Source organism: Hippopotamus amphibius, chromosome X (assembly GCF_030028045.1).
Source record: "Hippopotamus amphibius kiboko isolate mHipAmp2 chromosome X, mHipAmp2.hap2, whole genome shotgun sequence".
Lineage (NCBI taxonomy): Eukaryota > Metazoa > Chordata > Mammalia > Artiodactyla > Hippopotamidae > Hippopotamus > Hippopotamus amphibius.
In genome coordinates this window covers 89,746,091-89,993,274 of record NC_080203.1, presented here as the reverse complement: position 1 = coordinate 89,993,274, position 247,184 = coordinate 89,746,091, and the positions used below count along the sequence as shown (strand labels likewise).

The 247,184-nt window shown below is 37.5% G+C and overlaps 1 protein-coding gene, 1 non-coding gene and 2 pseudogenes across 2 annotated transcripts; 3 read left to right on the top strand and 1 right to left on the bottom strand.

Annotated features, from left to right (window-relative positions):
* Positions 1-6,381: 6,381 nt before the first annotated feature.
* WNK3 (WNK lysine deficient protein kinase 3) lies at positions 6,382-189,313 on the bottom strand. The gene is made up of 23 exons (XM_057718521.1): positions 189,071-189,313; positions 148,903-149,556; positions 118,874-119,046; positions 117,844-118,064; positions 116,860-117,017; positions 113,711-113,799; positions 103,540-103,759; positions 98,377-98,671; positions 97,370-97,563; positions 97,125-97,274; positions 52,349-52,413; positions 47,720-47,858; positions 46,940-47,056; positions 45,570-45,725; positions 45,437-45,488; positions 42,811-42,948; positions 41,519-42,447; positions 32,728-32,818; positions 32,065-32,189; positions 30,472-31,094; positions 28,049-28,260; positions 10,864-11,066; positions 6,382-6,711 (listed from the first exon to the last, which is right to left on the bottom strand). Exons 2-23 carry the CDS (start codon positions 149,437-149,439, stop codon positions 6,382-6,384), a joined length of 5,217 nt encoding a protein of 1,738 aa, XP_057574504.1. The 5' UTR covers positions 149,440-149,556; positions 189,071-189,313.
* On the top strand, positions 44,343-44,823 carry LOC130841905 (developmental pluripotency-associated protein 3-like; annotated as a pseudogene).
* LOC130842764 (small nucleolar RNA SNORD52) lies at positions 134,020-134,087 on the top strand. The gene has a single exon (XR_009050558.1). It is a non-coding gene; the product is annotated as a small nucleolar RNA SNORD52 (small nucleolar RNA).
* A 30,814-nt stretch (positions 189,314-220,127) lies between the features above and the next one.
* LOC130842349 (60S ribosomal protein L22-like 1) lies at positions 220,128-220,505 on the top strand (annotated as a pseudogene).
* Positions 220,506-247,184: the final 26,679 nt, after the last annotated feature.

The following is a 247,184-nucleotide window of genomic DNA, read 5'->3' as shown; positions in this document are numbered from 1 at the left end:
AGAACTAGTGCCCATTTCCAAACCAGTCTGACTTCCCAATTGCAAGTTTATTGTGAAAGTCACTAGAGGTATCTAACAATAAGCACAATTAGCAAATTTGGGACTTATTTAATACTCACAACCACCTCATTTTACAAATGAGAAAACAGAGGTTTGAGAGGTCTGTGAATCAAAAACCTTTGCTTGTTCTACTGTGTACCTTGTATCCTCCCTTTAAGAATCACCTAAGAAAGAATACCTTGGAGTCACTGAGTCATTAAATCAAGGTAATAGATTTTTAAAAACACTTTAAAAATCCTCATCTAATCTTGAATATTTCTGATAGGCCTGTTATTCTTCCTCCAGGGCTATTTGCATAAACATATGCATGATTCTTCTACCTAAATTATCAAATGAACAAGGGATCTGACCTCATTTGACAGTTTCCCAAGTCACTGTAGTGTGGTAAATGAAAGATGTGCAACGATTTCCAAATGTACTTTTTCCTGAAGGTGAACCATAAACACTGTCAATATGAAAGGAAATACTCCTTAATAAGTTTGTGCAAAGGGCACATTTTCAGTCCTTGCTTGTACCATAAACATATACTTCTACTCCTGAAATTATAAAACAAGCACTGGATATAACCTCATGAAAGATATATAAAAAGAGTATATACTAATAATAATTAGTTGAAAACCTAGTCTAAATTTATTTTGATTATTATTATTACACTACATCTGAGAGTCAGTATGGTCTGGGGTTTTCCCCATGAACTTTGGAGTCAGGCCTGGGTTGGGATCCAGGCTTCACCATTTACTAGCTATGTAGCTATGGTACCTTGGTAAATTCTTTAATCTCTCTGATCCTCAAATTTTCTCTGTAGAGACAGTAACAGGTCTAGCTTATAGGATTGTTTTGTGAATTTTATTACAAGCCTAACTAATACAGTAGGTACTCCGTAAATCATAGTGACTGTTCCAACTATGTATGGCTCATTGACAACTGAGGAGAAGAGGTCCAACTCAAAATTTATTGGAGCTATAAATGAAGAGGTAACACACATTTGGTTAGTTTGTTCAGCCAGCATATGTACAGGACTAAAGTTTTAAAATCTGCTAAATTATATTTGGTAAATGAAGAACCAGTTTAAGCCAGATGATTGCAGTGACTATGACAGCATTTTAATAACATTCATTTTAACACAGCCTTTATTGTCTGTTTCAAAACAAAATTTCCAGGAAACAAAACAAATGGTTGGGTACAAATGAAATAAAAATCACAGTTTCAAAGAACCAAAATCAGACAACTGCTTAAAGGCAGATCACCTGGTTTACCAAAATAATAATAATAATAATAATAATAAAAGTTAATGTCAAGAAGGATTAAAATTAGGTTTAACAACATTTCATATAATGCTACATTCCCCAATTAAGAAAGGAGAGTTCACATATACAACTAAATGTTAAGTGTAGAGAAGTGGCTGAAATTCTGCATACTTCATAGTAAATTATGCATGAAAGTTTATTAATTGCATAAACTTCCCGAGTGGCACCCATGCTGCACTAGGTCTACATGCTTAATATTCATATCAAACAAATTACAGCTTTAAGTGATTGAGCATGACAGACCTTGAACAACAACTGCACTTTCCAATCAGTCACTATTTCTGCTGAGGGTATGTTCTGGACCACAAACCTCAATCTGAAATCTTAAAGTATAGTGGAGAAGAAATGCAACTTTAAAAAAAAACCAAAAAACAAACAAACAAAAAACCTGGAAGGATGATAAGCACACATTTAGGAATTTTATTTTTTACTGGCACTTTTTTTCTCAAGAGCCCCATTTTCTCTCTTCCCTTCTTGCTTGACTTTTAGCCTTTTCGTTTGAGGTTTCTTTAATTAAAAGAAAACCTTTCAGAATGGGAGCTGTTGGTTTATGTAATCTTGCAGCTATCTCAGTTGAAAATAACTTCAGTGTAACCTAGTTACTATCCCAGGCCCCTGCCTATACTGGCTGTCAAGGTCCCTGACCAATGTTTGTGTTCATCCTTCACATACAAAGACTATTTCCAAGGTGACCTGAAAGCATTTGGCTCCATAAAATATTTCATATTAATTTCAGTTCAAAGGATTTTACCAAGTTTGAGTGTCACCATTTTACAGTCTGGACTGTTTGTGGGTTTTTTATTTCAATCCCAGAAATTACATTTACCAAATCAATGACCTTTCCTATGTTCCCCTCCTTACTGGTTCATCTTCTAAATAAATGGGGGGAAAACAACTCCCCAGTAAACTACAGGATGAAAAATGAACAATCTATTCTAGAAAATGGCCTGCACACCACCTCAAATATCTCAAGATTCTTCTAAACCAAAAAGAAGATTAAATAACTGAATCCCAAACTGATGGCAAGTATACCTCAGGAATGTACTTGTACATGAAGCCTGAGATATAGTATTTACTAACATTAAATATGCTGTAGTGTTACACACAGTAAACATGTGAAACAAATAACATGTGATTTACAAACATTTGCTCAGTTTTCTGGGGAAAAAAAAGAATGCATCATTTTCATCACTCAGAGAAGACAGCAAAGAAGAAAGTCAATGCCTCCAATAAACTTTAGACATTGGATAAACAGTTACGACTAACTACAATTCAACTAAAAGCATACGGCCATTTTAAGGTAATAAAATATCACTGCAAATACCTAGTAGTATGCTAATATGCTGAATGACAGGCCACTGCTGTAAGATTTGTCAAATATTTCATTGTGATATTTAAAGCAATTTCAACCCATAGCCCCTTTAGGCACAAAGACAAGAAATGCATCTCTAATAAAAGATGCGAAGTTACAGGCACTGGACTGTCTAATTTAGGTACTTTCTTACCATTTGTTTATTTTACAACTAACTTCTACAGCTAAGTCCTACATTGCCACCAGCTGGATTTATTTCTCTGTTCTCCATCCCCAAATCTCCAAAGCTTATTTCACAGAGGCATGTGGCTCTCGTCACTTAAACATAGATTGGTGGCAGAGTGATGGTCCCTCTCATTTCAAACTCATAGTTAGCACTGAGACAAGAAGGCAGGCCAGATTTATAACCTGAAAGAATACTGAGAATCAAGGCAAAAAAGCAAGTTTCACAGGCAGCGTTTACCTGTGTACCCCAAAACAGCACTGAAAAAGAGGTAGATAAACAAATGTAATTGGACTGGAATTAAATCTGGGGTTCTAAAATGATATATCCCATCATACTGTACATAACACTCCGCACTCAATCCAAAAATCACAGCAGAAAAGTGTCTTTTAAACTTTCACAGATAATTTTGCTGTCAAACCATTAGAACTCATGCTTGATAGAAAACTGGCAAGAAAAAAGATGAAAAACGAAATGGATATTTGTTATACTACAGCAAATCGCCTTAGAGATTCAAGACTGCTACAAATATACATAGGGTTATTTTCATTAGATTTACACCAATACTGGTTTCATATTCTTATGATGTTACACCCAACTTCACAAACATAGCAGCAGGTAATTCATGATGAAATGCTCACATTGCCACATATGGAGATACAGTACTATTCATCAGACTTGCACTTTGAGAAGTAAACATGGTGGCTGGACATACAGACTACCCCCAAAAAAACTTTACAAGCAGGATGGTTTAGTATAACCTTTTTTGCTCCTACAAGAAGGAAAATGGAAAGGACAGGTTTGTGTGTGTGTGTTGGAAATGGGAAGAAGGCCTTTGTTATATAGTAGGCTCTTTTGTTAAGTAAGAAGGGAATTTCTGAGCTTTATTTCTGGGGAGGAAAAGTACCTCAGCAAGGATGAAAACAGCACTATCATATGATTTAGCAAAATTATGAGATAATGCAAAACCCCTAGATAGAAAACTAGCTAATATTTACAGTCAAAGTGACTATAATTTGAATCAAACATTTAAGTAATGGGAAAAAATAACTTAAAAACCCACAGTGATGTGAATAACACTGTTTTCTTCATTTCTGCACAAACTCATTCTTTTCTGTATTTTTAAACTTACACACATTACATATACATAATGCTTACATAACAGATATGTTAACCCAACCACTGCAGTCAGCATGGAGACAGCAGTATACTAGTCACCATCTTCAAACTTTAGAAGACTACTTTTCTTTCCAGCAAAAAATCTGAAAAGATTCTAAATATTACAAGGCACTGCAAAAGTCTGCAGGCAAAAGAATGATGAATTACACATAAAACAGAGGTGGTGGCAAAATGTGGGACATATGATGTAGAGCAGCCATTAATAAATGTAATTATGCATGTCATCCATGCAGCTTTTTTCATCCTGGGGTACACTGTTTCAAAGGATTGCAACTTGAGAAGGGATCATAAAACCTGCAGTATTTTCACTTTATAGGTTGTAAGTCTCAATGTAATCACACAAAGCCAACTCTAATAATGAAACACAAGCAGTTTTAAAGAATTATGGATTTTAGGCACATTGTTTTTGTACACATGGAAAACTGCAATGCAAGAATTTGCATTACACTAATGTCTTAAAACCACTTCAAGCAAACCAATACTGCAGAAGAAATTTGAAGAATCTGTACATAAGATTTAGAAAGACTCATCCAAACCAGCGTATGTTTTATGAAAAGAAACTGTGGCTCTTATCAACAGCAATTTTCAAAATGCTGCCCTGGATGCCCCCAAATGATAGCAACAGAATCTTCATGATGCTGAGTGTGATCCTCAGGTAAGCAACATAAGACATTTTTTTTTGAAAGAGGGTACTCAATGTCACAAAGTAGACTGTGCAAAAAAAAAAAAAAAAAAGGTACACTCATAAAGTTTTTCTCATTACCTGGCAAGATCATGGGGTAAAATTTTTAGAGGAATATGGAGGAAAATCTGTCAACAGAAATGCTGGGTGATCATTTGGAATGCTGACCAGCAGACAGAACTCGTTATTAGGTAAATGTATACTAGAAATGACCTTGAAATCTTCAGAGTGAAAAGTATTTTAAACATGTTTATATGCAGTAGTTGATAAATACCATTTTAGAATTCTATTTGGGTTTCACAGACTGAGAATTAGGTAACTCTGTGACCAGGCTTTTAAGATTATTACAGTTAATCTTCTTGAAAACCAAAAGCATATATTTTGACATTGCCTCCCCTCCTCCTAAAACTGGATAAAACCCAGTAAAGTGCAACTTGACAGTGATCTCTCTCAGATTCTAAAGAGGCTGCCAAAATCATCTAAGATCTAAAATCATCTAAGATGCTATAGATGCTAACAAGAAAACTATAACAACTGAAAAAAAGGTAATCCAAAAAAAAAAAAAGCTAAGGGCAACTTAAATAGTATCCTTTGAGGGTCTACCATCTACTGCAGGACAGTGTATACCCCACATCTCTTAGAACCCTGTAAGCCAGTGTTTCATGTGTAAGTCTCAAAACCTACAAAACCTACTGTGTCAAGTAAATTTCACTTCAGAAGAATGGATTAATAGAGGTGTAACTTGAATCCTCTTTGCTAGGAACACAAAGATTCCCCCAAAATGAGATTCATATCAGCTGCAATATATCCCTTGCAAAAGAATGCAAGCCAAACCAATGCCTCTCAGATGCTCAAAAACAATGTAGTGTGCACATGAGAAACAAAGAGATAGCTGCTTTGAATTACTATGGAAATCCTAAAGCAGCTACAGTATCTGCAGAATCAAGGAACTGTTACAGTTCTGTTTTTTCCTTTCTCTCCGCCTCACCTAAAACAAGGCTTCACTCCTACTGCTGTGACGACGGGAAGAAAATCACATTAAAAAGGGCTCATGTTCTATATTGGTTGACAAAGTTATTCTAATTTTATACTCCAAAACGTTTCCTGCAGCAAGTTACCCTGCCTTCTGCGAAAGGTAAACCTAAGATGAACATGTGAAGAATCCCATAAGACTCCAGCTGGTGGAGGGTCTCACTTTGCCCATGTTTGGGGAATATAAATTTAAATAGATTTTATACCTTTTAAAGAAAAGTATCATCCAGCTGCAGAGAGCAGCAATAAAAAATGGGGGATTCTCAGCAACGCATGGAAAGTGTCCTGGAAATGGTAATGCTCAAGCTGAGCTTATTAAAGCATTCGGAACGGTATTTTTAAAAAAATCAAGTATCAAAGAGGATAGGATTTGAAGTGAAAAAACATTTCTGTGTGCAGTGTTCTATGTACAAACTGCACAGTTCTATAGGATGAGGAGCTATATCAAATACTACATTGAAACAGACAAAAAAAAATACAGTGGAAAGTAAACTCAAAATGAGGGAAAATATGGCAGAACCCAAGAAGAAGAAAGTTTAATATCTTAGATGTCCTGAAAATATTTTTCTTCATTATCTACTCTGATTCACTTGGGACCAGGAGGGATCGTGGATGGATTCTGCACTGATGAAGCTGGAAACGTCTGCAAATTCATCCCCGGCTGGAATGGTCCCCCAGATTGGGTAGGAATTACTACAGATTGTTGTGGTGTTCCTGAAATTCCTACCCACTGTACTGGATACCCTGCCCCGCCCACAGCATTATACTGACAAACATGGGGTATTCCATATGATGATAATGGCCCAGGAAATGAAGGGAGTGAGAGTCCTTGTGGCAAGGAGGTTTGGACAGCTCCACGGATTTGTGACAGAGAAGAAATCCATGTTGATGTGTAGCCCATAGTAGATGGAGTATTCTAACAAAAAAAATAAAAACAAAAGATCAGTTTATTTGGTAGATGCTTTTACCCATCTATATTCCTTCCTATTCCTTTTGGCTTACTACTCTCCCATTATTATTCTGAGTGTCTACCATTTTTGGAGTAACCTTCTGTGTTTTATATACCTTATTTCATTTCATCATTGTAACTGCCCTGCAAGGCAGGCATTTTTAGATGAGGAAACAGAAGCTCAAAAATGATAACACCCATCACTATTAGCAAGTTAATAGTTGAGGATTTGAACACAGTTCCAGCTAACTCCAAGGCCCCTGCTAAATTTCTGCTCACAGTTTAGTGTCTCCTTTTCTCATGCTAGCACTACTCTTCTATTTTCACTTCCTTCTGCCAATCCCAGGCATTCTCTCATTCAGAGGCACAGACAATAATAATGTCCATCTTACTACATAATTCTTTGGAGACAGAGGAGCATGATGTAGTGTGGCATAGTGGAAAGAGCCTGGCATATAGAAGGTGCTCAATGTCACCTCCCTACCTCTTTCTACTATTTAAAGTCTGACATTTCTGTTATATTTTTGGAAGTTTAAACTCAGGACAATTACGTTTTTGGCAGTACTAAGAAAATATATTCTTGCCTGACTCTTCTTCTTATATTGTATAGTGAATATGTGTATGCATAGAGATCACTGAAATCTTATGCACATGGGAATAATAAGTCTAAATGGAAGTAAATAATTCTTACTTAAAGGAGAGCTTGGTATCAGTCCCAAATTCTTAGTTCTTCTAAATTGATGGTCAAGCTAAAACCCTTTCAACTAAAGTTTCAAACTAAAGTTAGTATAAAGGGTTTTAGCTTGACTCAAGAATGAATGACAAGATCTCTTGAGGTGAAAAAAAAACATTTATTTAAGTCCAGCAATCCCTTTTTCTTATTGGTACTTTTGTTCTGTTAAAGTAAAATCAAATACTTCTGATTTTAAAATAGCACATATAGTATGATCACATTTTTGTAAACCTATTTCTATGTATCCATATACAGATACAGGTATCTGAAATGATGTTTAAAGTTAGTGACAATTATTTCTGGGTGGTAGGATTTGGAGGTGTTATTTTAAAATTGTGTATTTTTCTGCATTGATTAAATTCTATAACAAACATTATTATTTTACAAACAATAACAATGTGATTTTTATTTTTAAAAAAGACTGAATTAGAGATGACTTATTATACTTAATCTTCTCTTGGATAGTTAAAAGGCATCTCAGATTCAAATGACCAAAACCAAATGTATGATTTTCTTCTACCAAAACACACTGCCTGCTCATGTTCCCCTTCTTGATGATTGGTATGCTGGAATGACAGCCAGTTGTACCAGCCAGAAACCTTGCCTTGACACCTCCCCTCTGCCAAACATCAATTCCATCACTAAATCCGGTCCATTTTATCTCTTAAACTTTTCTTGGAATTTGTTCACGTCTCTTCATCTCAGCTTTTCTCTCTCACTCTCTCTTTTTAATTGAAGTATAGTTGATTTAAAAAGTTGTTGAACTTCTCTTTATTGGGCCTACTGTGACTAACTCTTAATTGGTCTACCAACATCTACCCTTATTTTCAATAATCTTTCTTGCTTCAAGCCAGAGTGATCTTTTCAAAAAGCAAATCTGATCATGTCAACCCTAGGGCTTCAATGGCTATCCATTTTTCTTAAAATAAAGACAAAGTTACTTATCATCACCACTTTTTAAAATGTATTTTATTTAATTTATTTATTTATTCTTTATTTTTTGGCTGTGTTGGGTCTTAGCTGCGACACGCAGGATCTTCATTGTGGCATGCAGGGTCTTTTGTTGTGGCACGTGGGCTTCTTTCTAGTTGTGGCATGCGGGTTTTCTCTCCAGTTGTGGTGCACGGGCTCCAGAGTGCGTGGGCTCTGTAGTTTGCAGCACGCGGGCTCTCTAGTTGCTGCAGGTGGGCTTAGTTGCCCCACAGCACGTGGGATCTTAGTTCCCTGACCAGGGATCTAACCAGCATCCCCTGCATTGCAAGCTGGATTCTTTACCACTGGACCACCAGGGAAGTCCCCATCACCACTTTTAAGACCCTTCCTACCTCCTTAGATTCACTGTGCCCCAACTCCTCTCTGCTCTCTTCACTTCAGCCAAATGGACCTACTTTCAGTCCTTTCAGTCTCTGTTTCCCCATCCAGGGCTTTTGCATATGCTGTTCTTTCTACTTAGAATTATATTCCCTCTCCTTTTCACCTAGTTAACACTTATTCATCCTTAAGATCTCTGCTCAATCATCACTTGCTCAGGGAAGCTTTTCTTGACTTCCCTTTACTAGGTCAAATTTTCCTTACTGTATGGTATCCTATATCTCTCCTTTGTAGTCCTTATTACAGCTGCAATTTTATATTTATTTATACAAGTCTGTTCATATCTAACTGTCCCACCAGCATTTAAGTCGCATGAGAATAAGGAACATACTTGTTTTTGCTAATCAAACCCAGTGCCTAGCAGAGGGCTTGGCACATAATTGTGACAAAATTTTTTAAGGCTACAGAACAGTAACATGCAAGAACATTAGACAGTGAGATGAGCTCTCCACACAAAGATATAATCAACTGAACCTAAAAATACAAAAATAGTTACCATATATAGGATACTACTATGTGCTAGGCACTTTATAGATGTTACCTCATTTAATCCTCACAGTAATCCTGCAAAGCAGGAAGGTATTATCTGTTTTAAAGACATGAGAACTGAGGCACAAATGACTTGTCTAAAGTCACACAACTAGTAAATGACTGATCTGACACTGGAACATAAGTCTGTATAAAGACCTTCACCATTTTTATTCATACTCTATTTTCTACTCACTCTTCTTCCAAGCATCCCTCATTATACCACAATAAACCACCCTCCAACTCATCAACAAAGGCCTCCATTCACATGGTGGTCAGAGGATCTCTCACTGGCAGCACAAATGCATTTATGCCTTGAAATTTGCTTCTAAAGGCTTCCAATTTTTACAATGGTGATACTATCTGTGTATAAATCGGTGCCAGGAATAATATAAATACACAGAGCCCTCAAGCAGATATGCTGCTTACCAGTTTGGAAAATCTAGGCTTTTGAAAATTTTTATTCAATGTTAACACTAAATGTTATTTTCAGACTCTTTACCAAACTACATGCAATGACTATATATACACACACATATGTGTACACAAACAATAGAAACACACACTCAGATATATCTCTTTCAATTATGTGGGCTCAGATTCTAAGCCCCGACATTTTAACAGATTTACTCATTTTGAAAAAAATACTTACTTTAAAAATTCAAACACAGGAAAGTACAAAGTAAAATAAGGCCCAAATTCCACTATCCAGCATGTTTTAATGGCTTTTCCTATTTCTATGCATATATACATTTATCTAATATATAGAATTTTACATAAACACTATATATACTATTCTGTGAGCCTGCCTTCTTCCCACTCCAGAATGCATTGTGGACATCTTTCTACATTTCAATTGCACGTACACCTGACTAAGGCCATATGCAATTAACTAGACATCTCGACCATAAACATAAGACACCTTTTATAATATTCTGGTTTAAAGATCTTTAAAATTCTTTTCATACTGAATACATAAGATAACTTATTGGCTCTGAGAATATTGATGTACAGCTAACATAAGATCGCTTTTCCTCAAAACCTAAATTCTTCTTGCACCACAAGATTGAATTAACCCTCACCCCAGATTCTTTCTTTTAGATATTTGATTTTTTTCAGGTATAATAGCCTAAAACAAGGGTCTGCGATCTACAGCCTGCCACCTCTTTTTGCAAATCAAGTTTTAATGGAACAAAGCCACACCCACTTGTTTATGTATTGTCTATGGCTGTTTCTGCAGCACTGAGTAGTTACAACTATATGGCTTGAAAATATTTACTTACTGGCCCCTTCCCAGAAAAAGTCTGCTGGCCCCTGGCTTAAAAGATAATTTGCTCAAAGACATAATGAATCTAGACAAGGATGAAAGTCCCTATGTTGTCAAGTGACACCACTGTCTCATAGTGACTATAACCATAGGCCTAAGTGAATCAATTTTTATGGTTTTAGTTCTCATAAATAAAGAGGGTCAGGTATAAACAACTTACTTCATATACTTTGTTCCAGTTGTCTGTTTCTAGTTTCTGTTGACTCTGTTTAAGTTGGTTTAAACTTGGCTTAATAAGAGAATTTCCTACTGTTTCCTTTGTCCAGTCATCCACCAGTTTGTGTAAGTCATCTGTGAACATTCCTTTTTTACTAGCTGGAGATTGCTGGCATGATGCTGCGCTACTTTCCACACACAGTGGATCTATAAGAAGAAAAAAAAAACCAGAGAAACCATGAAAAGGAATTAAAACTGATAAACAAATATTCTTTTTTGGCCAATAATGCAGACCTACATATTGGGTATAGATAGGATAACCAGACATTCTAGTTTATCTGGGACAGTTCTGGTTTAAAGCTGTTGTCCTAGTGTAATTACTAACAGTATCCCTTTCACTCTGACCAGTTTCCTCTTGTTTGGGTGGCAAATTATATGGTCACCTTAGGTATAAGTCAAATATAATAAATAGTATCTCAAAAATAGTATGACCTCTAATCATATCAGTTTCCTCAAATAGATACTTAGAAGAGTTAAAAAACAATCACAGAAAGTTAAAATGGAAAGAACCTTAGAAGTCTAATCTAAACCACTTGTTTTATAATGGGGAAATGAGGCACAGAAAAAGTAAAGTGACATGGCTGAGTTCTTGCAATTAGTTACCAGCAGAGCCAGGCCTGGAACTCTAAAGCCTAAACAAGAACTATCTCTTTACAATATACCACACTGACTTTCAACAATCTTCAGAAAACTAGAATCTCAATTAATTTTTAACCAATATTTCTGTTTATTATTGGTAAAAAGAATGTCTATTTAGAATAGCAGAAACAAGGAGGCAGATGGTTTGTTAGCCTCATGAGTTCTGGAGCACAAGATGTCCAAACAGATGAAAGAAATCAATTACAGATGTCTCCATCATTAAAAAGTTTCCTAATCTGAACATCACACTAAGTCTTTAAATTATTTAGTACTATTACACAGGCTAACTAAATCATTCTCGTAGAAAAGATTCATAAAGTTCCTCTGATTTACATCAAAACTTACAGAGTGGATCTAAAACGAATTTTAGGAAATGCACTTGTGAAATTTAAGCACAATAACACAGGGATGTAATTAAATTAACATGTGAAAATATCTTGTACAATTGTTATAATACTTTTTTTAATTGGAAAAACTATAAAAATGTAAAAGATAATGCAAGAAGCCTCCATACTAACACTTTCAAAGTACTTTTCTTTATCTTCTTTGAAACTCATAATAGGCCCGTAATATAGGCTCAGCAAGTATCATTCTATTTTGGGGATGGAAAGACTGGAGTCCAGAAGGTAAACAGCTGAGGTTATATGCTGGGGTTAGCACCCAAGTATCCTGACTATTTGGTCAGTGTGCTTTCCACTGTACCATGCTAACCCATACAACAAACTGGGAAAAGGATAAGAAAATTGGTTAATAAGGAGGAACATGATAATCTCAATGACTGCTTATACATAGTCTGTCACTCTCTATGACCCCTGAGCTACTGAAGGCTTAGATTCAAGGAGATTAAAAGTTAAATAGACACAGGGAACTACAGTCAAATCTGTGTCAATCCTGTGACAAACCATAATGGAAGAGTATGAAAAAGAATATATATATAATATATATTATATTTATATATAATATATATATAGCTGAGTCACTTTGCTGTACAGAAGAAATCAACACATTATAAATCAACTATACTTCAATAAATTTAAAAACAAACAGAAAAAAAAAGGGAAGTCTGAGAAAAATTGCCAAGAGGAGCTCAGAGACATGACAAGCAAATATCAGGTGGTATCCTGGATGGGATCCTAGAATAGAAAAAGAATTTATGCAAAAACTAAGGAAATCAAAATAAAGTATGGACTTTTGTTAACAAAAAAATTAAATGGAAACATATTAGTGAAAATTGCTTAAGAAGAGTTTAGTGAATTAAATGAAAGAGAAATTGCTTAAGAAGAGTTTAGTGAATTAAATGAAACATATTCTCATACACAAAAGCATTTTACAAAAATAATTTTTACTAATTTTGGGCAATCATGATGTACTACAATGATGTACTTTTTTAAGACTTAAAACCCAAGGACACACAAGTCAGCCTATAATAAAAGTATCATTTTTTCCTGTTATTCCTCTGCACATTCATCTGATTCTCTGCCAACTCCAGTGAGCAAACAAATAGCACAACAATGTTGGGGAAGACTTTGGAGCTGAAGCCTTTATAGACTGTGTTCTTAGCCTAGAAAAATGTCAGCAGGTAGGAACAAAAAGGAGACGATAGCCAGAAATATATACGTATTAGTGCCAGCATTTCTGCCCACCCAGCTAATCTGGAGTATTTTTGTGCTCATTCCCCTTTAATTTCTAAAACAAATTTGTTACATAGAGCTAAGTTTCAATGTCATTCATTTAAGAACATTTCGTACTAATGGAAAACCCAATGTCAGGATTTTTCTTGTGTACAAATCTGGTGGAACAAGTGATCTTGAGCACTCAATTGGCGGCCAATGATGGCTGCTGCACTACTGGTGCAATTGCCAACAAGTGGAGGAAGAAATAACAAACCCAAACAAGTATTTATTTATTTATTTATTTATTTATTAATTATTGAGGTAACAATGATCTATAACATTATATGTTTCCTGTGAATGACACTGTATGTTTACTTCTGTATACCCTACTGAATGTTATTCAGTGACTAACTATGCTTTACACATGGAAGGAACATTTATTGTTTGATTTCATTTAAAAGTTATTCATATCATATTAAAGTTCACAAACCAGAAATTACCTGACCAATGCACATTAAAAGAAGTACTCTTCAAATGTGTTTTATGATAGGTAGTAACATAACTTGTTAACTTCAAAGGTGCTCTTTAATATTCATTTCTTATTGATGAAATGAGTAAAATCAGAGTTCAGTCCTTGGTGTTCTTTTTTGTTTTTCCCCCAAGGTGACTGATTCCTACATTCAGATAGTTCCAGTAATCAACCAACTGCAAATGTTTCCATCTCTTAATCTCAAATCTTGATCTCTCTTCAATCCAACCTCACAACCAACTCCCAAATGTGTTTCTCCGATTTAATGTCAATAAATTGTTCAATTAAATACACCTAGAGTCAAGCCTATCATGGTCTTAGCATGACAGTTTGCCTAAATGTCATATTTCTGTTAAAGATACCATATTTTCTCCGAACCACCCAGACTCAGACCCTTTGGATCTCCCTTCACACACATATCCAGCTTATTGCCACATCATGGCTAATCATCCAATACAGTGTCTCCTGTCTATTTTCACTTCCATAATTCTCTAAACTCTTAATCATCTCATACATGGACTGTTATGATGGCAATGATCTAAATAGATTCACTCCCTAGCTCTAGCCAATACATTCTTCACATTGCCACCAAATTAATACCAGTTAAATACTGTTTTCATCATTTCGTTCCTCTGCTCAAAAACCCCCCCAACAACCCAAACTTTAATAGTTTCTTAGTACTAACAATAGTGGGTTTTCAACCTGTTTTGGTGGCAAAGTCCTTGGTAGTCATGATTGTCTTTGCAGAACATGTAAACATACATTATCTTATTTATTATCCTTAAACAAACATTATATCATTCATTAACCTTAAATACATAATAATGTGTTAGATTAGATATACTATCGTACATCAAACTATAGCATAGATAAGCTATGGCAGTTGCCAAAAAAATTGTTTTAAATGTGTGGGGAAAAAAACCTTGTAATGTAAACCCTCCATTTCACCCAACTGTTAAATTCTTTCTCCCAAGTAGATCTTACACTGTATGATTTGCATGCCTTTATATCATGCAGTTGTACCTACTGACAATACTCTTCACACTCCACTTCATCAATTTTAATCCAGTCCATTTACCTTTCAACACCAACTCAAATCCTACTTCCTGAACGAAGCAGTCTCAGACCACTATCACCTTTGATGATCTCCTATTGCCTCCTTTCAATCCACTGCAGACACGATTTCTGTTATTGGGAGGTAATGCAGTATAACAGTGAACAGCCAAGGCTTTAGAGTCAGTCAGATTTTTTTAACCCCACTAACTGTAGTCTCCTTGCCTATAAGGACAGACTAACTTCTACCCACTTTAGAGACGTTTTGAGGATTGAGATTATGTAATGCAATTATGTTTCAGGGCTCCCAAGACCACTCACAGATTCAGTGATTCAACAGAAGGTCTTATAGGACTCAGCATATAGTTGTATTCATAGCTAAGTTTATTACAGCAAAAGGATGCACAATAGGATCAGCAAGGGAAAAAGACACAGGAATCTAGAAAAATTCACAAACAGACTTCCTTAGGCTCTCTTCCTATGGTGAGGGAGCATTCTTGAGTATGCTCCTTTCTCTCAGCAGCAAAAAATGCAGCAACATATGGGAAAGTTTCTGGCAGGGAAGCCCAATAGAGACTCAGTGCCCAAGGTTTTTATTGGTGACTGGTCACAAAGGCACCTTTTGCCTAGCATTTACCAAAATGCCAGACTCTAAGAAGGGAAACATGTATTCGGCATAAATCACATTACTTGTACCAACAATCTAGGCAAAGTGAACTACACTTATCAGTTAGGGAAGAAAGGGAAACCAAGTTCCCACACACCAGCCAAGGTCCAACCTTGGAAACAGGTCTTTCTAAAGATAGCAGTCTTGTGCCTGCTATGTTAACTTTTTTCTGCATAGTTTAGCACAGTGCTCATATTATAAGTTAACCACATACCTACATTTTAGATACCATTACATTGCAATATTATGTATCAGTTCATGTTTCTTACAAAACAGGTATAACTGTGGGCAGGGAAAGATGGATGTGGATCTTTGTATATATGTTAAGGCAGTGCTTCTTAAAATGTACTCTGTGAAAAGTGGGTTCTCTGGTAAAACTGTTTTGGGAAATGTACACTTATTTCCTTTCTTGAAAATTCTCAATTCATATTAGCACATTAAAGGATCTAAGAGGTTCCACAGAGAAAAAAAATTATTTTTATATGACTGACTCCAACATTTCCTATTTGACCATGTAACACCTATTAACTCCTTGCTCACAGCTTACAAAATTCTGTGCTAAGGCCAACAACTGTGTCCACCAATCTTGGCCAAATGGGAAAAACATGAAATGTCAGCAAGCTTTCAAAGAGAGCTATTAGAACTAGAAATATGAAATCACTTGGTTCTGTAATAGTCAATGAAGTAATAAAACCACTAGAAGATATGTGTGGAACATCCTATCTTTGCAAACTTGGCTTCAATGAATTCTTAAAAGAAAGAGAAAATGAAGATTACTTATTTATTTATTTATTTTTCTCCTGGTAGCATTATTTTTATTTATTTTTTAACAGTTTTGTGTATATTTGTTCCACATGAGTTTTTTTTCTATGCAACTATAAACATATAGGGTTTCCCCCTATTTTACACAAAAATGGGATCATAATATAGACAGATCTAGATATATGCAACTTGCATCTCGTATTCATTAATATATAACAACAACCCTCTAGGCCAGCACATATAGTTATAACTTATTTTTTTGACATATAATAAACTGCATATATTTAAAGTGCACAATTTGATATTTTTTTCTTATTAGTAATGTAAAATGAAGATTAATTTAGCTCCCATTTAGGGAAATAATATTTTCACATTAGGTCTGCTTAGGAATCAATCTAAACATTTTAATAAATAAGTTAATTTAATGGAAGTTTAATAGCTAGATACTGTCATTTCTACCTGCTAAAAATAATTTCTGGCTTTCAGCATGACAGAATGAGGAGGTTTTCAAATCCTCTCCCTCAAAAGCAGTAATAAAACTGTACAAAACTCTCTGTGCAATCTGGAATTTGTCCAAAGGCATACAACAAAATCAGAAGTGTTATTCATGAAAACTACTCAACTTTTAAGAACTGTGTTATCTGTGGCATTTTCGCCCAGGGCTGCTTCTGTTACCTGTGCACCAGCTCTTTCTGCCCAGCAATTCAACCACAGCAGTACAGGCTGAGAAAACAGTAAGCTTTGCTACTGCTGCCATAGGTAACTCACTTGATTTGGATCTTCAGAAGCAGTATCTCCATTAACCTGAGGTTAACAGGGAGATCTGGGAAGTGAGACAACCATAGCAGGCTTGATCAATTCTCCACATATCTCAGGTTAACTGGAATATCATCACATGCACAGCATAAACTTGAGGGCCCAAACCATACATACATAACTGGCTGACAGAGCCTGGACATGCAAAGAGCAGGCGTGAGAAATCCTAGAGGAAAATGAAAGCTGGGTCAAATTAGGATATGGCCTCAAGTTTAAATGATATTCCCAGTCCACACACAGATCCATCATCAGAAAGTGGAAGCCCTTGAGGCTTGAGGCGTTTACGTGCAACCTCTGATCAATCTCTGGCTGAACACTAAGCAATGCTGATATAGAGGTCACTCCCAGGCAGTCAAGCTTAAAAATAAAAACTAGGGGGAAAAACTGAGCAGAGACATCAGCAGCTACATACTGCATGGCAGACAGGCTTAACATATTTAGTCTCACCATAGAAGCTGGACAGAATGCATGGAGCAGCAATCTGAGGATTCTGAAGACTTAACAGTAGCAGGTGACTAGGGAGTAAGACCAAAATTCAAAGCACCATTAAAATGGCAGTGAGCTTACCAATTTTTCCTATCTGCTATCCCATGGTTAAACTAGAAGTGGGCACTAGGGTATTCAAAGAGAAATCTCCAGAGGAAATCCTCTACTTTTGGCATGAGAAATGGGAAAGGAAACTTCTAACAGTCTCATAATGTATGGAAATTCCCATTTTTTTCTTCTTTTCTCTGTACTCTCTTCCCTACCCCCAAACAATCCTGTAGTGGCAGAGTCCCTGGAAGCTCATGGAAACCAAACTCTGAGAGAGGGGACCCCTTCTTTCTGATCTGTGAAGTTATGGTCCCATGAGAGTGAAGACAATCACTGTTGCTTTACTGCTCTCTCTAATCCCCAAAGCTTGGCCCTGAACATGTGCACAGTGGTAGGTGTGCACAAGAGAGCAGAGTAACTAAAATCCCAGATGTCTGGCTGAGGAACGAAAAAAAAAAAAAAAAAGGAGTTACTGGGAATCAGAAAGTACTGGAAGTATTACAGGGAGGGAGGAACTGAGGAAAGTTATTTTTGAACTCCTGGATTTACTACTGAGCTGTGCATACATGAATCCAATCCTATTCAGCATGCCAAAGACATGAAAACTGAACTATCAGACAACTTCCCAAGGCTGAGACCCACTAGGAGACCCACATGTGGGATAGGTCCAAAGAGCACCACAGAGGCAACACAACTGAACTGACATTAGAACAACAGAACAGAACATAGAAGATAGGTTGGAACTCATAAGATAAAAATAACTGGGTCAATTACCTCCTATAACAAAAATGTCAATATTCTACATAGGGTTTAAAAAAGGCACCAGAGTCCCAGACTATTCAAAATGTCCAGGATAAAATTCAGTATGACTTGGCATACACAGAACCAGGACAATTTCAACTCATATGGGAAAAGATAACCAACAGATATTGATTCAAGGATGATACAGATGTTGGAATGATCTGACAAAGACTCTAAAGCAGCTATTAAACAAATGCTCAAATAGGTAACCGAACCCACTGACAAAATTGAAAATCTTAACAAAGAAATAGAGAAGAACATAAATGAAATTTTAGAACCAAAAAATATACAACAACCAAAACAAAAAAACATCAAAAAACCTCCTCGGATAAACTCAATAGCAGAAGGGAGATGACAAAAGAAAATTCAATTTTTTCCCAGTTTTACTGAGATATAAGTGACATACAGCACTGTATACATTTAAGGCATATAGCATAATGACTTGAATTGCATACATCATGAAATGATTACCACAATAAGTTTAGTGAACATCTATCATCTCATATAGATAGCAAGTAAAAGAAAAAAATTTTTTTCCTTGTTGTAAGAACTCAGATTTACGCTCAACAACTTTCATATATAACATACAGCAGTGTTAATTGTATTAATCATGTTGTACATTACATCCCTAGTACTTATTTATCTATTAACTGGAAGTTTGTACCTTTTGACCACCTTCGTCACCACACAGATACATTTTTATTGACTATATTTTTCATGCTGTACATTTCATCCCTGATTTTTCATGCTGTACATTTCATCCCTGTGACTCATTTATTTTGTAACTGGAAGTGTGTACTTCTTAATTTCCCTCACCTAGTTCACTCATTCCCCCCACCCCACCCCCAAAGTTCAATTTAAACAACAGAGAAATAAGACTGAAAAACAAACATGTACAGAAACTAAGGGACCTATAGGACAATATCAAAAACTCTAAAATCTGTGTCATCAAAGTCCCAGAAGGAGAGTAAAAAAAAGAACGTGATAAGAAAAAAAAATTGAAGAACTATTAGCTTAAAACTTGCTAAATTTGGCAAAGGACATAAATCCTCGTGTTCAAGAAGCTCAGTGAACTCAAAACAGAAATAAACACAAAGAAACGCATGCCTACATACACAATAACTGCTGAAAATGAAACAGAAAAATTGCTGAAAATTAAAGAGAAGAACATTTCTGAAAGCAACCAGAGAAAAACAATGCATTTTATACAGGAAAATAATGATTGAAATTTCTATGGATTTTTCATCACAAACCATGGAAGCTAGAAGGAAGTGGCATAATATTTTCAAAATGCTAAATGATATGTGTCAACCCAAAGTTCTGTGTAGAGCAAAAATATCCTTCAGGAATGAAGGTGTGGAAAAAAACATTCTCAGATGAAAAAAAGTTAAGAGAATTTGTCACCAGCAGATCTGTTCTAAAAGAGTAACACTAAAAGAAGATCTTCAAACAGAGGGAAATTATAAAAGTAGGAAATATGAAAGAGAAGAAATGAAGGAAGACCAACAGAAATGGTAGATATCAGGATAAATGTACTCTTTTGAGTTCTGAAACTCAAGCTAAAATGAAAATTATAACACCGTGTGATATAGTTTTGTAGATGGAATAAATGTAGATGGAATACATAAGACAATTATAAAGAAGGAAGAAATCTATATGGATGTAAGGTTTCTACATTCCTCTTGAAGTAGTAAAAGGCTGATTTTAAGTAGACTGAAAAGTTATAATCCCTAGAACAACCAGTTAAAAATGCACAAAGAAATAAAGAAAAAACATAATACATAAATTAAAATGGAATACTAAAAGTACATTCAAATAAACCAAATGAAGGTAAGAAAGGAGAAGGAATAAAAAACATAAACAGAAAACAGATTTAAAATATGGTAGACCAAAATGCAAACATACTCATCATTACATTCACTAAAAATGGTTTAAAAATAATTGAAAGACAGAGATTGACAGAACGGATTTTTTTTTTAATATGACCATAAACTGTCTGCAAGAAACTCACTTCAGGGACTTCCTAGGTGGCGCAGTGGGTAAGAATCTGCCTGCCAGTGCAGGGGACATGGGTTCAATCCCTGCCCCAGGAAGATACCATATGCCGCGGAGCAACTAAGCCAGTGCGCCACAACTATTAAAAAAAGAAAGAAAGAAAGAAAGAAACTCACTTCAAATATAATAATATAGGCAGGTTAAAACTAAAAGGATGAAAAAGATACACCACACAAACACTAACCAAAAGAAAGATGGAATGGATATTTAATATTAGACAAACTAGACATCAAAGCAAGCAAAAATAACCAAGAATAAAGAGGGATACTACATAATGATAAAAGAGTCAATTCACCAAGAAGACATAACAATGCTGTTATGTAACTACCAAAACAGCGTCAAAATACATGAGGCAAAAACTAACCGAACTGAAAGGAGAGACAAATCCACAATTACAGTTGGACTCTTCTACACTCTTCTCTCAGTCAACAAGAGAAGTAGCACACAACAAATGAGCAAGGACATAAAATAATTGAACAATAACATTCAAACATCTAGATCTAACTGACATTTATAGAAAACTACTAAACAACAACAAGGCATACATTATTTTCAAGTGCACATGTAACATTCACCTAAATAAACCATATCCTGGATCATAAAACAAACCTGAACAAATTGAAAGTAATCAAAACCACTGAAAATATATCCTCTGATCATAATGAAATTGAAGTACAAATTAGTAACAGAGATAATAAGAAAAATCTTGAAACACTTGGAAATTAAACAACACACTTCACCAAATAAACCATGGAACAAAGAGAAATGAGAAATGAGAAAGGAACAAAGAGAAATGAGAAAATATTTGGGACTGAAGAAAACCCTACATACAACATATCAAAACATAGAGGATCCTAGAGAACAAAGAATAAACCTTAATGTGTGAAAAAATTTTAAAATATTTAGGTCATAAGATCCCAGGATGGAATGCTTTTGTCAAAAAGTATAAAACTTTACAGCACAAAAATCAACTTTAATGTATGAAAATTTAAAAAAATCATTTAGGAGTTCAGGGGATCCCTGGATGGAACGCAGAATGTGACAAAAGAATTTTATCATATTACAAATGTATAAAGGAATCTCACATAAAGGAGTAGAGGAACAAGTACTGACCTATATAACTTTGGATATGAGTCGCACCTATAATATTAAAGGCAAAAGAAGCTATACATAAGCACTGCATTCTAGTTGATAAAGGTATTTCCCACTGGGGTATAAATTAACAAATCTGAAACCACTATACCTTATATTGACTTGAATAATTAAATAAGCAGACTGGGAGGTTATGGATAAACAAATGAAGAAGGCTATATAATCCATATGGTAATGGATTAGAGTTGGAGATATCAATAATGAATGCAAATGGACCTTAATATAGAAACAGATGGTTACATACAGAAATATTCATAGACATGGATATATATAAGTTAGCATGCATAAATATATTTCCTCATCTGTCAGCTAAAAGGGCCTAGAAGCAACCACACCCCAGTAGCAATGAGCACACCAAGCACCCAGATCTTGGTTTCTAATCTATTCGCCAATAAAATGAATTATGGTTCCTTGTGGAAATGGCGGCTTCTAGGAGCAGGAAATATACAAGATGAGCTTGGAGAATCTTCTGGTGTCCATGTAGGGGAGCAAAACTTTCCACCCCAAAATATCTCCTTGGCTTGTGGAGTATTTCAAGCTAAAAATAATCAAGGCCCAAATGACTTGGGAAGAAACTTTGATCTCCCTCTCACTGCCTAAAATAATTTAGATAGAGGACCTGTTTCTAGTATAGAGCTATCACCAGAGATATAGGGCTAGGTGTGGTGGGGTAAACTCTAGGCAGGGCTAAAGATCAGAGTCCACTCTGTGTCCCACTGTCTTTGCATGGCCCAGCAAATATGTGCTTTTCCATCTTCATGCGAATTGCCTTCCTCCCCTTTGAAGTACCCCAACATCTTCTTTTATTGTTAGCTAAAGACAGTATTTAAGGTGAGGGCTTCAGTCATTCTGGTGAGTTACTCAGTTTTCCTGGGTCTCCCCATGTATACATGTTATTAAACTTTTGTTTGATATTCTCCTATTGATTTGTTTCATGTTAATTTAATTCTTAGACCAGTGAGAAGAACCTAGAAAGACAGAGGAAAATTTCTTCCTCCCCAACACCAGTAAGTAAAGATGTGTTCAAAAACAAAATTCTTCAAAATAACTGACTGGTACTCCTCAAAACTTCAGGGTCATCAAAAACAAGGAAATTCTGAGAAACTGTTAAAGGTTTTTGGAGCCTAGGAGACACGACTGCTAAATATAATGTGGGTGTCCTAGATGTGATCCTGGGACAGAAAAAGGATATAAAGTAAAAACTAAGGAAATCAGAGTAAAATATGGACTTTAGTTAACAATCATGTATCAAGATTGGTTTATTAGTTGTGATAAATGTATCATACTAATGTATAAGATGTTAATAACGGGAAACTGGGTGCGAGATATACGGAAACTTTCTGTACTATCTTAATAATTTTTCTGTAAATCTAAAAATATCTCCCCAAAATTAAGCTTAATTTTTAAAAATCTTAGTAGATACAGCCAAAGTAGTGCTTATAAGGAAAATTTATAGCATTAAATGCTTGTATTACAAAAAGAAAGGTCTCACATCAAAATTCTAAGCTTCCATTTTAAGAAACCAGAAAAAGAGCAAAATAAATACAAGGCATGTAGAAGGAAGGAAATAATAAAGATAAGAGCAGAAATCAGTGAAATTTAAAATTGGAAAACAACAGAGACAATCAATAAAACCAAAAATGGATCTTTGAAAAGATCGATATAATTGATAAATCTCTATCAAGACTGACAAAGAAGAAAAAAAGAGAAGACACAAATTACAAATACCAGGAATTAAAGAGGTGATATCAAAGACATTAAAAATAATGAACAACTCTAAACACACAGATTCAGCAACGTACATGAAACGGACAAAGTTCTCAAAAACAAACTACCAAAACTCACCCAACAGGAAATCTATAACCTGCATAATCCTAAAACTACTATTCAAGAATTTGAATTTGCAGTTAAAAACCTCCAAAAAAAGTCTCTGAGCCCACATGGTTTCATTGGAAAATTCTTCTAGACGTTTAAAGAAGAAATACTAATTCAACACAAACTTTTTCAGAAAATAGAAAAAGAGGGAGGAGAATGCCTTCAAAAAATGCAGCGTAAGGACCTAGGTGAACTTGCTCTTAAGACAATGAAAATATGGGCAAAACAACTAAAACCAACCATTTCAGAACTCTGACAATTATCCAAAGACACAGAACATAATAAAAAATCACTTACCCAGGACAAACTACTAAGGTCTGTGACATTTTTAATTTGTGGCAATTCCCATCCCCCCTTTCTCCCCAGCTCAGTCTTGTGGTAGCCAAAAGCCAGCAGCACTGCAGACAATGGGGAAAACAGACCTCTTTTTGAGTTCCCTTAAAAACACCATCCCCAGAGCACAGTCAATATTTTGTCTGAATTTGCAACAACCTGGGAAAATCTCTATTCTTAGTGTGGTGGATATTTGATTTCACTCAGAGTTCAGCCAGGCATGGGTATGGGGGGTAGGGGAGGTAAGGGGCTACCTCCAGGGCATTACTGAAACAATAGGAAAGTGCTGGCAACAACTCAGATGCTTAAGGCTATGATTTCAGTTGGGGCAAATAAAAGCCTGGTCTAGAATTAAAAAAGAATGTTAGGACAACTAGACAACCATAGGAAACTTTGAAAACTTCTGACATATTCCTGGGAATGTAAATGTCTGCCATGCCAGGAAAGACCTGAAAAAGGAGAAGGAAGTAGTCACTCAATTCTGGCTGAACTTGAGTTCCTGGGCAAGCACGAAGTAAATTCAAAGGATGTCTTGCAAACTGAAGCCTGAAGATGTGCCTTCTCACAAAGATTTCCTTGGCAACAACAACCAGACAAGGTATTTAATAAAATCTTCTGACCACTAATTGTACTGGCTCAGGTGTAAACCCTAGCATAAAACCAGGCTTTAAAATTTTTTTAGAAATGTTTTAGTTAGCAAAGAACTCAATGGCTAGCAAAGAACTCAGGGAATACAGAATTAGTGAAGGAAAATCACTAAATAAACAGCAACAAGAAAATATAACCACAATAAGAAACAAACGAAATACAGCAACAACAAACCTTGGTGAGGAAGGGGGTGGAAGAATCTGATATAAGAGCTGTTATAATCTGTAACATCCAGTTTTCATCACAAAATTAAGAGACATAAAGAAACAGGAAAGTATGCCACATAAACAGAAAAGGAAAAAAAGGAGTTAAAAAAAAAATCCTGAAGGAGGCCTACATTTTGGACTTAGTAGTCAAAACCTTTAAAATCAGCTATTAAAAATGCATTCAAAATTAAGTAAACTATGCCTTAAAAATTAAAGTATGATAACAATATCTCACACCAAATAGAGAATACAAATAAAAAGATAGAAATTATTTTATTAAAAAAGAAATTCTGGAGTTGAAAGGTATAAAAACTGAAATACAAAATTCACTAGAGGGGCTCAATAATGGATTTGAGTGAGCAAAAGACAGAATCAGCCAACAAGAAGATCAGTTAATAGAGAAATCCACTCAGGAACAGAAAGAAGAAAGAATGGAATAAAATGAATAGAGCCTCAAAGACCTTGCAGAATACCATCAAGCATTACAAATATGCATAATGGGAGTTCCAAAAGGTAAAGAGAAAGGGGCAGAAAAAAATATCAATGAGATTCATACCTACACATATCATAATTAAAATGATGAAAGTCAGTGTTGTCTAGGTATGGATCTCATTGAGTTTATTCTAGAAAAATCTTTAAAAGAAGAGTAAACTAAACTCAAAGCAAGTAGAAAGAAGGAAATAATAAAGATTAGAGTGGAAATAAATGAAATAAAGAGGAGAAAAACAATAAACAGAATCAATGAAATCGAAATCAACAAAAAAAAAGATCAACAAAATTGACAAACCTTTTATTAGACTGACCAAGAAAAAAAAGAGAAAAGACTCAAAGTACTAAAATAAATAATGAAAGAGGGGGACATCACTACAAATCTTACAGAAATGAAAAGAGAATTCTATGAACATATAGTTATACGACAACAAATTGAGTAATTTAGACGAAAGGGTCAGATTTCTATAAAATTACAAACACTGACTCATAGAAAGAGAAAAATCTTAATAGACCTATAACAAGCAAGGAGACTTAATTAATAGTTCTAACATACAAAACCAAGACCCAGGGACTTCCTAGGTGGCGCAGTGGTTAAGAATCCACCTGCCAATGCAGGGGACATGGGTTCAACGCCTGCTCCAGGAAGATCCCACATGCTGTAGAGCAACTAAACCCGTGCACCGCAACTATTGAGCCTGTGTTCTAGAGCCCGTGAACCACAACTATTGAACCTCTGTGCCGCAAATACTGAAGCCCATGTGCCTAGAGTCTGTGTTCCACAAGGGAAGCCACTGCAACGAGGAGCCCCACTCGCTGCAACTAGAGAAAGCCTGTGTGCAGCAACAAAGACTCAATGCAACCAATAAATAAATAAATTTATTAAAACAAGGCCCAGATGGCCTTATTGTTTAATTCTACCAAACAATTAAGGAAATATTAACACTAAAACTTTATAAATCCTTCTAAAAAACAGGATACAAAAAATGACAAAAGTCTAGAATAGGAACTTCACCAAAGAGCATATATGGATAGCAAATACGCACAAGGGAAAAAGTGTTCAACATCACTAATCATTAGGGAAATGAAAATTAAAACCACCATGTAATACTACCACACACCTATTAGATTGGTTAAAATAAAGAATATCAATAACATCAAATGCTGAAGAGCATCCAGAGAAAACAGAAGTTTCATACATTGCTGAAGAGAATGGAAAATGATGCAGCTGCTTGGGAAAACAGTTTTGAAGTTTCTTAAAATTTTAAAATATACATACCATATGACTCAGCAATTTTACTTCTGAGTATTTTATCCAAGTGAACTGAAAAGCTGCACATGAATATTTACAGCAGCTTTATTTGTAAAACCCAACACTGAAACAACCCACATATCCTTCAACACAAATAGATAAGCTGTGGTACATCCATACCATGGAATATTACTCAGCAACAAAAAAGAACAAGCTATTATAACACAAAATAACTTAAAGAATTGCAAAGACAATGTTCTGAGTCAAAAAGGCTAATCTCAAAAGGCATGTTTTTACCATGAGATCCCATGGTTGATTAGAAAGAGGCAGTGCAGTGTAAGTGCCTGACAATTCGCTTTTTTGATTGTAATATAAGTAAGTGCCTGACATTAGGCTTTTGATTGCTGAGGTATACATTTCAAAGAAGTCCATCTCAAATAAACACACTGCCAGCTATACAACTAGATAAAGAGCCAGGCCACCCCACCCATGATATTTCCCTTTTAGAAAGCCCTGGTTGACCTAGATAACTGATCATTTGAGTGATCCTGCTTTTCCCTCCCTGTGTTTTAATTCCCACTCTCATGTTTTAAATTCACCAATAAAGAGTGAACCTGCAAAACCCTAGGTACCTGACCCTCAACCCAAATAAAGGAAGACCCCCAGGTCTGCTATTATATGCTCTTGCTCTCTAGTATGTACTCCTGTTTCCCACCTCCTGACCAAACCCCTTGCTATGTGGCCCCGCATGATGTGTACCTCCCAGGACCTGTGAATAATAAACCCTGTGTTTTCAAAGTTTCCCAGCCTTTTCCAGCTTCTAGGGGTTGCCTGCATTCCTTGGTTTGTGGCCCTTTCCTCCATCTTCAAAGCCAGAAATGCTGCATCTCTGACACTGCTTTCTTCCTCATATCTTTTCTCTGACCCTTTCTTCTGCCTCTCTCTTCTACTTTAGAGGACCCTTGTGATTACACTGGGTCCACTCAGATAATCCAGGATATCTCCCTATTTTAAAATGTTGATAAGCATCTTTAATTCCATCTACAACCTCAATTACCCTTTGCCATATAACTGACCATAGTCACAGGTTGCAGGGATTTGCACATGGACATCTTTGGCAGGGACCATTATTCTGCCTACCACAAATTCTGTTGAGATTTCACATATACCCTTAAAGTTCGCCCTCAACCCCCACCTTGACTATGCACGTGTAACCAAGGAAGTCTGACCTGATTAACAACTTCTTTATTAGTTAAGTAGAGACTGATCCTCTCTTTTTACAAAATCAAAGAAGCACATTTTTTCTAATAGTCTCATAATAAATAAAGATGTCTTACATCAGATAGAACATGACTTTACTTTTAAGATAATCTTGGTTAGCAACAAACTCCGCAACAAATTCCAAATGCTAGACCACTGACTACCAATATTTCAAAAACTTACTTTGGGGATTGAAATTGGGCTTCCAGGTATTTGTTTTCCAAATGAAAACATAACACTCATCTGCTTTCCAAAATCTATCACCTATCCTCATCATTATTTCATAAAAGAACATTCAGCACCAAAAAGGTAGAAAAGAATCTCAGAATAATGTATACACCTTTAAATCATCTTCGCTTAGTAAAAAATAAGTTTATCATTGTTATTTTTCTAATTTTGTTGATCTTTGACCAGTTTTTTAAAATCACTTTTAAGATTGACTTACCTGTAGCAACTGTGCCACTGTCCACATGTGTCAAGGACTGGGGACGGCTTCGAAGTTTGCTTTTGAAAGATCTTGGTCTACGTGGTGATGCAGGTGGTAGAGGAATCTCTGATGATTGGACTTTGCTATCTTTAATTGCCCGAAGGCGTTCATAGAGCTCCTGTAGCTCCTTATTCTGCTGGGTTTGAAGATTTACCACCTCCTGAATGTGTCTGAAGGAAAATCATGCAGAAAGCATTTTAACAGCACAGGCACCATACAGATGAGCCAAGGAACTCTACCAGTACAAGTAAAGTTTAACAAGGAATTTAGATTAAGAATGGGGAAATACAGAATACTGTCACAATTTTAAGATGTTCAATGCCTTCCTAAGGGCAACATTAAACTAATCGGACATAAAGAAAAAGCTCAGTAAATTGACAAGAACAAATTTCTAAAACTTTGATATAGTAAAAGATAATGTAAAAAATTAAAGTCTCATAGTACTGATAATATTAACCTTTCCTTTATTGTATGTTGCAAGTATAAACAGGAAAAAATTTGTAACATCTAGTAAAAGGTTAATATTCAGAATATATAAATAGCTCCTAAAAATCAATATACAAGTAGCCAACAAATATGAGATGATGCACAACCTTAGTATTAATTAGAACACAAAGTTTTAAAAATATATTTTATTCATCTGATTGGAATAAAATTAAAAGAATCAATAATATCCAGTGTAATGTTGTTAAAGACTGAGAAAACAGGCACTTTTATACATTTCTCTTTGGTGTGTAAAATGGTGTATTTACATTGGACGACAATTTTAAATGTACAAACCTTTTAACCCAGGAATTCCACTTTTAGGTATCTATCCTATAAAAATACTAACATAAGTACATAAAACTATAAGGATGTTCACTTCAACATTTTTTACATAAGCAAAATATGGGATAAAACTGAAATGCCCATTAAGAAGGGATTAAATAAACTTTAAATGGCTATATGCCATTCCAATTTATGGAATAAAGATTATTTGTGCAAATATGTATATGAAGAGGAGACAATGTTAAGTCAAAAAATTGTAGAGTAACATGTATATTGTGATCCCACTTTAAGAAAACTCAAAAACTATATATTTGTAAATGCATAGAAAAACGACAGGCAAGATATATACCAAATAGTTCAGTGGTCGCCTCTGAGAAATGAATTAGGGTATGAGAAATAGGAGACTGGTTTGTGTGCATTTTTATTGTTGTGATATTATGATTTATAAATCAAAAAGATATATTTGGTCTTTGTTTCTATCCCTGTAATTTCTTTCCTATGTGATAAGAGCTATGGGAGAATCTTTTGTTATAATATTTGGTCTTTTGTCCTCATATAGCTCTAGTTCCTGAAATAGTTCCAGAGCGATAAAGGTAAAAGGAGTGTCCCATCATTCAAAATAAGCCTCTCTGAAACACAAAGTGACTTTTGGATAGCCCCTAAGGATGGGTACTTCTAAGGCAGGGAAAGAGGCTGGAGGTTGAATTAATCACCATAGCCAATGATTTAATCAATTATGCCTATGTAATGAAGCTTCCATAAAAATCCGTGAACTACAGGGGTTCTGAGAGCTTCTAGGCTGGTGAAGACATGGAGGTGCTGGGAGAGTGGCACTCTTGAGAGGCCATGAAGTTCCATGCCCCTTCCCCTATATCTTGCCATCTGGCTGTTCTTGAGTTGTATCCTTTTATAATAAACCAATAATCTAGCAAGGAAACTGTTTTCCTGAGTTCTGTAAGCCACTCTAGTAAGTTAATCAAACCTGAGGAGGGGTTTGTGAGAACTTCTGATTTATAACAGGTTGGTCAGAAGCATAGGTAACACTACCTGGACTTGTGATAGTCATCTGAAGGGGGCAGTCTTGTGGGACTGAGCCCTTAGCCTGTGGGATCTGATGCTATCTTTGTAGTTTTCAATCATAAATTTTTTTCAATCATTAAAATGTCACTATCCCAGGGACTTCCCTGGTAGCACAGTGGTAAAGAACCTGCCTGCCAATGCGAGGGGGACACAGGTTCAAACCCTGGTCCAGGAAGATCCCACATGCCGTGGAACAACTAAGCCCGTGCGCTATGACTGTTGAGCCTGCACTCTAGAGCCCACAAGCCACAACTACTGAGCCCACATGCCACAACTACTGAAGCCCATGTTCCCAGAGCCCTGCTCCTCAACAAGAGAGGCCACCACATGAGAAGCCCGCACACCACAATGAAGAGTAGCCCCTGCTCGCCACAACTAGAGAAGGCCCGTCTGCAGCAATGAAGACCCAATGCAGCCAAGAAAATTAATTAATTTAAAAAAAGTCACCTATCCCAAATTAGCTACCAATCAAATACTTAGTTCTATAAAACCCAAGGCAATCAGATTTGTGACAAAAGAGAAGCAGTCCTTACTTTTCTCGTAATCTTTGAAGCTCCACCTTTAAGTCCTCATCCTCTATTTCTGACTCATCATCACTGCTCATTGGGGAAGATGGTGAATAGAAGAGTGAACTCTGTGTCTGAACATAGGCTTTTTCGTCACAGAGTGGTAAGCACTTTTCTCTCTCTGAACCAGTCTTTGTCACTGATTTCCCTCTACCAGCAAGAGTGGCTGAAAATTCACTATCAGAGCGAGGTTGTTTCCCAGCAGTAAGTCTCTCTCTCTCTTTAAGCAACAGTTCAGATCCAGATTGCATGCTACTTCTTGTGGCTGAATTTGCTTCGAATTCCTTTTCTGGGGTCATCAAAGATACATCAGTCTTACAAGCTGTACTGAAAGATAAGAAGTTGTCAGCTTGCTTGGGAATTCTTTTATCTTCTTTGAAGGTTTCCTGAAGAGCTTGTAACTTCTGAGAAGAAAGTGAAGTTTGTGGATTGTGTGTGGCAGGTTCCATTTCTACCAACTGAGATTTTGTTGTTTCAGTAAAGGCTAGAGCTTCTTCACTAGACTGGCTTGTCATTTTATTGAATGCTGGTATGTGCTCTATTCCAAAAGATGTCACTTTCAGTGACTGCTGCTGAGGAACTGTAATCACCTGAAATACAAAAAGACAAAGGTGGCTGGCTCTGCCTAACCAAAGAGTAAACCCACAAAGAAATCCAGTATCAATATATGATACAGACAATTGGATGGTCTTCTCTTCTGTGATGTACAAACATTTATAATACCAAAACTTAAAAATCCCATCTATACTCGCCACATTCAAAGCTTTTCAATTGGGCCCTTTGTCAAGAGAGTTGGTTTCATATTGCTCAAATAAAATTCCACAATTAAAAAACATTCCATATGTACACCTAAAACTAATACAATATTGTAAATCATCTATACTTCAATTAAAAATAAAATTAAAAAAAAAATTTTAATTGCCAAGATTCTAAAGAACATGAAATTAGATTTATAAAAAAGATGACCCAACCACCCACCAAGAAATGATGACCCATTTCTTTTTTTTTTTAATTAATTAATTTATTTTACTGGTTGTGTTGGGTCTTTTCTGCTGTGCGTGGGCTTTCTTTAGTTGCGGTGAGTGGGGGCTACTCTTCGTTGTAGTGTGCAGGCTCCTCATTGCCATGGCTTCTCTTGTTGCGGAACACAGGCTCTAGGCGCGTGGGCTTCAGTAGTTGTGGCACATGGGCTCAGTAGTTGTGGCTCATGGGCTCTAAAGCGCAGGCTCAACAGTTGTGGCACACGGGCTTAGTTGCTCCGTGGCATGTGGGATCTTCCTGGAGCAGGGCTCGAACCCGTGTCCCCTGCATTGGCAGGCGGATTCTTAACCACTGCACCACCTAGGAAGCCCTGATGACCCATTTCTGTGCTCTCTTCCTCATTTCTTTAGACTCACCTTTAATGGATGGCTACAGAAGGTGAGGATGCATATAAGAGAAAAAAAATTAAATATGATAATGATCTACATTTAAAATAATTACCATCTACAGACCTAGATCTTCAATGCTGTTACCTTTTATATTGCCCTTATAGATAGTGATTCAACCAAAGACACAAACCTGGAACCGACCCCGCTGAAATGATCCACTCATGGCTTTACATCTACTCAAAGCCCCAGCTGTGGACTCTCCTGTCAGAGGAATGGGGTCAGGAGCAACCGGTGATCTCATATCTTCTGTTTCCACTGCAAGTTTTGCCAAATTGTAAGCAGAAAGGAGAAAATTGTTTGTTAAGCCTCCATTTGTTTACATTACCAAAAATGAAGAAAAGTAGAAAAAGCTTAACTCCTGCTAGACAATTAAAAAAGTGTTAATGTAATAAGCAACATTGTAGAAGTCCCTAACTCTAAATCAGACGTTGCAAGATTTATCCCGAGACTTAGTATCTATATGAAATGAATACTTTAAAAACAAATTAATTACAAAAGGAAAAAAAAATGGCAATGATGTAATGGGACATGTCACATACATGGGCTATGTGGAAAAAGTGACAAGACTTGTGTATGAACAACAACAAAAAGAAACAGAAGTAAATGAAAAATGATGTTACCTAGTCTATGTCCCTGACTGTAAGCACACTACCTTGACGGACTTTTGATCTCTTGAAAAAGCTGGTTGACTGCCGTAGCCTGTATGCCCAGCTTTTTAATTTGCGAGTCCAGGATTTCTTGCTAATAGGATTTTTGAGACTAGGACAAGTAAAGCTTAGGCCAAAATATCCACCTCCTGTCTGCAGATGAATGGCTCCACCGCTTGACACAGCAGCAGGATAGGCCTCTGGATCCCCTGGAAGTGAAGCATCTGGGGACATCTCCTAATGGAGACAAAAAGAGGAAAAACCAAAATGGTAATAATTTAGGTGAGGTGGAGCAGTTGTTTATACCATGGGAGTTTACTGTATGGATTAATCAGTAATCAAAACCAGAATGCTATGTATACTTATATTAATAATATCATTATCAGACTAAACCTGAAGTATTCAACTTATAGGAATTAAGAATTCCCTTCTTTAAAAATATTATTTAGACTTCAGATAAATAAAACAGCAGAATATTAAACTCCCACCCTAGAATATTTTTTATTATAGCAACTTTGAAAACTGAAAATTAAAATATGAAGGAAATAACCCTCATATACACCAATTTACTAAAAAAGGTTACTTAAACCCTATGATCTTAAAATGGAAATTTTCATTTATGCGTATATTATTTAAGAGAGTTAAAGATGACTGACACACATGATAAACATAGAAAAACAAGATATCTAGGCATTTAAATTTATAGAAATATATTACCATATCAAGTTTCTTACATTATGTAATCACACAGAAACTTACAATGGACCTCAAAATTATTTCAAATTCAAACTCTAAAACTTGTTAACATCAGGCCACAGCTGGCTATAAAATCACCCGTCCCTCTTTTTGTCCTCCCATCCCTCCCATCAAAAACCAGAAATAACTGCTGTATTCTGAGTACTTTAAAAATAAATTCCTTATAATAACTAATATAAAAAAAATACACAGCCAGAAATACTTTGGGAAACATGAGAATGGCCCCTACTAATTTAGAAAACTAAAAGAGTATTTAAAAGTTCAAAGAATAAGATTCAGCATTTGTCTGAAGGAAGAGAGACTAAGCAGCACTAAGTAAGCTGCAGTTTGGGGTAAGCATTATTAACACCTAGGGTCTGGACAGAACGCTTACAAAGCTATACACATCCCCAGAAAGCATGCTGAAATTCAGCCACAACATTATACTTGAGCCTTACATAATATTGCTTTTTATTTCCATACCTTCAATCCTGTTTACTTTGCTTTTTTAACATTAGGATTTAGTAGTCATAGGGGTGTGTGTGTGTGTGTGTGTGGGCATGCACGTGCACTGTCATAGATGGCTAGGTTAATTTCAGAGGACTATAAGAGATTTTTCTGGGGTGAAGTTGTATAGCACTTTTAGAAGACAGAGAAGAATTAGTACTGACCTTCATTTTCAAGGGTGTTCTTTCTTGTATAAAGGTCAGTGCATTTTCTTAGAAAATTTTTGAGTTCTGAAACTGAAATCTTCATCAAAATGTGCAAGAAATCATTTAACATTTCTGTACCTTATTTTTCTTCATCTCTAAAATTAAAGCATTTAACAACTTAAGGGTCTACCTAATAGGGATGACATAAAAGTGAAATGATGCCATGTACGTGAGAAAGTGTTTTCTGAAGGAATAAAAACATGTTCAAGAATGCTATGGTAATATTACATTTCAATTCTATAACACACATATAATGTGTATGTGTGTGTTTGTATGTGTGTGTTTGTATATACCCAACTTCTTCCAGTTCAATGATGAATTCGGATCATGTTTGTGAATCACTTCTTAGCATAAATTAAACTAAAATTTAAAAAATTTTTTTTTATTTTTTAAATAAGTAATTCATTATGTATTGGAATACTGTGTGTATTGTTTTAAAATTGTTTAAAATATTGTGAAACGACAATACATACTTGTAGAGAACTACTCCAAATAAAGGGGGAAATAAGCTAAAAAAAACAAAGCTATACATGATCTGTCTCCTATCTGTCACCTCAGCATCATCTTATAACACTCTCCTACTTACTGGCCTTCTTTTGGTTCCTGGAACAGGTCTCTACCTGTGAATGTCACATACAAATCCTTCCCTGACCACCCTATATAAAGGAATTCCTCAGTCTTCCTATCATAGGCTTTTATTTATTTGTTTAAGATCTATCATCCCCAATAGAATGTGAGCTCCACAAAAACAGAGATGTTGACTTATTCACTGCTCAGTAGATATTCACTGAATGGAAGAGTAAACTGGTTGGGGCACCTTCTCACCTCACCTCCACCACAAATAAAAGACAGCAGAGGCATCTGCTCCGAAATAAGAGTGGCAAGAGAAAAATGTTTGTGCCCAAGAAAAAGGTCAGTAATGTAGGAAAGAGACAAGATCCAGGAGTAAGGGGAAGCCCTGCTAACTTTGAAGACTAACTATTGAACCTCCCTCTGGGCAGCATTAGAGACAAGTTGCAATACCCAGTGCCAGGAAGTATGTCCCATGCTTTTCTCACAATTACTGGAGTAAAGCTATAGTAATTATATACAGCATTTACAAACAGACAAACAGGGAATCTTATGGGGGAAAAAAGAGAAACTGAGTACACAATAAAGAATCACCAACACTTTTGGGAAATCACCACATTAGACCATCTCGACTTAATTGATATTTATAGGACAATCCACCCAAAAACTACAGAATGCACTTTCTTCTCAAGTGCACACGGAACATTCTCCAGGATAGATCACATCTTGGGTCACAAAACAAGCCTCTGTGAATTCAAAAAAATTGAAATCGTATCAAGCATCTTCTCTGACCACAATGCCATGAGACTAGATATCAATTACAGGAAAAAAACTGCAAAAAATACAACCACATGGAGACTAAACAATATGCTATTAAACAACCAAGAAATCACTAAAGAAATCAAAGAGAAAATCAAAAAAATACCTAGAAACAAATGACAATGAAAACACAATGACACAAAACTTATGGGATGCAGCAAAAGCAGTTCTAAGAAGGAAGTTTATAGCAATACAGTCCTACCTCAAGAAACAAGAAAAATATCAAATGAACAACCTAATCTTACACCTAAAACAATTAGAGAAAGAAGAACAAAGAAACCCCAAAGTGAGCAGAAGGAAAGAAATCATAAAGATCAGAGCAGAAATAAATGAAAAAGAAATGAAGGAAACAATAGCAAAGATCAATAAAACTAAAAGCTGGTTCTTCGAGAAGATAAAAAAATTGATAAACCATTAGCCAAACTTAGGAAAAAAAGGGAGAAGATACAAATCAACAGATTTAGAAATGAAAAGGGAGAAGTAACAACGGACACTGCAGAAATACAAAATATCATGAGAGACTACTACAAGCAACTATATGCCAATAAATTGGATAACCTGGAAGAAACGGATAAATTCTTAGAAAAGTACAGTCTTCCAAAACTGAACCAGGAAGAAATAGAACATATGAGCAGACCTATCACAAGTACTGAAATTGAGACTGTGATTAAAAACCTCCCAACAAACAAGAGCCCAGGGCCAGATGGCTTCATAGGCGAATTCTATCAAACATTTAGAGAAGAGCTAACACCTATGCTTCTCACACTCTTCCAAATTATAGCAGAAGGCGGAACACTCCCAAACTCATTCTACGAGGCCACCATCACCCTGATACCAAAACCAGGGGAAGATGTCACAAAAAAAGAAAATTACAGGCCAATATCCCTGATGAATATAGATGCAAAAATCCTCAACAAAATACTAGCTAGCAGAATCCAACAGCACATTAAAAAGATCATACACCATGATCAAGTGGGCTTTAAAGCTGGAATGCAAGGATTCTTCAATACACGTAAATCAATCAATGTGACACACCATATTAACAAATTGAAAGATAAAAACCATACGATCATCTCAATAGACGCAGAAAAAGCTTTTGACAAAATTCAACATCCATTTATGATAAAAACTCTCCAGAAAATGGGCATAGAAGGAAATTACCTCAACATAATAAAAGCCATATATGACAAACCAACAGCCAGCATCATTCTAAATGGTGAAAAACTGAAAGCATTCCATCTAAGGTCAGGAACAAGACAGGGGTGTCCACTCTCACCGTTATTATTCAACATAGTTTTGGACGTGTTAGCCACAACAATCAGGGAAGAAAATGAAATATTAGGAATCCAAATTGGAAAAGAAGAAGGAAAATTGTCACCCTTCGCAGATGACATGATGTTATACATAGAAAACCCTAAAGACTCTACCAGAAAACTGCTAGTACTAATCGATGAATTTAGTAAAGTAGCAGGATACAAAATTAATGCACAGAAATCTCTTGCATTCCTATACACTAACGACGAAAGAGCAGAAAGAGAAATTAAGGAAACCCTCCCATTTACCACTGCAACAAAAAGAATAAAATACCTAGGAATAAATCTGCCTAAGGAGGCAAAAGACCTGTATGCAGAAAAGTATAAGACACTGATGAAAGAAATCAAAGAGGATACAAACAGATGGAGGGACATACCATGTTCTTGGATTGGAAGAATCAATATTGTGAAAATGACTATCTTATCCAAAGCAATTTACAGATTCAACGCAATCCCTATCAAATTACCAACGGCATTTTTCACAGAACTAGAGCAAGAAATCTTACGATTTGTACAGAAATGCAAAAGACCCCGAAGAGCCAAGGCAATCTTCAGAAGGGAAGATGGAGTTGGTGGAATTAGGCTTCCTGACTTCAAACTATACTATAAGGCCACAGTGATCAAGACAGTATGGTACTGGCACAAAAAGAGAATGGAAGATCGATGGAACAGAATAGAGAACTCAGAGATAAACCCAAGCACATATGGGCACCTTATCTTTGACAAAGGAGGCAAGAATATGCAATGGAAAAAAGACAGCCTCTTCAATAAGTGGTGCTGGGAAAATTGGACAGCAACATGCAAAAGAATGAAATTAGAACACTTCCTAACACCATACACAAAAATAAACTCCAAATGGATTAAAGACCTACATGTAAGGCCAGACACCATAAAACTCCTAGAGGAAATCATAGGCAGAACACTCTATGACATCCATCAAAGCAACATCCTTTTTGACCCACCTCTTAGAATCATGGAAATAAAATCAAGAATAAACAAATGAGACCTCATGAAACTTAAAAGCTTTTGCACAGCGAAAGAAACCATAAACAAGACTAGAAGGCAACCCTCAGAATGGGAGAAGATACTTGCCAATGAAGCAACGGACAAAGGATTAATCTCCAAAATATACAAGCAGCTCATACAGCTTAATACCAAAAAAGCAAATAACCCAATCCACAAATGGGTGGAAGACCTAAAGAGACATTTCTCCAAAGAAGACATACAGAAGGTCAACAAACACATGAAAAGATGCTCAACATCACTAATTATTAGAGAAATGCAGGTCAAAGCCACAATGAGGTATCACCTCACCCCGGTCAGAATGGCCATCATCAAAAACTCTAGAGACAATAAATGTTGGAGAGGGTGTGGAGAAAAGGGAACTCTCCTGCACTGTTGGTGGGATTGTAAGCTGGTACAGCCACTATGGAAAACAGTTTGGAGGTTCCTTAAAAAACTACAAATAGAACTACCATATGACCCAGTAATCCCACTCCTGGGCATATACCCAGAGAAAACCATGATCCAAAAAGAAACAAGTAGCATAATGTTCATTGCAGCACTATTTACAATAGCCCCGACATGGAAACAACCTAGATGCCCATCAACAGATGAATGGATAATGAAGATGTGGCACATATATACAATGGAATATTACTCAGCCATAAAAAGGAATGAAATTGAACTATATGTCATGAGGTGGATAGACCTAGAGACTGTCATACAGAGTGAAGTAAGCCAGAAAGAGAAAAACAAATACTGTATGCTAACACATATATATGGAATCTGAAAAAATGGTACTGATGAAACCAGTGACAGGCAAGAGTGGAGATACAGAAGTAGAGAATGCACTTGAGGACACGGGGCTGGGGTGAGGGGCAAAGGGGAAGTTGGGACGAGGTGAGAGAGTAGCATAGACATATTTACACTACCAGCTGTAAAATAGATAGCTAGTGGGAAGTTGCTGTATAACAAAAGGAGATCAACTTCATGGGAGATGCCTTGGAGGGCCAGGACGGGGAGGGTGGGGGGGAGTCACGGAAGGGAGGGGAAATGGGGATATGTGTTTAGATGCAGCTGATTCACTTTGGTGTACCTCAGAGATGGGTACAAGAGTGTAAAGCAAATATATTCCAATAAAGAGTTAAAAAAAAAAAAAAAGAAAACACTAAACAAACAGAATAGCCAAGGAAATAGCATTTATAACATAGAATAAGACTTTAATATCTTCAAAGAGATGTGTGAATATACTACATCCATAAGAAAAATAATGAACTACAGTTACTAGAAATTAAAAATACAATCCTTGACATAAAAATAGCTGAATTAGAAACAGCTTAAGAGTTGAGAAATTCTCCCAGGACAAAAAGCAAAAGGACAAAGAGGTGGAAAGCATGAAATGAAAAGTTAATAGATAAGAAATAAAACTGTCTCTATTCACAGATGATAAGATCTTATATATTGATATTATACAGAAAATACAAAAGCTATTACAGCTAGTAAACAAACTCAGCAAAGTTGATGGATACAACATCGACAATCAAAAATCAATTGTATTTCTATACACTAGCAATGAAAAATCTGAAAAGGAAATTAAGAAAACAATTTCACTTATAATAACAAAGAGAATAAAATAACAAACAGTGCTGGAACAACTGGACAGCCACATGCAAAAGAATGAAGGTGGACCTTTACCTCACATCATATACAAAAATTAAGTCAAAATAACCCTACCATCTGTACCTAATCAATGTGAAGCAAAATAAAGACATTTCTGTACATTAATAATAAAAACAAATTGGTGACCCGTGCAATATATTTAAAAATATTACTCATAGAAGCATTTCAGGGGGGAACAAAAAGGAATTCTAGGACACGAGAAACAGTGGCAGGTTTGATCCAGATGTAGCAACAGATTGTTGAAACAAACAAAAGACTCCATTTGACCTCCACACTTGGAGGAGTCTCTTTTGAGCAACAAAGTTTAAATGACAGAGAATCACACTTCATTTTTTATAGTTCTAATCACATTACATGATCATCGGATAACACATATAATCATAAATGCTGTTTACTAATTTTCAATTCTTCCAACCAACCTACAGACAAAGCACAACCGTTAAAGAAAAAAAATGTAGATGTTATAAACTTTGCCAATGTTAAAAAGTAATTTTAGTAATAAAAAATGGGAGGTGTATGGGGAAGAAAAGTAGAGGAAAGAGAAAACATAACTTCTCCACCCTTTACAGAAGTGAGTCAAAATTTATTGTATAAAATTACTAAATCAAAAAAATCGATGTGCCCATGCGCCACGACTAGCCTACGAGCCACGACTGCTGAGCCCCTGTGCCGTGGCTGCTGAAGCCCCTGCGCCTGAAGCCTGTGCTCTGAGGTGGGAGAGGTCACTGCAGTGAGAGGCCTGCTACTGTGATGAAGAGTGGCCCCCTGCTCTCTGCAGCTGGGGGTGGGGGGTGGGGGGCATGTGCAGCAACGAGGACCCAACGCAGCCAAAATAAATAAAAATATAAATATAAATAAATAAATAAATTTTTTAAATTTTTAAAAATTGATAAGTATATTATTTACAAGTTATTAATAGCAATGACCACAGAATTAAAACTAGGGAACTTAACAGTGTTTGGGGAGTGGGAGCGTTAACACAATAATTCCTTTTAATTTTCTATCCTTCTAAAGTTCTTTTGCATTTATGCATTAATTGCATAATTTTAAATTACTAGTTTACCAAAAAATAAGTATTTAAATTATATTTACTCAATGGAATATTATGTTGTTTAAAAAAGTTAGGTGAGGTGGAACTATGTATACTGACATGGATAGATGTCCATAAGTGGGAAAAAAATGCAGAACAGCACATGTATGTCAGAAAATATATGTATATAAATATGTAGTATGTATCTGTGTCTTTGTAAATAGATATAATACATATAAAGAAGTGCTATATAAATATTTGTATATTAATGAAAACCATGTCTGGAAAGATTTATTAACAGCTGTGTCTAGGTTTGGAAGTGAGGTGGATTTTACTTTATATACATGCATATACTACTTATATAATAATAATAATGAGATACAGTAATAAATATTTAAAAATATGTCTATGATATAATGTAAAATTTAAAAAGTTAAGTTGTAGGCCAATATGTTTATAGCACAATCCTACTTTTGTGAATAAGAAGTTATAGGTTTGTAACTAGACCTGTGTAAGCTTAAGTCAGGAAGGATTAGTACCATATAATGGATAAGCACTAGATAGTGGTTATCCCTGTGAGTTGAAGGAACAGAAAAGAGAAATTAAATTCCTATATTACATAAGTTAAAAAAAACAAGTCATGAGATTATGAGTTTATTTTCTTTTCTTTTTAAATTTTTTTCAAATAACAACCCACAAAGAATATTAAATTAAAACCATAATATTTTTAAAAAGGAAACTGATAACAGGCATTTTTAAGCAGAAATCTAAAAGCAAGTTCTTCCTACCCACTAAAACAATCTATAAATCAGTCCTGTTCTGTCATTAATACAAAAATAAACATTGCTCACAAGTTCCTACCTAATTCACCAGAGGGCTCTCTCACCAAGATAGTTCTATCATCTCTATTGAGAAGTTCTGGGCCCCTACAGCCTAAGCCATGGCCCTCTTAAATACCTGTGACCTCAGAATCTTGGGACATAGATAATTTCATTTCAAAGGACAGAACTTTAGAAAAGAAGGCATTTCTTTAAAAGCATAGGATAAGGAATTGGTTAGAAAGAATGATACTTACATGTAAACATAATTCGCTGGGTATAGAAGTTATCACATTCAGGTCCCTTTTGAACACGGATATGTTAGCAGGCTGACTCATAGCCACATTGGACAGAATCTTAGAGCCTGTCTGCTGAAAATTAGGGGACTGTGCAGGACTATCTTGAATTCCACAGTGACTGATGCCTATGACTTCTGGCACTGGACATGAGAGTGTGTCTTCAGCAGAGGAAGAAAATGGAGAGTCTATGCTTTGGGTATCCTTCTGACTCTCAGGATAGATGCTAGATATGCTATGCTCCTGATAGAGCAAATTTCTTAATTTTTCATCCAGAGTTTTAATTCGGTTGTCTGCAAACTCCATTTTTGGAGGTCTTTCCCCATCTGATTCCAGGACAGTAGAGGATAGAAGGCTAGTCGGTTCAAGGCTGGGGGTCTGAGTGGGAATGACCATCTTAGGAGAACTTGCTTCCGTGTTCACTGCAGTTTCTCCTTCTTGGGAAATAAACTCTGCATCCATAGTTGGCTGCTGCACTGGTAAGGACTGAGGCTTTTGATCAGATATAAATGCCGGGGTTGTAAGAGAGTTAGCAGCAATCTGAGTTGACTCGCCAGGAGCTGCCTGACTGACAGCTTGGTGACCTGGATACACAGGTAGGAATATGCCTGCTTGGTTGGTGAGTCCCTCACATTCAAGTGGAACTGCCCGAACTGAAGTAGCAGTATGACTGGAACTACTAGCAGCTGGTGCCATTATCTGACTGTCATCTTCCACTTGATAAAGTATAGATGGCTGCTTAGTTTCTACACTGGCATATTCAGAAATCTTACCATCAACTACATCCTTGTGCTCTGATGTGGAGGTGAAAAGTGCACGCTGGCATGAATTATTTTCTAGAGTGATCAGTGTGTCCTGTGATATTTCCTTAGTACTTATGTTTCTTGGACCTGGAACAATAACAAAGAATGGCTAAGTATGTATTGGTAAGTACAAAGCATGGACTAGTACCCAAACTCAAGAGGGACAGGAGGAGCAAGGGAGCAAATTAGAACCTGTGTGAAAGTACTCTTGTAAATAAGATTCAAAATACATAGAATTCAACCTAAGAAGGAGAGAAACCTTTTCTTTTTTTTTTCCATAAATATTAAAATTTAAATGGCTTAAGTTACATCCTAACATTAACATCTTCAAAAATGCTTATGAAAATTCTCATAAGTATCAAATACCATGAAAACAAGTTAAAGATATGGTATATATTTTGCATCCCATCTTCCAGGTCTGAATAAAGTTGACAGAGAACAAACACTTACTAGAAAGCAGATTTAGCCCAGGAATGGTAGACATGGACTGCTGAAGAGAAGGAGGAGATTGAGCCTCACGGTTTCTTATTGTCTGATTGATACAAAATCGCCATCGACCAACTGGGGATGACTGAGGAGCAGACTCATCTGTAGAAAGAACTCGCAAAAATTAATATGTTAGGCAATTGTCAATATGTTTACCTTACTGACTAAGGAAGCCAGGTTAAAACACCAATATGTCTTTTTTATCTCCATTTTCAACAGCACTAGGATATATGTAACTTATTAGACCAAACCTCCCAACCCTGACTGACAAATACTCTAAAAAACTAAGCACAAGATATCTTTAGAGAAGGATTTTGGATTCTATGGAAACAAAATTGTATCAATAGCAATTAAAAGCAGGGCACTTTTTTGGGAAAAAAATGAAAAGCACTTTTTCCACTAAAACCTACACCTTCTGTATCTTGATTACGGTGGTGCATACACAAATCTATAAGAGGACTAAAATTTACAGAATTCTACACCAAAAGAAAAAAAAGAGTCAATTTTACTGTATGACAACTTAAAAAATAAAGTAAAATAAGCCCCTACATCTGTACTCCTACTTATTATTCAAATAAGTAATTCTCTCTTAAACTTTATCTGACTTTGCCAGTCAGAAATCTACTCAGACTCCTGCTAATGAGAAAAAGAAGACAGAGGAGAACCCTGGCATCCTAACACAAAGTAAATTTCAGGGTTATGGTATCTGGTTCCATGACTCCCACACCACCTGTTGCTTCTTCATGCTGTTATAATTCCTTCAGAGGTCCTCACTTGTCTATGACTATTCTCCCCCTCCCAGATACTCTAAATATACCCATGACCAAGCTGAAAAGAATGGAGAGATACGGTCTGAGAAAAGAAAATAGAAGACCCCATTTTTAGTCCCTGGAAGTTTTATATGGTATCTGATTTACAAAAACTTATCAGTGACCAGAGAAAGTAGAAGCATATCATTAGAGGAATGAAATCAATACACAAATGCTATTAAAACATGAGGCAAACTTAGAACATAATGATTTTAGTTAAGAAAGTTGCTATCTGGCACTAGGGGGAAAAAACTTACCAGTTAAGTTCAAACAGTAAAGCTGTTAAAGGTCATCAGTACTGTGATTGCTTTTCTGGTAACATACCATGCAACAACTCAGAAATAAATTAATCAGGTAAAGAACCAATACTTGAAGGAAATTTGGAGAATGGTTTTACTTCTCACTTTTTTTTTTTCACTCCTTATTTCTGGGCACTTATTTCAAAGTGTGAGAAAACCTACATTAGCAACTTATCAAATTCCTTTACTGGCTAACATCTTTCCCAAGTTGTGTAAATTAAAAGTTTCCAAATGTCTTGTTTCAAAAGCTAAATGGTGTGTGTCAGCTGGGATTTTTCTCCCTTTCTTAGTTCTTCCAGACTACTTTGTAGCAATCTGAGTCTACAGCATCACCTTCCACCTGAACCCAAAGATCTAAGAGGAGCTTCAAGCTGTGAAAAGACTCCCAATGGATTCATCTGAGGTTAACCCAACCTGGACCCTGGAGTCTCCTCAAATGTCCATCCATGAAAATTCCCAGGCAACTCCAGTTGCCTCTCAACCTACATCTGAGGTGCTAATAAAGAACCTCAGTAACTTGACACTCAACCCCAATAACAAATTGCCACTTATTCTACCTTAACCTACTGGGCAGTTACTTGGTGAAAACATACCCTACAGGCCAGGGGTGAGGACAGTGTTAACGGATAGGAGAGAGAAGATGGAACGGCTGATTCAATCTATTAAAAAACACTACAGCAAAGGAGTTCCTCAGTCTGACTCAAAGAGAACTACAGCAGAATGATGTTGAGACTCGATCAAGAGTACAAAGATTTAGATGTAGCTGTCGTTTTTGCCAGTTTCATAGAGATCCTTTTGAGGATAGTGATGAGAATTATTACAATAATAAGTATTACAGTAATTATGACATGGAGTCAAATGAGCCATAAATTGTATTCTTGTACTATTTTTTCTTGCTGATAATTTCAGGATCGTTATGAAGCAGCTTGGGAAATATTTGTACCAATATTTTGATAACCTGTAAGTTGTGTCTTTTTTTTCTTATATGTCCTTTCCACCTTGCATTTGAATGACTTGCCTATACTTTGGTTCCACTTTGTGAAACAAATTAACTTGTGGGAAAGGAACTTGAAGACTTTGGGTGGCTTGACCACAGCATTGTTAGAACAGCATGTTAAATTGTAATAAAAATTTGACGTGCTGTTTCAATTTTCAGTAACAAATGTGTTTATAGAGGATCTTATTAAAATTGAGACTTATTTGAGTACCTTTAAAAAAATTCTTGTTCTTATTTTAGACTTTTTTTGCTAGCTACGTATTAAATGAATAATACCCCATCATGTTCCCAGGATGTAAATATCTGGCATTGTAATTTTTTGTGATATTGTCCTGTTTTAGTTCAGTTGTCTTCTTTCATAACCCACATGTACACAGACCTGGATTTCTTTGTGGGATAAAAGAGATAAATAAAACTCATCTTCTGCCCTCCAAAAAAAAAAAAAAAACAAATGCTTAATGGTAAATTTTATTAAATATACTTACTGCTGGTTTGAGTGGATGCAGAATTTATCTGTACTTGTTCAGATGATCCTGTCTGAATTAGAAATGAATAGGTAAATAAAGAAATTCCTGATACATATCCAAGAAGACCTATTTGCTAACCAATTGTTCTTACTTGGCTACTGCTGGATTCCATGATAACAGAGTCAACTCCAACAGCTCTTTCTGCAGCAGAGTGGACATGAAGAATCTCCTGGGCTTGACCTACGATAGCCCTCAATTCTTCTACAAATTTTTCTTTTTCACTTTCCAGGACAAAGTTATCTTCGACCTATCCAAAAGTAAAAGTAACTCTATTCACATGGATGAATTTAGTTTCTTCAAAATTATAATATGGTGACTACCATAAAAAAACAAATTAGGTATTTAGCTCTAAATGCCACAACAGAATTAACAAAGACCAGCAATAAGATGCCACATAATACATTAAGTTATTCTATTTTGAGACCACCACCATTTGTCAGATTGGCAGTACCTACCAGAAGCCAGCATTAAAAAAATATCTGGCATTCTATAAATTGATTGCCATTTGAAGAACATAACTGAGGCAATATTTATGTTTAAAACTAGAATGTCCAAACCCAAAAGCTTTTAAATAAAAAAAAATCACAAAACAAAACATCTCTAAAGATGATAAAGAATGGCCCAGAGACAGTTCAGAAAAGACTATGTTGAATAAGAGGCAGAACTGACAAAACTATTAACTTTTAGAATGTTAAATTCTGCTTGGCCAGGAATGTATAACCAAAGAAAACTGGCAGAAACAAAAGCATTATGTACTCTTCCTGCCACCCTAAACCATCCCCATAAAAAAAAGAGAGAGAGAGAAGGGGAATACTAACTTAACCCTAACAATTCAAAGAAAATACAAAAACTAAATGAAATGATGAACATTACTTGAACACTTATATGTAAGATGTTATCTCAGTAGCTAATATATTAGAATTACCTGGGGAACTTTACAAACTATTACTGCTTAAGCCTCTTCTCCAAAAATTCTGATTTAATTAGGGACCCAGGCAACAGGATTGTTTTTGTTTTTGTTTTTGTTTTGGGGTTTTTTTGGCCACGCCTTGCAGGATCTTAGTTTCCCAACCAGGGACTGAACCTGGACAATGGCAGTGAAAGCGCAGAGTCCTAACCACTGGACCACCAGGGAATTCCCAACAGCATTGTTTTTATTTTTATTTTTTTTCAGAATTGTTTTTAAAAAGCTCTTCCGGTGATTTTGACATGCAGCTAGGGATAAGAACCGCTGACCTAGATCCTCTCTTAATGAAACTTCCTCATATTTTACACATAAATATACAGAAACCAAAGGAGGTATAGTGACTTACTCTTCATCATAACCAATTTACCTCTGTACAAATTTTAAAAACTAGCAGTACCCTAAAAAAAGATGTCTCTGAATAAAAGGGGGGAGAGTTAGAGGGGAAAAAGAGACAGAATGCTGGAAGGAAAAGAATTTGGTTTTACTGCACTTACCATATAGTCTGCAATATCCTCTGGTGCATCACCATCAACATCAAACTTGAAGGTGACCATCTTGTTATTGTGTGTCTCCAGTTGACACTCCACCATGTTGTCTCCAGAGGTTGACACCTGGGCACAAACATTTCACTAGTTTAAGAGTCAGTCACTGTCTTCTCTTTGCAAATGGTGCAGGAAACACTTGGATGAGCTCACATACAACATATGAAAAAAATGGTTTAAAACGTTCAGAATCTAAAAAGATTCTGTTTTTCCCTTGCTGAAATGCTGTCTAAATAACCATTGTATGACAGATCTAAGGTTCAAATTATTCAGCAAAAAATAAGTTAGAAATGTGAACGTGTGAGAAAGAAAAGGAACACAACTTTTATAAAAACGCAAAAAAAAGTTACAATAGTCACTACAGCTATCTGCAATGCAAAGATCTAAATCTGGTCATTCACTTCTAAAATTCTCCTAATCCCACAAATTGACCCTTTAAGCAAAAGAAAATGCACTGCTAATGGAAATGTAAACTGGGTCAACCTTTCTAGACAGCAATCCAGAAATATGTATTTAGAAATTTTAAAAATCTTCATACTCTTTGACCCACTAATTCTACTTCTAGGAATCTATCATAAGGAAATAATCAGGTATATATACAAAGATTTGTCTTCAAGGGCGTTTGCTGCGGAGTTTCATAATACTCTATACTCACCTCCACAGCAACATCACCCCTCCCTGACCCCCAGACCTCAATATTCACTCTTAACCAAATCATATTTACACACTGACCTGAAGGACAGTAAGCTGAAATTTAGTCCCCTTCTCTGATCGAGGACAGGAAGCTCTTCTCTGTTTGATCCGATCTTGTTTGCCATTTCCACTTGGGTTATCAGGGTTTTCCTTCACAGCTGCCACATCATTATTCAAACTACTATTTAAAAAACACAAAAGCCACTCCAATTCAATTTCTCAGAGAAGACATCATTCCATGATTCTCAAAGCCCAATATTTAACCCAAATCAGAGTTAACATCTGAAATTCCTTTGTGGCTAGAATCATTCCATCTTGATGGTAAAATTCTAAGCAAAACCCTCAATTATAAAATCATAAATAATGAGTTTAAATAAAATATATAAGTAGTACAATATCTCTCAAAAATTATGACTGCACAACTCTGCAAATATACTAAATGCCACTGAATTGTACATTTTATTTATTTATTTTAATAGTGGCAGTTTGTTTCTTTTTAATTAATTAATTAATTAATTATTGGCTGCGTTGGGTCTTCTGTTGCTGCACATGGCTTTCTCTAGTTGCGGCAAGTGGGAGCTACTCTTCATTGTGGTGCTCGGGCTCCTCATCTCAGTGGCTTCTCTGGTTGCAGAGCATGGGCTCTAAGCATATGGGCTTCAGTAGCTCCAGCACATGAGTTCAATAGTTGTGGCGCATGGGCTTAGTTGCTGCTTAGCATGTGGGATCTTCCCGGACCAGGCATCGAATCTGTGTCCCCTGCATTGGCAGATGGATTCTTAACCACTGCACCACCTAGGAAGTCCCAAATTGTACACTTTAAATGGGTGAAAATTTAATGGTATGTGAATTATATCTCAATAAAGCTGGGTTTTGGGGTTTTTTTTTTGGCTGCGCTGGGTCTTCATTGCTGCTCGAAGGTTTTTCTCTAGTTGAGGCGAGTGGGGGCTACTCTTTGTTTTGGTGCATGCGCTTCCCATTGTGGTGGCTTCTCCTGTTGCAGAGCAAGGGCTCTAAGTGCATGGGCTTCAGTAGTTGCAGCACACAGGCTCAGTCTTTGTGGCTTGCGGGCTCTAGAGCACAGGCTTAGTAGTTGTGGTGCATGGACTTAGCTGTTCCTAGGCATGTGGGATCTTCCTGGACCAGGGATGGAACCCGTGTCCCCTGCACTGGCAGGTGGATTCTTAACCACTGTGCTACCATGGACGTCCCAATAAAGCCGTTTTTAAAAGTTATGAAACACTGAGTTTATATTGTATGTATTAGGTAAACATCTCACAGTAGTGGGAGTGAAAGATAAACACTGTTAGTGATGGACCTCTGTGGAATCTTTTATCAGGGGATGTTCTTGATCAATTGTATTTTGTTTTGGGGTTTTTCTTATTACTATATTCAAATAAAACTTCTAAAAGCCAATTCTCACTCAAAATATACCTCTTTATGTAATGAACTCAACGGGGATAGACGAGGTGTGGAAGACAGGAATAGTTCAGGAAACAGAACAAGAAATGAAAATGAGATATAGAAAATGTAGTATGTGTGTACAATGGAATATTACTCAGCCATAAAAAAGAATGAAATCTTGCCATTTGTAAGAACATAGATGGAACTTGAGGGCAAGCTAAGTGAAGTAAGTCACAAAGAGAAAGACAAATACCATATGAGTTCACTTCTATGTACAATCTGAAGAAAAAAACAAAACAAAACAAAACAAATCAAACAAAAAAATCCCCAAGCTCACAGATACAGAGAACAGATTGGTGGTTGTCAGAAGCAGGGGTGGGGGGAGGGGTGGAGAGTGGGCAAAATGGGTGAAGGGAGTCAAAAAGTACAAACTATCAGTTATAAAATAAGTAAGTCATGGGGATGTAATATACAGCATGGCGACTATAATTAATAATACTGTATTGCATATTTCCAACTTGCTAAAAGAGTAGATTTTAAAAGTTCTCATCATAAGAAAAAACATTTGTAACTATATATAATGATGGATTTTTTTGTGTGTGGTTTGTTAGCTTATTTTTTTTTAGCTCTTTATTGGAATATAATTGCTTTACACTGTTGTGCCAGTTTCTGCTGTACAATAAAGTGAATCAGCTGCATCCATAAATATATTCCCATATCCCCTTCCTCCCACGACTCCTTCCCACCCTTCCCAATCCCAGCCCTCTAAGTCATCACCCATCATTGAGTTGATCTCCCTGCGTTATGTGGCAGCTTCCCACTAGCTATCTATTTTACATTTGGTAGTGTATATATGTCAATGCTACTCTCTCACTTCGTCCCAGCTTCCCTTTCAGCCCCTACCCCATGTCCTGAAGTCCGTTCTCTACATCTGCATCTTTATTCTTGCCCTGTCACTGGGTTCATCATGTTTAAACTAGACTTATTGTGGTGATCATTTCACAATATATACAAATATTGAATCATTATATTGTACATCTGAAACTAATATAAGGGTATAAGTCAGTTTTACCTCAACAGAAAGAAAAAATAAAGAGAGAGAGAGAAAGAAAGAAAGAAAAAGAAAGAAAGAAAGAAAGAAAGAAAGAAAGAAAGAAAGAAAGAAAGAGAAAAGAAAAGAAAGAAAGGGGAGGGAGGGAAGAAGAAAAAAATACACCACATTTTGGTTAAAAAAAAAACTGAAAATGAATAATGTGAAAATGATTCAGCAATATTAATTCTAACTAGTTTTATTTTGCAGGTTCAAGTCAATGTGATTATGACAGGGTAGACTCTCAGCTGATCTGGGTCAAAGGTATTTTTCAGCTTTTTCTTTAATAAATTTGAAGGTATTTCAATAAATAACAAAAATTCCAATAAATACATTTGAAACTTAAATGAGATCTGTAAGCACCAGATATTTTTTAAATTAATTTTAGTTAAGTCCTTTCTCCTCAAAACTACTCATGAAGCATCTGTATAAAGATATACAAGAAAAGATAAAAACAAATCCTAAATTTTTTCTATGTCCCTGTGAAAAAGAATTTTCATAAATACAAGTGGAGGAAGAAGAAACATTAATACTGTCCTAGTTTTTTAATAGAGAAATAGCAGTAACAAATAACACCTTCAGAGAATAAAAGGGACATAATTTTAGTCAATGCAGTTGTATCATTCACTTTGCAAAGTTATCTTAAACACTAGTTTAGGGTTTGGAACAAGATGGCAGAAACTCAACTCAACCTATTCCTCCCCCACTAAATATAACTAAAAAAATCTGGAAATAATACAGTAGAATATCACAGGAGGGCACTGAAGAGTGAAAAGATGAAGGCACAACTGGCTAGGGACTCCCAGGACTTGAGGAAAAATATAGCAGCTTGGCATCTCCTGATTACCCACCCAGTGACATAAAGCAATCCATGCTCAGTGTCTCCTGACTCCCTAGCCAAAAGGCAAAGGTAGCCCAAGCCCAGTGGTCTCCTGACCCCGAACCTAGCAGTAGAAGGTGGTTCAGATGGGCCCTTTCGTCCCTTGGTGACACTGGTGGGAACCCTACCAGTAGCATGTGGTCTGGAAAGCTGGCCTAGGGCAGTGGGCTTAGAGAAGTGGTCTCCAACTCTTTGGTCCAGCAGTGGATCCCAGTGGTATCAGGTGAACCAAGCAGAGCAGAATAACACTACAATGACTGAAAACTAAATTGTCATTATAACCATCATCCACAAAAGTAGACCAGGATCTTTGCACTTAAACACAGTGACTGCCTGCTAAAATAGAGTATTTAAATAGGATACAGAGTAACCTAACATAATATCCAAAATGTCCAGGAGACAAATGAAAATTCTTTGTCATGCCAAAAACCAGGAAAATCACAACCTGAATGTGAAAGACAATCAACAGATGCCAACATAAGAATGAATCAGATATTGGAATTACCTGACAAGGATTTTAAAGCATCCATTATCAAATTGTTTCAATGAGCAATTATAAATGCTCTTGAAGCAAATGAAAAGCTAGAAAATCTCATAACAAAAGAAGATATTAAGAAAGAACCAAATGGAAATTATAGGAGTACAACCATAGAAATAAAAAATGCACTGAATGGGCACAATAGCAGAATGAATAGGACAAAGGTAAGAATCAGTGAGCCTGAAGACAGAACAAGTGAAATTAGTCCAATCTGAACAAGATAGAGAAAAATATTAGTTTACATCTACCAAGTCACAATACAATTATATATCTGGTTGTAATTTATTTCTTTAGATTAGCTGGAACTTTAAATTACATTATTATTTCCTTTTTAAATTCTTATAATCTTTTTCTAAAAACAGAATATGATGGGAATTCCCTGGAAGTCCAGTGGTTAGGACTCCACACTCTCACTGCCAAGGACCCACACCCTCACTGCCAAGGACTCAGGTTCGATACCTGGTCAGGGAACTAAGATCCCGCAAGTCATGGTGGTGCAGCCAAAAACAAAACAAAACAAAACAAAACAACCAGAATATTATAATAATGTGAACAAGGAATTGGTCATAATTTCATAATCCATATGACATTGATTAACATAAAAAAGTAAAAATAATATCTACTATTTTTATTGAACATACACGCAAATACTAGAACACAGAAGCTTCTTCAATCAAGAAACACTAAGCACCTAACAAATGAAAATACGTCAACATACCTTCATTGCTTTCAGGGCATTATTTTGAAGATACTCACCTTCGAACTAAATCTGGTTTTGGAAGGGTTGCTTGATATTCAGCTCCAACTGCTTGGGATATATGCTGCAAATAGTGCAGAAATAAAACTTATTATGATAACAGCAAACTTCAAGCCAAAGGTGCAATTTGCTATTATTGCACACAATATGTTTGTTACATTTCATATTTTGGTTACCACACAAACCAGGCAGAATGTCTGCATTACTGAATGTCTATATCAATCCTATTATTGACCTTACTACCAAAGAGAAAGAAAAATAATATGTAGCAGTATTGATATTGATCATGAATTTTTCATTTAAAAAGACAGAACTTTTTTTAAATCTCTTTATTGGAATATATTTGCTTTACACTCTTGTACCCATCTCTGAGGTACACCAAAGTGAATCACATTTATTTATACATATATCCCCATATGCCCTCCCTCTCACAACTCCCCCCCACCCTCCCTGTCCTGGCCCTCTAAGGCATCACCCATCATCAAGTTGATCTCCCCTTGTTTTACAGGAACGTCCCACTAGCTATCTATTTTACAGTTGGTAGTGTAAATATGTCTGTGCTATTCTCTCACTTCGTCCCAGCTTCCCCTTCGCCCCCCCACCCCAGCCCCATGTCCTCAAGTCCATTATCTACATCTGTATCTCCACTCTTGCCTGGTCACTGGGTTCATCAGTACCATTTCTTCAGATTCCACACATGTGAGTTAGCATACAGTATTTGTTTTCTCTTTCTGGATTACTTCACTCTGTATGACAGTCTCTAGGTCTATCCACTTCATTACATACAGCTCCATTTCGTTCTTTTTATGGCTGAGTAATATTCCATTGTGTATATGTGCCACATCTTCTTTAGCCATTCATCTGTTGATGGGCATTTAGGGTGCTTCCGTGTCCTGGCTATTGTAAATAGTGCTGCAATGAACATTATGCTACTTGTTTCTTTTTGGATCATGGTTTTCTCTGGGTATATGCCCAGGAGTGGGATTACTGGGTCATATGGTAGTTCTATTTGTAGTTTTTTAAGGAACCTCCAAACTGTTTTCCATAGTGGCTGTACCAGCTTACAATCCCACCAACAGTGCAGGAGAGTTCCCTTTTCTCCACACCCTCTCCAACATTTATTGTTTCTAGACTTTTTGATGATGGCCATTCTGACCGGGGTGAGGGGATACCTCATTGTGGCTTTGACTTGCATTTCTCTAATGATTAGTGATGTCGAGCATCTTTTCATGTGTTTGTTAGCCATCTGCATGTCTTCTTTGGAGAAATGTCTCTTTAGGTCTTCCACCCATTTGTGGATTGGGTTATTTGCTTTTTTGGTAATAAGCTGCATGAGGTGCTTATATATTTTGGAAATTAATCCTTTGTCCGTTGCTTCGTTGGCAAGTATTTCTCCCATTCTGAGGGTTGTCTTCTTGTCTTGTTTATGGTTTCTTTCACTGTGCAAAAGCTTTGAAGTTTCATGAGGTCCCATTTGCTTATTCTTGATTTTATTTCCATGATTCTAGGAGGTGGGTCAAAAAGGATCTTGCTTTGATGGATGTCATAGAGTGTTCTGCCTATGTTTTCCACTGCAAGCCAGAAGGGAATGGCAGGATATACTGAAAGTCCTGAGAGAGACAAACCTACAGCCAAGAATACTCTACCCAGCAAGAATCTCATTCAGATTTGACAGAGAAATCAAAAGATTACAGACAAGCAAAAGTTAAGAGAATTCAGCACCACCAAACCAGCCTTCCAACAATTGCTAAAGGAACTTTTCTAAGCTGGAAACACAAGAGAAAGAAAAGACCTACAAAAGAACAGACAAAACAATTAAGAAAATGGTAATAGGAACATACATGTCAATAATCACCTTAAATGTAAATGGATTGAACGCTCCAACCAAGAGACACAGATTGGCTGAATGGATACAGAAACAAGACACTTACATATGCTGTCTACAAGAAACCCACTTCAGACCAAGGGACACACATAGACTGAAAGTAAGGAGATGGAAAAAGATATTCCATGAAAATGAAAGTCAAAAAAAGCTAGAGTAGCAATACTCATATCAGACACATTAGACTTTAAAAACTATTACAAGAGACAAGGAAGGACACAACATAATGATCAAGGGATCAATCCAAGAAGAAGATACAACAATTGTAAATATCTATGCACCCAACATAGGAGCACCTCAATACATAAGGCAAATGCTAACAGCCATAAAAGGGGAAATCGACAGGAACACAAGAATAGTAGGAGACATTAACACCCCACTTACATCAAGGGACAGATCATCCAGACAGAAAATAAATAAGGACACACAAACTTTAAATGACATATTAGACCATCTTGACTTAATTGATATTTATAGGACAATCCACCCAAAAACTACAGAATACACTTTCTTCTCAACTGCACATGGAACATTCTCCAGGATAGATCACATCTTGGGTCACAAATCAAGCATTGGTAAATTCAAAAAAACTGTAATCATATGAAGCATTTTCTCTGACCACAGTACCATGAGACTAGATAACAATTACAGGAAAAAAAATGTGAAAAATACAACCACATGGAGACTAAACAATATGCTATTAAACAACCAAGAAATTACTAAAGAAATCAAAGAGGAAATCAAAAAATACCTAGAAGCAAATGACAATGAAAATACAATGACCCAAAACCTATGGGATGCAGCAAAAGCAGTGCTAAGAGGGAAGTTCATAGCAATACAGTTCTACCTTAAGAAACAAGAAAAATATCGAATAAACAACCTAACCTTACACCTAAAACAATTAGAGAAAGAAGAACAAAGAAACCCCAAAGTGAGCAGAAGGAAAGAAATCATAAAGATCAGATCAGAAATAAATGAAAAAGAAATGACAAAAACAATAGCAAAGATCAGCAAAACTAAAAGCTGGTTCTTTCAGAAGATAAACAAAATTGATAAACCATTAGCCACACTCATCAGGAAAAAAAGGGAGAAGATGCAAATCAACAGAATTAGAAATGAAAAAGGAGTAACAACTGACACCACAGAAATACAAAATATCATGAGAGACTACTACAAGCAACTATATGCCAATAAATTGGATAACCTGGAAGAAATGGATAAATTCTTAGAAAAGTACAATCTTCCAAAACTGAACCAGGAAGAAATACAAAATATGAACAGACCAATCACAAGTACAGAAATTGAGACTGTGATTAAAAATCTCCAAACAGACAAGAGCCCAGGGCCAGATGGCGTCACAGGCAAAGTACATCAAACATTTAGAGAAGAGCTGACACCAGTCCTGCTCAAACTTTTCCAAAATACAGCAGAAGGAGGAACACTCCCAAACTCATTCTACCGGGACACCATCACCCTGATACCAAAACCAGGGGAAGATGTCACAAAAAAAAATTACAGACCAATATCACTGATGAATATAGATGCAAAAATCCTCAACAAAATACTAGCTAACAGAATCCAACAGCACATTAAAAAGATCAAACACCATGATAAGTGGGGTTTATCCCTGGAATGGAAGGATTCTTCAATATACACAAATCAATCAATGTGATATATCATATCAACAAACTGAAGGATAAAAACCATATGATCATCTCAATAGATGCAGAAAAAGCTTTTGACAACATCCATTTATGATAAAAACTCTCCAGAAAATGGGCATAGAAGGAAATTACCTCAACATAATAAAAGCCATATATGACAAACCAACAGCCAGCATCATTCTAAATGGTGAAAAACTGAAAGCATTCCCTCTAAGGACAGGAACAAGACAAGGCTGTCCACTCTCACCATTATTATTCAGCATAGTTTTGGAAGTTTTAGCCACAGCAATCAGAGAAGAAAATGAAATCAAGGAATCCAAATTGGAAAAGCAGTAAAATTGTCACTCTCTGCAGATGACATGATATTATACCTAGAAAACCCTAAAGATTCCACCAGAAATCTGCTAGCACTAATCGATGAATTTAGTAAAGTAGCAGGATACAAAATTAATGCACAGAAATCTCTTGCATTCCTATACACTAACGACGAAAGAGCAGAAAGAGAAATTAAGGAAACCCTCCCATTTACCACTGCAACAAAAAGAATAAAATACCTAGGAATAAATCTGCCTAAGGAGGCAAAAGACCTGTATGCAGAAAAGTATAAGACACTGATGAAAGAAAACAAAGATGATACAAACAGATGGAGGGATATACAATGTTCTTGGATTGGAAGAATCAATATTGTAAAAATGACTATCTTACCCAAAGCAATTTACAGATTCAACGCAATCCCTATCAAATTACCAATGGCATTTTTCACAGAACTAGAGCAAGAAATCTTACGATTTGTATGGAAACGCAAAAGACCCCGAATAGCCAAAGCAACCTTGAGAAGGAAAGACGGAGTTGGTGGAATTAGGCTTCCTGACTTCAAACTATACTACAAGGCCACAGTGATCAAGACAGTATGGTACTGGCATAAAAACAGAAAAGTAGATCAATGGAACAGAATAGAGAACCCAGAGGTAAACCCACGCACATATGGGCACCTTATCTTTGACAAAGGAGGCAAGAACATACAATGGAAAAAAGACAGCCTCTTCAATAAGTGGTGCTGGGAAAATTGGACAGCAACATGTAAAAGAATGAAATTAGAACACTCCCTAACACCATACACAAAAATAAACTCAAAATGGATTAAAGACCTAAATGTAAGGGCTGACACGATAGCATTGTTTTATATACTTTTGTTTGTGTTATTTTTCAATGGCTTCCAGTCCTGATTGTAAAACTACTAATAGGGACTTCCCTGGTGGCACAGTGGTTAAGAATCCGCCTGCCAATGCAGGGGATGTGGGTTCGATCCCTGTTCCGGGAAGATCCCACATGCCGTGGAACAACTAAGCCCATGAGCCACAACTACTGAGCCTGTGCTCTAGAACCCGTGACCAAAAACTATGGAGCCCACATGCCACAACTACTGGAGCCCAGGTGCCTAAAGCCCATTCTCCACAACAAGAGAAGCCACCCAAATGAGAAACCTGTGCACCATAACGAAGAGTAGCCCCTGCTTGCCACAACTAGAGAAAGCCCCACACAGGAACGAAGACCCAATGCGGCCAATAAATAAATAAACTTTTTAAAAAACTATTAATAAAAGGAAGAGTTGCTGCCATTTCAGAAACAGATAAATCAATGATTCAAGCTTTAACATACTAAACATACTATGGTCTCTCTCGTTCTCTTTTCACTAAACTAATGCCAACGATTCATTTGAGGTGTTAGTATCCAGCACCTGCAATACTGGCTTCTAGGAGAAAAGCTTATAAAGGCAAATGCCAACCCTGTTGGATAATAATGTTAAACATTTATCTAATCCATCCCATGCATTGCCACTGGTGACAGCAGAGTGACTTTTTTTAAATTAATTAATTTATTTATTTATTTTGGCTGCGTTGGGTCTTCATTGCTGCACACAGGCTTTCTCTAGTTGATGCAAGCAGGGGCTACTCTTCATTGTGGTTAGCGGGCTCCTCATTGTAGTGGCTTCTCTTGCTGCGGAGCACAGGTTCTAGGCACGTGGGCTTCAATAGCTGTGGCACGTGGGCTTCAACAGTTGTGGCACATGGGCTCAACAGTTCTGGTGCATGGGCTTAGTTGCTCTGTGGCATACGGAATCTTCCCAGAGCAGGGCTCGAACCCGTGTCCCCTGCATTGGCAGGCAGGTTCTTAACCACTGTGCCACCTAGGAAGTCCCAGAGTGACTTTAAAATGCAAATCTACCAAAATCAATCACTTACCTACCAAGTTTAAACCCTCTATGATGGTTCATCTTCTATAAGGTTAAGTTCCTTTGGATGGCAAATGAAGTCCTCAATGAACCGGTTCCTGCCTCAATCTCTAGCTCTTCTCTTCAAGCTACACTGAACTCTAGCTCTTCTGAAAGAGTTGGGCTTTTCCATATAGGGTGACTCTACTTATATTCCTTCATCTCCCTGGACTATTTCAACTACTCCTCAGTCCTGTCCATTTAGCAAATATCTGGATGGAACTCCCGTGTACAAGAAGTCTCTATTACAATGGGTTCCAGACAGACTAGCAAAATCACCATGGAGTCTCTTTAAAAAACACATATAACTTATATCTTGGTTTCTAAACTAAAAGGGATGAAGGTTCCTTGGAGAAATGGCTGATTCCAGCACTGGGGCAAGGAAAATATTAGATGAGCCTGGATCATCTTGCTATCCCCCAAAGTAAAGAGCTGCTCAAAGAACAATGGGAACATAGCAAAAGTACACTTGAGTCAACTTGAAGGGGTTCCAACTGCCCAAATATGGAACATTTGGGCATGAAAATAAATGAGTAACAGAATATAATGCATTTAATAAAATAATCCATGAGTTCATAATGATACAAACAAACAAAAGAAAGCTCTTACAATACAAAGCCAACTAAATATAAGGAATGACAAATTTAGAAAATCATCAGCGGATGATAAAACTAGTGAGTGAAAGCTGGATAAGGAACAAGATATTTAACAGTTTCAAAATATCTTCCCACACATTACTCATTCATTACAAAAGCAAAAAATGGTTACTTTATAGGAAGAACTTGGCAGGCTCCACCTTAACCAAGTAATCAAATTTAACCTCAGCAATATTGGGAGAAACTGACATTAAATGGCTCCTAATATGATACAATGCACAAAAAATACAACCTTGTTTGCATGGTATTCCTGACAAAAATGCATGATCTGAATGTGAAAAAAAAAAAAAGGAAACTTCAAACTAACTCAAATTAAAGGGCATTCTACAAAATAACCGACTTTTATTCTTCAAAAAAATCAGCGTTATAAAAGACAAAGAAAGACTGAGGAACTGTACCAGATTAAAGGAGAGTAGAGAAAAACAATACAAGGCAACGCATGATCTTCAATTAGATCTTCGATCAAGGGGAGGAAATTGTTATAAAGGACATTACTTAGACAACTGGTGAAATGTTAATGTGGACAACAAATTAAATAATAGTATTACAGCCATGTTAAATTCCCTAAATTTGATCACTGTATTGTGGTTAAAAAAATGTCCTTGTTCTTATAACACTGATATATTTAACAGTAAAAGGACATCATGTCTGCAACCAGCTCTGTACTTCAGAAGGAAAATCATGTGTGATGAATGGATAGATAGCTGGATGGATGGACAAACAGACCAACCACCTGACTAACAGATCAATGGACTGTCATCCTCTAATGCCTTTTATCATATCCTTTTTTAACATATATGTTTAATGCCTGACTTCAAGGACTCTGAATAATTCATCTTCGTACTCTCTGTTCCTCTTAGCACAGTGCCTGGAACATTTTAGGCTTCCAATAAATGTTTGAGGGTGTTGATAGATAGAAATAAGAAAGAAAACAATGACATAAGAAAGGCTGTGCCATAAACATGTTTGTGACCCAATATTACAAATCCTGGACATCAATCCTAAGGAAATAAAACAAAGGAAGAAAAAAAGTATAGTTTGTTTCATAGTAAATATTCAATAAATGATAAATAACTCTGAGTTTTTATTGTGGTATCATACACAATAAAAACTGGTAGCAAGTTAGTTGTTCAGGAATAAGTTAAGAGGTAAAAATGAATGATTATTTCACTACTGTGTGGCCACTGAAAACTAGAATTGTGAGTCCAAGTAAAGGCAGGGAAAATTACTTAACAATGAATGAAAAAAGCAGAAAACAAAACTGTACATATAATTACAACCACTTATGCATATGACAAAAGCCTGAAATACTATAACAAATATTATAATCACTACCATGTTAAGAAAATAGCATTCAGGACTTCCCTGGTGGCACAGTGGTTAAGATTCCATGCTCCCAACGCAGGGGGCCCAGGTTCGATCCCTGGTCAGGGAGCTAGATCCCACATGCATGCCACAACTAAGAAGCCCATGAGCCACAACTAAGTAGCTGGCGAGTCACAACTAAGGAGCCCGCCTGCTGCAACTAAGACACCGTGCAACAAAATAAATAAGATAAAATAAAATAAAAAGAAAATAGCATTCTTTGCTGATTCCTTCCCATTTTACTACTTTTTTATAATGTTACTACTTACATTTGATAATTTAAAAACTTTCAAAGGATAGCAAATTCTAAGTGTATAGGAAAATAGGCACTTTCATAAACCACTGGGATTTATGGGACTATAAACTGGTTAGACCTTTCTGAAGGGTAATCTGACAATATGTATCAAGTTTTAAAAACATCTAGCAATTTTATTTCTAAAAATCTATCACAAGGCAATAATTAAGAGTGCAAAGACAGCAGAAACTGGCACAACAGTGTAAAGCAATTAAACTCCAATAAAGATCTGAAAAAAAAAAGAGTGCATAGAAAGATTTAGCTACAAGAATGTTCCTCACAACATGGAATATAATTACAAACAGTACAAAAACAGACACGTGTTTCCTTTACCTGTTCCATTAAATAAATAATGGTACATCCATACTAAAGGATATTACGCAGACCCTTAAAAATGTGCTAAAACACATAAGATGTTATAAGTGAAAAAAAGATTATAAAAGAGTATATACATTATGGTAACATTAAAATTGCACGTAAAATGGCCTTGGGATTTTCTTGGTGGCAAAGTGGTTAAGAATCCACCTGCAAATACAAGGGACACGGTTTCGATCCCTGGGCTGGGAAGATCCCACATGCCATGGGGCAACTAAGCCTGTGCACCACAACTACTGAGACTGTGCTCTAGAGCCCATGAGCCACAACTACTCAGCCCACGTGCTGCAACTACTGAAGCCTGCACACCTAGAGCCTGTGCTCTCCAACAAGAAAAGCCGCCACAATGAGAAGCCCATATACCACAATGAAGACTAGCCACCACTCACTGCAACTAGAGAAAGCCCATGCATCAACGAAGACCCAATGTAGCTGAAAAAATAATAAATAAAAAAAAATAGCCTGGGAGATAGGATTAAGATGGTAGAGTAGGAGGACATGCACTCACTCTCTCTTGCAAGAGCACTGGAATTACAACTAACTGCTGACAATCATAGACGGAAACACACGGGAACTCACAAAAAAAGACACCCCACATCCAGAGACAAAGGAGAAACCACAATGAGATGGTAGGAGGGGCGTAATAGCGTTAAAATCAAATCCCATAAATGCTGGGTGGGTGACTCACAAACTGGAGAGCAGTTATACTGCAGAAGTCCACCCACTAAAGTGAGGGTTCTGAGCCCCACGTCAGGCTACCCAACCTGGGAGTACAGCAATGGGAGAAGAAATCCCCAGAGAATCAGACTTTGAAAGCCAGCGGGATTTGATTGCAGGACCTCCACAGGACTAGGGGAAACAGAGACTCCACTCTTAGAGGGCACACAAAAAAGTGTGCTCACCAGGACCCAGGGGGAAGGAGCAGTGACCCCATAGGAGACTGAACCAGACCTGCCTGCTGGTGTTGGGAGATCGCCTGTGGAGGTGGGGGGCAGCTGTGGCTCACTGAGGAGACAGGGGCACTGGCAGCAGGGGTTCTGAGAAGTGCTCATTGGCCTGAGCCCTCCCAGAATCTGCCATTAGCCCCACCAAAGAGCCTGTAAGCTCCAGTGCTAGGTAGCCTCAGGCCAAACAAACAACAAGGTGGGAACACAGACGCACCCATTGGCAGACAAACAGATTAAAGTTTTACTGAGCTCCGCCCACCAAATCGGATTACAGCCTTACTGAGGTCCGCCCACCCAGCCCTACCTACCACCAGTCCCTCTCATCAGGAAGCATGCACGAGATAGCTCCTAGATAGCTTCCTCCACAAGAGGGCAGACAGCAGTATCAAGCAGTATCAGCAGTATTTCGTCTTGTGGAACTGAAAACCACAGCCACAGAAAGATAGAGAAAATGAAAAGGCAAAAGACTTTGTACCAGATGAAGGGACAAGCTAAAGCCCCAGAAAAACAACTAAATGAAGAGGAGATAGGAACCCTTCCAGAAAAAGAATTCAGAATAATGATGGTGAAGATGATCCAGGACTTTGAAAAAAGACTGGATGCAAAGATCGAAAAGCTTACCAAAGACCTAGAAGAATTAAAGAGCAAACAAACAGAGATATGCAACACAATAACTGAAATGAAAAATACACTAGAAGGAACCAATAGCAGATAAACTGAGGCAGAAGAGCGAATAAGTGACCTGGAAGACAGAATGGTGATAATCACTGATGTGGAAAAGAATAAGGAAAAAAGAATGAAAAGAACTGAAGACAGCCTAAGAGACCTCTGGGCCAATATTAAATGCACCAACATTCACATTATAGGGGTCTCAGAAGGAGAAGAGAGAAAGAAAGGACCTGAGAAAATATTGGAAGAGATTCTAGTTGAAAACTTCCCTAACATGGGAAAGGAAATAGCTACCCAAGTCCAGGAAGCACAGAGAGTCCCAGGCAGGATAACCCCAAGGAGAAACATGCCAAGACATATAGTAGTCAAATTGACAAAAATTAAAGGCAGAGAAATGTTATTAAAAGCAACAAGGGAAAAACGACAAATAACATACAAGGGAACTCCCATCAGGTTAACAGCTGATTTCTCAGCAGAAACTCTGCAAGCCAGAAGGGAGTGGCATGATATATTTCAAGTGATGAAAGGGAAGAACCTACAACCAAGAATACTCTACCCAGCAAGGATCTCATTCAGATTTGAGGGAGAAATCAAAAGCTTCACAGACAAGCAACAGCTAAGAGAATTCAGCACCACCAAACCAGACCTTCAACAAATGTTAAAAGAACTTCTCTAAGCGGGAAATATAAGAGAAGAAAAGGACCTACAGAAACCAAAACAAAACAATTAAGAAAATGGTAATAGGAACATACATATCGATAGTTACCTTGAATGTAAATGGACTAAATGCACCAACCAAAAGACACAGACTGGATGAATGGATACAACAACAAGACCCATATATATGCTGTCTACAACAGACCCACTTCAGACCTAGGGACACATACAGACTGAAAGTGAGGGGATGGAAAAAGATATTCCATGCAAATGGAAATCAAAAGAAAGCTGGAGTAGCAATACTCATATCAGATAAAATAGACTTTAAAATAAAAAATGTTACAAGAGACAAGAAAGGACATTACATAAAGATCATGGGATCAATCCAAGAAGAGGAGATAACAATTATAAATATATATGCCCCCAATATAGGAACACCTCAATACATAAGGCAAATGCTAACAACTATGAAAGAGGAAATGCAAGGCAGAAATAGAGACATAGGTGTAGAGAACAAACACATGGACAGCAAGTGGGGAAAGCAGGGAGGGTTGGTGGGGAATGAATTGGGAGACTGGGATACCAAATTGTACACTCTAAATATATGCTGTTTATTGTCTGTTAACTGTATCTCAATAAAGTTCTTAAAACATTTTTTTAAAAATAGCCTGGAAGAATATATACCTGGTGTTAAGCAAGCTGAACTATATTTATCTTGCTTTGGTAATAAGAAAAAAATTAATTCAATTTTGTACAGATTTATCAACCCTGAAATCTGGTAATCTCAGGGCAGGTCCCCATTATGTCAAAGCACAACATTATACTTTTTTAGACAAAAATAAAAATGAAACATTTCACTAAACTTGAAAAATATCTACAAAAATGGCCCAGCATCTATTTGCAAATATTAATTCTGAAACTCCTAGATATATTATGACAGAACTTGATTTGAAGCTGGCATATAAAAAAAGCAGATGAATCAACTATTAGCCATGATTCTGAGGACCAACAAAAAGTAGCATTAAAAATCCTGTCAGCAGTTTTCTGGTAGAGTCTTTAGGGTTTTCTAGGTATAATATCATGTCATCTGCGAAGGGTGACAATTTTCCTTCTTCTTTTACAATGTGGATTCCTTTTATTTCATTTTCTTCCCTGATTGCTGTGGCTAACACTTCCAAAACTATGTTGAATAATTATGGTGAGAGTGGACACCCCTGTCTTGTTCCTGACCTTAGAGGGAATGCTTTCAGTTTTTCACCATTTAGAATGATGTTGGCTCTTGGTTTGTCATATATGGCTTTTATTATGTTGAGGTAATTTCCTTCTATGCCCATTTTCTGGAGAGTTTTTATCATAAATGGATGTTGAATTTTGTCAAAAGCTTTTTCTGCATCTATTGAGATGATCATATGGTTTTTATCCTTCAATTTCTTGGTATGATGTATCACATTGATTGATTTGCATATATTGAAGAAACCTTGCATTCCAGTGATAAACCCCACTTGATCGTGGTGTATGATCTTCTTAATGTGCTGTTGGATTCTGTTAGCTAGTATTTTGTTGAGGATTTATGCATCTATATTCATCAGGGATATTGGCCTGTAATTTTCTTTTTTTGTGACATATTTGCCTGGTTTTGGTAACAGGGTGATGGTGGCCTCGTAGAATGAGTTTGGGAGTGTTCTTCTTTCTGCTATAATTTGGAAGAGTTTGAGAAGCATAGGTGTTAGCTCTTCTCTAAATGTTTGATAGAATTCGCCTATGAAGCCATCTGGCCCTGGGCTCTTGTTTGTTGGAAGATTTTTAATCACAGTTTTAATTTCTGTACTTGTGATAGGTCTGCTCATATGTTCTATTTCTTCCTGGTTCAGTTTTGGATGATTGTACTTTTCTAAGAATTTATCCATTTCTTCCAGGTTATCCAATTTATTGGCATACAGTTGCTTGTAGTAGTCTCTCATGATCTTTTGCATTTCTGCAGTGTCCGTTGTTACTTCTCCCTTTTCATTTCTAAATCTGTTGATTTGTATCTTCTCCCTTTTTTTCCTGATAAGTTTGGCTAATGGTTTATCAATTTTCTTTATCTTCTCAAAGAACCAGCTTTTAGTTTTATTGATCTTTGCTACTGTTTCCTTCATTTCTTTTTCACTAACCAATGAATTTAGTGAAGTAGCAGGATACAAAATTAATGCACAGAAATCTCTTGCATTCCTATACACTAACAATGAAAGAACAGAAAGAGAAATTAAGGAAACTCTCCCATTTACCACTGCAACAAAAAGAATAAAATACCTAGGAATAAATCTGCCTAAGGAGGCAAAAGACCTATATGCAGAAAACTATAAGACACTGATGAAAGAAATCAAAGACGATACAAACAGATGGAGGGACATACCATGTTCTTGGATTGGAAGAATCAATATTGTGAAAATGACTATCTTACCCAAAGCAATTTACAGATTCAACGCAATCCCTATCAAATTACCAACGGCATTTTTCACAGAACTGGAACATGAAATCTTACTATTTGTATGGAAATGCAAAAGACCCCGAATAGTCAAAGCAATCTTCAGAAGGGAAGATGGAGTTGGTGGAATTAGGCTTCCTGACTTCAAACTATACTATAAGGCCACAGTGATCAAGACAGTATGGTAGTGGCACAAAAAGAGAATGGAAGATCGATGGAACAGAATAGAGAACTCAGAGATAAACCCAAGCACATATGGGCACCTTATCTTTGACAAAGGAGGCAAGAATATGCAATGGAAAAAAGACAGCCTCTTCAATAAGTGGTGCTGGGAAAATTGGACAGCAACATGCAAAAGAATGAAATTAGAACACTTCCTAACACCATACACAAAAATAAACTCCAAATGGATTAGAGACCTACATGTAAGGCCAGACACCATAAAACTCCTAGAGGAAATCATAGGCAGAACACTCTATGACATCCATCAAAGCAAGATCCTTTTGGACCCACCTCCTAGAATCATGGAAATAAAATCAAGAATAAACAAATGGGACCTCATGAAACTTAAAAGCTTTTGCACAGCGAAAGAAACCATAAACAAGACTAGAAGGCAACCCTCAGAATGGGAGAAGATACTTGCCAATGAAGCAACGGACAAAGGATTAATCTCCAAAATATACAAGCAGCTCATACAGCTTAATACCAAAAAAGCAAATAACCCAATCCACAAATGGGTGGAAGACCTAAAGAGACATTTCTCCAAAGAAGACATACAGAAGGTCAACAAACACATGAAAAGATGCTCAACATCACTAATTATTAGAGAAATGCAGGTCAAAGCCACAATGAGGTATCACCTCACCCCGGTCAGAATGGCCATCATCAAAAACTCTAGAGACAATAAATGTTGGAGAGGGTGTGGAGAAAAGGGAACTCTCCTGCACTGTTGGTGGGATTGTAAGCTGGTACAGCCACTATGGAAAACAGTTTGGAGGTTCCTTAAAAAACTACAAATAGAACTACCATATGACCCAGTAATCCCACTCCTGGGCATATACCCAGAGAAAACCATGATCCAAAAAGAAACAAGTAGCATAATGTTCATTGCAGCACTATTTACAATAGCCCCGACATGGAAACAACCTAGATGCCCATCAACAGATGAATGGATAATGAAGATGTGGCACATATATACAATGGAATATTACTCAGCCATAAAAAGGAATGAAATTGAACTATATGTCATGAGGTGGATAGACCTAGAGTCTGTCATACAGAGTGAAGTAAGCCAGAAAGAGAAAAACAAATACTGTATGCTAACACATATATATGGAATCTGAAAAAATGGTACTGATGAAACCAGTGACAGGCAAGAGTGGAGATACAGAAGTAGAGAATGCACTTGAGGACACGGGGCTGGGGTGAGGGGCAAAGGGGAAGTTGGGACGAGGTGAGAGAGTAGCATAGACATATTTACACTACCAGCTGTAAAATAGATAGCTAGTGGGAAGTTGCTGTATAACAAAAGGAGATCAACTTCATGGGAGATGCCTTGGAGGGCCAGGACGGGGAGGGTGGGGGGGAGTCGCGGGAGGGAGGGGAAATGGGGATATGTGTTTAGATGCAGCTGATTCACTTTGGTGTACCTCAGAGACGTGTACAAGAGTGTAAAGCAAATATATTCCAATAAAGAGTTTAAAAAAAAAAAACCCTGTCAATAATTATAAGTGGTTATAAAACATAATTCCAGACTGTTGTCACAGTAACTATGCTTTGTTTCCTTTCCTCCAGATTTACGCATCAGGAGACCATGTTACTGCTCTATCTTGCTGGGAATCACTGTAATATTTTTAAGTTTCTTTAAGACAAACATTTATTAAAGTTGGATACATTTTGTTGAATCGTGTGTGTACAAAACAAATCTCTTTGCCAAAGTATTTGTTCTCAGTGTTTAAATAATGATTACATTTAAAAGGGCTGATTATCTACTCTATAATTAGAAGCTAGTCTAATCTATCCAGGAAAAAAACCCAAGTATGATTGACCAGGTTAGAGGGGGAAGGGGAAGACAGGAAATGGTATATTATACTCATTTCTCCCCAACCCTCACTTTCAAATCCAAATGAAAGACAGGTACCAATCCTTTTTCCTAATAAGACCTTGATATCTGGATATCTGAGACCTTGATACCTAGCTAGTAAAGTTTAATAAAACTAAAGTACCTATAGTCACTTGCAGAATGGGGACAAGGCCAAAATGAGAAGTAAAACTAGGCCTGAACTCCAAGGGCCACACCATTCTCTCCTCTCCATCTTGGAATTTAAAATGCTCTCTTGAACTTGTTTCTTGATCTTTTTCACCCGTAATACTGTGAGCTCTTGGAGGGGAGAGACTGTATCTGTAAGATTTATCACGATATCCTCAGTACCAAGACATGAAACAGGAACATCTGCTCAATAATGTCTTTCACTATTACAATGTTCTCATTTTTTATTATTGTTTTTATTTTTATTATAGCAACAAAACAACCACTATTTATTGAGCATTTGTTAAGTGCTAAGCACTTTATATACACTATTTAACTAAATTCAACCCTTATGACAACTCTAAGCAGTAGGTATTATTACTTTTGTTTTACCAATGAGGAAGCTGAGACTATAAGTGATGGAGACAAAAACAGTAAGAAAGAATGAATAGACAAATGACTCCAAAGAATACTGAAGAGCAGAGACCCCTTGTGCATACCACAGAAGCTTTTCTGTTAGTTCCTAACCTTTCTCTCTCCTTTACTTACTTCACTATTACTTGCACTCCTCCCATCAGTGGTTCTTAGCCCTGGATGCACTTTATAACCTTAAGGGAAGAAAAGGAAGAGGGGAGGAAAAAGGAGAAAAAAGAAAACAGAAAGAAAGAAAATCCAAGCTCAAGCACATTCCAGAGATTCTTACTCAGTTATTCTGGAATGAAGGAGAGCAGTAACACTGGGAAGTGTTTTAAAACATTTTATAAACTGCCTTATTGTATTAGTGACACTACAAAACATGTCCATCCCATGAAGTGCTTTTTAACAACCATTATTCATTGAGCACTTATTACATGCCAGGCACTTCTCACATGTACCTCATTAAATCCTAAAAAGCCTGCAAGACAGGCATTTTTTCTGACATTACGAAAAGCTTCCAACATACAGAAAAGTTGAATAATTGTTCAGTGAGAACCCATACATCCACCACACAAAGTCTATAGCATTTTTTTAAGCTCTTTATTGCAATATAATTGCTTTACACTCTTGTACCAGCTTTTGAGGTACACCAAAGTGAATCAGATTTATTTATACATATATCCCCATATCCCCTCCCTCCTGCGACTCCCTCACATCCACCATGTCCTGGCCCTCTAAGGCATCACCCATCATCAAGTTGATTTCCCTTTGTGATACAGCAACTCCCCACTAGCTATCTATTTTACAGTTGGTAGTGTATATATGCCTATGCTACTCTCTCACTTTGTCCCAGCTTCCCCTTAGCCACCTACCCCCTCCCCAACCCCGTGTCATTCAGTCCATTCTCTGCAACTGCATCTTTATTCTTGCCCTGTCACTGGGTTCATCAGTACTTTTTTTTTCTTTTCAATTCCACGTATATGAGTTAGCGTACAGTATTTGTTTTCCTCTTTCTGGCTTACTTCGCTCTGTATGACAGTCTCTAGGTCTATCCACCTCATGACATACAGCTCCATTTCATTCCTTTTTATGGCTGAGTAATATTCCATTGTATATATATGCCACATCTTCTTTAGTCATTCATCTGTTGATGGGCATTTAGGGTGCTTCCGTGTCCTGGCTATTGTAAATAGTGCTGCAATGAACATTATGCTACTTGTTTCTTTTTGGATCATGGTTTTCTCTGGGTATATGCCCAGGAGTGGGATTACTGGGTCATATGGTAGTTCTATTTGTAGTTTTTTAAGGAACCTCCAAACTGTTTTCCACAGTGGCTGTACCAGCTTATAATCCCACCAACAGTGCAGGAGAGTTCCCTTTTCTCCACACCCTCTCCAACATTTATTGTCTCTAGACTTTTTGATGATGGCCATTCTGACCGGGGTGAGGGGATACCTCATTGTGGCTTTGACTTGCATTTCTCTGATGATGAGTGATGTTGAGCATCTTTTCATGCGTTTGTTGGCCATCTGCATGTCTTCTTTGGAGAAATGTCTCTTTAGGTCTTCCAACCATTTGTGGATTGGGTTATTTGGTTTTTTGGTATTAAGCTGCATGAGGTGCTTATATATTTTGGAGATTAATCCTTTGTCCGTTGCTTCATTGGCAAGTATCTTCTCCCATTCTGAGGGTTGTCTTCTTGTCTTGTTTATGGTTTCTTTTGCTGTGCAAAAGCTTTTAAGTTTCATGAGGCCCCATGTGTTTATTCTTGATTTTATTTCCCTGATTCTAGGAGGTGGGTCAAAAAGGATCTTGCTTTGATGGATGTCATAGAGTGTTCTGCCTATGATTTCCTCTAGGAGTTTTATGGTGTCTGGCCTTACATGTAGGTCTTTAATCCATTTGGAGTTTATTTTTGTGTATGGTTTTAGGGAGTGTTCTAATTTCATTCTTTTTCATGTTGCTGTCCAATTTTCCCAGCACCACTTATTGAAGAGGCTGTCTTTTTTCTGATGTATATTCTTGCCTCCTTTGTCAAAGATAAGGTACCCATACGTGTTTGGGCTTACCTCTGAGTTCTCTATTCTGTTCCATTGATCTTCCTTTCTCTTTTTGTGCCAGTACCATACTGTCTTGATCACTGTGGCCTTATAGTATAGTTTGAAGTCAGGAAGCCTAATTCCACCAACTCCGTTTTTCCTTCTCAAGATTGCTTTGCTTATTCAGGGTCTTTTGCATTTCCATACAAATCGCAAGATTTCTTGTTCTAGTTCTGTGGAAAATGCCACTGGTAATTTAATAGAGATTGCGTTGAATCTGTAAATTGCTTTGGGTAGGATAGCCATTTTTACAATGTTGATTCTTCCAATCCAAGAACATGGTATGTCTCTCCATCTGTTTGTATCCTCTTTGATTTCTTTCATCAGTGTCTTATAGTTTTCTGCATACAGGTCTTTTGCCTCCTTAGGCAGATTTATTCCTAGGTATTTTATTCTTTTTGTTGCAATGGTAAATGGGAGAGTTTCCTTAATTTCAGTTTCTGCTCTTTCGTTTTTAGTGTATAGGAATGCAAGAGATTTCTGCGCATTAATTTTGTATCCTGCTACTTTACTAAATTCATCGATTAGTGCTAGCAGTTTTCTGGTAGAGTCTTTAGGGTTTTCTAGGTATAATATGATGTTATCTGCAAAGAGTGACAATTTTACTTCTTCTTTTCCAATTTGGATTCCTTTGATTTCATTTTCTTCTCTGATTGCTGTGGCTAAAACTTCCAAAACTATGTTGAATATTAATGGTGAGAGTGGGCACCCTTGTCTTGTTCCTGTCCTTAGAGGGAATGCTTTCAGTTTTTCACCATTTAGAATGATGCTGGCTGTTGGTTTGTCATATATGGCTTTTATTATGTTGAGGTAATTTCCTTCTATGCCCATTTTCTGGAGAGTTTTTATCATAAGTGGATGTTGTCAAAAGCTTTTTCTGCATCTATTGAGATGATCATATGGTTTTTATCCTTCAATTTGTTGATATGATGTATCATATTGGTTGATTTGCATATATTGAAGAATCCTTACATTCCAGGGATAAACCCCACTTGATCATGGTGTTTGATCTTTTTAATGTGCTGTTGGATTCTGTTAGCTAGTATTTTGTTGAGGATTTTTGCATCTATATTCATCAGTGATATTGGTCTGTAATTTTTGTGTGTGACATCTTTGCCTGGTTTTGGTATCAGGGTGATGGTATCCTGGTAGAATGAGTTTGGGAGTGTTCCTCTTGCTGTATTTTGGAACAGTTTGAGAAGGATGGGTGTCAGCTCTTCTCTAAATGTTTGATGTACTTCGCCTTTGAAGCCATCTGGCCCTGGGCTTTTGTTTGTATATCCATCAATCCAGTTTATTTTTTATGCATTTCAAAGTAAGGTACAAATGCAAGATAGGCATTTTAAAACTTCATTTTATAGATGAAAAGAACCTAAGCTAAAGGAAATTAAATAACTTGCCTCAAATCACACAATGAATAATTCAAAGAGCCAGAGTTCAAATTCAGGTCTAACTAAAGTCGCTCAAGCCTATATGTATGCTGCATATACCTGTTTAACAGTGAAATTTTTGCTTATTTAATTAAAGAAAATTATCACTGTGCATGATACCCACTTCCATATTTTTATATTTGTAAAAAACTCTTCACCTATAAAGTCATTTCTTATCTAATTCCAACCTTTGGCCAAGCCAAGATTCTGAATAATGAAGTTTACCCTAAGAAATAACTGATCCACACACAGCACAGTTCCGTGGATAAACTCACATAATAACACCCAGGCTATTAAACAGGCAGGAATAAAAAAAAGATGAGAACACACCAGCACCACAAAGACTGACAGACAAGAGTAACAGAAATTAGTAAGAAATTTCATTATCATAAGGCAGGTAGAACTGGATTGAAGAAAAGATTACCCAGGTTTCACTCCAGGACCTCCCTAGAGATCACCTCATAAAAGGGAACCTAACTCAAACGAGACTTAAACTTCATACTTTCCCCCTAATATCTGCTGCTAGTTGAGTTATCGAGAGTGTGTATCAACCAGCAAATTGATCATGCACTACTCTTGTCTCAGCCCCTCCAAGCTTTCTACAGCTATTTGGAGAAAGCAACTAACACTGTTTTTCATTTGTTTATTTGTTTTAATGGTAGGAGTGAGAATGCATATTGTCGATAAAACGGGGGAGACTAACTGAGCCATTTGGCTTTCTAGGAGGAAGAGTCCCTACAAGTAAAGCCAACTCAGCAAAGACACAGAAAGGAAAAGTTTTGGTATCCATACATGTTGGAGAATGTAGTCTTTAATATATTTGATTATTACAAATTAGAGAACTCATTATGGGGGTAAAAGTAAACCACACCTCAGCATAAAGGAACTACAATAGATCAATACCTACTAATACACAGGAAGTACACATCTCCTTGTTCTCAAGCTGTAGATCTGTGAAAGGATTTAATCATCACTCAAGATGGTAATGGAATTCAAAGAAAATCTACATGAAGTTAGAGGGTTGGGCAGGGGAGTCCAGATCCTATGGAGCTTTCAGGCCACTAAGTACAGTATTATGACTTTTACTGTGAGTGAGATAGCAATGGGAGGTTTGGGGTAGGGTTCAGATATGATCTGACTTGTATTTTTTAAAGGATCACTCTGCTTTCTATAATGAGAAAAAGATTATAAAAGAGCAAAAGCAGTAAGAAGAACAACAATTAGAAGTCTAATACAATGATTCAAGAAAGAGAAATTAGGCTAGCATGATTGTCATTATGCTAGTGATTATGGTAGAGGTGGTGAGAAATAGTCAGGTTGTAGATGCATTTTAAAGGAAAAGACAAAAGACTTTCTGATGATTTGAAGTGAGATATGAGAGAAAGAGAGGAATAAAAGATGATCACAGATATATGGCTTGAGTAACAGGAAAGACAGTGTTGCTATTTGCTGAGATGAAGACAACTGTGGAAAGAATAGGCTTTGGGTGGTGGTGGGAGGGGAGTGCAAAAAAAGTGTTTAATTTTGGACACATTAAATTTGAAATGCCTATTATACAATCAAGTGGAGATGTTGGGTGTATACTGGAAAAACATGACAGAAAAAATTCTTTCCTAGAATACAAAGTCAAAAGCAAAATGAGCTGGAAGTATCAATATGAAAATGCATGCACACACTGTAATCCGTCCACTGAGAGAACCCTAGAAGCTATGACTCCCAAGTAGCATCAAACGTACCCAACATCCAGATTTTGGTTCCTAAATTACCTTCCTCACTAAAAGGAACCAGGCCCCTGGAGAAATAACTGATTCCAGGGCTGGGGAAGGGATAACACAAAATGAGTCTGGAATATCTTGCTATGCCAGAAAGTAATGAAGTGCTCAAAGAATAATGGGGACATGACAAAAATACACAAGAGCCACCCTGAGTGGGCCCCCATTAACCAAATCTGGGGCACTTTAACCATCAAAATATATAATGATAAAATTATATCATGACTTATTAAGCAAGGCCTCATGAGTCCATATTGACATGAACCAATGACTGACTTACTGAATGAATAAAGGAGGGAGAAGGGCCAACTAATAAATATAAGGAGGAATGATGAACTTAGAATATCATCACCATATACTAAAACTAATGGGTGAAAGTTCTGATGAGGAAAGGGATATTTACATAGTCTCAAAATATCTCCTTACAAATAACTCATAAATTATAAAGGAAAAAATGGCAACTTTATGGTGGAAAAACCTAGCAGGCCCTACTTAAAACAAGTAATAAAAGTTAACATCACCAATATTGGCATCACCAATATGCCTCCTAATAAGATGTCCTGAGAAGAATACAATGTCATTTACATGGTATTCCAGCCAAAAATGCATGATTTGACTCTAATCATGAAGAAACTTTAGTCAAGCCCAAATTGATGGGCATTCTATAAAAAACTGGCCTCTGCATTTCAACACTGTCAAGAAAAACAAAGCCTGAAGAACTGGTCGAGATTAAAGCAGACTAAAGAAAAAGACAACTCAAAAACAAACAAACAAACAAACAAAAAAAGACTTGACTAGGCACACTTCACAAAAGAAGATATCTGAATCTCTAATAATTACATGAAAAGATGTTCAACATCATTACTTATCAGGGAAATGCAAGTTAAAACCACAATATATACCACATTACATCCACCAGAACAGCTAAAATTTATTTTTTAAGAATTTTATTGAGATATAATTGACATACAATAAACTGCATATATTTAAAGTGTACAATTTGATTTTTTTTCTTATTAGTAATGTATATATGGCAATCCCAATCTCCTAATTCATCCCACCCCAATCCCCCCGCTTCCCCCCCTTAGTGTTCATATGTTTAGAACAGCTAAAATTTAAAGGACCGACAATACTAAGTGTTCATAAGGATGTGGAATAACTGGAACTCTCAAACATTGCTGCTGAGAATGCATTTTGGACAACTACTTTGGAAAACTGTCTGGCATTATTTAGTATAGCTAAACATACTTTTATCCTGTGACACAGCAATCCCACTCTTAGGTACATACACAAGAGAAATGAATGCATGTGTCTACTGAAAAAAACATGCAGGAGCATTCACAGTAGCTTTATTTTTATAAGAACCAAAAATTAGAACCATCTTAACATACGTCAACAGAATGGATAACTGAATTGCAGTATATTCTACAACTGCACAACTCATAGCAAAAAAATGAAACAAACTACTGACACATGCAACAATGTGTATGAATGTCAGTGAAACTTCTAAGGAGCTGGAAATGCTCTGTATCCTTATTTCACAGTGGAATACATATGCAAAAACTCATCAAGCTACACATTTAAGATTAGGATACTTCAATGTATATATGCCTTATATACTTAAATTAAAAAAAGAAATCTTTTAAAAAGCTGGGATGATCCAATTCTGATAAAATAAATACTAAAAAATGTGTATACATAGGAAAATGTCTGGAAAACTTCAAAGGTTTTAATTTCTCAGAGGTGCAATAACAGGTCATTTTACTTTATACTTTTCTGTATTTTTAAGAGTATTTATAAGAATACAAGTTATTTTTAAAAAGCTATATTCATGTGAGGAAACAAAATATACATACCAAGACATATAAAAGATGTACACCAAATTTTTCACTTATGAGAGTAAAAAATGCCACCTATCAGCACTGAGGAGGGAAAAAAAAGCAAAAATCTGACTGGCTTTAGGCTTCTCTTGTGCAGCATTAACTAGAAGTCAACAGAACAAAATCTTCTGTAGATATGAAGATAAGGTTGTTAATTGATTTTTTCTGGTACTCAGCCAAGTTATATTTCATGCGTGAATGTAAACAATGGGTCAGTTTCAGATACCCAAAGAATTAAAAATTGTACATCCAAGTAACCTTGAAAAATTACACAAAGCCATTCTTCAAACTATAGAGGCACTTAGTAAAATTAAGAATCAAGAATAGGGAACTTATAAGGATGCAGATGCAGAGAATGGTCTGGAGGACACAGGGTTGGGGGGGCGGGGGGCAAAGGGGAAGCTGGGACAAAGTGAGAGAGTAGCATAGATACATATATACTCTCAACTGTAAAATAGATAGCTAGTGGGAAGTTGCTGTATAACAAAGGGAGATCAACTCGATGATCAATGATGCCTTAGAGAGCCAGGACAGGGAGGGTAGGAGGGAGTCGCAGGAGGGAGGGGAGAGGGGGATATATGTATAAATAAATCTGATTCACTTTGGTGTACCTCAAAAGCTGGTACAAGAGTGTAAAGCAATTATATTCCAATAAAGAGCTAAAAAAAAAAAGAATAGGGAACTTGTGGTATAAATACTGGAGTTGTATACTAAAACCAATAATCAGTATTAAGTTCAAATTGTTAAAACTGTGTTTTAAAACTGGATGTACACATAAAAACTGAAAACATAACATGCATCGTATGATAAACTTTCATAATTGCTATCCCCCCAAAACAACAGTCTGCCTTTTCCTTAAATACCTTATATAATAGTAATCTACAGATGCTCTTTCCACCAACCTCTGAAATCAAAGATTTCAATGGTGCTGCTATTTTGTAGGATGGTTCCTTCCTGGAGAATGAGATCCACCTGATATGTTCCCATCCCTTCAAAATCCTCAATATTTCCAACCAATTTATATTACAAAAGGGCAAAGGGTGAGTAATGTGGCTGTAAACCAATCCAAATGACTAATGTCCTTAACACTATCAGTTTCAACATTATAAAGATATACTAAGCAATATGTGCCTTTTGAGAACAGTTTTTTTGACAACGTTCAGCAAATACACCCACAATTCCCCTTCAATTACGGGAAAGTAATTTCACGTAAATACAATATTGTGCTAAATAGCATTTTTACATAAATGGTCTAATACCCTGGAAGCCACAGTCTCTCTCCCCAGAGAAAGACATAACTTTAATTACTAATTTTTACACAAACATTTTTATTTGATGGAATTAACTTCTTTATAGAGGAAGTTACAATGAAGATTTAATGAGATGACACAGCTTGATACATAGTAGGTCCTTAATGTCAGCCCCCTAACTATAAGATTTACTCTTTAGAATACCTTAGCAACTGATTACATATTAAAACTGTCTCTACCAGAATAAACTTGTTGATTATTTTAATCACATTCATACATAGTAGGACCATGGACGTTTCTGAACAAACTGAACACTGGAGAATCTTTTGCCAGTTAACATTAGCATCACACACATTAACAGAATCCATTCCTCATATAGTTTCTATACTGTCCTGAAAGCACTAGAATAATAGAAATGTAACAAGAGACAAAGTAAACATCTCAGAGGCACTGATATCCTCAGTAAAACCCTATCTTTATGGGTCTTAAACATACTAGGGTTAGAATCAATATCACCTGACTGAAGACCGAAACAAAAATATTATTTCACTGATTACGAAGCCAGAGCTGAAAATTATTATTCCACTGAGATCAGCTATGAAACAGTAATAAAATAAGAAATGCGAATAAGAATCACAATTTCCAGATTAATCTTACAAATATATAACTCAGATATGCTAACATGTAGATTTATCTGTGAAAACAATTAATCATGGTATCATTTCAATGACTCCTGATGCATTCAAAGTCTGAAATCTGGCCAACCCTGTCACCGCTTTAACAAAAAAAAATATCAACAAAAACCTGAATGAAACCCCTGCTCCTAGTTGTCAATGCTAAATGTTTGCAACAACAAAAATCACAAAGTGACATTTCCCTTAAAATGTTATTCCACATTATTCATGTGGATAAAAAATTCTAAGAGACTGATTCAATATAGTAACAATGAACACATACATCCACTCTAATACTCCAGAAAGCAACAGAAATGATGTTTTTAAAAAACCAGAATAAAGTCATAACATCTCAGAAAAACTAAGAAAGATTGCCATCCACAGATCATAAATGGTGGAGAATCTCCAAAGGATCAGAAACCAATAGATCACATACATAGGGAAAAAATCTATGGAAAAAAAAGCTTCAAACATATGTATACAGGAGAAAACTACTAAAGTTAGCAGTGATATGGGAAGCACCAAACCTACTCAACAGATATTAGAAGCATGAGGTGGCCTTGAATAAATCATCAGTTCATTAAATGGGAAGGTAAGTGAAGAGCAACTGGGCAATCCTATCCACCCCTAACCCCCTGTTGCGTTAAGTGGTGAGCAGCAATGAAATCTGCCCAAAAACTCAAGCTGTAACCTGGGAGGAAGGACAGATCTACAGGTGACTTCTGAAGAAAATATGCTCCCTCTATAACCTGCCCCTGCTCTGCCAAGACTGGAGGGAGGCAGACTACTGTAAACAAATCAGGCAGGTAAGCAGGATCCTTAAATACAAAGGACCAGAAAATCAAGAATAACCAAACCCCTGATAAACACCAAGGTTTAGAATAAGAGAAGCACCAAATTCAACAAAGAGATTAAGTCTTTAGAACAATTAACTTCAAGTAGGTACTTAATGTTGCCTGGCAATCTTACTACCTTTCATTCTACCATTCTCCTAGAAAACTACTTTATACCTTCTCCTCTATCCTCAAGCTTTTAATACACACTCCCTCCCCAAACTCACGCTCAGATGACCTTGCTTCTACTTCACTGAGAAAATGAAAAAGGCAACAAGGAGAGAAATTCCATAAGCTCCCACTACCACATCTACTCTCCCAATAGCATTTGTGCCCATACTCTCCGCCTTTTCCCATATTATTATGGACAATCTGTCTGGGCTCCTATGCTAAGGCTAGGCCCATTATTTAGAAACTAAATTTTATCTCCTCTCTCCTTCTCAAGGATATCACTCCAGTAATTCTTTCTCTCTCCTGTCTCACCAGTTTTCCCCTCACTCCTAAATCATTCCTCTTATAAATACAATATTGTATCTCCATTAAAACAAACCCTCTCAACCAGAGCTCACTGAGTACAACCAATTACGAAGTTGGAGCAGGAAATAATAGAATAGGCCTGGAACATCTTTTTGTATAAAGATAAATTCAAACAATGATGGGGACCTGTCAAAAGGACAAAGGAGGACTTCCCAGGTGGTGCAGTGGTTAAGAATCCACCTGCCAATGCAGGGGACACGGGTTCGAGCCCTGCTCTGGGAAGATTCCACATGCCGCAGAGCAACTAAGCCTGTGTGCCACAACTTTTGAGCCTGTGCTCTAGAGCCCGTGAACCACAACTATTGAGTCCTTGTGCCGCAACTATTGAAGCCCACGCGCCTAGAGCCTGTGCTCTGCAACAAGAGAAACCACTACGAGGAGCCCATGCACCACAATGAAGAGTAGCCCCTGCTCACATCAACTAGAGAAAGCTCGTGTGCAGCAAGGAAGACCCTACACAGCCAATAAATAAAATAAATAAATAAATTTATTTAAAAAAAAAAAAGGACAAAGGAACCAGCTTGAAGAGGATCCCACTAGCCAAATCTGAGATAGCTGGTGCATCAAAATAAATAATGATACTAACTGATTATAACCCACAGAATAAAATTAAAATCCATACTGTTATAATTAAATAAGTAAATTAATAAATAAATGGGGAAAAATAGAAAGCTCTAATCCAAATAATAAATACAAAACCCAAAAATCACCATTTGGCAATCACCATAGTGATTGTTACAGGTAGGAAATCTTCAATGGCTGCCAAAACCATGAGTAAAAGTTTTACAATAAACAGTTTCAAAGTAACTCCCCATAAATTACCTAATTACAAAGTAATAAATGATAACTTTTCAGTGGAAAAACCTGGCAGATACTGCCTTAGCCCAGTGATCAAAATTAACATCACCAATAATAAAACAATGGACACCATGTGCCTCCTGATATGATACAATGAAAAGGATTCAACATCACTGTTATAGTAGCCCTCGCACAAATGCAATGACCTGAATCTAATCACATGAAAACATTGGACCAACCCATTTTTAATGAAATTCCACAAAATAACTGACCTATATACTCATCACAAATGTCAAGGTCATGAAAGACAAAGAAAGAGTAAAAAAAAATTGCTCCATATTAGAAGAAACTATTAAAGAAGCATAACAATAAAATACAACCAGTTATCCTAGATTAGCTCCTGGACCAGAATTTCTTTCTTTTGCTATTGTGGAGATGATTCATATTTAGAAGAAATCTTATTTGGAGAGTAGTTAAAAATGAAGACTCTGAGAAGCTTCAGGAACACGCTTTAAACATCCCAGACAGATAGCTGACTACAAAAGATTTCATTGCTACTGCAGGCACTCTTGAGATGTGAGGTGAGGCATTAATAACCTAGAAGTTACAAAGTTTACACACTTTAATTGAGAAAAGGAAGCCCAAATCAGCTACCAATGCTGATCAATTAGATCTTCATTTTCAAATATAAGGTAACAACCAAAAAAAAAAAGGTTAAACATGCTAAGGAGATTTAGCAACCATTAAAATTAATAATACTTATTCTATCCCAAAGGAATGGGCCAGGAATGTGGGAATAAGCAAATTAATGGGAAGAACTCAATTGTACATCAACAGGAGAAAGGGCAAATGAATGGACTAGAGCTACGTATATCAACATGTAGCTTAATCAATCTTACAAACAATGCTGATTTTTTTTAAATTGCAGAAGAATACATATGCTAGGATACCATTTACATGAAGTTTTTTTTTTGTATAATCACATTTATTTCATAATCAACATTAAGCATATATAGAAATATTATACATATATTCTTTTTTTTTGGGGGGGGGTACACCAAGTTACATGAAGTTTTAAGTCATAAAAAAAATATGTTTCCAGGAGACTGCAAATGCACTGATAACTTTTTATTTCTTAAGTTGGGTGATGGGTATATGGGTGTTCCTTGTATTATAAATATTTTTGCACTATATTATTTTATAATTGTTTTTCAATATAAATATTATTGCATTATAAATATTTTGCGTCAAGAATGCAGATTAACTATCAAAACATTTTAGCAATATTCAATCCTGTTCAACAGGGGGTTCTTACACATACCAATTATGTAATCCTTAATATAAAAAATTGCACCTGCTTTAAAAAGAAAAATATATATCAATAGGCTCATTAGGTCATCTTTGCCATCAAATGAATTTTGGCAACAAATAAATGAAAGAGAAAGTCCTTTTGGTATACAGAAACATAGAATTAAGGCATTAAGGACCTATAATAAGAAGAAATGGAGAGAGTCCCAATTATAGTAGGATACTTCATCACATTTTTCTCAAAAAGTAAAAGAAAAACTGGACCAAAAAAAGTAAGGATACATTGAATTTGAATATTATAACTAAGAAGCATGATATAACAAACTAGAACTTGGAATGCTCCTCCCAGAATAGAAAATATAAATCTTTGGCAAATAAACCACAAAAATGTCAAATTCCAAAAAATAGCCATAGTCTGATTATAATGCCATAAATATAGAAATTAACAATAAAAATCTATCCAATTCAAAATTAACAATCATTTAAAACAAATTTTATTTTTATTGTTTTTATTTTTTATTTTTTTGGCACACGGGCTTAGTTGCTCCGTGGCATGTGGGATCTTCCTGGAGCTGGGATCGAACCCGTGACCTCTGCATTGTCAGGCGGATTCTTAACCACTGCGCCACCTAGGAAGCCCTAAAACAAATTTTAAGAGGAAATCAATGTAATAATTTTTAAGCTCTTTATTGGAATATAATTGCTTTACACTGTTATGCCAGCTTTTGCTGTACAACAAAGTGAATTAGTGGTGTTTATACATATATCCCCATATCCCCTCCCTCCCGCGACTCCTACCCACCCGCCCTATCCCAGCCCTCTGAGTCATCACCCATCATGGAGTTGATCTCCCTGTGTTATGCAGCAGCTTCCCACTAGCTATCTATTTTATGTTTGGTAGTGTATATATGTCAATGCTACTAATGTAATAATTTTAAACTTACAAAAAAGATAAATTAATCAAAACACAAGTATTGTATAAGAATGGATATAGGTCAAAGGAACAAAACAAAGAGTTGAGAAATGATTCAAGTATATATAATAACTTCAGATATGATAAAGACAGCATTTCAGATCAGTGTGGAAATGATGGACTGTTTATTAATAAATGTGTTCCGACAAATGTCTGTGCATTTTGAGAATATACAATTAGATCTCTACCTCACACAGTCCACAATAAATTAAAATCCAAACAGAGCACAGAACAAGACAGACACAATTTGTTAAATCAGAAGAAAATATAGAAGAATATTTTATGCTTATGAGCCTTCCTAAGGAAAGACACAAAAATCCAAACCCTCCTCCCCCCAAAAAAAGAAAGAACAGATTTGACCTTATAAAGAATAAAAAGCTTCTGTGTGACAAAGGACACTATAAGCTTATTAGGACACACTGGTAGAAAGTAATTGCAATACACTTAACAAAGGATTAGTATCAGAATGTGCAAAGAAAACAAAGAAAGAGGAAGACCTCAATAGACAAATGGGCAAAGAATATAAATGGCATTTGCAAAGAAGAAAAATGAGTATTCAGTAAACGAAGACGTAAACTACGGTATAACTATACAACTGAATACTATTCAATAATAAAAATAAGCAACTACTGATACACGCAACAACTTGAATGGATCTCAAGTTAATCTCAAAAGATTACATATTGTATGATTCTATTTATATAACATTCTTGAAATGATGGTGATGGAGAACAGATCAGTGATTGCCAGGGGTTAGAGGTAGGTAGAGGGTGTGACTATAAATGCACAGCTCAAAGCAGTCTTTTAGGTGATGGATCTGTTCTGCATCCTGATGGTAGTGATTGTTATACAAATCTATACATGAAATAAATTCATAGAACTACAGATATACACAAAATAAATGAGTGCATGTGAAAACTGGTGAAATTCAAACAAGGTCTGTAGTTTAGTTAATAGTATCATATCATTGTCAATTTCCTGGTTTTGATGATTGTACTCTGGTAATATAAGATGTTAATATTGGGGAAAGCTGACAGAAGGGTACACAGGAACTCTCTGTACAATTGTGGCAACCTCTATGTGAGTCTAAAATCATTTCAAAATAAAAATTTAAAAATAAACATGTTCAACATTTCTAGTAATCAAGGAAATGAAAATTAAAACAATATATTATTTTTTACTCATCAGCCTAGCATAAAAATATCTGGTATTATCAAATATTGACAATAAGGCTGTACCACTGGCTGATGAGAATTTAAATTGGTCCAGTACCTTGGGAAAGCAATGTGGCAATATATACTAAAGTAAAAAAATGTGTAGAACTTATGGTCCAGTAATTTTGCCCCAGTGTCTCCTCTGGCATGATCTACTTTGTTCATTTTAACACTAGTTAAAATAGTGAAAAACTGGAAACAGCCAAAATGTCCATCAGTAGGAGGAATAGCTAAATAAACGGCTATGTATGTAATCTTACTACTGAATACTATGGGGCAATTAAATAAAATCAAGTATATCTATATGTAATAACATAGATATATTTCCAGGACACATAATTGAGTAAAAGATTTACAAAGTGACATATATGGTAGGATCTCTTTTACATGCTTAAAGTAATAAAACAAACCAGAAAACAATACTATATTTGGGCTAAGGGTACATATATATGCGTGTAATTACACTGAAAAAGATCTAAAATGACACACAGCAAACTGATAACAGAAAGGACAAGGACATAGGGAGGGGTGGGGTCAAATGAGACTTCTCTGAATTGTTTTAAATTTTTTACCAGGAATTTATATTGGCATATTACTTATATAATTGAAGTAAGTAGAAAAAATTTAAGAAAAAACAATGCACATATTGTGGTTGAGAATCAAAGTGATATTCAAACACTGTGATGAGTAGGATACAATGGCATACAAAATGCTGAAGTTTCATATTTATCTCCAGGAGCTGAAAATTGAAACCATCTAAACGGATGTTTGATTAGACACAATGTCAACTGAAAATGAACCAATCTCAACCACCTAAAGCACTAATGCACTAGTACTAACACATCACACTACAAGAGGTAAGAAATGCTGACCTCAGCAGTAGATAAAACTCAGACTAAGTGGTTTTCTATACTATTTGACGAAATGATCAAAACCACAATTGGCACATCTGAACTCATGATCCACTTCCTGTCTCTTATACACCCTTGCTCATTGATACACGGGGAAATAAAATGGAGAAATAAGAACAACCTTTGCTAAATGGAATATAACCTATAAAAATGTTGAATCACTATGTTGTACACCTAAAACTAATATAATATTTTAAGTCAACTATACTTCTATGTAAAAAAGAGAGACAAAGTAGATGTAACCAGCTATGGACACTGTAAAATATATCACAGTCCTATTTGTCACAATTTTTTAAAGTAAAATAGAAAATAAAAAACAGATCTTAGGTTGCCCACCACCAAACACATTCATTATCAATGTGGAAGTCCTGATTAGGCAACAAGAATGATAAACATCAACAAAGAATCCTCTTCCATTGAGAACAAGCTGATAGAGATATCTACAGTCATTCTTACTGATTATTCAACAAACATAAAACAAGCAATTATTGTAACTAACACTGTGCTAGGTGCTAGGACTACAGAGATAAATTGGGTACAGATCTCTATCACAAAGAATTTCAGTTTTACTGGGGAGAAAGACACAAAATATAAGCACAGCTTGCTATTTGACCAGGCTGAAGATCCCTCTCTCTTGTGCCTTGAAAATAAAAAAACCCAAACATCAGAAATTCACTCCATCCCTCTATCATCAACTCTTGGAGGTTTACTGATGGGCCTATAGTGGTTACCTCAATTAAGTGAGGGGTGATATTTTGCAATGATAAAAATTTAAGAAAAAGACCTCGAATAGCCAAAGCAATCTTGAGGAAAAAAACCAGAGCTGGAGGAATCAGACTCCCCGACTTCAGACTATACAACAAACCTACAGTAATCAAGACAATATGGTACTGGCCCCAAAACAGAAATGTAGATCAATGGAACAGGATAGAAGGCCCAGAGATAAACTATGGTCAACTAATCTATGACAAAGGAGCCAAGGATATACAATGGAGAAAAGGCAGCCTCTTCAATAAGTGGTGCTGGGAAAACTGGACAGCTACATGTAAAAGAATGAAATTACAACACTCCCTAACACCCTACACAAAAATAAACTCAAAATGGATTAAAGACCTAAATGTAAGGCCAGACACTATAAAACTATTAGAGGAAAACATAGGAAGAACTCTCTGACATAAATCACAGCAATATCTTTTTTGATCCACCTCCTGGAGTAATGGAAATAAAAACAAAAATAAACAAGTGGGACCTAATGAAACTTCAAAGCTTTTGCACAGCAAAGGAAACTATAAACAAGACGAAAAGACAACCCTCAGAATGGGAGAAAATATTTGCAAACGAAACAACAAAGGACTAATCTCCAAAATATATAAACTGTTCATGCAGCTCAATATCAAAAAAACAAGCAACCCAATCAAAAAATGGGCAGGAGACCTAAATAGGCATTTCTCCAAAGAAGACATACGGATGACCAAGAGGCACGTGAAAAGCTGCTCCACATCACTAATTATTAGAGTAATGCAAATCAAAACTACAATGAGGTATCACCTCACACTGGTTAGAATGGGCATCATCAGAAAATCGACAAACAATAAATGCTGGACAGGGTGTGGAGAAAAGGGAACCCTCCTGCACTGTTGGTGGGAATGTAAATGGATACAGCCACTATGGAGAACAGTATGGAGGTTCCTTGAAAAACTAAAAATAGAATTACCATATGACCCAGCAATCCGACTACTGGGCATATACCCAGAGAAAACCATAATTCAAAAAGATACATGCACCCCAATGTTCATTGTAGCACTATTTACAATAGCCAGGACATGGAAGCAACCTAAATGTCCATCAACAGATGAATGGATAAAGATTATGTGGCACATATATACAATGGAATATTACTCAGCTGTAAAAAGGAATGAAACTGGGTCATTTGTAGAGACGTGGATGGACCTAGAGACCGTCATACAGAGTGAAGTAGGTCAGAAAAACAAATATCATATATAAACGCATATGTGCAGAATCTAGAAAAATGGTACAAATCAACTGGTTTGCAAGGCAGAAATAGAGACACAGATGCAGATAACAAACATATGGACACCAAGTGGGGAAAGCGGGGTTGGGGGGGGGTTGGGGTGGGATGAATTGGGAGATTGGGATTGCCATATATAAATTACAAATAAAAAATATCAAATTGTGCATTTTAAATATACGAAGTTTATTATATGTCAATTGTATCTCAATAAAAGTTTTTGAAAAAAAATTAGGAAAGAGAGGTACTACTTCTGGTAATGATCCCTTCAGATCAAACCCCACGCACAGAAATATCAGCAAAAAGTGCTGGACAAATGTGAAAAAACAACTGTCTGAAGGTATAAGAGAGCAATCAAAAGCAGGTAGAAACTGGCAGGAAGGCAACACTTGGAACAAAGGAAGGACAGTGGATGAGTTTGCTATTGTTATGGATTTTCACCTGGGGGCAAGCCCCAAAGCAGCTAAAACTCAGAAGAAAACCTACATTCTTACAACTGAAGAGACAGAGGAAGGTGACTGGTAGTATAGAGCTTTCAAGACCCAAGAAGCCCCTGGTGCTTCACCATGCAACAGAAAAAGATCCAGGCCTTGAGTCTCCTGACCCTTCACCCAAGGGCAGAAGGCAACCGAGGGTATTATGTCTCAGCTCTCTATCCAGTGGCAGAGAGCCATGCAGACACCACAACTCCTGACCTTCTATTTAGCCGTAGACAGTGGCCAGGTAAGTACTTCCATACCGCAGTGACACTGGCAGAGATCAAGTATTAAGGATACCAGCATCAGGGGGCCAGAAAAGAGACCAGGGAAAATGCTCTCCGTTCTATGGGTCCAGTATCCTCCACTCCCCAAATCTAACACTTGGCAGCCCAAAGATGCACCTTTTACTCCTGCGGGTAGCACTGATAGAGACCCAGTGAGAGCTCAACCAGATTCAGAAGACCAAGCAGACCAGAACAGCATTGCAAGAGCTCATAAAACTAAATTATCATTGGAACTACATACAGCCCACAAAAGTAGGATAGAATCTACAGGCTAAACTTTAACAGGGCAAGTGCCTGCTAAAATAGAAGACTTAAATATGATTAAGAGTCTCCAATCATAATATCCAAAATGTCCAGTGTACAAAAAAAAAAAAAAAAAAAAACACTTGTCATACCAAGAGCAAGAAAAATCACAACTCAAATGAGAAAAGACAATCAACTCATACCATTACCAAGATGAATCAGATGCTGGAATTATCTGACAAGGATTTTACAGCCACTAACAGAAAAAGAGCCTCAGTGAGTAATTATAATTTCTCTGGAAACAAATGAAAAACATAGAAAACCTCAGGAAAAAATGGAACCATATAGAAATTATTGAATGGAAAAAATACAATAACCTAAATAAAAAATTAATTAGATACACTAAGTAGTAGACTGGAAATGACAGAAAATAGAACCAGTGAACTTGAGGACAGATTAACAGAGTTTACTCATTTTGAATAGCAGAGAAAAAAAAAACTGAAAGAAAATGAACAGGGCCTCTGAACCTGGGGAACAATTTTTATAAGACTAAAAATTCATGCAATTGGAACCTTGGAAGAGAAAGAATGTGGAGCAGAAAAAAATATTCAAAGAAATATGGCTGAAAACTTCCAAATTTGGCTAAAGACGTAAAACAGATTCATGAAGCTGAATGAACTTCAAACAGGATAAACCCAAAGGAATTTCATCCCAAGACACATCATAATTAAACTTCTGAAAACTAGATATTAACAGTTACTAGGAAGTAACAACACATTACTGATAGGGGAACACCAATTTGAACGACAGCAAATTTCTCATCTGTGAACACAGAAGCCAGAAGGAAGTGGCATAACATTTTTCAAGTGCTGAAAGAAAAGATTCGTTAATCCATGACTTCTATTTCAGCAAAATATAATATTTGGAAATGAAGAAGAAAAAAAGATAGACAAAAAAGAGCTAGGAGAATTTGTCAGTATCCTTAAATCTATCCTTAAAGAATGACTAAAGGAAGATCTCCAAAGGGAAAGGAAATAGAAGGCTTAGAATTTCAGAAAGGAAAAGAAAACAATGCAATGGGTAAAAAATAAGGGTAAGTATAGTAGACTATTCTCCTTAATGAGTTTCTTACATCATATTTAATGGTTAAGGCAAAATTTATGGTGCATAACATATGTTGAGGAAATACTTGAAACAATTATATTTTAAAAAGTGGGAAGGGTAAAGGGACCTAAATGGAAGTAAGGTTTCAATACTTAACTTGAAGTAGTAAAATGTCCATACCAAAAGAGAGTGATAAGTTATTGATTTATCTATAAAGAAAGAGAGAGCAACCACTAAGGAAATTACAACCCAATATACTCAAAACAGTATAAATAAAACAAGAAAGAATGCTAAAAAATGTGCAAGTAACCCACAGGAAGGCAAGAAAAGAGAAACAAAGGAAAGAAAACCACCGGGAAAAAGCAATACTAAAATGGCAGATTTAAGTCCTAAAATATCAATAATTATTTTAAGTGTAAATGGTCTAAATAAGCCAATTAAAAGGGAGACATTGGCAGAGTGGATAAAAAGCCAACTGTGTGCTTTCCACAAGAAACTCACTTCAAACATAAGATAAACAGGTTGAAAATTGACAGATGGCAAAAGATATGCTACCACTAACCAAAAGAAAGCAGGAGTGGGTATGTAATACCAGAAAATGCAGACTTCAGAGGAGAGAAAATTACTAGGGATGAAGAGGATATAACATAATGATAAAAAGATCATCATACTTAATGCTGAAAGACTGAAAGCTTTCCCACTAAGATCAGCAATAATACAAGGACATCTCTTTTCACCACTTCTATTCAACATGGCACTGGAAGTTCTAGCAAGAGCAATTAGGAAGAAAAAGCAATAAAAGGCATCCAAATTGGAAAAGAAAAGATCTTACATACAGAAAATCCTGACAAATGATGAATCCACCAAAAAACAAACCCAAAAACCTATTAGAGCTAATAAACTAATTTAGCAAAGTTATAGAATACCAGAATGTTATAGAAAAATCAGCTGTATATCTATAGATTAGCAATGAGCAATTCAAAAAGAAAATTAAGAAGCCAATTCCATTTACAATAACAGAAAAAAGAAGAGGTTAAGACCTGTACACTGAAAACTACAAAATGTTGCTGAAAGAAATTAAAGAACACCTAATTTAACAAAAAGATATCCCATGTTCATGGACTGGAAGACTATGATTAGGAGACAATACTACCCAAAGCAATATTCAGAGTTAATGCAATCTCTATTAAAACCCAGATATTTTTGGTTGTTTTTTGTTTGTTTTTTTGTGGCTTTTTGCAAACTTGATCCTAAAATCATACAGAATTGCAAGGGATCCAGATGGGCCAATATAGTCTTGAAAAAGGAACACAAAGTTAGAGGTCTCATACTTTTATAGTCAATTGATTTTCATTAAGAGTGCCAAGTCTATTCAATAGGGAAAGAATACAGATGGTCCTTAACTTATGGTGGTTTGACTTGAGATTTTTTTGACCATATGATGGTGTGAAAGCAATACACATTCAGTAGAAACTATACTTTTATTTTTGAATATTGATCTTCTCCTAGGCTAACTATGCAGTATAATATGTTCTTATGATGCTGAGTAGTGGCAGTGAGCTACAGCTCCTAGTCAGCCATGTGACCATGAGGGTAAACAATCAATACACTTAGAACTATTCTGTACCCATACAACCAATCTGTTTTCCACTTCCAGTACAGTATTCAGTAAATTACAGGAGATATTCAATACTTTATTATAAAATAGGCTTTTTTGTTAGATGATTTTGCCCAACTGTAGGCTAATATAAATGTTCTGAGCACATATAAGGTAGGCTAGGCTAAGCTATGATATTTAGTAAGTTAGGTGTATTAAATATATTTTCTACTTACAGTATTTTCAATTTACAATGGGTTTATCAGGATATAACCCCATATAAAGACACATAAAGGCCACTAAATACATCAAAAGGTACTTAATATCAGTCATCAGGGAAGTACAAATGAAAACCGCAATAAGACATTACTACACACCCACCAGAACAGCCAAAATTAATGTTGGTGAGGGTGTGAAATTCTCATATATTGCTGGTGTTAGTGTAAAATGGTTTAGCCAATTTGGAAAACTGGTAATTCTTACAAAGTTAAAACATCTATCCTATGACCCAGCAAATTCTACACCTAGGTATTATTCACGAGAAATGAAAACATGTTAACAGAAAGACTTATACAAGAATGTTCATAGCAGCTTTATTTATAACAGCCAAAAAAAATAAAAAAAAAAAACAACTACTGATACACACAAACATGGATCAATCTCAAAAACGTATTGAATGAGAGAAGCCTTACACAAGAGTACATACTGTGCGATTCCATTTATATGAAGGTCTAGAACAGGGTAAATTAATCTATGGTGAAAAAAATCAACAGTGGTCAACTCTGGTGGGATGTGTGGGGGGAGGGCACTAATTGGGAAGGGGCATGAAGGAACTTTCTGCAGTAACGGCAATATTCTTTATTATGTTGGCAAGCTACAGCCTGCAGGCCAGATCTGGTATACCAACCATTTTTGTGAATAAAATTGTACTGGAACACAGCCATGCCAAATATTTTACATATTGTCTATGGCTGTTTTCATGCATGCCATAGCAGAGTTGAGTAAATGCAACTGAGACTACATAGCCCACAAAACCTAAAACAGTTATTATCTAGACCTTTGCCAACATGTTTTATATTTTGATAATGGTTTGGGTTACACAGGTGTAAGCATTTGTCAAAACACTGAATTATGATCTGCACATTTTACTGCACATATATTTAAACTAAAAAATGTAAACAAATACTGAGTTCTAGTCAAAGATATGTATGCTGAAGTGTTTATGGATGAAGTATTCTAATGTCACCAACTTTAATTTTGAAATGACCAGAAAAATAAGATGGACTGATAAATGGATAAAGGGGTGGACAGATATGTGATATAGCAAATACAGCAAAAGTTAACTGTAGAATCTAGTTAGTAGGTATATGGGTGTTCACTTATTTTTTTCTACTTTTCTGTATCTTTGAAATTTTTCTTAATAAAATGTTGGGGGAAGTTTTTTTAATTAGATAAGGAAAGTGTACAACACATGCCCACAGAAACGAACATTCCAATCTGAAATACCTTGTGAAGAAATTTATTCTAAAAACATAAATCCCAGAATAGCATGCTTTGTCTGAAGAAACTTCAACACCAAAGATCTTTATTAATCCTTGATCATTCCAGTCAGTGTGCACACATCAGAATTCATTATAATTTATGCCCTTGGTGAAGAGGGAATTGTATAAAACACACAATACTTGAGATCACAGCTGTTTGGAATAGTAATATCACCACTAAAAACTCTTACACTATAGCGCATCTATTATCTAAGGAGCTCAAAGCATTTTATTAGCCAAACTCAATAAATTCAGAGTCTTTAGAGATACCTGAAGCAGAACAGAATGAGAAAAAATAAATAAACTGAATTCTTAGTTCCTTCCTTTAATTAATTCAATCAATGCCCTGAGTTAACTACATTTCACTGAAGTCATCATGCTCTTTTTCTCAAATTTTGGCAGGGGGGATAGCTATCTTACTTACAAAGAGGATGGATGGTGTAATGATTAAGGGGACAGCCTCTGCAGCCAGGTAGTCTGGGTTCAAATACTGGCCATCCAGTATGACACTGGGAAAGTTATTTAACCTCTCTGAACCTCAGTTACCCCTAATGACAGCTACTATTCATAGGGTTGTTATGAGGACAGTACACATAAAGCCATTAGAACAGTATCTGGCACCTAAGAATCACTCAACAGTGTTCATTATTATCATCTCATAAAGGCAAATGCTTTATTATAAATGTAGAACAAGAAGATAGCCATACGCTTGTAACATATTAGGACTAACAGGCCTTCTTGCTGTTCTTCAAACATGCCAGACCCACACCTCTCTCAAAGCCTTTGCACTGGTTATTCCTTGTGCCTAAAATGTGCGCTATGGACTCCCTCATCTCCTTAAAGTGTGTGTGCAATTGTTAACCTTCTCAATGAGGCCTACCCTGATCTCCATCTTATTTAAAATTGCAACCCACTTTCCTCCTTACCCTGCTAAACGTTTCCCCCAATCTCCCTGTATTGTATTATAAAATTTACTTTTTGTAATATTACAGTTATTGACAGTCTCCCCACATTAGGCAACAAAACTCAATGACAGAAGGGATTTCTGTCTTTTATTCACTGATATATCCCAAGTAGGTGCTCAAATATTTTTTTGTTAGCATCACCTGGTCTAACTCCTTCACTTTACAGATAAAGAAACTCCAAAAAGACTTGAATCAAAGCTACCCAGTGAGTAAGGAAGAAAGCCAGGAACAAGGACTGTGACTTCCAGTCCAGTGCCATTTCCACTATAGCTCACTAACTCCTTGACCTTTGAACATTACATAAAATTCACAATCATCCATATTTTTCCCCCAGGAGGATTTACCTTTGGAATTTCTTGGCCTTGTAAATGCTGTGTCCGTAACACAGAAATGCTCTGAGAGGCAGTAGAAGCCTGTACTGGAATACTAAGTGTGACAGATGAACAGAAGATGGCAGCTGATTTGTAAGGGCTATCCCAGAGCTTGGATGAGGGTCTGGTGTTGTAATTTTATTTCCAATGACCCAGAAACAAGTGCTAAGCTAGAAGATGGCTGCCCCTGTGGCTGGACAGCAGACTGCTGCTGAATGCATGCTGGCTGGTGCTGTGCTAGGTTTCTTTGCAGAGGAAAAGTTTGACTGCTGTCTAATGCCTAAAGCACTTGAGGATGCTCTAAATGCTGTATTACACATTGTTGTTCCATTGCTGCCAGCTGCAACTATTCTTGCAAAGGAGGTGTCATCTGGACCATGTTTGTAATGGCCTTTGGAATACCAGGTAATAGCTGAATGTGCTTAGGTGCCTGTGAATGAGGTACCTGATGTTGGAAAGCAGCATGTTTGCTATATATAGACTGCTGTTGATTTATGGGACCTTCTTGAGTAGACAACGGATGGCTTTTCTGGGCTTGCCTACGAAATAAATGAGTCCTGCTGCTGACAAATGAAAGCTGGGTGAGAAACCCGGCTTGGTGTTACATGTGATTGGGAAAGCTGTACAGAGAAGTGTGGGGGCTGGATCTGGGCCTTTGAGGAGGCCTGCTGAATGAAGGACATTTGTGCAAGGTGTTGAAGCTGTCCTTCCACAGCCATCTGAGATGTAATCCTAATTGACTGGGCTTTTAGCTATTGGTGCCCAAAACTGACATCTGCTTAGGATCGAAATGCTGAATTCTGCACATTAAATAACAGCTCAACAGAATGTGTTTGTGTATCTAAGGTTAATGTTAAATAATGTTAAATATGTCTTATGTCTTTTGTTCCAATTTTTTTTTAATTTATTTGGTTGCGTTGGGTCTTAGTTGCTGCAGGCAGGCTCCTTAGTTGTGGCTAGCCGGCTCCTTAGTTGTGGCATGTGAACTTTTAGTTGTGGCATGCAAGTGGGATCTAGTTCCCTGACCAGGGGTCGAACCCAGGCCCCCTGCATTGGGAGCACAGAGTCTTATTCACTGCGCCACCAGGGAAGTCCACTTTTGTTCCAATGTTGACGAACCTTGGGGTTGTGTTAAATAGGCTTGTTGCTACATAAGGTGCTCAATAAGGTGGTACTGAGTATAAGTCCTGATCTGCAGAGTTTGTAATATATACTTCCTTGCTATCAGAAGGGTTTACTGTGTATACTTGCTGGGTTATGAAGGTTGCCTGTTCAGTTGTCTGGATGGTATAAGCAGCATGTCCTGAATAAGGGACACGCTCAAGTGCCTGGTAAGCAGGCTGTTCCATAGGTTGCACAGGGTAAGCTGCTTGGATTATACATCCTCGCTGGTCTGGAAAAGGTGACCAAACCACAGGTTGCACTGTATAAACAGGCTGCCCTTAGGCCGGGGCCAAATAAGAGGGCTATGCCACAGGTGGGACTGGATAAGAAGTCTGTATAGAATAGGTTGGCTGTGATCTCAGTGATTGTACAGTGTAAAGAGGATGCTCTGGGGCTGGCAGAGAATAAACAGGCTGTGCTGGAGCCTTCACTGGGTAAGCTGGCTGTGATAGGTAAGAAGCTTATTCCTGGGGGAGTATCACAAAGGGCAGCTGCTCAGGAGCCTTTAATGGGAAGGATGGCAGTTCTGCACGTAGTCCTGAATAAGTGTGTTGAACAGAATAAGATGGCTGTTCCAGGAGCTGAATCACACTTTCAATACTACCCTTTGACTGCTGCCGACTTACATGAGTTTCAGATTTTCAGAGTACAATCCTGCTGAACATTTTTCTTTGGTGATGCCATAATCTTAGGTTGTAAAATTAATGGCCGCTGCTGAATAGAGGCGTGGAAACAAGGTTTCTTCAAATGCACAGTCTGGCTTTGTGGCACTGAAGAACCTGGAATTATAGACTCCTGATGTACCACTGAGTATGGCTAGGATACTGAATGTGTCCTTTGTGAAGGCTGACGGGCCCCTGAATGACCCCCAATGGAATTAGGAGGGAGCTGAGCTGTACCAGCAGCATCCTGTGCACTGATCACATGTTGGGCAAAAGAATGATTTGACAAAGCTTGAGGGTGATTAACTGAGAAGAAACTAGAAATTTGATTGGCATTTGGTAATTTGGTTAATGCCTGATTCCCATCTCTAGGGTCAGGCTCAAGTTGAAGACCAGCTGTTGGATCCTGGGAAGTTGTTTGTGAAGCAAGCAATGTCTGAGGAGAAACTGCAGAAAAGACTGGTTGTGGAACTCCAGTAACTGACAAGTCTAAAGTCATAGGTTGAGCTGAAATTTGTCCATCTGCTCCAAAGGTCAGCTGTAGTTCCTGGTGCTGGTGCAAGGAAAATTCAAATTATAAACGCATATACCATGAGAATTCCCTGGTGTCCAGGACTCGGTGCTCTCACTGCCAGATGCCCAGGTTCAATCGCTGGTTGGGGAACTAAGATCCCAAAAACTGCACGGTGTGGCCAAAAAAATTTTTTTATTTAAAAAATAAAATAAATGCATATATCATGCTCATTTTAATGGGACTGTGCCAGACAGAATGATAGATAAAATAACGCTATGTTGTAAAAATTTCAGGAAGTTATCAAAAAGGTGTTGGGTTTTTAGCGTTAGTCCTATAAAAATCTTAATACCATGAGTAAATGCTAATTGAATACACTAAGGGGCTGAGACCAGTCCCCAGCAATATATTGCTCATGGCTTCTCATTTATTGCACTTGCCACATAACTCATTCAAACTCTGACAGAAATTCAGAGTAATTGAATCTGACACCTTCACATACAAGACAGTGGAATTTCCAAGAGAAAGCTCAAAAGGATTTCAATATCACAGTTAAAAGGAACATAGAAGCTCTCTCAAGAGGAGTGAGCAAGCTGGCTGAATACATATAGGCTGGCTATAATAATTCCTAGAACTTGAACCACCACATTCATAAAAAGACCCCCACTGGTCAAAGTGCTTGCTTATGTGGATTCCATATATTAGGTGAAAAAGGCAGGCTACAAAACAGTATGTATGTGATATACATATGTATGTATAAACAAAGTTATATATGTATACACAGAAAAAAAAGACAAATCTAGAGTCTCTACCCCCAAATGTAAACAATAATTTATTTCTAGCTGGAGAGATAGTAGGTAGTTTTCACTGTCTTCTTTATAACTTTATAGGCTTTATTTTAAAAAGGTAAATAACACTTTCATAAATTTTTCAACCTTTTTTTAAAATTTTGGAAACACATTTCAAAGTACACACACCTGTATACTTACATGGTTGAACCTAAGTTAATTTAAGCATCCTTCCAACATACTTTGCATTATAGTCTTAAAAAGAGATAAATCCAACCACAACATGAGCTCAAGTATGAACATATACCATATAAGCTGCAAACAATAGCCAAACACCATGCACTGTCAACCATATCAGATTAAATATACCCCCAACAGATTTTAAATGCATCTGGCATTTGTCAAGTATGTATATGTTTTCTCCTACAAGTCTGTGAGTTCCTTCAGAGCAGGGACCATATTTTATCTAATTTTATATCCCCAGAGATGGTAGTCATTAAAAGTTTGTTGATGAACTATGACTGACTATATACCAATCTCTTAAAAGCAAAAGATGCACCAGCTGCTAACTAAATCATATACAGAGATGCCTAGGAGCTCAGACCATCTCATTCCCAAAGAGAGAAGACACATGCAGGCGATGGTGGGTTGAGGAAAGAAAATGGGATGGCAAAGAAAAGCCCAACCATGTGTCTGGAGTCTGTAACCTAGGAAATCAGGATATATAGTCATGTGAACTCTTACAAAGACTGTATACTCATCGTCAGAAATGAGTAATGTTGACTTTGAGAGTCTAAATGACAAAAACACTTATTTCTCTTACAGAAATAAACATGAAGTTCAGCTTGATGCTTTGTGAAGACCTAAAGGGGTAGGATAGGAAGGTTGGTAGGGAGGCTCAAGAGGGAGGGGATATGGGGATATACATATACATATAGCTGTTTCACTTTGTTGTACAGCAGAAACTAACACAATACTGTAAAGCAATTACACTCCAATAAATATTTTTAAAAAAATGTGAACCAAAAAAGTCAAGAATTTAGATGAAAGTGCTTAAAATTATGAGTCTATGAAATACTATTTCTAATTAACTACAAAAGACATCCTTCTACATTTAAATCAGGCTAGAAAAGTCAAATATAAAAAACAAATGAGGGAAGAAAAAGGGATCCAAGTCCTAAATAAATTTTTTTTTAATCTGTATATGGAGTTCTCAGTTTCTCTTCCAATTATACAAGCAACGTCTCAAGATTTTAGTTTCACAATGTTAGGCACATCCTCAAGAAGAATGTCTTAAGTGAAGGAAAGTATAAACAACTTTTAGATTTCAGTGACTTTTATATAAACTAGGATGAATTTATGAAAGAGAGCCTTTGCCTGTCAGAAAACCTAGGCAATGTTAAATAAGTTTAAGTGACTATGGAGCCTCTAAAATGTATCTTACCTTTAGCTGTGAGACTTTTGGGACAGTTAATGGCAAAACCTGGGGTTGTGAGGCAACTGGAGGTCCAAGGACATGTACAGGCAAAATAGTGGACTGACCTTGAACCAAAGGCAAAATTTGGGGCTGAGTCAGCTTTGGCTGCTTCTCCAACTGTTAAATAAGAAAAGAAAAAGATTAAAGATAAACTCTCCCATTTACAGTAAATATACTGATTATATATTTAAAAGTATAACAATTCACCTCACCCCTGATATCTGCTGGTAATGTCCCATTAGTTGCTGGGATGGATAAATTTTCCCTGGAATATTTATTTCGGCCTGTGGGATGTTAGAAACCATTTGAGAGCTCATCATCTGGTCTGAGGAATAGGCTACACTGGGCTGATTTGAAGTATCTGAGTGTATAACTGATCCAGTTCCTGCCTCAGACAAACTGTCACCTAGACAAAGAAAATAAACAATAGGTAGAAAGGAAAAACTCAAAACACAAGGTCCAAATGGCATAGGAAATGGTAAGTGTTTCTTTAATTTTTTTCTTTTTTATTCTGACAACCTGAAACAGCTTCAAATAAAATATGTACACTGCAGAATTAATCAAAAACCATCACGTAAATTCTCCATGCCGATACTGTGGTATAACTAAAATTTTCTTAGTAAACCAAACCTACAAATAAAGAATCACATAAAAGTCAACTTGATTTGCTGGCCATTTCATGCATATCCTAACTAATCTATGTTTTCCATTAGGATTTCAATAAAATCTAAGTAGCATAGTCTCATTCTCCTAGAACCTGGCCAGAAAATAACACTGCCTTTATGGAACAACTGGTTATTACTATGAAAATACTGTGTCCTACAGAAGAGAATGCATTACAGCAGAAAAATTAGAAAAACTGTGTTAATTTTATACTTGAATCTAAAATACAAAAGGTCTTAGAGTCTAGAAAATTCCTTCTTGAAGAATAAATTCTACCTTTAGTTCCATATTTTCTTTACTATAGGATTTACTTTAGACCCTTAAAAATGGTAAAAAGATTAGAATCCTTATTCAAATAGTACCTTGAACAAGTCACTTAACAGAACAATTTCTTAATTTTAAAATAAGGAAACTAGCTGGCCTGCCTATTTCAGAGATTTTATAAAAGGATTAATGAAATGATAGATAACGAAATGCTTTGAAACATACAAAAGTACTATTTAAAGATAAGGGAATACAATTACACATTTCCTCTTATAAATTATAACTGTGTTACCTGTGACAGAGGAGCAATGCTGTTGCGGTTTTCTTTGTAGAAGCTGTTGTCGCACGTGCTGATCAACTTCAGTTTCTTCACATTCAGCCCCGGTGTGCTGAACAGGTGGAGGGGGCAAAGTTGTATTTTGGGGCTGAGGGAGTACATTCCCCACAGACTTGCACTGGGAATCCCTGCGTTCTTCCAAACAGCCAGCTGGCTTCTTCTCCCTTGTCTTCTTTATCAGGGTCACCCGATCTCTAATGGACTTAGCAACAGCTTTGGAATCACTTTCATGGAAGAATCCTGACTTGACCTACAAACAAAATATAATAAGCAAACCACATCTTTAACATTTAAGATTTTCACATTTATTTTTTACTAGCAGAGTTATCTTCTGCCCCCAAATTCCAAATGCTATTAAATAAGTTAATTTGTTTCTATGTTCTTTCTTTTTATTTATTTTTTTAATATATTTATTTATTTATTGGCTGTATTGGGTCTTCATTGCTACACATGGTCCTTCTCTAGTTGCGGCGAGCAGGGGCCACTCCTCGCTGCAGTACGCGGGCCTCTCACTGCGGTGGCCTCTCTTGTTGTGGAGCACAGGCTCCAGGCGTGCGGGCTTCAATAGTTGTGGCACTTGGGCTCGAGAGTTGTGGCTTGTGGGCTCTAGGACACAGGCTCAGAAGTTGTGGCACATGGGCTTAGTTGTTCTGTGGCATGCAGGATCCTCCTGGACCAGGGATTGAACCCATGTCCCCTGCACTGGCAGGCAGATTCCCAACCACTGCACCACCAGGGAAGTCCCTCTATGTTCTTTCTTAATCAGACATGCATAACTGCCAGAGCCTTTAATAAGGAAAACAATACTACTACCAAGCATTGTTAAAATAATTCTGGCTTTAAACAAAAACAAACAAATAGCTTGATATTTCAGTACATGCAGTATTATTACAGGAAATTTATGACTGCCATTAAGTTTTGTGAAAGATTAAGAAATGTTCCTCATTCAACTATAGTAAGTGCCTACAATGTGCCCAGTAATGGGCTTTGGAGACATATAAGTGCCTAAGCTGGTCCTTTGTCCTATATGCAACACAAACTGGTGGTGAGAGATGGATAAAAACTTAACATAAAATGAAACAAAAGGTAGAAATGAGCTGCTGCAAAAGCCCTAAAGGAGCACAAGCCTCTCTGGTGAAAGCAGAGAAGGTATCACAGAGGAAGGTAAAGTCTGACCTGGATTAAAACAAAACAAGGAACTTGCAGGCTAGTGAGGGAGAGGTAGATGAAGTTCAGAGATCAACACTCTAGGCAGAGGAAGTATGCTCATAGCAAAGTGCTATATCTTACTAGGCATTAGAAGAGTAACAGAAGAGAAGTTAACAGCTCGCTGTCTGAAAGGAACAGGGCTGAGTAGCAGAGATAATGACTTGAGGAGGTACCGTGGCATATCATTCTCAGTTCTACAATCTGTTTTTTAAAGCATATCTCGGGGGTCTGCAGACTTGGGGAAATTTCATCGTAGTTGAAAAATGATTAAAATGTTAGATGGAATTCATATATTTAATTTCTCTCCCTCCCAAAGTTAAAAAAAAATCCCAGAGTAAATAATGGATTTTTAAGTCATAAATTCACAAGGATAGAAAGAATAAAGGCAACAGCAACAACAAACAATATTTTGGACATTTGGGGATGTGAGAAACAGATAATAACTGATCTAGTGGACCTGAAAAAGATGAATCAGGGAAAGCTGAGAGTCATTCCCATTTATACTGAATAATACTCATAACACACAGGAACTGGCAGTACCCGGTACTTACAGAACTGGGTAAAGTCAAAAGAGATGACTAAAATAAGGAAGACTAAGTGAAAGGGTTTCGAGAAGTAGTTAGATATTAGGTAGGTCCCTGTGCCCCATCCTCCATTCCACATCTTTGGGTGATTGCTTCTCTCCTACCCAAGAAGTCTGGAATTTTATTCTCTGGAGAGGGTAAAAGAGGATCTCTGGACTAGGGAACACCAGGCACAGTTGAGGGTATGGCTACTATGTAGAAAACAAGAAGATTAAAGGACCATTAAATGACCATACTGAACGCCATATGCAGAAACCCCCAGCCCTCTTCCCCACTTGGCTACCAAAATACCAGTAACCAGATCCTTACCCTCCAGCCAGTATATTGAAAGATGCTTCTCTGGAGAATCTGGCCAATCCAAGAAGAAAGACCCACAAATATTTGTGTCAGAGATTCCCCAATTATTGACCCACCCAGTTATCTGACAGTAGAGGTTAACAAGTCTGACATAAGCAATCATACCACCCAATCAGCTTGTTAGTCCCTGTCGTAGGCAAAATCATGGCCCCTCAAAGATGTCCCATCCTAATCCTCAAACCTGTGCATATGATGAGATATCAATCCCATTATTGAGCTATACACAATTGACCTTAAGATAGAGAGATCATCTGGGTGACCTTTACCAACTAAAGGTCAAACAAAAGTGACACTGGAAGGATTTGACTAGCCGTTCCTGACTCTGAAGATGGAGTAGGGGCATGTGAAAGGACTGCGGAACAATCTCTAGGAGCTGAAAGTGACCCCCAGCTAACAGCCAAGGAAATGAAGACCTTAGACTTACAACTGCACAGAAATGAACTCCGTCAACAATCTGGTTAAGCCCGAAAGTAGACTCTCCCCCAGAGCCTCCAGTTAAGAATCCAGACCACCAAACCTTGATTTCAGCCTGTGAGACTCTAAGCAAGGAATCGAGTAAAGCTTACCAGGACTTCTGACCCACAGAACTGAAATAATAAAAGGGTGGGGTTTTTTTAAATTTTTTTTAAGGAACAGGTTTATTTATTTATCTAATTATTTTTAATTTCATTCAGTTTTTGGCTGCACTGGGTCTTCATTGCTGTGTACGGGCTTTCTCCAGTTGCAGAGAGCAGGGGCTACTCTTCATTGAGGTGTGTGGGCTTCTCATTGCGGTGGCGTCTCTTGTTGCGAAGCACGGGCTATAGGTTTGCAGGCTCAGTAGTTGTGGCACATGGGCTTAGTTGCTCCACGGCATCTGGGATCCTCCGGGATCAGGGATCAAACCCTCATCCCCTGCATTGGCAGGCGGATTCTCAAGCACTGCACCACCAGAGAATTCCCAAGGATGTTATTTTAAGCCCACTAAATCTGTGGTAACCTGCTATACAGCAAACAGAAAACTAATACAGTCTCCTACTATCAATCATGAGCAGCTGGCCAAGAATAACCAGAAATATGAGAAAAGCCTCTAACAAGAAGATGGAGCACAAAACCGACAAAGAAACAAACAGCAGCTTGGAGAAAAAATACTATGCAGGGAGGAAAAAAAAGGCAAAAACACTCTCTTCACTAAAATTACAGAGAGTTGCCATAATATCGAATCCACAAAACGAAGAACAAGATGTTTACTCTAAAAAAGAAACAGACCAAAAAAAATGCAAAAGAACTCTTGAAATTAAAAACAAGATAGTAGAAATGAAAAACTCAATGGAAGGGTTAGAAGATAAAGTTGATTACATCTTCCAGAAAGGAGAATAAAAAGACAAAAAATAGAAAATAGAAAAGATAAGAACATTGGAGAAACAGTCCAAAAGGCCAAATCAAATATCCAAATAATAGCAGTTCTACAAAGAGAAAACAAAGGGAAAGAACTTAACAATAAAATACTTTAAGAAATTTCCCAGAAACTAAATGATATGAGTCCACTGAGTACCCAGCACAGTGGATGAAAACAGACTCAAACCAAGACACACTGTGAAATTTTATAATACTGAGAAGAAAGAGAAGATATTACAAGCTTCCAGAAAGGAAAAAAGGCAAAAAACATGCAAAAGATACAGAAAATAGAACATTTTTGTATTTCTCAATATCAGTACTGAAACCTAGAAAATCCTGGAGCGATGATTTTAAATTTTTTAAATTGCCAACCTAAAATGACTTAGCCAGCCAAATAATCGATTAAATATGAAGACAGAATAAAGACGTTTTTAATACGTGCAAGTCTCAAAGAATTTACTTCCCATATACCTTTCTTAAGAAGGTGGCAGAGGAAGTGGGCCACTAAAACAAAAGGGTAAGCCAAGAAAGAGAAAGACATGGGATTTAGGACACAAGAATTTCAATACAGGAGAGAGGCAGAGAAGTCTAGAATGATAGTAAAGAGAAAGATTAGTATGATAGTTATGCACCAGATGTCCAAGACAATCATTGTAGATTAGAACCATATGACTAGAAAGATAGGCATGTTAAAGACTATCATCTCCAAGATACCCACTGTCAATGTCCCATACTCCTTTTAAACCTGAGGACAGAATGCCCAGGTGAGCCTGGCTCAGAGTATCTGTACTTTGCTAATTTGACCACATGCTGCTGAAGCTCCTGCACACCCTCCCTCCAAGTACTGCACAGCCTGGATTGCTCGTGGACATACAAACTACCCAACAGAAGTTATCTGCTATCTTCTACTCTTGCGGGGCGGGGGGCGGGTAATGGGGAGATGAGAAGTAGAAAAGTCAAAGGTGCCCGTTCACCAACAAACCTTATTGTTACCAGACAACTTATTTTTCTGGTCTGCACAACAGCCCTCTGGTGCCCTGTGGTGAGCCGTGTGTGTTTCCCTGGACTCATGCATGACCTCACCCGCTGACCTCCCCCGAGACTCAACTCTCATAAACTCTTAGGGAAGCTGGAGCCAGACCATGACTAAGAAACTCTATTCAGCTTATCCCCTCCTGGGCATCTTCACCTAACAGTAACTTCACTAACTAGCTAGGTGTGTGCTTGTCACTCCAGTTTTCAAAACAAAATAATATATATTATTTAGGTAAACTATAATGAAAAGCAAAGGAATGAGTAACACAAAATTCAGAGTAGATATTACCTGTGGCAATGGGGGAGGGGAATGCAAGTGGGAGGGGCACATAGGTAGCTTCCAAGGTTCTAGTAGTGTTCTACTTTTTAACAGAAGTAGTTTTACTATTCTTTATACTATACATACAAATTTAATATACTCTGCTGTAGAGATGTATTTCACAACAAAATTACAATTTAAATAAAGAAAATGAGAGGAAAGAAAGCAATGAGAAGGAGAAGGGAATCAACCCCGATACTATAAGGGGAGGGGAGGCCAGTGATAGGATTCACTTACCATTTCATATGCTACTTCCTCAGGTGTATCTGTTTCTAAATTGAAACTGAATTCAATAGCTTCATTGTCTTTATGCTTGCCTTTTAATTTTTTAGGGTCTTCAACCCAGAGTCTTAAAGCCAGGGATGAATTTGAGCAATCATCTTCCTCCGCTAACTCCACCCTTAGTCCTGTATCCTCAGCAAAAAATGCGTGGTTTAGTAGATCCCTGATAGACAACCTAATAAACAAAATACAAATCTGTTATCAATTCTTCCAACCATAAGCAAGATATAGAACACTTAATTAGTAAAAACTGCCAAAGTAACAACCTGATTTAAAATTTTCTATTAATTAAACCATTAATCTGCTTTTTTTTTTATAAAAAACAAACCTTATATCCAACTTATTATTACCAAGGATGCAACTGTAGTGATCTTAATTAAGGATTATTAACAGTAACATACCTAGATACTGAAGTTTAACATACCTAAAGGTATGCCTAGAGATAATTAGAGAAGTGCTGCATTACACACTTGATGGATTCTCTTCCCTAAGCCACTGGCTTAAGTTACTAAAACTCACACAACAGATTGTTGGCAAAGGAAACTAAAAACTCTTGGAGGTATATAAACTCTAAAGCAAATTAGGAATTCAAACCCTTTTACAAATGTCATAAATAGAAATCATTAATTCTATTAACAATAATCTAGTCAGTGTACTTCACTCGTTAGAGAACACCATGGGTGAAGCTAATTTAGTTCAGCAAAGTCATACAGTTATCATAAACTATTTAAGTCCAGTATCCTAGGCCAAAGTATACATATAATGGATACAACTCTAGGCTAATCTCAGGGATTAACCATCTCTGAAGAGAAAAAAGCACAGAGGTTCAAAAGATTCTTTTACAAGCTGGAAGAGTTAATTTCCTTTTCTTTGACCAACTACTAAAATAGATAAATAATATCCTAATCTATCTATATTACAGGCCAGTGAAAGCTATAACATGTATTCCATAATGTGTATGCAGAAAGCCTCTCTTGCACTATTTAAAGCAGATAAAGCATATTGACAGCATGGTATCCTGTAAGTTGAGGATTTTCAACCTTCTATATTTTTAGTAATCAAGAGACGAACACTTAACTGAGACAGTTTTATAAAAAAGAATAAGCTGGAGAAAGGATCAAGATGGCGGAGTAGGAGGACATGGGCTCACTCCCTCTTGCAAGAGCACTGGAATTACAACTAACTGCTGAACAATCATAGACAGAAACACACAGGAACTCACCAAAAAAGACACCCCACATCCAGAGACAAAGGAGAAACCACAATGAGATGGTAGGAGGGGCGCAATCGCCTTAAAATCAAATCCCATAAATGCTGGGCGGGTTACTCACAAGCTGGAGAAGAGTTATACCGCAGAAATCCACCCACTAAAGTGAGGGTTCTGAGCCCCACGTCAGGCTATTCAACCTGGGAGTCCAGCAACGGGAGAAGAAATCCCCAGAGAGTCAGACTTTGAAAGCCAGCGGGATTTGATTGCAGGACCTCCACAGGACTAGGGGAAACAGAGACTCCACTCTTAGAGGGCACACAAAAAAGTGTGCTCGCCAGGACCCAGGGGGAAGGAGCAGTGACCCCATAGGAGACTGAACCAGACCTGCCTGCTGGTGTTGGAGGGTTGCCTGCAGAGGTGGGGGGCAGCTGTGGCTCACCGAGGAGACAGGGGCACAGGTGGCAGGGGTTCTGAGAAGTGCTCATTGGCCTGAGCCCTCCCAGAGTCTGCCATTAGCCCCACCAAAGAGCCTGTAAGCTCCAGTGCTGGATCGCCTCAGGCCAAACAAACAACAAGGTGGGAACACAGCCGCACCCGTTGGCAGACAAGCAGATTAAAGTTTTACTGAGCTCCGCCCACCAAATCGGATTAAAGTCTTACTGAGGTCCGCCCACCCAGCCCTACCTACCATCAGTCCCTCTCATCAGGAAGCATGCACGAGCCTCCTAGATAGCTTCCTCCACAAGAGGGCAGACAGCAGTATCAAGCAGTATCAGCAGTATTTCGTCTTGTGGAACTGAAAACCACAGCCACAGAAAGATAGAAAAAAAATGAAAACGCATAGGTCTTTGTACCAGATGAAGGGAAAAGATAAAACCCCAGAAAAACAACTAAATGAAGAGGAGATAGGAACCCTTCCAGAAAAAGAATTCAGAATAATGATAGTGAAGATGATCCAGGACTTTGAAGAAAGACTGAATGCAAAGATCGAAAAGTTTACCAAAGACCTAGAAGAAGTAAAGAGCAAACAAACAGAGATATGCAACACAATAACTGAAATGAAAAATACACTAGAAGGAACCAATAGCAGATAAACTGAGGCAGAAGAGCGAATAAGTGACCTGGAAGACAGAATGGTGATAATCACTGATGCAGAAAAGAATCAAGAAAAAAGAATGAAAAGAACTGAAAACAGCCTAGGAGACCTCTGGGACAATATTAAACACACCAACATTCTCATTACAGGGGTCCCAGAAGGAGAAGAGAGAGAGAAAGGACCCGAGAAGATACTTGAAGAGATTCTAGTTGAAAACTTCCCTAACATGGGAAAGGAAATAGCTACCCAAGTCCAGGAAGCACAGAGAATCCCAGGCAGGATAACCCCAAGGAGAAACATGCCAAGACATATAGTAGTCAAATTGACAAAAATTAAAGACAGAGAAATGTTATTAAAAGCAACAAGGGAAAAACGACAAATAACATACAAGGGAACTCCCATAAGGGTAACAGCTGATTTCTCAGCAGAAACTCTGCAAGCCACAAGGGAGTGACATGATATATTTCAAGTGATGAAAGGGAAGAACCTACAACCAAGAATACTCTGCCCAGCAAGGATCTCATTCAGATTCGATGGAGAAATCAAAAGCTTTACAGACAAGCAACAGCTAAGAGAATTCAGCACCACCAAATCAGCCCTACAACAAATGCTAAAGGAACTTCTCCAAGTGGGAAACACAAGAGAAGAAAAGGACATAGAAAAACAAAAACAATTAAGAAAATGGTCATAGGAACATACATATCATTAATTACCTTGAATGTAAATGGAATAAATTCTCCAACCAAAAGACACAGACTGGATGAATGGATACAACAAGACCCATATATGTGCTCTCTACAAGAGACCCACTTCGGACCCAGGGACACATACAGACTGAAAGTGAGGGAATGGAAAAAGATATTCCATGCAAATGGAAATCAAAAGAAGGCTGGAGTAGCAATACTCATATCAGATAAAATAGACTTTAAAATAAAAAATGTTACAAGAGACAAGAAAGGACATTACATAAAGATCAAGGGATCAATCCAAGAAGAGGAGATAACAGTTATAAATATATATGCACCCAATATAGGAGCAGCTCCATACATAAGGCAAATGATAACAACCATGAAAGAGGAAATTGACAGTAACACAATAATAATGGGGGACTTTAACACCCCACTTACACCAATGGACAGATCATTCACACAGAAAATTAAAAAGGAAACACAAATTTTAAATGACACAATAAATCAGCTTGATTTAATAGATATCTATAGGACATTACATCCAAAAACAGCAGATTACACATTCTTCTCAAGTGCACATGGGACATTCTCCAGGATAGATCACATTTTGGGTCATAAATCAAGCCTTGGTAAATTCAAGAAAATTGAAATTCTATCAAGCATCTTTTCTGACCACAACGCTATGAGATTAAAAATCAATTACAGGAAAAAAACTGTAAAAAACACAAACACATGGAGGCTAAACAATACGCTACTAAATAACCAAGAGATCACTGAAGAAATCAAAGAGGAAATAAAAAAATACCTAGAGACAAATGACAATGAAAACACAATGATACAAAACCTATGGGATGCAGCAAAAGCAGTTCTAAGAGGGAAGTTTAACGCAATACATTCCTGCCTCAAGAAACAAGAAAAATTCCAAATAAACAATCTAACCCTACACCTAAAGAAACTAGAGAAAGAAGAGCAAACAAAACCCAAAGTTAGTAGATGGAGAGAAATCATAAAGATCAGAGCAGAAATAAATGAAATAGAAACAGAAAATAACAGCAAAGGTCAATAAAACTAAAAGCGGGTTCTTTGAGAAGATAAATAAAATTGAGAAACCTCGAGCAAGAATCATCAAGAAAAAGAGGGAGAGGACTCAAATCAATAAAATTAGAAATGAAACAGGAGAAGCTACAACAGACACCGCAGAAATAACAAGCACCATAAGAGACTACTACAAGCAACTATATGCCAATAAAATGGACAACCTGGAAGAAATGGATAGATTCTTAGAAAGGTATAACTTTCCAAGACTGAATCAGGAAGACATAGAACATATGAACAGACCAATCACAAGTAATGAAATTGAAACTGTGATTAAAAGTCTCCCAACAAACAAAAGTCCAGGATCAGATGGCTTCACAGGTGAATTTTCTCAAACATTTAGAGAAGAGCTAACACCCATCCTTCTCAAGCTCTTCCAAAAAATCGCAGAGGAAGGAACAATCCCAAACTCATTCTGTGAGGCCACCATCACCCTGATACCAAAGCCAGACAAAGATACTACAAAAAAAGAAAATTGCAGACCAATATCACTGATGAATATAGATGCAAGAATCCTCAACAAAATACTACCCAACAGAATCCAACAACACATTAAAAAAATCACACACCATGATCAAGTGGAGTTTATCCCAGGGATGCAAGGATTCTTAAATATATGCAAATCAATCAATGTGATACACCATTTTAATAAATTGAAAAATAAAAACCACATGATCATCTGAATAGATGCAGAAAAATCTTTTGACAAATTCAACACCCATTTATGATAAAAACTCTCCAGAAGGTGGGCATAGAGGGAACCTACCTCAACATAATAAAGGCCACATATGACAACCCCACAGCAAACGTCATTCTCAATGGGGAAAAACAGAAAGCATTCCCTCTAAGATCAGGAACAAGACAAGGATGTCCACTCTCGCCACTACTATTCAACATAGTTTTGGAAGTCCTTGCCACAGCAATCAGAGAAGAAATAGAAATCAAAGGAATGCAAATTGCAAAAGCAGAAGTAAAACTGTCACTGTTCGCAGATGACATGATACTACACACAGAAAATCCTCAAGATGCCACCAGAAAACTACTTGAGCTAATCAATGAATTCGGTAAAGTTGCAGGGTACAAAATTAACACACAGAAATCTCTTGCATTCCTATACACTAACAACGAAAGATCAGAAAGAGAAATTAAGGAAACAATCCATTCACCATTGCAACAAAAGGAATAAAATACCTAGGAATAAACCTGCCTAAGGAGGCAAAAGAACTGTACTCAGAAAAGTATAAGACACTGATGAAAGAAATCAAAGATGACACAAACAGATGGAGGGACATACCATGTTCTTGGATTGGAAGAACGAATATTGTGAAAATGACTCCACTACCACCAGCAATTTACAGATTCAATGCAATCCCTATCAAATTACGAATGGCATTTTATACAGAACTAGAGCAAAAAATTTTACGATTTGTATGGAAACGCAAAAGACCCCGAATAGCCAAAGCAATCTTTAGAAGGAAAGACGGTGATGGTGGAATCAGGCTTCCTGACTTCAGGCTATACTACAAAGCTGCAGTGATCAGGACAGCATGGTACTGGCACAAAAACAGAAATATAGATCAATGGAACAGGACAGAAAGCCCAGAGATAAACTATGGTCAACTAATCTATGACAAAGGAGCCAAGGATATACAATGGAGAAAAGGCAGCCTCTTCAATAAGTGGTGCTGGGAAAACTGGACAGCTACATGTAAAAGAATGAAATTACAACATTCCTTAACACCAGACACAAAAATAAACTCAAAATGGATTAAAGACCTAAATGTAAGGCCAGACACTATAAAACTCCTAGAGGAAAACATAGGAAGAACACTCTTCGACATAAATCACAGCAAGATCTTTTTTGACCCACCTCCTAGAGTAACAGAAATAAAAACAAAAATAAATAAGTGGGATCTAATGAAACTTAAAAGCTTTTGCACCGTAAAAGAAAGTATAAGCAAGACGAAAAGACAACCCTCAGAATAGGAGAAAATATTTGCAAACGAATCAACAGACAAAGGATTAATCTCCAAAATATATAAACTGTTCATGCAGCTCAATATCAAAAAAACAAGCAACGCAATCAAAACATGGGCAGAAGACCTAAATAGGCATTTCTCCAAAGAAGACATACGCATGGCCAAGAGGCACAGGAAAAGCTGCTCCACATCACTAAGTATTAGAGAAATGCAAATCAAAACTACAATGAGGTATCACCTCACACCGGTCAGAATGGGCATCATCAGAAAGTCTACAAACAGTAAATGCTGGAGAGGGTGTGGAGAAAAGGGCACCCTCTTGCACTGCTGGTGGGAATGTAAATGGATACAGCCACTATGGAGAACAGTATGGAGGTTTCTTGCAAAACTAAAAATAGAATTACCATATGACCCAGAAATCCCACTGCTGGGCATGTACCCAGAGAACACCATAATTCAAAAAGACACATGCACTCCAATGTTCACTGCAGCACTATTTACAATAGCCAGGGCATGGAAGCAATCTAAATGTCCATCAGCAGATGAATGGATAAAGAAGATGTGGTACATATATACAATGGAATATTACTCAGCTGTAAAAAGGAATGAAACTGGGGCATATGTAGAGACATGGATGGACCTAGAGACTGTCATACAGAGTGAAGTGAGTCAGAAAGAGAAAAACAAATATTGTATATTAACACATATATGTGGACTATAGAAAAATGGTACAAATCAACTGGTTTGCAAGGCAGAAATAGAGACACAGATGTAGAGAACAAACTTATGGGCACAAAGTGGGGAAAGCGGGGAGGGTGGGGGGGGAATGAATTGGGAGATTGGGATACCAAATTGTACACTCTAAATATATGCAATTTATTTTCTGTTAAGTGTATCTCAATAAAAGTTCTTAAAAAAAAAGAATAAGCTTGCTCAGACTAGTCTTAAGGCTAAGGTGAGATGTGTTTAAGAAGGTACAATCAAGTTAAGCACTCTGTTTCTCAATGAAAGTTTTGCCTAGAAATTTTTACTAAGGATTAATCACTGCAACAGCAGCAGACGATAACATTAATTAAATATTTATTACTATTTTAGGTATTTTATATGCATTCATTACCTCTTTAATCATCAAAATAATACCTATTTTGAGGAACAGCTAAGTAACTTGCTCAAGATCACACTGGCTAAGGGTGAGTCCAGATTTGAATCTTATTCTGCTGTATAAGTCTGTGCTCTTTCCAAAACACTGATGTGCCATGAATCGTTTTGAATATTCCAGTGTTCTTTGGTAATAGATCATAATCAAAATGCTGTACAAACAACAATCAGAAACCAAACTAAAATGGCTACTTCAACACAGTAGTTTTAGTATAGCTTAAAAAAATGCATGAGTAAATTCCTACAACTCAAAAGCAACATCAACAAGAAAATAAACACTTCAATTTTTTAAAAAGGCAAAGGACTTGAATAGACATTTCTCCAAAGAAGATACACAAATGACCAATAAGCACATGAAACGATACTCAACATTATTAATCTTTAGGGAAATGCAAATCAAAAGTACAATGAGATACCACTTTATACCCATTAGGATGGTTATTACCAAAATAACCCAAGTGTCCATCAACAGATGAATGGATAAACAAAATGTGGTGTGTATACACACACACACACACACACACACACACACACACACACACACAAAGGAATAGTATTCAAGCTTAAAAACAAAGGAAATTCTCATACATGCTATAACATGGATCAACGCTTAAACACTATGCTATGTGAAATAAGCCAGGCACAAATGGACAAATATTGTATGATTCCACTTATATGAGGTGCCTACACAGAGGTAGAGACAAAGTAGAATAGAGTTGGCAGGGGTTGAGGGGAAAGCGAGTGGGGAGTTACTGTTTAATGGGCACATAGTTTCTGTTTGGGATGATGAGAAATTTCTGGATATAATGGTGATGGTTGTACAACAATGTAAATGTGCATAATGCCACTGAATTGTACATTTAAAAATGATTAAAATGGGGACTTCCCTGGTGGCGCAGTGGTTAAGAATCTGCCTGCCAATGCAGGGGACATGGGTTTGACCCCTGGTCTGGGAAGATCCCATATGCCGTGGAGCAACTAAGTCCGTGCGCCACAATTACTGAGCCTGCACTCTAGAGCCCACGAGCCACAACTACTGAGCCCACGTGCTGCAACTACTGAGCCCACGTGCTGCAACTACTGAAGCCCGCCTGCCTAGAGCCTATGTTCTGCAACAATACAAGCCACCACACTGAAGAGCCCACGCACAGGAACAGAGTAGCCCCCGCTCTCTGCAACTAGAGAAAGCCTGCGTGCAGCAACAAAGACCCGACTCAGCCAAAAATGAATAAATAAATAAATTTTTTTAAAAAAAGTAAGGTAGCAAGAGAGACCTAAAATTTGTTTAAAAAATAATAAAAATGATTAAAAAGGTGAGTCTTAGGTTATTTATATTTTACCATAATTAAAATTTATAGATATATAGATATAACCTGTTGGTACAACACCAAGAATGTTGTGTAATAAATCTATAATTAAACAGGCTTTATCTTAGTGGCTTTTTATATTTTCAGCTATGCAACACTAAACTTAGATAGGTAACTAATAAAACTGGGAGACAGTCAGTGAAATGCTGGTGGAAATAATTTCTATAAAGGATCTATCACCTTATTAATCATAATCAATAAGGAGGTAAAAATCAAAACACTAACCTACCAATTTAAGTCAGCAACTGTCCAAAGCTCAAATTAAAGAGAAAAGCTAAAACTAAAAGGAATTGTCCATGAGAAAAATACAAACTGTGATACAAATAAATCTAGAATACTATTTCTTGAACAAAAATAGCCCTATCATCTTTACCATTATCATGACAGGACATTATGGATAAATAAAAAACATCTGGTGAGTTGATGGTTAAATTTTTTCTTAAACTATCATAAAAAACCATTTAAGTATTTATGTGAAGGTAAGAATGCAGAAACTCTCTACTATCTATCAACTGTTAGAAGCAAGTTAGCCTGGGGGCTTCCTAGGTGGCGCAGTGGTTAAGAATCCGCCTGCCAATGCAGGGAACACGGGTTCGATCCCTGCTCCAGGAAGATCCCACATGCTGCTGAGCAACTAAGCCCGTGCACCACAACTATTGAGCTTGCGCTTTAGAGCCCGTGAGCCACAACTATTGAGCCCATGTGCCACAACTACTGAAGCCCATGCACCTAGAGCCCGTGCTCCGCAACATGAGAAGCCACGGCAATGAGGAGACCACGCACCACAATGAAGAGTGGCCCCCACTCACCACTACTAAAAAGAAAGCCTGCGCACAGCAAAAAAGACCCAACACAGCCAATTAAATAAATAAGTAAAAAAAAAAAAGAAGCAAGTTAACCTGGGAGGGGGCCCATTGATGGTTAAATTGATGGCTGAAGGTGATGAAGCTTGTCACAACACACAAAGACAAATACAACCCAAATGTCGGTTCAAGGAAAATTCAGTATTTGATATCAGTTTAAAATGGCAAACAATGGACTTCCCTGGTGGCACAGTGGTTAAGAATCTGCCTGCCAATGCAGGGGACACGGGTTCAATCCCTGGTCCAGGAAGATCCCACATGCTGTGGAGCAACTAAGCCTATGTGCCACAACTACTGAAGCCCACACACTTAGAGCCCATGCTCCGCAATAAGAGAAGCCACCACAGTGAGAAGCCCTTGCATCACAACAAAGAGTAGCCCCGACTTGCCGCAACTAGAGAAAGCACACCCACAGCAAAGAAAATCCAACACAACCCAAAAATAAATAAATAAAGCCAAAAAGCTAACTATAACTAGAAACCTAAATAAATAAATTAATTTAATTAAATGGCAAACAAGATACACTGATACACTTCACTCTAGACAGTATGGTTTGGATTCCACTCAAAAGTCATACCCAGTATGATTCAAAGGTCAGAGAAAGTCCCAGTGCAAGATAAGAGAAAAATTCATCCATCAGTTATGTCATTTCACTACATATGCACCTACCTTTCAGATTTGTTCTGACGAATACATCCCTCAATGATTTCTTTCACTTCAGGATCAGTGACTTTATTGAAACTGGCTGGTTTTATACCCTGGAAGAAGAAAAATGGTTTCTAGTCACAAATTAAGCTACTGAAAGCCCAAGCCAACATGACACTTACTAAAATAATGATTTTTTTTACCACTAAACCATATTCAAATCTTAAATGAGATATATACACACAGTATAAGTTTAACAACTTTTTGACAAGGATTTTGTCATAGCTCTACAGATAACTGAAAAACTGTAAACAATCTAAATCGCTAATAACAGAGATAATATTACATAAATTATGTGATATACATATGCAGAAACTAAAAATGTTATAGTAATTGATAACATGGAGAATTCTCATACTGCAACATTAAGTAGGAAAAAAACAGGATCCCAACATGTACATACAGTATAACCCAATTAGTAAAATATAATAAACAAGTATTTTTTGTAATGAGAAAAATCAATGTTATTAAAAAACACTTTTAGAAATTCCAAATAAGGGCTTCTCTACTGCAAACATTTTAAATCAATATTTCAAAGCCTTCTAGAATGGCTAGACAAAATGAGCAATCAGTAAATATATATATATTTTTATATATATATAAACTTTTGAGAAATCTATATTATTTTTATCCTTAAACAGTACCAAAATATTGAGAGAACCTCAAGCTAATTATCAGGTTCTAGGAATTCAATATCAAATTGATGAGGTCCATATAATTCAAAATGTTCTTATAATAACTGTTAGCTGCCTAAATCTGCTTATTTTACATTCTATTACCCTTATGAGTTTTAGATTTAAAAAATAATACAAGATCATTGTCATTTAATAGAAAATTCTAAATTAAGCTATAAGGAGAAAGGTATAATAAAATAATTATCATGGAATGAGGCAATCTAAGATCTAGTTCTGGGTCTGTCAAACTACCTCACAGAATACAGAATCAGAAAGCCAAGTATCATATCCTAGATAAATCTGGTGAGATTAGGAGTTAACTTGGGCCTCAAGTTCAAGAACCTTTAGTAGAGATGGAAATTTGAATTGTGATATGGCATTTTTGTAACTTTAATATAAAAGAATAAAGTCACCATTCAAAAAATGGAGTCTTTAATTCTACTTATAGAAAAAGCCCTCTTCGACCTTTCCTCTGATCTCTTACCCATTCCCCAGCCTTGGATAATTATTGCCTTTCTCTGCTCCTAGATGAAAATAATTGGGGAGCTGCAACTTACAAAATCAAGTACAGACTCTTCTATTTGTGGTCATACAATATATGGGCCCAAACTAAAAGGGCATTCTAGCCACATTTCTTTTTCTCAGCTTTTTATCATAGAAATTTTCAAACACTCAAAAGTAGAAGTCCCATGTAATCATCACCAGCTTCAACAACAAGCATCATTCCTTAACCCTGTTTTATCTATGTATTCCCACAACACTTTTATCGTGGAATATTTTAAAGCAAATAGTAGGTATCATGTCATTTCACCCATAAAGTTTCCAGTTTCTATCTCTAACAGATATCATGTCATTATCCCATCTAAAATAATTACCAATAACTGCTTAATAACATCTAAAACCCAATCCATACTCAAATTTTCCAAACTGTCTAAATGGCATGTTCTTACAGTTGGTTTGTTCAAATCAGGATCCAAACAAGGTCCATACATTACATGTATGGTGCAATGGAACCGGCTCATACCAGCTCACAAGAACCAACTATTACATTTTCAGGTATTGTGCAAGCCGATTGTTAAACACAGCCATTTATAAAATTTAAATTATATAAACTTACAATTAAATATATTATATTAAGAGCCAAGGTAATAAACACCAAAAACACGACTCGATTATTTTACTACATTTTACTATTATTTATGCTTTTGTGGTTGTTTACATCATTTGTATCCATATGGTGGAAATACTATATGAGTGTCATTGTGCACCCTTTCTTAACCCTGCATTCAAGTGAGGTCACATTGGTGACTTGAAATCAGTCATAGTGGGAGCATTTACACCAAGGAAATTAGCAAATGCTAGAAATCGGTGCTTTTTCTTTTTCAGAGAATCAGTTGTTAAACATTTACCAGCTCATCACTACTTTCAGTCTCTTGTATTCTGTAACAGTCCCTCCCCCTTTTTTCTTTCAGGAAATTGATTTGTTGGAGAAACTAGGTCATCTGTCATAAAGAATTCTGGATTTTTTATTGTCTTCCTAAACAACCTCTAGAGTCAGACTTGAGGTCAAAATCCACCATTATTAGTAGCTCTGTGAACTTGGGCAGGTCCTAACCTCTGATTCTCAGCCTCATCATTTGTAAACTGAAGACAGTGCCATCTCGTAGAAATATAAAGATGAAAGCATATGGCATACATTATGTATTTTAAAATGGTACCTATGAGTATTAGTTACCTGAAACACTCTAATGATCTCTTTTGTAGCCTGCCTTGAGCCACTCAACTGGATATGAAAGAGACCTATTTTGAACAATCCTAACACTTTGCTTTTATCTCCCTTACATCCCTTACTACACTCCTATCCTCTTATTTTTGTAGTTATTTGCCAGTTTACAGTATTGCCCTACTAAAAATGTAAGCTCTTTGTAGGTAGCATACACTTCTTACTCATCTTTGCATTCCTTGTAATTTCTATTGCAAAAAATTACTCATAGTAGGGAATCAAATACTGTATCCACTGAATGGATAATCAGGCTTTTAGAACTAGAAGAAATTTTCAAAACCGTTTAGCCAATCTTTATTATTTAGCTTTGGAAAATAAGATCCATCTAATAAATATCTAAAAATTCTTTACAAACAAATGGATATAAATGATATATATATATGTACATTTCCCCCAAAGATAATAATACAGTGCATTTTATATGACCCTATTTGAGTATAGGTATATAGCATAAATCTAAAGCTTGTTTCATTACAATTATGTTAAATTTAGCACTGTTATAAAGATCTAAACCAAAATTAGGGTTTTTTTTAATTAATTTTTATTGTAGTATAGTTGCTTTACACCAAAATTAGATTTGACTAAGTTGACCTCTAAGCTGACTTTACCATGAAATGTGGCAATTTGTGAAGTAAAAAGAATAAAGTTATACCTACGCTAGTTACTTTACGGTATATTTGAGCTGCATTCTGGCACTCAGAATAAGGGTACTCCGAAGTAGCCATTTCCAGCATACACATTCCAAAAGCATAGACGTCCACAGATTCATCGTAGTGCTCTTCATACATTTCTGGGGCCATAAACTCAGGCGTGCCTACAAAATACCACAACCACATTTAAAAAAAAAAAAAAGAAAGAAAGAAAAATGTAGTGAATCCCCCGGTGTTCCAGTGGTTAGGACTCTGTGCTCTCACTGTCGAGAGCCCAGTTTCAATCCCTGGTTGGGGAACTAAGATCCCACAAGCCACGCAGTGTGGCCAAAAAAAAATGTATCTACCAAGATCACATTCCCTTTGTCATAAGGATTACCTGAATTACCTTCTGCTCCCTAAAAGCAAAGTGTGTGTGTGTGTGTGTGTGTGTGTGTATAAAACTTCCTTAATTTCCTTAACTTTCCATACTGATGAAGTACAATTTGCAATACTCAAAATTAGGTAATGATTACCAAAATCTGTCTTTATTTCTATTCTTCTTTTTAGTTATTTAAATTTTTCTGAAGTAGTAAATCCTCTTTCTTATGTCCTCAGAACCTTTCAATAATATTAAATACATCACAAAAGAAATACACTGGGATGTCACTGAAACCAGTCAATATATAATAGATATTTCAAAGCAAATTCACATTCTAGGCCAGGGGCCAGCAAATTTCTCTGTAAAGTGCCAAACAGTAAATATTTCAGGCTTTGCAGTCCATATGGGCTCTATCACAACTAATTAACTCTGACACTGCATTGCAAAAGCAACCATAGGCAAATATGTAAAGAAGTGGGTGTGGCTGTGTTCCAACAAAACTTTGTTTACAAAAATAGGCAGTGAAGCCAGATTTGGCCCATAGGCTGTGGTTTGCTGATCCCTGTTCTAGACACACACAATTTAAAAAATCTCTTTACACAACCAATAAACTATAAAATGTTAATCACCAATGACACTTTTAGCAAAAGATGTGCGCATTAAGGTGGCTAGTCCTAGATCACCAATCTTCACAGATCCAGTGGGTCCCGTGATGAAAATATTGTCACACTTCAGATCCCGGTGAATAATAGGAGGAGTCCTAGTGTGCAAGAACTGCAACCCTTTTAAAATTTGCCTGCACCAGCTCCTTAAGACCTTTGGTTTCATGACTTTAAATCGTTTTAAGTACCTACACAAAGAAACAAAAGACCACATGTAAACAAACATACCTAGCTTATTGTATGAGCACATCAGGGTAAATCATGTAAGCTAGCAGATACTGTATGTATTATGATTGCCATCATTGAGTTATTTTCTATTGTCTGTTATGACGAAAATTATTAAATCTAAAGCCTCATTCTACTAAGTTTAGCATTTTTAATTCAAAACAAGAAGCATTCCAATCAGAGTGGCCTTTTATGGAATGGCATTAAATTTTTAAAAAGAAAATCCTCTCTACTTCCTAATAAACTGCTTATATAGAGTCATCAGAGAGTTAACTATGTAAAATTTTAGTGCAAAGATGCTAGGAAACAGAAAAAGTACATCCCATATTTAATAGTCACAAATAAGTGGTTATACCACCAAATGAAATACTGTAGTCAGAAACAAAACAATAGACTATAAGTACATAGTATTGCTCACTAGATATGTGAACCTGGCCACGTCCCCAACCTTTCATCACCTTCTACAAAATGCCATTATATTATCAGTATAATGATTTCTAATTCTAAAATTCTATGACATCCCACAAATATTAATTTCTCAACATTGTATTTTCTAACAAACTTCATTAACATCCTAATTTTTTAACCTGCCCTGAAACAGTCACTAGATTCAGATTCTACGAATTTTTTAATCAAGTAGTGTTACTTTACAACTGTATCTCAATAAAAGTACTAAAAAAAAAAAAAGTAGTGTTACTTTACAAACAACTTTTGTGACTCCTGAAAATTATTTCCAAATAAAACTCCATTGGCACTATCAGAGTCGACTTACGTCTTTAAGGTTCCTGATGTCATAAGTTCGGTCACTAATACAATACATTTCTTTCCTTTTAATATAGACTCCCAGGAATCATAAAATCGAACTATATTGGGATGTTGGAGACCCTTTAACATCTCCGCTTCTTCCTTGAACCTTTGCTGCTCAGTTTTGGTTAACTTCCGGTCCTAAAATGGAAGATCAAGTTCCAAATTAAAGTCTAGAAATTCTCTTGCACATTTCTAACACCACTCAAACAAGTGCTTTATTTTATTGTACTTATGTATGTATGTATGTATGTATCTATTTTCACCTGTCAATTCTTTTCTCAGTACCTATATATAATCACTGATATTCTTTGTTAGGTAGTTACTTTGACTCCTCTCATACAGCAAATTGCAGCAGTTGTTACATTTCATAACTGTGTTACAAACCCACCTGCATAATAAATCAATGGCTTGGACTTCCCTGGTGGCCCAGTAGTTAAGCATCCACCTGCCAATGTAGGGGACACGGGTTCGTTCCCTGGGCCGGGAAGATCCCACATGCCACGGAGCAACTAAGCCTGTGAGCCACAACTACTGAGCCTGTGCTCTAGAGTCCGTGAGCCATAACTACTGAAGCCTGCACCTAGAGCCCATGCTCCGCAACAAGAAAAGCCACTGCAATGAGAAGCCCACGCATCACAACAAAGAGTAGCCCCCACTGGCCATAACTAGCGAAAGCCCACGCGCAGCAACGAAGACCCAATGCAGCCAATAAAAAATAAATTTATGAAATAAATAAATGCCTTGAAAAACAATATCTTTGATGTTAACTAAACTTTTGTGATAATCATTTCACTATATATATAATATATCAAATCATTATGTTGTATACCTTAAACTTATACATTGTTATATGTCAATTATATCTCAATAAAACTGGAAAAATAAATAAATAGCAAATAAAATTTCCTTTGCTGGAAAAGAAAAACAGTATCTCAAAATGAGAAAAAGTAAAAATCAAAACAGATAATAAGAAAGTTTCCCTAAGGAATCTCTGAATTTCCACATCTAAAGGATCTATACTGTCAGGGAAGGAATAATCAAAATAACACCTAGACATTTATTCTGGTTAAATATCTGAATTGCCAATATATTTCCAGACAAAAGTATGAGGCTGCCAACCAGTGAAAGACCTTCAAACAGGCATTGACCTCTAATTTGCTACATTAAATACCAGACGTCAAAGCAGCAGTATTCACAGAATTCTGAGGGAGGACTGTGACCCTAAAATTCTGAACCCAGACAAGCTATCAATCAAGTTTATAAGGGAAAAATACAAACATCTACGTGAAAACAGGGACACAGAAAGTATACCACACTATCTACCACTCCTGAAAATAGTACTCAAAGAATTTCAATTAAAATGTGGCCAAAGAAAGTCATTAGAAAAGGAGGATGTAGCATACAATGAATAGTAAGAAACTTCCAATAATGCTTATTTAAAATGAAGCCTAAGTAACTATGGCTAATATGGTTGGTAAAATTTTCTAAACAGTAATTAAAATAGAAGATATATGCAGTGGACCTTTGAACAACACAAGTTTGAACTGCATGGATCCACTTACACATGGATTTTTTTTTTTCAATAAATACTACAGTGCTACATGATATGTGGTTGGTTGAATCCTTAGACACAGAACTGCGGATATGGAGAGCCGACTATAAAGTTACCATGAATTTTCAACTGCTCAGGGGCAGGATCCCTAACCCCCACATTGTTCAAAGGTCAAGTATAATGCAAAAAGATAAGTCTGGAATTAAAATTCTAGATTACTTCATTAAAATCTAATAGAGAAGGAAGACAAAATAATTTCTGTCTTCTGCAAGGGGGAGCAGGAGAGAAAGGAGTGATAGAGCTATTTTAAGTTTTGATGTTGATAGAGAAATAATCAAATATGCTAGTTAAAAATTTAGGTGTGATTTCCATTTCAAGATGGTTGACAACATATTAAATGAATTCCCGTCCCTTCCTAAACCCCACCAAAATGACAAAAGAAATATATAAATAAATCCATAGTAGAGCTTGAAATATGAGAAGGGTTCAAACAAAATAATTTTTAAAGACAAAAAATATATACCCTGATAGAATGTATTTTTATGAAACTCAAGAGAGTAGAAGAAATGGCAACCTGATAAAAGGAAAAGACTTTTGTTAAAAGAGGTTTTTTTAAGACTTCATAGTAACCCTAGTTAAGCAGCATACCAGAGCTCTGGCAAATTCATTTTTCGTTACTTTATTCACATCATTCCTTGCTGTACATAAGAAAATATGTAAAAGGACAGTCAGTTGCAGCATGGTTTGTAATTTTGAAAAATTAGAAATAATCAAAATGTCAATAATAAAGTTTAAATATGCCAAGCACTGTCCTACATTTTTTTTTGTATAGTAATACATTTAGTCCCTACAACAACCCTTTGAGATAGTCACAACTACTGTCATTGCCATTTTGCAAATAAAAAAACTGAGGTTAAGATGGTTAAGTAACCTGCCCAGGATCAAATGGGTCACAGTATGCTAAACTTGGTTATAAACAAATAACAGTTAAACAAATGAGTAGATCTATGTGTACTAATGTGGATAGATCTCTAAGACCTACTGTTGAGTGAAAAAAAGCAATCTGAAAGAAATTTATAATATGATACTCTGTACATAAAAGAACCATCCTGAACAATGCTATGCTTTCTAGTATATATTTAAATGTATGCAAAAAGGACTAGACAGATATACAAATGAATAACTGCAGTTATATCTGGAAAAGTAGGGGGAGAAGACTGGCACAGAAGAGCCTTTTCTTCAGATAATGACCATTTGGTATATCCCATAGCCACTCAGTAATATCTTTTATTTTATTGAATATCTCTTATGTAAGTAAATATCTAAATTTTAGTCTTCTAAGACTTTATTTTTTATATTTAACTTTTTAATCCATCTGGAATCCATTTCTGTACATGCAGTATTTTCATCTAGATGGTTAATCAGTTTTGCTAGCACGACTTAAACTATTCGTTTCTCACTGACTTGAAGTACATGTTTGTTGTACAGTAAGTTTCCAGCTACAATGGCTTCTGTTTCCTTCCACCAATCTGCCTATTCCTATGGCAGTAGCTTTCATTATGTTTAATAACTGGTAAAAGTCACTTTCCTATTCTTCATTATTTTCTTGGCTAATCTATTTACATTCCATAAAAACATTAAGGTCATTTTTTCCAATTAAAATAAAAAAGAATTGGGAATTCCCTGGCAGTCCAGTGGTTAGGACTCTGTGCTCGCATTTCTAAAGGCCCAGGTTCGATCCCTGGTCATGAAACTAAAAGCCCATAAGCTGCACGGTACAGCTTTACAATAGTAGCGCTGTTTACAATAGCCAAGACATGGAAGCAACCTAAATGTCCATCAATAGATGAATGGATAAAGAAGATGTGGTACATATATACAATGGAATATTACTCAGCCATTAAAAAGAATGAAATAATGCCATTTTTGTGGCAACATGGATGGACCTGGACATTGTCATGCTGAGTGAAGTGGGTCAGAAAGAGAGGGAGAAATATCGTATGATATTGCTTATATGCTGAATCTAAAAAAATGATACAAATGAACTTATTTGCAAAGCAGAAACAGATTTACAGATGGTGAATTTGTGTTTGCCAGGGGGGAAGGATGGGAGGAAAGATAGTTATGGAGTTTGGGACTGATGTGTACACACTGCTATATTTAAGATGGATGGCCAGCAGGGACTGGCTGTATAGCACAGGGAACTCTGCTCAATATTATATGGTTGCCTAATTGGGAAAGGAATTCAAAAAAGAGTAGATACATGTATATGTGTAACTAAATCACTTTGCTGTGCAGCTGAAACTGGCACAACATTGTTAATCAACTATACCCCAATATAAAATAAAAAGTTTAAAAATAAATAAAAAAATAAAATTAAATTAAATTAAAATAAAATAGAATCCCCTGGAATCTTAACTGCAAATACATATATTTAAAATTTTGGAGAAAACTGGCCTCTAAAACCATCTAAGAACATGGCTTTCCATTTGTCCAGAGTTTCAGTAAGATTTTCTTTGTGCAGGGCAGGGGTAGAGAGAAAGAGCTGATACTCTCTCAGCTTCTTTTTCCTGAGCCACAGGTTTAATTTTATTTTAAAATTTACATCTAGTAAAATTGACTCTTTTTGGTGTACAGTTTCATGAGTTTCAACAAATGCATAAAGTCATGTAACCACTGCCACGATTAAAATATAGAACAGTTCCCTCACTCCCCCTAAAAAAAGTCCCTTGCACCATCTATTTATATATAGTCAAACTCTCACCCTCAAATTTTGGAAACCACTGATCTATTTACTATTCCTATAATTTTGTCTTTTCTAGAAACTCTTACAAATGAGAAGAAAGTATATACAGCCTTTTGTGCCATCTTTCACTTAGCATAATGTCTTTTATCTTTATTGTGCAAGTATCAATGGTTGGTTGCTTTTAACTGTTGAATAGTATTCCACCTATGGTTGCACCATAGTCAGCTTATTCATTCGCCAGATGAGGAGCATTTGGGTGGCTGCCAGTTTTGAGTGATTACAAAATAAAACTACTATAAATATATTCATGTACAGGTCTTTGTGTGTACACAGGTTTTCCTGGGTAACTATCTCATGTGGGACTGATGGGTCATAACGTATGCTTAACTTTATAAGAAAAAGACAGCAATATATGAGAGTTTCTCTGCATTTTTCATCCTCACCAGCAGTTGGTACTGTCAGGTGGTTTTTTTGGTTTGGTTGGTTTTAGCCATTCTAATAGCTGCACTGGGGAGTATCAGAGTATGGTCTTAATTTCCTTTTCCCTAACAATTAATGATTGTAAGCATCTTTTCAAGCACTTACTTGCCATATGTCTGTCTTCTCTGGTGAGATGTCTGTTCAAATCTTTAGCCCATTTTAAAATTAGGTTACTGATTTTTGAGAGTTCTTTACAAATTCTGAACACAAGTCCTTTATCAAATATGTGATTTGAAAATATTCTCTGCCAGTCTGTGGACTGTCTTTTCATTCTCTTAACAGTGTCTTTCAAAGAGCAAAATATTTTAATTTTGATGAAGTCCAATTTATTGATTTTTTTCTTTTATGGATCATGCTTTCACTATTATATCCAAGAACACTCTGTCTAACCAAAATTCAAAAAGGTTTTCTCATATGTTTTCTTCTAGAAGTTTTAGTTTTATGTTTTACTTTTTAGGTCTATAATTTATTTTGAGTTAAATCTTCTATAATGTATGACAGTTAGGTCAAAGTTCATTTTTTTGAATATGTATGTCCAATTGTTATGGCACCTTTTGTTGAAAAGACCATCCTTCCCATGCTGAATTACCATTGCACCATTTTTCTTTTTAAAATCACTTGACCATATCTGTTTGGGTCTACTTCTGAACTCTGTTCTGTTCCACTGATCTGTGTGTCTACCTTTCAGCCAATACCACACATATATTATTACTACACTTTTAGAGTAAGTCTAGAAATCAGTTAACATGAATTCTTCAAACTTGTTCTTCTTTATGAAAGTTGTTTTAGCTCTTCTAGTTCCTTGCCTTTCCATATTACTTTTAGAATCAGCTTGTAAACACGTTAAAAAAATTCCTGCTGGGATTTTGATATAATTGTTTTGAATTTCTAGGTCACATGGAGAGAATGAACATCTTAACAACAGTGAGTTGTCCAACCAACCAAACCATTTCTTTAGATCTTTGATTTCTTTTAACAGTGTTTTTTAGTTTTCAGTATACAGATTCTACACATTGTTATTTATACTTAAGCATTTCATTTTTTGGTGCTACTGCATACGGTACTTTTTACAAATTACATTTTCCAATTATTCATTGCTACTGTAGAGATAATTTTTTATATTAACTTTGTATCCTGCAACCTTGTTAAAATCACTTATTAGTTCCAGGTACTCTTTTTAGATTCACTGAAATTTGCTATGTAGATAATCATGACATCTGTGAGTAAAGACAGTTTTATTTCTTCCTTTCCAATCAACATTTCTTTTATTTCTTTTTTTTAATAAATTTATTTATTTATTATTGGCTGTGTTGGGTCGTCATTGCTGCACACGGGCTTTCTCTAGTTGCAGCAAGCGGGGGCTACTCTTCATTGTGGTGTGCAGACTCCTCATTGTGGTGGCTGCTCTTATTGTGGAGCACAGCCTCTAGGTGTGTGGGCTTCAGTAGTTGTGGCACATGGGCTCAACAGCTGTGGCTCATGGGCTCTAGAGTGCAGGCTCAATAGTTGTGGTGCACAGGCTTAGTTGCTCCATGGCATGTGGTATTTTCCTGGGGCAGGGATCTAACCTGTGTCCCCTGCATTGGCAGGCAGATTCTTAACCACTGCACCACCTAGGAAGTCCTCTTTTATTTCTTTTTCATCCCCTATTTCAATGGCTAGCATTTCCAGTAAAATGATGTTGAGAGCATCATATCAGAAGTGTTGAGAGAAGACATCCCTGCCTTAGGGGATGAATGCTTAGAAAAAAAGCATTCAGTATTTCATCATTAAGTATGATGTCAGCTGTTTTTAGCCATTTCAATAGTTGCATTTTTTTAATAGATACCCTTCACCAGGTTAAGGAGGTTCCCTCCTATAGCAAGTTTGCTGAGTTTTTATCATGAATGGATATTGAATTTCTTCAAGTGCTTGTCCTGCATCTATTGAAATGATCATGTCTTTCCCTCTATAAACTGTTAATATGTCAAATTACATTGATATTCAAATGCTGAACAATCCTTGCATCCCTGGGAAAATTCCACACAGTCATCACTTGCTACTCTTTTAACATATTACTGGATTCAATGAGCTAATGTTATGCTGAACATTTTTTCATCTATGTTCATAAGGGATGTTGGTCTATAGTTTTCTTTTCTTGTAATGTCTTTATCTGTTTTTGGTATCAAGTGGGGTAGGCTCTGGCTTGACTCTTGGCTCTGCTGTCTGGAGCAATCATTGCTGTGAAAGTTAGTACACAAATGAAGGTTTGGGCCTCAACTTTGTCATCTTATACCTTCTAACTTCCTCTCCAGAGGTCTTCTAGACAGCAGATATTAGAGCCTGAGATTTTCCAAGTATTATATTCTATCATCAACAAGAAGAGATGAAGTAATCTCTTTCCCAACATTTGTACTGTTTACTTTCTTATCTTATTGATTCTGCTGAAACACCCACAATATCAAAAACTAATTATGGGCTATGGAGAACAGTATGGAGGTTCCTTAAAAAACTAAAAATAGAACTACCATATGACCCAGCAATCCCACTACTGGGCATACACCCTGAGAAAACAACAATTCAAAAAGATACATGTGAATGAGTACTTTCCAGAACCCTCACCACCAGTGTCCCCATCCACATGATAAGCCACAGCCGCCCTCCCACCCCGGCCTCTGCAAGTGACACTCCAATACCAGCAGTCCCTTCCTTTGCAAGAATGAAATTCCTTCACCTTATTTAGAAAATTCTGGGGACTTCCCTAGTGGTGCAGTGGTTAAGAATTCGCCTGCTAGCACTATTTACAATAGCCAGGACATGGAAGCAACCTAAATGTCCATCAACAGAGGAATGGATAAAGAAGATGTGGCACATATATACAATGGAATATCACTCAGCCATAAAAAGGAATGAAATTGAGTTATTTGTAGTGAGGTGGATGGACCTAGAGTCTGTCATACAGAGTGAAGTAAGTCAGAAAGAGAAAAATACTGTATGCTAACGCATATATATGGAATCTAAAAAAAACGGTACTGATGAACCTAGTGGAAGGTCAAGAATAAAGACACAGACATGGAGAACGGATTTGAGGACACAGGGTGGGAAGGGGAAACTGGGACGAAGTGAGAGTAGCATGGACATATATACAATACCAAAGGTAAAAGAGATGGCTAGTGGGAAGCTGCTGCATAGCACGGGGAGATCAAATCGAAGCTTGGTGATGACCTAGAGGGGTGGGATAGGGAGGGTGGGAGGGAGGCTCGAGAGGGAGGGGGATATGGGGATATATGGATAAATACAGCTGATTCACTTTGTTGTACAGCAGAAACTGGCACAACAGTGTAAAGCAATTATACTCCAATAAAGATCTGAAGAAAAAATAATTGTGGGGACTTCCCTGGTGGCACAGTGGATAAGATTCCAGGCTCCCAATGCAAGGGGCCCAGGTTCAATCCCTGGTCAGGGAACTAGATCCCACTTGCATGCCACAACCAAGAGTTCATGTGCTGCAACTGAGGAGCCAGTGAGCCCTGGAGCCACAACTAAGGAGCTTGCCTGCAGCAACTAAGGAACCCCTGAGCCACAACTACAGAGCCCGCCTGCTGGAACTAAGACCCAGCACAACAACCAAAATAAATAAATAAATAATATTTTAAAAAAATAACTGTGATAACAGTCATCACTGCCTTTTGTTGTATTTTAATAAAAATAGCCTTATTATAGCTTAGAATGTTAAGTTTTGTTTTTATTTTCACAAATAATGAAATACTTTAACATGTTTAACAAGTATGAAATAAATATCATGTTTAACAAGTATTTAACATGTTAAAATATTTTAACATGTTGAAGTAATTTCCTTATATTCCTATGTTACTTTTATTTTTTATTTTATTTTTAATTTTTTAATTTGGAGTGGCTGTTAAATTTTATCAAACATTTTCTCAGCACCTACTGATATGATCATATGGTTTATTGATAGGTTCCTGATACAGAACTATTCTTAAAATCTTAAAACAAAGCCTACCTAGTTATGGCATATTATTCTTTTGATTGACTGGTGAATTCTATTTGCTAATATTTTACTAAGGATTTTAATATCTACATTCATATATGAGATTAAGCAATGGTTTTCTTTTTTGTACAATACAAGGATTTGGTATTAAGATTATACCAGCCTCATAAAATTAATTGGGGTTAAATAGTTTAACATCGGAACAGCTTGTCATTTAAAGGTTACTTAGAGGGACTTCCCTGGTGGCACAGTGGTTGGGAATCCATCTGCCAATGCAGGGGACACGGGTTTGATCCCTGGTCCGGGAAGATCCCACATGCCAAGAAGCAACTAAGCCCGTGGGCCACAAATGCTGAGCTTGTGCTCTAGGGCCTGCGTGCCATGACTACTGAAGCCCATGTGCCACAATTAGTGAAGCCTGCATGCCTGGAGCCTTTGCTCCACAACAAGAGAGGCCACCACAATGAGCAGCCCATGCACCACAAGGAAGAGTAGCTACGCACTTGCTGCAGCTAGAGAGGGTCCATGCGCAGAAACTAAGACCCAACACAGCCAATAAATAAATAAATAAATAAATATTAAAAATAAATAATAAATAAATAAAGGTTACTTAGAAATCAAACTCTGAATCTACTTACTCCTGACATGTTTTTTCTCTTTTTAAATTATAAAAAAATTCAGGCATAAAGAATAAGGTATAACAATGAGCTTTGTTGAGTTTTAACATTTTGCCAAATTTGCTTCCATTTTAATAAGACATTAGAGATATAAAGTCCTGTATATATCACTTCTTGACTCTGTCCCCTTTCTTTCCTTTCCAGAAGTAACCACTACCTGAATTAGGTTTTTAATCCATGCAAGTTTTTTGAATATTTTTAACTACCTGCTTGTATCCATAAGTAATATAGTTTTACATGTGTTAAAACACACAGGTGGTTATGGTATGTGTCCTTTTGCAAACTATTTTGCTCAATATTATATTTTTTATATTTGTCTTTTGATATGTATGGTTCTAGTTTATTTACTCTAACTATTATACAGTATCTCATTAGATAGTTCTATCACAATTTATCCATTCACCCATTGATGAGCATTTGGACTGATCCAACTTTTCTTTATTGTAAACAATTTTGCATTGCAAATTCTTGAGATGGCTCCTTGCCCTGGTACAAAGAGGGGGAAAAAAGGAGCTTAAATCCCCTTTCTACACCTTCTTAATAAATGGCCTATTTAACTTTTCTTCTTTTTCTCCTGTACATTTTGGATTTATATTTGGTTAGGAGTAACCCATTAGTTAAGATTTAAAATGTGTTATCAATGTGAAAGGTAGACTCTAGATGGTAAGTATTACAAATGTTCTCACTAAGATTTTCAAGTTTGTTCTGTATTTGAAATGTTTCATATGAAAGTGTTAGGAAAATTTGTTGTCAAGTGTACACAACATAATCTCTTATAATTCTTTTACTCTTCCAGAGCTGGCTGTGATGCATTTCTCATTCCTTCTCTCATGTACTTTTGCCCTCATATTTCCTTCACCTTCAACAGCAGCAACAACAACAACAACGACCCAATTCAAAAACTGGCAAAAGACCTGAATAGACATTTTTCCAAAACAGAAATACAAATGGTGAATAAGCACACAAAAAGAGGCTCAACATCTCCAGTCACTGGAGAAATGCAAACCAAATCCAGAATGAGATGCCACTTCACAGCCATTAGGATGGCTATTAAAAAAACACATACAGAAAATAACAAGTATTGGCAAAGATGTGGAGTAAATAGAACCCTTGTGCATTGCTGGTGGGAATGTAAAATGAACACTATGGAAAACAGTATGGCAGTTCCTAAAAAATTGAACACAGAATTATCATATGATCCAGCAATCCCAGTTTCTAGGTATATACCAAAAGAACTAAAAGCAGGGACTTGAGCATATATTTGTACATTAATATTCATAGCAGTGTTATTCACAACAGCCAAAAGGTGGCCATAATATAAATGTCTGTCAATGGATGAATGGATAAAATAAGTGTGGTATATACATACAAGTTCAGTCTTAAAAAGGAATGAAATTCTTATATATACTACAACATGGATGAATCTTGAAAACATTACGCTAAGTGAAATAACCCAGACACAAAAGAACAAATATTGTATGATTCCAGTTATATGAGATACCTAGAAGAGACAAATTCATAGAGACAGAAAGTAGAATAGTGGTTACCAGGGGCTGGGAAGAGTGGGGAGTTTCAGTTTGGGATGATGAAAAAGTTCTGGAGATGGATGGTAGTGAGGGTGAACGTACTTAATGACACTGAATTGTACATTTAAAATGGTTAAAATGGTAAATTTTATGCTATGTACATTTTGTCACAATAAAAATTTATTTTAAAAAAGAGTTAATGAACTCATATAGTATTTGTCTTTCTCTGACTTATCTCACTTAGCACAATGCCTTCAAGGTCTTTCCATGTTGTCACAAATGGCAGGATTTCCTTCTTTCTCATGGCTGAATAATATTCCATTGTATACACATATACATCACATCTACTTTACCCATTCTTCTGTTGACAGACATTTTGACAGACACTTAGGTTGTTGCCATATCTTGGCTACTGTGAATGCTGCAACGAACATGGGTATGCAGATATCCTTCTAAATTATAAATACTGTATGATATCATTTATATGTGGAATCTAAAAATCTCAACTTGTAAAGAAAGAGAGTAGAATAGTAGTTACCAGGGGCTAAAGGGTAGGGGAATGTTATTTCAGGGTAGAAACTTAACAACTAGTAGAGAAATAAGTTCTAGAGATCTAATATATAGCATAGTGATTATAGTCAACAGTACTATATGGTAAACTTCAAAGTTGCTAATACACTACATCTTTGCTGTCCTCAACACAAAAAAGAAATGATACATATGTGACATACATGATAAAGGTGTTAACTAATGATACTATAGTAATCATACTGCAATATATGAATGTTTCAAACCAACAGTTGTACACCTTAAATTTACAGTGTATCTCAATTTTTTTTAAAGCCTGAAAAAAAAAGAGTTAAGGAACTCAAAGAACAAAAGCAAGGAATAGCAAACTTAGAAGAGAGCTGGAAACAAAGTGTTTATGGTTTTCTATCTAATCTAAAATGACTAATAAATCCTAAATGTCCCTGTAATTAGCTAGGCATCATCCTCTCATGATAGATCAGCAGATCTGCTCTGAAGAATAATGAATAAATTTTGATGCCTTCTGATTAAATTAGCAGAACACAAGTCTTTCATGTACCAAACTAAATTACTCCACTTTATCCTTTGATCCTATAGATCAAAAGCAGCCAGCATTAAGAGTAAACAACTTTACAAAATTACAACTGCTGTCCCAGACATAATGCTGGAGGTGAAGTCCACTAAAAAGGTATGGCCAAGATCTTCAAAGGTCTACTTCTCACTCAGTGAGAGGAAAGTAGACCTGTCAAACTAGCACCAAAATCCAGAGGAAAGTTTTCAGCTACTATAGTAATCCTCCTTTAAACACAGACAGATTCTCACACACACACACACACACACACACACACCACAACTGTATTAATGATAACCACTTTGATAAGGTAATTTTCACACATCGCCAATGAGTAGAGTTCGTACTCAAAAATGGAATGATGACCCACAAAAGGCAAACTAGAGAGCAGTGATAGCTAATGCAGTTGACATAGTCAGAAACCAGGAAAATTATAGTCTACAAAAATGATCCCTAAATCTACTGTCTCTAGTAGTAAGGTCACCAAAAAAAGTATCAAATATCAAATTTTCAGTGTTATAAATATTAACTTATATGGCTGATAAATATAATAGAAGTCAAATATAAATTTACCAAATAGATTTCAACTACTCCACACTTCTTTAAAAAGAAATACTGTCCTTTTATGAATGCTAACTAAACACTTCATCTATTATAATATATGAAATGCTAAAAATGTACACAAAACCTCCCCTGAGACAAGGCACAATACCAACATAACTAACATGCATATGTATTTATTCAAGATAAGAAGCATTTAGTTTCCAAAAGGTAAACTATGGACTTATTAGCTATGTCTCTTCATGCAAACACCAACAGTGAACTACAGAACCAGGTCAGAGGCTGTATGAAGCTGTTTCTGCAAACGTGAAAGAAGAAATAAATCATCAACATCGTTATAAAAGCTGTATTATAAAATAACTTAAGCTAGTGGGAAGCTGCTGCATAACACAGGGAGATCAACTCAATGATTGGTGATGATTTAGAGGGGTGGGATAGGGAAGGTGGGAAGCAGTTGAGGGAGGGAGGGGATATGGGGATATATGTATAAATACAGCTGATTCACTTTGTTGTACAGCAAAAACTGACACAACAGTGTAAAGCAATTATACTCCAATAAAGAGCTAAAAAAATAACTTGTTCAAGTAAAGATGAATGCTATGAAGGCTCCAAAATGGTTCTTAAATATCAATGAATATTCTGGAAGTATGAGGTTACTCAATATTTTATAACTAACATTTTATTGAATACTCAAACACGTACCACATGCTTTATAAGCATTATCTCTAATTCTCAATGTTTTATTTCTCAAGCTGAATTCCCATTATGTTATTCTTTTTTCTTTTTTCGGATATCAGAAATATTTATTATATTTTTCTTTTTAAAAAAAGTGAGGGGCTTCCTAGGTGGCGCAGTGGTTGAGAATCCACCTGCCAATGCAGGGGACATGGGTTCGATCCCTGCTCCAGGAAGATCCCACATGCCGTGAAGCAACTAAGCCCATGTGCCACAACTACTGAGCCTGCAGTTCAGAGCCCGTGAGCAACAACTATTGAGCCCATGTGCTGCAACTACTGAAGCCCATGCACCTAGAGCCCATGCTCTGCAACAAGAGAAGCCATGGCAATGAGGAGCCCGTGCACAACAACGAAGAGTAGCCCCCACTCACCACAACTAAAAAGAAAGCCCGCGCACAGCAAAAAAGACCCAACACAGCCAATAAGATTAATTAATTAATTAATTAATTTTTTAAAAAGTGAGGGACTTCCCTGGTGGCACAGTGGTTAAGAATCTGCCTGCCAACACAGGGGACACAGGTTCGATCCCTGGTCTGGGAAGCTCCCATATGCCGTGGAGCAGCTAAGCCCATGTGCCACAACTACTGAGCCTGCACCCTAGAGCCCGTGAGCCACAACTACTGAGACTGCGTGCTATAACTACTGAAGCTCACGTGCCTAGAGCCCGTGCTCCACAACAAGACTAGCCACCACACTAAGAAGCCCGTGCACTGCAATGAAGAGTAGCCCCAGCTCACCACAACTAGAGAAAGCCCACATGCAGCAACTAAGAGCCAACATAGCCAAAAATATTAAAATAAAATAAAATGAAATAAAATAAAATAAAAATATTTTTTTAAAGTGAAAAAGTAAAGCTCCAAAATGCTAAACTGCTTATCTTGCCCAAGGTACCTAACGGGCACAGGCAAACTGGAACTTAGGTCTACTGTATTATGAATCCCAAGCACTTCCTAGTTCAAATCTCTGCCTCTCAGAAACAACATTCACAGTAATGACAGATACCTCATTCACAAACCACTTTCCATGGAGAGATATATGTAGCGCCCCAGAACTAAAACTAAATGAAATAAAAACACATTAGGGTAATGATAATTTGTAAAAGTTAACATCAAAGTATTAATCAAGAAACCAACATATAATAATCACAGTTTAGCCATATGAGCATGTTAACACTTTTAGACAGCAATGGTATGTATTAATACCTAAGGAAAAGTGCTCATCGATGGTGGTCAAGATAATATACGGAAAGAGGGATGAACCACAGACATAACCAGGTTCACTTGTCTTCCAGTATTGTCGAATAGAGAGGATGTCCTCATCCAGTTAGGACCTGAGCATCCAGTTCATTCGGTCAGTCTACTGTCTTACCAGGACACACAGGAACATCTAGTTCCTTTGTTCTGACTCTATACTTACTAAGCCAGCTTCTGATTATAATTTAGCTCCCCATGTAGCTAACCTACAACCAATTAGAGCATATGATTTAACAACTACATCTGGTAAAATTAATTCATTAATTCATTCTAAATTAATAAATTTCTATCCTAGATCTACACATTTGAGTAAGCACAAGTCAGTCTCACCAATGTGTCCAACCACCTCACCTCTGGTTCAATAACCATGGTAACCCAACCATGAAACTGTTCCTCAGAGCTCCCAAGCCACAGTTTCCTTAAATGACACCATTAACTAGTACCCCTTGAGCTTCAGCATTTTGTTTAATGTTAAGAACCTTATTTTACAAGGATGATGATTTCTCAGACTAAAGTCTCTGACGCTGGTCCTGATGTCCAAAATTAAGTTCTAACTCATTTGCGGGGGGGGAGGGGGGATCTTATTTTTAAAAAATGTCCATTTAAAAACTCACTTGATGTAAAATGGTTAAAAACATGAAAGAGTGATCTGCTCAAATAAGTAATGAGGAGGAAATTCTTAAACCATCTATTTAAGTGTTTTATATATATAAATGATGGAATATAAATCCCTGCTCTACCCCTTTGGGCAAGTTACTTAATGTATCTAAACCTTACTTCTACCACCTGAAAACTAATCATCCCTACCTCATAAAACTATTGCAAGATTAAATAAAATATTCAAATTAAGTACTTGCATAAGTGCTCAATTAATATTAATTTTGATAAATGCAAAAGTGTATGATACCATTATTAATAAGATATACTAAAGTTCCTCAACCACAAATTTCCTGATTGTTGGGTTTTCAGAAACTTAACAGTCATACTTAGGAAGAGACCACATAAAACTAAGAGCCCAATTAATCAACGTAGAAGGAGATGATTCAAGATGGCAGAGTAGAAGGACGTGCACTCACTCCCTCTTGCAAGAGTGCCAGAATCACAATTAACTGCTGAACAATCATTAACAGGAAGGCACTGGAACTCACCAAAAAAGACACTCCACAACCAGAGACAAAGGAGAAGCCACAATGAGATGGTAGGAGGGGAGCAATGGCGATAAAATCAAATCCTATAACCGTTGGGTGGGCGACTCACAAACTGGACAACAGTTCTACCACAAAAGTCCACCCACTGGAGTGAGGGTTCTGAGCCCCAAGTGAGACTTCCCAACCTGGGGGTCTGGCAACAGGAGGAGAAATCCCCAGAGAATCAGACTTTGAAGGCCAGCGGGATTTGACTGCAGAACTTCCACAGGACTGAGGGCAACAGAGACTCTACTCTTGGAGGGCACACAAAAAGTAGTGGGTGCACCAGGACCCGGGGGAAAGAGCAATAACCCCATAGGAGACTGAACCAGACCTACCTGCTGGTGTTGGAGGGTCACCTGCAGAGGTGAGGGGGTGGCTGTGGCTCACTGCGGAGACGGGGACACTGGCGGTGGGGATTCTGAGAACTGCTCATTGGCATTCCGGAGTCCACCATTAGCCCCAGCAAAGAGCCTGCAAGCTCCAGTGCGAGGTGGCCTCAGGCCAAACTACCAACAGGGTGGGAACGCAGCCCCCACCCATTGTTAGACAAGTGGATTAAAGTTTTACTGGGCTCTGCCCACTAAAGCAACACCCAGCCCTACACACCACCAGTCCCTCCCACCAGGAAGTGTGCACAAGCCTCTTAGATAGCCTCATCCACCAGAAGGCAAACAGCAGTATCAAGAACTATACTTCTGCAGCCTGTGGAACAAAAACCACAGCAACAGAAAGACAGAGAAAATGAAAAGGCAGAGGACTTTGTATCAGATGAAGGAACAAGATAAAACCCCAGAGAAACAACTAAATGAAGTGAAGACAGGCAGCCTTCCAGAAAAAAAAATTCAGAATAATGATAGTGAAGATGATCCAGGACTTTGAAAAAAGACTGATGCAAAGATCGAAAAGATGCATGAAAAGTTTAACAGAGACCTAGAAGAATTAAAGGACAAACAAACAGACATAAGCAATACAATAACTGAAATGAAAAATACACTAGAAGGAACAAATAGCAGAATAACTGAGACAGAAGAATGGATAAGTGACCTGAAAGATAGAATGGTGGATATAAGTACCACAGACCAGAATAAAGAAAAAAAATGAAAAGAATTGAGGACAGTCTCAGAGACCTCTGGGACAACATTAAACGCACCAACATTCACATTACAGGGGTCCCAGAGGAGAATAGAGAGACAAAGGACCCGAGAAAATATTTGAGTGGACTATAGTCAAAAACTTCCCTAACATGGTCAAGGAAATAGCCATTCAATTTCAAGAAGTGCAGAGAGCCCCAGGCAGGATAAACCCAAGGAGAAACATGCCAAGACACATAGTAGTCAAACTGATAACAAAGACAAAGAAAAATGATTAAAAGCAAAAAGTGAAAAACAACAAATAATATACAAGGGAACTCCCATAAGGTTAACAGCTGATTTCTCAGCAGAAACTCTGCAAGCCAGAAGTGACTGGCAAGATATATTTAAAGTGATGAAAGGGAGTTATTTGTAGTGAGGTGGATGTAGTGAGAGTCTGTCATATGAGTGAAGTAAGTCAGAAAGAGAAAAACAAATCCCATATGCTAACACATATATATGGAATCTTAAAAAATGGTATTGATGAACTCAGTGAGAGAGAAAAGAATAAAGATGCAGATGTAGAGAACAGACTTGAGGACATGGGGGTGGGGGGAGAAGCTGGAACAAAGTGAAAGAGTAGTACTGACATTTATATACTACCAAATGTAAAACAGACAGCTAGTGGGAAGCAACTGCCTAAAACAGGGAGACCAACTCAGTGATTACTGATGACCTAGAGGGGTGGGATAGGGAGGGTAGGAGGGAGGCTCAAAAGGGAGGGGATATGGGGATATATGTATAAATACAGCTTATTTGCTTTCTTGTACTGCAGAAACTGGCACAACAGTGTAAAGCTATTATACTCCAATAAAGATAAAAAAAATAAAGACATGAAAGGGGAGAACCTACAACCAAGAGCACTCTACCCAGCAAGGATCTCATTCAGATTTGACAGAGAAATAAAAGGCTTTACAGACAAGCAAAAGCTAAGGGAGTTCAGCACAAACAAACCAGCCCTACAACAAATGCTAAAAGAACTTCTCTAAGAGGGAAGCACAAGGGAAGAAAAGGACCTACAAAAACAAAAACAAAACAATTAAGAAAATGGTAATAGGAACATACATATCATTAATTACCTTGAATGTAAATGGACTAAATTCTCCAACCAAAAGACACTGACTGGCTGAATGGATACAAAAACATGACCCACATATATGCTGTCTACAAGAGACCCACTTCAGACCTAGGGACACATACAGACTGAAAGTGAGGGGATGAATAAAGATATTCCATGCAAATGGAAATCAAAAGAAAACTGGAGTAGTAATACTCATATCAGATAAATAGACTTTAAAATAAAAAAATATTGCAAGAGACAAGAGAGGACACTACATAATGGTCAAGGGATCAAGCCAAGAAGAGGATATAACAATTATAAATACATATGCATCCAATATAGGAGCACCTCAATACATAAGGCAAATGCTAACAACTATAAAAGAGGAAATTAACAGTAACACAATAATAGTGGGGGACTTTAACAACACACTTACACCAATGGACAGATCATTCACACAGAAAATTAATAAGGAAACAAAAGCTTCAAATGACACAAAAGACCAGCTAGATTTAATTGATATTTATAGGACATTGCATCCAAAAACAGCAGATTATACTTACTTCTCAAGTGCACACGGAACATTCTCCAGGATAGATCATGTTTGGGGTCACAAATCAAGCCTTGGTAAATTTAAGAAAATTAAATAGAAATCGTATCAAGCATCTTTTCCAACCACAATGCTATGAGATTAGAAGAGAATTACAGGAAAAAAAAACTGTAAACACAAACACATGGAGGGTAAACAATACGCTACTAAATAACCAAGAGATCACTGAAGAAATCAAAGAGGAAATCAAAAAATACCTAGAGACAAATGACAATGAAAACACAATGATATAAAACTTATGGGATGCAGCAAAGGCAGTTCTAAGAGGGAAGTTTATAGCAATACAATCCTACCTCAAGACACAAGAAAAATCCCAAATAAACAATCTAACCCTACACCTAAGGAGACTATGGAAAGAAGAACAAACAAAACCCAAAGTTAGTAGAAGGAAAGAAATCATAAAGATCAGAGCAGAAATAAATGAAATAGAAATAAAGAAAACAATAGCAAAGGTCAATAAAACTAAAAGCTGCTTCTTTGAGAAGATAAAATTGATAAACCTCTAGCAAGGCTCATCAAGAAAAAGAGGGAGAGGACTCAAATCAATAAAATTAGAAATGAAACAGGAGAAGCTACAACAGACACCGCAGAAATAACAAGCACCATAAGAGACTACTACAAGCAACTATATGCCAATAAAATGGACAACCTGGATGAAATGGATAGATTCTTAGAAAGGTATAACTTTCCAAGACTGAATCAGGAAGACATAGAACATATGAACAGACCAATCACAAGTAATGAAATTGAAACTGTGATTAAAAGTCTCCCAACAAACAAAAGTCCAGGATCAGATGGCTTCACAGGTGAATTTTCTCAAACATTTAGAGAAGAGCTAACACCTATCCTTCTCAAGCTCTTCCAAAAAATCGCAGAGGAAGGAACACTCCCAAACTCACTCTGTGAGGCCACCATCACCCTGATACCAAAGCCAGACAAAGATACTACAAAAATGAAAATTACAGACCAACATCACTGATGAATTTAGATGCAAGAATCCTCAACAAAATACTACCCAACAGAATCCAACAACACTTTAAAAGGATCACACACCATGATCAAGTGGAGTTTATCCCAGGGATGCAAGGATTCCTCAATAAATGCAAATCAATCAATGTGATACACCATATTAACAAATTGAAAAATAAAAACCATGTGATCATCTGAATAGACGCAGAAAAATCTTTTGACAAAATTCAAAACCCATTTATGATAAAAACTCTCTAGAAGGTGGGCATAGAGGGAACCTACCTCAACATAATAAAGGCCATATATGACAACCCCACAGCAAATGTCATTCTCAATGGGGAAAAACAGAAAGCATTCCCTCTAAGATCAGGAACAAGACAAGGATGTCCACTCTCGCCACTACTATTCAACATAGTTTTGGAAGTCCTTGCCACAGCAATCAGAGAAGAAATAGAAATCAAAGGAATGCAAATTGCAAAAGCAGAAGTAAAACTGTCACTGTTCGCAGATGACATGATACTACACACAGAAAATCCTCAAGATGCCACCAGAAAACTACTTGAGCTAATCAATGAATTCGGTAAAGTTGCAGGGTACAAAATTAACACACAGAAATCTCTTGCATTCCTATACATTAACAACGAAAGATCAGAAAGAGAAATTAAGGAAACAATCCATTCACCATTGCAACAAAAGGAATAAAATACCTAGGAATAAACCTAACCAAGGAGGTAAAAGAACTGTACTCAGAAAAGTATAAGACACTGATGAAAGAAATCAAAGATGACACAAACAGATGGAGAGATACACCATGTCCTTGGATTGGAAGAATCAACATTGTGAAAATGACTATACTACCCAAAGTAATCTACAAATTCAATGCAATCCCTATCAAATTACCAATGGCATTTTTCACAAAACTAGAACAAACAAATCCTAAAATTTGTATTGAGACACAAAAGAACCCGAATAGCCAAAGCAATCTTGAGGGAAAAAAATGGAGCTGGAGGAAATCAGACTTCCTGACTTCAGACTGTACTACAAAGCTGCAGTAAGCAAGACAACATGGTACTGGCACAAAAACAGAAATATAGATCAATGGAACAGGACAGAAAGCCCAGAGATAAACTATGGTCAACTAATCTATGACAAAGGAGCCAAGGATGTACAATGGAGAAAAGGCAGCCTCTTCAATAAGTGGTGCTGGGAAAACTGGACAGCTACATGTAAAAGAATGAAATTACAACACTCCTTAACACCAGACACAAAAATAAACTCAAAATAGATTAAAGACCTAAATGTAAGGCCAGACACTATAAAACTCCTAGAGGAAAACATAGGAAGAACACTCTTCGACATAAATCACAGCAAGATCTTTTTTGACCCACCTCCTAGAGTAACAGAAATAAAAACAAAAATAAATAAGTGGGATCTAATGAAACTTAAAAGCTTTTGCACAGCAAAAGAAAGTATAAGCAAGACGAAAAGACAACCCTCAGAATGGGAGAAAATATTTGCAAACAAATCAACAGACAAAGGATTAATCTCCAAAATATATAAACTGTTCATCCAGCTCAATATCAAAAAAAAAAAAACAAAAAACAAGCAATGCAATCAAAACATGGGCAGAAGACCTAAATAGGCATTTCTCCAAAGAAGACATACACATGGCCAAGAGGCACATGAAAAGCTGCTCCACATCACTAATTCTTAGAGAAATGCAAATCAAAACTACAATGAGGTATCACCTCACACTGGTTAGAATGAGCATCATCAGAAAATCTACAAACAATAAATGCAGGGTGTGGAGAAAAGGGAACCCTCTTGCGCTGTTGGTGGGAATGTAAATTGATACAGCCACTGTGGAGAACAGTATGGAGGTTCCTTGAAATACTAAAAAGAGAATTACGATATGACCCAACAATCCCACTACTGGGCATATACCCAGAGAAAACCATAATTCAAAATGACACATGCACCCCAATGTTCATTGCAGCACTATTTACAATAGCCAGGACATGGTAGCAACCTAAATGTCCATCAACAGATGAACAGATAAAGAAGATGTGGTACCTATATAGAATGCAATATTACTCAGCAGTAAAAAGGAACGCTATTGGGATATTTGCAGAGACATGGATGGACCTAGAGACTGCCAGAGTGAAGTAAGGCAGAAAGAGAAAAACAAATATTGTATATTAATGTTATTGTTTATTGTATATTAATGCATATATGCAGAATCTAGAAAAATGGTACAGAACAACTGGTTTGTAAGGCAGAAATAGAGACACAGATGTAGAGAACAAACATATGGACACCAAGGTGGGGAAAGCAGGGAGGGGGTGGGATGAACTGGGAGAATGGGATTGCCATTACTAATAAGAAAAAAATATCAAATTGTACACTTTAAATATATGCAGTTTAGCCGGGCGCGGTGGCGCGCGCCTGTAGTCCCAGGTACTCGGGAGGCTGAGGCAGGAAGATCGCTTGAGCCCAGGAGTTCTGGGCTGCAGTGCGCTATGCCGATCGGGTGTCCGCACTAAGTTCGGCATCAATATGGTGACCCCCCGGGAGCGGGGGACCGCCAGGTTGCCTAAGGAGGGGTGAACCGGCCCAGGTCGGAGACGGAGCAGGTCAAAACTCCCGTGCTGATCAGTAGTGGGATCGCGCCTGTGAATAGTCACTGCACTCCAGCCTGGGCAACATAGCGAGACCCCGTCTCAAAAAAAAAAAAAAAAGAAAGAAAGAAAAGAAAAGAAAAAAAAGACATATATGCAGTTTATTGTACGTGAAGTATATCTCAATAAAAGTTCTTTAATAAATAAATAAATGTAGAAGGAATGTGGGAAATTGAAAAATCACCATTAGAACACTAGAGTAAAACTTATTACAGGCAAAATACACCAATGGATGCCAAAATAAACAGAGAAAGTCTGAGAAGAAACAGATATTTGCGTAGTCTCAAAGTATCTACTCCCAAGATATTTATTAATCTACAAATGGAAAATATTAATTTACAATAGAGAATACCTATCAGACACCACCCTAACAAAATGATGAAGGTTATCATAACCAGTAATCCATATCAACATCATGTACCTGCTATTTTGCTAAGAACACTCTACAAACTAACTGAGCAGTACTCATTAAAAGTTCAAGATCATGAAAAAAAAAGAAAAAAAAAGTTCAAAGTCATGAAAAATAAGGAAAGATTGAAGAACTGTCTCAGATTGGGAGAGACTACAGGGACATAATAACTACATGCAATGTGGGATCCTGAACTGGATACCACTGAAAAAAAAACACAGGTAGAAAAACTGGTGAAATTCAAACAAGTTCTGTATTTTAGTTAATAGTATTGTACTAATATTAATTTCTTATGTTTTGATAAATGTTCTCTGGTTAAAATGTTAGCATAAGGGGAAAGTGAGTAAAGGACATACAGGAACTTCTATACTATTCAACATCTTTGCAACTATTGTTATAGCAAATTATCTCAAAATGAAAAAGAAAACTAAGTAGTAAACGAGTAGTATCCCTGTTGCTTGCTGTTTCCAACCCTACGATTTCTTTCAAACAAATCTATATTTAATAGCCCTTTCATCTTTTTACTAATTCCAATCTCCAGTCTTCTTCTTACTGGCTATACTCCCTCTACTATAAGCTTTATGAAAATGGACCCTGTGTCTGCCCCTTCTCCCTATTATGTCCCTAGCACTTAGCACAGCTCTGGTACATTGTAGGTACTGAATATTTGTTGAATGAATGAACAAATGAATGAATGACAGCTGTGTGTACTGTATTATTTCATATTGCTGCTACAACAAATTACCACAAATTTAGAGATCAAAAGTCCAAATGAGCCTCTCTCAACTAAAATCAAGGTGTTGACAAGGCTGTGTTCTTTCTGTACACTCTAGGGAACAATCTGTTTCCTTGCCTTTCCCAGCTTTTAGAGGTTGCCCACATTCCTATCACTCCAACCTGAGCTTCCATTGTCAGATCTCCTTCTGACTAATGGCCATCTTTCCTCTCAAAAGGACCCCTGTGATTACACTGGGCCCACCCAGATAATCCAGGATAATCCACCCATCACAAAATCTTTAACCCCACCTACAAAATCCATTTCACAATGTTACTGTTACATATATATAGGTTCCAAGGGTGCAATTATTCAGCCAGCTAGATGTATCAATTTGTTATCTATCAAGCAGATAGCTCAAAACTAACTCACTGAACTGAGAAAATTAATGAACTAACTGGGAAAATTAATGATATTTCCCAGACCAAGTCTGTCTCCTGCCACTCCCACCCATTGTCATTTTATGAAAACATCTGTCTTTGGTTTATACTTAATAAAGTTACGTGACTGGCTTTTAAACAAAGAAACTAGAACATACATATTTAAGCAAGTTTTATCCCTCCTCCTTTCAATGCAATCATTCTTTGCCTATGAGGGCAGGGTCTGATGAAGACAGTGGGAAATTAAAACTGAATAACACCATTTAGGGTGTTATTATATGTAAATGAAGCATTTTCTTGTGTAGCTCCAACAGAATCTGGAAACACTTCCAAAAGGGTCATAACAAAAATATTTTAAGAGCAAAAATATCCCAGAGTGACTACTTTGGACAACAATATTTATTCAGAAACAGAAATTCTAGCATATATTTTTTAACTACTTTTTCCTTTATTAGAAATTCAGCTATTTTCACATTATTATCTAATTCTAATTTCATAAGTAAATGTAGGGCTGCCTAAAAATATACTTCTCCCCAAAGTGTTTTTATTTGATAAATTAAAATAAAACAGAAACAACTTTCTCCACAATTTTGATAGATACTTTAGGCATGTAAATACAGATCTTTAAACTGTTACTTCTACTGCATTGCTTGGAATATATTCAAAGTGTATTAGAATGCTCACAACACATTAACCTGCTACAGTCAACTATGTCTTTTTCTTAATCTTTCTTTTCAGTGCCGTTTTTGGTTCAGTTCAGAGACTTCAGCTGACTTGTTAGAGGTCTAGTTGTTAGATGCTACTTAAATAAGGTCTGTTTAATTACCGTGAAAATCACACAATCACAGAATTGACCCCACAGTGAAGCTTATTACAAACACACTCAAATACATTTTAGAAACAAATAAAAAATTTTACATATCTATGATGTTCCTTCAATTGGAAAATAGCCCCATTATATGAAAACTCAGTCCCATCAAGAAAACAAATGACAAGCATAGTAGCAGAAGTAAAGCAAAAACTGGTTTTGTTTCTATGTGTAAAAGAAAAGTGTTGTTGATTTTCAAGTTCTTAGTGGAGAAGAAAACTATTACAAATTCTTTTGATTGACTCCTTCTAAAAGTTAGTAAACAGGCCTTTCAGTAACATCTGACCAGGTCTTTCAACATCATGAACTAAAAGTCTTCTAAATAAAAAGCATGACTGACAGCCCTCACTCACAGTAAATTTACCAATTTACCAAATAATTACCAAGTAATTTACAAGTTCTTTACAAAGAACAACAGGTCAAAGTCTTTCCACTAATGCATTAAAGAAATCCAATTATGAAAACCATAAAATATGACAAACTGTTGAAATGCAGATGTTTATGGCCAAATCCTAAATCTGACCCACATCATCAAAGGGTGTTTGTTTTAAAACATTCTCAAAGTCAAATATCAGCAATAAAATCTGTCTCTCCTGGTTCTTTGCACTGCCCTAAAGGCCATGTATTCTAAATATATGCATATGAGGCTTTTAAGAATTGTTACACAAGGCTCAAATATCTACAATAGGGGGAAATGCCATCAAGAGAAAAAGGTATAAAAACCTTCTCATGAGCTGTGCATTTCATATCAAACATGCAAAAATAAAATTTTAAAAAAAGAAAAGAACTGCCAAATTTCAGGGGAGAAAATTAAGAGGTGGTGTGTATGCAATAAAATATAGTTTATATATTTTAATGATGTTAATAAATAGAAAATACATATCAAATTGATAACAAGACAAAAGTATAGACACACCAATTTTATATATTATACACACACATATATAAACAGGTTGGGAAAGAATCTAGATTAATTTAAACATTTAAACTGCTCACTGGGATGTTTTTCAAAAAAATTGCTTAATTATATAATAAAGGACGAAGTGAGAGAGTTGCATTGACATATACACACTACCAAATGTAAAATAGATAGCCAGTGGGAAGCTGCTGCATACACAGGGAGATCAACTCAATGATGTGTGATAACTTAGAGGGGTGGGATAGGGAGAGTGGGAAGGAGTCGCAGGAGGGAGGGGATATGGGGATATACGTATAAATACAGCTGATTCACTTTGTTGTACAGCAGAAACTGGCACAATAGTGTAAAGCAATTATACTCCAATAAAGAGCTTTAAAAAAATAATAATAAAGCATAAGACTTTAAGGAAAAAATATGAGAAATTGTATATTACAAACTGCATAGTACTCACAGGAAAGTAATTAAAAGATGATGCCCTTATCCTTCTGGTATTCTAAATAAGTTAGTTTTTCCTAATTCCAAATATGCAGAAAATGACATGATATCCAAAAATTGTATCAACTAAGTCCACTAATTCTGATATTCCTTTCAGAATAGAAAATTGCAATTGTTGTTCTTTGTGTAAATTACAATGTACTTTATCTTTATAAATTAAAATTTACATTTGCTCCACATGAGAGATCCTCAAATCTGGCTATATATTCAATTACCTGGAGAACTTTGAAAAGTAAGTTCCTGGGGGGAATTTCCTGGCAGTCCAGTGGTTAGGACTTGCACTTCCACTGCAGGGGCCCTGGGTTCGATCCCTGATTGGGGAACTAAGATCCCACAAGCCGCATGGTGCAGCCAAAAAATAATAATACTAAAATAAAACTTCATAAAAATATAAATAAGACAATGGAATATTAGTTGTAAAATGGAATGAAATTGAGATGTTTGTAGAGACATGGATGGACCTAGAGACTGTCATAGAGAATGAAGTAAGTCAGAAAGAGAAAAACAAATATATATTAATGCATATATGTGGAATCTAGAAAAATGGTACAGATCAACCAGTTTGCAAGGCAGAAGTAGAGACACAGATGTAGAGAACAAACATATGGACACCAAGTGGGGAAAGTTGGGGGGGTTGGGGTGGGATGAATTGGGAGATTGGGATTGCCATATATACATTACTAATAAGAAAAAAAATCAAATTGTATACTTTAAAAATATGCAGTTTATTGTATGTCAATTATATCTCAATAAAAGTTCTGAAAGAAAGAAAGAAAGAAAGAAAGAAAGAAAGAAAGAAAGAGGAAAGAAAGAAAGAAAGAAAGAAAGAAAGAAAGAAAGAAAGAAAGAGAAAGAAAGAAAGAAAAAGAAAGAAAGAAAGAAAAAGAAAAAGAAAAAGAAAAAAGGAAAGAAAGAAATTAATTTTGGGAGCAGAAAAAATAAATAAATAAAGTAAGTAAGTAAGTAAGCGAGTAAGTAAGTTAGTTCCTGGGCCCCACCTCCTAGAGATTCCAATTTAGAAATTCTGGAGTGGATGCCAGGAATCAGTACATACGATATAATATAAAACTTATGTTGGTGTATTAAGGGAATTCCTCCTCTGATTCAGCTAACTCTTGGAATTGGTCCCTTATTTCAGTGCTTTTCAAGCTCTACTGTGCATACAAATCACCTGCAGATGTTATTAAGAGGTAGATTCTGATTCTACAGGTCTGGGATGAAGCCTAGGAACCTGTAGCTCCAAGTCCCCAGATGATATCCATGCTGCTGGTCCAGAGACTATACTTAGAGTAGTAAGACCTTATGGGATCTTTCAATCTTTCCACAGGTGAATAATAGAAGGTATTCCCTTAGGCAGTTCCTACCACTAAAATATTTTCAAATTTTGCCTAAACATTCTTTAGTATAGCCAAAGTACACAATTTGCAAAATATTTGACATATCTTCACTATGTGTCCAAGTGAATGGAAACTATCTCCCCCCATTTACAAATAGAATATCACTAAAAGATGAGTGTTACGGCAGTCAAAAGATACAAACTTCCATTTGTAAGATAAATAAGTACTAGAGATGTAATGTACAACATGATAAAGATAATTAACACTACTGTTATCTAAGAAAATTAAGGGAGTATATCCTAAGAGTTCTCATCACAAGGAAAAAATATTTTTTTCTATTTAATTTTGTATCTGAGACGATATCCACTAAACTTATTGTGATAATCATTTCATGATGTATGTAAGTCAAATCATTATGCTGTACACCTTAAACTTACACAGTATTATATGTCAATTATATCTCAATAAAACTGGAAGAAAAAAGCAAATGACAATAACAACAAAAGACCAGACAGTAAATATTTTACATTTTGTGGCCCTCCATTCTCAAAAAAGATGTGTTACTGAAATCACAATGCAGAGATTAAATTAAAATTTATATAACTTTCAACATATATATGCAAGGATACTGATCACAACCATGGTTATAACAGTGAAATATTGGAGAAAAATCTACAATAGAGAACTGATTAAATACCTTATAACGGCATCTATTAAAAATAATGATATAAATGTACAGTTACCAGTAATGAAAAGATGTTCATGATAAGTTAAAAAAAAAGTTTTGTTCAAACCTTACAGTACGATTCCATGGGGGCACATATAGTCATATATATATTTATGCAAAAGAAAGAGTCCATAAAGATATATACTAAAATCTTTAAAGCATCCTCAAAGTAGCATAATTTTAGGCGATCTTAATGTTTGTTTACTTGCAGTATCTAATATTCCTACTGTGACACAGAACTTACCATAAAATTCTTAAAGTGTAAAAAGGAGGTGAGAAGAAAATCAAGCAAACCCCGTACAGCACATGCACACACCTTTCAAGAACTACTAGAATTGCTTGACTGCTAGGTAACTTGCATTCCAAAGAGTCTTCAAGGAACTTCCTACGCTCAAAGCACTTCCAAAGCTTGTTAAAATTGCAGTCTTGCATCCTACCCCAGACTTACAGAATCTGAGTCTCTGACAATACACTTCTGAATCTGCATACAAAGCAAACATTGACTTTTAAACAGAGTAAAGTTTGGAAACAGAAAGCTTCCTAGAAATGCAAGGACCAAGACTAAATTTCAACCTATCTAAATGGCAACCTGTAACAAATTCAGAATAGGTGAAATCATGGTACATACATACACATCCACAGAGACCACTGGAATCTGAACAACAAAACCTGTACTTAGTGATTGGCTTTATTTGATCTTAATTTCAAACATCTCTTGTGAACACTGACCTTTTCCCATGAGCTAACTGAGGTCACAAAGGTTTTCCTTATGTTACATCTGTCAAACTATTCCTATTATAACCTTTTCTATGATGTTCTGCCTCCGTTTAGTCCTTCATTAGTTAAAAGTACCATAAAAACATTTATTATGGAACCAAATATCTAGGTAATTCAACTATTCTCCTGATGCTTTCACCTCTCCCTCCTAAACAACATTCCAGGTGACTAATCTTAGTAGATTCTGGTGATTATTTCTTCCAAAGATCCTCTCTAAGTTAAACTCAGAGGCATAGGGAGGAGTTTATATTACTAGAACCCCTCAAAGAAGCAAGAAAAGCATTTCCTGTTCTAAAAACAGCACATGAATCCCCAAATTTGTTGAAAGAAAAAGAGAAATGGGAAATTATTATACTGAATATATCCCTAACATATGACACTCTCAAAAAATCTCATGGACTTCCTAGGTAATGCAGTGGTTAAGAATCCTCCTGCCAATGCAGGGGACATGGGTTCGATCTCTGCCCCAGGAAGATACCACATGCCACAGAGCAACTAAGTCTGTGCGCCACAACCATTGAGCCTGTGCTCTAGAGCCTGTGAGCCACAACTATTGAGCCCGTGTGCCGCAGCTACTGAAGCCCGCACGCCTAGAGCCCGTGCTCCACAACAAGAGAAGCCACCGCAATGAGAAGCCCATGCACCACAATGAAGAGTAGCCCCCACTCACCTCTACAACTAGAGAAAGCCCCTGTGCAGCAACAAAGACCCAATGCAGCCAGTAAATTAATTAATTAATTAAAAAAAATCATAAGGCATACATTCACTAAAAGTTTTCAAAATGAGACATTAAGAGTTTCAGGAATTTCCTACGGTTTATAAATTAGGAGCATTTCCCCAAATAAAGCCTGAATAGACTTTTTCCTTTTAAAACAGAGGGGAAAATAACAGGAAAAAAAAAAGTTTGACATGAGCTCCTAAGAGGATCTAAGAAAGGAGCATAATTTCAGGGATGTGGGGACAAGTCCTTCATTTTATTTTAATCCATGATACATTTTAATCCTGATGGATCACTTAAAATTTATTAAAATCAAGATTATATACCCACCTGCAGCTCACACCAAGCAACCTCAACCCATGTTTCAGTGTCCAGTCCTTTATATACTGTTTTAAATGCTCCTCTTCCCAGCTCTATATCAAATTTCAGGAACCTGCCACTAGGAGAAGTAGCTACAGCTTTCATTTCTGCTTCTTCTTCCATTTCCTTTTCATTTTTCTCCTTGAAACAATCTTTTGAGGATTCTGACATTCCCTTTGAACACTGCTCGTATTTAACTTCTTGTCCGCCTCTTTGCACATTTGTAGGAAGCTTTTCTACTCTTGGAATATTTGTTGTAGTCTTTATTCTCTCATCTTTGGAGGAAGCTTCAGAAACTTTGTCATCTTCTGTCATCTCAACACTCTTTCGAAAGAATCTCTTCCTTTCTATAGTTTCTCCAGAAGCACAGAAGGTACTGTTTTTCTCCTTTAGTCTAGCTTCCACTGTCAAAGTTGCTGCAACCTGAGGAACTCTGTTTTCCAATGAAACTCCATCAGGTTTCTCAGAATCTTCTGTGCTAGCTGGCTCCCCTGAATCAGTAGCCATTGTAATTAAGTTGGCACTAAAATTTTTCCTGTTCCACTTTTCAGTCCAGTTGCATCTCAGGTATCAGAATTATCAGAATGGAATTCCTTTTATGTGGTCATATATCTCCATAGCAACCTGAAGGGGAAAAATGGATATGTTAAAATCACCCCACAAGGAAATCATTAAGGAGAAAAGTCACCTGACTGTTTAATCCCTTTTTTCTTAATAAGAAGTTTGTTCTTTTTCTGTCCAATCTTAGCAACCAGCAGACTCCAGGGACTGTGTCTTATCTTGTTTACCACTTCAGTCCTCAGTGCCTAACAGACTTCTTGACATATAGCTCAATAAGTCTTCATACTGCATGAACATTGGTTAGAAATCTAGTTCTAGGACTTCCCTGGTGGCGCAGTGGTTAAGAATCTGCCTGCCAATGCAGGGGGCACGGGTCCGAGCCCTGGTCCGGGAAGATCCCACATGCCACAGAGCAACTGAGCCCGTGAGCCACAACTACTGAGCCCATGCACCCCAACTACTGATGCCCATGCGCCTAGAGCATACAACAACAGAAGCCACTGGCACTGAGAATCCTGCACACCGCAATGAAGAGTAGCCCCCACTCGCCGCAACTAGAGAAAGCCCACACGCAGCAATGAAGACCCAACACAGCCAAAAATAAATAAATAAATAAAATAATAAATCTTTAAAAGAAAAAAGAAATCTAGTTCTCAGCCCCTTCTTTCAATCCATCATATTTATTTTTTTTCCAAGGGGCTTAAAATTCTTTTAATCAACTTTCTGAGGTATAATTTTTGCACAGTAAATTACATGTGTTTAAAATGTACAATTTGATAAATTTTCACACAGATGTACACCTCTGAAACCATCTCCAAAATCAAGACAATGAACATATGCTACTCCACCAAGAGTTCTTCCTCCTGCCCCTTTGTAATTCCTCTCTACTCGCCCTGGTTCTGTGGCAACTATTGCTTTGTTTTCTGTCACTATAGGTTAGTTTGCATTTCCTGAAATTTTATACAAATGGAATTATACAAAATGTATTTTTTTACACCTGGCTTATTTCAACAGCATAATTATTTTGAGACCCATTCTTGTGGTTGCCTGTATCAATAGTTCATTTTCTATTACTGAATAGTAAGTAGTTCATTATCTGGATATACCATCATTTGTTTATTTATTCACATCTTGATGACATTAGGGTTGAATTCAGTTATGGAATACTATGAATAAGGTTGCTATGAAGATCTGCGTACAAGTCTTTACATGGACATATACTCTCATTTATCTTGAGAAAGTACCTAAGAGTGGAATGGCTGTATTAGAAAATGTATGCTTAACCTTTAAAGAAACTGCCATCTGTTTTTCTAAATGGTTGTATCATTTTGCATTCCCAGGAACAGTACAGAAGAATTCCAGTTCCTCCATATCTTCATCAATACTTGATATGGGCAGTTTTCTTAATTCTTTTTTTTTTTTTTAGTTTTTTTTTAAATTTTTATTGGAGTATACTTGCTTTACAATATACCACCCAGCATTCCCACTACTGGGCATATACCCAGAGAAAACCATAATTCAAAAAGACACATGCACCCCAATGTTCATTGCAGCACTATTTACATTGCAGCCAGGACATGGAAGCAACCTAAATGTCCATCGTCAAAGGAATGGATAAAGAAGATGTGGTACATATATATAATGGAATATTACTCAGCCATAAAAAGGAACGAAATTGGGTTATTTATAGAGAGATGTGGATAGACCTAGAGACTGTCATACAGAGTGAAGTAAGTCAGAAAGAGAAAAACAAATATCAAATATTAACACATATATGTGGAATCTGAAAAAATTGGTACAGACGATCTTATTTACAAAGCAGAAATAGAGACACAGACGTAGAGAACAAACGTATGGATACCAAGGGGGAGGGGGGTGGGATGAATTGGGAGATTGGGATTGACATATACACACTATTGATACTATGTATAAAATAGATTACTAATGAGAACCTACTGTATAGCACAGGGAACTCTACTCAATGCTCTGTGGTGACCTAAATGGGAAGGAAATCCAAAAAAGAGGGGATATATGCATACATATAGCTGATTCACTTTGCCGTAAAGGAGAAACTAACACAATCCATCATATTTAAAGCAAGTATTCAAACCCTGAGTCTGCTTAGCTACAAGGTAACACATACAATAAGTAAAATAAGCACATAATTTCTCAGTAGGTAGTTTTTGTCTAAAATTCTGGAACTAATCCAATAGGTTTTTTTTTTATTGTGGTAAAATTTAACCATTTTTAAGTGTACAAGTCAGTGGCATTATGCACATTGACAATGCTGTGCAATCATCATCACTACCCATTTCCAGAATTTTTTCAACCTCCCAAACTGAAATCTATTAAACCAGCTGTCCACAATCTTTTTGGCACCAGGGACCAGTTTCATGGAAGACAATTCTTCCACAGAATGGGGCTGGTGGATTGGTTCAGGCAGTAATGCAAGCGATGGGGAGCGATGGGGAACAGCAGATGAAGCTCCCCTCGCTCGCCAGTTGCTCACCTCCTGCTGTGCGGCCCGGTTCCTAACAGGCCATGGACCGGTACCAGTCTGCAGCCCGGGGGTTGGGGACCCCTGTATTAAACAATAACTTCCCATCACCCCAAGCCCTGGTATTCTCTAGACTGTGGGCCCTTGTGAATTTGTTTATTCTAGGTACTTCATATAAGTGGAATCATACAATATTTGTCCTTTTGTATCTGGCTTATATCACTTGGCATAATGCTCTCAAGGTTCACTGATGTTATAGCATGTACTGGAATTTCATTCCTTTTTAAGGCTGAGTAATAGCCCATTGTATGTATATACCACATTTAGTTTATCCATTCATCTAGAAAATGGACTGAATTGTTCTCACCTTTTAGCCATTATGAATAATGCTGCTATGAACAGTAGTATTGAATAATCCAAATACTTGTTTACTGAGCTTCTGTTCAGATTTTAACAGAAACTACTATCAAATATTAACACATTATATTGAATACTATTTTTAAAATGGCAAGAAAGACTTAAAAATATGCATCCCCTTGAACCAACAATTTCACTACAAGAACTTTTCATAGAAAATAGTCAAGAATCTGTGCAAAGTTTTAACTAAAAGACAGTCATTATAGCACTTATAATTTGGAAAAACTGTAACTAAACAAAAGCATAATAGTGTTTAATTAAATACCTCAAAATGAGATAGGATACAGCACTCTAAAAACATTGTAGTTTTTAGTGAGATAAAAAGACATTTCCCATATATTATATGGTTAAATGAAAAATGAAATATATACAATAAACTTCCATTACACACACACACGTGCACGCATGATATTAACTTTGAATGGTGGAATTATGGACTGTTTTTTCTTTCTGCTTTTCTGTATTTTCTAAAATTTTCTACAAAGAACATGTGGAAATATGTGGAACATATAAGGGGAAAAGGTTTTTCAAATGAATGGTCAAACAAATAAGAAAATTCTTTCCTTCTTACCACAAACATGCATCACAAAGTTAAGCACGTATATCTGTTATTATATTATGTGCCTTAGAAGGCACAATTTGTCACATCAAACCAAAAACATACAGAAATAACAAATTTGAAAAACTGAAAAGAAACAACCCTAAACTAAAACAAACAAAATGGGGGAAATACCCCAAATTGTTCTACACATTCAGCACAATTCCTATCAAAATCCCAGCTGGTTGCTTTGCAGAAATTAACAAGCTTATCCTAAAATTCATAATAGAACTTCAAGGAACCCAGAATAGCCAAGCCAAAACAATCTTGAAAAAGAACAAAGTTGGAGGACTCACCCTTCCCAATTTTAAACCTACTAAAAAGCTACAGTATTAAGACAGTGTGGTACTGGCATAAGGATAGATGTATAGATAAATAGAGTAAAAATAGAGTCCACAAATAAACCCACATATTTGTGGTCAATTGACTTCCAACAAAGGTGCCAAGACAATTCAATGGGGGAAGAACTATCTCTTCAATAAATGGTGCTAGGACAACTAGATATTCACATGTACAAGAATGAAGTTGGACTCTCTAAGTAAGGCTTCCTGGAAAAGATGCCTGAACTGAGTCTCAAAGAAAGAAAATTAGCTCATTCAAGCAGAAGGAAGATGGAAAGCAAAAGTCATGAAACAGCAGAATAACTGTATAAACAGTTTCTTAGCAATACTAGAAGCAGGCAGATGAGGACAGAGGCAGATAGTCATCAAGGAGTTCTATGACATACAATGTAAAACAAGAAGATCAGTTAGAGAGCTACTATAATAATCTAGGGAAGAGATGCTGAGGTTTGAATGAAAATAGTATCAAGAGGCAAAATACATTAATAAAGTACTAAATGCAAGATTTACTGTCTGAATGAATATGATTGTGAGGGAACAGGAAGAGTCTATGATAACTCCCAGAAATTTGCCTATCAGATGACACAACTAGGACAGAGGTAAGAATTAAACTAATGGCTCATGAAGTGCTACGTAAGGTTACACTGCCAAATCAATATACTTTGAAAGTCAGTAAGACTAGTATTGCCTGCAAGTGGGAAAAGCTAGTATTGTATGCAAGTGGGAAAAGCTAACTAACAATGCCTCACCCAGGTAGAGATTTTTTTCTTTAACTTATTTTGACATAATTTTGGGCTTGGAAAAAACCTGTAAGAATATACAAAGAATCTAGTATACCTTTCACTCACATCCCCAGATGTTAACATATTAGATTGGACATTCTTTTTTTTTTTTTTTTTGCTGAAAAGGATTTTATTCCAGTAAGTATGAAGCAGAATATGAAACCAGCTTATCAATTGAGATATCACCCATAGAGTTAATGAGGTTAATTGCCGCAGCTGGCTTCATTTTCTTTTTTTATTTATTTATTTATTTATTTTTTACTTTTTTTTGGGGGGGGTACACCAGGTTCAATCCTCTGTTTTTATACACATATCCCCGTATTCCCTCCCTTCCTTGACTCCCCGCACCTCGAGTCCCCCCCACCCTCCCCGCCCCAGTCCTCTAAGGCATCTTCCATCCTCGAGTTGGACTCCCTTTGTTATACAACAACCTCCCACTGACTATTTTACAGTTGGTAGTATATATATGTCTGTGCTACTCTCTCACTTCATCTCAGTTTCCCCTTCACCCCCCGCCCCCACCCATACCTCAAGTTCTCCAGTCCATTCTCTGTATCTGCATCCTTGTTCTTGTCACTGAGTTCATCAGTACCATTTTTAGATTCCGTATATGTGGGTTAGCATACAATATTTGTCTTTCTCTTTCTGACTTACTTCACTCTGTATGACAGACTCTAGGTCTATCCACCTCATTACATATAGCTCCATCTCATCCCTTTTTATAGCTGAGTAATATTCCATTGCATATATATGCCACATCTTCTTTACCCATTCATTTGTTGATGGGCATTTAGGATGCTTCCATGTCCTGGCTATTGTAAATAGGGCTGCAATAAACATTATGGTACAAGTTTCTTTTGGGATTATGGTTTTCTTTGGGTATATGCCCAGGAGTGGGATTACTGGATCATATGGTAGTTCTATTTGTAGATTTTTAAGGAACCTCCAAATTGTTTTCCATAGTGGCTGTACCAACTTACAGTCCCACCAACAGTGCAAGAGAGTTCCCTTTTCTCCACACCCTCTCCAACATTTGTGGTTTCCAGATTTTGTGATGATGGCCATTCTGACTGGTGTGAGGGGATACCTCATTGTGGCTTTGACTTGCATTTCTCTGATGATGAGTGATGTTGAGCATCTTTTCATGTGTTTGTTGGCCATCTGTATGTCTTCTTTGGAGAAATGCCTATTAAGGTCTTCTGCCCATTTGTGGATTGGGTTATTTGCTTTTTTGGTATTAAGCTTCATGAGCTGCTTGTATATTTTGGAGGTTAATCCTTTGTCCGTTGTTTCATAGGCAATTATTTTTTCCCATTCGGAGGGTTGCCTTTTAGTCTTGTTTATGGTTTCTTTCACTGTGCAAAAGCTATTAAGTTTCATGAGATCCCATTTGTTTATTCTTGATTTTATTTCCATGATTCTAGGAGGTGGGTCAAAAAGGATCTTGCTTTGATGGATGTCATAGAGTGTTCTGCCTATGTTTTCCTCTAGGAGTTTTATAGTGTCTGGCCTTACATGTAGGTCTTTAATCCATTTGGAGTTTATTTTTGTGTATGGTGTTAGGAAGTGTTCTAATTTCATTCTTTTACATGTTGCTGTCCAATTTTCCCAGCACCACTTATTGAAGAGGCTGTCTTTTTTCCATTGTATACTCGTGCCTCCTTTGGCTTCATTTTCAACTGACAATGCAGTAATCAACAAGGGACAGAGAAACCTGTGACATTAGAATACTAAACCATTTCAATAAATTACAAAAACAACATCTGACTGACAGTTATATTTAAATTTAACATAACATTGCCTCTTATTCCAAGGGAAATCAACTGCATTGGTATGAAAATTCCTTTGGGTTTAGCTCTCAGCTTATACTTTAGGGTAAATGGCTTTTGAAAAGTATGTTTCCCGGAAGTTAAAATTGGATGGAGCTTGGTAACATTCTAACCAATGAGAGACAGAAAGAGACAGGAACAGAGTCAGAGACAAAGAAAGAAAATGAATAGGAGAAGCAGGTAGAGAAGAGGGGGAGAAAGTAAGGGTGAAATGGAAGAGGGAGCAGGAAAATAAAGGGGAGAAGGAACCTTTAGAATGCCTTTTGACTTTGCCAAATATATCTTTTCTTCCAGAGCTTCTGGTGATTTTTATTTCTCAATGCAGATCAACTTTTTCCCAATTTCAAAGGCATGTTGAACAACTTTCCTGACACCCACAATACAATTGTGACTTCTCAAGGTTTCTTATTTGAGCCTAGTTCCTATGTGAATGGTAAACGTTGGGTCTTTGGCATTTTTTAGCTATTAGATTTATTATGTCAGAGGCATCATTCAATTCTCATTTGCTTACCTTTGCACCATATTTTTTTTATTTTATTTATTTATTATTTTTGGGGCGGTACACCAAGTTCAATCATCTGTTTTTATACACATATCCCCGTATTCCCTCCCTCCCTCGAGTCCCCCCTATCCTCCCCATCCCAGTCCTCTAAGGCATCTTCTGTCCTTGAGTTGAACTCCCTTTGTTATACAACAACTTCCCACTGGCTATCTATTTTACAGTTGGTAGTATATATATGTCTGTGCTACTCTCTTGCTTCGTCTCAGCTTCCCCTTCACCCCCCGCCCCCTCCCAAACCTCGAGTTCTCCAGTCCATTCCCTGCATCAGCGTCCTTGTTCTTGTCACTGAGTTCATCAGTACCATTTTTAGATTCTGTATATGTGGGTTAGCATACAATATTTGTCTTTCTCTTCCTGACTTACTTCACTCTGTATGACAGACTCTAGGTCTATCCACCTCATTACATATAGCTCCATCTCATCCCTTTTTAGAGCTGAGTAATATTCCATTGTATATATATGCCACATCTTCTTTACCCATTCATTTGTTGATGGGCATTTAGGATGCTTCCATGTCCTGGCTATTGTAAAGAGTGCTGCAATAAACATTATGGTACAAGTTTCTTTTGGGATTATGGTTTTCTTTGGGTATATGCCCAGGAGTGGGAATACTGGATCATATGGTAGTTCTATTTGTAGTTTTTTAAGGAACCTCCAAATTGTTTTCCATAGTGGCTGTACCAACTTACAGTCCCACCAACAGTGCAAGAGAGTTCCCTTTTCTCCACACCCTCTCCAACATTTGTGGTTTCCAGATTTTGTGATGATGGCCATTCTGACTGGTGTGAGGGGATACCTCATTGTGGCTTTGACTTGCATTTCTCTGATGATGAGTGATGTTGAGCATCTTTTCATGAGTTTGTTGGCCACCTGTATGTCTTTGGAGAAATGTCTCTTTAGGTCTTCCGCCCATTTGTGGATTGGGTTATTTGCTTTTTTGGTATGAAGCTGCATGAGCTGCTTGTATATTTTGGAGATTAATCCTTTGTCTGTTGTTTCATAGGCAATTATTTTTTCCCATTCTGAGGGTTGCCTTCTAGTCTTGTTTATGGTTTCTTTTGCTGTGCAAAAGCTTTTAAGTTTCATGAGGTCCCATGTGTTTATTCTTGATTTTATTTCCATGATTCTAGGAGGTGGGTCAAAAAGGATCTTGCTTTGATGGATGTCGAAGAGTGTTCTGCCTATGTTTTCCTCTAGGAGTTTTATAGTGTCTGGCCTTACATGTAGGTCTTTAATCCATTTGGAGTTTATTTTTGTGTATGGTGTTAGGAAGTGTTCTAATTTCATTCTTTTACATGTTGCTGTCCAATTTTCCCAGCACCACTTATTGAAGAGGCTGTCTTTTTTCCATTGTATATTCGTGCCTCCTTTGTCAAAGGTAAGGTGCCCATATGTGTTTGGGCTTACTTCTGAGTTCTCTATTCTATTCCATTGATCGTCCTTTCTATTTTTGTGCCACTACCATACTGTCTTGATCACTATGGCCTTGTAGTATAGTTTGAAGTCAGGAAGCCTGATTCCACCAACTCCATTTTTCCTTCTCAAGACTGCTTTGGCTATTCGGGGTCTTTTGCGTTTCCATACAAATTGTAAGATTTCTTGCTCTAGTTCTGTGAAAAATGCCATTGGTAATTTGATCGGGATTGCATTGAATCTGTAAATTGCTTTGGGTAGTACAGTCATTTTCACGATGTTGATTCTTCCAATCCAGGAACATGGTATGTCCCTCCATCTGTTTGTGTCGTCTTTGATTTCTTTCAGTAATGTCTTAAAGACTTCTACATACAGATCTTTTGCTTCCTTAGGCAGGTTTATTCCTAGGTATTTTATTCTTTTTGTTGCAATGGTGAATGGGAGAGTTTCCTTCATTTCTCTTTCTGCTCTTCTGTTGTTAGTGTATAGGAATGCAAGAGATTTCTGTGCATTCATTTTGTATCCTGCTACTTTACTAAACTCATCAATTAGTGCTAGCAGTTTTCTGGTAGAGTCTTTAGGGTTTTCTATATATAATATCATGTCATCTGCAAAGAGTGACAATTTTACTTCTTTTCCAATTTGTATTCCTTTTCTTTTTCTTCTCTGATTGCTGAGGCTAAAACTTCCAAAACTATGTTGAATAATAATGGTGAGAAAGGACATCCTTGTCTTGTTCCTGTTCTTAGAGGGAATTCTTCCAGTTTTTCCCCATTGAGAATGATGTTGGCATTTGATTTTTCATATATGGCTTTTATTATGTTGAGGTAATTTCCTTCTATGCCCATTTTCTGGAGAGCTTTTATCATACATGGATGTTGAACTTTGTCAAAAGCTTTTCCTGCATCTATTGAGATGATCATATGGTTTTTATCCTTCAATTTGTTGATATAATGTATCACATTGATTGATTTGCGTATATTGAAGAATCCTTGCATCCCAGGGATAAACCCCACTTGAGCATGGTGTATGATGTTTTTAATGTGCTGTTGGAGTCTGTTAGCTAGTATTTTGTTGAGGATTTTTGCATCTATATTCATCAGTGATATTGGTCTGTAGTTTTCTTTTTTTGTGACATCTTTGCCTGGTTTTGGTATCAGGGTGATGGTGGCCTCGTAGAATGAGTTTGGGAGTGTTCCGCCTTCTGCAATATTTTGGAAGAGTTTGAGAAGGATAGGTGCTAGCTCTTCTTGAAATGTTTGATAGAATTCGCCCATGAACCCATCTGGCCCTGGACTTTTGTGTGTTTAGAGATTTTTTATCACTGCCTCAATTTCAGTGCTTGAGATTGGTCTGTTCATGGTTTCTATTTCTTCCTGGTTCACTCTTGGAAGATTGTATTTTTCTAAAAATGTATCCATTTCTGCCAGGTTATCCAATTTTTGGCATATAATTGCTTACAGTAGTCTCTCATGATCTTTTGTATTTCTGTGGTGTCCATTGTTACTTCTCCCTTTTCATTTCTAATTCTGTTGATTTGCATCTTCTCTCCTTTTTTCTTGATGAGTCTGGCTAATGGTTTATCAATTTTGTTAATCTTCTCAAAGAACCAGCTTTTAGTTTTATTTATTTTTGCTATGGTTTCCTTCCTTTCTTTTTCATTTATTTCTGCTCTGATCTTTATGATTTCTTTCCTTCTGCTCCCTTTGGGGTTTCTTTGTTCTTCTTTCTCTAGTTGTTTGAGGTGTAAGGTTAGGTTGTTTATTCGATCATTTTCTTGTTTCTTAAGGTAGGACTGTATTGCTATAAACTTCCCTCTTAGAACTGCTTTTGCTGCGTCCCATAGGTTTTGGGTTGTTGTGTTTTCACTGTCATTTGTTTCTAGATATTTTTTGATTTCCTCTTTGATTTCTTTAATGATTTCTTGGTTGTTTAAGAGTGAATTGTTTAGCCTCCTTGTGTTTGTAGTTTTTGCTGTTTTTTTCCTGTAGTTGATATCTAGTCTCATGGTGCTGTGGTCTGAGAAGATGCTTGACATGATTTCAATTTTCTTGAATTTGCCAAGGTTTGGTTTGTGACCCAAGATGTGATCTATCCTGGAAAATGTTCCGAGTGCACTTGAGAAGAAAGTGTAGTCTGTCGTTTTTGGATGGAATGTCCTATAAATATCAATTAAGTCGAGATGGTCTAATGTGTCAGTTAAAGCTTGTGTGTCTATTTATTTTCTGTTTGGATGATCTGTCCATTGATGTAAGTGTGGTGTTCAAGTCTCCCACTATTATTGTGTTACTATCGATGTCCCTTTTTATAGCTGTTAGCAGTTGCCTTATGTATTGAGGTGCTCCTATGTTGGGGGCATAGATATTTACCATTGTGATATTTCTTCTTGAATGGATCCCTTGATCATTATGTAGCATCCTTCCTTGTCTCTTTTAATAGTCTTTACTTTAAGGTCTAATTTGTCTGATATGAGTACTGCTACTCCAGCTTTCTTTTGACTTCCATTTGCATGGAATATCTTTTTCCATCCCTTTACTTTCAGTTTCTATGTATCCCTTGGTCTGAAGTGGGTTTCTTGTAGGCAGCATTCAGCCAGTCTGTGTCTTTTGGTTGGAGCATTTAATCCATTGACATTTAAGGTGATTATTGACATGTGTGTTCCAATTACCATTGTCTTAATTGTTTTGGGTTTGTATTTGTAGGGGTTTTCCTTTTCTTGTGTGTCCTACTTAGAGAAGTTCCTTTAGCACTTGTTGTAAGGCTGGTTTGGTGGTGCTGAATTCTCTTCACTTTTGCTTGTCTGGAAAGCTTTTGATTTCTCCCTCAAATCTGAATGAGATTCTTGCTGGGTAGAGTATTCTTGGCTGTAGGTTTCTCTCTTTCAGGACTTTCAGCATATCCTGTCATTCCCTTCTGGCCTGCAGAGTTTCTGTAGAAAGGGCAGCTGTTATCCTGATGGGTTTTCCCTTATATGTTATTTGTTGCTTTTCTCTTGCTGCTTTTAATATTTTTTCTTTGTGTTTAATTGACTTTAGTTTGATTAATATGTGTCTTGTTGTATTTCTCTTTGGGTTTATTCTGTATGGGACTCTCTGTGCTTCTTGGACTTGGTGAATTATTTCCTTTCCCATGTTCGGGAAGGTTTCCACTATAACCTCTTCAAATATTTTCTCAGACCCTTTCTTTTTTTCTTCTTCTTCTGGAATGCCTATAATTCGAATGCTGGTATGTTTAATGTTATCACTGAGCTCTCTGAGACTGTCTTCTATTCTTTTTTCTTTTTCCTGCTCTGTGGCGTTTATTTCCCCCATTCTATCTTCCAACTCACTTATTCGTTCTTCTGCCTCAGTCATTCTGCTGGTTATAGCATCTAGAGTATTTTTAATTTTGGTTATTTTGTTATCCATTGCTGTTTGTTTTTCTGAGTTCTTATGAACTGTTTCTTGTACTTCCTCTATTTTGTTATCGAGATTTTGTATCATTTTTACTATCATTACTCTGAATTCTTTTTCAGGCATTTTTCCTATTTCCTCCTCATTTATTTGGTCTTGTGGGTTTTTTTCCTGCTCCTTTGCCTGCATGGTGTTTCTTTGTTTCCTCATGGTTGTCCAAACTTTTGGGGTTGCTTGTCCTGGCGATAGAGGTGTTTATAGAAGACTGTCCAAGCCTCAGACTAATGTCCAAGTGTTGGGTTAAACAAATATTAAGTCTAGGAAACACATACATGTATAAGACACACAATTACTGAATCCATTAGGACATAAAGCTCTGGAAAGACCTGACAGAACCCCAGTATGCTATCAGATATTCAAAGAGAAACCCAACAGAAATTGACAACTGAAACAGAACAAATCAGAGACAAAAGCAAAAGCAAACTAACAAACAAATAACACCTTACACATACAAACACTAATCCAGGGAGATTTTGTAAGCTAGAATCAAATATAGAAAAGAGCTAGAGTACCACCAGACAGAATGGAGATTCTCAGAATGAAATTAGACAATTATACCAAGAAGTAAGATAAAGACAAAAACCTAATGTTAAATACCAAGGCGGTGCATCACCTGGAGAATAGAGCGAGGAGTCTGAGCAGATCGATAGTGTTGCTTATAAGTATGTTAAGATAAAATAAACTAAAAATGGATGGAAGAAAGGGGAACAGAAGAGCGTAGTGTGATTGGAAATATGCAAATAAGAAGAAAGGAATAGAAATGTATAAAAGATAGGGATGAAAGGAAAGTATGAGATATATTGTCTGTCCTACCAAAAACTTAGCTAGAAATAGAAGTATATAAAACGGCAAAAAAATAAAAATAGAATAAAAAATAACATTAAAAATTATGTTATAAAACTTGTAGATCCCTTAGGACTAAGATCATAATTAATAAAGGGAAAAAAAATCTAGAACTGATCCCAGAATGGACCTGTTCAATAGGATTGATACTAATATTTCTGTTTCCTTAGAGTCTCAGCTGTAAGTGTCCTTCTCCTCGCCTTGGGTTTTTTTGCATTATTCTGTGACCAGCAGAGCTTCCTTTATTGTTCGTTTGTAAGCATTGGTGTGTGGGGAGGGAGAGGGTACAATAGTGGCTCCTTCCCCTGGGAGTGAGTGAGCAGTGGCGCACTGTTGTTTCAGTCGGGCTTGGAGGTGCCTGTTGCAGAGGGACGCCGGTGGCTCAGGTGTAAACAGAAAGTCTCAGAGTTGGGCCTCTCTCGGGTTTTTTTTTTTTCCTTTTTTTCTTGGCAGCCTCCCTGCTGCCAGCGTTCCAAGGGGTTTTAATCCAGCCCCGCCCGAGTGCCTGAGGGTCCTTGTTGTCCCTGAGCGCCTTAGGTGGCCCACAGGGCGTCTCTCCACTGCCTGTTGCAGAGGTGCCGAAAGAGAGAAAGAGGCTCCTCCCCCCCGCCCATGAGCCTGCAGCATGCAGCCGCCATCATGGCCGGGCAGCTCTCAGGGGCAGGCACTCCTCGCCGTGGACCTCTTCCCTCCTGTCCTCTCGGTCCATCACCTTACCGGCAACAATTTTCCTCATCCTGAACCAGCTCTCTGGCTCCCACACTCCCACTCCTGGACCCTCTGTTCAGCTGTGAATCGACGTCTCAGTCCGGGAACGCTGAGCTGCGGTGCGGACCCTCCGTGTGTTTCTAGATTGGACATTCTTAAGAATAATTCTATTCACTTCACTTAAGTAAAGGTAACTTATCCAGAAACCTGAAAATCAAAGAACCATAAGTAAGACAAAGGGAATGCTAAGCAGACAAATATAGGTAAAACTCAGAGAATTTATGTTGGAAAAAGCCTTCAAAAATTTTTAACTGCAGAACCTCATTTTAAAAATAAAATCTTACTCAGAACCCTAATACAAAAATAGAGGGGCAAGTACTGCTACTCTGGTATAATAATTCTAATTATAATGTCTGGTCACCTGGTTTCCCAAACTATAGAATAAGAAGCAGCAAAGAAGAGTGATGGGGAAATGAGTGTCCCTTCAGTCTTTTAAAAAACCATCCCTGGGACTTCCCTGGTGGTCCAGTGGTTAAGACTCCATGCTTCCAATGCAGGAGGTGCAGGTTCAATCCCTAGCTGGGGAACTAAGATTCCACATGCTGCGTGGTGCGGTGTGGCGAAAAAGTAAATAAATAAAATAAAAAAAAAATAAAATCCAACCGTAAGACAAAAAATATTACTAGAGACAAAGAAGGACATTTTATAAGCATGGAAAGATTAATTCATCAGAACAATATAACAATTATAAACATATACACATCTAACAACAGAGCCCCAAAACACATTAAATAAAAACCGACAAAACTGAAGAGAGAAATAAACAATTCAGTAATAACAGTAGAAGATTTTAATATCCCATTCTCAATAATGGGGAGAAAACGAGATAGAAAACAAGCAAGAATCTGGAAAACTTGACCAATACTATCAATCAACTTGACCTAACGGCCATCTATGGAACATTCCACCCAACAAGAACAAAATATACATTCTTTTCAAGCACACCTAGAAAAATATACAGAACAGATCATGTACTATGCAATAAAACAAATCTCAATGATTTAAAAGGACTGAAACCAAAGTATGCTCCCCTACCACAAAAGAATTACATTAGAAATGAACAGAATAAGGTAAGGGTATGTAGATCAATGGAACAGAATTGAGAGTCTAGAAGTAAACCTTAACATTTATGATCAATTGATTTTCAACAGAGAGGCCAAGAATTCAGTGGGAAAAGAACAGTCTTTCAACAAAAGGTACTGGGACAAATGGATATCCACATACAAAAGAATGAAGTTGGATTCTTATACCATACAAGAAATGAACTCAAAGTGGAATGTGGACTAAAACTATAAAACTCTTAGACGAAAACATTAAAGTAAATTCTACTGACTCCAGGTTATGCGATGATTTCCTAGGTACAATAACAAAAAATACAAGTGATAAAAGAGAAAACTGAGAAGCTGGACCTCAACAAAATTTAAAACTTTTGTGCTTCAGAAGATGCCACCAAGAAAGTGAAAAGGCTGGGAGAAAATACATACAAATCACGTATCTGATAAGGGACTGGTATTCAGAATATATAAAAAATTCCAACAACTCAATAATGAAAAGATAAGTAATCCAGTGGGCTAAAGATCTGAATAGGCATTTCTATAAAGAAGATAAACAAATGGCCAATAAGCAGATGAAAATATGCTCCACATCACTACTCGTTAGAGAAATACAAATCAAAATCACAATCAAATACTACTCCATACCCATGAGGATGGTTACAATAAAAAAGACAAGACAGTAACAAGTATTGGTGAGGATATGGAGAAAACAGATCCCTAATACACTGCTGGTGGGAATGTACAATGGAACACAGTCTGCCAGTTCCTCAACAAGTTAAACATAGAGTTACTATATGAATACCATCTACCCAAGAGAAATGAAAACTTATGTCCACACAAAAACTTATACACAAGTGTTCATAGCAGCACTAGTCACAATAGCCAAAAGGTGGAAACAGTCCAAATGTCTAACTACAGTTGGATAAACAAAATGTGTTATATCCATGCAATGCAACATCATTTGGCAATAAAAAGAAATGAGGTATTGACAGATGCTACAATAAGGATGAACCTTGATAACATTATGCTAAGTGAAAGAAGCCAGAGGAAAGACCACATACTGTATGGTTATATTTATATGAAATGTCTAGAATATGCAAATCTATAAAGACAGAAAATAGATTATTTGTTGCCTTGGACTGGGGTATAGGAACATGATGGACTGCAAACTGGCACAAGAAATCTTTTGGGGGTGATGAAAATGTTCTAAAATTAGATTGTAATCAAGGTTATGCAACTCTATAAATTTGCTAAAAATCACTGACATTTATATTGGTGAATTTTATGATATAAATTATATCAATAAAATATGACATCCTTTAAGAATCTTAAAATATTGTGACTAAAATCTAAGCCATCATAATATCAAATATGCCTTTTTAAAACTATACTCTCTACCTCACCGCCCCCCCCAATTGTGTCCACTCTCCTTATCTTCCACCTGGCCTCCTGGATTGAAAATCATTGGTCTGAAGGCAAAAGACCTGACAACAATAAAATGTAGTAGCTGGGAGAGGAAAAAGATGGCGGCGAAGTAGAGAGACGTGGAGTGCATCCCTCTCCACAGGTGCATTGGGAATGCACGGAAGGACACAGTCATTCCCACAGAGAACCAGCTGAACACCAGCAGACGGCCTCGGACACCAGAAAGGGCTGCGGGGAGCCCGACATAGCTGGTAGGGAGGCATCTACGAGGGCTCAAAGAGGGTGAAGCGGCGGAGCTGTGGCAGACGGGAGGGAGTGAGAAACATGGAGGGTCCGCAGCGCAGCTCAGCGTTCCCGGACCGAGACATCGATCCACGGCTGAACGGAGGGTCCAGGAGCGGGAGCGTGGGAACCGGAGAGCTGGTTCAGGGGGAGAAACATTGTTGCCGGTAGGGTGACGGACCGAGAGGACAGGAGGGAGGAGGTCCACGGAGAGGAGTGCCCATCCCTGAGAGCTGCCCGGCCATGATGGCGGCTGGAGGCTGCAGGCTCCCGGGCGGGGGGAGGAGCCGCGCGCATAGCCTCTCCCTCTCTTTTGGTGCCTCTGCAACAGGCAGTGGAGAGACGCCCTGCGGGCCACCTAAGGCGCTCAGGGATAACAAGCACCCTCAGGCGCTCGGGCGGGGCTAGATTAAAACTCCTTGCAAACGCCAGCAGCAGGGAGGCTGCCGAGAGAAAAAAAAAAAGCCAGCATCAAAAAGAAAAAACCCCCAGAGAGGCCCAACTCTAAGACTTTCTGTGTACGCCTGAGCCACCAGCGCCCTCTGCAACAGGCACCTCCAAGCCCGACTGAAACAACAGTGCGCCACTGCTCACTCACTCCCAGGAGAAGGAGCCACTATTGGACCCTCTCCCTCCCCACACACCGAGGCTTACAGACGAACAATAAAGGAACCTCTGCTGGTCACAGAATAACGCAAAAAAAAAAAAAAACCCAAGGCAAGGAGAAGGACACTTACAGCTGAGACGCTAAGGAAACAGAAATAGTAGTATCAATACCTATTGAACTGGTCCATTCTGGGATCAGTTCTGGATTTTTTTTCTTTTTTTCTTTCTCTCTCTCTCTCTTTTTTTTTTTTTTTTTTTTTTTTTTGATTTATTAAATACGATCTTAGCCCTAAGGGATCTACAAGTTTCACAACATAATTTTTTAAGGATATTTTTTATTCTTTTTTTTTTTTTTTTTTGCCTTTTTATATACTTCTATATCTAGCTAAGTTTTTGGTAGTACGGACAAAATATCTTTCATACTTTCCTTTCATCCCTTTCTATTATACACTTCTATTCCTTTCTTTTTCTTTCCATATTTCCAACCACATTACGCTCTTCAGTTCCCCTTTCTTCCAGCCATTTTAAGTGTATTTTATCTTAACATACTTAAAAGCAACACTATCGGTCTGCTCAGACTCCTTGCTCTATTCTCCAGATGATGCACTGCCTTGGTATTAATATTAGGCTTTTGTCTTTATCTTAGTTCTTAGTACAGTTATCTAATTACATTCTGAGAATCTCCATTCTCTCTGGTGGTACTCTGGCTCTTTTCTATATTTGATCCTAGCTTACAAAATCTCCCTGGATTGATGTTTGTATGTGTAGGGTGTTATTTGTTGTTTCTTTGCTTTTGCTTTTGTCTCTGATTTGTTCTGTTTCAGTTGTCAATTTCTGCTGGGTTTCTCTTTGAATATCTGATAGCACACTGGGGTTCTGTCAGGTCTTTCTAGAGCCTTATGTCCTAACGGATTCAATAACTGAGTGTCTTATACATGTATGTGTTTCCTAGACTGAATACTCGTTTAATCCAATACTTGGACATTAGTGTGAGGCTTGGACAGTCTTCTATAAACACCTCTATCACCAGGACAAGCAACCCCAAAAGCTTGGACAACCATGAGGAAACAAAGAAACCCCATGCAGGCAAAGGAGCAGGAAAACAACCCACAAGACCAAATAAATGAGGAGGAAATAAGAAAAATGCCTGAAAAAGAATTTAGAGTAATGATAGTAAAAATGATACAAAATCTCGATAACAAAATAGAGAAAGTACAAGAAACAGTTCATGAGAACTCAGAAAAACAAACAGCAATGGATAACAAAATAACTGAAATTAAAAATACTCTAGATGCTATAACCAGCAGAATGACTGAGGCAGAAGAACGAATAAGTGAGTTGGAAGATAGAATCGGAGAAATAAACGCCACAAAGCAGGAAAAAAAAAAAATGAAAAGACTAGAAGACAGCCTCAGAGACCTCAGTGATAACATTAAGCGTACCAACATTCGAATTATAGGCATCCCAGAAGAAGAAGAAAACAAGAAAGGGTCTGAGAAAATATTTCAAGAGGTTCTAGTGGAAAACGTCCCCAACATGGGAAAGGAAATAATTCACCAAGTCCAAGAAGCACAGAGAGTCCCATACAGAATAAACCCAAGGAGAAATACACCAAGACACATATTAATCAAACTAACGACAATTAAACACAAAGAAAAAATATTAAAAGCAGCAAGAAAAAAGCAACAAACAACATATAAGGGAAAACCCATAAGGATAACAGCTGCCCTTTCTACAGAAACTCTGCAGGCCAGAAGGGAATGGCAGGATATACTGAAAGTCCTGAAAGAGAGAAACCTACAGCCAAGAATACTCTACCCAGCAAGAATCTCATTCAGATTTGAGGGAGAAATCAAAAGCTTTCCAGACAAGCAAAAGTGAAGAGAATTCAGCACCACCAAACCAGCCTTACAACAAGTGCTAAAGGAACTTCTCTAAGTAGGAAACACAAGAAAAGGAAAACACCTACAAATACAAACCCAAAACAATGAAGAAAATGGTAATTGGAACACACATGTCAATAATCACTTTAAATGTAAATGGATTAAATGCTCCAACCAAAAGACACAGACTGGCTGAATGGATACAAAAACAAGACCCTTCCATATGCTGCCTACAAGAAACCCACTTCAGACCAAGGGATACATATAGACTGAAAGTGAAGGGATGGAAAAAGATATTCCATGCAAATGGAAGTCAAAAGAAAGCTGGAGTAGCAATACTCATATCAGACACATTAGACTTGAAAGTAAAGACTATTAAAAGAGACAAGGAAGGATGCTACATAATGATCAAGGGATCCATCCAAGAAGAACATATCACAATGGTAAATATCTATGCCCCCAATATAGGAGCACCTCATTACATAAGGCAAATGCTAACAGCTATAAAAGGGGACATCGACAGCAACACAATAATAGTGGGAGACCTGAACACCACACTTACATCAATGGACAGATCATCCAAACAGAAAATAAATAAAGACACACAAGCTTTAAATGACACATTAGACCATCTCGACTTAATTGATATTTATAGGACATTCCATCCAAAAACGACAGACTACACTTTCTTCTCAAGTGCACACGGAACATTTTCCAGGATAGATCACATCTTGGGTCACAAATCAAACCTCAGCAAATTCAAGAAAATTGAAATCATATCAAGCATCTTCTCAGACCACAACGCCATGAGACTAGATATCAATTACAGGAAAAAAACTGCAAAAAATACAAACACATGGAGGCTAAACAATTCACTCTTAAACAACCAAGGAATCACTAAAGAAATCAAAGAGGAAATAAAAAAATATCTAGAAACAAATGACAATGAAAACACAACAACCCAAAACCTATGGGACGCAGCAAAAGCAGTTCTAAGAGGGAAGTTTATAGCAATACAGTCCTACCTTAAGAAACAAGAAAATGATCAAATAAACAACCTAACCTTACACCTCAAACAACTAGAGAAAGAAGAACAAAGAAACCCCAAAGGGAGCAGAAGGAAAGAAATCATAAAGATCAGAGCAGAAATAAATGAAAAAGAAAGGAAAGAAACCATAAGAAAAATAAATGAAACTAAAAGCTGGTTCTTTGAGAAGATTAACAAAATTGATAAACCATTAGCCAGACTCATCAAGGAAAAAAGGGAGAAGATGCAAATCAACAGAATTAGAAATGAAAAAGGAGAAGTCACAACGGACACCTCAGAAATACAAAACATCATGAGAGACTACTACAAGCAACTATATGCCAATCAATTGGATAACCTGGAAGAAATGGATACATTCTTAGAAAAATACAGTCTTCCAAGACTGAACCAGGAAGAAATAGAAACCATGAACAGACCAATCACAAGTACAGAAATTGAGGCAGTGATTAAAAATCTCCCAACACACAAAAGCCCAGGACCAGATGGATTCACAGGCAAATTCTATCAAACATTTCGAGAAGAGTTAACACCTATCCTTCTCAAACTCTCCCAAAATATTGCAGAAGGCGGAGCACTCCCAAACTCATTCTACGAGGCTACCATCACCCTGATACCAAAACCAGGCAAAGATGTCACAAAAAAAGAAAACTACAGACCAATATCACTGATGAATATAGATGCAAAAATCCTCAACAAAATACTAGCTAACAGACTGCAACAGCACATTAAAAAAATCATACACCACGATCAAGTGGGGTTTATCCCTGGGATGCAAGGATTCTTCAATATACGCAAATCAATCAACGTGATACATCATATCAACAAATTGAAGGATAAAAACCATATGATCATTTCAATAGATGCAGAAAAAGCTTTTGACAAAGTTCAACATCCATTTATGATAAAAGCTCTCCAGAAAATGGGCATAGAAGGAAATTACCTCAACATAATAAAAGCCATATATGACAAACCAAAAGCCAACATTGTTCTCAATGGGGAAAAACTGGAAGAATTCCCTCTAAGAACAGGAACAAGACAAGGGTGTCCACTCTCACCACTGTTATTCAACATAGTTTTGGAAGTGTTAGCCACAGCAATCAGAGAAGAAAAAGAAATTAAAGGAATCCAAATTGGAAAAGAAGAAGTAAAATTGTCACTCTTTGCAGATGACATGATATTATATATAGAAAACCCTAAAGACTCTACCAGAAAACTGCTAGCACTCATTGATGAGTTTAGTAAAGTAGCAGGATACAAAATGAATGCACAGAAATCTCTTGCATTCCTATACACTAACAACAGAAGAGCAGAAAGAGAAATGAAGGAAACTCTCCCATTCACCATTGCAACAAAAACAATAAAATACCTAGGAATAAACCTGCCTAAGGAGGCAAAAGATCTGTATGCAGAAAACTTTAAGACACTGATGAAAGAAATCAAAGATGACACAAACAGATGGAGGGACATACCATGTTCCTGGATTGGAAGAATCAACATCGTGAAAATGACTGTACTACCCAAAGCAATTTACAGATTCAATGCAATCCCGATCAAATTACCAATGGCATTTTTCACAGAACTAGAGCAAGAAATCTTACAATTTGTATGGAAACGCAAAAGACCCCGAATAGCCAAAGCAGTCTTGAGAAGGAAAAATGGAGTTGGTGGAATCAGGCTTCCTGACTTCAAACTATACTACAAGGCCATAGTGATCAAGACAGTATGGTACTGGCACAAAAATAGAAAGGACGATCAATGGAATAGAATAGAGAACTCAGAAGTAAGCCCAAACACATATGGGCACCTTATCGTTGACAAAGGAGGCGCGAATATACAATGGAAAAAAGACAGCCTCTTCAATAAGTGGTGCTGGGAAAATTGGACAGCAACATGTAAAAGAATGAAATTAGAACACTTCCTAACACCATACACAAAAATAAACTCCAAATGGATTAAAGACCTACATGTAAGGCCAGACACTATAAAACTCCTAGAGGAAAACATAGGCAGAACACTCTTTGACATACATCAAAGCAACATCCTTTTTGACCCACCTCCTAGAATCATGGAAATAAAATCAAGAATAAACACATGGGACCTCATGAAACTTAAAAGCTTTTGCACAGCAAAAGAAACCATAAACAAGACTAAAAGGCAACCCTCAGAATGGGAAAAAATAATTGCCTATGAAACAACGGACAAAGGATTAACCTCCAAAATATACAAACAGCTCATGCAGCTTCATACCAAAAAAGCAAATAACCCAATCTACAAATGGGCAGAAGACCTAAATAGATATTTCTCCAAAGAAGACATACAGATGGCCAACAAACACATGAAAAGATGCTCCACATTACTCATCATCAGAGAAATGCAAGTCAAAGCCACAATGAGGTATCACCTCACACCAATCAGAATGGCCATCATCACAAAGTCTGGAAACAACAAATGTTGGAGAGGGTGTGGAGAAAAGGGAACTCTCCTGCACTGTTGGTGGTTCTGTAAGTTGGTACAGCCACTATGGAAAACAATTTGGAGGTTCCTTAAAAAACTACAAATAGAACTACCATATGATCCAGTAATCCCACTCCTGGGCATATACCCAAAGAAAACCATAATCCCAAAAGAAACTTGTACCATAATGTTTATTGCAGCACTCTTTACAATAGCCAGGACATGGAAGCAACCTAAATGCCCATCAACAAATGAATGGATACAGAAGATGTGGCATATATATACAATGGAATATTACTCAGCTATAAAAAGGGATGAGATGGAGCTATATGTAATGAGGTGGATAGAACTACAATCTGTCATACATAGTGAAGTAAGTCAGAAAGAGAAGGACAAATATTGTATGCTAACTCACATATATGGAATCTAAAAATGGTACTGATGAACTCAGTGACAAGAACAAGGAAGCAGATACAGAGAATGGACTGGAGAACTCGAGGTATGGGAGGTGGCGGGGGGTGAAGGGGAAACTGAGAAGAAGCGAGAGAGTAGCACAGACACATATATACTACCAACTGTAAAATAGTCAGTGGGAAGTTGCTGTATAACAAAGGGAGTCCAACTCGAGGATGGAAGATGCCTTAGAGGACTGGGGCAGGGAGGGTGGGGGGGACTCGAGGGGGGGAGGCATCAAGGAAGGGAGGGAATATGGGGATATGTGTATAAAAACAGTTGATTGAACCTGGTGTACCCCCCAAAAAAATAAATAAATAAATAATAATAATAAAAAAAAAATGTAGTAGCTGGTGGCCTAAGGGTAAACAATGAATAAGAAAAACAAATTTTTAAAAAACTGGCAAAGAACTTCAATAAGCATCGTATGGCTGGGGACTTTCCATCGTGGATCCAATAGCTTCTTTTTTTTTTGTTTTGTTTTGTTTTGTTTTGTTTTATAAATTTACTTATTGGGGCTTCCTAGGTGGCGCAGTGGTTAAGAATTCGCCTGCCAATGCAGAGGACACGGTTCGATCCCTGCTCCAGGAAGATTCCACATGCCGCGGAGCAACTAAGCCCGTGCGCAAAAAAAAATAAAAATAAAAAATTTATTTATTTTATTTATTTATTGGCTGTGTTGGGTCTTCGTTGCTGCACACGGGCTTTCTCTAGTTGCTGCGAGCGGGGGCTACTCTTCACTGTGGTGTGCAGGCTCCTCATTGTAGTGGCTTCTCTTGTGGAGCACAGGCTCTAGGTGCGTGGGCTTCAATAGTTGCAGCACATGGGCTCAATAGTTGTGGCTCACGGGCTCTAGAACACAGGCTCAATAGTTGTGGTGCACGGGCTTAGTTGCTCCGTGGCATGTGGAATCTTCCCAGAGCAGGGCTCAAACCCGTGTCCCCTGCATTGGCAGGCAGATTCTTAACCGCTGCGCCACCTAGGAAGTCCCCAATAGCTTCTTGACCATAAAACAGTTTCAGAACTCAGGCTTTGGAGTGAGAGAAACCTGGTTCTGCCTCTCACTCCTCAGAGATTTGGGGCAAATTACTTAACCTCATTCATTTTTTATTTCATTTGTGAAATCTCACAGGACTAATATGAAAATAAAATGGAAATATACATGTAAAGTACTTAGCACGGTGCCTGGCACAGCATAATAATCAATAAATGGAAGCTTTTATTTCCTACCTCTTAATAACCCTAGGGGCAGCACTATACTAAAGCACTATTCAACAATACTCAAGAAAACATTAAGTCATTTGTTAGGAGACTTCATTTAGTAAGGCTGAAAATTATATAATACTTTCTTTTAAAGTTTTCCAGTAAGAAACCATGCTGGCATGGCTAAAGGGGTATGCTTCAGTGACCAGGATAATATCTCTTCTATATTCAGCAGTGCAGAAACATAGCTCAGTGAAATAGTCCACAAAAATCAGGCCTCAAACCTGAAGTCTCTAACTGAATTCAACAGCTATGTATCGTAATCTATGTGTGACCACTTTTTTCCTTCATAAAATGATAACACATTGATTTAAGCCCTAGGAATATGTATAAAGACAATTGCAAAATCACTTCTATAGAGATTGAAATTATAGGGAAAAGCACACAAATCTGTGTCCCGTATCTACTCCTTCAATGTATTTGATATATAAGCTTGGAGCACTGGGGTAAAAGCTCAAGATAATTTTCCCCCTGTAGCTTATCATGGTTCTATCCATGGGAAATCCAATATACAATCAGTACTTTGTCAATCAATGACAATAACTTCTTCAACTTTCGAAACCAAAAATTGAAAGAATGCAGATTTAAATAGTCAGAATTACAGAGTAAATTTTCCACTTACAATCCTTTCTCTCTCTCTCATATATGTGTATTCATACCACTAAACATTTACCAAGTGCCAAGCACTGTGTCAGAGTCTGGGGATAAAAGAACAAAAGTCAGTCTTTGTCCCCAAGGAACCAACAGTTTATTCAAGCTTAAGACATACCACTGTCGACTTCTAGTTCAAGAATGTGAACTGAACACCTATATCTCTTGTACTTTCCAAGACCCTGAAAAAGTGATGGTAAAAGAGTACAGAAGTATACATCACGAGTCAAGGACAGGAATGGAAAGTGGCATAACAAATATAAGATTTCAACAATTTCTGCCAGAGAGCAGACAGGAAAGAACTGGCTCATAACACAAATCAAAGGAATGCTACAACCTAAAATATGTAGTAGAAAGGGTTCCAACCTGGGAGGGAGCTGACTTGCAGGGCAAAACCCCAGAGGGGTTCCACACTCAAAGAAGACTGATCTTAAAGAGGGCCAGAATGAGAAAAGGGCTAAAATCAGGGATTTACTGAAGGTTTCAAGTATAACACAGTTGATAAACTCTCCCCACAAAATAAATTCCTGTATACAGAATACCAAATTCAACAAACTAGGAAGAATAAGGGTACCCCAGTGCAAAGCCCTCTGCCCTCTGGCATTTGGGCCCTCCAAGTGTAAAAGCCAGTTGCCCACCCACTCCCCCCAAAACCAGTTGACAACCCTGCCTAGGTACACAGAACTCCCAATCAGCCCTCTACTAGGTCATTCTTTAATATGAACAGAATCAGGAGACAGCTATTTGAAGAAAACCTGTAACACAGAAGAGAAAGAACAAGAATAAAAAAAAATGTCCTTGGAAGAGCTGAAATAATTCAAGAAACCATTTTTCATTTAATTTTTTAAATATAATCATAAGATTCAAAAATCAAAGTAAGAGGTATATACTGGATGGGTTCACTCCCAAATCTGTTTCCTATCCATTCAGTTCCCCCCATTCTCCCACAAGTAACCACTCATTAGATTCTGTGTAGCTCTCAAGAGTTTCTTACAGAAAATAAGCAAATATAAATATATGTTCTCTCTCTGCCTTTCTACACGAAAAGTAGCATAGTATATACCAAGCTTTTTTTTATAGTCAAATAATTTAAGATACTTTTTTGCCTGTCAGTACATAGAGGTTCCCTCATTCTTATTTTTAATACCTATATAGTAATAGTATTTGATTACTTGCTATGACAGATAAAACTGCACATTTCATTTTGCATATATATCTGCGTGTATATACATGTGTGTATGTGTGTGTATGTGTGTGTGTGTATATATATATGTAAATTCCCTGAAATGGGATTGCTGGATCAAAGGAAATTTGCATATTTAACTTTTATCGAAGTATACTAATATATCCATAAGAGTAAACATAATTTATGTGTACCTTTATATAAGCTGCCAAACTGCCTTCCACAGGCATTATACCAATTTAAACTCCCACATGCAATGTGTGAGAGTGTCTTTTACCCCACAGCCTTGAAAACAAAAAAGTGTTATCAAACATTTTGATTTTTAACACTCTGATAGGTTTAAAAAAGGAATCACAGTGTGGTTTCAATTAGCATTTATCTCATGAGTGAGGTTAAGCATCTTTCACATAAACAATAATTAAAGTCAGGAATAAGCCAAGAATTGCTATTATCATTGCTACCACTTAAGGAAATAAAACAAGACATACGAATATTGGAAAGTAGGAGACAAAACTCAAAACTTGCAGATTATATGACTATCTATCTAGAAAATTTAAGCAAATTCAACTTAAAAAACTATGATAGGAACTAATGAGAGAGCTCAACAGAAACACTACATGAAAAATCAACAAATCAATAGCTTTGCTATACATCAGCAATAATCAATTAGAAAATGTAATTTAAAAAACAACTATTGGTAGAGAACAAACCTTTGGATAGATACCAAGGGGGAAGAGGGGGATGAACTGGGAGATCGGGATTGACATATATACAGTATTGATACTATGTATAAAATGGATAACTAATGAGAACCTACTATATAGCACAGAGAACTCTTCTCAGTGCTCTGTGGTGACCTTAATGACAAGGAAATCCAAAAAAGCAGGGATATATGTATATGTATAGCTGATTCACTTTGCTGTACAGTATAAACTAACACAATATTGTAAAGCAACTACACTCCAATACAAAAAAAAAAAAAACCATCAGGGACTTCCCTGGTGATCCAGTGGGTAAAACTCTGTGCTCCCAATGCAAGGGGCCCGAGTTTGATCCCCAGTCAGCGAACTAGATCCCACGTGCATGCCGCAACTAAAAGATCCCGCATGCCACAATGAAGATCCCACGTGCTACAACTAAGACTCAGCACAGCCTAAATAAATAAATGAATTAATTTAAAAAAAAAACTATCCTTAGTGGGAAGCTGCTGCATAACACAGGGAGATCAACTGGATGATGGGTGATAACTTAGAGGGCCGGGATAGGGAGGGTGGGAAGGAGTCGTGCGTGGGAGGGAGGGGATATGGGGATATACGTATAAATACAGCTGATTCACTTCATTGTATAGCAAAAACTGGCACAACAGTGTAAAGCAATTATATTCCAATAAAGAGCTTAAAAAAAAAAAACTATCCTAAGGTGAGGGCTCCAGGGGCAGGTAGCACCAGAAGAGGGCAGGAAGGGCTGGGTACCCCAGAAGGAGAATGGGTCGCTGTGATTTCTCTCTCTCTCTCTCTCTCTCTCTCTCTCTCTCTATATATATATATATATATATATATAAATATTTATATTTATATATATACACAGAGAGTATATGTATATGTATATGCATATATATACACATACACACTATCCTGCTCATAAGAGCAACAGAGCTATAAAATAATCATCTAGGAATATGCAACACCTATATAAAGAAGACTAAAATTTTACTGAAGTACATAAAATACACCTTTCTTTGGTAGAAAGACCCAATATTAGGATCTTTACAAACCCCCCAAAGAGATATTTTTGTCTCAAAATGAAAAATTTGAAGAGTACAAGGAAAGCCAAGAAAATCTTGAAAAAGAACAGAGAGTATGCCTTACCAAATATTACTTATAATATAGCTATAGTAAGTCAAACAATGTGGTTTCATCACATAAATATAAAACTGGACTAAGGGAGAACAATCAGTAGAGAAACAGAAGCATGTATGTATGGCAATGCAGTCCATGGTAAAGATGGCATTTCAGATTTATGAGGATCAGATAGCATAATAAATGGTGTCAATAAATGGCTACCCATTTTTGGGGAAAAAAGTTAAAGCCCTAGTTAAATCAGTCACAAAAATAAATTCCAGGTAGATTAAAACAAACATAAAGAACAAAACTATATAACTATTAAAAGAAAATATGGAACTTCCTAGGTGGCACAGTGGTTAAGAATCCGCCTGCCAATGCAGGGGACATGGGTTCGAGCACTGCCCCAGGAAGATACCACATGCCATGGAGCAACTAAGCCCGTGTGCCACAACTATTGAGCCTGCACTCTAGAGCCCACGAGCCACAGCTATTGAGTCCATGTGCCGCAACTACTGAAGCCCACACACCTAGAGCCCATGCTCTGCAACAAGAGAAGCCACCACAATAAGGAGCCCACGCACCACAATGAACAGCAGCCCCCACTCGTCACAAATAGAGAAAGCCCGTGTGCAGCAACGAAGACCCAACACAGCCAATAAAAAAATAAATTTGTTTTTTTTAAAAAAAAAGAAAACATGGCAGAATACATTTCTAACCTGAAGAAAGACTTTCTTGAAAAGATAAAATATAAAGATGATTCACAACAACAACAAAAATACATCTGGCCATTTTGACCATGAACAATAGGCAACAACTGGGAGCAAATATCTGCAACATGTATAGCAAAGCATTAATATCCAGAATATATAAAGAACTAAAAAAAAAATCAGTAAGAAACACAAATGGAAAATACAAGTATCATAGGGGGATTGCTCGAACTCCTTAGTAAGCAGGGAGATGAAAATTCAAACAATTCAATACCATTTTTGGTCTATCAGATGAGTGAAATTATATATCTGTTAATATCACATTCTGAGTGTAAGAAATTCAGCACTCCATCCACTGTTCGTAGACAAACTGGAATAGCCTTTTCATATGGCAAATTCCAAATATCTAGTGCATACTTGTCACCCAGCAATTTCACTTCTTAGTATCTACCTAAGAAATATTCCTGTATGTGTACAAATATGTATGTACAAGTATTTTTTACTGAAGAATTTTTTATTGTTTGCAACAGCAAAAAAAAAAAACTGAAAAGAACTTACATATTCATTTATAAGAGAATGGTGAAATAAAAAGTGGTACATCTGTACTGTGTAATAATATGCATGTTTAAAAACTGAGAGATGATTATACACTGATATATAAAAATCTCACACATATATACTATTGAGAAAAGTAAGTTGTAGTACCATACATACATTTTACCTATATATCATTTATATATAATATATATATTACATATGAATACATATATAAAAACAGATAAAACTTTGTTTCTAAATGTACTCATGTATGTGTAAATGTATATAAAAAAGACTGGAAGGATATGCTCTAAACTGATCCTAGTGGTTAAAAAAGCATGTAATGGACTTCCCTGGTGGTCCAGTGGTAAAGAATCCACCTTCCAACCTTCCAATTCAGGGGACGCGGGTTCGATCCCCGGTCGGGCAACTAAGCCCGTATGCCACAACTAGAGAGCCTGTGTGCTGCAACTACAGAGCCCATGTACTCTGGAGCCCACACACCACAACTAGAGAGAGATGCCCATGCACTGCAACAAGCGATCCTGCATGTAGCCAAATAAAATAAATATTTAAAAAAAAAGATCCCACATGCCATAACTAAGACCCAACTCAGCCAAAAAGTTTTTTAAAACGCATATTGTATGAAATACTATGTATCCACTAAAAAGAATAAAGTGAACATATACATAATGACATGAAAAGAGCCTTAAGACATATTCTTGGGGAAAAAAAGTCATAAAATACATATTTTTTATTTGTATAAGCACATATACAGAGAAAAAAAGACTACAAATTCAGTCAGCTCTTTACAATGATTACCCACTAGGAGGGCAGGAAATTGGGTAAAGGGGGACTTTAATGTTTTAATCTACCTCTATTTTTTTTTTTTTTTTTTTTTACAGGATAAAAATTCCTAAGTGTTCTTTGTGGTGGTCCATTTTATTTATTTATTTATTTATTTATTTTTTGGGGGGGTACACCAGGTTCAATCATCCGTTTTTATACACATATCCCCATCTTCCCTCCCTTCCTTGACGCCCCCCCCCAAGCCCCCCCCACCCTCCCCGCCCCAGTCCTCAAAGGCATCTTCCATCCTCGAGTTGGACTCCCTTTGTTATACAACAACTTCCCACTGACTATTTTACAGTTGGTAGTATATATATGTCTGTGTTACTCTCTCGCTTCGTAATCTACCTCTATATTATTTTAATTGATTAAAGCAGAATTGTCCATCAACAACCTATACCAAGAACCAATTAAAGATATTATAATTTATTTTTTAATACAATCATATGGTTTTTCTACTTTTTTTAAAAATTAATTTATTTATTGGCTGTGTTGGCTCTTTGTTGCTGCACTTAGGCTTTCTCCAGTTGCTGTGAGCAGGGGCTACTCTTTGTTACGGTGTGCGGGCTTCTCATTGCAGTAGCTTCTCTTGCTGTGGAGTAAGTGCTCTAGGTACACAGGCTTCAGTAGTTGTGTAACAAAGGCTCAGCTGTTGTGGCTCGCAGGCTCTAGAGAGCAGGCTCAGTAGCTGTGGTGCACGGGCTTAGTTGCTCTGCAGCATGTGGGATCTTCCTGGACTAGGGCTGGAACTCGTGTCCCCTGCATTGGCAGGCGGATTCTTAACCACTGTGCTACCAGGGAAGTCCCAAAGACATCATAATTTCTTAAAATAACTGAAGGAAGGACAAAACAAATAAGGTATGTACAACTTATATCCAAATGAATATTATCAGTTAACACTTGAGTGCTTTGTGCTAACCACTCTAAGCCCTTTCATACATTTTCTCATGTAATCATAAGAATCTTGAGGTAAAATTATTCCCATTTTACAAATGAGGAAACTAGGCTCAAAAATTAAACTTCCCTAAGATTACACAGCTAGTAAAAATCAGGGACAAAATTCAACCCAGGCAACTGACTCCCAACTCCAATCTTAACTACTCATAATTCGGGGCCACATATGACTTGGAGCCACATGCATGCACTATACACAATCCTGAATTGCACAGATACATATGCTGCACAACCACATCACGGTCCTTGGGAATTTATAACACTATCTTCTTCCTCATTTCCATCTTCCAGTTTTGCTTTGGCAAGGTCATTTCCTCAATTAAAGATACCCATTTCATGTGAAAAAATTTCTGGATCCATATTAGAAAAAGAATCAAAATCACCTCCATCTTCTTTCATCATCAAAATTAAACACTTTCTATCTACCAATCACCTACCCTAGAATCCCTAATTAACACTTTACTCTGCCTAACCCTTTACAACAGTGGTAGCCAAACCACATACAGCCCTCAGGTCAAACCTACCTCACCTCCCAGCCTGTTTTTGTGCAGCAAGTGAGTTGAGAAAGATTTTTACATTTTTAAATGGTTGAAAAAAAATTCAAAAGAAGAATAGTATTTCATGACATGAAAATTATTCAACTCATATTTCAGTGTTCATAATTAGTGTTATTGGAACACAGCCATGCTCATTCATTTACATATTGCCTATGACTGCTACACAGAAGAGCTGAGTTGTGGCAACAGAGACTCCATGGCCCACAAAGCCTACTGTATTTACTATCTGGTCCTTTATGGAGAAAGTTTATCAAACCTTGCTTTATAGTTTTCAAAAGAACTTTATCTATTTAACTCAATTACTCCTAACAACAACCTTGAGAGCTACCTGGTATTTGCCTGAATTCTGAAAATTAAGAAGGCTCAGAGAAGTTTAGTGGCTTGCCTGTCACAGAGCTAGTAAGTAAAGGGGAGAATTCTAGAACCCCAATTTTCTAGCTCCAAATCCAACATACTTTCTACCACACTATCACTTTCTAAGAACCCAATCCCTTCTGATTAATCAAGGAGTTTAGACATTTGGTGCTAAAATTTACCAGATGGGGAGAGACATGAAAGCTTTAAATTGGTGGGAAAACATGTCTCAATTGAGAAACTTTGACTCCAAAAAACAGATCAATAAGATAAATTGCATTTCATATGTACTTGTATAATTTACAAAGTACATTTTCTCATTTACTAGCAAAGAAACGCTGCTAAATAGGTAGTGCTTTTGTTTTTTTTTAGTAACAAATAAGGAAATATATAGATTTGCATAAGATTATACTAAGGCGAGACCAGAACCCAGGCTGACTCTTACTCCAGTTACATTTCCACTTGGAAACACTGTCTCTTCTCATAAGGAATGCACCTGCTGTTTTTTTTTAACTTAGAAACAAAAAGCAGTAACTTGTATTCTAAATAGTAAGAAATTAAAGTGTTATTTTAGAAAGGATAAATTAACAATTTAACAAAATAACAATAGAAGGAATACTCAACATGTGAATCTCTGTTCAAAGTCACCTACTCAAAGAAAGCTTCCAAACTAACCACGTGAGCCAGAGGCTCCTTCCCAACATCCCAGCACCCTTTAAAAATTTTTCTTCTTAGCATTTATTTTCTGAATTATTTGTTGACCGTCTGTCGTCCTCCACTGCAATGTAAGCTCAAAGATGGCAGGGTCATTGCCTGCTTTGCTTCCTTTTCATCTATCCCCAACACATCAACCCTGGCAAGCTGGAGGAACACAATAAGTATTTGCTGAATGAATGGCAGAATCTACACATACAGTCGGTAAGTCATACTCTATAATTCACAGATTCAGAGTAAGTTATCAGTGCATTTGAAACATTCCTTAGCAAATGAACCATACACCTTCAACAAGAGTCTTTTCTCTTACCAGAAAGACACCTTCAAAGGCAAACTCAGTGGAAATGCCACTGTTGCCCAGCAGGACAAAAATTATTCTCTGGGCAGTAGTGTATATAATCAGAGCTGAACTAGCATCTTATAGGTCTTAAGGCTGATCAAGCAGATTTTCCATTCTTGTATTAAAACACATCCCCTTATTTTTTCAAAAATTTCCAATTATTGTCCCTATTTTAATTATGCTTAACTAGAGACTGGGATTTAACAACCAACTGTGCTGTGCTAAATTTTAATTCTCATTTTTACAGGAAACCAAACTGAAATAATCTTACATTATCCCTAAATAAACAGAATAATATATAGTGGTTACAGCCCAAGCTACAAGTAAAAGTCTCCACAAGGTACTGACTATTGCATGTTTTCATCAAGAAGTTGCCTCACAATCATAAACCATATAACATATAAATATGAATTACTTTTAGCATAAATCTAATATCAATTTCTGGTAATTATAGATTAAATCTGCTTTTTTTTTTCTTAGTGTTAAGCAAAGATTTCACCCTACACAAAAAATTTTAAAACACTAATAGTCTTTACAAAAGAAATCACTTATGGGGAATTCTCTGGCAGTCCAGTGGTTAGGACTCTGCACTTTCACTGTGCGGGTTCAGTCCCTGGTTAGGGAACTAAGATCCTGCAAGCCATGAAGTGTGGCCAAAAAAAAAAAAAAATTCACTTATGTAACTTTAGCATAAGGATCATCTAGGTTGCCATATTGAAGTTTCCTGATCATAAAAGTCTCATTGACTCATAGAGTATTAGAATCCCCACACTTCAAATATAAGGCATGACCTTCAAAAATGCATTTAGAAACATTTCTTCCCCACAACTATCAAAAGAGTGATTAGATATCACCACAAATAGCTTTACTTTAATATATATGTATAGTATCATTTACTATGTATTTTATAGTTTAAATAGCTTCAAGTTAATCACATGCAAAAGGATGAAGCTGCACCCTTACCTTGTACCAGATATAAAAATTAACTCAAAAGGATCAAAGACCTAAATATTAAAGCCAAAACTATAAAACTCTTCAAAGAAAATATAAATCTTCATGATCTTGGATTTGGCAGTGGTTTCTTAAATATAACACCAAAAGCACAAGCAACAAAAGAAAAAAACATAAATTGGACTTCATCAAATTTCAAGACTTTTGTGCACCAAAAAACACTATCAAGAAAGTAAAAAGAAAAATACAGATGGCCAACAGGCACACGAAAAGATGCTTGACATCACTAATCATCAGGGAAATACAAATCAAAACCACCATGAGATATCACCTCACACCTGTCAGAATGGCTATTATCAAAAAGACAACAAATAACAAGTGTTGGTGAGGATCTGGAGAAAAGGGAACCTTTATGCACTGTTAGTAGAAATGTAAATTGGTATAGCCACTATGGAAAACAGTATGGCGAGTCCTCATAAAATTAAAAATAGAACTAGCATACGATCCAGCAATTCCACTTCTGGGTATTTATCTGAAGAAAATAAAAACACTAATCCTAAAAGATATATGCACCACTATATTCACTGCAGTATTATATACAATAGCCAAGATATGGAAGCAACCTAATTGCCCAACAACGGATGAATGGATAAAGAAGATGTGGTATATATATACACAATGGAATATTACTCAGTCAAAAAAATAATGAAATCTTGCCATTACAACAACATGGATGGACCCAGAGGGTATTATGCTAAGTGAAATAAGTCAGACAGAAAAGGACAAATACTGTATGATTTCACTTATATTTGGAATCTAAAACGCAAAACAAATGAACAAACAACTAAACAGAAACAGAGTCACAGATACAGAGGAGAGGGGAGGAGGTTGTGGGGAGGAAATAGGTGAGAAAGATTAAGAGATATAAACTCCCAGTTGCAAAGTAAATGAGTCACAGGTATGAAATGTACAGTATGGGGAATACAGTCAATAATTACGTAATATCTTTGTATAGTGACAGATAACTAGACTTATCATGGTGATCACTTTGAAATGTATAGAAATATTGAATCACTATATTGTGAACCAGGAACTAACACAGTGTTGTAGGTCAATTATACTTCAAAAACAAACAAAGAAACAAACTCATAAAAAAAGAGATCAGATTTGTGGCTATCAGAGGCAACGGTAGGGAGAGAGGAAATTAGATGTAGTCCAAAGGTACAAATTTCCAGTTATAAGATAAATAAGTACTAGGGATATAATGTATAACATGATAAAGATAACACCACTGTATGTTACACATGAAATGTTTTGTTTTGTTTTGTTTTTGGCCCCCTCATGTGGCATGCTGGATCATAGTTCCCCGACCAGGGATCGAACCCATGCCCCCTGCATTGAGAGCGTGGAGTCTTAACCACTGGACTGCCAGGGAAGTCCCCATGAAAGTCGTTAAAAGAGTTCTAATCACAAGGGAAAAATATTTTTTTACTTCTTTAATATTGTATCTATGAGGGTGAGTCAAAATTATCCAGTGCAGATAATTTTTGACTCACCCTCATATATGAGATGATAGATGTCCACTAAACCTATGGTAGTAATCATTTCATGATGTTTGTAAGTCAAATCAGTATGCTGTACACCTTAAATTTGTATAGTGGTATATGCAAATTTTATCTCACTAAAACTGAGAAAATGATAAACAAAAGTAAAAAGACAACTCACAGAATGGAAAAAAATTTGCAAATCACATCAAGCTCTAGTATCTAGAATATATTTTTTAGAAAAACTTACAACTCAACAACAGAAAGATAAACAACCAAATTTAAAAACAGGCAAAGGACTTAAATAGACATTTCTCCAAAAAAGAAATTCAAATAGCTAAGAGCACATGAAAAGATGTGAAATGGGAATCAAAACTACAATGAGAGATCACTTCACATGCACTACATGGCCATAACACACACACACACACACACACACACACACACACACACAAACCCAAAAGTAACAAATGTTGGGGAAGATGTGAAAAAATTGGAACCCTTATACATTGGGGATGTAAATGGTGCAGCCACTGTGGAAAACAGTTTGGTGGTTCCTCAACAAGTTAAACACAGAATTACCATATAACCCAGTACATACCCAAAAGAATTGAAAATGGGTGTTCAAACAAACACTTGTACACAAATATTCATACCATCATTGTTCACAAAAGCCAAAAGGTGGAAAGATCCCAAATGTCCATTTTGAATAGATAAACAAAGTGTAGTATATCCATACAATGGAGTATTATTCAACCATAAAAAGGAATGAAGTACTGGCACATGCCACAATGTGAGTAAACCTCAAACACATGCAAAGTGAAAGAAGCCAGATGCAAAAGACCATGTATTGTATGATTCCATTTATATGAAATATATAGAATAGACAAATCAATAGAGACAGGAGATCAGTGGTTGCCAGGGGCTGGGGGAAAAGAATGGGGAGTCACGGCTTTCTTTTGGGGTGATGAAAATGTTTTGGAACTAGATATGCAACTTCATGAAGGTACTTAATGCTACTGAATTGTACACTCTAAAATGGTAAATTTTATGTTATGTGAATTTTATCACAATAAAAAGTTACAAAGTTAAAACACAGAAAATTTCTTCATTTCTATTTTTTTAAAAGGTTCATGAAAAAAATAATATATTCCTCAAAGAAAGGGGCATTAAAGTCTCACTTTTGCAGTAAGTTAATCTCAACATTTTCCAAACCAAATATCTCATGACAAGCTCTACCAAAACAATTAAAACTGGCATCAAATTCTACACTTGAAGCTTTGGGAATTTCTGTATAAATGCCCTTATAGATGTCCTTTACAGTCATCAAATATCTCCTAATAGTGCCATAAATTTTATGATCTCAAACAAAAATGGAAAAGACCCACCCCTCTGAAAGTATTCTGGCTTTTAGCCAAGAGACATAAGACATAATCAAGTATATCTGCAAATAGAGCTGGTCTACTTATACTAAGATGGGAGACTGAGAAAGGAAGAGTTTTTTCTTACACACAACCCCCCCCACACACACACACACAAACATATACACAAAAATTTAGGCCCTCTGTTAATTATTTTTAAGTAAATATCTGACTAGAAATTTGATAGTAATATCAGTTCTCATCTTTACTTCCGACTACTCTGGTTCTGTGCAACCACTGGCTTTATCATTTTCTGGCTAAGCGATGGACACCTTAATGAAAAGAAATTCCCCTAGGGAAGAAAGTTAAAGTCCACATTACAGAAATTTAACTCCTAAAGCAGTACAGAATAATTAAATCAATGAATGCAGACTTGTGATATGGGGATCAACATTGGTTTAGAAGTCAAAACTACAGGGTCGACCATTTACTTACTAGGGCAAGTCTTTTTTTTTTTTTTTTTTTTTTTTTTTTTTTTTTTTTAGGGCAAGTCTTATTTTTCTGAGCTTTCTCTCTCAGGTATAAAAAGGAAAATAAGTTTCCTGCCTGCTTCCCAAAAGAAGTACAGTAATAAAAATATGTACAAGGGGACTTCCCTAGTGGCGGAGTGGTTAAGAATCTGCCTGCCAATGCAGGGCACACAGGTTCGATCCCTGGGCCAGGAAGACCCCACATGCCATGGAGCAACTAAGCCTGCGCGCCACAACTACTGAGCCTGCGCTCTAGAGCCCATGAGCTACAACTACTGAGCCTTCATGCTACAACTACTGAAGTCCGTGCACTCAAGAGCCAGTGCTCCGAAACAAGAGAAGCCACTGCAATGAGATGCCCTCGCACAGCAACAGAGTAGCCCCTGCTCACTGCAACTAGAGAAAGCCTGCGCACAGCAATGAAGACCCAATGCAGTCAATAAATAAATAAATTTATATAAAAAATATGTACAATGTGTGATAGGACCACTAAAGAGGGGCACCTAATCTCGCCTGGTGGAGGATGCTGGGAAAAGGAAAAAAGGGAGAACAGGTAAGGCTTTCAGGAATGGCTAATGACTGAGGTTAGTATAAAAAGAATGAATTCAAATTCAAAGGGAGGGGGAGAGAGCATTCCAAATTGGAGTGGGGGAGATCAGAAGCAAAGCCAGAGAGATGAACACCACAAATCTGCTTAAGCTATTAGCTCCCTGGTAAATAGCCAAGGGCTCCTAACTCTGCAGGGTAGTCCTTCACCTCAGCCTCAATCTAAGATTTCAGCCTTATCTCATTCCACTCTCCAAATATACCATGCCTACGCTTTCCTGCCTCAATACTTGAAAGTTCTACAGTTTCTAGTTCGAAACTGGGAGACCAGCTTGTCTGCCAGAGTTGGTGCAACATTTCCAAGCTTTCATGGTGCTTTTATACTCCTACTCTACTACTTAATACACTAAGTATCCATTTAATCTATGAGAATATGAACACAGTATTAACTTTTTTATTTAAACTCTGGATAGCCAAAACAAGGATTATGCTCTTTCGAACATCAAGGCTGAATAAAAGAAAAAGGGCATGGGAATGTTCTCAAATTTGCAACATTTCCAAGATAAACGAATATACGTCAGTAAAGTTTGTAAAAAAGTAACCATGAAAAGTTAAAAATCCATAAACTATTAATCTTGACCCAGAACAGAATGAGACAAGACATCCTTACCAGAAGATATGAATTTAGAGAACAGCATGTCCAAGTAATCTGCTGTAATTTTAACTCACACCAAAAAGCAAGTGTCAATTTTCACACAAGGTAAATTCAGATTAACGAAAAAAATCATGTATAATTATTTTAGCATTCAAAATCAGCATTTTAGCTATCCTTTAATGCAAGGTGTCTTTCCTTTGGACTGTTAACTTTAAACAATTTTTAAATTCATCAATCCAAAGGACAGAGACCGTCTAGAAAACACCTGCGGCTCTATGTCACATACGGAGACCTCTTTAAAAGTTCTCTTGGTATTACAACTTTCTATAGATGAAAAACAAGTAACAGTGCCTCCCAAAATTGAATGCAATCACCACTATACAGAAGATTTTCACAACTTAAAGGTTATTTATCACACAATTGCTTCAGTCCAAAGTAACTCTTAAGAAGGAACAGCCATACCACTTGCATCTGTTTTGAGGGTTCAATTTCATTTTAACAAAGTCTATCAACTCACAAGATAGGGAGATACGTGCAGGATTTCCACCTACATCCCACTACATAAATGTTTCACCATTCTTAACTAGTCAAACAAAACCTCTTTCAGTACACTGAAGCCACTTCTATCCTAACCCTATCATACCATCTCCTCCCCATCCCCAACCTGCCCAGTCACAGAACACACCGTTCCCAAATAATACCTCTCAATCTCCTTGAACCTAACCCATTTACACAACCAGCCAGCAGTATCCCTCACAAGATACAGTCCTATCGACCTTCACACATCAACTGAATCTCTAAATTAAATCCACTTTCCCTCACCCCATTATACACTGAAACTCAACTTCCAAAACCTGAAGCGATCTTCCCTTTCAGTAGCCCCAATCTCACTTAAATGATCACTCAGTCCTTTGTGAACCGTCACCCGGCCCCCTCACGTAACCTCCTCACCTTCTCCGTCCCCTAGTCTCCCACCAACTCCCAAAGTTGCCAACCGCCAACGAAAAAGACAAAAAACGTACCTCAACCTCAAACCTGCCCTTTCCCACTTTTCCCCTCTGAATTTTCCTCTCCGCCTATTGGCTCACACCGAAAGCAGCTTCCACAACCCTAAAGACCCGATCCCGGCCTCATCCCACACGTCTTGGTAACGGCAATCACCCTGCCTCGGTCTAGCCGCCCCCCAAGGGCGCTTACTCTAAACAGGCTCTTGGCCGCCGCTGCCTCCCTCCATTCATCCCCGGCCCATTCATCTCTCAGCCGGATCCCAGACACGCCCCCCGGCCTCCTCCCTCACTCCCAGCGTCCCAACCGGCCCGGGACCCTCACCAGATTAGAGGCTCTCGCGGAGGGAGACTCTCTTTTCGCTTCTCCCTCGCCCTCTTTCAAGCCTTCGCTCGCCCCTCGGCTAGCCACACGGTAGAACACACAGATACACACACCACCTCCTCTTCTATCGCCTTCTCGGATGCTTCTTACACCCCTCCTCGATGTCTGGAGCTCCGCTCCGCGTCGTGTGCGCGTGCGCGCGCGACCGTCTCCGCTCAAGCCCACCCGGCCAGCTACCGCCGGTAGGTAAAGAGCGGGCGGGGTTAGGGGAGCGGGATAGGAGCCCAAGCTCGCGCTCTCCAGGGAACTGAGCAGGCGCACGCGTACTCCAGTCAGGGAATTCAGATGGAGAGGAGAGGGGGGCGGGGAAGGGAGAGAAGCGAAGGAGGGGAAGGAGGGGGGAGGGGCGGAGAAAGCCGACAGAGCAGTCCCAACTTCCAGCGGCCCCTATCGCTGTGAGGTGCCCAGTGGCTAGCCAACTAGAGCTTGCGAACTCCTCCCCCGCCCTCCTCAGCGCAGCGGGAGAGAGGGATGCGCGTGGAGAGAAAGGCTTCTCTCCTTTCCAAAAAGAAAATCTGTGAGGAGCCACGCGTGACACCTTCTGTGTGTTCAAAAGCTCTCTCTCCACGGCTGCTTCACCCTCTTGCCCTCCAAAAAAAGTCCAAGCACACACTTCTTCCCAGCCACCCACCGCCCACTCTCAGTTCTCCACAAGTCTCTAAATGCGGTCGCTCTGCCAAGATGTGGTACCCGCCAGCACCTTTTCACCAGCCACCCTACATCCCTTTTTCCAACTCTCGGCTTTTCTCGCGAGACCCATACCTGCCGGCTTCGGGATTAAAAATCGAAGCACAGATTTACAAATACCGGTCTCCTGATTACATTGCGAGGGTAACGGCCATGGCATGTCCCCCCTACCCCCCAGGACCGCAGTGCGCGCGCGCGGGGGCTGGGCAACAACGAAAGCGGGGATGGGAAAGGGAAGATATGAAACGGAATTTTGACGGCCTGTAACCCCTAGGCCTGGGCACGTGCCCTGCGCCTCGCGGGCGGGTGCGGTGTACCCTGGGAATTGTAGTTTTTGTTCCCACCTCCAGTCCCACTCAGCCTTACTTAGGCCTCCGTCCGAGATGGGGATTACTGACGCCATTTTGCCGGGAACAATGGCCCTCGGCCCAGGCGGTGGCGGGTGGGGGATGGAATAAGGTTTTAAGGGTTCAGTTAACCTCCCCTGGCCCCTCGGTGCCATAGCAACCCCTCAGCAACCTGGCCACACCCCCTCGCTGCTCTGCCGGCTGCAAGACTGCGCGCATGCGGAAAGGCCACCTCCCCCTGAGGCTAGCTTTCACCGTCTCTTACTGTACACCTCCCAGATTCTCTAGTTGGTAGTGACTGCTACCTTCTTCAAGCTTTCACTACGTGTTAACCTCTGCACAATAGCTTTATTTAAGAACTGCTTCCTGCACTGTATCAGGTGCAGTACAGAATTGTTTCTGTCATTCTCACATGAGCAATCCTGGCTCCACAAAGGAGGAAACTGAAGCTCGGGAGGGGAAAATGGACATGACTTGCTCAAGTTCACACAACTTGTATGGAGGAGTCAGAACTTGAACCCAGGTGTGTTCACTCCAGAGCCCATGAATTTTTCAATCCCTCAGGTTTCATCTGGTGTCAGAGACCCTGAATGAAAGCTCCTAAAGGGCAGGATTTCTTTCCGAATGCCCCTCAAGCCTTAGCGGGATGCCTTGAGGGTAGGAGGCTGTGGAAAATGCCAGGCTAATATTTTCAAATGCTTTTCTCCACCATTTTCTTTTTCCTACTGTACACCTCAGAACCTCAGCCTTTTCCAACTGTTTTTTTTTTCCAAAAAAAATCAATAAATTTAACAGTGAGGTTGCCAAAGTCCAAATGGAGTGGAATGGTGGGAGACCTTGTAGCCCTGTATCTTGTCTCTGCAGCTTTCATCTTGAAGGTCACTTATTAATCCCAGTATTGCCAGAACATATAAGGAAACCAGACCATGTGTACCCTTAATAAATCCAGCCCCCCACTTTCCATCTTTGACAATGGAGGGAGACTGAGGGAATGAAATTCAAGACTATGAGGTCCAGCTATTCCACCTGTGGAGATCTTCCTTCCTGGCTAAATTTGGAAGAGCAAGGTTTGATTTCTCCAAATAGTGCAACCACCTTACCTGAAAGGTCTCTGCATTCCAAATTAGCTGTAGAACGGATGGTGTCTCCAAACTCCTTCTTTCATCACTGTCCCTGAAGATAGTCCCTTTTCCCTGTTGAATTGTTGACTACTATGGGGAAAACAGGAAGCATAGCCAAATAACCACCAAAGGGCAGTATCAAAGGTTACCAAGTTATTCTAAGCTTTTGTAAGTCCTGACTCCCACCAAGATGGTAATTAGAAACTTTTGCCCAACCATTTTTTATTTCTCAATGTCACCCTACTCCCACCACCACCACACACATCTATCCACCTTTAGGAAGATTAACAGGTACTTCCCTCAGTTGTTGCCTGCTCCTCTTCATTAGTTTCTGAGCCTTGTGATGTTAGCCCTTCAACCTGCTCAGATGTGAACCCTTCCGGTCCTCTTCAACAGTCAAACATTTGCTAAATAACTTCGAAGTAGTATGACTTTTACAAACCTCAGAAATTAGAAAATCAAATGTTTGCTCCCCATCAAAATACAGGCCCTTCTCAATTTAGACCTTTCACTGACAGATGTGCTCTTCTGTTTGAAAAAACCTGTCCATAACTCAGCACAAATGCCACTATAGGCAGAAAGAGGAGTGGGCAATTATAGCTAGTCAACAATGTACGGCAGGGAACATTCCCTTCTGACCCGCTGGTTTCCGCTGGCTCTCAAATGGCATTTGTGATGTTTCTATTCACCAGATAGAAAATTTGATTCATATTGACCACTTGTAATTTGGCTTTACATTATTCCAGGAAAACATCCTTCCAATAATCTAGTTCATCTTTCTGGAGGCTCTGGTGCCAAGAAATTAGCAAAGGCTTCACTGGAACTATTTTTCAACCCCAGCATCCCACAGAGGTCGGGATGGGGGTTAGTTTTGTGGCCCTACCAGTTGTTGATCTCCTCCCTACCACACATATGGTAACTCTTTCAATTCACAAGATGGAACTGAGATGAAAGTCAACATTAACAGCTGATTACTACAGCCATGGGTATCATAGTGACTGTTTCTGGAACTCCATTTCTGACCCTGAGCCCTCCTTTGACTAGGTTTTTGGGAAAATAATATGTCATTCTTGTTCTTTTCCCTTATCCCAGGTAATGCCACAGTTTGGGATCTTACATAGTACCCAGGCATGGGGCTAAAGGTATATACTCCAAGTCCTTAGATCCTGTCAGTTACTGCTAAGCTCTCCCCACATGAGCTTTTCCAGGTACTGTATCCTCTCCAACACCTCTGCCACACTTGGGGCACAGAACTCATTGCCAAGGTCATTTGTTGGTCTATCTACCTAGACATTCCACACAGCCCTTCCTCTCTTGAGTCTTCATGCCAAGCACGTGTTGCTTCTGGAAGTATATGCTCTATGAGCTCCCACAGAGCTTTCTCTCTGCATCTTTCCCCCCAAGAAGAGGGGAGTGAGAAAAAGAAGAATCTTTTTTTAGGCTTATGCAAATCTTTCTTCCTTCTCATTTCCTGGCCCAGATACTTCTTCTCTGTGCACCCAAGTCCCCCTTCCCTAGGGCTTACACTTTTGGAACATGAAAGCCACAGAGACTGCCAGAGTATTTGTTTTTCTGCCTTGTCACCTTCCTCCCCTGAGATACACCACAAAACCGACTACTTTGGGGGAGGGGGGAGAAAAGAGAAAGGGGAGAAGATACAGGAAAGAAAAAAATCCATTTATATCTCAAAATAATATTGCAGCCACATTCTCCTCCTATTAAATCTTAGCATCTCAGCAAAGAAAATTTACTTGTCATCCAGATTCCCCCTCCTTAAGACAGTAACTCCCAGGGCTTGGATGCCTGGGTGATTTTTTCTCCAGGCAAAGCTTGGCACCAGGAGAATTGCTCACCTGTATCATCTAGGGGATGTTAATGTTCTCCCAGGAGGCCCTCTTTCCTCCTAGCACAGGTTGAGTGTCCCCTGAGTAAGAATAAGCATCACCTACCTCAGAAATGAGCAGCTATCTTTGGCATAGTGACTGACTTAGAAACACTCCACCTTTCAGATTGGTCAGTGTAATTTCTTGAGCCTTACTATGGAGTCTGATCTCCTCTTCCTAGACACAATCTTCCCTCATGTGCCCTAGGCCGTATATCAGGGAGCAAATTTAAGGTAAGTGTCTTTGCCTTGGCAACTAACTCTTGGAGACCCTAAAAAAAGGAGTAAGCCCACATCACTCTCTAAAACCTTCTAGGTTTCCAAAATTGTAACTCCTCTGCAAAGACCCCATGTGGGTAGGATACAGAGCCTGAGTTGGGGTAGCTGAAATAGACTTTTCCTTCTCCAGAAGATCAGTTCTGCTAGAAATGTACAGTATAGTATATATATATTTCTAAGAATCAGATAATTCAGTCTCCTGGGCTAAAAAACAAGGCTATATTTACCTACCTGCCTTTCCTTTCTCTCTCCTTCCCTCCCTCCCTCCTTCCCTTCCACTGATCCTTCTGTACATGTTCCAACATTCCGTAATAGTCTTTCAAAGCAGTCTTGTTACAAATCCTTCCTGTAGCAGGAATGAATCAGTCTACCACCAACACCACCACTACTACTACTATTACCACCATCACTGCTACAACTACCAATAATAAAATAACATTTACTATGTGCTTTATACAAACCCATTGAATCCTATGGGGTAAGTGCCATTATTAACACCATTTTTCAGATTAGTAAACCAGGGCACAAAGAAGTTAAAGAACTCACCCATGGTAACAAAGCGAATAAATGGCAGAGTGAGGTTTAAACCCAGTTAGTTTAGTTCAGAGTCCATGCTCTTAATCATGCTGTATCTTTCTTTAATGTCTATTATTAAACTTTATACTCAAAGCTCCCCATTCCATGGGGCCAGTAAAATAACTTAACCTCAATTCATCCTGACATTCCTCCACCCCAGGTTCATGCCACAATCCTGGGCTGTTACACAGTGCTGAGGCCTGGGAGCAGAGGTCCATTAAGTCCTTGGTCATCAGGCAACACAACTTAGCAGTCCGCTGCCTCTGCCCACAGTGTTCCTTTATGGTCGGTCAGGCCTTAGTTGATTGGGACCCTGCCAGTGACTTGGGGATTTTTGTTAAGGCTGCCTAGGACAGTCTCTCTTCTATCAGGTTTTCCTGTCTATCTAGGGGTTGTGCCAAGAAGCAGGACACAAGTCCCCTCTACCCAGGACCCATGGGTCTCCCTGATAGCAATACCTTATCGCCAGCCCTAGTAGGCAGGAAAAGCTTTCTCTAGGCTGGATAAAATCCTTCTCGCTTCATATTTTCTGGCCAAGACACTTTGTCTACATCCCTAATCCTTTTCCCCTAAGGATGTGGGCTTTTGAAACGCAAAAACAAAGAGATTGGGAAGTGAAATCTTCTCTTAGTCTTGTGCATCCCCTCTCCTGAGACAATAAAACTTGGGTGGGAGGCAGGGTTGGGGAGAGGGAGATATAGGAAGGAAAAGCAGTAACTACAGAAAGCATCAAACTATCTGTTTTGGGACTTCCCTGGAGGTCCAGTGGCTAATACTCCACACTTCCAATGCAGGGGCCATGGGTTCAATCCCTGGTTGGGGAACGAAGGTCCCACATGCTGCACAGTGCAGCCAAAAAAAAGAAAGATATCTGTTTCAATTCTGTGCAAAAAAGATAGTTTAGTTAATAAATGGTGCTTTCAAATTTGGTCATCCAGTAGAAGAAAGCAGAGATACCTACCTTATGCCATATACCCAAAAAAAAAAAAATTCCAGATGAATGTTCATTTCTGCTTCCATCCATTGCTGATGAAAATATGACTCACTACTACCTTTTTTGCAAAATAATCTGGAAGAATCTAATAAAATAAAAAATCTACAGTATCAGTTCAGAATGGTTTGGGCTGCAAGTGATAGAAAATCTGACTAATAGTGGCTTAAACAAATAGAGGTTTGTTTTTCTTTCTTACATAAGAAATCTGAAGGGACACAGATACTAGGCTGCTCAACAAGGTAATCAAGAACCTAAGCTTTTTATGTCCTTCTACTCCACCATCCTTGACATGTTGGCTTTTGTCCCTAGGCTTTTTACTTCATGCTTGCAAGATGGCTGCTGAATCTAGATATCACAACTGCATTCAAAAGCAGAAAAAGGAGTAAGGGAATGGTAAGAGAGATACCACTCTCCTTTTTTCAGGGAAGGCAGGTTTTTTCCAGACACTCCCCAAGAAATTATCCATACATCTCCTTTGTCATAACTGGATCCTATATCCAGGGAGTGGAACCAAATTTCTTGAAATCAGGGTTCTCTGCCTAATACCTGAACAAAATTAGCATTCTGTTAGCAGGAAAGAAGGGAGAGAATGCCAGGTGATTAGGCAACCAATGTCTGCTACATACACTTAACCCTCTGACTGAGCTGTTCAGAGTCTATCTTACAGAAATAAAAGCACCAGGAAATCTGCATGGCCATTAATAGAGGAATGGTTGAATAATTTCTGTTAAGAATGCTGGTTAGTGGTTTAGTTTTTTTTTAATTAATTAATTTTATTGGCTGCATTGGGTCTTTGTTGCTGCACACAGGCTTTCTCTAGCTGAGCCAAGTGGGGGCTACTCTTCATTGTGGTGTGCTGGCTCCTCATTGCAGTGGCTTCTCTTGTTGCAGAGCACAGGCTCTAGGCGTATGGGCTTCAGTAGCTGAGGCACACGGGCTCTAGAGCTCGGGCTCAATAGTTGTGGCGCAGGGGTTTAGTTGCTCCGCGGCATGTGGGATCTTCCTGGAGCAGGGAAGCAGGGATCGAACCCATGTGCCCTGAATTGGCAGGCAGATTCTTAACCACTGCACCACCTAGGAAGTCCCAGTGGTATAGTTTTAAAAGAGTATTGGACTGAGAGTCAGGAAACCTGAGAAAAATAGTTATACTAATGCTGCTACTTGGAGAAAAGAGAAGCACGCAATTATAGTCCCTGCTTCTGGTGGACATAGAATGCAGATGAAGAGATAAGGCATAAACAAGTGAAAAGGAAAACAATAATTCAAAAATTGTTACAGGGTACTGAACAATTGGCATGTGCATGTTGCTTATAATAAGTGCTACAAGCAGTCAGGCATTCATTCACTCATTCATAGGGTTTTAGTACAATGCATAAGCTAACATATCAGATCTTGCCTGGGTAGCTGCCTTTCTCAAAATTGGTGTCTAAGGTTCATTTCTCATCTGGTTTCCCAGTTTTGGTGACTGATCTCCTGGCTTGTTATCATCTAACATAATCTGCCCTGTGCATTGGGTCTGGGGCCCAGCTTTGGTAGTAAGAAGCACAGAAACCAGTCCTGAAATCTGTCCTGGGAATGGCTGAGTTTGTGCTTCCTACTACCAGATTTTCATCATGCTGCTTACATGGATCTAAACTGCACCAGCCTCCTTGCCAATCTCTCTGCCTATGTTTCAGTACTACCAGTCCACCTCTCACATTAGCCATCAATGATCTTTCTAACCCACAGATCTGTCCTATCATTAGCTGCTTAAAAGCCTTCAATGGGCTTCCAGCCATGATGGAATAACAGATTTACCCTCTGCCTAAAACAACTTTAAAATAGACAAAATATATGGAAAAATTTATTTTCAGACATTGGACATCAAGCAGTACAGAAAAGTAAACCCTTAGAGATGGGAAACAAATGAGGTGAGTTCTGCAATTGTCCCAGCTGACTCCTGAAGAAAGATTTCAGGCCACAGTGCAGGGATAGTGGACTCAAATGAAGCTTGATGTTCTCCCTAAGTTGAAAAGGTAGAGCTGAGGGTTCAGGGAAGCCAGGATAGCTAGAATTCATAGAGCAAAATACCAGAGAGAGAAGAACTGCATGGAGAGGATAGAACTGCACAGAGGAGGAACTGCAGAGACCTGCAGAGGGTTCCTCTTGAATCTTCAGCTGAATGCCAGTCAGCATATGCACATGAAGAAATTATCCAAGGCTGAGAAAAGAATCATCTGAAAGGAGCAGGAGGGAAATTCTTGGGGCTCATGTAGAGCTGGGATCATTTACATTTCCAACAGTCAGAGTGGAGAAAACTTGAAACACGTGGGACATCAGGGTAAGTACTCAGAGGCATATTGCCTCAGTAGTAAGGCAAAATTAGCACTAAAGACTGCTCTGTTCCCATCTACAATGCTTGAAAGCAAGCCTCAAAGGGATAAAATTGTTTCCAGGTAATGTATCTGTGTCCTAAAACAAAGCTCAAAATCATTTAAAGGAATAAAAATAAAATCCAGAACCCAGCATGGTAAAATTCACAATGTCTGAGGTCCAATAAAAAAATGATCAGACATGCACAATAGCAGAAAAATGCAATCAATAAGGAGAAATCAATCAATAGAAAGAAACCCAGAAATGATAAATGATAAAATTAATTGAAAAGGACATTAAAACAGCTATTATAAATATATTCTATATGTTGAGGAAAGTAGAAGGACAAGTGAGCATGTTAAGGAGAAAGATGGAAGATTGTTTTTAAAGGACCCAAATTGAACTTGTAGAGATGAAAAATTCATTGTCTCAGATGAAAAATACAATGAAGGGGATTAATAGCCTCATTATTTTCCAGCAAGTATTTTCTGAGGTCCACAGAGAGATAACACAGTTCTTGTAAGCAAAATGCTTATAAGCATAAGGCTTACTTGTGAAGGGAGCTTCTGTTCCCAATGGATTATATTGTTTCCAACAAGAAGTCTGCTATCAGACTTCCTTTTATCATTGTTCTGTACATAAAGTATCTTTTTTTAACAGGTTTTAAAAAAATATTTGTTTATTTATTTGGCTGCACCGGGTCTTAGTTGCTGCACACGGGATCTTCGTTGCCGCGTGCAGGATCTTTTTAGTTGTGGCATGTGGGATCTAGTTCCCTGACCAGGGATCAAACCTGGGCCCCCTGCATAGGGAGCAGGGAGTCTTAACTGCTGGACCACCAGGGAAGTCCCAAAACAAGCTGTTTTAAGATTTTATTGGACATTGGACATTGCAGAAGAAAAGATTAATGAACTTGAAAACATAGCTATAGAAACTATCCAAAATTAAAGACACAAAGGGAAAAAAAAGATTGAAAAAAATTGAATAGCGCTTTAGTGAGCTGTGAGACAACTTCAAGAGCCTTAATATACATGTAATTGAAGTTCCAAAAAGAGAGGGATGGTGAGAAAAAAATATTTGAAGACCTATTGGCTGAAATTTTTCCCATTTTGTTGAAAATTAGAAAACCACAGATCCAAGAAGCTTAAAAAATCCCAAGCAGAAGAAACATGCAGAAAACTACAATAAGGCATGTCATAACCAAATTGCTTAAAACCAATGTTAAAGAGAAAAATCTTAAAGCAGCTTGTTAAAAAAAAAAAGATACCTTATGTACAGAATAATGGTAAGGATGATAGCAGACTTCCTGTTGGAAACAATAAAACCTATTGGGAACAGAAGCTCCCTTCACAAGTATGCCTTACATTTGAAAGCATTTTGCTTTCAAGAACTGTGTTATCTCTTCTGTGGACCTCAGCAAATATTTGTTGGAAAATAATGAGGCTCATTTATTTATTACATTCATTAATTTAACACATTCTGTGCTCAACTTAAGGTAAGAACCCAGGACAAAAGGCCAAGTCCCAGCATTTGAGCTTACAGTTTAGTCAGGGCCCCCCAAAAAGATTTTGGTTTTACAATCTCCAACAAATTTTTTAAATGTTTGACCATTAGTTCTTTAAACTTTTTTGGTCTTAATGTTGGGAAGAAGGACTTGTTGATAATGGCTTTCAAAGGATTGAGCAGGGAATTTTCATGTGGACTTTAGGTGTCCTTTCAACCCTCTTGACAGCTCCAATGGAATTGGAAAATCAGCCTTCTTTTTTCCATTTGATAACACTTGATAGTATTGATAAGTTGTATCCCAATCAATAGCTCTGTGGAGCTGTGAACGTCTCTTATTCTGGAAGCCTATATACATCAATAGTAATCTATACTGATTCTTAGTCCAAAACCTAGAAAATTTCTCCTTTTCCTTCATCATTACATTGTACCTTTTGAACTCAATTTTTAATGATGTATTTTCAGTCATCTGTACATATTCTTTTACCTTGTTCTTTTTCTTCACAATTGAATCCCCTGTTGACCAACTGCTCTAATATCTCAGGAGTCATTGCTTTTGATGTGTTTATTGTTATTAGTCTTTGTATAAATTGTGGTATTAGCTCTTTCACTTTTTTGGCTTTCCATTTGTATTTTATATAAAATAATAAGAGAAAATGTAATAAAATATTTGAATCACTGTGCAAAATCTGCTCTACCATGATGGCTTCATTGTCAGAACTGGAGGGTTGGCTGGCAGGCAATAGCTTGAAATGTTTGTCTCATGTATTCAAGTCCAAATTCAGCCCAGAGAAGATGGTTTAGGTATGTCATATATGACTGTGCAGATTTTATAGAAGTCAAATGCATAAAAACTGAAAACCTCCTGTGAAACCAAATAACTGTAATATGAAGTAGAAAGTAATGTGTGCTATAAACAGATATCCAACTTAGAAAGAGCTATGGGGAGTTATGGGAGATCAGGTAGAAGCAACATTGATGTGGGTCTTGAAAGACTGGTAAGATCTAGACAGACCAAGATGATGGGAAGGGACATTCTAGGTGGAAGCAAAGGCTTGCTTGCATATTTAAAGTTTGCAACTTCCTTGGATTGGTGGGGAGAGTTCAAGCTTCCCTTATTCCTACCAACTCCCAAAATGGAGGTCTTGTGATAAGGTTTAGGATCACATAATTGAATCACTCTCTTAAGAGTGGAACTTTATGAAGTATGAACTGAGAGGTTAAAAGCTATTGCTGGGACTTCCCTGGTGGTCCAGGGGGTAAGACTGTTCTCCCAATGCAGGGGGCCTGGGTTCAATCCCTGGTCAGGGAACTAGATCCCACATGCATGCCACAACTAAGAGTTCGCATGATGAAACTAAGAAGCCTGCATGCTGCAACTAAATATGCCATAACTAAGACCTTAATTAATTTGGCACATCCAAAATTAATTAATTAAAAAATCTATTGCTTTGGGATCTCTACTTTGGCATATCTCTATCTTGCTTGACATTCCCCTTGCTTGGATATCTTTCTCTCTCTAGTTAACCTGTTGGATTGTGCCTTTTCTCCAGTGCAGGTGGCAGAATAGAAATGTCCATTTCTAGACCACCATCCTTTACTGAGCAGGCTAAGTGGGAACTTGAATGGAGTCCAAAAGATTGGAGGCCTGGAAATGGGGGGTAGGAGTGAGGCATGTTCTGCTCTAAGCCAGGGTTTCTCAGAGTTAGCACTGTTGATATTCTTTGTTGTGGGGGCTGTTCTGTGCATTGTAGAATGTTTAGCAGAGTCCCAAGTAGATGCCTGTAGCACCTCCTCCACACACAGTTGTGACAACCAAAGAATGTCTCCAGGCATTGCTAAATGTCTTCTGGGCATGGGGAGGAGGACACAAAATCATCCATGGTTGAGAACCACTGCTCTAAGCCTTATGAAAAGGTTTTCTATGGTCCCAACTACTCATAGTCTGGGTCATAAGATTGAAAGGGACAGAACCCAGGGTATGGGCCCAGAGGGAAGGACCAAGGAGTTTAATTGGCCAGTCTCTAATTTAGACCTTAAGCTGAAAAGATTCATCTCTTTTAGGTTCCTTGTAGCTCATACATGCCCTAGGGTAAGATCTGGACATCTTCCTAATCCTGCATTGTAAAGTTTCTTCTCATAGAGCACAATTAATGTCTAATGTGGCTCAGCCACCTGTGGTGAGCATATGCACACACAGTGTGGTGATACCAGTATCTCTGCTTACTGTCTGGAGAATGGTAGTTGATGCTTCTCAATATCCTGTGAAAGTTTGGAGAGTAGGCAGAGATCATGGAAAGGGGTCTAATGGTCTCTCGCTAGCCAGTTTGTGAATCTTGCCATCTGACACATCTCAGGGTGGGGAAGACCAGGGCAACCCTTGGCTTCATCTCAGAAATATCTAGACCTCTCCTCTTCCTGAGGACGTCTTCCCTCAGGAAGAGGAGAGGAATTAGGAATTCAGGCCCCCACCAAGCACCCAGATAAGATCCTTCTGACTGAAAACAATGAAAGGTAAGGTACTTTGGATATATTGGGGGTTTAAATTTTTCCTTAGGAAGAAAAGATTCGTTTGCTCATAGAAAGGACTTGATGTTATTAAATTTTATTGGGCATTATATGTCATTATAGTTACTTGATACACTGTGAAATTCAATATGTAGAGCTGGGGTGCATAGCAGCTACATTGTTCTAAATCCACCCCCCCCACCCCGCCACACACACACAAACTCACTTCCCACAGAGCCTTCCCAAAGCCTCACTGAGTGGGCAATGGGCCGTTGTCACCTCATTCCTGGGCTGCAGCAGAATGGAACAGGGTAGACAACCTAAGTTGAGCTAATCAGCCTCTCTTCCTTAAGAATTTGGAAGGGGACTCAGTCACTCCAGTTAGCTAGCTGCAGGTGCTGGACTGACACAGAAATAAATTTGGAGTTTTGGAGGCCACATTTGGGCTGCATGAGCTGATGAGCTGGCAAAGAATTGAGTCTTCATTCAGTCTGTTTAGTTTCTGTCTCCCCTACAAGGTTATAAGCTCAAAGAGGATAGGAACCATGTCTTTTTTGCACACCATAGTAGTCCCAGAGTCTGGTACAGTGCCTGATGCATAATAGACACTCAATAGATATTCGTTGAATAGGGTTATGACCAGCTTTACAACTTAAGAGTATAAATAATGGCTACCTGTCTTCTTTCTCTGATTAACTGTTTAAGCATTCGTCTGACTTTATTGATAGGAAGTCATCATCTCCCTTTTGAAGCCTCTAATCCCTCTAACTTGGTAAAGAACCTATGTACCTATTCATTCAAGATGATGAGTCCTATTTCTAAATTCTAGGCAGAGGAAGGGAGAACTAGAAAGCCTAGTCAGTGCACTAGCACCATTATTTCTCTTGCCATCTCCCCTGGTCCTGCACAGTGCAAGAATTTAAAGTGCCAAGGTTACAGGTCTTTGAGTTAATTGTTCATGCTCAGCTGTTGACCCTCAAAACATATCACTGTGCTTTCTGGATTCAGTCCTGGGGCTTTAAATCTTAGAACCAGCCCAACCCCCAAGAACCCAGATAAGCAGCCCAGATTCTTGCTGCCTTCAAGGTAATTTCTCCTTTTGGGACCACTGGCATCCTTTCTTTCCACTCCAACAGATCTTTAAAACTTTATTTTTTAAAGGACTTTTATTGAGATATAATTGACATACAATAAACTGCATATATTTAAAGTACAATTTGATATTTTTTTCTTATTAGTAATGTATATATGACAATCCCAATCTCCCAATTCATCCCCCCCCCCCCAGCTTTCCCTCCTTGGTGTCCATATGTTTGTTCTCTACATCTGTGTCTCTATTTCTGCCTTGCAAACCGGTTGATCTGTACCATTTTTCTAGATTCCGCATATATGCATTAAAGATATTTGTTTTTCTCTTTCTGACTTACTTCACTCGGTATTTCAGTCTCTAGGTCCATCCATGTCTCTACAAATGTCCCAATTTCATTCCTTTTCATGGCTGAGTAATATTCCATTATATATATGTACCACATCTTCTTTATCCATTCATCTGTTGATGGACAGATTTAGGTTGCTTCCGTGACCTGGCTATTGTAAATTGTGCTGCTATGAACATCGGGGTGCATGTGTCTTTTTGAATTATGGTTTTCTCTGGGTATTTGCCCAGTAGTGGGATTGCTGGGTCATATGGTAACTCTATTTTTAGTTTTTTAAGGAACCTCCATACTGTCCAACAGATCTCTAAAACTTTAAACCTAGGGAAGAAGGGATTGGATTCTTAGTGCTTTCCCTCTCCAAAGCCCCTTGCCTTCTTATGCAGATTAGTCTACTCCTTCCCCCAAGACTCTCCAGAGCTCTGAATAACATTGCTAAAACACAGGAAAAAAGGTTTTGTTATTTCTTGGCTAAGAGTGCCTTTCTGCCTTTCATTTACATGACTTCGGGAACTAGGCAAATCATTTTTTTTCTATAATAAAATATCGGTCCAGAGTGAGTCACAGTCTTCATGACATCAAAGAGAGTGGCATAACTTTTTAAAATTGCACTTTACTAGGTACCTAGCTATAAAAGAACAAACAAAGATGCAGTTACTTAGAATGTGTTTTTAGCATAACTCTTTCAGGAATCTGTGGAGGTAGTAGGCCAAGGATTTGAGTCATCATGGTTTTGACTTTTCTCTGAAGTACCTAACAACATGCAAGGGCAAGAGAGAGAAGCATCCAGTATTACCTCATCTCAACTTTTTTACATCTGCAAAGACCCTAGTTTCAAATAAGGTCACATTTACAAGTACTGGGAATTGGGAGAGCACAATTCAGCTCGCAACAGAGGCTAACACCCACCATGAAAACACCGACATCTGTGTTAAGGGTTGTGTCTCTTGCTGCTTCCAATCTTTGAGGTTCTAGAGATATGCTGTGTTCTGCATAGTGGTGGGGTAAGTTCCATCTCCTCCACTCTATGTCACTTTTTATCCCCCTGTGTCTCATGGATTCCCTTGTAAAATCAACTCCTTGTATTCTGCCCAGAATCTCTTTCTACACAGGGTTCAGACACCAGCCCATAGTGTTAGTCAGGAGACAGACAATATATGTAGCAAAGTGATCAAGCATGTGGACTCTGCAGTTAGACTTTCTGGACCTACTAGTATGTGTGATATTGGTTAAATTATTTAATCTCCTTAAGCCTTAGACTCCTAATTTGGAAAGTGGGTCTGATTGATAATCTACCTCATTTGAGGATTAAATGAGATATCAAACATATATATAAAACATTTAACAAAGTTCCTGGCACATGGTAATTGTTTAAATGAGAATGAATCTACCACTAAGATTAAACATATTAATATATTTTCACAATTGCTACAGATTTTTTTAATGCCAATTCTTTCCATGGCTGACTTTTTATTTTATTTTATTTTGTTTTATTATTTTATTTATTGGCTGCACCATCTGGCATGTGGGATCTTAGTTCCCCAACCAGGGACTGAACCCGTGCGCCCTGCAGTGGAAGTGCAGAGTCTCAACCACTGGATCACTAAGGAAATCCCCAGATACTTTTACTTTTGAAAGAAATAAAACATTACAAATACTTCTCAAGCCCCACCCCACATCCCTTTCCCCTTTGTCCCTCCTCAGAGGTAGCCATCATCCTAAAGAGGGTATATATTATTTCAATGAATGTTTTTACATTTTTACTTCATATGTCAGTAGCCATAAACAATATTTACCATTGGTTTTGCATAAATGGTCTCATAGTGTATGTATGATTTTGCAGCTTGCCTTTTAAACTTAACATTGTTTTCCAGATTTATCCAAGTTGATTCATGTAGATCCAGTTCCATTGTATATTATATTCCATTATATGCCTAAATCATAGTTGATTTATCCATTCCTTTACTGAGGGACAGTTGAGTTGGTTCCATTTTTTTGCTATTACATACAGTGCTGCAGCAAACATCCTTGCACACGTCTACCTATACTCGTGTTTGAGATTTTTTTCTAGGATAAATGCCTAGAATTGGATTACTGGGTAATAGGGAATATACATCTTTATTTTTCTCCAACATTTTATTATGAAAATTTTCAAACATACAGAAAAGTTGAAAGAATTGTACAGTGAATTCACATGTACCCACCACCTAGATTCTACAATTAACATTTTGCTACACTTGTTTTATGATACATAAATATCCATTTACTCATTCCTCTATTAATCCATCAATCTTATTTTTTTTTGATGTTTTTCAAAATTGCAGACATCAGTAACTTCACTCCTAAATACTTCAGCACACACATCATTAAATAGAAGTCAATATTTGTTAATGGTTCTTTTTTCTTTTGAGGTAAAATCTGTATATAATAAAATACACAAATATTAAGTGGTAATTCAATTAGTTTTGACAAATGCATGTACTTGCATTGTTGAAACTCTTTCCAAGACACAGAAAATTAGCATCAACCCAGAAAGTTCCTTCACACCTCTCCCCAATCAATTACCTCCACCCCAGGCAATCACTGTTCTGATTTTTTCTGCCATAGATTAGCAGTTCTGTCTGTTATAGAAATTCATATAAATTGAATCATGCACTATGTATTCTTTTGTGTCAGGCTTCTTTCGCTCAGCCTTCTTATTACTGAATAGTATTCTATTGTATGAATGCACCATACTTTGTTTACCCATTTTCCTATCAATGAACATCCAAGCTGTTTCCAGTTTGGGACTGTTACGAATAAATCTGCTGTGGTAGGCAACCTCTAAAATGGCCCCAAATGATATCTGCCTCATGGTATGCATGACCTTGTGTAATCTGCCATCTTCAGTTGAGCCTTCAGATGATACCACAGCCCCAAATAATGCCTTGATTGCAGTCCTGTGAGAGACCTGAGGCAGAGGCATTCAACTAAACCATGCCTGGATCCACAGAAACTGAGAAAATGAATATCTGTTGTTTTAAGATATTAAATTTTGAGGTAATTTGTTATGTGGCAATAGATAACTAACACAGTGCTTGTGAACATTCTTATTAGAGTCTTTTTGCAGACTTCTTTTGATTTTTCATGGACCTCAATATTTAATTTTACTAGGTATTTCTGAATTAGTCTCCAAAGTATCTGTACTGATTTATATTCCAACCATTTATGTCTAAGCTCCTTTTTCTTCACATTCTTACCAATACTTGATATCACCAGACCTAATTAATTTTTTAAATTTAATTAAATGTTGCCAATCAGATGGATGTGAAATATTACCAATCAGATTGCATAGACATGGGAATAAATCCTATCTCTTTCACTCTATGTCATTCTACTTTTAATTTTCCTGATTACTAGTAAGATTTACCATCTTTCCATATGTTTATTGGCTCCTATGTGGTTCATTTTGTGTGAATTGTCTTCATATCCTTTTCCCACTTTTTAATTGAGTTATCTTTTTTATTTATAGGAGTTCTTTATATATACTGGATATTAATCCTTTGCTGCAATATTTATGGCAATTTATTTTCTCCCAATTTGTGGCTTAAATTTTCATAAAATTATCTCTCTATCCACCCACCATCCATCTACTCATCTATATATCCTTCTTGTTGTTTAAATACATCCTACAGAGAGACTTTGCCAATTGTTAACTCTGGTTATTCCCAGGTGGTGGGATTTCGGGGGTACTTGTTGCTTTCTTTGTTCTTTTCTCTATAGCTTAACTTTTCTATAAAAAGCATATGTGATATTTGTAAAAGCAATAAAGTTTGCATCTCATGTTTAGTTGAAGGTGTGAAATGAGAATCTGGAGAAGGAAAAGAAAAAAGATATTTGTAATTTGCTTGGGGGGATGAGACTTGACATTAGGTGAAATTGACCAAGTAAGTTCAAATGAATTGATGTCCCTCATTTCCAGCTGAGGTAGGTATCAGGTAGGTTTCCCAATGGGTGACCACCTACCATATTTAATGAAAACCTACATATGTGCTCAGATTACTTTTTTTTTAGTAAGAAAAATTTCAGTTTTATTTCACAAATTTAAAATTATGTATATGTGTGAATATTGTATAGCCATAAAAGTTGTTACAAAGAGTGTCTGTGGCAAGATACCCAAAATGATATCTGTATCTCCTACCAGAAGAAAAACAGCACACATAACAAGTGAGTGTTTAGGATACATTGTATGTGAAGTCAGAATTACAAGTTCCACACCTGGCATCAGTGGGGGAGAGAGCAGCTCATAGGACAGCATGGAATGGGATCAGACAGCATGAGGCAGAGCACCACACAGGGTGTTCTCAGTTCAGCAAACCGGCATTGGAGATTTTTTTAGGCTGCAAAGACGCAGGATACAAAGTTTGCTTATTTGTTATATTTAAGGAAAAACTTTTCTTTTGAGAAAGCTGTGAATTTTTTTGGCCTAAGGATTCCTTCTTTTCTGTAATTAACAGCAACAGAAGTCAGTCTCCCTCTTCCTTTTAAAGACAAATTATTCCCTTAACTGTTATCACTGAACTCTCATGAATCTTCATCTGCTTCTTTTACTGAGTTAAAATAATCAGTATTTACACATACTCTGGTAGCTCTCTTCTGAATCAAACAACCCCACCCTGGCCTTTGCGATCCCTCCAACTACTGGCTCACTGGTCTCCTTGAATTCATGGCAATTATTGAAGGTGCTTTTTCTGGCCTTACGACTCACTGTAAACGCTTTTTCCTACATTACTACTACTGACTCTTTTTTTTTCTGTTTTTTTGGGGCATAGTTGTTTTACAATGTTGTGTTAGTTTCTACTGTACAGCAAAGTAGAGTTCCCTGTGCTATACAGCAGGTTCTCATTATTTATCTATTTTATACTTATTAGTGTATATATTTAATTCCACTCTCCCAATTCATCCCACCCCCCTTTTCCCCCCTTGGTGTCCATACATTTGTTCTCTACATCTGTGTCTCTATGGGCAGAAGACCTAAATAGATTTTTCTCCAAAGAAGACATACAGATGACCAAGAGGCACATGAAAAGATGAACATCACTAATTATTAGAGAAATGCAAATCAAAACTACAATGAGGTATCACCTCACACTGGTTAGAATAGGCATCATCAGAAATTCTACAAAGAATAAATCCTGGACAGGGTGTGGAGAAAAGGGAACCCTCTTGCACTGTTGGTGGGAATGTAAGTTGATACAGCTACTATGGAAAACAGTGTGGAGGTTCCTTAAAAAAACTAAAAATAGAATTACCATATGACCCAGCAATCCCACTACTGGGCATATACCCAGAGAAAACCATAATTCAAAAAGACACATGCACCCCAATGTTCATAGCAGCACTATTTACAATAGCCAGGACATGGAAGCAACCTAAATGTCCATCAACAGATGAATGGAAAAAGAAGATGTGGTACATATACACAATGGAATATTACTCAGCCATAAAAAGGAATGAGGGACTTCCCTGGTGGTGTGGTGGCTAAGAATCCACCTGCCAATGCAGGGGACATGGGTTCCATCCCTGATCTGGAAAGATCCCACATGCTGCGGAGCAGCTAAGCCTGTGCACCACAACTGCTGAGCCTGTGCTCTAGAGCCTGCGAGCCACAGCTATTGAAGTGTGCCACAACTACCAAGCTCCTGTGCACCTAGAGCCCGTGCTATGCAACAAGAGAAGCCATCACAGTGAGAAGCCCACACACTACAACGAAGAGTAGCCCCTGCTCGCCACAACTAAAGAAAGCCCTTGCGCAGCAACAAAGACCCAATGCAGCCAATTGATTAGTAAATTAATTAATTAATTAATTTTAAAAAGGAATCAAATTGGGTCATTTGTAGAGATGTGGATTGACCTAGAGACTGTCATACAGAGTGAAGTAAGAAAGAGAAAAACAAATATAAATGCATATTTGTAGAATCTAGAAAAATGGTACAGATGAACCAGTATGCAAGGCAGAAATAGAGACACAGATATGCTCAGATTGCTTTATTCAAAGTTCCTATAGAAGAAATTTTGCTGGGTCCTCTCTGTTCCAGGAAAAGCTGTGTACAGATATCACCAGGAAAAATGGAAGGGCAGTAATTAAAGAAACTTCAGGGTGGCATTGGTTACCTTGGTGAATCACATTTTAGAGTCTGGCATTTAGACTTACAGGTTCAATGTAGCTGGATATTTTTTAGGTAGAACTTTTATTGAAGTATTACATACATATAGAAAAGTATCTGGATCTTAAGTATAGAGTTTAATGAATTTTCATAATGAGAACACAGTTGTGTAGCCAGTATCCAGATCCCAAAACAGAACATGACCAGTCCCCCAGAAACCCTCCACATATGCCTTCCCAGTTACTACTCATCTCAAAGATAACCACTATTCTGATTTCTAAGACCAAAGATTAATTTTGACTCTTTTAGAACTTTATGTAAATTGAATCATACAGTATGTACTCTTATGTCTGGCTTCTTTCACTTAAAGTTGTATTGGTAAGAGTCTTCCATATTTCATGTAGGAATAGCTTATTCATTCTCATTGCTGTATGTTATTCCATTGTATAGAAATACACCATATTTTTTCCATTTTACTGTTGATGAGAATTTGGGTCATTTCCATTTGGGCTATTATGAGTAGTGCTGCCACAAATATTCTTATGTATGTCTATTGGTGAACATATGTATGTATTTCTCTTGGGTATATATCTAGAAGTAGAATTGCTGGGCCATTGGGTATGTGTATGTTTAGCTTTAGTAGTTATTGCCAGTTTTCCAAAGTGGTTGTACCATTTTATGTTTCCCATCAAGATGTTCCACATCTTTGCCAAGATGTGGCATTGTTAGTCTTTTCCATTTTAACCATACTGGTAGGTGTGTAGTAGTGTTACATTTTGATTTTAATTTGCATTTTCATGATGACTTATGAATTTGAACATTTGTTCATATGCTTATTGGCCATTTGGATGTCCTCTTTTGTGAAGTGCTGGTTTTAAGTCAGTTTTCAATTGGATTGTCTGCATTTTTCTTACTGTAGATTAGTAGTACTTTGTTATATATTATTATTTTTTTAATTAATTAATTTGGCTGCACCGGATCTTAGTTGTGGCACATGGGATCTTTCGTTGAGGTGCATGGGCTCTTCATTGTGGCACACGGGCTTCTCTCCAGTGGTGTGCGGGTTTTCTCTTCTCTAGTTGTGGCACAGGTTCCAGAGTGCATGGGCTCTGTAGTTGCGGCACGCAGGCTCTCTAGTTGAGGCACATGAGCTCAGTAGTTGTGACTCGCAGGCTTAGTTGCACCCCCCCCCCCCACCCCGGCATGTGGGATCTTAGTTCCCCAACCCAGGATCGAACCGCCTTCTCTGCATTGGAAGGCAGATTATTAGATTCTTTACCACTGGACCACCAGGGAAGTCCCTCTGTTACGTATTATTAACATGAATCCTTTGTGGATATGTATATTTCAAATATCTTCCTCTTTTTGTCTTACCTTTTCACTCTCTTAACAGTGTCTTTTGATAAACAACAGTTCTTTATTTTAAGAAATTCTTTTTTTTCCCTCTGTGGCTAGTACCCTTTGAACCCTATTTTAAAAACCTTTGCCTGTCTCCAGATGTTTTTAAATACTAGAGTTATTTTCTCCTTGTATTTCATCCTTTCCTTTCCCCCCTTTCTGGCAGATAGCAGACTCTGCTTTATTGCCTTATAGGAAGTATGTGGCTGAGCTGAAAGTAGATTTTAGCTTGGAAGATATTTGAGCTTTCTTTTCTAAAAACTCAAGCACATTAAAAATTTGGCTTGAGGGAAAATGGGACTTTCATCAGATTCACAAGGAGTGTCCCTTGGGTTGAGGGTAGAGAAGGTGGGAGAAGTCAGGTGGAACCTGAGCCTTGCTTCTGGTGGCCTCCTGGAGAAGCCTCAGAGAGGAATGGCTGCCTTAATGAACTCGAGGGACATAAATGCAAGGCCTGGGGCTATAAACATTAAAAAAGACTTCTGTGTTCCAAGGCTGGCACAAGAAGCCACAGAGATACTGCCAATCTAAAGATGCCAAGTGGACAATGTCACAATAACCTGTGAGGACAAATGATCTTCCTCAATACCTACCCAAGATTTGGCATTGCATAAGACCCCAGAACCAGTTAGGGAGGCCCCAAGAGTGTAACTGAGACTGACCCCCTTCTAGCCCCCAAAGAAGTAGCTTTATCTACTTCTTTATGCGGTAGTTTCTGAAATTTGAGGTTGATTTGAGAAAAGAGAGCATTTGAAACTGTTTAAAGATGCAGAAACAGAACATGAATGAAAATTACTTGATGTTAACTGCAGGTGAAGGTATAATCTTCTTAATAAATTCCAGTTTCAGCCAGCATAACTTCCTGAATGATCTAGGATTAAAATAATAACATGGTTTAAAATGGAAGTTTTTTTTTTCTTTTCCCTGAATTGTATTCCTTTTTTTGATCCTCTTAGGAGCTCACCAAACTTTTCTTCCTCCTGTATTTTTCCTTTGCATCTAAAAAAGTGAACTTTGCTACTTTCTTTACATGTAAATATTGCTTTTAATTTTCCATAATAAAAAATAAAAATATTTAAAGTAATATTTGATGCATACAAAATAATATTTGCAACTTATGTTTAAGTTATAAAGGTTAATAAAATAAACACCCATGAAGCTACCAGCTCACTCAAAAACTAGAACATTACCAATAACTTGCATTTGTCTGAGTGTTTCTCTCTATCCTATTCCCTACCTCTCCACATAGCTAACTACTATTTTGAATTTTATATTTGTTTTTTGTTTTTTAAAATAAATTTATTTATTTATTGGCTGCGTTGGGTCTTCATTGCTGCGCACAGGCTTTCTCTAACTGCACCGAGCAAAGGCTACTCTTTACTGCAGTGCGAGGGCTTCTCATTGCGGTGGCTTCTCTTGTTGTGGAGCACGGGTTCTAGGTGCGTGGGCTTCAGTAGTTGTGGCTCCCGGGCTCTAGAGCACAGGCTCAGTAGTTGTGGAGCATGGGCTTAGCTGCTCCTCGGCATGTGAGATCTTCCTGGGCTAGTGATTAAACCCGTGTCCCCTGCATTGGCAGGCTGATTCTTATCCACTGCACTACCAGGGAAGTCCCTATATTTGTTTTTAAAAGTTTTATTGCCTATGTGTGTATTCATAAACAATATATTGCTTAATTTTTCCTTATTTTTAACTTTATAAATATTATGCTCTACATAGTCTTCTGAATCTTGCTGTTTCCACTCAACATTTTGTTTCTAAGATTTATCCATTTTGTTATACATAGCTATAGTTCATTAATTTCCAAAGCTATATAATATCCCATTGTGTGCACATATCACAATTTATTTTTTTCTCAATGAACATTTCTGTTGTTTCCATGTTTTTGCTATTACCAATAGTGTTGCTATGAACATGTCTCATAATATGCACATGAAAAACTTTTTCCAGGGCGTATACCTAAGATTTGAATGTCCAGTTTGTAGAATATGGGTATGCTCAACTTTGTTAGTTAGGTAATACCAAAATGTTTCTGAAGTGGTTGTCGCAGTTTACATTCCTACCAGCAGTATATAAGCTTTTCCCTTCCTGTTACTTTGCATTGGAATATTTCTTAAATTTGGCAATCTAATGAGTAAAAATAGTACCTCATTGAGGTCTTCATTTGCTTTGTTCTGATTACCAGTGAGGTTGAGTGTCCTTTCATAGGTTTATTGACATTCCTGTTTCCCACTCTGTGAAATGCTTGTCTATGTCTTTTGCCCATTTTTTATTGTCTTTTTTTCATTTTTCTCCATTTTGATCTGTGTGAATTTTTAATTTATATTCTGGATACCAGTCCTTTGTCAAGCATGTGTTTTGCAAACATTCTCTTCACAATTTACAGCTTTGTGATTTCACTTTAATTACATGTCTTTTGATGAACCAATTTCTTAATTTTAATGTGGTCTATATTAGCTATTTATCAGTGTGTCATAAATTACCTCAAAACTTAGCAGCTTAAATCAGCAAACTTTTATCTCACATTTTCTGTGGGCCAGGAAACCAACCATGGTTTAGCCTCTAGCTCAAGTTCTATCATGAGGCTTCAGTCAATCTGTCAGTTGGGGCTATGGTGTTATTGGAAGTCTTGACTGAGGGAGGACCCACTTCCAAACTCACTTATGTGGTGCTTAATGGACCTTGGTGCCTTATCATGGATGCCTCCTCATATAGCTTTCTTAAAAAATGGCAACTGGCTTCTCTCAGGGCAAGCAATCCAAGAGAGAAAGAGGGAGTATGAGAGAGACAACACAAGACAGAAGCCACAGTGTTTTTGTGACCTAATCTCAGAAGTGACATCCCATCACTTTTGTCCTGTTATATTTGTTAGAAGTAAGTCATTACACCCACAAGGAGGGGGATTACACAAGAGTGTAAAAACCAGGAGGGGATCATTGGGACCGTCTCAGAGGCTGCCTACCACACACTCAAATTTATCAGTTTTTTCTTTTATTGTTAATGCTTTTGCATCTTCTTTAAGAAATGCTTCCCTACTCCAAAGCAAAAATATATTCTCCAATATTTTCTTCCAAAGATTTTTAAGTTGTCAATGCCCTCCAGCCAAAGACCACCAGTAATACACTTTTAATTGAACTAGTTGGGTTTATTATTCATTGCAGTGAGGGAGAACACACACCATGAGGAATCAAGGGGTGTCTCAGTAAGATATTTTATACATCTTTATTGGAGTATAATTGCTTTACAATGTTGTGTTAGTTTCTGCTGTACAACAAAGTGAATCAGCTATATGTATACATATATCCCCATATCCCCTCCCTCTTCAGCCTCCCTCCCGCCCTCCCTATCCTACCCCTCTAGGTCATCACCAAGCATCAAATTGATACCCCTGTGCTATGCAGCAGCTTCCCACTAGTTATCTATTTTACATTTGGTAGTGTATATATGTCAATGCTACTCTCTTACTACATCCCAATCTCCCCTTCCCCGCCCCCAACCCCCCACTCGTGTCCTCAAGTCCGTTCTCTATGTCTGCATCTTATTTATTAGGAAAAAACCTTTTATTGGAGTTGAACTTTGGGTAAGTGTTTTGGAGGAGGGTCTAAGAAAGTGCGAGCTTGGTTTAGATTGGATGCCAACAGAAAGGGGGAGTGATTCTATGATTGGGTATGTCAATAAATTTTATCTATAGGGAGGGGAGAATAGCATAAGGCTCAAGCTATAACTGATAAAGAAGTAGAAGTCACTCATTTGGCAAAGAGAGGGGGGTGTTTGGGACTTTGTGAGTGGCAATGCTTAGACAAAATTACGATGTGAACTTGCTTTATCTCAATTTATTATGGTCTTAGAGTAAACTTGTCTGGGTTGGTATTCTGTGTTTATGTCTAAATAGGAGGATAACATGGCTTAGCTATGAGTGCCAGGCCAGCTTCTGAATGTCAGGGGCTATTCTTTTTTTCTTTCTCAAAATTTTGCCTTTATTTGTAAGTAACCAATAAGCCTGAAGTTGGATTTTGCAGATGGTATAGTATAAGGCTCCAATTTCATTTTTTCTTTTTTTTATATATATATATTTTTTATTTTTTTATTTTTTTTTATTTTTTTGGGGGTACACCAGGTTCAATCATCTGTTTTTATACACATATCCCCGTATTCCCTCCCTTCCTTGACTCCCCCCCCGAGTCCCCCCCACCCTCCCTGCCCCAGTCCTCTAAGGCATCTTCCATCCTCGTCATTTTTCTTATATATAATCAATTGTTTTACTATCATTTGCTGCCAAATCTCTGATCTTTAGCCTCCTGTTTCGAGAGCTTTTAGTAAATGTTGTTATGAGTTGATTGTTCTACTAATACTTGAGAGTGTGATATGTTAAGGATATATTCAGTGTGGTGTGTATTTGCCTTTTCTCTTTCTCTTTAAACAAATTTTTGTGAGCTCATGTGGTGTTCTTCAGAAAAGAAAAGGTTTTATTTGATTCTTTGAGGAACTCTATTAATACAAATTCCTCATATCTTTGAATTTACCTTAGGGAGGATCTCTTGAAGAAATAACTACCAGAATCTACTGAGATTAGTCAACTGGAAAGTGTTTAGAAAGGAGAAATGAAAGCAACAGGAGAATAGTTGAATTACATAGATATTTACAGTTTCAGACAGATATATGTCAAATATAAGGAAAACCTTTGTGAACTCAGTTGCATGGGAAGTAGTCAGTGTTTACATAAGATGCTTAAAATTAAGACTGAAGAAAGCCAATAGCCCAATACAGATTGGTTGTTGTTTTTAATGAACATAAAGAGACCTTAGAGATGAGGTAAAAACTGGAACCCAAGGAGGTATAGTAACTTATTTGGGAACATTGGTTGCTGAAACTGAATCTAGACCTTGAGTAGTATAATATTGTATTATAATGAGCTACCATTTATGCATCACTTGCTTTGTGCTAAGTGCTTCACTTATATTACTGTGTTTAATCCTCATAGCAGCCCTGTGAAAATTAGATACTCATTATCATCACTGTCTTACTAATAGAGAAAGAGAAGCTCAGAGAGATGGAGTGACTTGCCCAGGGTCACACAGCTGGTAAATGGCAGGAGTCAGAATCAAATCCATCATCAATTCCTCTCAGTCCCATCCCCAAAATATATCTGTCCACTTCTCACCATCTACACTGAGAAATCTTGGGAATCATTGTTGAGAAAAGTAAGAGAAGGAGCATTTGTACCTTCTTTAATCAGAGAAGAGCACATTTTTTGTACCCATGACAAATAAGCCGAGGGTGAGGAGTGAAGAGCATCATAGTGCCTTGCTGCCATTAATCATAATTGAAGTCCACAGTGTGATAGGCTCTCTATTAGTCTTTTTACCCATTTATTCAAAGGAAGATTTTTTAAAACTCCTTAGGAGCATAACATCTTGTCCTCTAAGAAGTTGAAGAGTGTAATTCTTATAACTTTGTATATTTACACATGTTCTCTCACCTGCAGTTTCCTCTTCATACTTGTCTAGCTGACTCAATTCCTCCTTCAAGTCTTAGCCCAAATATATTTTTCTGCTTATAACTGTTAATTAAATGGTATTGATAGACTAGGCTATGGCCTTAGGTGTTAGAAAGATAAAGATGAATGAAACTCTGTGCATTTTCAAGTAGTGTCACAAGTTGGTATCAGAGAAAGAAACATGAAGAAACAGGTGCAACAAGACATCTGAATGGATTTCAGTAGGTGCTACGACAGACATCTGAATGGATTTCAGTAAGGGCATGTCCAGTTCTACCTGAAGGCATCAGCTGAATCTGGAAAAATGAATCAGTGCTCATCAGGTACAGAAAGAAGCAAGAGAAAAGATACAAAGGTGGGAAAGAGCTTGGTGAATTCAAGAATGTCAAGCCACTCAAAATTGGGACATTAGGGTGGCAGATGGGTGGTTTGAGAGATAAATCTGATGAGGTCTGCAGTGGCTAAATCATGAAGAAATGTGAATGCTAATCTGAAGAACTTGAGTTTTATCCTGTAAGTAAGGGAGAGTCATTAAAGTTTTACCCAAGGGAGTGACCTGGTTAAATTTCCATGTTACAAAGATTCCATTGTACCAGTGGTTTTCTGGAACTGGCTCCTATCAGCTCCCATGAGAGACAATTCTTAAAATTTCAGGAATTTTGCAAGCTAACTGACATGTTAGTAGCTTGAATTCAGTCATATTTACATCATGGAAATCAGAAAATGTTACAAATCAGAGCTTTTTTCTTAGAGAGCCTCGTGTTACACATTTACCAGGACACAATTGGTAGTGGCCATTGTAGCAAGTAGACTGAAGAAGGAAAATTTGAGTGAGAGAAGCAAATGCAATAATCAAGAAGAGAGGTGTTGAGACCAGAGTTAGGGAGGAGGCTATGGGAATGGAGAAAAGGAGACTGACTTGATAGACCTGTAGTTGTAAGGTCAGCAGGCTTTAATTGGAAGCATTAGGCAGGGAGCAAGAGAGACAATTGCAAAGTTTCTGGCTTAGGTCATTGTGTAGATGGTAATGGCACCAGTTAAGGTAGGAAACATAGTAGAAGAAACAAGTTTGGGTAAGAAGATGGTGAGTTCAGTGAGACTTGATGAATTTGAAGTATTTATGGAACATCACAGGGAGATGTCTAGTAAGCAACTGGAGATCTTGGTCTGGAGCTCAGGTAAGAAAACTGGGCTGGAAATAAAGACTGGGCATTATCTGCATGAACAACCATGACCCATTGCCTTTGTTTGGTTCATTGATTTCTTTAAGAATCTCCTGCCAGCTCTGGACCTTAGGAAAATGCACATTAACAATATTTTTTATGTATTTAATTGCACTGAGAATAGCAAATAAAATTAATCTTTTCAAATAATTATCTCTGTCACTCTCATTTGTTATGCAAAAAATAAGGACCAGTATCTTTGGGGGGAAAGGGTGAAGTAAAATAAAAAGAAAATATCAAAATTGTGAAATTAAAATGAATACCAAAAATCCTCTAATTCTATTCAACAGTAAATTTAAACTAATGACATATAAAAAGAATTATAACCATGACCCAGTGGAATTTATTCCAGTTATGCAAGACTGGTTCAATATAAGGAAATCAATCAGTATTATCCATCATATCAACAAACTAAAGAAGAAAACTCATATGATCATAGCAATTGGCACAGAAAAAGCATTTGACAAAATCCAGCACCTATTCATGAAAAAACCCTCAGTAAGTTAGGAATAGAGGGGAATTGCTTCAAATTGATAAAGAGCACCTGCCAAAAAAAAAATCTATTTTATGGATGACATAAATGCCCATGTAGAAAATCACAAGAATCTTTAAAAAAAAAAAAAACCCTGAGAACTAATAGGTGAGTTCAGCAAGGTTGCAGAATACAACGTCAACAGAAATCAATTTCTATACACTAACAATGATCGTGCAGAAACCAATTTTTTTTGAAACCAATAATTTTTTAAAGCACCATTTATAGTAATTTCTAAGAAAATGAAATAGTTAGGGATACATTTAATAAGACATACAAGATTTGTATGCCAGAAATTATAAAATGCTAAATAAAAAAGGTAAGACATACCATGTTCTTGGATTGGAAGACTCAACATAGTACAGATGTAAATTCTCCCTAAATTAATCTATAGGATTAATGCAATTGCTATCAAACTTCCAGCAACAGTTTTATAGACATAAACAAGCTTACTTTAAAATGCATACTAAAAAAGACAACCTATGGACTGGGAGAAAATATTTGCAAACAATGTAACCAACAAGTGATTAATTTCCAAAATATACAAACAGCTCATGAAACTCAATAACAACAACAAGCGGGAGGGAGGGAATATGGGGATTTATGTATAAATACAGCTGATTCACTTTGGTGTACCTCAAAAACTGGAACAATAGTGTAAAGTAATTATATTCCAATAGAGAGCTTAAACAGCAACAACAACAACAAAACAACCCAGTCAAAAAATGGGCAGAAGACCGAAATAGACATTTCTCCAAAGAAGACATACAGATGGCCAATAAGCATGTGAAAAGATGCTCGATGTTGCTAATTATCAGAGAAATGCAAATGAAAACTACAGTGAGGTATCACCTCACACCAGTCAGAATGGCCATCATTAAAAAGTCCACAAACAGTAAATGCTGGAGAGGGTGTGGAGAAAAGGGAACCCTCCTATACTGTTGGTGGGAATGTAAATTGATGCAGCCACTATCAAAAACAGTATGGAATTTTATTCCTTAAAAAACTAAAAATAGAGTTACCATATGATGCAGCAATCCCACTTCGGGGCATATATTCAGAGAAAACTCTAATTAGAAAAGATGTATGCACCCCACTGTTCATAGCAGCACTATTTACAGTAGCCAAGACATGGAACCAACCTAAATGTACACTGACAGATGAATGGATAAAGAAGACATGCTATGTACCTACACAATGGAATACTACTGAGCCATAAAAATGAATGAAATAATACCATTTGCAGCAACATGGATGGACTTGAGATTATCATATTAAGTGAAGTAAGTCAGAGAAAGAATGACAAATATCATATGATATCACTTATATGTGGAATCTAAAATATGATATAAATGAAATAATTTACAAAACAGAAACAGACTCAGACATAGAAAACAAACTTATGGTTACCAAAGGGGAAAGGTGCTGGGGGGAGGGGAGGGAGGATAAATTAGAATCTCGGGATTAACAGACACACTACTATATATAAAATAGATAAATAACAAGGACCTACTGTGTAGCACAGGAAGCTATATTCAATATCTTGTAATAACCTATAATGAAAAGGAATATGAAAAAATATATATGTATAACTGAATCAATTTGCTGTACACCAGAAACTAACACAACATTGTAAATCAACTATACTTCGATTAAAAAAACAAAATAAATAAATAATTAAAATGTATATGAAAAGTACAAGCCCCTAGAATAGCTAAGCAACCTGCAGAAAGAAGAATAAAGTGAGAAGAATCAGTCTACCCAACTTCAAGACATTATATAGCTATGTAATCAAGACTCTGTGGTATTAGTAAAGGGATAGGCACATAGATCAATGAAACAGAATAAAGAACCAAGAAATAGACCCACACAAATATGCCGAACTGATTTTTGAAATTGGAGCAAAAGAAATTCAATGAAGGAAGGACAGTCTTTCAGCAAATGGTACTGGAGCAATTAGTCATCCATAGATAAAAATATGAACCTTGACTTAAACATCATACCTTATGTGAAAATTAACTAAAAATGGTAATAGATTTTTTTTGATGTGGATCATTTTTTAAAGTCTTTATTGAACTTGCTACAACACTGCTTCCTTTTTTATTTTATTTTTTTAATGTTTTGGTTTTTTGGCCGCAAGGTATTTGGGATCCCAGCTCCCTGACGTGGGATCAAACCTGCACCCCCCACACTGCAAGGTGAAGTCTCAACCACTGGACCACGAGGGAAGTCCCTGGATTATAGATTTAAATGTAAAACATAAAACTATAACACTTCCAGGAAAAAGCAGTAGAAAATCTTTGTGATCTAGGGCTAGGCAGAGTTCTCAGACTTGACACCAAAAGCACAATCCTTAAAAGGAAAATTTGATAAATTGGAATCATCAAAATTAATTTTTTTTTACTCTGTAGAAGTTCCTCTTAAGAATATGAAAAGACAAGCTACGGACTGGAAGAAAATATTTACCATCCACATATTCAACAAAAAGAGCACTCAAAACTCAATAGTTGGATCGTGCGGCCGGCCTTCAAGATGGCGCCAAAGAAAGACAAGAATCCTAAGAAGTCAACCTGGAAGTTTAATTTGGACCTTACTCATCCAGTAGAAGATGGAATTTTTGATTCTGGAAATTTTGAACAGTTTCTACGGGAGAAGGTTAAAGTGAAAGGAAAAACTGGAAATCTTGGGAATGTCGTTCACATTGAACGCTTCAAGAATAAAATCACAGTTGTTTCTGAGAAACTGTTCTCTAAAAGGTATTTGAAATACCTTACCAGGAAATACCTCAAAAAGAGCAATCTTCGTGATTGGCTCGTGTGGTTGCATCTGACAAGGAGACTTATGAACTTCGTTACTTCCAGATTAGTCAAGATGACGATGGATCTGAGTCTGAGGACTAGATGAAGCCATCCCTTATAGGGCTTTGCTTGCTAAGAAAACAAATGAAGTATACAAGAGCAATGTCTTGAAATGGATCTTTAGTTTATTGGTGAATAAAAAACATTACTCTGTATGTTAAGCATTAATCTCTTTTAAGTGTATGCTGTTTATATGGTGCTGGATTTCCTTTAATACGTTAAAAAAACTTATTGGAGTATAGTTGATTTATAACGTTGTTAGTTTCAGGTGTACATCAGAGTGAATCAGTTATACATATATCTACACTTTTTTTCTTGTTTTAAAGATTCTTTTCTCATGTAGGCCATTACAGAGTACTGGGTAGAGTTCCCTGTGCTATACAGAAGGTTATTATTTATTTTATATATAGTAGTGTGTATGTCAGCCCCAATCTCCCAACTTATCCCTCCCCACCTTACCCTCTGGTAGCCATAAGTTTGTTTTCTGTATCTGTGACTCTACTTTTGTTTTGTAAATAAGTTCATTCATACCCTCTCCCTTTTTTTGTTAGTACTTTATGTAAGCAATATTTAAATAGCTTATAGCTAGTGGAATTTCTTCCAGGATTTCTGAAATGTACTGCTTTTACAAATGTCCTTAAGTTAAAGTATATAGTGAAAAAATGAAGCACAGTTTTGGATATAACTTTATATAATAAAGTTTAAACTTATTTAAAAAAACTCAATAGTTAAAAAAATTCAAATATAAAATGGGCAGAACACAAAAAGGAAAAAAGAATCAAATTAAAGTTTTATACAGAAAAATATAGCTGAAATTAAGAACTTAATAAAATGGGAGATTAAACTTGCAAAAGAGATAAGTAGTGAATTAGAATAATGATTTTGAAGCAAAGAAGGGAAAAAGAGGCAAGAGGACAGAATGAAAATTTCTAACATACATATAATTGTAGTCCTAGAAAGAGAACAGAGAGAATGGGATCAATACAATACTTGATGCTTTACTGAATTTAATAAGAATTTTGCAAAAGGTTAAAGATGAGAGGTACGATCATGATGCTATTTAAAGGAACTAGCAGAAGAACAACTGTGGAGAAGGCCTAGAAACAACCATTCCAGATCACTGCAGGGAGGCAACCAGTTTCATGGTCAATGATTCTGAGAAAAATGAAAACTGAAGTCAACTTTTACATTGTACCTGATGTGTACCTAATGTGACTGTATTGACAGTACATTTTTCCCAGAAATTCTAGAATTAAATTGGAGGAAAGAATTTATAAAGCTAAGCAAATTAAGGGAGATTCAATTATTAACTCCAAGGAAAAAAAGATTGTATGAGAAAGAAATGTTATGAATCACTGCTTTTTTTGGAAGAAGAGGGAGAGAAGTGTGTTTTATGGACATGAAATACCAAAAAGTTAAATTCTCATATTCGTTAGTAAATAGTCCACATTGAATGTCTAAAAGTAAAATTAAGGAATTACAGTATAAGCATATTCTTTTAAAGCTTGGAAGAAAATATTAAAAAAATACAAAATAATTATTTGTTTTATTCTAGTGAAAGGAAAACAAGAGGGAAAAATGTACAATGTAAACTATGCTGGGGGAACGTGATCTCTGTTGCTCTTATAAGCTTCGTAGTATATCCATAACTTATAAATAGTAGTATATATTTATTGATGTATATATATGGTAAATATATTTTATATATAATGTTATATATAGTATAAGAATATATTATGAATTAAATTACAGTTTATATTCACACATAAATAGTAGAATATATATTTACATATATTTATAAATAGTATTCTCATAAATTAGAAAGTACAGTAAAATAGTGTATTTAGAATTCTACATATTGGTAACAGGCAGGTTTAGGATTGTATGCCAGCTGTTTCACTTTCTCTGTATGAAATAGGCAGGTTAATTAACCTCTCTATTTCTCCATCACATCCCCTGTAAGTAACAATAGTCCTTACCTTGTCCGTTTTTTAAAAGGCTCATTCTAAGTGCTCAATAAGTGCCAGTTACTATATTTAGTAAATTAATAGAAGTAAAATAGTAGAAGTGATTATAGTAATATTAGGGAATAAGACTTTATTTCAGTTGTTTACATTAACTGTATATTTTGCAAGTTGTCAAATTAATATCTAGTAAACAGTGTAAATACGAAAAAACAAAGAAAATGGACAGAAGATATGAAAACACATTTCACTTAGGATATAGAGATGGAAATGAAACACATAAAAGGATGCTCAACATCATTAGCCATTAGGGAAATGCAAATTAAAACCACAATGAGATTTCACTGCATACATATCAGAATATCTGAAATAAAAACAGTGATAACACCAAATGCTGGTGAGGATGCAGAGAAGCTGAGTCACTCATACATTGCTAGTGGGAATGGCATAGCCACTCTGGAAAAGTTTGGCAGTTTCTTAAAAAAACTAAATATGCAAGCACCCACTTACAATAAAAACTCTCCACAAAGTGGATATAGAGGGAACATATCTCATAATAATAAAGGCCATATATGATAAGCCCACAGCTAATGTCATATGCAACAGCAAAAAGCTGAAAGCATTTCCTCTAAGATCAGGAACAAGACAAGGATGCCATTCTTACCAATTTTATTCAATGTAGTATTGGAAGTCCTAGTCACAGCAATCAGAAAAGAAAAAGAAATAAGAGGAATCAAAATTTGAAAGGAAGAAGTAAAACTGTCACTGTTTGCAGATGACATGACAGTATACATAGAAAATCCTAAAGATGCCACCAAACAACAACTAGACCTCATCAATGAATTCAGTAAAGTTGCAGGATACAAAATTAATATACAGAAATCTGATGCTTTTCTATACACTAAAAAAAGTAAAGAAAGTTTAAAAAGTAAAGAAAGAAAAATTAAGCAAATGATCCCATTGATAATAGCATCAAAAAGAATAAAATACCTAGGAATAAATCTAACTAAGGAGATAAAAGACCTGTACTCAGAAAACTATACGACACTGATGAAAGGAATTGAAGATGACACAAACAGATGGAAAGATATACCATACTTAAGGATTGGAACAATTAATATTGTTAAAATGACCATACCACCCAAGGAAATCTATATATTCAATGCAATCCCTACCAAAATACCAATGATATTTTTCACAGAACTAGAACAAATAATTTTGAAATTTGTATGGAAACACAGAAGACTCCAAATGGCCAAAACAATCCTAAGAAAGAAGAATAGAGTTGGGGGTATCACACTCCATGACTTCAGACTATAATACAAATTTACAGCAATCTAAACAGTATGGTACTGGCACAAAAACAAACACATAGATCAATGGAACAGAATAGAAAGACCAGAAATAAATCCATGCATTTATGGTCAATTAATCTATGACAAAGGGGGCAAAAATATACAATGAGGAAAAGACAGTCTCTTCAATAAGTGTTTCTGGGAAAACTGGACCGCTACATGTAAAAGAATGAAATTAGAACATCTTCTAACATCAAATACAAAAAATAAATTAAAAATGGATTAAAGACCTAAATGTAAGCCCAGAAACCAAAAAACTCCTAGAAGAAAACATAGGCAGAACAGTCTTTGACATAAATTGTAGCAATATTTTTTTGGCTATGTCTTTTAAGGCAAAGGAAGCAAAAGCAAAAAAAAAAAAAAAAAAAAGAGAGGGAGAGAGAGACCAAATTAAACTTAAAAGCTTTTACACAGCAAAGGAAACCATCGACAAAATGAAAGAAACCTACTTTGAGAAAACATCTGCAAATTGTGTGACTGATACGGGGTTGATATCCAAAATATAAAAACAGCTCATACAACAAAACATCAAAAAAATGAATAACCCAATTAAAAAATGGGCAGAAGACCTGAATAGACATTTTTCCAAAGAAGACATACAGATGGCCAACAGGCACATAAAAAGATGTTCAACATTACTAATCATCAGAGAAATGCAAATGAAAACCACAATGAGATATCACCTTACACCTGCCAGAATGGCTATCATTGAAAGACCACAAATGTTGGTAAGGATGTGGAGAACACTTGTACACTATCAGTGAGAATATAAATCAGTGCAGCCACTGTGAAAATGGTATAGAGGTTCCTCAAAATACTAAAAATAAAACTACCATACGACACAGTAATTCCACTCCTGGCTATATATCCGAAGAAAACCAAAACTCTATTTTGAAAAGATACATGCACCTCAATGTTCATAGAAACATTATTTACAATAACCTATATATGGAAGCAACCTATCAACAGATGAATGGATAAGGAAGATGTGGTGTATATTTATGCAATGGACTACTACGAAGTCAAAGAAAAGAATGAAATTTTGCCATTTGCAACAACATGGATGGACCTGGAGAGTATTATGCTTAGTGAAATAAGTCAGATGAGGAAGACAAATGCTGTATGTTATCACTTACATGTGAAATCTAAAAAATTAAAACAAACTTGTGAATATAACAAAACAGAAACAGATTTACAGATAGAGCAAGCTGGTGGTTACCAATGAGGAGGCAGAGGGAGGAGCAAGATTAGGTAATTAAGAGGTACAAACTACTATGTATAAAATAAATAAGCTACAAAAATATATTGTACAGACTTGCCTGGCAATCCAGTGGTTAAGACTCCATGCTCCCAATGCAGGGGGCATGGGTTCAATCTCTGGTCAAGGAAGATCCCACATGCTGTGCAGCCAAAAAAAAAAAAAAAGAATATGTTGCACAGCACAGGGAATATAGCCAATATTTTAAAATAATTTTAAATGGGGTATAATCTATAAAAATTTTGAGTCAGTATTTGTACACCTGAAAATATTATAATATTAAAAATCAACTATACCTCAATTTAAAAAATCAACAACAACAAGAACCTAGATATGCAATTACCATATGACCCGGCGATTGCACTTCTGGGCATTTATTCCAGAGAACTGAAAATTTATGTTCACACTAACACCTGTACATGAATGTTCATAGCAACTTTATTTGTAATAGCCAAAAACTAGACCAATCTGAATGTCTTTCAATAGGTCAATGGTTACACTATCTATGGGACATCTATATCTTTGAATAGTACTCAGCAATAAAAAGGAACGAACATTGATAGATGCAACACTTTAGCTGAATCTCCAGGGAATTATGGTGAGTGGAAAAAAACAATCCCCAAAGGTTACATATTGTATGATTTGATCAGTATAACATTTTTGAAATGACAACATTTTATAATTGGAGGACAGATTAGTGGTTGTTAGGGTGTGGGTAGAGACGGGGCACAGGAGGGAGGTGGGGGTGATTATAAAAGAGGAATATGAGGAATCCTGTGATGATTGAACTGTTTTGTATCTTGACTATGGTGATGGACACATGAACCTACATATGTAATAAGATTATATAAAATTTAATACACATGTAGGCACACACAAAAATGAGTATTAGCAAAACTGAGAAAATCTGAATAGAATCAGTGGGTTGTATCATTCTAAATATCCTGGATGTGACATTATACTATAGTTTTGCAAGATGCTACCATTGGGGGAGACTAGGTAAAGTGTACAAGGGATCTCTCTGTATTACTTCTTATAACTGCTTATGAATCACAATTATATAAAAACATTTTTCAGTTAAAAAATGTTTGAAAAATGTTTAAATTTGAAGGACACTCCATAATGATCAAGGGATCCATTCAAGAAGAACATATCATGATGGTAAATATCTATGCCCCCAACATAGGAGCACCTCAATACATAAGGCAAATGCTAACAGCTATAAAAGGGGACATCGACAGCAACACAATAATAGTGGGAGACTTGAACACCCCACTTACATCAATGGACAGATCATCCAAACAGAAAATAAAGACACACAAGCTTTAAATGACACATTAGACCATCTCGACTTAATTGATATTTATAGGACATTCCATCCAAAAACGACAGACTACACTTTCTTCTCAAGTGCACATGGAACATTTTCCAGGATAGATCACATCTTGGGTCACAAATCAAACCTCGGCAAATTCAAGAAAATTGAAATCATATCAAGCATCTTCTCAGACCACAACGCCATGAGACTAGATATCAACTACAGGAAAAAAACTGCAAAAAATACAAACACATGGAGGCTAAACAATTCACTCTTAAACAACCAAGAAATCACTAAAGAAGTCAAAGAGGAAATCAAAAAAATATCTAGAAACAAATGACAACGAAAACACAACAACCCAAAACCTATGGGACGCAGCAAAAGCAGTTCTAAGAAGGAAGTTTATAGCAATACAGTCCTAACTTAAGAAACAAGAAAATTATCAAATAAACAACCTAACCTTACACCTAAAACAACTAGAGAAAGAAGAACAAAGAAACCCCAAAGGGAGCAGAAGGAAAGAAATCATAAAGATCAGAGCAGAAATAAATGAAAAAGAAAGGAAGGAAGCCATAGCAAAAATTAATAAAACTAAAAGCTGGTTCTTTGAGAAGATTAACAAAATTGATAAACCATTAGCCAGACTCATCAAGAAAAAAAGAGAGAAGATGCAAATCAACAGAATTAGAAATGAAAAAGAAGTAACAACGGACACCTCAGAAATACAAAAGATCATGAGAGACTACTACAAGCAATTATATGCCAAAAATTGGATAACCTGGAAGAAATGGATACATTCTTAGAAAAATACAATCTTCCAAGACTGAGGAAGAAATAGAAACCATGAACAGACCAATCACAAGTACGGAAATTGAGGCAGTGACTAAAAATCTCCCAACATACAAAAGCCCAGGACAAGATGGGTTCACGGGCGAATTCTATCAAACATTCCAAGAAGAGCTAACACCTATCCTTCTCAAACTCTTCCAAAATATTGCATAAGGCGAAACACTCCCAAACTCATTCTACGAGGCCACCATCACCCTGATACCAAAACCAGGCAAAGATGTCACAAAAAAAGAAAACTACAGACCAATATCACTAATGAATATAGATGCAAAAATCCTCAACAAAATACTAGCTAACAGACTCCAACAGCACATTAAAAACATCATACACCATGCTCAAGTGGGGTTTATCCCTGGGATGCAAGGATTCTTCAATATACGCAAATCAATCAACGTGATACGTCATATCAACAAATTGAAGGATAAAAACCATATGATCATCTCAATAGATGTAGAAAAAGCTTTTGACAAAGTTCAACATCCATGTATGATAAAAGCTCTCCAGAAAATGGGCATAGAAGGAAATTACCTCAACATCATAAAAGCCATATATGACAAACCAAAAGCCAACGTCATTCTCAATGGGGAAAAACTGGAAGGATTTCCTCTAAGAACAGGAACAAGACAAGGGTGTCCACTCTCATCATTATTATTCAACATGGTTTTGGAAGTTTTAGCCACAGCAATCAGAGACGAAAAAGAAATAAAAGGAATCCAAATTGGAAAAGAAGAAGTAAAATTGTCACTCTTTGCAGATGACATATTATATATAGAAAACCCTAAAGACTCTACCAGAAAACTGCTAGCACTAATTGATGAGTTTAGTAAAGTAGCAGGATACAAAATGAATGCACAGAAATCTCTTGCATTCCTATACACTAACAACGGAAGAGCAGAAAGAGAAATTAAGGAAACTCTCCCATTCACCATTGCAACAAAAAGAATAAAATACCTAGGAATAAATCTGCCTAAGGAGGCAAAAGATCTGTATGCAGAAAACTTTAAGACATTGCTGAAAGAAATCAAAGATGACACAAACAGATGGAGGGACATACCATGTTCCTGGATTGGAAGAATCAACATCGTGAAAGTGACTGTACTACCCAAAGCCATTTACAGATTCAATGCAATCCCGATCAAATTACCAATGGCATTTTTCACAGAACTAGAGCAAGAAATCTTACGATTTGTATGGAAACGCAAAAGACCCCGAATAGCCAAAGCAATCTTGAGAAGGAAAAATGGAGTTGGTGGAATCAGGCTTGCTGACTTAAAACTATACTACAAGGTCATAGTGATCAAGACAGTATGGTAGTGGCACAAAAATAGAAAGGAAGATCAATGGAATAGAATAGAGAACTCAGAAGTAAGCCCAAACACATATGGGCACCTTATCTTTGACAAAGGAGGCGCGAATATACAATGGAAAAAAGAGAGCCTCTTCAATAAGTGGTGCTGGGAAAACTGGACAGCAACATGTAAAAGAATGAAATTAGAACACTTCCTAACACCATACACAAAAATAAACTCCAAATGGATTAAAGACCTACATGTAAGGCCAGACACTATAAAACTCCTAGAGGAAAACATAGGCAGAACACACTATGACGTCCATCAAAGCAAGATCCTTTTTGACCCACCTCCTAGAATCATGGAAATAAAATCAAGAATAAACACATGGGATCTCATGAAACTTAAAAGCTTTTGCACAGCGAAAGAAACCATAAACAAGACTAAAAGGCAACCCTCAGAATTGGAAAAAATAATTGCCTATGAAACAACGGACAAAGGATTAACCTCCAAAATATACAAGCAGCTCATGAAGCTTAATACCAAAAAAGCAAATAACCCAATCCACAAATGGGTGGAAGACCTAAATAGACATTTCTCCAAAGAAGACATACAGATGGCCAACAAACACATGAAAAGGTGCTCCACATCACTAATCATTAGAGAAATGCAAGTCAAAGCCACAATGAGGTATCACCTCACACTAATCAGAATGGCCATCATCATAAAATCTGGAAACAACAAATGTTGGAGACGGTGTGGAGAAAAGGGAACTCTCCTGCACTGTTGGTGGGACTGTAAGTTTGTACAGCCACTATGGAAAACAATTTGGAGGTTCCTTAAAAAACTACAAATAGAACTACCATATGATCCAGTAATCCCACTCATGGGCATATACCCAAAGAAAACCATAATCCCAAAAGAAACTTGTACCATAATGTTCATTGTAGCACTATTTCCAATAGCCAGGACATGGAAGCAACCGAAATGCCCATCAACAAATGAATGGATAAAGAAGATGTGGCATATATATACAATGGAATATTACTCAGCTATAAAAAGGGATGAGATGGAGCTATATGTAATGAGGTGGATAGACCTAGAGTCTGTCATACGGAGTGAAGTAAGTCAGAAAGAGAAAGACAAATATTGTATGCCAGCTCACATATACGGAATCTAAAAATGGTACTGATGAACTCAGTGACAAGAACAAGGATGCAGATACAGAGAATGGACTGGAGAACTCGAGGTTTGGGAGGGGGCGGGGGGTGAAGGGGAAGCTGAGACGAAGCGAGAGAGTAGCACAGACATATATATACTACCAACTGTAGAATAGATAGTCAGTGGGAAGTTGTATAACAAAGGGAGTCCAACTCGAGGATGGAAGATGCCTTAGAGGACTGGGGCGGGGAGGGTGGGGGGGACTCGAAGGGGGGGGAGTCAAGGAAGGGAGGGAATACAGGGATATGTGTATAAAAACAGATGATTGAACTTGGTGTACCTCCCAAAAAATAATAAATAAATAAAATTTTTTAAAAAATGCTTAAATTTAATAAAAATGCTACTGTTGTTGTTTGTCATGAATTATGGAGTGATCTTCAACATGGCAATCAATTTCAACTTTTTTTTAATGAAAATGAGAAGAAAAATATAAACCTAGCTGCATACATAACAGATTAGAGCTCCCACAGCTCATTTTGCTAGATGAGAATCCTTTGTCAAGAGAAAGTAGCTTCTCCAAGCCCCTGGGGTTGAATTCAGGTTGCTTCATCTCCTGTCTTGTTCAAGTAAATGAAGCCTGAATCATTGATACCACTTACATCAACAACAAAATGATTGCCACTCCATATTTCAATTTTTAAGGCTATCTAGAAGAAGTAACCTTCAAAAACATTTATATAGCATTTCCAGTTAACTGTAGACTTTTGTGCTCAGAGAAATCAACAGAACGTTGTTGTTCTTAACTGAAAGTTAGTGGGATTATATATTTTTCAATCTACCTTCAAAACCTAAGGGACCGGTATGGTTCTTCTTGAAAGCCCAAACTAAATGTAGGCTATAGAAAGTGATGTAAGTAATGCATATTAAAGATTAAAAGGGTCTTTTGAAAAGTCAAAACAATTTTGAAAAAGAACAAAGGACTCACACTTCCTGATTTCAAATCTTACAACAAAACTACAGTAATCAAAAGTGTGGTAATGGCATAAGGACAGGTATTGAGATTAATGCAATAGAATTGAAAATTCATAAATAAACCCATACATCTATGGTCAATTGATTTTCAAGAAGGCTGCCAAGACCATGTGTGAAGAAAGAACAGTCTTTTCAACAAATAGTGCTGAGAGAACTGGATATTTACATGCAAAAGGATGAAGTTGCACTGTTACCTCACACCATGTACAAAAAATGAACTCAAAATGCATCAAAGGCCTAAGTAACAACCAATATAAGAATTAAAAGTATAAAATACTTTGAAGAAAACATAGGAGTAAATTTTTGTAACCTTGGATACAACAACCATTTCTTAGATGTGAAACCAAAAGCACAAGCAACTAAAGAAAAAATTCATAAATTTTTTCATCAAAATTTAAAAGAGAATATATTTGCAAAACATACATTTGATAAAGGACTAGTATCTAAATTATATAACAACCTCCTATAGCTCTACAACAAAGAGACAACCCAATTTAAAATGGGCAAAGGGAGACTTCCCTGGTGATCCAGTGGTTAAGATTCCATGCTTCCACTACAGGGGACATGGGTTCGATCCCTTGTCAGGGAACAAAGATCCCACATGCTGCATGGCTCGGCCAAAAAAAAAAATGGGCAAAGGACTTGAATAGCCATTCAAAAGGACTTGAATAGACATCCAAAGAAGATATACAAATGCAAATCAAAATCACAGTGATATACCACTTCACATCTACTGGGATGGCCTTAATAAAACTTTTTTTTTAAAACCAGAAATTAACAAGTGTTAAGGATACGGAGAAATCATACACTTCTTTTTTTTTCAGGCTGCACTGTGTGGCATGCGGGATGCGGGGGATCTTAGTTCCCTGACCAGGGACGGAACCTGTGCCCCTTTGCATTGGGAGCATGGAGTGTTAACCACTAGACCACCAGGGAACTCCCACCATCATACATTTCTGGCAGCAATGTAAAATGGTACAGCCACTGAGGAAAACAGTTTGGTGGTGCCTCAACAAGTTAAACCCAGAATTACCATATGACCCAGAAATTCCACTCAAGAATAAACCCAAAAGAACTGAAAACAGGTTTTCAAACAAAATCTCATATATATAAATATTCAGAGCAATACTATTCACAAAAGCCAAATGGTGGAAACATTCCAAATGTCCATGAACTGATAAGTAGATAAATGTAGTATGTCCATACAATGGAAAGTTATTCAGCCATTAAAAAGGAATGAAGTACTGATACATGCTAAAACATGGATGAACTTTGAAAAGATGCTAAGCCAAACACAAAAGGCCACATATTGTATGACTCCATATATATGAAATATCCAGAATAGGTAAATTCATAGAGACAGAAAATGTATTTGTAGTTTTAGCAGCTAGGGGGAAGGGGAAACTGGATTAATGGACATGGAGTTTCCATTTGGGATCATGAAAATGTTCTGCAAATAGATAGTGGTGATGGTTGTGCTTAATGCCACTGTACTGTACACTTTTAAATGGTTAAAAAGGCACCATTTTATGTTTTGTTTTATGTTATGTATATTTTACCACAATAAAAAAAATGGGAATAAAAAAGGAAAGAAAAAATAAAGAGATCTTTCCAAAATAGCCAAATTAAATATTGTTCTCCAAGCCATGATACAAGATGCTCCATGACATACCAAATAGAGTAAGGAATGGTCCAGAAAACTGTGAAATCTCTACAGAGATGGTAAAATTACCAGCATAAACAATTCTCAATAGAGTAAATGTGGAAGTTATTGGGATGAAGATGAGACCACTCCCCCTTAAAAAAAAAAACTAAAAAAACTCATATATGTGCCAGGAACTATTCTAAGCCCTTTACAATATTAAACTCATGGTATCCTTATAACAACCTTATGAGAAACATACTATTATTATCTCTAAGTGGTACCATGTCTAGACTGAAGATACCACTGAGGGGTATGATTGCATTACTTTTCTATTGCTGTGTAACAAACCACCACAAATTCAGTGGCTTAAAACAACATACACATTTATTATTTCCCAATTTCTGTTTGTCAAGAGTCTTGGCACAGTTAAGACTTCTGTGCTTCAGAGTCTCACCAGACTGTACTACAGGTACTAGCTACTTCAGACCCAGAAAGGGAGTCTCTCTGACTCCAGTCTTCTAAGGCGGGGTCATGTATAACATAATGTCATCACAAGAGTGATGAGCCATCCCCTTTGCCATGTCCTGTTGGTTAGAAGCAAGTCACAAGTTCTGTCTGCACACATGCACAGATGTTAGGAAGTGGCATTCTTTGGGGGAGTCATCCTAGGGTCTTATCTGTCACAATGATTGAGCAAATCAATGTAATTCTGGGACCCAGAGAGCCAGAATTTAAAATGATTTTAAAGAAAAATTCCCCAGAAGAGATCTGTCTTCAACTTGGTGGCAGGAGGACTCTGTAGGCCTCTTGCTTCCTTGACCAATTTTGACATATGCTCTGGCTTTGACTTTGCATTTCCTCCCAAGATGGCCATACCAGGTAGTCCTTTAAGGACATCACAACCTGCATTCTACTTCCTCCTGGCAATTGTCAAGAGATTGCTTCAGACTGAGGCTCCCACTTTACTGCCTAAAAACCTGACAGTTGTTGTTTTTTGGGCTATCCAGTTTCATACTTTCCACTGTGTGTAGTCTAGGCAGGAGGGGAATTCCCAACACCTGCTTCCCACTGCTGGCTCCTGTTACCAAAGCCAATGGGGCCAGATCCTTTTTTTACCTTCGCTCTGGTATAGACACTATGTGGGCATTTGACCCAAATTTGACTCTCTTTTAGGACTTTGAATCCTGAGTGAGTGATGCAGTGATGGAGGAAACTTCAGAAAAGAGAGTGTTCACTGCAATTCCAATGATGTCACAAATCTTTTTTTCTTCCTGCTTCTCAGGATCAATCATCAAAGAAACTTGTGCTCTGTGTACTAATGTGGGAGTTGTATAACTGAGGGTTCCCTAAATATCAGCTTTGTCCCCCTGTGGGGGTGAGTTTATTATATGAGACCCTCTACCTGAGGCTGTACTTTTGGTTACCAGAGAAAAGTCATAAATTAATTCATTCAACAAAAATTTATTCAGCATCTGCTTTGGGCTGGGCACTATTCTAGATGCTGGCAATTCAATGAAGTACAAGGCAGACATGGGCTCGGCTCTCATAAGTAAATAATAAACAAGATAAGTTCAGATAGTAATAACTTATATGAAGAAAATAAAACAGGAAAATGTAATCAAGTGAGACTTGGGGTTGGAGTGGAAAGGTCTACATCAGATAAGCTCATCAGGGAAAGCCTCTATAAGGATATGACATTTGAACTGAGACGTGAAGTATGGGAAGTCAGCGATATGGATAACTGGAAGAAAAGAATTCCAGGCAGAGGGAAAAGTAAGTACAAAAACCCTGAGATGAGATGGATTTGGTACGTTTAAGAAACAGAAAGATGTCTAGTGTGGCTGGAATAGAGTGACTGATGGGGAGAGAGGTAGGAGTTACGATTATAGAGGTATTTAGAGGCCAGATCATGCAGGGCCTTGTAGGCTACTATAGGGACTTTGGTTTTCTTTTTTTTTTTTAAGCTCTTTATTGGAATATAATTGCTTTACACTGTTATGCCAGTTTTTGCTGTACAATAAAGTGAATCAGCTGTATTTATACATATATCCCTATATCCCCTCCCTCCCACAACTCCCTCCAACCCTCCCTATCCAAGCCCTCTAAGTCATCACCCATCATTGAGTTGATCTCCCTGTGTATGCAGCAGCTTCCTAATAGCTATCTATTTTACATTTGGTAGTGTATATATGTCTATGCTACTCTCTCACTTCGTCCCAGCTTCCCCTTCGCCCCCCACCCCTGTCCTCAAGTCCGTTCTCTACATCTGTATCTTTATTCTTGCCCTGTCACTGGGTTCATCAGTACCATTTTTTTTAGATTCCATATATATGAGTTAGCATATGGTATTTGTTTTTCTCTTTCTGGCTTACTTCACTCTGCATGACAGACTCTAGGTCCATCCACCTCACTACAAATATCTCAAGGTCATTCCATTTTGCGGCTGAGTAATATTCCCTGGTATATATGTGCCACATCTTCTTTATCCATTCATCTGTTGATGGGCATTTAGGTTGCTTCCATGTCCTGGCTATTGGAAATAGTGCTGCAATGAACACTGTGGTCCATGTTTCTTTTTGGATTATGGTTTTCTCTGGGTATATGCACAGTAGTGGGATTGCTGGATCATATGGTAGTTATATTTTTATGTTTTTAAGGACCCTCCATACCATTTTCCATAGTGGCTGTACAAATTTACATTCCCATAAACAGTGCAGGAGGGTTCCCTTTTTTCTGCACCCTCTCTAACATTTATTGTTTCTAGATTTTTTGATGATGGCCATTCTGACCGGTGTGAGGTAATACCTCATGGTGGCTTTGACTTGCATTTCTCTAATGATTAGTGATGCTGAGCATCTTTTCATGTGTTTGTTAGCCATCTGCATGTCTTCTTTGGAGAAATGTCTCTTTAGGTCTTCCGCCCATTTGTGGATTGGGTTATTTGCTTTTCTGGTATTAAGCTGCATGAGCTGCTTGTATATTTTGGAGATTAATACTTTGTTAGTTGCTTTGATGGCAAATATTTTCTCCCATTCTGAGGGTTACCTTCTTGTCTTCTTTATGGTTTCCTTTGTTGTGCAAAAGCTTTTAAGTTTCATTAGGTCCCATTTGTTTATTTTTGATTTTATTTCCATGATTCTAGGAGGTGGGTAAAAAAGGATCTTGCTTTGATTTATATCATAGAGTGTTCTGCCTATGTTTCCCTTGGTTTTCACTCTGAGTGAGGTGAGAGCCATAGGAGGATTTTGAACAGAGGAAGGATGCCATCGACTTAGGTTTTCACAGGACCATTTTGGCTGCTGCAAGAATAGGTTGATGGAGACAAGGATGGAAGCAAGAACAAGGCTGCTCTTTAGGTGCTATTTGCCTATCATTGTGTGACTCCAAAAAATGTGCCTCGTCCAGGTGGACATAGCCCCATGGTACTCGGCTTGGAGGCAAGGGCCTTTATCTAAAGAGGAAGATGTCTCTTTTTCCTGCAGATGCAGCCCCACACCTGGGTGCATGACTTAGCACCAGAATACAAGCTGGACTTCAGCCCCTCCTGGGCCCCTAGCCAGACATCCTTGTGCAGTTCACAAACCACACAACTGTCTGTATAGCCCTGATCAAAGAGACTGGTGGAGGCTGTTGCAGTAATTCAGATGAGAGATGATGATGGCTTGGATCTAGGTGGCAACAGTGTGGATGGAGGAAAATACACAAGGCACATGCTGAGGAAGTCCTTTGCCTTGGGTTCAGCCCTAGCCCTGAGAAGAATGGACTGTTATTGCTTCTCTAAGAGCAGCTCTAATGTCCACCAAACCTGTGGGCTCAGACTTATTCCAGCCCTAAACAATTCCCCCAAGAGAGAGGTGGGGGCAGTTACAGGGTGGGAGGTGGAAGCGGGTGGGGGAAGGTGGTTTCTCTTCCCATAAAGAGAATCCATAGTCCCCAGGAAGTTTTGGCCTCCCAGAAGGATGACAGCCAATAGGCTGCCCTCCCAAGGGAGTCCAGGAGCAGTTGTGCATCTATGCAAATTGTGAGAATGTTACAAGGTTGTTGTGAGGATCAAATATACGTTCAAAGCAACTAGACTGGGCCTGGCACTTAGTAGGCATTCAGAAGACCTTGGCCCTAGTCCTGGTTCCTCCACAGATTCACTGAGGGATCTTAGACAAATTGCTTTCCCTTTCTGAGGCTCAGCTTCTTCATTTGCAAATGGATATAATAGTCCCTGAAAAGAAAAAGTTGATGGAGCAAATAGAATGAAACCCTGGATGTGAACATGACAGAAATGAGATTGCCCTAAGAAAGTTTAGTGGAATGGTACCCAGAAAATAGTGATAATTCCCCCAGAGGGGCTTAGAGGAGCCGATCCACCACTTTTCTTTACTCTTTCTGGTCTTCCTTTATTTCTGTCTTTCTTTCCCTTTGTCTTTCTCAGACCTTTTCTCCTTCCTTGTCTCCTTCTGTGTTGCCCTTTTCTCTTTTCTGTAATTCAAATTTCTGCTTTTCTGTTTCTCTGTCTCACTCTTCTCCTTCCCTTCGGCAGGTGGTCTTTGGGCCAATCTAACTCTCCAAGCCCCCTTTACCACTTACCCCTTTACCCCCAGCTCTCTCTGTCTCTTGTGTCTGCCCCACCCCCACCCTACCCTTCCTCCCTCCTCCCAGGTTTAAGGATGAGTAATGTCTGAGAGTCTGGAGCTACTGCAGCTGTTCTGAGCCACTGGGGCCTCCTACATCCCAGTCTGAATAAGGCTGACCCTCAGCCTCAGGACGGGCAGAGGGGAAAGAGTAGCAGGAAAAAGGGGGCATTGCTACTCTTGTAGTCTCCTTTTTTGCCATTCCTTTTGGAGGGGAAAAGAATGAAACAAATGAGGAATTTAAAACTTCCTCTTTTATCTTGCTCCAGATGCATTTAATGCTGCCCTAAGACCTTGGTTTAACTTTCTAGGAAAGAAAACTCCTCTAAGAAACCACATTGTTTAAACACTAGGTTTGCGTGGACCACAGCATCTGATAAGACAATGAAAACAGAAAAGGCTTTCAAAACCAATTTAATCCACACACAAACATAATTCTAATAAATAATCAATAGTCTGGTGAAGCATTTTTCCTGCGACTCCTTGGAGAAGCTTAAAGAGACTTTCAATCAATGGAACAGAGAGCGAGTAAAATGTTCTTTTTGAAATAAATTGAGTTGATTTAAAGATGAAGATTAAGTAAATAATAGACAAGGTGTTACTTGGTCTTGGCAAACTTTCTAAAGTGGTTCTCCAGTGGCTGCTGTTTAGGAAACAATGACCCAATGAAATCAATATATAATGGGAGGCGGCCAAATGCCTACACAAATTAATCAGGGCTGTGACCACATCTGAAGAAAGAATAGTTCCACAAACAAATGTGCCCAGCCTTAAAAAGGAGAGATGCAGAATTGGAAGAGTGTGGCTAGTCCTGTCCAGGGGAGAGAGATCTGGGGAAAGTGCTTGTTGATTTACAGTTGCCCAGACCCACTTCTCTTCCTTTGTTGTCTTTGGGGAATTCTCTGTGATCTATTGTAACAGGCCCTGTCAGTTCTCCGCTTCTTCCAGGCTGGCAGGGCCCTGCCTTAGTTCCAGGGCCCACTCTTCCCCTATACGATTCAGGACTAAGTCCTGATTGATTTAAGCCAGTGGTTCTCAAAGTGTGGTCTGAAATTCTAAGGGGATCCCAAGACCTCTTCACACTGCAAGGTCAAAACTCTATGATGTTATTTTCCTTTTTCATCCTCATTATTTCACAGGTATATGATGGAGTTTTCCAGAGATTAGATGACATCATGATGTCATCACCCTGACAGTTAACAGAATGTGTTAGTGTATTCTTGTATTTTTTAGAATTTTCTAAGGTTTAACACATAAATGTATGTGTTTTTACAGATTAACTCAGTTTCATCTCAATACTTCTACTGTGCTGTTGTTAACTATCTTCAGTGGTACATGCTATCATCTCTGTAACCGTATTATCATTCAATATATTATTACTTTCAAATCACAAAGTTTTCCTTGCATCTACATGGAAACACAAGAAGTTAGTATATTTTGTTGTTTTGTCTTGCAATCAGGTTTTTAAAATTTATTGGTCTTAATTTCTAATATTATATAAACTGGCAGCTATTGCTCATATAAACAAAAGCTCTTTGAGATCCTGAATAATTTTTAAGAGTACAAAGATGTCCTGAGGCCAAGAAGTTTGAGAACTATTGGCTGAAGCCAATCATAAGGGGTACCATTCCTCTTTCCAGCAATTGGTTAAAGAATGAGAATGTGGCACTGTCCTGACTCATGAAACAGAAAGGGAGGTCTGTTGTGGGGTGGAATTGTGAAAAAGGTTTTCTTGACCTGAAAAGGAAACACACAAACACACAACCATTCCTTGGCTTGTCTTTTGATATTGTCCTGTCTGGAAGTGATGCTGGGACTCAGCAGCCAGCAAGGCAAGGTAGCCTAAGAACAAAGTCAATGCACTGAGTTTCACCGAATGGCAAGGTAGGAAGGACTGGGTCCTGGAGGTACTGAAGTAACCAACCCAGGAGCACTGAGGACCTCCTTTCTTGTGAAATAATACACTTTTTTGTTTTTTAAGCCGGTCGAGTAAGGTTTGAAGTTTCTTGCATTTTATTAACTAATTAATTAATTAATTGATATATCCATTGTATGTAGTCTTGGTGGGATGGTAAAACCAGCTGTGAAAACCTGAATAGGCTGGATATTACCTTTTTGCTCCCTAGTGTGTTGAGGAGAGTGGGCTTAGTCAACTAAGATTAGTCAATTAGATGCTCTTTTTGAATTATGAGCAAAGAATACAAGGATGGAGAGAAGAGGATGAAGTTGTTCACTTCCCAGAGCACTCCTACAGCTCTCTTATTTCCTGCCCTGTTCTCAACCTGGTCCTCCAGTCATGCATAGATTCTACAAGCACAAAGTTGGTGTCTGTTGTTCACAACCAACAACCTTAATGGAGATGCAGGGTCAGAGACAGGAATATACTAATCACTAAGAGGTACTCTCTATTTCATTTTGTTTCATCAGACAAATATCACTCAAGACTCTGAATCTCTGGGGGAATTCCCTGGGGGTCCAGTGGTTAGGACTCTTGCGCTTCCACTGAAGGGGGAACGGCTTCATGCCTGGTCAGGGAACTAAGAAAATAAGGGGGCCTCCGCTCAGGTTCCCACCTGTCAGCTAAGATCTCCTCTCGGTCCCCCGCTAAGCTCTGAAAACCCGGAGCCCCCTCCACTGGCCTCCAGACGAAAGCCACACCCAAGTTCGGCTTCAAGACACTTGGTTGGGATCTGTCCAGGGACTCGGTCCCTCGAGGAAGCGTGAACCAAAAGGAAGCAAGGGGTTCTAGAGTTGAGAGGGTGCGGCACTGTGACGACCCCCAGACACACTGTTTTAATCTAGTCCTCATTTGCACGGCGGGTCAGCTGCCCCGCTTCTCGTCGTCTCCCCGAAAGGGTGAGAATTATCTGGCACCCAGCCCCGGGTGCAGTTTCAGAGAGCTCCGGGAATCTGGGGTTTGGAGGCGACCCCACTCCAAGGAGATTCTCTGGGGCTGCACAGGGGAGTCAGCCTCATAGCTGGGAAGGCAGAAAGGGAGCCCGCAGCTGAGACAGGAAAGCGCCCAAGTCCTTCAGACATCCCCGCCTCCGCACTCCCATCAGCCCAGGCCAAGGGGACGCGGTTCCTAATCCCGAATTTGGGCAGCCGCCCCCGCTCCACATCCGGTCAGATGTGGAGCGAGTCGTCTGGGTCAGCCAGGACCCCCAGCTGCCCCGCACTCGCGGCAACTTCGCCCCCTCCCCCGCCTCGCCCCTCCGCAAGCTTACCTCCTGCCAGAGCTGCAGCGGGGCTTCCCATCACAGAACCACCTACTTTCCATTCTCTAGGGATTCATCCTAGGAATTGAGAGGCTTTCCTTTTTCAAGCCCCCGAAATTCCCTTTCTTGGACAAAATAACTTCATTGTCTCCAAGGAGGGCCCAGATCTAATGAACATGCAAAGTTTTGTTAACCCTTTCTAGGAGAAAGCACCTTCCAAACCTCACCCTCCCAAAGAAAAACAAGGGTGAAATGGAGATTTAATTGGTTCTTAGCCACCCAGCATTCATTCCCCACTCTTTTGGCGGCAGCGCCCTAATTTGGGAGATTTGAATGATTACTCTCCTATTGGTTATAGTCTGTCAACCACAGTATCATGCTTTCCTCTAGTCAAGGGAGTGGCACATGACCCAAACCAGACCAACTGGATCTTGAAGAGGTCAGTGCTTCTCTGAACTCTAACTTGCATAGGAATCACCTGAGTCTTGTTACAGTGCAGATTCTGAGTCACTGGGGCCTGAAATCCTGCATTTCTAAAAAACTGCCAGATGATGCCAGTGCTGCTGGTCCACAGATCACTTTTTGAGTAGAAAGAGAGTAGAGTGAGCAAACAGTACTTTCATCCAGAACTGGATGGAATATCTTCATCCAGATGCAGCAGCCTTAAGATCATCAGTCTATGATGAAAGAAATCAAAGACGATACAAACAGATGGAGAGACATACCATGTTCTTGGATTGGAAGAATCAACATCGTGAAATTGACTGTACTACCTAAAACAATTTACAGACTCAACACAATCCCTATCAAATTACCAACGGCATTTTTCACAGAACTTGAACAAGAAATCTTACGATTTGTATGGAAACGCAGAAGACCCCGAATAGCCAAAGCAATCTTGAGAAGGAAAGATGGAGTTGGTGGAATTAGGCTTCCTGACTTCAAACTATACTACAAGGCCACAGCGACCAAGACAGTATGGTAGTGGCACAAAAATAGAAAGGAAGATCAATGGAATAGAATAGAGAACTCAGAGGTAAACCCAAGCACATATGGGCACCTTATCTTTGACAAAGGAGGCAAGAATATGCAATGGAAAAAAGACAGCCTCTTCAATAAGTGGTGCTGGGAAAATTGGATAGCAACATGTAAAAGAATGAAATTAGAACACTTCCTAACACCATATACAAAAATAAACTCCAAATGGATTAAAGACCTACATGTAAGGCCAGACACTATAAAACTCCTAGAGGAAAACATAGGCAGAACACTCTATGACATCCATCAAAGCAAGATCCTTTTGGACCCACCTCCTAGAATCATGGAAATAAAATCAAGAATAAACACATGGGACCTCATGAAACTTCAAAGCTTTTGCACAGCGAAAGAAACCATAAACAAGACAAGAAGACAACCCTCAGAATGGGAGAAGATACTTCCCAACGAAGCAACAGACAAAGGATTAATCTCCAAAATATACAAGTAGCTCATGCAGCTTTATATCAGAAAAGCAAATAATCCAATCCACAAATGGGTGGAAGACCTAAAGAGACATTTCTCCAAAGAAGACATGCAGATGGCTAATGAACACATGAAAAGATGCTCAACATCACTAATCATTAGAGAAATGCAAGTCAAAGCCACCATGAGGTATCACCTCACACCGATCAGAATGGCCATCATCAAAAAATCTAGAAACAATAAATGTTGGAGAGGGTGTGGAGAAAAGGGAACCCTCCTGCACTCTTGGTGGGAATATTAGTTGGTACAGCCACTATGGAAAACAGCTTCATGGTGCCTTAAAAAACTACAAATAGAACTACCATATGATCCAGCAATCCCGCTCCTGGGCATATCCCCAAAGAAAACCATAATCCAAAAAGAAACACGTACCATAATATTCATTGCAGCACTATTTCCAATAGCCAGGACATGGAAGCAACCTAAATGCCCATCAACAGATGAATGGATAAAGATGTGGCATATATATACAATGGAATATTACTCAGCTATAAAAAGGAATGAAATGGAGCTATATGTCATGAGGTGGATAGACCTAGAGTCTGTCATGCAGAGTGAAGTAAGCCAGAAAGAGAAAAACAAATATTGTATGCTAACTCATATATACGGAATCTAAAAAAAAAAAAAAAAAAGGTACTGATGAACGCAGTGACAGGACAAGAATAAAGATGCAGATGCAGAGAATGGACTGGAGGACACAGGGTTGGGGGGGCGGGGGTCAAAGGGGAAGCTGGGACAACGTGAGAGAGTAACATAGACATATATATACTACCAACTGTAAAATAGATAGCTAGTGGGAAGTTGCTGTATAACACAGGGAGATGAATTCCATGATGGGTGATGTCCTGGAGGGCCAGGACAGGGAGGGTGGGGGGGGGGAGAGTCGCAGGAGGGAGGGGATATGGGGATATGTGTATAAATACAGCTGATTCACTTTGGTGTACCTTATAAGCTAGTACAAGAGTGTAAAGCAATTATATTCCAATAAAGAGCTTAAAAAAAGAAAAAGATCATCAGTCTAGAGTTGCTCTGGATCCTGTCTTCTCTGACCTGAATATTCAGCCTTTCCTTCCTTTTCTTACAGTAAATTATGAGGGTTAGTCAAAAATTATCCATGCTCTGGTTATATTAAAACTTCTGCTGGCTGAACAGTCTTAGTGCTTTCCATTCAAGCCTACTGTCTCCCCAGTCACTGCCGTGCAGGGGTGAATGTATTACATCAGTTCATTTGTAACTGTAGTGTGAGCAAAAATGGATGACCCACTTGTGACTTGCACAAAAGAAGAGCTGTGTGCAGTGATTCGTTTTTTGTGATCTGAGGGTGTGCACATCTGCACACTTCTGCCCACACTGTCAACACTCTGCAAAAACTTCGTTTTGAGGTGTTAAAGCAGCCTCCCTATAGTCCTGATCTTACTCCATCAGACTTCCACCTGTTTGGTCCCCTGAAAGCAGCCCTACGAGGATGAAGATTCACTTCTGATGAAGTGAAGACAGCGGTGAATTCTTGGCTCACAGCTCAGCCTAAAACATTTTTTAATGAGGGAATACGAAAGCTTGTTGACAGGTGGACCTAAGGTATTGAAAAGCAAGGAGATTATATTGCAAAAATGATGTATTTGTCTTTTCTAAAAGTTAATTAAAATAAATTCTACAGCCAGAGTGTGGATAATTTTTGACTCACCCTCGTATATTTCATATTCAAGGTGACAGGATTTATTTCTGATATTTGCAACTTGAGGAAGGAAAGAAGAGAGGAAGGGAGAGATAGAGAGAGCAGTTTCCCTCCAGCATGTAACTGGGTCAAAGTACCATTGTCTCTTTGTTCAGCTAGCACCTAGTTTTTGTTAGGTGAACCACTGACTGAAACCACCCACCCTGGCCAGGCACCACAGTAACTATTTGCACAAGTTATTTTATGACATGAGGTCCTGGTAAGGAACACGGAACTAACAAGCCACCACCAACAGGAAGAATTTGGGAATGGTCAAAAGGAGACACCAGTCCATATGTCCTACCAACCTCCCAGAATCCTCCTCGCCTGAATCCATCTTGGCTGAGTGATGCACGTGCCACCAGGAAGGACCCTGAATCAGAATGATTGGCCAGAGACAACCCGGAAACTGATCCCATCACCATAAAACCTGAGACCTCGAGCCACATGGCAGAGCAGTCCTCCTAGTTTCCCTTACTCTCCTGCTCTCCACCTGGGTTCCCCTTCCCAATATAGTCTCCTGCTTTGTCAGCATGTGTGTCTCCCTGGACAATTCATTTCCAAGAGTTAGATAAGGGCCCACTCTCGGGCCCTGGAAGAGGTCCCCCTTCCTGCAACATTTTCAGCCTTTACATGCTGCTGATATCATCAAAGACATTCTATTTTGTGAACCCCTTTGGGAGACTACTAAGGCTCTTGGGCATCTTCAAAACAGTAGAAAGTTTCTTTGTCCATTAACAACTGGAGGAAAACTTTGGGGAACTATGTGCATAGATGCTTGATTATTCATCTAGATTTGCTGCTTTTTTTTCTTTTTTTGGCTGTGTTGGGTCTTTGTTGCTGTGCACAGGCTTTCTCTAGTTATGGCGAGCGGGGATACTCTCAGTTGAGGTGCATGGGCTTATTGCAGTGGCTTCTCTTGCTGTGGAGCACGGGCTCTAGGTGGGTGGGCTTCAGTAGTTGTAGCTCACAGGCTCAGTAGTTGTGACTCGTGGGCTCTGGGGCACAGGCTCAGTAGTTGTGGCACACAGGCTTAGTTGCTCCGAGGCATGCGGGATCTTCCTGGACTAGGGATCAAACCCATGTCTCCTGCAGGAGAATTCTTAACCACTGCACCACCAGGGAAGTTCCACTTTTGCTGCTTTGATAAAGAAAAAAGGTCTGTATAGCACCACGATTCTTTGCATCAATGTCAAAATCTCCATGTTCTGGTTCATCAAGGTGCTGGAAGGCCATATTTGAAGGAATTGGCATTACAAATGCTATAACTTATTAAAGGCTATGTGGCAGGAAGGAGATATCGTTAAGGGGTGATCTGAGCTTGATGTCCCAAACTCACTGTTCTCACAACTCAGGTACAAAGCTGCAAGACAAAATATCAGTTTCTCAGTGTGTACCTGAGAGATTGTTACCAGCTGATAAGAACAATTCAGTAAGTTCCTCCTTAAAAATAAAAATAAAAATAAAACCAGACTTAACATCTCTGTGAGGGTTAATCTTTGAATAAAGCCCTCATATAAAGCCCTGGTTCCCAGAGATGGAATGCCTGAGGACATAGGCATTATTGTGGATGAGGCCCAGCAGCTGGGAATTCCAGGAACTGTTCAGCTGGTTTCTCCCAGGCAAGTAATGGAACACTCTTATGGGATTTCCATCTAGGGCCATATTTGGAATGGAGCAGATTCCATAGTGGATGAAGCAAAAATATGGATGAGTTTTGCTTGTCCACACTGTTTACTCAATCGATGGTTTCTGCCTGCCCAATGTTTTGCCCAAATGACTGTTTCCAAGGCTCCAGAAATTTTCTGAGAGCAAATAATATGAAGTTGTATGTCCGCTTGAACTTTGGTTTGTAATAGGCTTATTATTCCATACCACATAATAATTTTTTTGAAAGTGTATGTTTTTGTTTTTATTGTAAATTTTATTTATTTATTGTCTGCTTTGGGTCTTCGTTGCTGCAAAAGGGCTTTCTCTAGTTGTGGTGAGCAAGGGTTACTCTTCGTTGTGGTGCACGGGCTTCTCATTGCAGTGATTTCTCTTGTGGAGCACAGGCTCTAGGCACGAGGGCTTCAGTAGTTGCCAGGAGTGGGCTCAGTAGTTGTGACTCATGGGCCCTAGAGCGCAGGCTCAATAGTTGTGGCACACGGGCTTAGTTGCTCTGTGACATGGGGGATCTTCCCAGACCAGGGATGGAACTTGTGTCCCCTGCATTGGCAGACAGATTCTTAACCACTGCACCACCAGGGAAGCCCCTCACATAGTAATTTATTAGAGTTCACTCACAGGGAGCAAAACTTGAATCTGTAAGACTTCATTCATTAGTATTCAGAATGATATATTTAAGAGACTCCTCTCAAAATCATTCTTGTAGATTGGCAGAAGTCCAGCCCAACCTCATCTCCTCTCTTATAACTGTGAGTTTTATCAGAGGTCTTCACTTTCAAGTAACAGAAAGTGGCCCTGGCTACCTTAAGCAAAAAGGGATTTGTTTCAAGGCTGGGGGAGAACTCTCTGGATTAAAAGGAAGGCTAGATAGAAACCATTCAACTACCAAGGGAACTTGATAATCGCAAAAAATTATTGTTTCCCCCAGATACAACTCCTAGAGTGAATGAATGAATACTAATCATTTTTTCTAACTTTGCATCACTGGATACAAAACCCTGACATTCCAATAAAAGAATAAGCAAGATATATGAACAGACCATTTGCAGAAAAGGAAGTACCGTGGAAGAATGAGTGTTAGACTATATGAACAGAGATGATCCCTAACCACAAGGGGTCACATACACTACTAAGCTGAGTGCTCCCTAGGGCAGGTTCCAGGTCCCACAGCCCTCTACAGGAATCCTCATCAGATGCTTTGCATAAATTAGCTCCTTTAATCCTCACAACAACCCTGTAGAATAGCTATGATTATGCCCCATTTGTCCAACAAGAAACATGCTTAGACAATGGAGGTGGCTGGCACTAGGTTATCTAGCTAGCAGGTGGTGGAGAGCTGAGGCTGACCTTACACTGGTCATTTCCCCTACATATGCTGCCTTGGCTGCTATATATGGCTGTGCAGTTATGCATTGTACAAAGGTGCCCAGTCCAGAGGATTGGGGCTGAGCTGAAATCTAGCCGGTGCTCCATTCAGCAAGCCTACTGCCCCTTTGTACATCTGTGTCTATCTGGAAGAAGGGGCTCATTTTTCTAATTTATCCACCTAGGAGAATGTCTTTTTCACTCTATTCAGAGAACAGCATTGTATGGGCTAGTAGCAGCCTTACCTGCTGCATCTCCCTGGAGTAGGTGTGCGGAGGGGGTGAGTAGGGGTGACTGGATAAGGATGAGACAGCATAGGATGAGAGGCTGCTTGCTTGACAGAGGTGGAGGGAAACAGATGAAACATTGCGTGAGACCCAGATGCGTACTCAGGGCAGGAGCTTGTACATAGGGAAAAGAACAGACAAGGGGCATTACCCTCCCTGGGAATTTATACTCAGGCTTATGTGAGCTTCTCAGTACAATCTGGGGGCTTTATCTGAGGGGCATGGAGTTTGTGGGACTCTAGCATCTAAGTTTGAGGGCTCCTTTTGGGGTTAGGGCTCTTATGGTGGGCTAGGTCTTTTCTATGAATTTATTTTTATTTATTTTATTTATTGGCTGTGTTGGGTCTTTGTTGCTGTGCGCAGGCTTTCTCTAGTTGTGGCAAGTGGGGGCTACTCTTCGTTGCAGTGCACGGGCTTCTCATTGCATTGTCTTCTCATGTCGCGGAGCATGG

What these genes read in the sequence shown, in the direction of transcription:
- WNK3 (XM_057718521.1), bottom strand. Translation starts at nt 149,439, where the DNA reads ATGGCTACTGATTCAGGGGAGCCAGCTAGCACAGAAGATTCTGAGAAA. An exon ending in TGCATCCACTCAAACCAGCA is followed by an intron (nt 42,949 to 45,436) that starts GTAAGTATATTT and finishes TTCTTTCTACAG; the next exon opens with ATGAGTCTGCTCCTCAGTCA. An exon ending in CCAGCGAATTATGTTTACAT is followed by an intron (nt 32,819 to 41,518) that starts GTAAGTATCATT and finishes TGTCTCCATTAG; the next exon opens with GAGATGTCCCCAGATGCTTC.